Raw genomic sequence first — 288,358 nt, forward strand, 5'->3', positions numbered from 1 at the left:
TACACAAGTGGAATTCCCTGAGTTCTTAAAAGGCACAGTCAAAAATCAAAGGCAACCAAAGTCAGCTGAATGAATCCGTTGTCTTTCCACTAGATAATTATTTGGGGAGGGCAAGTTTACAGGGCTATGGGGATAGAGCAGGGGAGTGGGATTGAATGAATCCATGCCCTTCATGAGGGTAGCAATTTGGAGGGTGTCTTGGAGCATTGTAAAGAGATGGCTGAAAAAAAGGAAGCGGGGGTTGGGGGGAGGGTAAAGTTAGATTTTTAAGATTGTCATTTAGTACTCAACATCAACAACAACAAATTACATTTGTATAGCGCCTTTCACGTCAACTCACCCTAGAGTCTGCATTAGTGCTTGCTCTTATTTTCTATATAAATAATCTGGAGTTCTACACCAAAAGTCGGAGGGATTATCTTCAAATCCTAATAAGCATTTCATAAGTCATGTGATGCCCATCATCCAAATATCGCTAAGAAACAATAAGGATATTGTTACAATTTAAATAATCAAACTTGTTTCAAATGACTGCGACAAGGTGAATAATAGATTTTTTTATTGTTCTTGAAAATGAAGCTATTGACTTGAGACATCTATAAACAGAATGGGTACAGAGCAGGAAAAGAGTGTTACATGGTACATTAGCTCTGGAAAGCTTATATTGGCTAATCATAGAATCATAGAATTATACAGCACAGAAATAGGCCATTCAGCCCATCGTATCTGTGCTGGCTCTTTGAAAAGAGCTATCCACTTTAATCCCATTTCCCCACTCTCTCCCCATAGCCCTAAAAACTCGTCCTTCCCAAATAATTATCTGGTAGAAGGACAACGGATTCAATTCAACTGACTTTGGTTCCCCCTGATTTTTGCCTGTGTCATTTAAGGATTCGGAATTCCACTTGTGTACTGTGGTAAGTGATTTTGCTTCTCGATGTATGAGAAATGGATGCAGAGAAAGTGAATACATTTTATAAATGTAAATAGCCTTTCCTATGTTCTAAATAAATGCAAGTCGATTGGAACTACATTCGGTACAGTTATTGACTGCCTATTATTTTCATTTCATTATTTTATAATCTTATTTGATAGTTAAGTACTCTGAGATGCTAGCCTGTGTGAAGGGTACTATACAAATGCAAATTGTTGTTGTTACACTCTTAAGCATGGTGATGGGTTTCATGTGTCAATCACCTGACTGACCAATATAAAACTACTACATGAGGGAGAAAAGGGAATTGGAGGGTATAGGGGAGGCCAAGCAGGTGGTGATTATAATGGATAGAGGCTCGTGGGCAGTATAAAAGTGGGCACATTCTAGTTGGACTGTATGGCCTCTTTCAGTGCTGTAGATTCTTTGCATGTTTACCACACAAATATCAATCTCTTCTTTTAATGCATCTTGCAATATTATTGAAATGTGCCATTCCAAAAGCATTTCTAAGTAATTTTAATTGCGGAGTGGGGTCTAACATGAAAAACAACACAGTACCACATTTCTCTAAATGAGTGAATTTACTTTATATAAAACTTTTATTCAAATATTTAGGTTGTATAATTAAAAATTATATTTTCCTTGCTATGCATCTTTCTGTGAAATTACTTTAGAGGTATTTCAGAAATGTCCCGTTTTTTACTTTCACAAAACGTACCCCACAGTCAGACTGCTGAACCAGAGATTTATTGCCCAGATATAGAAAGATATTTTCAACAGTCCAGTGCTGCTGTGTTTTAAGATGTGCATCAGAGCAAGTTGTTTCTGAAAAGATTAAATAATAATCCTTGATATAGAAGCGCCTCATCACGCTCTTGAGACATCACAAAGGCTTCTCAAGGTTTTTACTGTAAACTGTAGTGACTGCATGTTTTGTAGACAAATGTAGCACTAATTTGGGTGTAGCAATATCACACAAATAACTATGAAGTGAATAGCCAGGACACCAGGAAAAACTTGGTTCTTTTTCGAGTAGTGCCATGGGATCTTTAGCATCCATCTGAACATACAGATGGGACCTCAGTTTTACATCAGATAATAATAACAATAATAATAATCCTTGCATTTGATACAGTGCCTTATGTTATTGAGACGTCTCAAAGTGCTTCAAAGAATATACTGTAAAGTGGAGAGACTGGGTATTTTGTGGGCAAGGATGTAAAGATGTAAAGGATGGCACCTCTGACAATGTACATTGTCGTGTCATCTTAGACTATGAGTTAGGGTCCAATGTGAGGTTTAAACCCACAACCTTTTGACTCAGAGCCTGGAACCAGCTGAGGCAGGCTGACACCTAAAATAGACAAAGTGTATTAGAGTTGCAAGTTGTGACAACAAGTTACATTTGTATAGCGACTTTCACATCAGGACATGCACTGGACAGTTTGGGATTTTGACCTGAGCTGGGGGTGGGATCAGGAGTGGTGGAGGGTAGAGAGGGTAGGGGTAGGATGGTGACCAAAGCATCTTGAGACAGGTCTCGAAGGAGGCAAGTGAGGGAGCAAAGCGAAGAGACTGTGGTCCTGGAATCAAGGATGGAGACAGAAAGATAGAGTTGGGTGTCATCCACATACATGTGGAAGTTGACCCCATGTCTGCGGATGAGTCACATAGAGGAAGAATATAGCTATTGAAGAGGAAGGGACCAAGGACAGAGCCCTGAGTAATGCCACACGAGACACTGCAGGGGCTGGAGGCAAAGCCATTCATGGAAACATAGTGGAGACAGTACAAAAGTGATATTTGATATGCTAATTACTATCAGTGATAATTATCAGCATCAAATTATCTTATAATTATCAATGGTGCTAATTAGCATATCAAATATCTGAATTTTCGTTCCCATCAGTGTCCCGTTTGAAGCCGAGTTTCAAGGGAAAACACTCCTCTCCACACAACACACACACACACAATTTGTGGAAGTGGTTCAGCCGAAAGATACTTGAGCATCCACTAAGTTCATTGAACCTGGTGCTGGAAATTCCAACAGTGATAACTATATAAACATACGTGTGTATTGGAAAAACTTTCAATCTTGTCCTGGAGATTTTTCACTTCTTTACCAGATATTCCTAACAAAGCTTGTATCTATTACTGAGCACGTTACAGCTCATTTCTTTCTGTTTATCATGTTCGTATTTAAAATTGAACTAATTAACCTTCTCTCCCCTTTCCTTGATAAGACAGAATGTACACACATCCATTACTTCCATACTTGCTGTCAAAGGTTTGAAATCTTCCTGCTGTTGAGAGTCTCAGGGAAAGCTGTGATACATCTGGTTAAAGTCAACTCTGTACATTGTGATTAATATTGTTTTCAGTCTTCTCTGACTGTTCTAAGTACTTTTCCTCACGCCATGCAAAAGGTTTCTCACTTCCCGTTCTCATAGCCTATCATCCTTATCCTTGCTATGAGAACAGAGAGTGAGAAGGCTGCTGAATTATGGATAGTCTGTCACGTGTAGGAAGAACTGGAGGGGGTTGGGGAGTGAGCAGGGAATTGTCATAATCCATTCTGGACTTGATGAAAGCAAGGATGAGGGTCTCTTGTACTCTTAAAAATACCCCAAATTGATTGGGCAATTAATGCAAACAATGTCTATATTTATTTGGAATTTAATGTAATTACAATTTATATAATCCTAACAAATGTGGGATTGTACAAGTTAAATCAATGCAGAGATGAATTTCCAGTCGGTGATAGTGGAGAGCTGAATCTGAAATGCTTTTTCTCATTTTATAACTTTTTATATTAATAAAGAACGGTGAGAAACTAAGAACTGTGGAGGAGCAAAGGGATTTGGGTGTCATGTACACAAATCACTAAAATCTAGTTCACAGGTACAGAAAGTAGTCAGATAGGTTAATGGAATGTTGGCCTTTATCTCAAGGGCGCTGGAATACAAGATGAGGAAATGATGCTTCAGAAGCTTTAAATCAGCAATTCGTTTTTATTTGAACTTTTTGGTTCAACAAAATGAAACACTGAGTGTTCGCATCAATACCTCCTAGGATAGGGAAGTATAGTTAGACACCTTTGTCTCATCTTGGTCATTCATATCTTCATCATATCTCACTTAAACATTTCCAATACACTCCTCGCTGGTCTCCCAAGCTCCACCATCCATGCCTCAACTCATTCAATACTCTACTGCCCACATATTCACTCCGAATACCTCAGTCTCCACTTGTGATCTCAGAAATGTGAATTAGAAGAACGTCCTCCTGTTGTCTATTTCAATGAGATTATAATATAATACTTATATTGGCATAACACCTTATTGTCATCAAAATGTCTCAAAGCACTTCATAGGATTTAGTAGAAAGTGTTTGTGATTGTGTATTTTGTAGGTGAACATAGTATCCAATTTGCACAGAACAATTGCTCACTAACAGCTATCATCAGCAATCATCATATGATGGTTTAGAGAATTTCCCTTACACAGGAGAACAGAGGCCCTGTGACTGGATCAGGGTACTGTAACGAACGGATTAAGACTAAAGCAATTTTTTTAAAAAAATCGTCAAATAGAGAGTGGTAAATGGGAACTAACATGACACTGAGATCAGAGTGGTAATTGGAAAAGAGAAGTTAATGATATATGCCAACCGATGCAAAAAAAAAGGCTGAATAAAAAAGAGATTTTGTTTAACACAAGAATTAATCTTGCATGTCGTTGTATTGCAATCCTGTGTACTTTTCTACATGCAATGAAAATGCAGTGACGTGAGGGAATTGAAGTGATTGATGACTCGGGTGTCAACTATCAGCGTGGGCTGCAATTGACAAAAACTGTGCTGTTGTTATTGCTGATTTCCAAACCATTACACATCCTGTGTTCAGAGATCTTCATTCCAGGTTAAAAGAATCAACAGGTAATATAACGTTGCTGATCTTTTCAAACAGAACTGATTGCAGGAGATTTTCCTTTCATATTATGTAGTAGTAAGGACAACCAGGAGTTTCGTAAGTGTACTAGATTTCCTTTAATGCATCTTTAACTTCTATCAATTAGAGTATTTGAAAATTTGAACGGGAGATTATTTCAGGACTCTGGTAATCTTTATTACTGACTTTTAACTGTCAGACACAGGCTTGTACCATGAATGGATGTTAGCTTGGATAAATTAATACTGCTGGATTCCTGCCTCTGTGTTAGAAGATTTTAGGTTTCATATAGAATTGTTTGGTATGGTTTTTTTTATTTCTAGACTCCGCGAGCCTATCATTCTCATCCTTGCCTGATCTACCGGCTCCTGATCCCCCAGAGGATCAAGTTCAGGATCTTCTTCCTTACTTTTAAATCCCACTATAGTCTTGCCCCACCCTAACTCTGTGACCTGCTAAAACATTACCAACCCACTCTCTCCCTCCACTTAGTTATGTCTGCTTCATGTCTCGTGCCCTCTTCGTCCCTGCATTGGCGGTCAGACTTTCAGGTTGCCTGTCTCGTGCTCTGGAACTCCATCCCAGAGTTCCTCCAACTCACGCCTTCCCTTGTTACCTTCAAGATCCACCTCAAGACTTGCCTCTTTGACCTTGCCTTCGGTCATCTTTACCTCTCTACCCCACTCCCTCATCGCTCCTCGACTCCTACACCCAGCTCAGGTGCACCCTAGACTGTACTGCCTTGGGATGTCCCCCTAATGCAAAAACTGCTATATAAATGTAAATTTGTTGTTAGGCTCTAGGGGTTGGCAGCACGGTTTCTGTTATAAATCTGTATTGATAAATGGTGGATATCATGTGAGAAATGATCACCTACTGATTAAGATGTGAGTTCACACTTTTAAGATTACAGAGCTGTACAATTGAGAAGGTGCTGAATTCTCAAAATATATAGAAATTAGCTGAACAATTTCGAATAAATTGAATTGTTCTGCATTTTTGTTTGTGAAAGCTGATTATTTTAATTATTGTTTTTGATTGGAAAACTAAAAAGAATGCGAGTGATGCACTATTCAATTTCAGTTTGTGTCAGTTACTTTTTCAAGGTTTTTTTTAACAACAAGGATCCTGTTGTTTCCTAATGTTCTTACATATTATTTCAGCAACAAGCTCAAAGTTACGTGGAGATGGATGTGATGCGTTTGGCTCTGATATATTTTTATCTCAGAAGAAGCAAAGGTAAACATGATGGGGATTGCACTACTGTGTTCTTTTAATAGCAACTTGCCTTTATATATCCCTCAGACTCACCGAACCGGTGTGCAACCTAGGCGTATATACTGTGAAACGCTTTGAGTCATCTCAACTATGTGATAAAGCACTGTACCAAATGCAAGGATTATTATTTTTTATTATAATTAATTTGGTAACAAGTTTTCAATTGTATCCTTGATGTGTGCTGCCTTGTATTTGGGAAATTAACAAATATTATTGTTCAATTAAATCTTAATTCCTCCCCTACCCCAATCCCATCTATGCACAATATGTATAAAAGTCTATGGGATCCATTTCGTTGTTACACATGATACTGGTACTAACGTTCTAAGAAAAGATATTCTATTCCATGTTAGCATTAGAAGGTCCAATTCATAGATGTCCTTTTTCTGGACCAACAAAAGTCTTCAGTCTTGAAGGTGAGCTTTCAGTTCTGAAATGCAGACCATGCAGTGCATGGACTCCAGTCATCTTGAGCAACCTACAAGAGCATGGATATAATATCATCTGGTTTAAAGGCACAGCAAAAGAAGGGGTGGAACTATCCCCGGGAGAAACTGGCAGAATTACTTTTGAAGGACCCTCTGTGAGGTTTTGGCCTGCAATAGTTAATGACACTGGAAACTACACTTGTTCTGTCTTGTAAGTATCTACTAAATGTGTTCACCACAAAATGCTTGATCGGTTGTGCTGCTAATAATTTGTTAAGAGTTAGGTTCCAGAACAAGAACAAGTTAAACTTAAATAGCGCCTTCCAGGGAGAACATCACAAAGACAATGGTGCAGTCAGAGCCTGAGATGGGAGGGAGGTGGCTGATAGTTCAGTCAAAGATCTTTTGAAAAGTTTAAAGGAGAATTGAAGGTAGATCATAAAACATAATAATTTTACATAGGTTCCATGGGTCTTATATCCAAGTTTGCGGATGACACTAAGAGAGGAGGCTCAGCAAGTAGTGAAAATGGGAGTAGGAAGTTACAGAGGGACTTAGACAGATTAAGTGAGTGGGCAAAGCTGTGGCAGATGGAGTTCAATGTAGGGAAGTGCAAGGTCATCCACAATGGACTGAAAAAAGATAGGGCAGAATACTTTCTTAACGGGGAGAAACTAAGAGCTGTGAAAGAGCAAAAAGATTTGAGTGTCTATATCCATAAATCACTAAAAACTACTTCCCAGGTGCAAAACATAATCAAAAAGGCAAATGGTATGTTGACCTTTATCTCGAGAGGCCTGGAATTCAAAGGGGAAAAAATGATGCTTCAGCTGTATGGAGCGTTAGTCAGACCCCACTTGGAGTACTGCGTTCAATTATGGGCACCACACCACAGGAAAGATATATTGGCCTTGGAGGGAGTGCAACGCAGGTTCACCAGAATGTTACCAAGCCAAAAAGAGTTAAGTTACGAGGAAAGGCTGCGTAAACTTGGATTGTATTCCCTTGAGTTTAGAAGATTGAGGGGTGATTTGATAGAGGTTTTTAGGATGATAAAGGGATTTGTTAGGGTAGATGCAGAAAAGCTAAACAATGCAAAACAAGAGGGCATAGTCTTAAAATTAGAACCAGACCATTTAAAAGTGAAATTAGGAAGGATTTTTTCAATCAAAGGGTGGAATCTGGAACTCTCTTCCCCAAAAGGTCGTGGATCCACACCTTCATGAAAGGGATTGACAGATTTTTGGTAGTTCGGAGTATTAAGGAATATGGGGAGAAAGCGGGAAATTGGATTTGAAATTCTAGTAAAGATATAGATCAGTCATGATCTAATTAAATGGCGGAACAGGCTCAACGGGCTGAATGGCCTACTCCTGTTCCTATGTTTCTATGTTCCTATGACATGGTCAGTGCCTGAGGGCAGGAGGTGCTGGTGGAAGCAGAGCAGGATGCAGAGTGCTATATAAGTGCAAGTTGTTGTTTATGTCTCATCCGAAGGACAGCATCGCCAAAAATCCTGCACAGGCAAAGAAGAGCTGTAGCATTCTATGATTCTAAAAAGCCTTTGAAGAGCCAAGCAGACCGAAAGCTTTCCGGGCAGCAATATCAATGGCAAACTATGTGGTTTTAGCTGAATAGACTTCAGCAGTAACCCAACGCACACTCTGGGATCCCCAAGCCTTGGCTCTTGCCAATCCGCGCCTTATGCTTTCCAGAATTAGGTAAACAAGATGTTACGTTAGCTATGTTGAACCGTATCCCCCAGTTATACTTTTCCTTTCATTTTTATAGCAATGGAACTTATCATATAATAGATTTGGAAATAATTTTGGAAGTTAGATCCATGAATGAAGAGTGTTATCATGAAGCTTTTGTAAATTCTGTCGAAGAATGGATTGGATCATCTTTTACATTGTCCTGTTCAGACATGGAGGAGAACAAAGACAAAGACATGGTGTGGTACAAGGTAACTATATTCTACTAACTCGCAAAGCTCGTTCTATTGTGATAATAGTCTTTTCGGCCAAAAAATACACTGTCACCACACTTTATAGTATATCCTGTGAAACACTTTAAGATGTCTCGAGGATATGATAAGGTACAATATCAAATGTAAGGGTTACATTATTCTAATACTCATTGAACTGATTCCAGCTTCTATTATAACAATCCCCAATATACTTTAATGTGAAGCTTTCCATTATAACAGTGAAAAATGATGCCACATTTCAAATACGATAAAAATGCAGTGCTATAGTTCTCTGTCATCATTATATCAAAGAAAGTGTTCACCTCAAATCTGGAAAATTAAAATGAGATTGTTTTGCTTTCAGAACAATTGCCCATTAACATAGCTTGCAGAAAACAGCTTTAGAATTATGGTTAACTTTACTTAAGTGAAGAAAATCCATCTGCCGTGAAACTGTAGCACTTTGTGGTATTGGGATGTCCTCCCGACGTGAAAGGCGCTCTATAAATGAAATCTTGTTGTTGTTGTTGTTGGCTGCCTCACTCTCAAATTATCTTGTTCTGGTAGTGTGGCGAGGAGTAACTCAGTCCTTGTTCATATCACACGTTTGGTGGAAATCACAGTAATTAATGATAATAATCCTTGCATTTGATATGGCGCCTTATCATGTCTTTGAGATGTCTCAAAGTGCTTTACAGAATATTCTGTAAAGTGAATTGACTGTATATTTTGTGGGCAAAATGCGGCAGCCAATGGCGCACAGCAGGGTCCCACAAACCGGCGTGGATTGAAGTGGCCAATTTAGTATTTTTTTTGAAGGAATTATTACCCCCGGAAAAGTGTTCCGCTAATCAACTAGCAACTGGGTTCCTACATACTGCTAGGTAAATAGAGGCGTGTGGAGTAAGGAAACTTGTCCAAGATTTATTTTGTCCTGCCAGGAATCAAACCTGGATCTCTCACTTATGAGGCGAGTGCTCTGGTCACTGAGCTTCAGGACTTCACATAATTCATTGCCAAATGTGGAGTATTCAAATTCCCAAGCCTTTTCTTTTTATCGAGAAGCCCCAACAATCTCACAAGGCTCATGAAGGAAAACTTGTACACTGTCCAGCATCTTGGGACGTCCTCTCGACGTGAAAGGTGCTATACACATGTAATCTTGTTGTTTTTTACAGCAATTTAATGTTGGTTAGCAATAAACCGAGTGTCTGTTGAACGCGATAGGAATGATTTTGCTCATACATGTGTCAAGATGTAACTATCTGTGCGTGATGTACATTATGTTTAACACTTTCAATCCACTTAATACATTTCACAGGACTGTCTGACAAAGGTCCACACAGGAGCTTCATATACAATTAACAAGCTGCAACAGGAAAATGCTGGATATTACACTTGTAAATATTCTTTAGAAAATGCTGGAATTCTATACAACATTACAAGGACATGGAATTTGATTGTGAACGGTACAGGTCTGTTAACTCTTTTAGTATTCACAATATTCTCCCTCACCTTCCAAAATTTTTGTATTTCCCCATTTAAACTGTTCAACCAAACAGGATGTAGGCATTGTGCTTGTGGGTCACACTAAATGGTCTCTGCTGTGTTGTTGTTAACCCACAATCTACCCTAGGTGAAACACTGTTAAAATGCAAGATACGCCACCTAGTTGTTCAGTTAAAATTGAGTTCAAAGAAGTGTTTATGGACTGTTGTACTAAAGCTGCCAGTAGACTTGATGTTAGATATGCCAAGGTCAGAATAGAGTCAATTCTCTGTGGCGATCTCAGTTGTCTGGTGCATGAGTCAAGTGGGTCCACAGGAATCCAGGACATTGCTGATGACGGATCAAATCAGCCTGGGGTCCCAGAGTGGTCCTTGTCAACCTGTGCCTAATACTCTCTGGAATATGGTAAACAGGATTTGTCCCTCTGGGGAAAGAGTGCACATTCTGCTCCATACACAGGAATTTGCATGCATAGAACTCTCAGTTTGTTTTGGTAAGCTTGGTGATGGGTTTCTACATGTATCAGACACCCGGCTGACCAAAGATTGTTGCCACCAAATCCTGGATTTAACAGCAGGCAGTTCATACATTAGCAGGAAATATTGATGCTTAAGTAAAAACAAATCACTCAAAAAAATGGTTTAATTATGTGCTTTTTCTGGCAAGATTTCAATGAGCCCTTGAAACCGGAATTAATTTACCCTTTAGATGAAGTACGCGTTGAAGTTGAATTGGGTGAGTGCTGCTTTAATCATATTTTCCTTGTTCAGGGTTACTCTGTACAGTGTATTGGGACCATAATATTAGACCTTGTAATATAATCAGTCTACATAAAACAAATGGTCACTGCTTCTGTTATGGGACATCAGGTCACCACTGACTTCAAGCTAGAAACACGACTGACTAGTCGGCTACCTGTGCATATGAGTAGGAAGTCATCCATTCCATGCCAGAAGCATAGCTCCCTTCTGGTAATCGCAGGTACTCAGGAATCCCACATTATTGGGACCTCAAAGAGGTGTACAACATTTTAAATAGAATTGAAAAGGTAAACCCATATCAACACAGATCAATACAGCAGAACAAGAGGACATAGGTCAGGGACAGATACCAAGATGTTTTTTTCTTTACACAATGGGTAATCAACAATTGGAACAGGTTTCCAGGAAAGGTGGTGAAGACAGCGACACTAAACTAATTTCAAAAGCAGCTTGATGCTGTAAGGTGGGTGTTCTGGAGGAATGAGATCAGAATGCTCTTCTTCATCCAGACCAAACTTGTGATTTGTTTACATGATTTACCCCTTTAAGTTTACTCCAGTTTCCCTTAAAAAGGATGATTCAAGCATTTATTTTTGAAAATCTGTGTAGTTGTTACAAATATTTTTGATAGGTCAAAATAATTAAAAATTACTGGTTAAAAAAACAATTGATATGTGCTTTAATACAAATTTACTATAAAAACACTGGCAATATTGAGTGGCTTACTGAAGATACTTTTGGTTTGAACATTCAGGTGAGCAAAGGATAATCGAATGCAAAGTTAAAACTAACCACAGAGATTCTGAAAACTTGTGGCTGATGTTATACTGGATTTTTGACAATAATTTTGTTAACAAATGTAGTGAAAAAGAAGTGGTCTGTGAAGATTCTGTCAGGTACGTGAGATTTACAGGAACATTGCTGTGCACAAATTGGTTGACTCATTCACCTAATTACCAACTAGCAACCCTCCTCCTGGGGGAAGGGGAGATGGGGTCCCCTTGGTGTTGAGTGAGCTCTGAGGTGATGGGCCTGGCAATGAAATACTGAAATCAAGTTTATACACAATAGTGGTGTTAGTAATTCAGGTCCTTGAGCGAAGGCTGGTCCACAGCACTCCAGGGCACTGATCACAAGATCAGCGACCTCACACCGGGAATTGAATGTTGGACATTCTGTTGGCTCAATTTCACAATAAGCTGTTGCTTTACCACTCTGCGACGCAAGAAACACTCCAAGCCATTATCCTGCATAAGGGGCACTATACAAATACAATTTGCAGTTTTAATTAAATGTGTCCATCTTATCAAAGGAATAATCAGGCTTTATGTGCACTTCAGGGAAATAATTGAAGAGAACATAACATTTGTTATAAGACCACTCATATTCAACAAAATCCAGTGGGAGCATCTGAATAAAAATTTCAACTGCATCTTTGAGTCTCCAGGAATCAGTGCAAATGGCCAAATCATTCTCCAGCTAAAAGGTACGCTTAATTTTTGTGTTATTATAAAGGTTCAATTACCACAGATATGCCAAAAAGAAAACCATTTTTTTAAGCACAAGATGAGCAAGATCTCAAATATCGGTACAGTGTTAACTATTACCAGAGGATGCAGATTGGTTTCCTTCAGCTAAAGCAAATCTCTTATTATGATAATTATATTAATAATAATCTTTGCATTTGATATAGTGCCTTATCACGTCTTTGAAACGACTCAAAGCACTTCACAGAATATACTGCAAAGTAAATTGACTATATTTTGTGGTCGAAATGCATCAGCCAATTGCACGTAGCACTGCGCTTGTAAGTGCAAAGTGCCTTAGAATGAAAGTATTGAAATCTAATTTAACAATGTGGATAATAACTATAAATAATTATAATCCTTGCACTTAATATAGCCTCTTTCACGTCAGGAGGACGACTCAAAGTACTTCACAGGATGCACTGTGTAGTGACTGTACTTGGTCAGCAAACAATGGCATACCATTATAAGCTTATCTGCATTGTGAGCAAGAACAACACTCAAAGTTGAAAAGGGGGAGGAGAGAACCCAGTTCTTTATAGCTTTGCTTTTTAAGGTTTAACAGTCCTTTTCTTTTTTTTATCCAATCATGGGATAGAGTTTGAAGCCGGGTTTATTTGACATAACAACCATTTCTTGTCAATATGTATCTATGCTTTATGCATAATTATAGTGCTTTGCTTTTAAATGTAGGTCATATCATTCATTAAAATGTATCGTTATTATGGCTATCAGAGAGTTCAAAAGAGAAAAATGAAAACTCTTCTGTTGGCCTAGTGGATAAAGGCAACACCTGGAGAAAGCACCAAGTCTTGGCAGCAGTAATTCAGGTGTTACATTAGTCTGAAGGGAAGGGGGAGGAAAATCGGACAGATTTCCCACTCGGATTACTGTTTAGTGACACCTGCTAGAAGGTGCATGTGTGTATGACAAGTGATACCCTCAATGATTGAATAGCCTGTCACATGGAGAGATACCAGAGAGTGGTAGCTGTTTGTAGAACTGTACCTCAATAAAGTGATGCCTATTCTGTAATGGATTAATACTCTGCTGTTTACAAGCAAACAATCAGAGCAATAATTATGCATATAAGGATTTAAGAAAAAGATTAAAGTTTGTGCTGTACTTAAACTCATACTTTTGACTGACCAGGGCTTTGGGACGTCATCCTGACGTGAAAGGCGCTCTATAAATGTAATTTTGTTGTTTTGTTGTTGTTTTAGCTAATAATATTGATTAACATCATTGATATATTTTATCTAGTTACTCATAAGTTGTTTTTTTTAAATTAGGCAACAGTGATGCAATCGTTTATTCATTAATTCCCATCCTGGTTATTTTCATGTTGGTTTTATATGGATGTTTCAAGAATAAGATTATCGCTTGTTTTAACAAGTGCATTGGCAGAGCTGCAACTACAAAATGAGAGGTAACATTATGAAGTTGTGCATTTTTATTGGTACTGTGTGATACAATAACAATGGTTCTAACATTTCTACTGTATAACTTCGGAGTCTCCCAATAATGCACCCAATATTTAAGTATTTTTGAGTTTAACTAACTTTAATAAAAATTAAGTTTCAGTAATTATACAATTCAGTGCCACTAAACTACTGAATTTCAATAATGCTAACTTCCGTTGATATCCCTGATAACTCAGTTTATTGAAAACCTGACTTGGAACCAGAAGGTTCTGCGTTTAACCCTATTTAGCCCATTCACAATCATTATATCCTTTTGAGATCAATCCTGAAAGAAAACTGAACTGTGGGAGCCAAATCTATAATGGGTCAGGCGATCTGAGCAGGATCATTTACTAGTAAACTAAGCATTTACTTTTTTTTATCATTAACTGACAACATACCCTCAAGTTATAATAATAATAATCTTTGCATTTGATGTAGAGTCATATCATGTCGTCGAGACATCTGAATCGCTTCATAGAATATATTGTAAAGTGGATTGATTGTGTATTTTGTGGGCGAAACATGGGAGCCAATTGCGCACAGCAGTGTTCAACAGTCATGGATTGTGTGAACAATTTTTTGGGGAGGGTGATCCCCCAATTGACTAAAAAACGGGTCTATACAAGGTTTCGCCTCTCCCACGAATTGAACCCAGGTCCTAACGTTTGCGAGGCGAGCGTGCTAACCACTATGTCCTCTTGCTCTGCTGTCTTTATGCATCTTGAGTTGTTCTCACAGTGTGAAAGGTGCTACATGACTATAAACTGCATTGTATCAGAAAGTCTTGTTCTGAGTTTATTTTGTCTAACCCATTTAAAAGCTGGCTCAGTTGGTAGCATTCTTCACTCTGAATCAGAAGGTTGTGTGTTCAAAACCCACGTCGGGATTTGGAATGCATATGGTTAAGCTGATACTCCAATGCAATGCTAAGGATGTGCTGCATTGTTGGAGAAAGAAGTTTCTCCTGTGTCCTGGCCAACAATCCATCAAATAAAGTTGGCCATTCGTTCCATGGCTGTTTGTTGACAAATTGGCTGAGGAGTTTGACCTGAAGCATTATAGGCAAGTCGTTTTGGGCAAAAGAATGATGCAAGCACTTGCCTCACAAGTGAGAGACCTGGGTTCGATTACCAGCAGGTTGAAACCTTGGGCAAGTTTCCTTACTCCACACGCCTGATAATAATCCCTCAAGAAAAAAAGCAATAATAAATTGGTCACTCAATCCCCAACTGTTTGTGGGACACTGCTGTGCGCAATTGGCTGTCGTGTTTCACCCACAAATATCCAGTCAATTCACTTTACAGTATATTCTGTGAAGCGTTTTGAGACGTCTAGAAGACGTGAAAAGCACTATATAAAATACAAGTATTATTATTGTGGGAATATATACTATTGCTAAATTTGCCAGCTTGAAACATATATTTGTAATTATTTTAACACTGTAGATGATTAAATCTTGTTAATTGACTATTATGCTGTTGTATTACTATCCATTTTGCCTTCAATGAAAAGTTAGTGAACATTTGGACTGCTGTAGCTTTACGTGAAATTTTGCTGTTGATAGTACTCATGTAACTTGTTTACTTGCTAGATATGAATAGTGTCTGCCTTTTCTTTATGTAATGTCGTTGCTCTGCCTGGTATAATTGTGTGGGAAAAGGGAATATGCAACAGACCTGTGTTATATGAGAAGTAAGACAAATATATGGTGTCTGTATGTGTATGATAATTAGGTGGCCTTGTAGAATGTTCAAATGAGATGGCCATTGTTAGATGAGGAGTAAAAATAAGGAAACAGTATTTGTGAGGTCTTGAAGGTCACGAAAACTTGTTTGTTCACGTATATAAGTATCGGGCAGTAACTAGCCACAAGTTGAAACAGACCCGAGAAAAAAAGATAAGAACATACCACTTAAACGACAAGAAGAAACTCCTGCAACTACTTCTTCTGTTTCCTGGATTGGTAACAATGCTTTTCTGTAAAATTAATAATGCCAATAAAACATTTGTAACTCATGCATTTGTGAGCTTGATCATCTCAGTGTCTGAATCCAATGGTGATTTAAGTCAACAGCCTACAAAAACACACATTCACTCTGCTTTACAATATATCCTATGTTGAGAAATTCCTGAAGAACACCAAACCAGACCCCCGAGCAATCACCGAGTGGTCCGCGCAGCAGGTAGTTGAAACAGTTCGAAAGGGGAACAACAACAACAACAAGATTCCATTTATAAAGCGCCTTTCACATCAGGAGGACGTCCCAGGACGGGAAGAGGGCAAACCTGATCGGGAGGTACCCTGCAGCGACAGCCAGCTTCGTCTGGCAAAACGCCTCATCACCGGCCTGACCAACAACCATCAGGACATGGCCTGGCTGGCTATAAGAGGGGCCCTCCCCTCAAGGCTTTCATGCACGGTTGAGGTCTGGGCCAGTCAGCATGTTGCCCTTGTGCCGGCTGCAGAGGCCAGGAAACCGTGGACCACCTCTTCCTGGAGTGTTGTTTCACAAAGGCAGTTTGGAAACAGATGAAGTGGATTCTCTCACAGTTCGTCCCTGGGGACCTGCTGTCACAGCACTCGGAGCCTCTTCCCGGGCACTCACAGTGAAACCCACATTGAGTGCCTGGAGGAAACATAAACTCGGTAAAGGAGGCCCTTTGGCAGTCCTGAAACCAGGTGTTCTTCTGGCAGAACGAGGGGATGGTGAGGGCCTGCCTCAGGTTCACGCACGCTAGGGTCAGGGACTATGTACTGAGTGACAAGCTGAAGCTCAGCTCAACCACAGCAAAGGCCAGATGGGGCTTGACCACGGCATAAACTGTCTTGATTTTACAACTCTGTGACGCTGTGTGTCTCTCTGTGTGTGACTGTGTGTGTCTTTCTGTGTGTCGCTCTCTGTGTGACTGTCTCTCTATGTGACCGTGTGTGTCTCTCTGTGTGTGACTGTGTGTGTCTTTCTCTGTGACTCTGTGTGTCTCTTTGTGGGTGACTATGTGTGGCTCACTCTGTGTGGCTCACTGTGTGAGTGTGTGTATGCCTCTCTGTGTAACTGTGTGTCTATGTTAGAGTGTGTATCTCTGTGTTTGTGAGTCTGAGTGTTGTGCATGTCTCCATGTGTTTGTGAATGTCTTTGTGAGTGTGTGTATGTCTCTGTGTTTGTGTGTGTCTCTATGTGTTTGTGAATGTCTCTATGAGTGTGTGTGTTTCCCTATGTGTTTGTGAGTGTTTCTGTGAGTGTGTATGTCTCTATGTGTTTGTGAGTGTCTGTGAGTGTGCACGTTTCTCTATGTGTTTGTGAGTGTCTGTGAGTGTGTGTATATCTCTCTATGTGTTTGTGAGTGTCTGTGAGTGTGCACGTCTCTCTATGTGTTTGTGAGTGTCTGTGAGTGTGCACGTCTCTCTATGTGTTTGTGAGTGTCTGTGAGTGTGCACGTTTCTCTATGTGTTTGTGAGTGTCTGTGAGTGTGTGTATATCTCTCTGTGTTTGTGAGTGTCTGTGAGTGTGCACGTCTCTCTATGTGTTTGTGAGTGTCTGTGAGTGTGCATGCCTCTCTATGTGTTTGTGAGTGTCTGTGAGTGTGCACATCTCTCTATGTGTTTGTGAGTGTCTGTGAGTGTGTGTATATATCTCTCTATGTGTTTGTGAGTGTCTGTGAGTGTGCATGTCTCTCTATGTGTTTGTGAGTGTCTGTGAGTGTGTGTATATCTCTCTATGTATTTGCGAGTGGCTGTGAGTGTATGTCTCCCTATGTGTTAGTGAGTGTCTCTGTGAGTGTGTATGTCTCTCTATGCGTTTGTGAATATCTATGTGAGTGTGTGTGTCTCTCTATATTTGTGAATGTGTATGTGTGTCTTTCTCTCCTCTGTGTGTGTGTGTATGTCTCTTTGTGTGTATGTATATGTCTCTCTCTCTTTGAGAGTGTGAGTCTCTCTGTGTCTGTATGTGCGATGCTGGGCCCTGAAAAGCAGGAGGTAGTGAGCTCCTGCAACCTGCGCTGGTGTTTTCTACTCCCACACCCTCCCAAGTGAGCCAACCCAGTTTTTGTTCAAGAAGAAATTAATAAACAAAATTGCAACAATCTAATGTGTTATTTTCTCTTGTTTAGTTTTATCAATAAAGTGAAAAATGTAGGTTGGCAGTAAAACGTACCTCAATAGCACCAATCAACTAACTCGCTGCAATTTTCTGCAAAATTTGTCAAAATTTTCTCCGCCATTTTCAAATCTCCCTGCAATTATTGGCAAGTATTTCCACACTTTTCTATTGGCCCAGGTTATTAGTAAACTGCAATTGTAGAACTAGGCTCTCCTGTGTTTTCAAAATCTAAGAGTTAAGAAATAACTTTGTTATAGCACTATCACTGGAACAACTTTTTTTGCATTAACTTACTGCAGCACTCTACCAGTACCACATTGCAGTTTCAATGTAGAACTCGACTCAGAACCCACACTTGTAACACTTTACAGTAAATTCTGTTGTGAAAGACGCTATACCATATGCAAAGATTATTATTATTATTTTCTTCCCCATAAGCAAAAGGTTTAGGGAGACTGGACTTAAGATGTATTTAGGATTTAGAATGGGTGGATCTTAATTATGCAGTGTTTCTGTGTATGTCGTAAATCTAGAGATTTCCTTTTACAGATGGATGATTGACAACTAAGAGATAAAAATTCCAGTGCGTTTTCTGCCTTGTGTGACGAACTGGCTTTTGTAATATGGAATTTCCCTTCAGCCCTAACAAAACCACAAGAAAGCAGGGAGATCGAAAGCATGGTTGAAGAGGAGGGTATTGAGGTGGGTCTTGAAGTTGGCGAGGGAAAGGGCGAAATTCGGGGACTACGGGATGGAGTTTCAGAGGATGGGTGCAGAGTGATGGAAGGCCCACCCGCCAATAGTGGGGCGACCAAGGCGGGGGACGTGAAGCACGCCGGAGCCCGCTGAGCGGAAGGAGTGAACAGGGTCGTAGGGGGTTAGGAGGTCGGAGAGGTAGTGGGGAGCAAGACTGTGGAGGGCTTTGAAGGTGAGGACCAGGATCTTGAACTGTATCCTCTGTGTGATGGGAAGCCAGTGGAGTTGGGCAAGGAAGGCGGTGAAAGGGACGCGGAGCCTTCTGCTGGAGAGGACACGGGCTGCAGAGTTCTGGATGATCTGCAGCCTGTGGAGGGAGGAGTTGGGGAGGCTGCAAACAGTGAGTTTGCACAGTCAAGCCTCGATGCAATGCAGGCATGTACGAGAGTTTCGGTGGCCTGCGGTGTGAGACAGTGTCGGAGCCGGGCAACATTGCAGAGTTGGGGGTTTTTGAAGTTTGAGAAGCCTGACAAATTTATTTTTTGCACCAACTACAGGGTGGAGCGAATCAGTAAGAGAGAAACGAGGGCCGACCACAGCAACAACCTTTACTTGTTTTTAAAGGTTTGAGGAGGAGCCTTTCCCCAATATCTGCACTGACAGCTTCACCCACTTCCCTCCTCACTTCCTTCCTGAGGCTGTGGCAAAGCTGTTGTCCAGGCAGCGGTGAAGCAATGATAAAGGAAATCCCCTCACGGCTCAGAAGCAATAATCATCTTTGTGCAATGCATTTGATATAGACCCTTACCACATTGTCAAGACATCTCAAAGAGCTTCACAGGATTTACTGTAAGTGCCCCTATCCCAGTCTTCTACCCTGCACCACTCCTGCTCTGACCACCTCTCCTGTCCTCCTCGTCTCCATTCCCTCTTGACCGTCCCACAACCTCCCTCTGCTCCAGCCTTGGAATCCTCCAGCCTTGGAAACCATGGATCTCGTAGTTAGCGGCCCACAGCAGCCACCCTGACTGCCCCAACCCCATTATCACCGCAAAGCCCACAGCGCCAGTCCCCAGGGGCAAACCTCTCCTCCCTCATCCACATTCCCACCCTCCTTATCAAGCCTCCCCGTCTTGCACATTACTCTGCCAACTGTCCCCATCCGCTTCGCCCTACAAAATGTCCGCTCCCTCTCCAACAAAGCCCTTACCTTCTATGACCTAATTGCAAATGGAAACATTGATATCCTGGTCCTCAAGAAACCTGGATCACCCCGGGTGACACCTTACCCCAGACTGAGGCCACACCACCTGGCTCTACCTTCCACCATACCCCATGACCTAACTGCAGTGGTGGTCGTATGGCTCTCATCTCCAGGTCCTCACTTGGCCTATCCCGTTACTCCTCCGGCTCATTCTTCTCCTTTGAGCACCTTACCCTCCACCATCCCTTCAATCTTCCCCTTAAAATTCTCCTCATTTTTCGTCATCCCAAACCCTCCCCCACCTTCCTCTCTGACATCTCCACCCTTCTAGTTTCCCTCTGCCTCTGCTCTGAAGGCCTCCTCATCCTAGGTGACATCAACTTGCACTTCTCCCCCTTCTGCTGTCTCCGCTGACTTCTCTCTCCTCTCACAACCTTTCCCTTCACATCCACTCTACCACCCACATCCATGGCCACCCACTTCTGGTGATTACCCGGAACCTCAGCATCTCGAACATCACTATCACCGACAAAGCCTTCTCAGACCACTACATTTCCTTTAACTCATCCATCCCTCTCATTGCCACCCAACCCACCTCCATCTTCCCCCTTTCCACTGCCCTGGAGTCATCTGAATTCCTTCCCTTCTGGGCTTCCTCCCCTCCTCAGTGACTCTCCTCCTCTATGCCACTCTTGATTCATTTGCCCCCCCTCACCTCTCGAACTGCCTCCTACTCATGCAAATTATTTGTCTTAAAAGCCCTCCACAACTTTGCTCCTTCCTACTTCTGTGACCTGCTAACACCATATCAACCTGTCTGTTCCCTCCACTTAGCTGGCTCCGGCCTGCTCCATGTCTCCCGCCTGGCCTGCCCCACAATCGGTGGTTGGGCCTTCAGCCTCTCTGACCCCACTCTTTCGAACTCCATCCCACAGGACCTTTGCCTCACTCCTTTCCTTGCTTCCTTCAAGGTCCGTCTCAAGACTCTCCTCTTTGACCTCACCTTTGGCTACCCACCTACCCCTACCCTCCCTGCCTTTCACCCCTCCTAATCCCAAACCCTGCTATATTACTGTGGGAATTAAAATGTATTTGAAGCCATCTCCTTATTTCATAGTTTAAATGAAAAGAGTCTTCCAGATTTATCTTGCACTAAATAGAAATAAATGAAAACTGGGTCATCTTATATATTTCTAACAGCTCTGTGGTCTGGGAACAAGGGAAATTTTTTTCATGTCTTAAACCTCATGCTTATTAAGGAATGAAACAATGAACATTTTCGGTTCTTTCAGAGGGGTCATTGATCACAGACTTCATAGTTGAGTCTTATAATTTAGTGGTTAGTGTGCTCACCTCGCAAGCGAGAAACTTGGGTTTGATTCCCGGCAGGGCGAAATGTTGGGTAAGTTTCTTTACTCCACATGCCCCTGTTTACTTAGCAGTAAGTAGAAACCCGGTTGTTAGTTGATTGGCGGATCACTTTTCTGGGGGTAATAATTCCTTCAAAAAACTAAAGAATACTAATAAATTGGTCACTTCAATCCACAACTGTTGTGCACAATTGGCTGCCTCGTTTCGCCCAGAAAATATAGTCAATTTACTTTACAGAATATTCTGCGAGTGCTTTGAGATGTCTCGAAGACATGATAAGACGTTATATCAAATGCAACAACAACAATAACAAAATTACATTTATAGAGCACCTTTCATGTCGGGAGGATGTCCAAAGGCGTTGGACAGTCAGGTGTCAGGACCCGACCATGGGGGATGGGTGGGTAGGGGTGAGGGAAGGCAGAGGTGTGGGAGGACGATTGAAGGCATGATCGAAGAGGAGGGTCTTGAAACCAGCTTTGAAGGAGGTAAGGGAGGAAGCAAAGCAAAGGGACTGTGGGAAGGAGTTCCAGAGTGTGGGGGCAGAGAGGCTGAAAGCCCGGCCACCGATGGTAGGGTGGGTCGGGCGGGAGACATGGAGCAGGCTGCTGAACGGAGGGAGAGGGCAGGTTGGTAGGGAGTCAGCAGGTCAGAGAGGTAGGAGGGGACAAGGCCATGGGTGGCCTTGAAAGTGAAGACGAGGATCTTGAATTCAATCCTCTGGGGGATGGAGAGCTAGTCGAGTCTGGCGAGGGTGGGAGTGATGGGGTCGTGGAGCCTGGTGCGCGAGAGTACATGAGCTGCAGAGTTTTGGATGATCTGCAGCTTGTGAAGGGAAGAGTTGGGAAGGCCGATGAGGAGGGAGTTTCCATAATCGAGCTTGATGTGATGAATGTGTGGGTGAGGGTTTCGGCAGCCTGAGGGGTGAGGCAGTGGCGGAGTCTGGCAATGTTGCGGAGGTGGTGGTAGGCAGTGCCGATGTGGGGGAAGAAAGGACAGTTCAGGGTCAAATGAGACACCCAGGTTCCTGACTGGCTTAGTAAGGTTGAATGTGCAGCTATGGAGGCTGATGCTGCCAGCGCCTGAGGTGCAGAGGCGCTGGCACGAGCCAATCAGGAGGGCCTCGGTCTTGCTGACGTTCAGTTGCAGGAAGTTGTCCCTCGTCCAGGACTTGATATCGGACAGGCAGTACGCCAGTAGTCCTGGAGTTGAGGGTGGAGGCAGAGAGGTGGAGTTGGGTATCACCCGCATACATGTGAAAATTTACCCCATGTCTGCGGATGATGTCACCAAGGAGGAGCTTGTAGAGGTTGAAGAGGAAGGGATCGAGGACAGAGCCCTGAGAAATGCTGCACAAGATGGTGCGGGGGCTAGAGGAGAAGCTGTTTGCAGAGACGAAGTGGAAGTGGTGAGAAAGGTAGGACCTGAACCAGTCAAGGACAGAACCTTGAAGGTTGAGGTGGGAGGAGAGGTGGTGGAGGAGGATTGAGTGGTCCACAGTATCAAAGGCGGTGGAGAGGATGAGGATGCAGAGAGAGCCCTGGTCACACATGGTCAGGATATCATTTGTAACGTTAACTAGAGTAGTTTTCGTGCTATAGGCATCACGGAAACCCAATTGGAGGGGTTCATGGAGGGAGGAGAAGAAAGAGTGAAGCTGGGAGGCGACAGCTCTCTCAAAGACTTTAGAAAAGGGAGGTGACAGATGGGCCGGTAGCTGGTTAGCTGTGATGGGTCAAAGGAAGGTTTCTTCAAGGTGGGGGTGATAGTGGCTGTTTTGAGGAGAGTAGGAACAGTGCCAGATGACAGGGAGAGGTTGATGATGTCGGAGAGAAGTGGGACAAAGAGGTGGAGTTGGGATTTAAGGAGAGGGGTGGGGATGGGGTCCAGGGAGCAGGTGGTGAGCTTTATGGAGGATATGGTGGTGATAACAGAGGAGGGGGTGACAGGTTATAATAATAATAATCCTAGCATTTGATATAGTGCTTTTCACGTCTTCTAGATGTCTCAAAGCGCTTCACAGAATATTCTGTAAAGTGAATTGAATGCAGCAGCCAATTGCACACAGCAGTGTCCCACAAACAGTCATGGATTGAAGTGACCAAATTATTTTTTTTTGTTGAAGGATTATTATCAGGCATGTGGAATAAGGAAACTTGCCCAAGGTTTTGCCCTGCCGGGAATCAAACTTGCAAGGCGAGTGCTCTAACCATTGAGCTACAGTTGGGTCGGGACATCAAAGGTGTGGAAGGAGAGATGGGTAGTGGTCAGAGTGTGGGGCACGGGTAGGGAGGGGATGGAAGTTGGGAGGGCAGTGGCAGCTGAGTAGATTCCCTCGATTTTGGACTCAAGTAAGTCCAGAATTTCCTCACAGTGGGAGTCGGAGGAAAGAAGCTGTGAGGCGTTGTGGGGAAGGCGGAGGAGCTGGTTGATGGTGGAGAACAGGAGCCTGGGGTTGCCCTTCACCTCCAGGATTAATCTGGAGTAGAAGGACAATTTGGCCGAGGCGAGAGTGGAACGGTAGGTCTTGATGTGGTTAGGCCAGATGTGCCGATGGACCGTTAGGCCGGATTTGAGCCAAGTGCGTTCGGCAGCCCGCACCTGGCCCTTGAGCGAGCGGAGGTGGCTGGTGAATCAGGGTGAGGATTGGGAATAGGAGGCAGTTTGGGAGGTGAGGGGGGCAAGGGCGTCAAGCGTGGTGGAGAGGGTGATGTGGAGGAGAGTAAACCCAGAGGATGGGTTGGTGCGGGAGGTGGGCCAGAGAGTGAAGAGTTCAGAGGACTCCAGAGCAGCGGAGAGAGATTGCGGGGAGATCTTCTTCTACGGGCGGTAGAAGATGGTGGTAGGTTCGGAGGCAGTGAGGAGAGAGATATAGGAGTTGAGGGAGATGAAATGGTGGTCAGAGATGGCCTTGTTGGTAATGGTGACATCCGAGATTCTGAGGCCTCGGGTGATCACCAGATCGAGCGGGTGGCTGTAAACGTGGGTAGCAGAGTGGATGTGGAGGGAGAGGTTGAGAGAGGAGAGAAGTCTGAGGAGGTGGAGCAAAAGAGGGTGAAGTGGAGGTTGAAGTTGCCTAGGATGATGAGGCGGTCAGAGCAGAGACAGAGAGAAGCTGGAAGGATGGAGATGTCAGAGATGAAGGTGGGGAAGGATTTTGGAGGGGCGGTAAATTAGAAGAATTTTTAGTGAGAGATGGGAGGGATGGCAGAGGGTAAGGTGTTCAAAAGAGGGGAATGAGCCAGTGGAGTAGGCGGATAGGGCAAGTGACGCCCTGGAGATGAGGGCCACACCACCGCCACGACGGTTGGGGTGTGGGGCATGGTGGTAGGTATAGTGGGGTGGTGTGGCCTCAGTGGTGTGGAAGGTGTCACTTGGGGTGATCCAGGTTTCCGTGAAGGCCATAATATCAAAATTCTCATCAAGGGTGAGATCATTGACGGCCAGGATCTTATTGCAGATGGAGCGGATGTTTTGAAGGCTAATGCGGAGCGGACAGTTGGCAGGGGAATGTGTGGGATGGGAGGGGGTAGTGGATTGGTGGGGATGCGGATGAGGGAGGAGAGGTTAGCCCCTGGGATCTGAGTCCGGAGTGGCTTGTGCCGGTAGTGGGGAAAGGGGCAGTCGGTGTGGCTGCTGCTGGACAGCCAACGCTGAGTGCCACGATGAGCCCGGTGGAGGATTCCCAGGCTGGAGCAGAGGGAGGCAGTGGGGGGGCCAGCAGAGATAGGAGGCGGGGAGGGCGGAGAGAGAGCAGGACAGAGCGGGAGAGTTGCAGGGAGGGGAGCACTTTGAGGGAGGGCCAGCTTGGGTCGGGGGCGGCAGCCAAGATGCGCACGCTGAGACGAGAGGCAGCGGATTAGTGGGACGTTGTCAGCCTGCAGGAGGCTGTAGGGGCTAGAAGTGGCGAAGAGGGGGGAGGGCGCTCATTGTGGTTAGCAATGAGCAGCCTGCAGGGGAAGGACAGGGCAGACAGACAGACAGACAGACACAGAGGATGGATGGGAGGGAGGGAGGGAGGGAGGGAGGGAGGGAGACTACTGTAGCTGCTACCAGGGATTCAAACCTGGCGGGCGGAAGTGACGTCACACAGAATGGCGGGATAATCTGAAACTCCAAAATGACGGCTCCCTCTGGCCAGGTAATGGCCACCGCTCAATCCCCGAGACCCCGGCCCAGCCTACAGCTACCAACTGGCCCCTGCCTCTGGCTGCCTCCGGTCCCGATCCCCGGGAAACCAGCCTTATGACTCCCTGCTGCTGCCTGACTTACCTTCCGTCCGTCGGCCGCTGTGCCCGCAAGGATTATTATTATTATTTATAATAATATTATAAAATTATAAAAATGCAAGGATTATTATTATTTCACTTATTGTATGATGGACTGAATTTAAATTATACTTCAAGCTGTTCATTTCATATTTCATTGCTTAAAAAAACACATCAGCAGACCTCACGTGTAACATGTTGGGTATTGGAGCGAATTAATTGAAGAAAATACATCAGTGGAAATAAGCATCTTATTAACATTATTTATTAACAAATAGATAACCACAGTTCAACATCAATATGTTCCTATTTTAAGTCTGCTCTACATTTTGTCCAGTTTGTGTGTGTGTGGAGGAGGAGAGGGATCTGCAAATGATAACAACAACAACAACTTGCATTTATATAGTGCCTTCATGTGGGGTAGTGTCCCAGATCTAAAAACGATGCACACAAAGTTAGAATAAGTCTTTCTACTCTTGATCTACGAATGATCACTAATAACACCTAGATTCTTTTCCTTCTGAACCTCTGATAATGGACACATCCATTCATTATGTGAGTATGTCTCTTGATCCAATACAGTATTTTGTACTTTTCTGCATTAAAGCCCATCTGCCTGTTTTTTTTCAAAAGAAGAACGTTATGTTACTTGAATGGATGCTTGAAAAACTCTGCTAGGCACTGTGCATAGACAGAGCATTTCCCATATATGGAGAGCTGACCATGCATTCAATTAAGGAAATTCACCAAAATATTAATCTGGGGCTTAGAGAGTCACAGAAGGCAAGGAACTGTGGAGTCACTGATGAAGCATAGAGAGTTTAAATTGTTTAACATTAATATTTTGTGTGCTTTTTTGGGGCTGCCAAATACTAACTTTGCTTCTCAGGATTAAGCAAAATTCTGAAAAAGAATTTCAAATTATCATTTTGAAATGTGGCAACTGGGAAACTATATTTAACTCACCTTTTTGAAATAATGCAAATTGTGTGGGCAAGTAGAAAGTTTATGGGTGTGGGCTATAACTTTCCGATGATAACCTTCTGAGAAACAGAATTGGTTATTCACTTCACGGCTGTGTATGGAACCTTGCTGTGCACAAATTAGCTGTCGTGTTTGCCCACAAAATACACAGTCACTACACATTACAGAATATCTTGTGAAGTGCTTCGAAACATACTTTTGATGTTTAAGGCGCTAAACTAAAATTAAGATTCTTCTTTTATTTTGTTGAATTCAGGATGATTGCAATATCCTGGACTTTTTTGTTGGCATTCGTCATCTGTGAACTAATTTGTGCACATACTCGAACAGGTAAGATATGTTTTTCTTAATATTTTAACAGTATATATTAGCAAATATGACATAGATTATGCTTTTACTTATCAAACTATTCCTTAATTCATGGTTGTTGCATTTAGCCTTTGCAATTTCGTTAACTCAGTGCCTATTTTTATGCAAAAAAGAAAAAGCAAAGCTTTCCACCTTTCAATTTTAAACTATTAAGGTAAATAAAAATTGCAATTTCAACAAATACTTTGTTAGTGCTTCCAGAACTAAAATTGGCTTCACACTGCAAACATTGATTTATAAAGTTTATGATCATTTATTTCCTGCGTAAAAATATTATTCAGAAACTTCTTGCCATATTCCACAATTAACAAATTAAATGACCTGATTACAACAACAACAACAAATTACTTTCACATTATAATAATAATAATAATAATCCTTGCATTTGATATAGCGCTTTTCACGTCGGAGGACGTCCCAAAGCGCTTCACAGAACACTGTAAAGTGAATTGACTGTATATTTGTGGGCGAACATTGGGAGGACATCCCAAGGCACTTGTCAGGGATTTGGACATGAAACATCAACGGATGAAAAATAAATCACAGTTTCTTCATTACAAATAAGAACAAAATATTAAGGGGCGAATAAATGGCAGAAGGATTTTTCGCATGGTTAGTATAATAGAATAGGTAAAAGACCCCAATATACCTATTTGCTGACTTGTGGTGTTAATTTAGAAATTCCTTTTTGTTGATTTAGCCAGATGTTTGTGAGATAGGATCACTGACACTGTTCACAACTCTGATATCCATAAATTCTGCTGATGCATTCAATTTCCAGGAGTGCAGGTTTTGACTGTCAGTTACTGAGATAGCAACAACAACAACAACAAGATTCCATTTATAAAGCGCCTTTCACGTCAGGAGGACGTACCAAGGCGCTGCACAGTTGGGTCAGGACCCGAGCATTGGGGAAATGGTCAGAGTAAGGGGAGGGAAGGGAGGGAGCGAGGAGGGGGGAAATGGTCAGGGTGAGGGGAGGGAAGGGAGGGAGCGAGGAGGGGGAAGAGAGTTGAGAGGGGAGCTGAAGGCTCGGTCAAAGAGAAAGGTTTTGAGACCGGCCTTGAAGGAGGAGAGGGAGGAGGCGGCGAAGGCACTGGGGGATGGAGTTCCAGAGCCGAAGCAGCTTTAACTAAGCAATATTCTTACTAAAACCATTGTTCTGCTAACTGCCAGTCAAAAGCTCAAATCTCCAAGCTGGAAGTCAAATATCGGACCAGGTTTCAAGGGCATCACAATAGAGAATATTTTTAGGGGTCTGCCTTGCCTCCTGTATGTTGGACTCTGCTTTCATTCCAGAATCTCCTCCTTCGGAATCCTAATTCGGTATTTAGTGCAACTGATTATTGCAGACATGCAGGATTCAGATACGTACAACAACAACAACAAAATTACATTTATAGAGCTTTTCACGTCGGGAGGACGTCCCAAAGCGCTGAACAGTCAGATATCGGAGCCCGAGCATGGGGGAGGGATGGTGTAGGAGTGAGGAAAGGTAGAGCGGTGGGAGGGAGACCAAAGGCACGGTCGAAGAGAAGGGCCTTGAGACTGGCCCTGAAGGAGGCAAGGGAGGAAGTGAGGTGAAGGGATTGTGGGATGGAGTTCCAGAGTGTGGGGGCAGAGAGGCTGAAAGCCCAGCCACCGATGGTAGGGCGGGTTGGGCGGGAGACATGGAGCAGACTGGAGGCCGAATAATGGAGGGCAGGTTGGTAGGGAGTCAGCAGGTCAGAGAGGTAGGAGGGGGCAAGGCCATGGGTGGTCTTAAAGGTGAGGACGAGGCTCTTGAAGTCGATCCTCTCGGGGATGGGGAGCCAGTGGAGTCGGGCGAGGGTGGGAGTGATGGGGTCACGGAGCCTGGTGCGTGAGAGTACACGAGCTGCAGAGTTTTGGATGATCTGCAGCTTGTGAAGGGAAGAGTTGGGAAAGCCGATGAGGAGGGAGTTCCCATAGTCACGCCTTGAGGTGATGAATGTGTGGGTGACGGTTATGGCAGCCTGAGGGGTGAGGCAGTGACGGAGTCTGAATAATAACTATCATAATTTGAGCTCTGCAAACTATGCAATTGGTCTGTTACCTACCATGTTACAGGTGTTACTTCCTGTTCATCTTAACATCCTGTGTAGCATTTGCAAATTTACTATTGCTAATCTCTGTGGAAAAAGAATATTCTGACACAATTGAAGATTGGGGGGTTGGAAAAATGTTGTCTTCAGGGCAGACTATTTAAAGATCTCTCCTATTTTAGACATTTTTCTGTTTCCCCCCCACCCACTCCCCATTTAGGACCTGACAAATTTAAATTTAACACTATAACATAAAGATTTGTTTTTAAAACCAGGCAAGATTAAATTAAAAATAAAAAGTATTAGAAAGCAGTGTATTTAAATTCATGTGACTTTCAATTGTGACTTCCAATTCGTGGAGTCCTGCAGCTCAGTGGTTAGAGCACTCGCTTTGCAAGCGAGAGACCTGGGTTCAATTCTAGACAGGGCAAAACCTTGGGCAAGTTTCCTTACTCCACACACCTAATAATAGTCCCTCCAAAAAACAAAAACAATAATAAATTGGTCATTTTCAATCCATGACTGTTTGTGGGACACTGCTGTGCGTAATTGGCTGCCACGTTCGCCCACAAATATACAGTCAATTCACTTTACAGTATATTCTGTGAAGCGCTTTGGAACTTCCTTCCGACGTGAAAAGCGCTATATCAAATGCAAGGATTATTATTATTATAAAAAATCAAAAAATAGATTAATTAGGATTAAATGTATTATGTATATTTTTTATGAAACCTTCAGAAAGCCGGTTTTGCAAACTAATCAATTACAGTAATTTGAATTTCATCCCCGGAGAGTAACATTTTGGTTGTCACGTTTTTGTATTATACTATTAGCAACGCTGATTGACAAATGTCCTAGATATCAACGAGTCTCTGCTCTTGAAGGGGAGCATGCCCGATTAAGATGCAGATTCTGCAATGGAGGCACTCCAATGGACAATAATGATCTTCAAACATATGGACTGAATATCACTTGGTTTAAAGACACTTCAGAACATGGTCCTATGGAACTGAGACTAGGAGAAAAGAGAAGAATTACTTCTGAAGGAACCTTGTTAGAATTTTGGCCTGTAATGGTTAACGACACTGGGAAATATTCTTGTCATCTCTTGTAAGTATTGTAATTATTATGATATTGACAAATTATTGTTTGACAAATTAGATAATCCACACTGCATATCGTCTGTTGTGCTCAATTGCATAGTAAAATGTCAAAGCAAGAGCAATTATTACATAGTTCCAACCCCAAAATGTTACTTGCCAATGACTGATGGAGGTAGATGACACTAAACAGCAAGTTACCCTTAGACGCTGGCTTTCACATACAAGGAATATCTGGAAGCACAGACACTTTTGACAAGGAGCATTGACAAAGGAAAAATAATTGAATTACAAAGGAAAAGTACCATTTGGCATAGTTAGTTCTGCATACTAACTACACCATGGAAATTTACAATCTATATTGTGCCAGCAAAAAATAACATTTAGGCAATCCAACCTATTGGGCTGTCTCAAGAGTTCTGAGATGTTTTCCTGACATGAAAATTATATTTTAAAATTGTATTATATTGCATTTTGTATCTTATTGGAGAACCAGCACAACACTCGAGCGATGGGACATGAGTTCTACATCTCTGGCTTTCGGACTCATATTTGCTGCAATGGGAGGGGGTCATGCTCAGCAAAATTCCATTTTAAAGTACAAAAACCAAAGTTGTAAGAAAATACAAGTTTTAATTGGGACTAAAATAATGCTCAATTTAACCGATTATAGTTGTTTTTCCACAGATATGTTCAAATCAGCTGTTTGCTGAGTCAGAAGGCTATAATAATAATAATAATAATAATAATAATAATAATAATCCTTGCATTTGATATAGCGCTTTTCACGTCAGGAGGACGTCCCAAAGCGCTTCACAGAACACACTGTAAAGTGAATTGACTGTATATTTGTGGGCGAACGCGGCAGCCAATTGCGCACAGCAATGTCCCACAAACAGTCGTAGATTGAAAATGACCAATTTATTATTGTTTTGTTTTTTTGGAGGGATTATTATTAGGCGTGTGGAGTAAGGAAACTTGCCCAAGGTTTCGCCCTGCCTGGAATTGAACTCAGGTCTCTCACTTGCAAAGCGAGTGCTCTAACCACTGAGCTACAGGACTGTGTTCAATCGCCACGTCGAAACCTTGAACTACAAAGGCCAGGCCAGGGATCTCCAACCAGTCATTTACCATTGGGTGGCACTATGTCGCACATTATCAAAAGACAAGAGGAAGGAGTGATAGAACTGCATCGTTTTTGAGTCAAATTGACAGCGATGCCAGATCCAAGAAGTGTTTGCATCTTGAGTTTTTTAGAGTAGACAGGGAGAAACTGTTTCCACTGGCAGCTGGGTCTGTAACCAGGGGACACAGATTTAAGATAATTAGCAAAAGTACCAGAGGGGAGATGAGGAGAATTTTTTTTACACAGAGAGTTGTGTACAGAGATTCAATAACAACTTTCAAAAGGGATTTGGATAGGTACTTGAAAAGGAAAAAATTGCAAGGATGTGGGGAAAGAGCGGGGGAATGGGACTGATTGGATAGCTCTTCCAAAGAGCTGGTACAGGCACGATAGGCCGAATGGCCTCCTTCTGTGCTGTAATATTCGATGATTCTATGAAATAAAAATATGAACTTTAATGTTTAAATTACAGTAAATATCGCTCCTGCCTCTTATTTTGATTGAGCATGCGTGAGAAGCCACCTTGCTCCGATCGACTGGTTGGAGACCCCTGGTCTAGGCTGATGCTCCATTGCAGTGGTAGGGGTGCTCTGCATTGTGGGAGGTGCTGTCTGTTGGATGATACATTAAACCATGATCTGTCTTGACAATTTAGATGGACGTTAAAGATCCCAGGGCATTATTCAAAAAGAGAAGAGAATTTCTCCTGGTGTACTGGCCAACAATCCCCAAATAAAATTGGTCATTGAGCTCTTGGCTTCTTGTGGGGCACTGCCGTGTGCAAATTGGCTGCTATGTTTGTCTATAAAATGCATAGTCATTACATTTTACAGTAAATCTTTATAGCACTTTTAGACGTCCTCCCAATGTAAAAGGCACGATATCAATGCAAGATTATTATATTACAACTCCGTTTAATTTTTTGCTTTTTGCTTTAAAGTAATGGATCTCATGATGTAGGACAGATGAAGACTTCACTCACTGTTGCTCGGTCGGATGAAGCATGTTATGATGAAGGACATTTATATGAGCAAACATGTCACGTGGGAGTTTCTATTACTTTGCCTTGTCCAGACATGAATGCATACAAGGACAATGAAGAAAATATTGTATGGTATAAGGTATCTAAATTCTAAATTTCCCTTAAAATCCTCCTCCTCTACCGGCCCCCTAAAACCTCTCCCACCTTCATCTCTGACATTTCAACACTCCTCACATCTCTTTGCCTCTCCTCTGATCGCCTCATCATCCTGGGCGACTTTAACCTACACTTCACCCCCTCCTGCTCCATCTCCACAGACTTCTCTTCCCTGCTCTCCTCACTCAACCTTTCCCTACACATAAACTCCCCCACTCACAGTCACGGCCACCCACTCGATTTGGTGATCACCCGGGGCCTCAGTGTCTCGGATGTCACTATTACCGACAAGGCCATCTCCGACCACTACTTCATCTCCTTCACCACCTCCACCCCCTCCCACCTCCACCAGACCCACCACCATCTTCTACCGCCCTTGGAAGAAGTTACCCCCACAATCCCTAACCGATGCCTTGGAGTCCTCTGAACTCCTCTCCCTCTGGCCTTCAACCCTCACCGACCCCTCTTCTCCTCTCTCCCTCCTCCACAATATCCTCTCCTCCACACTCGATACTCTTGCCCCCATCACTTCCCGCACTGTCTCCTACTCCCGCTCCTCCCCCTGGTACACCACCCACCTCCGCTCACTGAAATGCCAGGTGCGGGCTGCTGAGCGCACCTTTGTCAAATCTGGCCTAACGGTCCACCGACAAATCTGGCTGGACCTCCTCAAAATTTACCGCTCCACTCTAGCCTCGGCCAAGTCGTCCTTCTACTCCAGGATAATCCTGGAGGCGAAGAACAACCCCAGGCTACTGTTTTCCACCACATCCCGACTCCTCCGTCCCCCCCGCCACCCCGCGCAGGTCATCTCCTCCAACCTTCACTGCGAGGAGATGCTGGATTTCCTTGAATCCAAGATCAAGGGAATCCGCTCCGCGGTCACTTCCCCTCCAACTTCCACCCACCACCCACCCCTTCCCTCCCACACTCCGACTCCTACCCATCCTCCCCTACACACCTTCGTACCCGTTTCCCCACCCTCTGTCACTGAACTCATCCTATCCCTAAAACCAACCACCTGCTCCCTTGACCCCATCCCCACTCCACTCCTTATCTCCCAGCTCCATTTTCTTGCCCCACATATCACTGACATCATAAACCTGTCCCTCTCCTCTGGCTCTGTCCCCATTCCATTAAAAACTGCCATCATCACGCCCACCCTGAAAAAACCCTCCCTTGATGCGTCGCAGCTATCAAGCTACCGGCCCATCTCCAACCTCCCCTTTCTCTCCAAGGTCTTGGAAAGAGTTGTCGCCTCCCAACTGCGCTCTTTCCTCTCCACCCATTCTCTTTTCGAACCCCTTCAGTCAGGTTTCCGTGCTGCTCATAGCACAGAAACTGCCCTGGTCAAGGTCACCAATGATATCCTGACCATCTGTGACCAGGGCTCCCTCTGTCTCCTCGTCCTCCTCGACCTATCGGCAGCATTCGATACGGTCGACCACGCTATCCTACTCCACCGCTTGTCCTCCCACCTCAACCTTCAAGGCACTGTCCTTGAATGGTTTAGCTCTTACCTTTCCACCGTCTTCACTTCGTCTCAACGAATGGCTTCTCCTCCACCCCCCGTACTGTCTCATGTGGTGTCCCTCAGGGCTCTGTCCTCGGTCCCCTCCTCTTCACCCTCTATATGCTCCCCCTTGGTGACATCATCCGCAAACATGGGGTTAACTTCCACATGTATGCGGATGACACCCAACTCTACCTTTCCTCCTCTACTCTCAACTCCACGACCACCGATGTCCTGACAGCCTGCCTGTCCGACATCGAGTCCTGGACGAGAGACAACTTTCTTCAGCTCAACGTGCGAAAAACCGAGGCCCTCCTGATTGGCTCACGTCAGCGCCTCCGCACCTCAGGCGCTGACACCATCAGCATCCAAGGCTGCACTCTCCACCTCTCAAAGCCAGTCAGGAACCTCGGCGTTTTGTTCGACCCTGAGCTGTCCTTTCTCCCTCACATCCGCACCACAACTGGCACCGCCTTCCATCACCTCCGGAATATCGCCAGACTACGGCACTACCTCACCCCTCACGCTGCTGAAACCCTGGTTCACGCCTTTGTCACCTCAAGGCTGGACTATGGGAACTCTCTCCTCGCCGGCCTTCCCGCCACCTCCCTCCACAAGCTGCAGGTCATTCAGAACTCTGCAGCTCGTGTACTGTCCCGCACCAGGCTTCGCGACCACATCACTCCCACCCTCGCTCGCCTCCACTGGCTCCCCATCCCCCAGAGGATTGATTTCAAGATCCTCATCCTCACCTACAAGGCCATTCACGGCCTTGCTCCCTCCTACCTCTCCAACCTACTATCCCCCTACCTACCTGCCCGTACCCTCCGTTCCTCTGGCTCCGGTCTGCTCCACGTCCCCCGCCCCAACCGCCCTACTATCGGTGGTCGGGCCTTCAGCCTCTCAGCCCCAGGCTCTGGAACTCCATCCCCCAGTGCCTTCGCCTTGCTTCCTCCCTTTCCTCCTTCAAGGCCGGTCTCAAAACCTTTCTCTTTGACCGTGCCTTCAGCTCCCCTCTCGACTCTCTTCCTCCTCGCTCCCTCCCTTCCCTCCCCTCACCCTGACCATTTCCCCCCTCCTCTCTCCCTCCCTTCCCTCCCCTCACCCTGACCATTTCCCCCTGCTCGGGTCATGACCCAACTGTGCAGCGCCTTGGGACGTCCTCCTGACGTGAAAGGCGCTCTATAAATGGAATCTTGTTGTTGTTTTTGTTGTATGTTCAATTACCTTACCAATCGATACAGTAAATTAGATAAATCGGGAATATTGGCACGGACACTCCCAATACGAACAGGGAGATGGGACCTCAGTTTAATATCTTATCTGAAGGTGGGCACTTCAAACAACTAAGCATATCCCCAGAAATGGAGTGATAGCATAGAATGCATGAGATCAAAATCTCAATGTGGGGCTTGTTCACTTAGAGGCAAGAGTGCTACTAACTGAGCCAAGCTGACACAGCTAGCAGCTTAGATCCACCAGATAGATGGAACATTAAACCTTAAATAATTACTTTGCTTGGTGTGTTATTAATATGTTTATGCTGAGACTGTACTTGTGCATAATTTAACAAGCATTTGTATTATTGCCAATCAGTACACTCAAGTGATTTTATCTTACAGGATTGTCAGACACAGGTCCACACAGGTGCTTTCTATCTCATTGAAAAGCTCGAAAAAGACAACGCTGGATATTACACTTGTAAACTTTCTTTAGATAATGCTGGAATTCAATATAACATTACAAGGACATGGAATTTGACGCTGGAAGGTAGAATATTTAAATGTATCCATGTAAAGTTTAGAAAATACTGGAATGCAGTGTAATATTTCAAGGATGTGGATTCTCATACCGTGTTTTCTTTTTTAAAAAAATTATTTTAAACGTGTTATTGTTATCATTACCACCCCACTTAGCAGTATAACCAGGGGAGCAGTTTGAGCCATCTAGATGACGTGATGAGATGCTATAAAAAATGCAATGATAATTGTTTAAAATGTTATCACTGTTACAAAGTTGCCTGTATCTTACTCGGAAGATGTAAAAAGCAAGCCCTTACCTATGACGATGAGTGTATTTTGCTTGTTGTTTGTGTTTACTCTTTCAAGTGACACAGCTAAAAATAGATTGGGACAGATCCAATAGGGAATAGCTCAACATCTGAATTTCATTGCACTTTACCCTTTTATGGGCATTTTTAAAAGAAAACGATTACATAAAAATAATAATAATCCTTGCATTTTGATATAGGGCTTTCTACGTCTTTCAGACATCTCAAAGCGCTTTACAGAATATACCGTAATGATAACAATAATAATACAAGTGAATTGACTGTATATTTGTGGGCAAAACATGGCAGCCAATTGCACACCACAGTATCCCACAAACAGTCATGGATTGAAGAGGCCAATTTATTATTTTTTTCTTGAGGGATTATTATCAGATGTGTGGAGTAAGGAAACTTGTCCAAGGTTTCACCCTGCCGGGAATCGAACCAAGGTCTCTCACTTGCGAGGCGAATGCTCTAACCACTGAGCTACAGAACTCCTCCTGTTAAAAAAACATTAAAATCTAGTTAAAAATACATAAGAAGAAGAATCTTTACATTTGATATAGCATCTTTCATTTCAGAAGAATGCCTCAAAATGCTTCACAGGATTTATTCTGTGTTTTTATTGGGAATTGTTGTCCAAGACACCAGGAGAACGTCCCTTCTCTTTTCAAATAGTGCCTTAAGATTTATAACATCCGCCTGAACAGGTAGATGGGGTTCCATTTTAATGTCTCATCTGAAGGACAGTGCCTCCAACAATGCAGTGCACATAACATCAGTCTAGATTGTGTTTTGCAAGTCCTCAATACAGAACTTGATCCCACCAGTTTCTGACCTGAACAAAATTTGTTAAATACAGAAAAACTATAGTATTACAGAAGCCATATAATATAACTTAAAATAAGGCAATGAATGGTTCAAAGCATATCCATTTGGCATTTGATATAGAGCCTTATTCACGTTGTTGAGTAGTCTCTATTTGTAGAGCATTATTTTTCTCTTTGAAAGAAAATATTCATTTCAATTTGATTTTGATCATATAAACACAATTGTTTTAAATGAAACTGGGAAATAATTTTATTTTGTTTTCTTTATTTCTGCTCTAAGATGCCATTGATCTATCCAAACCGAAATTAGTTTACCCTCATCAAGAACGTATTGTCGTTGATATAGGTGGGTGCTGTTTAAATTGTATTTTATCTCCATATGATTTCTTACTAGAGTTGATTACAATGAGTTATGAAAGCAATAGGAAGATAAAGAAATGCATAAGCTTTAGATTTTAAGCTTAATTGATGTTTTGGATTTACATCAATTTAGGTGAAAATCGAACCTTTGAATGCAAAGTTGTTGCCCAGCCAGATGATCTAATTCAGATAGCTTGGAAATCTAATGGTACCCTCATCAAGGACTGCAACCAAAATGAGTCAGTGTGTACAAGGTAAGTGATAACAACGTGTTGGTTATGCACTTTGCCATGAAACAACATTTTGACATCTTGCAGTTCCTGTAGTCTCCAGAGTCCTGTAGCTCAGTGGTTAGAGCACTCGCTTTGCAAGTGAGAGACCTGAGTTCAATTCCAGGCAGGGCGAAACCTTGGGCAAGTTTCCTTACTCCACACGCCTAATAATAATCCCTCCAAAACCAAAAACAATAATTAATTGGTCATTTTCAATCTACGACTGTTTGTGGGACATTGCTGTGCGCAATTGGCTGCCGCGTTCGCCCACAAATATACAGTCAATTCACTTTGCAGTATGTTCTGTGAAGCGCTTTGGGACGTCCTCCCGACGTGAAAAGCGCTATATCAAATGCAAGGATTATTATATTATTATTATTATTAGATGTAGTAGTCTTCTAGTTTGCAGTCTGAAAACGTTCCTCTTCGACCGTGCCTACGGCCACCTCCCCCCTCTCCCCAGCTCGGAGTCAGGCTCCACCACTGTTAAGCGTTCTGAGACGCTACCCTGCCTGGAGGGCGATATATAAGTGTATAAGTTGTTGATGTTGTTACTGTAGTCCTGTAGATTATTGTGACCATGTTTTGTAAACCAAACATATAAAAAAAAGTAACTCACCACAATTCCTGATACTGCCAGTACTGTAGAAGCTTTTTGGATTAATGGCAAAATTCTCTGATGAGTGTATCTGTTTTAACATTTTATTGTTCTTGCTCAGTTGGCTGCTGAACTCAAGACAAGGCAAATTTGACCAGGGACCAATACTTCATCGAGGGACTGTCTCCAGAAATTGGGAACATATGGCCACCTTAATGTAGATGTTAAAAGGCAAAATACTGCAGATGCTGGAAATCTGAAATAAAATCAGAAGTCACTGGGAGTACTCAGCTGATCAGGAAGCATCTATGGAGAGAGGAAACTTCCGACGAAAGGTCATTGACCTGAAACGTTAACTCACTTTCCACTCTCCATAGATGCTGCCTAACCTGCTAAATGTTCCCAGCGACTTCTCTTTTTACTATAGATGTTTCATTGCCTGGCTTCACTAGCTCCCCACTACCCAGAGGATTGACTTTAAGATCCTCATCCTCACTTTTAAATCAGTCCATAGTCTTGACTCACCCTACCTCTGTAACCTTCTAAAATCTTACCAAACAGTCTGCTCCCTCTGCTCAGCAAACACTGACCTGCTTCACATTCCCCACCCTGCCATTTTATCATTAGCAATCTTTCTACCCTCCGTTACTGGAACTCCACCCCAGAGTCCTTTCCTTTGCCTCCTTCAAGGTTCTGTCTGAAGAACCTTCTTCTTTGACTGTGCTTTTGGTCATTTGCTCACCTCTACCCCACCTTGGCCCCTACTTCTCCTAAATCCAACCCTCGGCTGCAAACTCTCGACTATCCAGCGGAGACGGGGGAAGGTTAATCAAAAGCATGGTGAAAAAGAAAGATTTAAACTTGGGTGGGGAGGGAGGAGGTAAGGCAGAGGGTTTCCAGGATGGAGGTACAGAGAGTGGGGGGAGAATGGCTGAAAGCCTGCCTACCATTGATGGTGGGTGTATGGGGGCTGTGAAATAGGCTGAGCGGAGGAAATGATTTTCACTTGGTGTTGAATTCAATGATTAGCATTAAGAAAAGGGTGTGGGTATGGAAATTATTCTGCTTTATTTGGTAAATGTGGCAAATGTGTAATTTTTGGTTATAAGTTCTGTAATTGAGAATATTTGTGGAGTCCTGTAGCTCAGTGGTTAGAGCACTCGCTTTGCAAATGAGTGACCTGAGTTCAATTCCAGGCAGGGTGAAACCTTGGGCAAGTTTTCTTACTCCACACTCCTAATAATAATCCCTCCAAAAAAAACAAAAACAATAATTAAATTGGTCATTTTCAATCCACGACTGTTTGTGGGACATTGCTGTGCGCAATTGGTTGCCGCGTTCGCCCACAAATATACAGTCAATTCATTTTACAGTGTGTTCTGTGAAGCGCTTTGGGACGTCCTCCCGACGTGAAAAGCGCTATATCAAATGCAAGGATTATTATTATTATTATTAATATTTGAACTCGAATTCTGAATATCAAAATTGTACAAGTTTAATTTGGGTAAGTGCACAGCAACTAATTTGCAGAATTTGGTAAACAGAGGAGAATAGCCCAGAACACACTGACAAACTGATGACATTTGCAAATGGAATAGAATAATCCTTTTCAGCTCTGAGACCCGTTTGTATGTGAAAGGCGCTATATAAATGCAAGTTGTTCTTGTTGAATTAATAATGCATTGATCAATAGAATAGTTAAGGCACTAGCTACTGGTTAAATAAAATGTTCTTCCCAGGTGAACAAAGCTCACTAAACATGATTTTTTAAAAAAAATTATTGAAGCATTTATTGTTGTGTAAACTCTTAACTTTAAAAGATGATCCAAATGACTGCTTAAAATTATATTGTTGCAGTGGCTGTAGATATACTGCAAGCAATATTAAAACAAATTGATAGGATTACAACAACAACAAAATTACATTGTATATAGGCTTGTTCAGGTGCAGTGATACTGTATAGTGTGCATTAGTTTGATGCAAAAATTAGAATATTTGGGATGTTTTAAGATTTGACAGTGCATGATGGGCAACTGTATAAATAATTCCAGATGTTCTAGCCTGAAGTATTGAGAGGAGCAAGGACTGAGATAGAAGCAATTGCTTGAATTACAGCACTATAAAGGACAAAGGAAACCTTTAGGTTATAGATAAGAATAGGTTTATAGACAACTGCCACTGTGTGGTTGGTTGTGTTTTAGAACGGCATCACAGATTTTAGTTTTATTAATTAAACTTTAATAGGTACAGACACCCATCTGAAAAGTCTGTATGAAATATTCACTGCCACGTTATCCTGTGAAGCTGATTAATGTCCATATGACTAATCGCCTTACTATGTATGGCTTCCTTTGCTTTTCTATAAGTTTTACTGAACAGTTTATTTTTTCTTCTAAAGCTTCTATGTATTATAATGTCTTCCAAGACAAATATATACATAAGAAGGCATATTTGAGGCAGTTGAAAGCAAATCTAAACTTTTTTACTTGTCATGAATAAGAACTTGCACTTATTTAGTGCTTTTCACACAGAGTGACATTTCAAATCACTTTTTGAAGAGACGTAATGGAAACCTGAAAAGGGGTTGACATGAGTGTGTATGGGTGTGTGGGGGAATGGGGTGGGTGGAGGATAAAAGAAATATTAAAGTTGACTGAAGGTCCAGTTGGGGTAGGTTTTTCCAAGGGTTTAAAATATGTGCAGGGTGTGACTCAGAGGAAATTTGCAAGTGCATTCCAGAGAGTGGGATCACTATGGCTGAAAGCTTCTATGCTAATAGTGGGGCAGATGGGCAAAGGATCTTTAAGAGGTCCAAGTTAACAGAGCATAGGAAGTGGGTAGGAGGTACGGTGGAGTAAGGAAATGGAGGATTGAAAATTCAGAACAAGGATCCCAAGTCATGGGTGACTTATTCAGGAACTATATCCGAAGGTGGCCAACAACTGCAAAGTTGCCAGGAATAGTGCTAAAAGCCAAGTCAATGGACTCATTTAAAAATCAGTTTGAAGCAGTGATGGAGTGACTGTTCTGGAAGTATGAGATCAGATGGGCCAAAAGCCCTGGGTTATCCAAACAAATCTTGTGATCTTGTGAAAACAAAGAACAATTTTGTGTTTTTGTGTTTAGCCTATATTTAGCTAGTATTATTACAATTATTAATATAGTTCAGTGGAGATAACAGGATTTAATTTAATCGAGATTGCCCCTTTTGATGTATTTTGTTTTCTTATTATTTATGCCTATCTTTCACAAACTTGTGGAGTCCTATAGTGTATTGGTTAGAATACTTGCCTCGCAAGCGAGAGGACCTGGGTTCAATTCCTGGGCAGGGCGAAACCTTAGGCAGGTTTCCTCACTCCACACGTGTCTGTTTACTGAGCAGGAAGTAGGAACCCCGGTAGACGTTCGATTGGCAGATTGCTTTCCGGGGGTAATAATCCCCTCAAAAAAATAATAATTTAGTCACTCAATTCCCGACTGTTTGTAGGACACTGCTTTGCTCATTTTACTACCATGTTTCACCCACAAAATATACAGTTAAGCCACTTTATATTATATTCTGTGCAGCGCTTTGAGATGGCTTGACAACGTGATAAGCCACTATATTAAATGAAAGGATTATTATTATTAACTCAACATAGTCTTGAGGAGTGGTCATTGAATGCAAAAAGTTGGATGTGGGCATGCAATTTCCCATTGTGTCACTGATATAGCCTATATTATGAGAGCAAGATAGCAAACTAAGTTTAGGTACTTTCCCGTCGAGAATAAAGAAAAACAACTTCTAAGAGAAGCCACCTGCGTCCAACAAAACAAAACAAATTTACAATACTGGCTTGACATCCCCTTACTGTTTTGTGCTCCTATGCAGTTTTGATCGAAAACAAAGATAACATAAAACTAGCAAAATTCAGGGAAATTCGACCAATTGTTAATTTTTTTTCCATATATTTATTCAATTGTCTTCACAGGACACAGTAAAACCTTCAAAAGAATATAGCTCAAAGCCTTAAGTAATGCAGGTTAATCAATCATGATTTGGAATGAAATATGTACAATGAATACATAGTATTTTTATATAAAATGTAGATCACAATTTATTTCTTTTTTTGTAGAACTTAGCTAATGAGCTAATATTCCATGTTTATTTTGAATTTATTTTGAAATTTATTTACTTCGTTTTTTTATTTCATCAAGGAATCAGTTTAGCTCAGTAGGTAAGCAGTACTCTTATCTCTGGGTTGGACGATTGTGGGTTTCAAGCTTTATGTTGGGAATTGAGCTCATAGTCCAGGCTGACACTCTGGTGCAGACCTGGGATGATAGCTGCATTCTTGGAGGTACTTTGTTTCACATGAGACATTTTAAGTCAATGTCTTGTCTACCTTTTCAAAAAGACAAGGGAGTTTCTCCTAGTATCATGGCCAACAGTCCTCCAGATAAATTGGTCAATCACTTCATGGATGTTTATAGGAACTCATGCAAAATAACTATCCTATTTGTGTATAAATACAGTCACTACCAATTTCCTGTCCAATGCTTTGAGACATTTTGATGCTATAGATGCAGATGCAAATTATTATTATAACCACATTTTGTACATTTTAGGAAAACGCTTGAAGGAAGCGGAATAATTGTAAAGCCACTCGTGTTCAACAGTATCAAAAAAGAGCATTTGAATCGACCCTTTAAATGTATTCTATCTTTAGAAGGATCACTTACACATGGACAAATCATTCTGCAAGAAAAAGGTACATTATTTTGGATTATTTTGGCTGCTGTCTTTAAGCTAAACTTTGTAACTCTATTACAAATGCATTTTCCTTGCTAAGTTTCATTCCAACAACAACAACAACTTGCATTCACATAGCATCCTTCACACCTCGGAGCACTCCAGTTGAGTGAAAATATAGTGCAGTTGTTAGACTATATATTGGCTGGCTATAATAATAATAATAAACCTTGCATTTGATATAGTGCCTTATCACGTCTTCGAGACATCTCAAAGCGCTTCACAGAATATACTGTAAAGTGAATTGACTGTATATTTTGTGGGCGAAATGTGGCAGCCAATTGCGCACAGCAGTGTCCCTCAAACAGTCATGGACTGAAGTGACCAATTTATTATTTTTATTTTTTTTGAAGGAATTATTACCTGCGGAAAAGCGATCCATCAATCGACTAACAACTGTGTTCCAACTTACTGCTAGGTAAACAGAGGCGTGTGGAGTAAGGAAACTTGCCCAAATACCGAGATGCTCTGCCGGGAATTGAACCCGGGTCTCTCGCTTGCGAGGCGAGTGCTCTAACTATGAGCTACATGACTAGATTAAGCATAGCCTTTTTCTCACTGATGAAATTCACTGGCATAGTTACCCATGGTACCATAAAGTATGAATTGCATTACCGCTGTGAACACTTTATGTGAAGCTAAACAGTAGTATTAATGATTGATGCCTTATTCATTTGTGGCCATTCATTTCTAATTGCCCATCTGTGCATATTTCAAAAACATAACACCAATAAGCACACTGCATTGTGATGACTCACAACTTTGTATCGGGAGAAAAAGATGTGGGCATGCAAATTTTCCTAGTGTCACTGATGTAGCTTGTATCGTGGGAACAAGATAGCAAACTAGGTTTAGGTACTTTCCCATAGAGAATAAAGAAAAGCAACTCACCTTTCTACTCATACTCTTTCCTCCCCTCACTGCAATGTGATTTAGGTGGAGATCTAAGAGTAAGTTGTTGATCTGCTCCAACAGTTAAGTAGCTGGAAGTAACTTATAATGATAGAAGAAACATTTCCACTAATATATTTACCCAAATTTAGAATTTTCCATTTGTCATCTCCTTCTGCTTCCTACACATTTTAAAATCATTTTTGTATGTGCATCCATCAGACTAATAGTCTTGGCAATTGAATCAGCTATACCTTTCTTTAAAAATCTAATTTCCTTACAACCTAATATAGATTCTGAATTAAGCTTGATCTTGTCACAGTTGTACACCACTCCCCCCCATCCCCCCTAGTCAAACCCTTGAAAGTCCAGCACCTTAAGATGTCATCCTAACATGAAACATGCTGTATAAATGCAATTTGTAATGCAATAATCCTTCAAAATGTAGGTAACATGGGAGAAAAATTCTTAGAAGAAGTTCCAGAAATCTTCAAGATTCAAAATTAAGACAACTTAAGAATTCACCAAATTCTGAACGCTCTAAAATGCTAAGAGAGTAAATGTAGAACCAGGTGAAACTTCTCCGCTTGTGTTGGTTTAAAGGGATTGTGGGGAAAACTCTTATCTGGAAACCAATTGAAATAATGAACATCATGATTTGCTTCTGACATTATGACTGATATATTCCACAGTCCCTTTGCCTTGCTTCCTCCCTTACCTCCCTCAAGGCTGGACTCAAGACCCTCCTCTTCGATCGTGCCTTCAGTCGCCCTCCCACCTCTCTGCCTTCCCTCACCCCTAGTCCACCCCTCTCCTATGCTTGAGTCCTGATCCCTGACCTTCCAGCGCCTTGCGATGTCCTCCCGATGTGAAAGGTGCTCTATAAATGTAATTTTGTTGTTTGTTGTTGTTGTTACCTCAGCCAAATATTTATTTAACCATTCTCTTTTTCATTCTCCTTATAGAGAATAGTGATATTGGTAGAATAATCAAACCACTATTTGGTGTCATTGTGATTATCATCATTGTGGCAGCTCTTTGTATCCAGTACAAGGTCGAAATCGTTCTTTTATTCAGGGAGCTCATGGGCAGCGATGAAACTCTGGGAGGTAAGAATATGGAGAATTAAATCCATGGCATTGCTTTATGGTTAATAAAATGACAAAAATAATTTGGTTAACTACATATTCTAATTCTCACTGATACTTTAATTTATATTGTTTGCGGTGACACAATATTGATATCTGTTGTAAAGGGTTTAAATAGTTAAATGGCTGGTTTAGAGCTATTCATAATGGGCTGACAGAATTACAGTTTAATTCATTAAAATTAGAACATCTGATTTGAAGATAATAGAATTTCATTCTGAGCAGAGCCTGAATCATTTTCACCAGCTGTATTTCCATGTAACTTCTGTAGTGTGAACTAATGTGCTGATTAAACCATCACCTCTAGATGGTGTCAGCAGACAAAATTTTTAAGTGCATTTGTTTTTGAATTATGGTATTCAACTCTATTCACTGTGGCTTTTGGAGCAAATTACTACAAAATGTTCAGCATAAATCAGGCTGTATATATTCTGTATGTCGACATATATATGATCAATTACTGACAAAACAAACAGGCTTGTGGATTGGCTTTTTAAACATTAGACTCCTGTTAAAAACAACAACTTGCATTTATATAGCGCCCTTCATGTGGGGGTAGTATCCCAGAGCACTTCACAGTTGCAGAGTCTGAAAATGAGCCAGAGGGAGAGGGAGTGGGAGATGACCATAAGCATGATCAAAAAAGGAAAGTCTTTACAAACATATGACTTAATAAACTAACATGAATGGATTATAGTAAATGCAAGATTTCTTTTCAAAACAATCGAACAATCCCATTCTAAAAAATAAACTTTTTTAGATCAAGGAAAGTTAGAATCAATGGCAGTAAGATCTAACTGAAGACGTGACTTTCGCACGTTCCTCAAAAAAAAACACTGCCCTTTTCGGGACAATAGTGGTGCAATAATCCTTTCTTCTGGCCCAGTCCTCAGCTAGTGCTCAAATACATATAATAATTCTTGCATTTGATATAGCTCCTTATTATGGGATTGAGACGTCTTACAGAGCTTCATAGAATATATTGTAAAGTGGATTGACTGTGTGTTTTGTGGGTGAAATGCAGGAGCCAATTGTGCATGGCAGTGTCCTACTGTTGTGGATTGAATGACCAAATATATACTGTATTTACATATATGTACATGTATATTTACTGCCCAATGGCCTAATAGGTAAATACACCATTCAGTGAATCCTCGAATATTGCAGGTTCAAAGTGCAGACTATAACCTCAGCTAGGGCAATGGACACTTAAATTGGTATGTGTACCCCTTGTTAGTGATATCTACAATATTGACAGCCATGAATTACAAATATAATAATCTCTGCAGTATAAAAACATGATGCAGGTCAGTTCTTTAATTTGTTTACATACATGAATCACAGGGAGTAGAGAAGAATGGGAGGAGGGGGAATTAAGAGGAATGCAGGCTGGTGTGGAGTTTACATCAGATGGATTAGTTGGACTAAATGGCCTGCATTTGGGCTGTACAGTTTATACAATATAAAAAGAAGCATAAAGGAGATACAGTAAGGTTTTGTCTTATTTGTGGAGTCCTGTAGTGTTTTGATTAGAGCACCCGCAAGCAAAAGGATCTGAGTTTGATTCCCGGGCAGGGCCAACTTCAGGCAAGTTTCTTTACTCCACACGCCTCTGTTTACCTATCAGTAAGTAGGAACCTAGTTGTTAGTCGTTTGGCTTTTCTGGAGGTAAATAAAAATAAATAAATAAAAATAATAATTTGGTCACATGACCATTTGCGAGACACTGTTGTGCGCAATTGGCTGCCATGTTTCGCCACAAACTATATAGTCAATTCACTTGAGACGTATAGAAGAAGTGATGAGGAGCTACACTAAATGCAGGGATTATTATTATTATTATTCATAAGCTTAGACGGTTTCTGGCTGATCCACGATGAATATTGTCGATGCTTTTTTCTTTGATTTTTAGATGGCAAAGAATATGATGCATATGTGCTGCTCCTTAAAAGTGGCAAGACTCTGGTCAATGCTGAGGAAGAACAACAGTTTGCGTTGGAGTTACTGCCTTCAGTTCTTGAACAGCAATTTGGTTATCAACTGTGTATTTTCGAACGGGATGCTCCTCCCGGAGGAGGTAAAAAAGATTCATTTCTGATTTTGATTTTCATTCTTACACAAGTATGTTAAGAAATTAGATTTCAATATTTTAAATATATAATGAAGTATAAATTATTTTGAGTAATTTTAAGTATCGACCAGAGTACAGATTAGGCTCAGAATTTTTTCTCAAAGGATAATAGGTTAATTGGAGAGAATATTGCTGCAGTATTTTGGATTTTTTAGATAACAGTCCATACAATGGGATTATATGCAACACATTGTTTTAGCAATTCCTCATTAGATTGTGTTTTTCTTTGACCGTTTAATTATTTATTACAGCTTCTGCGGATTATGTATTGTTGTCCATTAAAAAATGCCGAAGATTAATTATAATACTCTCTGATGAATGGATTGCTGCTGACGATAGTTCTATGTATGAACTCATGACTGGATTGCATCAAGCCTTGGTTGAAAGAATAATAAAACCAATACTTATTGAATTTAAACCAATAAAAAACTACAAGATATTACCGGAATCTCTACAACTAATTTGTAAATCAAAGAAAATGGTGAAGTGGAGAGGAACTAAATCTGTCTCCAAGAAGTCGTACTTTTGGAAGAAGATGCGTTATCTCATGCCAGCAAAACTGGCTAACTATTCAGAGCATGAAACCGAAACTTTGGGAAAAAAACTTTGAAACAAAATCTAAATGAAACTGTATATAACTTCAGTAACTTAGAAAGTTTGGTTGATTGATAGAAGTGTGTCTGTCTTGTTCATTGGCTAGCACTCTCCGGTCTGAGTCAGATGGTTGTGGATTCAATAACCATTTCAGTACCCAACTGGGAGTTGAGCTGGGAACTGAAAGGCAATTCCAGTCTAGTTTGCATCTTGGATGTGCCATCCTTCAAATTAGATGTTCAGTTGAGGTTTGATCTACCAATTGAAGTGCATGTTTAAGATCCCATAAGGCTTTTGTTGGGTGGGCTGGCCAACAATTCTCCAGATAAATTAGTCATTCACATGACTGTTTGTGAGGTGGCTGCTGCATTTGCCTGGAATTGCTATTGCCACTATAATTGCCAGTAATTACTGTGAACTGCATTGAAAAGTTCTACATTACAATTGCTATATCAGATACAAGGATTAGTATAAACGGCATATTTTTGTGATACTTTTCCTGATTATTTTATGAATTAGCATTGGGTTATATTAAGTTGCTTTTGCTGATCTCAAATTTTCTTATAGCTTGAATGCAAGTAATATTTTATATCTGTTCTCAAAATCCTAAATCATTAAACTTACAATTATTCCGAATAGAAAAAATGATCTTCTCACTGAATCCCCTAAAAGATAGATTACTTTCTTTCTTGTAGTTGCTTATAGTTCCTCCCCCAGCTCAGGCTCTTAGTCAGCTGTGTGAAGCGTGTTTTCCTTCACAAAAGAACCTATATCACTGTAAATTGTTGTTGTAAACTTTGAATAAAGGAATGTTTCACAAACATGAATAAAGACAATTCTTCCTGATCCACTCAACTTTCATGTATAGACAAAATAGCTAACAACTGAACATCCATTAGATCTCTTAAAATTTTGTCTAAATAATTCCTCTGCAATTCTGAATTTAACAAAAGGGAGGAAGTCTGTTTAAAAAGCTTCTAGCCTTTATATCACAAATCCCAAACTGATTCCCTTCACAACCCACTTGTTGCTTGTCCCATTTCTTAGGTGTCAGCCTGCCTCAATTGTTACCACTGTCACCTATTGAGTCAAAAGGTTATGAGTTTTATGGACTTAAGCCCCATGTCAGGACTCTGAGCTCATATTCTAGGCTGAGACTCCAAAGCAGTATTGGAGGAGTGCTGCATTGTTAGAGTTTACATACTTCAAGTGAATCATTAAACCAAGGTCCCATCTGCCTCTTCAGATGAGAGTTAAAGATCCCATGACTCTGTTTGAAAAAAGAAAGAAGCTTCTCCCTGTGTCGTGGCCAACAATTATATCTGGGGGATTGTTGACGAAGATACCGGGAAAACTCCCTTATCTTTTCAAACAATACTATAGGAACTTTAACGTCCACCTGAACAGTTAGACAGCATCTCAGTTTAATGGATAAACGTGCAAGACTATGTATGCATCCGAGTCCCGTCTGTATGTTTAGGTGGATGTTAAAGATCCCATGGCACTATTCGAAAAGTGAAGGGAGTTTCTCCCAGTGTCCTGGCCATCAATACCCCAAATAAAATTCATAATAATGATTTGGTCACTCAATCCATGGCATTGTGGGACACTGCTGTGCGCAATTGGCTGCTGGGTTTTGCTCACAAAATACATAGTCAATCCATTTTACAATATATTCTGTAAAGCGCTTTGATACGTTAAAACGACATGATAAGGCACTATAATCAAGTGCAAGGTTTATTCAAATTGATCATTTGTTTCATGGCTGTTTGTGGGACAATGCTGTGAACAACAGCCTTCAGGCTGTTGGTTAACAACACCAAAAGAAAAAACAAAAGTAACATGGTATCTCGCTAATCAGCACTCCCAAGCTCCGTCTACAAGTTTGGTGGGACTTTGCTGCACGCACATTGACAAATTTCAGGCCTTTGCTGGCTTAAGTGTGTGAGGAAATGTTTCTCCCGAGTAAGAGAAGTGTTCTGGTTAATGACATTATGGATATAAGAATTACCACCCACATTTCCCTCCTGCCCTTCTGACCCCAACTCCAGCTCGGGTCAAAAACCCCTGATTGTCCAGGGCCTGGTATGTCTTTCCCACCTGAATGGTGCTATACAAGTGTAATTTGCTGTTGCTGTATAATGGCCTCAAGTCGGAAAGACGTTTGTTACAAACTACAGCAGACAGACTTGACAGATCTATTAGGGGTGACTTCCCCAGGAAACGGGAGAACTGGGCCAGTGATTCCCCTCACTCAGCTACTGTTAACTCTTCAGGCCAACGCACAAATGCATAGAGTGGTCCTAACTGAACAAGCAGTGGGAACAACAACAACTTGGATTTATATAGCACCCTCCACGATGGATGGAATCTCAGAGCGCTTCACAGTAATGGATCCCAGGGCCGAGCCAGGGGGATGGGGAGGAAGGTGACCAAAGGCACGGTCGAAGAGAACGGTCTTCAGCAGGGACCTGAAAATAGGAAGAGAGGGAGCGAGGCGAAGGGAGTGAGAAAGGGAGTTCCAGAGTCTCGGGGTATAATGGCTGAAGGCATCGTGGAGCGGAGGACTCGGGTGACAAGGAGGAGGCCAGACCCAGAGGAACGAAGGCAACGGGCACTGTTTTGAGGAAAGAGGAGGTCAGAGAGGTAGGGGGTGCAGATGGGTGGAGGGATTTGAAGACAAGGATGAGGATCTTGAAGTTAATCTTCTCTGTGACAGGCAGCCAGTGCAGTCTTGCAAGGACTGGGGTAATCAGGGAGTGGAGTTTGGTGCGAGTGAGAATGCGGGCGGCAGAGTTTTGAATAATCTGGATTTTATGGATGGTAGTGGAGGGGAGGCTGGTGAGGAGGGCGTTAGAATAGTCCAGCCGAGAGGTGACAAAGGCATAAACCAGGGTTTCAGCGGCTTTTGGAGAGAGGTATTGGCGGAGACGGGCAATGCGTCGGAGGTGGAAGAAGGCGGTGCTGGTGAGGGACTGGATGTGGGGGAGGAAGGATAATTGGGAATCGAACCTGACGCCTAGATTGCGTACGGAAGCATGCCAGACAGTGGTTTCAATGGCAAGCTATGCTTTTATAGCTGGTTGAACGCAAGTTTAAGCACTCTGAGATGCTACCCTGCGTGGAGGGCGCTATATAAGTGCAAGTTGTTGTTTCTATTGTTGAACTCAGGCAATACCCCAATATACCTTCTGGTGTTCCTAGGCTCTTGCCAACCTGCGCCTAATATTCTGCAGGATGAGGTATGCATGGTGGATTCCTACAGGAAGAGTGTGCATTCCATTCCAGAGATGGGGAAATTTCCATGCCTAGGTGGGGGCATACGTATGTGGAACCTTCAGTCTGGTTTGGATCTCTTAATCATGTATCATGGTTGTTTTTTGCATGTGTCAGACACCCGGATGATCAAAGATGAAAATACTTCAGTGAAAGTCATGTTGCTTTGCTGCAGAAAATGTAAGTCACAAAGAATCTTTTTAAAATAGCAACTGGTAGCAGCTCGAGATTCCTTTAATTTTGTATTAGTCCTAGATAAAGTTGATGCTGGAGCAGAACGACACGGTTTAGAATTAAAAAGGCTTAAACTGGAACAAAATTAGAGTCGTTAATAAATCCACTATAGGTACCTGGCATCACTTCCTCAAGAAATAACATGTAGCTCTTCTTTTTAGCAATCTTTAAAACTACCCAAAGTTTTAAAGATTGCTAAAAAGAAATCAAGTTAAAACATTAGTCAAAATAAATCTGAGCGGATTTTGAACAGAAATTCATTCTTTTTATGATCTTTTGAAACAAAACTGCCTATTAGGAATTTGTTGAGAAGTTGCTTACCAGAAGATTTTCAGATAATTTCAAACTTCAATTGTATTATTTAAACTGTAAAGCGATAAGCAAAAGGTGTTTGTGTAATACAAGCCACATCAGGACCATAGTTACTTGCAGTTTTCGTAAACCAAATTTCAAGGCTTAACCATTTCTGGCTAAACCCTTTGATCTTGCTAAATGCATTGCATTTCTATTTCAATTTTAAATATACTTCAGTCTATTGCCTTTCCTGTGGAGGTTGTTTATCAGTGGCTGTTTGACACCCACAGAAACCCATCGCCATTTTTTAGACAACAGAACAATATTTCTGTATTTATATAGCACTTTGACATGGGGAGGATGTGAAGAGTGTTCAAACCAAACCGAGAATTCAAATAATGTATGCCATCTGGGTCTGGAATGGAATGCATACTCTCTTCGTGGAGGGACGCAACCTGCTTACCTAATTCCGGAGAGTATTGGGCTTTAGGATTGTAGAGAATGCCCTGAAGTACTGCCAGAGTTTAATTGAAACTGAAACTGCATTAGCATGCGTTTGAGAGCACTGTTTGGCAAGCTTCCAGCTGCTCATTCAACTGGTACCACCCTATATTTTAGGGCTTTGGCTTGCACGGTTAATAGGAGCAAAATTGAAAGAATCCCTGTGTCCCATCTGTCCCTCTGAATCCTGCCAATGAGCCAGGCTTGCTGGGTTGTCATCAGCATTGTCTGGAGGACTGCAGACCTGCCTGGCTCAACTACTGAGACTGACACAAAGAGTTGATTTAATTCCAATATTCTGACATTTGTGGAGACCTCTGGCTTTGTAGTTAGAACATTCGCCTTGCAAGCGAGAGGACCTGGGTTCGATTCCTGGGCAGGGCGAAAGGTTTGTGGGACACTGCTGTTTGCAATTGACTGCTGCGTTTGGCCCACAAAATGTACAGTCAATTCACTTTACAGTATATTCTGTAAAGCACTTTGACGTGATAAGGCGTTATATCAAATGCCAGGATTATTATTATTCTATTGGGAAACATGTCAACTTGGGGTCAGTTCAGCTATAAGGGACTTTACTTAACCCCCCCACCGCCCAAGCATTAGCCATTAATTGGTCATTGGACAGCCAACAACTACAACTTGCATTTATATATGATTTGAGCTCCCACGAGGGGGAGTAACTGATCCAAGGAACTCTCTGTGAGCTTCCCGATCAGCAGCCAGCCCGGCATGGAAAACGTGACCACCCTTTCCTGCTGGCAGCTGTTGAGGTGGATGTTTGGAGTTTGACCAGCAACTGCTTACAACTCTGCAAACAATTAAGGTGGATGTGAAGCCCTGGATGTATGAGTATATGTTGATAAAGTGAAAATGTTACTAAAACAAATTTAACTGGACTTTGTACAGGAAATTGATTGTATTTCACAATCACTTTCTCAAACAATACTGGCCCTACCAGGAATTAGCTGAAGACGTTGCACATAAAACATTTATAGTCCTTTTCATACCTCAGTTGGGTTATTTAATTGGTTATTTGCTGCGTAAAAAGAACCATGCGCATAATATAACCTACAATTTGATCGCAGTATAAATTGCTTTATTTGTATAATGTTCTCAGACTTTTCTGTTTTTGTTTCAGATTTCCAGCATCTGCAGTATTTTGTGTTTTGTTTAAATCTGGTCTAGTGGTTTAACCCTTTGAACAAGAATAGGAAGCACTTCAGTAGAAGCACTTAAAATAAAAGCAGTGACTTGGTGAACGAAAATCCCTCGAGCTATGAGGAGTGTTGTTGAACAACTTACTCGAAATAATTTACATACGGTACTTTGATTCGTGGTTTTTCGATGTGATAATTTGCATGTGTTTTCCATACACATTGCAAATGCTCTGATGCGAAATGTGTTATTGATGTAACAACTTGGCTGCTGGCATTTCTCTTTCTGTCTCTGTCGCTACAGTTTCCTACCTAGCAATCTTTTTTAAGGGAACCCTGCAGTTCAAGCTCCACAGTGCAGTTTGGTAAGTTGTTTTTGAAACTCACTGGCTAGTTGGAAAAAATACAAACAAAGTTTTAAACTAATAATTTGGCCACTCAATCCTCGACTGTTAGTGGGATACTATTGTGAGCAATTGGCTGCCACGTTTCAGCCACAAAATATAGTCAATTCACTTCACAGTATATTCTGCGAAATAGAACTGGGAACATTTCCGCATTTTGCCTGCAAAATATACAGTATATTTTACAGTATTTACTGTGAAGCGCTTTGAAACGTCTCAACGACTTGAGAAGAAGCTATATCAAATGCAAGGATTATTAACGTTTTATTTGTTGCTGGGTCTCAACTTATGTTATTGCAATTGTTTGGTGTTTAAAATAATGTAATAAGGAAATTTTGGAGAGAAATTCAACTTGGATCTAGATTTACTGTATTTATGTGGCATTTTAGAGCGTTGAGAATTTAGCAAATGCTTAAAGGCTGCCTTAATTTTGAAGTCTATTTTCTCGATATTCTTGTACAAAACTATAACAAATCAATTCAAATAATAATCCTTGCATTTAAGCCTTTTTATGACATTGATATGTCTGATAGGATATACTGTAAAGCGATATGACGGCATTTATTTTGTGGGTGAACATGGCAGCCAATTTGCAAGCAGCAATGTCCTACCAACAATCCTGGAGTGAGGGACCAATTTTATTTGGGGAATTGTCGGGCAGGACACCATGAGAAACTCTCTTTTCTTGAATAGAATCATGGGATCTTTAACATTCACACCTGGACAGACAGATAGGATCTCAGGATTAATGTTTCATCCAAACATTGCCCCCAACAATGTGGCAGCCCACCAGCACTGCACTGAGTAATCAGAATATTCATTCCAAGTCCTGATCTGACTTGGCAACCTTGAATTGACAACCTTCTGACTCCGAGGAATGAACCGTCTGAGCCAGGCTAACACACAGAGCATTTACATATAGAGCATTAATTTCAAGGTAAAACTGAATTCAACAATTTGTCAAATTCTCGGCACTCTAAAACGCTACATAAAGACAGTGAATCTAGATGCGGGTGAAATTTGTTCCCAATTATTAGGAAGGAATTTGATCTGTATCAAATCCTGTGTCTGTGACAGGTTCTTCCATTCCACCTATTAGATCTTTGGGGGGAAAGGATCTGATTGAAATTGTGCTATTCCCTCTAAACCTTCGTCCTTGAGCGAGCCGTTGCCTCCCAGCTTTGCTCTTTCCTCTCCTCCTACTCCCTCCATGAGCCCCTCCAATCGTGTTTCTGTGCTGCCCACAACATGGAAACTGCTCTGGTAAAGGTCACATATGATATCCTGACCATGTGTGACCAGGGCTCCCTCTGTCTCCTCGTCCTCCTTGACCTCTCTGCCGCCTTTGACAACGTGGACCACTCAATCCTCCTCCACTGCCTCTCCTCCCACCTCAACCTCCAAGGTTCTGTACTTGACTGGTTCAGGTCCTACCTTTCACACCACCTCTATTTCGTCACAGCAAACAGCTTCTCCTCCAGCCCCCACACAGTCTCAGGGCTCTGTCCTCGTCCCTTCCTCTTCACCCTCTACATGCTCCCCCTTGGTGACATCATCCGCAGACATGGGGTAAATTTCCACATGTATGCGGATGACACCCAACTCTATCTCTCTGTCTCCACCCTCAACTCCAGGACTACTGGCGTCCTGACCGACTGCCTGTCCGACATCAAGTCTTGGATGAGGGATAACTTTCTCCAATTCAACGTTAGCAAGACCAAGGCCCTCCTGATTGGTCACGCCAGTGCCTCTGCACCTTGGGCGCTGGTAGCATCAGCCTCCATGACTGCACACTCAACCTCACTAAGCCAGTCAGGAACCTAGTTGTCTTGTTTGACCCTGAACTGTCCTTTCTCCCCCACATCCGCACCATGATCGGCACTGCCTACCACCACCTCTGCAACATTGTCAGACTCTGCCACTGCCTCACACCTCAGGCTGCCGAAACCCTCACCCACGCGTTCCTCACATCATCGATTACAGAAACTGCCTCCTCACCGGCCTTCCCAACTCTTCCCTTCACAAGCTGCAGATCATCCAAAACCTCTGCAGCTCGTGTACTCTCGCGCACCAGGCACCGTGACCCCATCACTCCCACCCTCGCTCGACGCCACTGGCTCCCATCTCCCAGAGAATCAAGTTCAAGATCCTCGTCCTCACGTTCAAGGCCACCCATGGCCTTGCCCTCTCCTACCTCTCTGACCTACTGACTCCCTACCAACCTGTCCTCTCCCTCCGTTCAGCGGGCTCCGGCCTGCTCCATGTCTCCTGTCCGACCCGCCCTACCATCGGTAGCCGGGCTTTCAGCCTCTCTGCCCCCACATTCTGGAACTCCACCCCACAGTCCCTTCGCCTCGCTTCCTCCCTCGCCTCCTTCAAGGCCGTCTCAAGACCCTTCTCTTCAATTGTGCCTTTGGTCGCCCTCCCACCTCTCTGCCTTCTCTCACCCCTACACCACCCCTCCCCCATGCTTGAGCCCCGACACCTGACTGTTCAGTGCTTTGGGAAGTCCTCCCGACGTGAAAGTCAAAAGGATATAAATGTAATTTTGTTGTTGTTGTTGTTGTAAACTCAAACAGATATTGATTTTTATGGATTTGAAATTGTTATATTGTTTCTATCTGAGAGCCTTAGATAGAAACAATGTTGACTCCATAAAAAGGGAGCCTTACCGATTTCTTTTTGGTCCGTTGGATGTTTGGTACAAGCCAAAACCACCTCGCGTAATAGTTTGCAAACCAGACTGAGAGTCACATATATGTATCCAATAAAAACGGAAGTTCCTGGGAACCCGCAAACGTCAGGCAGCATCTATGGAGAGAGAAAAATTAGTTAACTTTTCAGGTCGATGACCTTTTGTCAGAACTCATATATTTGTGGAGTCCTGTAGCTCAGTGATTAGAATGCTCGCCTCGCAAGTGAGAGACCTGGGTTCGATTCCCGGCCAGGCAACACCTTGGGCAAGTTTCCTTACTCCACACGCCTGATAATAATCCCTCAGGAAAAAAAACAATAATAAATTGGTCACTTCAATGCATGACTGTTCGTGGGATACTGCTGTGCGCAATTGGCTGCTGCATTTCGCCCACAAATGTACAGTCAATTCACTTTATAGTATATTCTGAAGCGCTTTGAGACATCTAGAAGATGTGAAAAGCGCTGTATCAAATTCAAGGATTATTATCATTATGTGTTTTATCCATGCTGGAAATTTCCCTGTTTCTGCAATGGAATGCACACAAGGGGCAAATGGTGAGGCGGACATGAAGCAGCTCGGAGCCCGTTGAGCGGAGGGAGTGGGCAGGCTGGTAGGGGGTTAGGATGTCGCAGAGGTAGTGGGGAGTAAGACCATGGAGAACTTTGAAGGTGAGGACCAGGATCTTGAACTGTATCCTCTGTGTGATGGGAAGCTAGAGGAGTCAGATGAGGATGGGGATGATAGGGTCACGGATCCTGGGAGAGGACACGGGCTGCAGAGTTCTGGATGGTCTGCAGCCTATTGAGGGAGGAGTTGGGGAGGCCAACAAGCAGGGCGTTTGCATAGTCAAGCTTGAATGTTAGGAATGTGTGAATGAGTGTCTCGGCGGCCTGTGGTGTGAGACAGTGGTGGAGCCGGGCGATGTTGCGGAGGTGGGAATGGCAGAGCAGGACATAGCACAGATGTGCATAGAAAGGATAGTTAAGGATCAAACAAGACGCCAAGGTTCCGGCTGCTGTTGGACAGACAGTGGCATCTGCCAGGGTCGGCGCGACGGAGGATTCGCAGGCTGGAGCAGAGAGGGCTGAGGGAGGGTCCAGCTCGGATTGGAGGCAGGGAGGGTGTGAGAGAGAAGGGTTGAGCAGGAGTAGTGCGGGACAGGGGTGGGAGCATTTTGGGGGAGAAACAGCTCGGGTCGGTGGCAGCAGCCAAAATACACACGCCGAGACTGAGAGCGGACTGCGGGGGAGGGTGGGGGTGGGGGGGTTTTAAATGTTACGGCGGAAGTGACGTCGTGCGGCAGCCGACTGGTGATTTGTTGATTCTGACATGGCCGTGCTGGTGCCTGGGCCAGCCGAGGCCACGGATCCCTCATTGGCTCCGCGCACCGCGAGTAGGCCTTGGTGCCTACATTGGATCTGGTTGCTGTTGGGGGTGGGGGGGCTTCGGACTCCACACCGGTGTTGTCCTCGATCCCCACTCAAGACGCACCTGCCGCGGGAGGTCGTGAGCCCAAAAGCTCTAGCCTCCCTGCGCTGCTCAAGTCTCACCCTGTGGTTCCCACATCTCGTATGGCAAAAGAATGTTTATAGGCTTTCCTGGTTCGAGTCCTACTCTTTCTTTTTTAGATCACGCCTGAAGACCTTCCATTTTAACCGTTGTCATAAACGATATTGTATTGAGCTTATGCAATTTTGGAAGCATGCTGATTACACAACAGTTGCGTTCCTAATTTCCCAATAATAAGAACCATTTTGGCCTTTATTATTCATTCCTTCTGTGACATGCAGGAAATAATTCACAATAATAAGCAACATCATTGCATGGACATGTGCCGTTATTCAGATAGTGATGGAGGAGGCATCTGTTTATCAGAATCAGAACACTTATACATGCACCAGATAATTGTGTGGTTAAGATCCTCTTAATTTCCCATTCACAAGTTTTGACCCTTCTAATTTCAATCCATTTCAAATTCTGATTTTAAATCCCTTTTTTGGACTTCTAATTATACTCTACGGGACACATAAAAAGATGGTAGATTAAAGCAGGGAGTGGTCTGTCTGTGATCAGACCCCTGGGAGCTGTGCAATGATCACACAGTGAGTGAATTAACCCCAGAGTAAAACAATGTTAATTTTTTATCACAAATTTCAAACCATTTCATACTTTACACTGGCACTACTTAAAACAAGGAATGGCTTAGGGGAGACTGCAAAATTTAACCCAATGTGATTTTATTTTTTTTTAAAAAAGTATTTTTCCGGTGCTGAAGATTGGCTGAGTTGAAGAAATGGACTTGAAATATTTGGCTCTGATTATATCCATCTGTTTTGCTGGAAGTAGCAAAGGTAAGTAAAGGAGCAGCTGGTTTGCCAAATTTTGTCTTCTCTGTAGATCTGTTTAAATTTATACATTTTCAGATTATATATTATATATAGTAACGACAAAATGCTATGTCAGATATAAGGATTATTATTATTCTATAATAATAATAATAATCCTTGCATTTGATATAACGCTTTTCACATCGGGATCACACTTTGTCAAAGTTACTACACCATTGGCAGTGGAATTCTTTCCATATTTGGAGCTCAACATTAACCTTGAAAATTGCCAGGTTAGGTATAACACAGAAAAAGCCCCTCTTAACCATGTTTTTATAAATGTTGCTCCAAGACACCACCCTGTGTGAAGGACACTAGATAAATGCAAGTCATTGTTATTGTTCTCAAGTCCAATTGGAGAAGAGTAACAGTGGGCCTTACCCCCACCCCATCACTAATAGCTATCAATATGTCAGCTCTAAGTGCCAATTTAGTACTGGAGTGTGGTGAGAATAATAATATTTTGAGCATCTGTTTACAATAGAATACACATTGCAAAAGTTAGACATGGTGTATTCAGAGAAGATACTAAATATTATATATTGTATTTTATATATTATTCTATTGTTGTATACAATATATTGTAGGCAAAATGTACAGACAACACACCCAGAATAAATATTAAATATGTTACATTATATTTTACTATTGTTGTAAATATTAAAGAGCATGTTTTGTGTTACCATGATCTGATAAGTTTTACCATTCTTGTTTTCAGGAACTCGGATCGGCCAATGTCTTTTCTTTAGTTGTCCTAATGTTTTAGAAGGGGAACATGTTCAGTTAAAGTGCAGACTGTGCAATGGATCAACTCCATTAGACATGAATGACCTTCAAGCACATGGATATAATATCACCTGGTTTAAATACACTCCACAAGGTGATCGTGTGAAGTTGAAATTAGGGAAAGAATTTAGAATTACTTCTGACGGAACATCAATAGGATTTTGGCCAGCAATGATCAATGATACCGGGAAATATTCTTGTTCTCTCTTGTAAGTACTGTGGGATGTGATAACCTTGCCACATGCCCTGTTGTACTGCTGATCCTTCTTGCAAGTAACTGAGTTATAATTAGAGGGGAACTTCCTACCACCTGCTTTAAAAAGTCTCTTGGTTTTGATAAGGGCTCCGAGTCTCTACCCTGAGGGAAGGGTGCTATATAAATGGTAGTTGTTGTTAGAAACAAGGGTAATTAAAAGGATGCATGTCTGCCAATGTAATTATTCTGGAGCGGAGGTTCTCAAACTGTGCGGCGTGCTTCCCAGGGGGTGTGGGTTTGCCCCTGGGGAGGCGTTGGCTGTGTGCCTCCCAACAGTCCTTGGGTTACGAAGGACTGGCCCTGCATCCTCGATGGCCAGGCCTTGTGGTGGCGTTTCCCATGACAGCCAAACCTCGCCTCTATCTTTCCACATTGCAATCCTGAATGTAGAGCAAGTAGTCAGGCTCACTACTCCCATTGGTGGGGTGGGATTGGTGAATGTTGCCTAACATGATCTGTAGTTGTCTGGTGTTGTGATTTCCTGGGGTGTTCGGTACAGTTTTGATTTGAATGCTGCGATTTGTGCTCTTTTTGAGAAGAGCTGAGAGATAGTAGGGCGGGTGCTTTGTGAAATAAAATTGGTGCTTTTGATGTTCATACTCTTATAATTATTGATCAGAGCCCTTCTACTTTGTTGCCTATAGTCTTGTGGTGTATGGGATTTGTAGTTCTTTGTCTTGGTGACTTGTAGGGAGGCGTAACTGTTTTTTTTCTTGGCTTAGGGAGGCTCACTGTGACAAACGTTGAGAACCCGTGCTCTAGAATATTATTTTGCTATAGATATACACATCCATTTCATTAAGCAACCTCCTCTCTTTTTGTAATATGTAAATAGTAAGAGAGCTTCAAAGAAGTTTTCCAAATTTTAAAAGATTGCAATTTGCTGTCAAGACATCCCATTGTATCTCTCTATCCCCATACCCGTTTAAGCCTTTAACGTTCATATCCCCCTATTCCATGCACCCTGAGCCCTTCTATCAATCTTCTACATGGCATTTTATCAAATGCCTTCTGGAAATCTAAATACACAACACCATAAGCTTTGCTTTTACCTCCACTTTAAATTTACTCTTGTAATTTCCCAACAGCTACACAAGTATCTGATTCTAAATAGGAAAATTCACACAGGCACAGTCATAAAGCTATTATAAAAATGTGTTTTGGCTTCAAATTGCTTATATTATTAATTCTTGCTAAGACGAAAATGGACGACACACTTGGATATACTTGTGTGTGTGTATATATATATAATTAGAAACATACAAGAACATTTTAATATGACTATAAGTTGGCATTCTTTTCTACTCTAATATTATTTGCCTACAAATACACAGTCACTACACTTTGCAGTAAATCCCATGAAGTGCTTCGCTTTGACAGCATGATGAGGTGCTATATCAAATACAAGGATTTACTACTAATAATAATATTAGTGCATGTTTGCAAGCTCATTGCTCATTTCTTTATATTTCCTTTCTGTCTACAGCAATATGACTCACCATATCATACATGAAGATGTATCTTTGGTTGTGAGCAAGAATGAAGAGTTATGCTTGAATAATGTGCATCACGTCTCCGGTTACAGTGGCTCATCAATTACATTGGAATGTCCCAAGATAGAGTATTACAATTACCATAAAGAAGATATTGTATGGTTAAAGGTATATATGTTTTAGTACAGAAACGTGGGGTTTTTGATCACACAAAAAATGGACCCTGTGGCCCCAATTAATATATACAGTGGAATCCGCTTCTGCCGGTTAACACCAGACGTTGGGTAAATCGAACAAAACACTCGGCCCCCAAATCATTTGTATTATTAACTGTTTCAAATATATCTGCTAATTCAGATGAAAATCCGGTTAATCCAGGCAAAGTGCCTTGCTGGTCACCGCTGAATGGACTCACTCGGGCTTCTGTGGTGTCCAGCGCCTCCATTCAGCTGCGGATCTGGGATGTGGATGAGAGGAGTCAAATTGTGATTGACTGGCGGACTCCAGCCATTCACAAGTGGCTGGAGTTGGGCTGTCAACCGGTGAGAGGCGGAGACACCGGGAAGAACAAGAGAGGGAAATTGCGATTGATTGACAGCTGAGCAGATTGTGAATGAGTGGAGCCCATCAGATCACAAGCGGCTGCAGGCTGTCAATCACCTCTAATCTGACACTAATTAGTCCTCTTCCCGTCCAATGGGAAAAACAATGGGAGGGAAACCCCGCCTCTACTCTGCTGGGTGGGAAATTCCTGGACTACATTTTGCAGCCAAATAAAAGTAAATATATTTTACTGAATTCTGTGCGAATAGTTTAACTCTAAGTGGTTAGTTAACGTTGCTTCAAGTGAAACGACTTTACCACACATTATGATCATCAGCGGCGCTCCTTGCCGGGCAGGAATGGTATTTTGATTAACCTCGGACTCCACTTAAATCGGACAAAATGTCCGCCCTGATGTGTCCAGCTTAACTGGCTTCCACTGTATATTCATATTATATATTACATATATATTAAATCTACCCTTGTTGATGATAAGGTGACATTGCTGAAAAACATTAGAAAACCGGGCGTCACTTCATGTGATATTTTGTTTTTGAAACCAATTTTTCTCTTAAATAGAATGCCTCCCAGAAAAAGTAAGAAGCATAAACCTTATGTCTAGAAATAAATTCTTGCCATGTTATGCAAATTACATTAATTTATTATGCGAATGTTTGATGAGGCTATCATATTAGAAATGCTGTGTGTCCTAGGTGTAAGAGTGGAAACATACGCTAAAATAATAACGTTCTTGTATTTAACAGGACTTCAAGGAAAAGGTTTACACAGGAACTCAATACACCATTCCTAGTCTGGAAGAGAAGAGTGCTGGATGTTACACATGTGTACTTTCTATAGAAAATGATGGAATACAGTACAATATTACAGAAACAAGGAGACTGACAGTCGATGGTAGGGTGTAGCAAATAGTTTTTTTTATTTTACTGCAGCACAACAACAACTTGCATTTATATAGCCTTCGCCTTGGCAATGTTTGGGAGTGCTTAACAGTGGCAGAGCCTGATGAGGAACCGGAGAGAGAGGGGAGGTGATCGTAAGCACGGCCAAAGATGAAGGGATTCAGATGCAATCTGAACTTCTATTTGTAGGCAATGAATAGTAGATTAGAAAACAATACCATCTGATAGTCATGTTAAAATATTCCTTCCTCTTTCCCATAATAATATGCAAATAATAATAGTGAACTCCTGATAATGAGATCCTGGCTTATATATCAGGTTGTCAGTATCCCAGCTGTTTCCTATGCCTAAATGTGAATAAGGGAACTCCCCATTTCTTATTTCATTATTCGCTTATAACATATAAAGTTGCATTCTATGCAACCCAGTAAGTAAAGTATTGGATATATCAGACTGAACTATCCTGCATCACTGAGCCAGCCTCGCCATGTGCCAGGCCACTCAACAAACTCTCACAGCTAGAAAAATGTCAACAATCTGACTTTGACTATCACAGACTATTTTTTCCAAGTAGATTGAGATCATTACGCATTTTGCGACTACTTTTATTAATTTCTGATTTGCGGTTGTTTTGCTGCTTTCATTAGTGTTACTCTAATTGTATTTCTTGTGGCAAGGAGACTAATCTCACCTGATCAACATTTGCTCCTATGTGCAATTACCTTGCAAGTTGGGGAGGGGAAGTTGTGCATTTGTAGGACAGTTGAGTGATACCTGTTTGCCATGTTTTGTCATGTTGGAAATACGGTGTATACAAATTGTTTATAATACAAAGATGTTGGTGTTCACATATAACCTGGAAATATAGTATCTTTGTTCTTTAATACTCTGCAGTACATCTCCTGAAAAGTGCACAGTTTCCAATACAGTAACAGAAATAAGCAATAGGAAACAGAAACAGAAAATAAGTGCATTTATAGACATATGCCTGTGCATAAACTTATACTGGATTTAACTTAAATGAGTGTTAACAAACAAACTGACACTCATGGGGGCTGGGGCTGCTCTGTTGCACTGACAGCTGTTTGGACAGCACAGGTGTAATGTGTGTTCGTGTATGTCCTCCCAGACACAGCACACCCAAGTGCCCTTGGAGGACTCCATGTCTACATAGTCACCTGGATATAGAGTCACTGAGCTCTTTTTCCTTGCAGTGATAATATAGCACAAGTTTATGGTTAGCAGCATTGCAGAACTCGTTAAAGAAAGATTTATACCTGAGTTTATTGCCATCATTATACTTCATGTTTGACATTTGCAACACGCCAATGTCCCCTCAATTCTCTTTCCGACTCTGTTGAAGGGATTGATTTATGGTCTGAATGGTGGAAATCAGCACAAAATAAAATTAAAGTTAAAATGTTTTTTAGTTAGTGAATGTATTATATTACAATCGAGTAACTGCATTAGTGATTATTAGATGCAAGGATTATAATTATTATTGCTTATAATCTTAATCCTTGTATTTGATATAGTGCTTTTCACGTCTTCTAGACATCTCAAAGCGCTTCACAGAATATACCGTAAAGTGAATTGACTGTGTATCTTAAAACCTTGTGGATTAAACTGAATAACAGGATCATAATGGTAAAAGTAATGCACAATGGAATGTCTGATAGCTTTTTCTTTCAGAAGCTTCTTGCTTTTGACTTGCTTCTCTAACTTGTTTTTAGATTAAGAACTCACCAGCTCAATTCAGTAAATTTTGTTTCTCTCCATCTTTCCTGACTGTAATAATGTTTTGAACTAAGATAAGTGTAAAATATTTTAATAATGTCACTTTCCTATTTTTTCACAGAAAATTTTGAATTATTGCTACCTAAGTTAATTTATCCTCAGAGTCATACAAAAATTGATGTTGAACTTGGTATGTAACAATTATTACAGTTTTGTAAAATGACATTTTTTAAAAAAGAAAAACTTTAATTCTCTTTGGAAGAGACTTTAGATAAGTCATTCTTTATTTTCTAACATTACTGAATTCAAGCTATATATTCAGCCATTCTGCCCTGCTCTGTTACTCTATCCCAAACTTCCTCCTCTTTGCCCCCTTCCTCTCCAGAAAACAAGAAACCTTCCTTCAAAACCTTTCATAAAACCCTTCTCTGCAGCTGTGCTTTTGGATGCCCTTCTCAGTGAAATTCCCTCATTGAATCATAGAATTATACAGCACAGAAGGAGGCCATTCGGCCCATCGTGTCAGCGTCTGCTCTTTGAAAAGAGCTATCCAATTCAATCCTATTCCCCCGTTCTCTCCCCATAGCCATACAAACTTTTCCTCCCCAAATAATTATCTACTTTTCTCTTAAAAGCTGTTATTGAAACGACTTCCACCACCCTTTCAGGCAATGCATTCCAGATCCGAACAACTCGCTGTGTAAAAAAATTTCTCCTCACCTCTCCTCTGTTTCTTTTAACAACTATTAAATCTGTGTACTCGGGTTACCGACCCACCCATCAGTGTAAATAGTTTCTCTTTGTTCACCCTATCGAATCCCCTCATAATTTTGAAACTTCTTTTAAGTCTCCTCTTAACCATCTCTGCTCCAAGGAGAATAATTCTAGCTTCTCTAGCCTCCTGATAACTGAAGTCCCTCATTCCTCAGTGCTATCTATTGATGAGAAGTTAGACTAAGGTCTCATTGGTGTGTTTGGGTGAACATTAAAAATCTCATGGCACTATTCGAAAAGGGAGTTTCTCTGGTGTCCTGATTAACAATCCCTTAATAAATTCACTCATGACTGTTTGTGAGGCATTGCTGCATGCCAATTTGGTTGTCACAATTGCTTACAAATGCAAAGTCAAATCTGATAGTAATTTCCTGTGAAGCCTTTGAGACATTTGAGATGCTATATTAAAAGCAAGAATTATTACTATCCAAATACAATAATATTGGGAGGATGTCTCAGACACTTCACAGGATTTAGTATAAAGTTTAGTGAATATGTATTTTGTAAGTGAACGGAATAATATAAAGAATATTTGTTATCCAATACACAAATAACAGCTATTTTATTATATGTCTTCTTAGGCAAATATAAAATAATTGAATGCCAAGCTGTTGTTGACTATAAAACAAGCCCTAAAGATGACAATTGCATGTTATACTGGATATTTGATAATAATTTTGGTAACTGCAATGGAACTAATACAATCTGTGAAGATCCTGAAAGGTAAGTAATAAGAAAATAAGAAAGTATAAAATGAGAAAAATGAATTTAACCCATCAAGACCCCTTTGTGTGTAGGCCACACAAAACCTTCTCATTTGAAACAAAATAATTTGATAAGGTGATGCATGGAAAACTGGTGAAGAAACTTAGGGCACATGGAATAGGGGGAAACATGGTGGTTTGGATAGAAGGGATCTGGAAGGTTAGAAAGCAGAGAGTAGGACTAAAAGGTTGCTTTTCTGAAAGGAAGAAGGTGGTTAGTGGAGTACTACCGGAGTCTCTGCTGGGGCCTCTTATTTTTTAAATTTATATCAATGACCTTGAGCATAGGGGGTACAGTATCAAAAGTTTCCAGATGAAATAAAGCTAGGAAGTATTGTAAATAATGATGAGGCTGGCAAGAGACTGTAAGAGGATTTTAAAAATATTAGCGCAATGGGCAGATCAGTGGCAGATGAAGTTCAATGAGGAGAAATGTAAGGTGCTACATTTTGGTAAGAAAAATGAGGGAAGGGAGTATTTATTGAATGGTAGTGTCTTGCAAGGGACTGAGGAACAAAGTGATTGGGAGTACAGATATGCAGGTCATTGAAAGTGGCATTGGAGGTTTCACGAGCTGCAGAGAAAGCTAATAGTATACTTGATTACATATGCAGGGACATAGTGTACAAAAGTAAAGAAGTTATGCTAAGTTTCTTTAAATTGTTGGTCAGGCTGCAATTGGAGTATTGTATCCAGTCCTGGGCACCTCACTTCAGGGGAGATTTACGAGAATTATACTGAGGATGAAGGGCTACAATTATGAGGAGAGATTGAGAGACCATTTTCATGTACATTTCAACCTGTTTCATTATCTGTAAATATTTTATTTGAGGTTTTTTTTGTTGCTTTCCCTGATTTTATAGAGTTTTCTTTCAGTGGGAGATGATACAAATGTGTGAATTATTTAAGAGTTGAAGGGGGGGATGTTAAGCGTCCACTTAATTGTCTTAGTTATAAAGGGGATATGTGTAGCCTTATACTTTGCCCAGCAGTCAATTGGAGGAAACCTGAAAGCAAGCAAGCGAGTTCTCATTCAGAATACAGGATGACAGCTCTCCATGTGATCGGTGGCGGCAAATGTGATGGCAACAACAAAGGAACCCGGTTGTTAGTTGATTGGCGGATTGCTTTTCCGGGGATAATAATCCTTAAAAAAAATTTTGGTCACTGAATCCACGACTTTTGTAGGATACTACTGTGTGCAATTGGCTGCTGCGTTTCGTCCACAAATATACAGTCAATTCACTTTACAGTGTATTCTGTGAAGCGCTTTGAGACGCCTAGAAGATGTAAAAAGCGCTATACCAAATGCAAGAATTATTATTATATTATTATAACATTATGTAATGTAATGTTATAATAATTGTCGCGATTGTCATATGACTAGTGTAGATAAATTTAAGTGGATTTAATAGGAAATTCAACTGGCTTGGGCAGATGAATGACTTAGGCGATTATACGATTTATACAGATCAGACTTACGAGAATTTTACTGTAGTTCTTTAAACAAATTATTTAAGTAATTTATTTGCTCAGGAAAAGAACAATTACACTTGATTATGCTTTGAGGTTTTGGCATGGTAAGGTGTTTAAAAATACAAATTCTTTCTTTTAGTATTTTGATCAAGATGTGGTGTCCTGTAGCTCAGTGGTTAGAGCACTTGCTTTGCAAGCGAGAGACCTGAGTTCAATTCCAGGCAGTGCGAAACCTTGGGCAAGTTTCGTTACTCTACACACCTAATAATAATCCCTCCAAAACCAAAAACAATAATAAATTGGTCATTTTCAATCTACGACTGTTTGTGGGACATTGCTGTGCGCAATTGGCTGCCGCGTTCCCCCACAAATGTACAGTCAATTCACTTTACAGTGTGTTCTGTGAAGTGCTTTGGGACATCCTCCCGACGTGAAAAGCGCTATATCAAATGCAAAGATTATTATTATTATTATAAGATGTTAGTTTAAATAATAAATGATCCGATTTCTATACTCTTTAGAGTTGTTACCGAAGACAACCGAAAAATAATAATAAGACCACTGGTGTTTAAGAGAATTGAAGGGGAGCACCTTAACAAATCCTTTCATTGTGCTTTAGTATGCACATCGGGACAAGATATTGGTGATGTGATTCTCATAGAAAAAGGTACTGTATCCTTCATTAATAGAATAAGACATGCTATTGAAGTTGAACCTGTTGTAGCACTTTTAAATAGTTGAAGGATTGAAGGAATTATTTTGAGCGTTTCTCAGTTGCCAACTGCTGTAACATTTCGTGCTGGGTCAGAAACTCTCAATTGTTGGTGTGCTTGTGCCAAAATCATTTGCACTTGATTCCAATATACGTTTAATGTGTATTATTACATTCTAGTCCATAGAGTATACAGTGACTCCACTTCACAGCATATCCTGTGAAACATTTTGAGACATCCTCCTGACGTGAAAAGCCCTATATCAAATTATCATATACACACTGACACAGACACTAACTCTCCTACCCACTGACACATGCTCACTCTCACACATACACTCTCTCATACAACAACAACAAATTACATTTGTAGAGCGCTTTTCACATCAGGAGGCATACAGTCACTCTCTCACACCCACTGATGCACCCTTACTCTCACAGACACTCACACGCATTTTCATTCATGCTCACGCACACACACAATCACAGAGAGTCACTCACACATGTTCACTTTCACACACAATCATAGACTCAGTCACTGACAAACACACTCACTCTCTCACACACAATGACCCTCTGCACTATTCTTCGCTCATTCCCAAATGTGCGGCTGATATCTTTTGAGTTTTAGGTTAATTCAGTCGGTTTCTTCTTAGTGAAGTTGAAATGCTGCTGTTTGACACAAAAAGAGGAGGTTTAGAATTGGGATTCTCTCAGATTTTACCATTGTGCTGAAGCTGTGGGGGAGGGAGAGTTCCCCATTGGGATTTAAAACTCTCACTGATTGTAATACTCACTTCACATCCCAGTTCTTATTTGGGTTTGTAAAATTATACTTTAACATGCGCAAAGATGGAGTAAAGTGTCATGCATCAGGGAAAAAAAGGGTTATGATTTAGTTTAAGCTAAATCAAAAAAGTCTAAGTACATTAAAAATGAAATGACATTTACTTCTGAACAAATATTAAAGATGTCTCTGCAAAATCTTCAGTTACCGCAGCTCAAGGTATTGAATATTTACTTTTTTTTCTCTTATAGAGAAATACAATATTGGCAAAGTACTTTGTCCAATAATTCTCACCATGGCCATCTTCATTGTTGTGGCAGTTATGTGTATCAAGCTCAAGATATACTTTGTTCTTTGTTTGCGGGACTTAACTGGTAGAGATGAAACTCTAGGAGGTAAGATTATGAAGATAAGAAAGATCAAGATTTCTGTTTAATATTAAAAATGTTATACCTTATCTCACTTGCTGAAATACCTTAAATGTGTACTTGAATGAGTCAGTTGGTAACATTCAGCAATGCTTTGTTTATGTAATCTAGTAAATTGATAAATTGTCTTCTAATCATTTATAGAATCATAGAATCTTACAGTACAGAAGGAGGCCATTCGGCCCATTGTGCCTGTGCCGGCTCTTTGAAAGAGCTATCCAACTAGTCCCTCTCTCCTGCTCTTAAGTACCTATTCAATTCCCTTTTGAGAGCTTTATTGAATCTGCTTCCACCACCCTTTCACTTTTTTTTGACTGAAAGAAATGCCAAATGTGGACTAGCTCATATTTGTACATTATGATGAAATCGTCCCAAAGTCTGATAGTTGAAGTTAACATTTTCAAAGTTTAGTTTCATCATTGATATGGAATTTTTACAGAACATGTTTCACATTGAAATTTTACAAAATATATGCTTTCCATTTCCATTATCCTGCTTAGGGTGAAGGTAAACTGGGTCCCCTTTAACCTGAGCTGGCTCCAAGGTGACGTACTTGGCAACAGATTGTTGGAATCAAGCCAACCCGCTGTGGCGGACTCGATAATCCCCTTTCCTGAGCCGGGCAGGTTCCCAGTACACCAGCCTGGTCCATCAGTGAACCAATCACTGGGAGCAGGGGATCTTCCCGCATGGCTTCTGTTTGTCTTATGTCTCTTTCGTCTTATTCTGTGAAATACTTCACAGTATACTTCACGTTCTCCCGACATGAAAGGCACCATATAAATGTAAATTGCATTACTGTATTCTGCAATTACTAGACAGTTTGGCTGAGCTGTCATGAATATTAACACTTTTTCTTTGATTTTTAGACAGCAAAGAATATGATGCATATGTGCTGCTCCTTAAAAGTGGCAAGACTCTGGACAGTGCTGAGGAAGAACAACGGTTTGCTTTGGAGTTGCTGCCTGCAGTTCTAGAACAGCGATTTGGTTATCGGCTGTGTATTTTCGAACGGGATGTTCCTCCCGGAGGAGGTAAAAAAGATTCATTCTATTAAAGCTACTAGAAAGCTGAATGTACAATAAATCCTTAGTTTTCTGGCCTCCGGGTATCCGGAATTTATACCTAGCTGAACCGGGCATGAAATGGAAAAAAATAATAAATTGTAGACCCATGCACATGTATAGACGACTCCTGCCAGCCTCACTTTCCGAGCACGCCCAACAGAAATTAGCTTATTCACTATATTCTGCTATAAATTTCTGTGGAGGTTGGCTGCCGTTAGATATTTTCCAAGTGCAACCCATTGAACTGAAAGTTAAGTGATCTTCTAAAAATATAATTGCTTTGACTTTCAGCTTGTGTGGAAAATGTACTTTCCAACATTAACAAATGCCGAAGATTAATCATAATACTCTGTGATGAATCGGTGACAGAGAAGGACAGTACCATCTATGAACTGATGACAGGACTGCATCAAGCTTTGGTTGAAAGTGTCATAAAAATAATACTCATTGAATATAATCCTATAAGGAATATTACAGTATTGCCAGAGTCACTTCAGCTTGTCCTAAGATCAAACAGGGCCGTGAAGTGGAAAAAATCTATGTCTCTCTCACATAATTCGTACTTCTGGAAGAAAATAAGATACCTTATGCCAACAAAACGTGGGAAATCATTTCAATTTTCACAACATGGAAGATCCATTTATTGAGTGTTGAACAGCAGAGTTTGATATTTCGAAAATATAGACAATGATTCATAAAGACTTAATTTTGTTATTGTTCCTTCAATAACAGTGATAACATTATTATCATTAATAATAAAGATAATGATCCTTGTATTTGATATAGCGCCTCTCATGTCTGGAGGACATTTCCAAATGCTTCACAGGATTTACTGTAAAGTTTATTGACTGTATTTGAAGATTAATGTGGCAGCTAATTTCTACAAGCAATGTTCCATAAACGGCCATGATCAAATGAACGATCAATTTTAGGTGGGACCTTTAAAGTCCACCTGGTCTGACAGAAAGAACCTCATTTTACCTTCTCATCCAAAGGACAAAACTTCCAAAAATAAGCTCAAAATCTTAGCTCAATATCTCTAGAATGCCACACCAGCATGACTTAGAGGCAGGAATACCACAAACTGAAACCCTGAAAAGCTGACACACACGACATGGTAGATACCTTGAACCTTGTGTACACTTTACATCTTTTAGTCTGCATATAATATGCAGACAGATATAGTGTAAATAGTTATTTTCAACTGACAAGCAGTATTTTTTCACCATTTCTATATCTGACAAGACTTTACTGGTAATGTTCAATGGCAACTCACTAACTGGATTCTGCCACCGCACATTCAAAGTGAGTCATCACTAAAATGGGGATCATCTCAGAATTTCAGGCAGCAATGAGAACAGTGGAAGAGTGAGGACATGCATTCAGCTACTGGCTCTGGTTGGATGCAGTGTAACAATTAATCAACAGCTTGTATTTAGAAAAGCAATGCTTGGTTAAAGGAATCCAGCTCAAAACCCTTTACAAATTGCAGGTTTGATTGCTTCTGTAGCTGTGGGTGATTCTTTTGTAACAATAATAGTATTAAAAAGTCTAATACTCTCTGGAATTAGGTAGGCGGGGAGAAAGTGCAAATTCCAGATCTAAGGAAAATTTCCAAGTGTAGGCAGCATACATATGTGGAACTCACAATCTTGTTTGGATGTTGAGCATGGCTATGAATTTCTGCAGGTGTCAAACACACAGCTGACCAAAATAAATGTCAAAGAGAGAAACATGACAGACAAGGAACTGTTACACCAGTTCCAGTCAAACTCTTGACACTGCCTTAAGGTTCCTGTCCTTGGATAGGTCAGAAGATTGGAATATTAATTGATTTATCTGTGTTGTTAATAGTTTGGTTATATTAAAGTTTTCCTTTGGAAAGGATTTTTGCTATTGCTCTTTTGTAAGTGTGAAAATGTAGCATATTATTGCAAATCATTTTAATTCATCCTTTCTCCAGTCCTTATTGTTCACAATAAAAGATATTATTTGTGTTGCTTATAATGTGGGTTTGATTTTGTATAATTTAATTTTCTGTCATTACATCCCTAAGATTCTTACCACATCATTTCAAAACAGGATACTGATTTACAAGGGAAGTTCTTTATAGTAATATAAGCAGAAGCTTTGGCTTGTAGAATTGCCACTATTACAACATACAAAAAATAAGCTGTTATACTTTAAAAGAGCTCTAAACATGAAAATATTTAAAAAATGAAAAGCAGAAGAATGGGAATATGCATGCAAACTTTCATATACAGATCCCACAATAATTCTGGAAAAGAGAAGAGAGTACCTTGTGTTGTTCTGGGCAACAACCCCCAATAAAATTGGCCATTCACATCATGGCTATTTGTGGGTGATTGCTATGTGCAAACTAGCTCCCGTATTCACCTGCAAATACACAATCACTATAAAATATATCCTGTGAAGAGCACTGAGACATCATCCTAACATGAAAGACAATATACCAAATGTAAGGATTATTATTACTGTTGCTATAATACAATGGTACTGACAGAATGGTATGAAAAAAATAATTTTTATAACAACAAATTAGATTTGTATAATGCCTTTCACATCAGGAGGATGTCCCAAAGTACTGGACAGTCAATGATTTGCATCTGAGCTGGGGGTTGGGTTCAGGAGGGGTGGAAGGCAGGGAGGTTGGGGGTAGACGGATGACCAAAGACACAGTCAAAGAGGAAGGTCTTGAGATGAGCTTGGAAGGCTGCAAGGGAGGCAGGAGCTTTGTTGTAGCGTATGGTGGACTTCATCCTGGTGATGATTGAAATGGAAGAAGGAGAAATGGGGACAAAGGAGTGTGGGGTGGGGTCAGTGGTAGCAGCTGTGGCGGAAGGAGTGGGTGATGCAGAAAGCATAAGAGGGGTGCTCGGAGGCAAGGGGCATTGGGAATGCTATCTATTTTGTATACGAAGAAGCAAGTCCAGGACCTCTTGCACTTTCCACTATTTTTATAATCCACGTACTAAGTTTGTTCAAAATAAGAGCATAACTAACTAGAGGTAAAACATTAATCTCTGTGCAATTTCTTCCTATCTTCCTTCTAAAAGTCGATGTGTAAAAGATCTAGGACTTCTACTAAAATTAGTTTACTACAGTTTAACTGATGGAGAATTGAATAAGCGGTTTGAACAACCAGAATCACCAACCATTAGACAATGGAAAAAGAAAAAGTAACACAACTGAATGAAGGATAGCAGTTAAAGTGGAAAGATTAAGAAACAAGCGATCAAGTAAATGCATACTAAAATAAGTAATAGGGGGGGATACTATTGATTTATTTAGATATAAACATCTACACTCAGCTAAACTACATTCTGTAGGAGCTCTAGAAGGAGACATTTATAAACAATGTGTTAAATTACCTAAATTGCTTTTTAAAAAAAGGATAGAGTATGGTGTGATCCTAATTTGGAATGTTGTGTCAAAATGAGACATCGATATCTGTGTTGATGTGATGTGTTTGACGGATATGAGGGCGTTTTTGGAATATCCAAAGAGAATCCCTCAAACAATGTGTTGGATATGTTGGAACAATGTCCAATAAAACTAATTAAATCGAAAGGGATTCGGACTAAAGTCACATACAATATGCAAGGACAGTATTGTGTGTGCACTCGAGAGACAAATTACACCTAGGATGGCAATTTAGTTTGTCTGATGCAGCTGAACTTTTCACTTAATTTAGCTTCACACCAATAGGGTCCCCTAAAATTGTTCCTGTCTTGATTCATCCTACTCAAAGCAAAATATACATTCTGAACAATCAATTGACATAAAAGGTTTCATACCAAACTTCACAATTCCAATCACACCGCTAATATTGACCTTAACTAAATTGTTGAATCCGAAAGATACACACTTAGTGATTTTCACTTAGTGAGTGTATAAGTGGGAAAGCACAGCAAAGGGTGAAAGAATTGTTAAGAGATGGGGATTACCTATTGTAAACTCTGTCAATTAAAATATTTGCTACTAAACAGTTTATTAATATCCTAATTGTGTGTGATGTAATGTGCTATTGGTGTCAAGTGATAAAAAGAACCAACAGGAAAGTTAGAAGGTTAGAAACGAAAGGGATGTCAATAATGCAAAAGAATCAATTGAAACAATTATTCAGAAAATATTTGTAGTTTTGCAGGATTCAAAGTGGTGTGAAAAGACATCTTCTGGGTTTGAGAATGGTGACCGAACTGAGGAAAACTGCTGAATAAAGAACTCGTCGTCAGTTAACTAAGGTTTTAAATGACATTTGGATTTTAATAGGTGTGTGTGGAAAATGGTCATTTAAGAAAAAATAACAGAATTAAGATTCACCAACATGTTCAACACAGGTATACAACAGTCCATGTAATGGCTTTGAGGAAACTATTTATGTTACACGTTAATGTTTTAAAGTTCATGTACTGGTTATACTGACAAAATGAAGCTTTGGAGCTCCTGTAGGCAATGGTTACATTATTCATCTGCTCACTCCCTCCATTTCACATTCTGGCCGACTTCATGTCCCGGCCTCCTTCAATCTCGAAGAGAGACCTGGATTTGATTCCCTGCAGGACGAAACCTTGGGTAAGTTTCCTTAATCAACACGCCTGATAATAATCCCTCGAGAAAAAAAAACAATTATAAATTGGTCACTTCAATCCACGACTGTTTGTGGGACACTGCTGTGCGCAATTGGCTGCCGCATTTTGCCCACAAATATGCAGTCAATTCACTTAACAGGATATTCTGTGAAACCTTTTGAGACGTCTCGAAGATATGAAAAGCACTATATCAAATGCAAGTATAATTATTATTTATATTATATAACCCATGCACAATCGATGGGTGAACTTTTAGCCATTTTGCTCACATTCTATGAGATTCTCTTCTGGATTCTCTTCATCTCACTCCCTCTCTGCACACCCCCCACTCTTCAAAACCTGTCTAAAAAATAACTTTTCTCTTTAATTGCAACTTTGGTTGCAATCTGCCCCTTCTACCCCTCTATCTTATCTCCTACCCTGTGCTCCCATTCAGTCTCTGTAATGTACTTTGAGATGCCAAATACAAAGTCAATCAATTTTATAGTATATCCTGTGAAACGCTTTGAGATGTCTCAGTGACGAAATAAGGCGCGATATCAAATGCAAGAATTATTATTATTATTAATCTGCTGTTGTTTTATTTGTCAGGAAGATAAGCAATACCAGCGTTAAAGAATACATCTCTCTGCTTTTACAATGAGCTTTTCAACTCAGCATCTCAACCTCAATCAATGTAATTTTTAGCTTCTTCTGAGTTTTTTATTTTCTTGGGATGGTGCCATTTGTCCTCTTTAGTCTTTTAAAGGACCTTCTCTAGCCTGTTAGTCTACAAATAGACAGTAACTGCATTTTACAGTAAATCCTGTGAAGTACTTTCAGACAGCCTCCTGATGTGAAAGAAGTTATATCAATTGCAAAGTTTTTTTTCAGTTTCCTAGCTTCATTCACTCAAGACTAAACTATACCGTCTTTTTATCCACTGAACTATTAATCGCACAGGAAAAATAGAGACCTGGGGTTCACGTACACAAATCTTTGAAGGTGATGGGACAAGTTGACAAGGCTGTTAAAAAAGCATATGGGAAATAATAGAGGTATAGAGTACAAGCAAGGAACTTCTGCTAAACCCTTCTAAATCACTGGTTAGGCCTCATTGAGTGCAATTCTGGGAACCACACTTTAGGAAGGATGTAAAACCTTGGAGATGTTGCAAAAGAGATTAACCAGAATGATAACCAGGATGAGGGACATCAGTTATGTGAAGAGGCAAGAGAGTCTTCCTTAGAGCAGAGAAGGTTAAGGGAGGAATTAATAGAGGTGTTCAAAATTATTAGGGGTTTTGATTAGATAGGGAGAAACTGTTTCCTCTGGGAATGGGTCTGGCACCCTCAATGGACATATGTTTTACTTACAAGATTCAAAAACATAAAACTTGTTGGAATCTCTTAAATGATGAACATGAGAAGCTTGGAAATTTGCCTTGAACATTTGTTATTAAAAAATAACAAATTTTGCCCACAAAATATACACTCAATTCACTTTACAGTATACTCTGAAGCCCTTTGAGACGTCTAGAAGATGTGATAAGGCGCTATATCAAATGCAAGGATTATTATTATTTAGTTTAGTTACCTTAAAGCAGCAAATAACCAAACTCTGGTTTTAAAAAGCACTTAGAAGAAAGACTGTGCAAGTTAAGAAATTCTACGTCCTTGTCTCTTGAGCTGCTGGTAGATGTAGATTGTGACTGCTCTTATGGTACATTTAGTATTAAGTAAGGCATGTTTGAGGAATGACAATGGTGCAAGCATGCCTCTACCTACTGAACGGATGGAGGTTACAAAGTCTCTGTTATAATAGTCACTTCAAATAAAAGTTGCAACATCAGCGTAACATCTGGGCTCCCACTTGGTCAGCTGTCCCTCACCTCGGCAACATCATTGACATCCTCCACCAGTTCTCCCCTCAGGCTGCTGAGACCCTCATTCACACCTTCAGTATGTCCAGCTTGACTATTCCAATACCCTCTCATTGGACTCCCCAGCTACTCCCTAATAAAATTGCAGACTATCCAGAACTCGGCAGTCCATGTTCCCTCCGACACCAAACTCTGCAAGCTCAACACCCCATCCACACTTGGTTCCATTGACTCCCCAACCCTCAGCAGATCAAATTCAAGATCTTGTTCTCACATTCAAATCCCTTAAAGGCCGCATCCCGCCCTACCTCTGCAAACCTCCTTCAACCCTATCAACTTTCCACTCAACAAACATAGGCCTGCTTTATGTGCCCCTCCCGATCTTCCCAATCATTAATGGGCAAACTTTAACTTCATCCAAGAGTCCGTCCACCTTACCTCTCCATCCTTGCCTTCAAAACCTACCATAAGATCCTTCTATCTTTTTAACCATATTTTCAATCACCTTCAGCTAGGTCTCCCAGTTATCTCTGTGAAGCACTTTGAGACATCGTTCTGACTCAAAAGACGCTTTATAAATCTAAATTGTTATCGTGGTTGCAATGTTGTCCGGCTTTTTACTTGTTGTTTACTTGAGAGCTCATCTTCCTTCCTCACAGCTCAATTATGTGAATGATGTTAACTTTGGATTAGGAAACTGAAGTAAAATAACAGCAGTGGTTGAGGGCAGCCTATTGAGCAAGCCAATTCCAGTAACATCTCTAAATAACACCAGTTGCCTGAACAGAAAAATGTGTCAGCAGATGGTATTAGGAAAGCTTCAAACAGGAAATGAACAAGCTGTTGCCCTGAAAAATACTGCTTTTTTCTTCAACTCTATATAAACCATGTACGGTTTGAAGTACGAGTCAAGTCCCATTTCCTGACCGGATATTGCACATTCTCTACATCAGTTATTGTATTCTTTAAGATGGTATCTTTAGGTGTCTATTTTCCATTCTGCTGCTAACTCATAGTTGGAATGATTTGCTAAAATTTCTATTGGATGACATCTGTTTGTAGTAGATACGATTCGTCGCTATTAGCAGTGCACGAGACAATAGGGAGCAATGCAATCCAACATTTTAGCTTGGTTAAACCTATGCAAATTAAAGGGTTAATATTTAACATACTTTTCTCCACCCACAAGTCATAGTTTCCTCTTATTTGTTTAACAATCCTTCGTCACAGAGAAGATTTCCTGATGATACCAAACCAACATATTTTGGTTTTGATTTCAACTGAATGGTATGCTTGCTGTTTCTTTAAACTTTCTATATTCCTATAAAGTTCTAACAGCAGTGATATAATGATAGACCACTAAATTTAGAGATAAATTTAGTAGTTTTGATCCTGACGGGTAATATAAAGTAAATCATAAAATTTCGAAGGCTAACAAATTTAGATGACTCCCAATAGTACAATAGTTGGAGGATTGTTTAAGAGTTCAGAACTGCTGATGTTCAAAAGCTGTCAGTAACAAATGTTCTCCCTTGGAATAATGTTTACTTCAGGAATGGTTACTGGGATTATTACCATTTACAGCTTTTATAGTGGTTGTAAAAAGAAGACTTTAGGATTCAGTAGTCGTTTAGTACCTGAGGAAAAGGGCAGAGTTTGGTGCAGCAAAATAGTAGGGAAAGTATTCCCGATATTTAAAGCTTCTATTATTTGTCTGGAATTACCGGGAGTGATATTATACTGTACTGTACTTTTTATCTATGGCTTAATTGTTTTACGTGTACTATAGTTTCACTACTGATCTAATTGTTTTTGCATTGTTAATACTACAGTAATGAATTGCTGTAAGATTCATGTTTACATTTGGCTCCCACTGACTTTGGAGTTCTGACGTCAACTGATAGCTTATTTAAAAACAACGCTTTACATTCATATAATGCCTTTCACATCAGGAAGATGTCTCAAAGTGCTTCACATGGCTAACTGTGATTGTTATTGTAACTAGAAGTACATCACTCATCACTCATGGTTGTTGTTATAACCGGAAGTACATCACAGTAAGCCATGAGAAATCTGGTCTGATTCAATTTACTTTCAGAGCAGAGTTCCCACAAGTCGATGAGAATTCTTATGGTATTCTTTATTATATGACATTGTCATTTGTTTTGCTGTCAGGTCCAGGTTTGAAGGCCTATGTCCAACAAGCCAGTATGTTGCATTACAATCAGTGGTTGCTGTGACAGAAGATATCAGTTAGAATCTGTGAGTTTATTGGAAATTAAGGTGGAAGTAGAGTATGATAATAACCCTTGCATTTGACATAGCGCCTTATCACATCTCCGAGACATCTCAAAGCACTTCACAGAATATACTGTGAAGTGAATTGACTGTATAATTTGTGGGGAAATGCAGAAGCCAATTGCACACAGCAGTGTCGCACAACAGTTGTGGATTGAGGCACCAATTTATTTTTTTAAAGAATTATTACCCCCAGAAAAGCGATCCACCAATCAATCAACAACTGGGTTTCCTACTTACCTCTAGGTAAACAGAGACATGTGGACTAAAGAAACTTGCCCAATATTTTGCCCTGCCGGGAATCAAACCCAGGTCTCTCACTAGTGAGGCGAGTGCGCTAACCACTGAGCTACAGGACTCCACCATGTATATACGTGGAAGGAGAAATTCCCTGTGAACACATGTAGGGAAACAGAGAAAACATAATAATAGAATTACATTAAAAAATTACAGCACAAAAAAAGACCAACTAGTTTCTGCTGACGTTTATACTCTACAGAGCCTGCTGATACTTCTCTGTTCCCTGCTTCAAGTGAAGCAACACCATTATAGATATTCATTGTTTACTTTTTCAGGTCAAGACATTTTCCATTTTCCTACAATGCAGATTAAGGAATACAGAGATACAATTTGCTTTATTCCTTAAATCATAATATATATGTGATAAATAATAATAATCCTTGCATTTGATATAGCACTTTTCACATTGTCTAGCCGTCCCAAAGCACTTCACAGAATATACTGTAAAGTGAATTGATTGTAATAATAATAATAATAATAATCCTTGCATTTGATATAGCGCTTTTCACGTCAGGAGGACGTCCCAAAGCGCTTCACAGAACACACTGTAAAGTGAATTGACTGTATATTTGTGGGCGAACGCGGCAGCCAATTGCGCACAGCAATGTCCCACAAACAGTCGTAGATTGAAAATGACCAATTTAATTATTGTTTTTGGTTTTTTGGAGGGATTATTATTAGGCGTGTGGAGTAAGGAAACTTGCCCAAGGTTTCGCCCTGCCTGGAATTGAACTCAGGTCTCTCACTTGCAAAGCGAGTGCTCTAACCACTGAGCTACAGGACTGTATATTTGTGGGCAAAACGCAACAGCCGATTGCGCACAGCAGTGTCCCACAAACGGTTGTGGATTGAAGTGATCAATTTATTATTGTTTTTTTTCATGAGATTATAAGCAGGCGTGTGAAGAAAGGAAACTTGCCCAAGGTTTCGCCCTCCCGGGAATCGAGGCAAGTGCTCAACCATTGAGCTACAGGATTCCATGGATAGACAGTTCAAGGACATTGAGACTTTCCGATTCCTTACTCTATCTTAGAACTCAAGGAGTCAATTCCATTGATACAAGTCAGGTGGCAACAGCCTGCACAGAAGCCCGCAGAAGGTCAGTGTTACTTGTGAAATTCATTTTTAGCCATTTTTGGAGAGCGCAGGGTTCATTATATTAATTACAATAATAATCCTTCAATTTGATATAGCCCTTTATTACATCATCAAAACATCTCAAAACACTTCATAGGATTTTACTGTAAACTGTAATGACTGTATCAATAGGTGAATTTCCTCTAATAAGACATTTTGCACTCCATTATGGTGTAATGTCACCTCTTCCAGAATTATATATACACAATATTTCATATTTGTAGTATTGAAGAATTGATCATGACAAACTATTTTTTGTTTTCCTTTCATTTCCGTGTGATTATTTTTTTACTCGGTTTCACCAGTGAAGGAGAACATTTAAGTTTTACAACAACTGGCACATATACATTGAAAATGCTTTTCAAGTTCAACATCTCAGAGCGCATCTGATAAGAGAGACTTGTGAATGCGGTAAAGGTAGTGAATAAATTCAGAGTCACTAATGTCTCAAACCCTATCTGTTCTCAGAAACAGAATGGAAAGAAACAAACCACATTTACTGTGGGTGTGGGGGTGGAAATTTACGGATTAAAATACATGTTTGTGTAAAGGAAATTGACATGGATGAGTTACTTGAAGAGTCAGCGCTTCAAACAAAGGGGAAAAGAAATGTCTTCATGTACTGAAGATTTGCAGATAATGAGCTCAGCTATATTTCCAGATGATCCATTCTCTGGTGAGAAGCACTTTGGGACATCCTCTTAACTTGAAAGGCACTATATAAATGTAAGTTGTATTGTATATCCTGTAGACCAAAGGCAAGTTTATTTTAAAACATTATATATAGTAGATGTCAGTTGCATAGAATAACAAAGAGACCAGCATTGCCTTTCTGTTTAAATTTTTTTTAAAAACATCTTTGTAAGTTAAAATTGATGTTATGGTGATAGTGAACACATTATGTCAATTTAAGGATTATTTTTTAAAGTGAGATTATCTTCTTGAGCAAGTGTTTATTAACTTTTTTTAACAATATCAAAAATGATTTACATTTATGTTGAAATATATTGTTGCATTAATTCCATGTGTTACAAAACTGATCCACGCTTTTCCAATGCTCATTGCTTCCCAAACAGAAAAAATGGTTGCTAGATATGTTTCATAAAAGCAATACCATTTTATGTGAAAGGCTTCCGTATATATATGATTTCAGAGCTATTAACTAAGCAGAGAGCTTCATTTTGCTTTAATGTAAATGATATTTATGGGGATATTTTATTTTCAAATTCTATTGTCATTTAGCCACTACCTTAGTGACAATAATAATAATAATTCTTGCATTTAATATAGCGCTTTTCACATCTTCTAGACGTCATTAAAGTGTTTCACAGAATAGACTGTAAAGTGAATTGACTGTATATTTGTGGGCGAAAAAATATGGAAACACCATCCCCTCCTTTACACCACCTCCTCTGCTACAAACAACATAACATGAAATAACATGGACAAGAAATTTGGGGGGGGATAATGTGCAGGGCCAATAGAAAATTACAGAAATATTTGCCAAAAATTGTTGAAATATTTGCCAAAAATTACGGGGCTATTTCAGATTCGCCAAATTTTGCGGAAATTTGTAGGGATGATTGGTGCTATTGAGAGGTATGTTTTCTTGCCAACCTACATTTTTTCACTTTATTGCTTGTGTTTGTGGTGGGTAGTGGGGGAATGTTTGTAGTTGAGGGGGTGGGGTGTTTGTAGTGGAGTGGGGTGGGTGTTTGTAGCGGGTGGGGGTGGGGTTTGTAGTGGAGGGGGTGGTGTTTGTAGCGGGGGGTGGGTGTTTGTAGCGGAGGGAGGGGTGTTTGTAGTGGGGAGGTGTTTGTAGCGGAGGGAGAGTGGTTGCAGTGGGTGGGGGTGGGTGTTTGTAGCGGAGGACGGTGTGTTTGTAGCGGGAGGGTGTTTGTAGCGGAGGGTGGGCTGTTTGTAGTGGGGGGGTGTTTGTAGCGGGGGCTGTTTGTAGCAGGGGGGTGTTTGTAGCAGAGGGGTGGGGGTTTTGTAGTGGATTATGCAGAAAAATTGTGGCCCCACTTTTATATTGGACCAGGTCATGTGTCTGACACATGTGGAAACACATTACTATGCTTAAGAGTATCCAAACAAGTCCATTCATGCCACCTACATATGGAAATTCCCGTGTTTGGAATTTGTACTCTCTCCCCAGACAAAAGCACCCTGTTTACCTAATTCCAGAGAGTATTAATAAAGGGATAATTTTGGGGGAAAAGATTGCTCAAAAAATGTGTGCCCTTTAAATATAGTGTAATGCTATTAGGCTTGGAGTACTGCTTGGTCTGTGACTGTTGTACAATTATATAGATTGGAAATTCTGAAGTTTAATTCCTGAACTTTGCCAAGTTGGCTCGTTTTAACTCAGATAATAGTGGGGGGAGAGTTCCAATTGGTCCAAGTGCATTGGCTCACTTCCTCCTTGCTGTCTGCAATTACTTCCAACCTTGACCTGGGGGAGCAGGGATTCTTTCCAATCAGTTCTTGTTAATCTTGCAAACCCAAGTCCTAATTGGTGGAGCTGCTTGTCCTAACTCTCAATGGAAAGTGATGAAGATTTAGTTGGTTAAACTCCAGTAGTACACCGACATACTTACTCTCTGGGACCTCCAAACCTTGGCTCTTGCCAAACTGTGCTTAATATTCCCTGGAATTATGTAAACTGAATGCATCTTTCCAAGGAGAGAGTGCACATTCCATTCCAATAAATATCTTGGGAATTTCCATATATAGGTGGGATGCAGAGAATTCTGTTTGATTTGGTTAATCTTAACCATGCTGATGAGTTTCCATATGTTTCAGGCGGCCAGCCGACACCCCCACCAAAAAAAAACTTAATCTGTGATTGAGCACTCTTTCTGAAAAAAGCCAATCAATCCTTTTTGAATTTTGCAATATTTAAGAAAAAGTTCAAATATGTAGTTTTTTAAAGAAAAAAAAGTGGCTGGAATGAAGCAGCAGGAGACAGGTGGGATTTAACCCAAACTTAAAGTTTTTTGCAATAATGAAGGTAAAAGCAGCTGGGTAATTCAGGGTCTCAGAGCAGATCTTAATCTGGCATTCCATTCTATATAAACAATGTCATCTTGCCTTAGTTAATCACACTTTCACCTCTGGATCAGTCAGTGATGGTTATAATAATGATCCTTGCATTTGATATAGCACCTTATCACATCATTGAAATGTCTAAAGTACTTCACAGAATATTCTGTAAAATAAATTGACTGTATTTTGTGGGATAAATGCAGCAGCCAATTGGGCACAGCAGTGACCTACCAACAACCATGGATTGAATGACCAATCCAAGGCTGNTTTTTTTGAGGCATTATTACCCCCAGAAAGCAATCTGCCAATCGACTAACAACTAGGTTCCTACTTACTGTTAGATAAACAGTGGTGTGTGGAGTAAGGAAATTTGCCTAAATTTTCCTCCTACCCGGGAATCGAACCCAGGTCCTCTCGCAAGGCGAGTGCTCTAACCAATACGCTACAGAAGAAGACCCACCCTGGGAGATGAACTCATAGTCAAGCCTAACTCTCCAGTGTAGTACTGGGGGAGCATTGCATTTGACCTTTGGATGAGATGTTAAACTACGGTTCCCTCTGCCTGATCTTCAAATGGATTGTAATGATCCTAGGCACTATTCACAAGGAGAAGGGACCGGGACCTGCCCACAATCCTCCAGATGAAATTATCATTTACTTTTGTGGGACTTGTTTGCACAAATTGAATGCCATGTTTGCTGACAGATAAAGTCATTACACTTGATAAGATTCTTAATAATGTTTTGATATGCTTCAATGTTATAAGGTGCTATAGAAATGTCTTTCTGTAAACATGAGTTTGTTGTAACCCATGTAATTTCAGACTGGAAATTTTATATTGGAAAAGTTAATATTGTGTCAATGTCAATTTATGTAGGATCCTTGAATGCATTTTATTTTAAATGCAATTTGCACTTATGTAGCATCCTTCATGTAAGATACTGTCCCAGAGTGCTGTAGAACACATATTAAGCAACAATGTTGGTAATATTGATATTGGCTTCATTCTTTCTGATATTACTTTGAAAGTAGAATGAAATTATATTTATATTTATTTCACTTTGCAAAATTGATATGTCACTGAATTAAAAATTGAATATATTGTTTGTTAAATCATCTTTGGTAAGCTACAGTACATCATTAATACTGAAAAACAGTATTATCTGCTTATCTAAATTTACTGACCTTTGGAAATATGACTCTCCAAAGGTCAGTAAATGTCGCAACAGATTATAACGCTTAAATTCCCCGGTCTGAACAGTCAATATTTTTGTTACATTATCTCGGCAAAATCTATTTCATTTTGTATCTTCATTTTTACATTAAATGCAGTTTGTCTGTATTGTCTCAAGGACTGTTGAAAACACACTCGAAGGATACACATTAATTCTCAAAGCCAACTTGAATAAAGTTATTGAAGATGACCTTGGGATCAATTTTCCCCAAAATTCACAGGGGAATTCAGTCGGCATTCTGAGACTCCAGGAAAAGGGTAAGAAACAAGTATATTTTGCAATTTCACTGCACGAGTTTCCCAAGGCTTGGTTCTTGCCAATCTGTGCCTAATTACTCTGCGGAATTAAATAAAGAGGATGCATCCCTCCAGGGGATGTGTGCATTCCATTTCAGTACCCAAGGATTTCCATGTAATTGGGAAGCTTGGAACTCTCAGTTTGATTTGGATACTGTTAAACATAGCGATGGGTTTCCACATGTGTCAAAACACCCGCTGACAAAAAAAAATTCTTCCTTAAGACAGATAAAAAAATCTTTCCTCTAGGCTCACATTGAAAGAATAACCAGTAGTGAACCATTCACGAGGGTTTAAACCTTATTTAAATAAGTGGGGATGGGGAGGGAAAGTGGAGAAAAAAACACAACAGGTTCACTTTATGTGTGGGAAGCTGCCAAACAGACTCCAGTCACCTTAAGAACTCCTCCAAGAATAAAATTGAATTACATAGAATGATATGTCACAGAAACAGGCCATTTGGCCCAAATAGTTTGTTCTAGTGTTTATTCTTCACACAAGCCGCCAATCCACCTATTTCTCTCTTCTATTCTTTCTACCCACCCACCAACTCTTGCATCCAATCCCAATTCTCTACTCTTTCCCCATACTCTTTAATACCTCTATTATTATTTCTACTGGTCACCTTCAGATTGAGGGGACAGTGAAACGGAAAACCAATTACTCGCATACCATATCTCTGATCTGAGAGAATCATCTCAGCATCAATTTAAGATAGTAAGTGAGGAAATGGGGAGATTAGGAGAATTTTTTTCATGTACGAAATAGAATGTTACGATATAGAATGCCCTGCCCTTGAGGCAGAATCCATACTGGCCTTCAATACCTTTAAAAGAGTTAGTTACAGGCAGATGCGGTCAGGGCAGGTAAATGGGACCCAAATGGATTGCTGTTGAGGCACAATGCAGTTTCAACCATAACTTTTGTACAATTCAAAAGGAAAGAGGAAGAAAATAGACCCTTAAATCATGATTGCCTTTCACAACTGAATGTACATATTGCTTTCTGTTCCTCTTTTGACACAGCACGCAGGATGATTGGGAATTTGTGGATGATTTTGTTGGCCTTCACCATATCAGAAACGACAGGTAGAAACCTCAGCGCACAGCCTCTGGATCACACAGGTCAGATATCGTTACATGTTTTATACTTGCTTCAAAAGTTTTCCCATGGAAGTAAGCATTGTGTTTAATCAGTTCTTAAACCTGATGAAACTGCATTTATCAACCTCTACAAATTGGTCACTAGTTGAATTGGAGAAGCTGTGTGTGTGTGTTTATCTGTAGAGTGACACTAATATAATGTGATATGTTGAGTCCATAAATTATAATAGGTTATAAAAGGTCCACAAAAACAACTACCAGTCCCGTTCCCAGGTTGTCTGGTTGCCACAGAAGTGACGGAATTGGCGAGAGAGCAGGGGACGCTGACCGGTCAATCACGGGCAATCTCATGAGCATTTCTAGCACTAGAAATGCTGGCCAGAGAGGTCATTGCTAGCCAACTGCCTGTGTTCAGTGGGCATATACAGATAGCTAGCATTATAATTGCACTCACTATAGCGAGACGCTTCATAACAAAGTCACCGTCTGCCTGCCTCCAATTTGCTACACATCATGAAGGGCTCGATATAAATAAAAGTTGTTGTTGCTTGCCTGTCTAATGTATAAATAGTTTATTCTGGATGCATCATGGGCAGACTCTCTGAAACTCCGCTCAGATGCCGAATTCAGCTCCGATATCTGTGAAGTTGAAATTTGAATGGATTTCTACTGGGTCAATTCCAGATTTTATGTTTACAAATATATGGAAATCTCACAATTTGCACCTACCTTAAGTACTTACTATGAATGTTCATAAGTCAAGCCCCAGAATCAGTCTTGAATTTCATTGCTAAAGGATTGCCCTATTTACACTCTCCCATCAATGCAAGAATATTATCCCACTCAATGTCACTTCTGGGTGACAGCCCTGATTTGTGATCTTCTGGCCCTCTCTGCAATGTGACCTACCATTATACATTAGAATACATTAGAATATACAGCACAGAAACAGGCCATTCGGCCCAACTGGTCTGTGCTGGTATTTATGCTCCACATGAGCCTCCTTCTGCCCTTCCTCAACTAAGCCTTCAAGCAGAACCTTCTACTCCTTTCTCCCTCATGTACCTATCTAGCTTTCCCTTAAATACATCTATGCTATTTGTCTCAACAACTCCTTGTGGTAGTGTGTTCCACATTCCCACTACTCTCTGTGTGAAGAAATTTCTTCTAACTTCCCTATTTGATCTATTTGTGACTATTTTATATTACATAAGAACATAAGAATTAGGAGCAGGAGTAGGCCTTTCGGCCCCTCGAGTCTGCCCCACCATTCGATAAGATCATGGCTGATCTTCTGAGCTAACTCTAATTACCTGCCCTATCCCCATATCCTCTAATCCCTCTATTTTTAAAAAATCTATCAGTCTCAGCCTTGAAGATGTTCAAGGACTGAGCATCTACAGCCTTCTGGGGTAGTGAATTCCATAAATTCACTACCCTCTGAGTGAAGAAATGTTTCCTCAACTCTGTTCTAAAAGGCTGACCCTTAATTTTAAGACTGTGACCCCTGGTTATAGATTCTCCTACCAGGGGAAACAGACCCTCAGTGTTTACTTTATCCAGCCCTTTAAGAATCTTTTATGTTTCAATAAGATCTCCCTTAATTCTTCTGTACTCTAGAGAATATAACCCTAGTTTATTCAGCCTATCCTCATAGGTCAGTCCACACAATGGTCCCTGGTTTTGGTCTCCCCCACAAGTGGAAACATCTTCCCTATATCTTCCCTTTATCATATCAGTTACCCATCATCTTTTTTTTCCCACTTTCTTTCATGCTAATTTTTTTGGATTCAACAACTCAGATTTTTGGGACTCTAGCATTAATGCCGTATTATTGGCTAACAGCACATTTGACAGGTTAGGTTTCTACTTTCTCTTCTCTTTTTATCTTGTTTTATTGTTGCCTTCAGCAAGTTCTACACTCCTGTTCAGTAATCTGTCCAGACTCATCCTTTCAGTCATCACATTAATGATGAACCAGCCAAACACAGACACCTCTCCATCCACAATCTCCTACGCTGTTCCAATGAGCCACAGTACAAGCTCAAGGAACAGAACCTCGCTTATCTATTAGGGACCTTACAGCCCTCTGTCCTAAATATTAATTTCAACAATTTCAGACCATAACAGCTCAGCTTTCCCCTCCCCCTCTTCTGTGACCATTATCACATCATCTTGGTCCCAGACACACCTCTTCCCTCTCTGGTCTGCCTGTTTTGTTGCAATCCTTCCCCCCACCCACCTTTTGTTCTGCAGTATTAGCACTTCTATTCCCCTGCTTTGTTGCAATCCCCCCCTTCGTTTTGCATCATTAGCACCTCTTTAACCCATCATCCCTGTTCTCTTCCCCATTTTCTCCTTTGTCTTCCTTGCCCTACCTCCCCACTCTCTGTAAGCCCTTAAAATTCTTTCCCTCCCTACATGCCCCAGTTCAGATGAAGGGTCGTGGACCTGAAATGTTGATTCACTTTTGTTTCTCCATAGATGCTGCCTGACCTGCTGAGTGTTCCAAGCGACTTTTGTTTTCCTTACAGATATTCTCCTGCACTCTCCTCCCCACACTCCCCCAACTAATATATTATTATTATATACAATATTATTATTATTATAAACACACACATACCGCTAACATTCTGCGTGAATGAGGAGAATCAGTTTGATCACGGTTTCTAAATGTGCGTTATATTATAAGAAGGGGTTAATTAGGGGCTTCCTTTGCAATGTTACGGGTTTCAGTTTTGTATTTCAAATGAAACTATTGTGCACAGAATGAAAGCATCTCAGACAGTAAAGACCTATTCAATCTATGGCTCAGCTCACTGTACTTCCCAACAGTGGTTTACCACGTGGTGTGTCACCATTCTGTTTTGATCTAAAGATAGTTTACTAATGTACCTGCCACAATATGTCTTGACATTTATCTCCATTTTGCAGTTACATTATCTGTCATTTCCTGGCAGAAAGGGTGCATCACCTTTCTTTCCCTTTCAGAGGGAAAACTGGAGTAAACACTTATACTTCTCCCTCCCACTCAGTGAGAGTATGAGCTGATTTAAGTACGAGTACAATCATGGATTTGTGTCATGTCTGACTAATCTAGTTTACTTATTTGAGGAGATCACTAACATGGTGGTAAAGGAATGTATATGGATATCATCTATATGGACTTTCAAAGGCATTTGATAAGGTTTCTACGAGAGATTTTTAGCAAAATGAAAATACATAGAATTGGAGGTAACCTCATGAAAGGGGATGAGACAACAACAACAAATTACATTTGTATAGTGCCTTTCACGTTGGGAGGACATCACAAGCTGCTGGACAGTCAAGGATATACACCTGAGCTGGGGAATGGGATCAGGAGGGTGGAGCAGAAGGGTGAATCAAGTTCCTCTCAAAGAGAGAAGAGGCAAGGCAGAGAGATTGAGGGAGAGTGTTCCAGTTTCACGGCATAGTGGCTGAAAGTACGATCTTCGATTGATGGGGCGGAGGGTGCGAGGGACGAGCAGGAGGCCGGTGCTAGTCGAGCGGAGGCCCCTGGTGGTGGATTGGGAAGTGAGGAGGTCGGAGAGGTAGGGAGATGCCAGAGAGTGAAGAGATTTGAACACGTGTGAGGATCTTGAAGTTGATCCATTCAGTGATGGGGAACCAGTGGAGTCTGGCCAGAACTGGTGAGATGTGTGTACGGAGTTTGTTCCGGGTCAGTATGCGGGTGGCAGAGTTCTGAATGAGCTGGATCTTTTGAACAGTGGAGCTGGGGAGACCAGCGAGGAGTGAGTTTGAGTAATCCAGGTGCGAGGTGACAAACCCATGCACGAGAGTTTCGGCTGCATTTGGGGTAAGGTACGGTCAGAAGTGGGCAATGTGGCAGAGGTGAAAGAAGGCGGTCCTGGTCAGGGACCAGATGAGGGGGAAGAAGGAAGCTGCGGGTTGAACCGCACGCCTAGATTGCGCATTGATTTGGTGTGTCTGAGGGAGAGCTGAGGGAGTTTGAGGAATTCAGATTTGCAGGAGTAAAGGCGTTGACGGGAGCCAAGGAGTATGGCTTCCCTCTTGTCCACATTCAGCTGCAGGAAGTTTGCACTCATCCAGAACACACTCATTCAGTCCCTGCCAGACAAGCTGATAGAAAATCGGCGGACCTGGAATTGGTACTGGAGAAGGCAAACTAGATTTGTGTGTCATCCGCATACATGTGGAAGTTTACCCCATGTCTGCGGATGACATTGCACAGAGGGAGCATATAGATAACAACAACAACAAAATTACATTTGTATGGCGCCTTTCACGCCGGGAGGACATCCTAAGGCCCTGATAAGGAATAGAAGATGGCCAAAGTTGGAGCCCTGGGGTACCTCGCAGGTCACTGGGCGGGGGTAGGAGGTACCATTCGCCAAGCTGAAATGGAGGCAGTTGGTTAAGTGGGACTCAAACCATGCAAATGCGGTCCCACTAAGGTAGATGAGGGAGGAGAGGAGACTGTGTCAAATGCGGCAGAGAAATCCAGGAGGACAAGGAGGTAGAGAAAGCCCTGGTCACAGATACAGAGATCGACATTTGTGACTTTGATAATCACCGTCTCTTTGCTATGTGAAAGGCGAAAACCAGACTGCAGGGGCTCGAGGAGGGAGAGGTGTGACCGAAGTTGACCTGCAACAACGCTTTCCAGGACTTTGTCAAGGAAGTGTAGGTTGGAGATGGGACGGTAGTGTGAGAAATTAGAGACCTGCAAATGTTACTCACTAAATATATATGCCTACATATCATTATTGTATTGCATTGTACCGCTCCCTCCATTCAGCCGGCTCCAGCCTGCTCCACGTCCCCCGACCCAGCCACCCCACCATTGGCGGGAGAGTCTTCAGCCACTCTGCTCCCAACTTCTGGAATTCCATCCCCCAGTCACTCCGCCTCGCCCCCTCCTTAGCCATCTTCATGTCCCGCCTCAAAACTCTCCTCTTCGACCATGCCATCAGTCACCCTCTTTCCCCTCCCTTCTCCCTTCCTCACTCCCAGCTCGGGTCTGAAATTGCCTCCGCCACTGCCTCACCCCTCAGGCTGCCAAAACCCTCACCCACGCATTCGTCACCTCAAGGCTCGATTACGGGAACTCCCTCCTTATCGGCCTTCCCAACTCTTCCCTTCACAAGCTGCAGATCATCTAGAACTCTGCAGCTCGTGTACTCTCACGCACCAGGCTCTGTGACCCCATCACTGCAACCCTCGCCCGACTCCACTGGCTCCCCATCCGCCAGAGGATCGAGTCCAAGATCCTCGTCCTCATCTTTAAGGCCATCCATGGCCTTGTCCCTTCCTACCCCTCTGACCTGCTGACTCCCTACTATCCTTCCCGCTCCCTCCGCTCATCGGGCTCTGGGCTTCTCCATGTCTCCCGCCCTACCATTGGTGGCTGGGCTTTCAGCCTCTCTGCCTCCACACTCTGGAACTCCATTCCACGGTCCCTTTGCCTCGCTTCCTCCCTTGCTTCATTCAAGGCCGGTCTCCAGACCCTTCGCTTCGACTGTGCCTTTGGTCTCCTTCCCACTTCTCTGCCTTCCTCAACCCTACACCACCCCTCCCCCATGCTCGGGCCCCAACACTTGACTGTTCAGCGCTTTGGGACATGAAAGGCGCTCTATAAATGTAATTTTGTTGTTGTTATTGAAATGCTGTACACTGTCCAGCACCTTGGGATGTCCTCCCGATGTTATACAAATGTAATCTTGTTGTTATTGCTTATTTAGTATGCTGCTTGTGTTGCATTGGATTTTGTCTGTTGTACATAGTTACTTCTACATTGGTAACAGGAAAATGGATCAAAATGGTTTTGGAAAAAAAACAGCGTGAATTCTGGATTGTGTGGCCAATCTGTGATGACCTGTACTTCGACTGTACATTGGTGGCCAGCCTTAAATCTGTATTGGACAACACTGTTCTAAAGGTTATTACTTTACAGGAACACAGCACCAGACCACTGGGTGACTGCCAAATTGTAAGATTCTGTTTGCTTTAGGTGACAGATAGTGAGTGGGCTAATGTGAGACTCCACTTCAACTGTAGTTATCTTTGCATGAGATGGTGAAACTCTGCTGTGGATGATGCAGAAAGGATTGCAAGACTCTGTACAAACCCAAAGCAACTATAACTTTTAGGAAGTCCTGTGGTTACAAAAACATTGTGACCACAGGGCTTTGACGTCTTTATGATAGGAGAGGAAGGACAACTGGCTTGCATATCTTGTGTCATTGGTAACATAAAATGCATTAGAGTGCAGATCATTGACTGAAGTGCGCCAGCCTGTGGTTCATTTGGTGGCAGTTTCACCTCTGAGCCAGAAGGATGTGGGTTCAAGCCCCATGACTGAACTTGTAAGACGCAAAGTGCATATTATTATTATTGATACTCCAATGCAGTGCTGGGGGTGTGCTGAATTATTGGTGCCATCCTTCTGATGAGACTTTAAACCAAGGCCCCAATCGACTAACAACCAGGTTCCTACTTACTGATAGGTAATCAGAGGCATGTGGAGTAAGAAAATATGCCTAAGGTTTCACCCCACCTGGGAATCGAATGCAGTTCCTCTCGCTTGCAAGGCGAGTGCTCTAATCACTATGTGCAACCATTGATTTAAGACATCTCGATGATGCGAAATTACATTTTTCATATGTAAGGTTTAGATTATTATTAATAATCTCGCTACAATTGGCAACAGTTGAGGCAAAATCAAAAACAGATATCTTAAAAAAGTGGGACTGAAAGGATTGCTCTTGAGGGAGCCAGCACAGATAAGGCTGAATGGCATTCTTCTGTGCTGTAAATGTGCATGGTTCTCTTTGCTGCTTCCCCCCATTCTCCACCTTCCCAGACTGTCTCTTTGTGTTGGTTCTCAAGGCAAGAAAAACTTCCATAGGCTTGCATACGCACAAAGTCTAGTCACTAGTCATGCATGGAATCAAAATCTGAGGGTTTCCAAATTTAAAAGGTGCAGCTACACTAAAGAGGCAGAGAGTGTCAGCACCTTTGCTCACCATCAGTCCTACATGAATATTAAAAAAATCATGAGAAGTGCAGGCATTCATGGAAAGATGGAACCAAGCCATCGACTGTTTTAAAAAGACGAGATCACAAAATCACAATATCATGAGAGGTTTGCATGAAGAAGGCCCTTTGACACATTTCATCTAATCCTTCCACAGTACCCACCCTTCCATTACAGTGAAACTACCATAGGTAAAGAGGCATGTTGATTTTGTTCTTTAATAGTCATGATGTGCAACACTAGATCCTGCTCTTGAAACAATGCAATGACTCTTTATGTATGAGGATTTATGTGAGCAGGAAATCTCATTGAATCTTCCATACAGCTTGTTTTACAGGAGCACCAAGTAGAAACTACTATGTATTTGCTGGAGATCCTTTCGTGTTGACGTGTGACCTTGGTAGTCATACCTCCACCAATTCCACACACTATGCAGATGAGCTGCTCTGGTACCGGAAAGATGACGAAGGAAGAGTTCAGCAAATTCATGGCTCGAAGGAAGCAATTGAGCAAAGACAAAATGCCTTCTTCTTTTCATCAATAAGCCCTGCAGCCTCTGGAACCTATTTCTGTGTTCTCAGGTATGATAAATAATATCACAGTTTATATACACAAAAAGCTAGACCTGGACATTGACTTATTAATGTTTGTCAGTTAACCACTTTTTCTGAGAACTTTTCTACAATACTCATTCTTCAAAAGTATGGATCCGAGAATAAAAATTAGAAAATTGCTGCTCACTTGATAGCATTGTCACTAATCTCCCCTCATCAACATGGGTTGTTTTAATGTTTTACAATCAGAAATACCCATCTGCACACTTGTGTGTGTATATATAAATAAGAAGCTTTCATGGGATTTCTGGCAGGGCAAAACATTGGGCAAGTTTCCTTAATCCACACGCCTCTGTTTACCCAGCATTAAGAAGGAACCTGGTTGTTATCTGGATCTGTTATCAGGAACCTGGATATCATGGCCTTGACAGAAACGTGGCTCACCCCAGGCGACACCTTCCCCCTCACGGAGGCCACGCCACCCGGCTACACCTCCCACCACATACCTCGCCCCAACCGCCGTGGCGGTGGTGTTGCCCTTATCTCAAGGACACCACTTGCCCTATCCCCCTACTCCTCTGGCTCTTTCCCCTCCTTCGAGCACCTCACCCTCTCCCACCCCTCATTCCTCTCCCTTAAAATCCTCCTCCTCTACCGGCCCCCTAAAACCTCTCCCACCTTCATCTCTGACATTTCAACACTCCTCACATCTCTTTGCCTCTCCTCTGATCGCCTCATCATCCTGGGCGACTTTAACCTACACTTCACCCCCTCCTGCTCCATCTCCACAGACTTCTCTTCCCTGCTCTCCTCACTCAACCTTTCCCTACACATAAACTCCCCCACTCACAGTCACGGCCACCCACTCGATTTGGTGATCACCCGGGGCCTCAGTGTCTCGGATGTCACTATTACCGACAAGGCCATCTCTGACCACTACTTCATCTCCTTCACCACCTCCACCCCCCTCCCCACCTCCACCAGACCCACCACCATCTTCTACCGCCCTTGGAAGAAGTTACCCCCACAATCTCTAACCGATGCCTTGGAGTCCTCTGAACTCCTCTCCCTCTGGCCTTCAACCCTCACCGACCCCTCTTCTCCTCTCTCCCTCCTCCACAATATCCTCTCCTCCACACTCAATACTCTTGCCCCCATCACTTCCCGCACTGTCTCCTACTCCCGCTCCTCCCCCTGGTACACCACCCACCTCCGCTCACTGAAATGCCAGGTGCGGGCTGCTGAGCGCACCTTTGTCAAATCCGGCTTAACGGTCCACCGACAAATCTGGCTGGACCTCCTCAAAATTTACCGCTCCACTCTAGCCTCGGCCAAGTCGTCCTTCTACTCCAGGATAATCCTGGAGGCGAAGAACAACCCCAGGCTACTGTTTTCCACCACATCCCGACTCCTCCGTCCCCCCGCCACCCCGCGCAGGTCATCTCCTCCAACCTTCACTGCGAGGAGATGCTGGATTTCCTTGAATCCAAGATCAAGGGAATCCGCTCCGCGGTCACTTCCCCTCCAACTTCCACCCACCACCCACCCCTTCCCTCCCACACTCCGACTCCTACCCATCCTCCCCTACACACCTTCGTACCCGTTTCCCCACCCTCTGTCACTGAACTCATCCTATCCCTAAAACCAACCACCTGCTCCCTTGACCCCATCCCCACTCCACTCCTTATCTCCCAGCTCCATTTTCTTGCCCCACACATCACTGACATCATAAACCTGTCCCTCTCCTCTGGCTCTGTCCCCATTCCATTAAAAACTGCCATCATCACGCCCACCCTGAAAAAACCCTCCCTTGATGCGTCGCAGCTATCAAGCTACCGGCCCATCTCCAACCTCCCCTTTCTCTCCAAGGTCTTGGAAAGAGTTGTCGCCTCCCAACTGCGCTCTTTCCTCTCCACCCATTCTCTTTTGAACCCCTTCAGTCAGGTTTCCGTGCTGCTCATAGCACAGAAACTGCCCTGGTCAAGGTCACCAATGATATCCTGACCATCTGTGACCAGGGCTCCCTCTGTCTCCTCGTCCTCCTCGACCTATCGGCAGCATTCGATACGGTCGACCACGCTATCCTACTCCACCGCTTGTCCTCCCACCTCAACCTTCAAGGCACTGTCCTTGAATGGTTTAGCTCTTACCTTTCCCACCGTCTTCACTTCGTCTCAACGAATGGCTTCTCCTCCACCCCCCGTACTGTCTCATGTGGTGTCCCTCAGGGCTCTGTCCTCGGTCCCCTCCTCTTCACCCTCTATATGCTCCCCCTTGGTGACATCATCCGCAAACATGGGGTTAACTTCCACATGTATGCGGATGACACCCAACTCTACCTTTCCTCCTCTACTCTCAACTCCACGACCACCGATGTCCTGACAGCCTGCCTGTCCGACATCGAGTCCTGGACGAGAGACAACTTTCTTCAGCTCAACGTGCGAAAAACCGAGGCCCTCCTGATTGGCTCACGTCAGCGCCTCCGCACCTCAGGCGCTGACACCATCAGCATCCAAGGCTGCACTCTCCACCTCTCAAAGCCAGTCAGGAACCTCGGCGTTTTGTTCGACCCTGAGCTGTCCTTTCTCCCTCACATCCGCACCACAACTGGCACCGCCTTCCATCACCTCCGGAATATCGCCAGATTACGGCACTACCTCACCCCTCACGCTGCTGAAACCCTGGTTCACGCCTTTGTCACCTCAAGGCTGGACTATGGGAACTCTCTCCTCGCCGGCCTTCCCGGCACCTCCCTCCACAAGCTGCAGGTCATTCAGAACTCTGCAGCTCGTGTACTGTCCCGCACCAGGCTTCGGGACCACATCACTCCCACCCTCGCTCGCCTCCACTGGCTCCCCATCCCCCAGAGGATTGATTTCAAGATCCTCATCCTCACCTACAAGGCCATTCACGGCCTTGCTCCCTCCTACCTCTCCAACCTACTATCCCCCTACCTACCTGCCCATACCCTCCGTTCCTCTGGCTCCGGTCTGCTCCACATCCCCCGCCCCAACCGCCCTACTATCGGTGGTCGGGCCTTCAGCCTCTCAGCCCCGAGGCTCTGGAACTCCATCCCCCAGTGCCTTCGCCTTGCTTCCTCCCTTTCCTCCTTCAAGGCCGGTCTCAAAACCTTTCTCTTTGACCGTGCCTTCAGCTCCCCTCTCGACTCTCTTCCTCCTCCTCGCTCTCTCCCTTCCCTCCCCTCACCCTGACCATTTCCCCCCTCCTCTCTCCCTCCCTTCCCTCCCCTCACCCTGACCATTTCCCCCCTGCTCGGGTCATGACCCAACTGTGCAGCGCCTTGGGACGTCCTCCTGACGTGAAAGGCGCTCTATAAATGGAATCTTGTTGTTGTTGTTGTTGTTGTTAGTCGATTGTTGGATCGCTTTTCTGGGGGTAAGAATTCCAGCAAAGTAAATTGGTCGCTCAATCCACAACTGATTATGGGACACTGCTATGTACAATTGACTGCCGTGTTTCGCCCCCAAAATATAGTCAATTCACTTTACAGTATATTCTGTGAAGCACTTTGAGACGTTTCAAAGACGTGATAAGGCGCTATATCAAATGCAAGGATTATTATTGTTAGTAGTAGTAGTTTTTTCCCCCTCACCTAATGTTAATGCTGTAGTATTTTATAGTGCAATCAGCCCAGAGCCCAATGCTGCTCCCCTTCCCGGCATCTGATCCCGATTCCCTTTCCTGGCACCAGCTCCTGGCCTCAGCTCTAGCTCCTGTTCAGACTGTAGTCCCAGCTATTGCTTTGTCTTCAAAATGTAATAGTCGGCAGGACTTGGAGAGGCAAACCAGTCACTGGGATTTGGGGCTCTTCCCACTTGACTCCTGTTGATCCTGCACACCAAATTAAAGGGTAGTGAACTCCTAGCTTGTGTATGTCTGACTGCAGAGAACCTCATCCCTCTCGCTATCACACTCACGATTTCACTCTGTGTAAAGTTCTTAACCAGCTTTACTTTATAAGATGATTTTCTACACTTAAAAAGAAACTGATTTCAAATAAAGAAAGAATTTAGAAATAAAAATTATACCCTAGCCTAAGGTTAGGGAGTGTAGGAAAATATTAAAATGGACAGTTTGATATATATTACAACTAAAAGATCTAAATCCTAAGCTTTTATCTTGTTATAATACTCTTCAAATTTGTCTTTGTTGAACAGAAATACTCACCTCTGCCTTAAGATGACTATATTAGTTGGACAAAACCAAATATCTTGCCAGGGTCATGAACTTCGGGAGATTTCACTAATACGTGATACTGCAACTAAAATCTCATGCCCAGGCATTGACTGCTTCAACTCTGTAGCAAGGTCTCCCGTGAGGTGGTACAAGGTAAAACCATTTTATATCTGCAATCTGCATCAAATACAGATTTACAGAGATATACAGAATGGAAAGAGCAGACAAAAAGGCAAGAGGCTCGTCATGTCTTATCTTAGAAGAATCCACCCCCACCCACCCATTCCAACTCACACCCAGTATTCAACCACAAGACACACAGTCACTACACTTTACAGTAAAATCCTGTGAAGTGCTTCGAAATGTCCTCCTGACATGAGAAACACTATCCCAAATGTAAGGATTATTATTATTCTAAATATAATTCTCCCTTAATGCTGATCACTCAGGGTCTTCTGAGGAGAGGCGGATTCAGCTGTGATGTGTGAAATGGATGGGCTTTTAGAATTGATTTTTGAAAGTTAGATATTCAGTATAGTATTATCAAATCCAACCAGATAAGTCATTGAGAATTAAGTGTTTTGAGGCACTAAGAAACAGAAAATAAAATTATTCGGTGCTTGTGCTTTTGATTGAATATATAAGAACTTCAAAGCAGCTGCATATTGACTAAAAAATAGTGGCACAACATAGAAATTAATGAGCAGAAATAGGGACAGAACCTCCTCTCCTCTGGCTCTGATTGTATTGACCTCTCTAATTACTCACTCCAGCTCATACAGCCACAATAAGTTTCTATTTTGTTCAACCATCAGCCCTGCTTTAGACTTTCATCCAGTCCTTAACAGTGTCTGCTTTCCTCCATCTCTGCATCATCATCCGCCTCTGCTCCTATTTCACTCCAATGTAACCTAACGCTCGTCCATGCTTTAGTCACCTTTAGACTTGATTTATCCAATACCTTCTTCACTGGCCTTCCCAGGTCAATCCTCTAACCAGTCAACAACAACAACTTGGATTTATATAGCGCCCTCCACGCTGGACGGCGTCTCAGAGAGCTTCACAGTAACGGATCCCGGGACCGAGCCAGGGGGAGGGGGAGGAAGGTGACCAAGGGCGTGGTCGAAAAGAAAGGTCTTCAGCAGAGATCTGAAAATGGGATGGGAGGGAGTGAGACGAAGGGAGTGAAGAAGGGAGTTCAGGAGCCTCGGAGCATAGTGGCTGAAAGCACGGCAGCCGAGGGTGGAGCGGAGGACTCAGGGGACGAAGAGGAGACCAGACCCGGAGGAGCGAAGGCAACGGGTACTGTTTTGAGGAGAGAGGTCAGAGAGGTAGGGGGGTGCAGAGGAGTGCAGCGACTTGAACATAAGGGTGAGGATCTTGAAATCGATCCTCTCCGGGATAGGCAGCCAGTGCAGTCTGGCAAGGACTGGGGTGATCGGAGAGCAGAGTTTTGTGCGGGTAAGAATGCAGGCGGCAGAGTTTTGAATGATTTGGATTTTATGGATGGTAGTCGAGGGGAGGCCAGCAAGGAGGGCATTGGAGTAGTCCAGGTGAGAGGTGACAAAGGCATGGACCAGGGTTTCAGCGGCTTTTGGGGAGAGGTATTGGTGGAGATGGGCAATACGTCGGAGGTGGTGGAAGGCGGTGCTGGTGAGTGACCGGATGTGGGGGAGGAAGGACAATTGGGGGTCAAACCTGACGCCTAGGTTGCGTACCAGTCAACCACTAAGTGAGTTCAAAACTTAAGGTTTGAACCCACAACCTTCTGACTCAGAGGTAGGAGTGCTCTAGTTGCCATATTCATATCAGTAATAGCATCTCACATTTGCCATGATATTTGTGGAGTCCTGTAGCTCAGTGGTTAGAAAACTCGCCTCGCAAGTCAGAGACCTGGGTTCGATTCCTGGTAGGGCGAAACCTTGGGCAAGTTTCCTTACTCCACACGCCTGATAATAATACTTCAAGAAAAAAACCAACAATAAATTGGTCACTTCAATCCACACTGTTTGTGGGACACTGCTGTGTGCAATTGGCTGCTGCATTTCGCCCACAAATATACAGGCAATTCACTTGACAGTATATTCTGTGAAGCGCTTTGAGACAGCTAGAAGACATGAAAAGCGCTATATCAAATGCATGGATTATTATTATTATGAATCACAGATCTTATGTTCATATAATCTATTGTACTATTATTGCATTCAAGACCCAGTTTCAAAACAATACTTCTGTTATTTAAGTTGACCCTTTCGGTTTTTCAGTGTGACCTTATGCCAATATTGAGTGAAAGGTGGTTACTACCTGAACAAGGCTGACATAATTTAATATATTGGTCAATAAAATATTGATAAAAGGAACAATTTTAGACCTTTAACCACAACTGTTTAATCTCTATAAACTACAATATATCCAATTTTCACCATCAGCTCTAATTTCTTTCAGAATGGGTTAACTGTTGAACAATATGATGAAAGAACATCTTTGAAACTTAAAAATGAGCAAATTGAGTTACATACAATATACGAAATGGATTCTGGCAACTACACATGTGCTTTTAATTTCACTGAAAATAATACCTACTGGCTTGTGAGAAGAACATTTACAGTGAGTGTTATAAGTAAGTAGAAAATGTACTAACTTTGAATACACAACTTTGTTACCCCTTCTATCAATAAGTTCTGGAAATTTAAAAAAAAATTGCACATACTATTTTCATCTGTTCTATCCCTTTCTTTCTGTAGTTCTCTATTGAGAAATAAATCCAGATATGGCAAGGCAGCAGAACTAAAGGGTTCAGGCTCACAAAGGGAAATTTTCAGGCCACTGGGAAGTATTTCTGTACACAAAGCATAATTAGCACTGGAATAAGTGGTTGAGACCAAGACACTGGACTTATTAAAGCAACAGCTTAATGCTGTAATGAGAAGATGGTAGGGTAGGTATTCTGGAATGATATGATTAAATGGAAGGAAGGGCTTTCTTCATTCAAACCTCTCTTGCAATTTCTCTTGATACTTACTCATCAGTCACTTCTGTAGACAGCACAGTCCCTAGTCGTGGAACACTTGGCTCTTCAAGAGGTTGACTGTCAGAAATGTGCATGAACCCAGTGATTGCGGACAATTCAATATATTACACCTTATTTCATGTCGTGAATTATGGAAGATGTTAAATAATCTTTCAGCCCTTGAATGCTCTATTTATTTCAGTTAAAGATACAAAGGAAACACCAACTGTTCTTGAACCTTACGGAGTAAAAACAATTGAGTTGGAGCTTGGTAAGTCACAAGTTTATTCTTTTTAGTCAAGATTTAAGTGCCGATTAAGACCCATGTTGCAATACACCACCATCAAGGCTGCAATAGTAGCAGAGAAATTAATGAGTAAGTAGATTTGCAAAACCAATCTTGGGTTTCAAAACCCTGTAGATTGTATGATGAGAGAAATAAGGAGACAGACGATCTCAAGTTTCTGAGAATTTGAGGAGACAATGTGAACTTTGAGATCAATACAGTGAGGTTATTATTCATCACTACCCAATCCACAACCCAGCACCTCCGCTCAACTGGCACCGGCCTCCTGCTCGTCCCTCACACCCTTCGTCCCACCATTGGAGGACACGCTTTCAGCCACTTTATGTTGCTTTCATTCCAGACTCATAAAATGAAGGGAATATTTCGTCAGAATTGACAAAAGGTCATCGACCTGAAACGTTAATTCACTTTCCTCTCTCCAATAGATGCTGCCTGACCTGCTGTGTGTTCCCAGCGACTTCCGTTTTTATTATGGAAATAATATCATGCAGTTTAGTAGTATCTAAGATGGCACAGAAGTTTTTTTAAAAATTAGCTTCAGGCTGAACTTTTGTTTCAGAGTGTGAATAATAAGTTACAGCAGTAGATTTACATTTTCTGACACTATTTAAAGTTAAAGGAGATTGTGATTTTTATTTATAATAATTATAATACTTGCATTTGATATAGGGCCTTATCACATTGTTCATACATCTCAAAGAACGTTACAGAATATACTGTAAAGTGAATTGACTGAATATTTTGTGAGCAAAAATATTTTCTATTACGTTATTTTTAACAGTAACAATAACAACACATTTCATTCCAGGACAATCTCTAGAGCTCGTGTGCAAAGTTTATTTTGGTTACGAAAAGAACTTTTCCCCTGTAATCAAATGGTTAATTAATGGCAAAGTTGCAACAGAAAACACAAGAGTTAAACAAAGTGAAGTTCAGTAAGTATCCTCGAGACTGAAGCCGTTTTTGTTACCATGCATTGTAAAATGACTTGCTGCAAGTTCACAAAAAAACTATTAAGAGCTGTCTCCATTCAGCTTTACACTTGAAAGCGTATTAACTTTACTGTTGAGAGAGCAGCTCCCCCCTCTCAACCACCAAAAATAGAGATGTATTTAGAGAGGGCAGAGAGATAGGGAGTAAGGATGGGGAGGTTCATATGAAATATACCCACAGACATGGACAAGCTGTACACAATGGCCTGTTTGAGTGATGTACAGCTTTGCATAATTCATTCTAATTCTATGTATTAGAGTCCAGACTGGCAGTAGTTCAGGTGCTTCAAATTACATTTCTCTCATAGGGTGCTCGTTCTCTTTTAAATAGTAAAATATTTATTTTAAAACTTCTATTCTCCAACAAAACAACAACGCTTTACATTTATCGAGCAGAAGACAGGGGATGTTTTACTGCAAAATGTACAATTTTAACAAAGTAAGTCTTTTACAAAATACATTTTAAACAAAATACCTTATGGCAAATAAAGGATTTTAACTTAATCTGTGATTGAGCACTCTTTCTGAAAAAAGCTAACCAATCCTTTTTGAATCTTGCAATAATTTAAGAAAAAGTTCAAATATGTAGTTTTTAAAGAAAAAAAGTGGCTGGAATGAAGCGGCAGGAGACAGGTGGGATTTAACCCAAACTTAAGTCTTTTGCAATAATGAAGGTAAAAGCAGCTGGGTAATTCAGGGACTCAGAGCAGATCTTAATCTGGCATTCCATTCTATATAAACAATGTCATCTTGCCTTAGTTAATCACACGTTCGCCTCTGGATCAGACAGTGATGGTTATAATAATGATCCTTGCATTTGATATAGCACTTTATCACATCGTTGAAATGTCTAAAGTACTTCACAGAATATTCTGTAAAACAAATTGACTGTATATTTTGTGGGACAAATGCAGCAGCCAATTGGGCACAGCAGTGACCTACCAACAACTATGGATTGAATGACCAATCCAAGGCTGTTTTTTTTGAGGCATTATTACCCCCAGAAAGCAATCTGACAATCGACTAACAACTAGGTTCCTACTTACTGTTAGATAAACAGTGGTGTGTGGAGTAAGGAAATTTGCCTAAATTTTCCTCCTGCCCGGGAATCGAACCCAGGTCCTCTCGCAAGGCAAGTGCTCTAACCAAAACTCTACAGAAGAAGACCCACCCTGGGAGATGAACTCATAGTCAAGCCTAACTCTCCAGTGTAGTACTGGGGGAGCATTGCATTTGACCTTTGGATGAAATGTTAAACTACGGTTCCCTCTGCCTGATCTTCAGATGGATTGTAATGATCCTAAGGTACTATTCACAAGGAGAAGGGACCGGGACCTGCCCACAATCCTCCAGATGAAATTATCATTTACTTTTGTGGGACTTGTTTGCACAAATTGAATGCCATGTTTGCCGACAGATAAAGTCATTACACTTGATAAGATTCTTAATAATGTTTTGATATGCTTCAATGTTATAAGGTGCTATAGAAATGTCTTTCTGTAAACATGAGTTTCTTGTAACCCATGTAATTTCAGACTGGAAATTTTATATTGGAAAAGTTAATATTGTGTCAATGTCAATTTATGTAGGATCCTTGAATGCATTTTATTTTAAATGCAGTTTGCATTGATGTAGCATCCTTCATGTAAGATACTGTCCCAGAGTGCTGTAGAACACATATTAAGTAAAGATGTTGGTAATATTGGCTTCATTCTGCCTGATACTACTTTGAAAGTAGAATGAAATTATATTTCACTTTGCAAAATTGATAAGTCAATAAAAAATTGAATATATTGTTTGTTAAATCATCTTTGGTAAGCTACAGTACATCATTAGTACTGAAAAACATCTTTAAAAATGCTTTTTCATCTTATCTGTAAGTTTACCGACCTTTGGCAATATGACTATCACCAAAGATCAGTGAATGTCACAATGTGACACTTAAATTCCCCACCGGTCTGAACAGTCAATTTTTTTGCTACATTATCGCAGCAAAATCTATTACATTTCTTATCTTTATCTTTATTTTTACATTAATTGCAACTTGTCTGTATTGTCTCAAGGACTGTTGAAAACACAATTGAAGGATACACATTAATTCTAAAAGCCAACTTGAATAAAGTTTTTGAAGAAGACCTTGGGATCAATTTCACGTGTTTTTCCCAAAATTCACAGGGGTATTCAGTCGGCATTCTGAGACTCCAGGAAAAGGGTAAGAAACAAGTACATACTGCTTTCACTGCTGCTCTTCGTAAAAATAAAAAGAAGTAAGAATTTGTGTTAGGACTACTAATTTTGCAAATATTTCAGTCAAACTAAGTTTTAGATACAACCAGAGTAATGCAATGAAGTTGTCTCCATCACTTGCATGAAATAGTCGAAGAGGTAGGTTTAATGTGGGACTTAAAGACAGACACAGAGGAGTCGAGACAAAAGGGTAAAGACGGGGCATTCTAGATGTTAGAGCTGTGGTGGCTGAAGGCTTGGCCACCAATCATGGCATGGAGAGGATGGTGAGCCTGAATTAGCTGAGGGCGAGCAGAGGGGTGGGGTGCAAGATCACAGATAGGGAGGTTCTAGGGCTTTTAGATGGTATTTAATTACCATAAGTTCACAACACGATTGCCCATAATTCAATACTTAGTGGCAATCTCAATACCATACAAATTTATATTGTGCCTTTCGCATCAGGACTACAGCCCAAGACACTTAACGATCCTTGGCTTGGCCAACTTGAATAAAGTTATTGAAGACTACAACAAATTGCATTTGCATGTATATAGCACCTTTCGTAGCAGGAGGACATCCCACCAAAAACAGTTGATGTGTCAAATAGTCCAAATAAATAATATTACTTGCATTCCACACACCTAATAATAATCCCTCCAAAAAACAAAACAATAATAAATTGGTCATTTTCAATCCATGACTGTTTGTGGGACATTGCTGTGCGCAATTGTCTGCCGCATTTCGCCCACAAATATACAGTGAATTCACTTTACAGTCTATTCTGTGAAGCGCTTTGAGATGCCTAAAAGACGTGAAAAGTGCTATATCAAATGCAAGGATTATTATTTGATATCATGCATATCGTTTCATCAAAACATCTCGAAGCACTTCACAGAATTTTATTTTAAAGTGCAGTGACTATATATTTGTAAACAAATCAATAACTAATATTATCTGGTGAATTGTTGGCCAGGAAACCAGGAGAAACTCCCTTCTCTTTTCAAATAGTGCAACTGGATCCTGGGACCTTGGTTTAACGTTTCATCCGAACGTTGCCACCTTTGACAATGAAGTGCCTTTCCTAACACAAGATTGTCAGCCTAGACCTGAACCCACCTTTCTGATTCAAAGGTGTGACTGCCACCAACTGAGCTGATTAATTGATGTTTGTAAAAATGCATTTTTTGTGCTATTAGGTCAGGGAAATGTTGTCCATGAAAGAGTCCAGGTTTGAACAGTGCAGATGTGGGGAATGAGAGGATAGTTTATAAAGTTTATTCTAGATTGGTTTTGGGATTCAGTGAACATCTATGCATAGTTCTCCTTTGACAGCCACTCTGGGGTCCCCAAGCCTTGGCTCTTGCCAACCTGCGCCTAAAACTTTCCGGAATTAGGTAAGCAGGATGCATCCCTCCAGGAAGAGAGTGTGCATTCCATTCCAACAATCTATCTCTGAGATTTCCACATGTAATAATAATAATAATAATAATCCTTGCATTTGATATAGCGCTTTTCACGTCGGGAGGACGTCCCAAAGCGCTTCACAGAACACACTGTAAAGTGAATTGACTGTATATTTGTGGGCGAAGGCGGCAGCCAATTGCGCACAGCAATGTCCCACAAACAGTCGTAGATTGAAAATGACCAATTTATTATTGTTTTGGGTTTTTGGAGGATTATTATTAGGCGTGTGGAGTAAGGAAACTTGCCCAAGGTTTCGCCCTGCCTGGAATTGAACTCAGGTCTCTCACTTGCAAAGCGAGTGCTCTAACCACTGAGCTACAGGACTCCACATGTAGGTGGGATGCATGGAAATCTCAGCTTGGTTTGGATGCTCTTAAGCATGGTGATATGTTTCCGCACATGTCAGACACCCAGCTGATAAAAAAAAAGCAGATAGAAGATAAATAATAATAATCCTTCCATTTGATATAGCATTTTTCATATCTTCTAGATGTATCAAAGCCCTTCACAGCATATACTGTAAAGTGAATTGACTATTTTTGTGGGTGAAACAACGCAGCCAATTGGGCACAGCAGTCATGAGTTGAAGTGACCAATTTATTATTTTTTTCTGGGGGGATTATTATCAGGCGTGTGGAGTAAGAAAACTTGTCCAAGGTTTCACCCTGATGGGAATCGAACCCAGGTCTCTCACTTGCGAGGCGAGTGCTCTAACCATTGAGCTACAGGACTCCACTGGATTTTCCAGAGGAAGGTCATCTCACAGTTTTCTTCCCAGAGTGTGTTACCTGTATATGAAGCTTTAAAATTCATTCTAAAATATTCCAAGGTGTGAAGTTTATGTGTGGCCCGAGGCTCATATACTTTTTTCATTCTCAACTGAACACATATCAGGAATCAAACTTGTGAACTTCTGGTTTCATGGCCTAGGGTTACAGTAGATTATAGGTGGACCTAGCCATTAGGACCTGGAGAATCGGATTTTAACACACAGAACATTTCCTCATACTACTTAATATTTATAACTTTCTTTTTATTATTTAAACAAACAAGTTTCAAAGAGGATGTTTCTACTTACCCTATTAAATGGTCTTCACAGACTTGTGACAGAACAACTGCCAAACAAACCAGAAGAGAAACAATATTGAAATTCAACTGGTTTGTTACAAGAATAAACTGTGGGATGTCATGTCACAGTTTTCTTCCCAGAGTGTTTCACATTGATTTGAAGCGTTAAAATTCATTCTAAAATTCTCTTAGATGTGTGGTATTTCAACTTAATTTACAAGGAAATGAACAGAAACAAAACAACTAACATTACAAGAAGCTAATGTGCAGGAAGTATATAAATAGATGAACCAGATGAACTTTTTCATTAACTTTCTACTGCTGCTTTTCAGAATTAACTGATTGTCTCCTCATTAAGCCAAGTATCTACCATATGTACATCATATGTTAACCTTGCCTGAATCTTTCATGCTCAAAATTTGTCCTTAAAAAGATAGAAGACAATTGGATTTTTATAACCCCTTATCCCCTTTAAAATATTTCAAGGATTTCCCAAGTCAAGTGGGGTGACGATTTGTAGGCAAAAATTGCCAGCAACATTCCATGCACTTAAATGATGAATTCAATTAAGGGCTGATTATATTAATTAGAGATACTTTAAAGAGTTACACAAAATTTAAAAAGGAAACTACAGGATGTGATTCTTATCAAAGTGGTGTTTATCATTATTATTATTATTATCACATCACATACCACATTCCCCCCACCCAGTTTCTGTTATGAAATACATAGTTCGGGTGCTAAACTGTGAGTACACTTTGAACAATGTTTTATTCTTCCTTTTCATGTTTCTCTTTCAGCGTCCAATACCCACCAAATAAAAATAATAACAATACCTATCTCAGTAATATTTGTGGCTACCACTTGTGGGTGTATTGGAATCTACACATTTTGGATTGAAATTGTTTTACTTTACCGACACTACTGCTCAAAGGATGAAACCATTAACGGTAAGACAAATCGTAGGCTACAAATTATACTGTGTTGGGTACAGCTCAAGGCCAGCATCAGACTGAACCAAACAACAATAACAAACACTTATATAGTGCCCTCCTCACAGAGTAGCATCTCAGAGCATTTAACAGTGGCTGAGCCTGACTCTGAGTTGGTGGGGAGGAGGTGGCCGTGAGCATGGTGGAAGAGGAAGATTTTCAGGTGGGAACTGATAAAGGGGAGAGAGGAGGCAAGGCGGAGGAATTGAGGGAGAGCATTTCAGAGTTTCGGGGCGTAGTGGCTGAAAGCACAACCTCCGATGGTGGCGAGGAGGGTGCGAGGGATGAGTAGGAGGCTGGTGCCAGTCAAGCGAAGGCGATGGGTAGTGGATTAGGGAGTGAGGAGGTTGGAGAGGTAGGGAGGTGCCAGCAAGTGAATAGATTTGAACACGAGTGTGAGGATCTTGAAGTCAATCCGTTTGGTGATGGGGAGCCAGTGAAGTCTGGCCAGAACTGGCAAGATGTGGGTACGGAGTTTGGTCTGGGTAAGTATGCAGGCGGCAGAGTTCTGAATGAGCTGGATCTTTTGAATAGTGGAGACCGGTGAGGAGTGTGTTTGAGTAATCCAGGCGGGAGGTGACAAACGCACGTACGAGGGTATCGGCTGCATTTGGGGAAAGGTAAGGTCGGCGGTGGGTAATTTGGTGGAAGTGGAGGAAGGTGGTCCTGGTCAGGGACTGGATGTGGGGGAGGAAGGACAGCTGGAGGTCTAATCGGATGCCTAGATTGCGCACTGGTTCAGTGAGGGAAAGCCCAGGAAGATTGAGGAGTTCAGATCAGCAGGACTGAAGACGTAGATGGGAGCCAAGGAGTATGCCTTCTGTCTTGTCCACATTCAGCTGCAAGAAGTTTGCACTGCAAGAAGTTTGCACTGAGCCAGCACAGACACTACGGCTTCTATGTTGTAAATTTCTGTGGTTTGTGGGGGAACAGGTGGGAGTGGTACAAACATGCCTCAAAACTCTGTATTAGCGAAAGGGGAAGAAAAACAGCAAAGATTCCTGCTCCTGGTCACTATTGCCTAAAAATACACAACACTTTACAGTACATCCTACAGAGTGCTTCAAGATGTTGTGATAAGGCACTACATCAAATTCGAGTATTAGTATTGTCCATGTTGGAAAATGCATATGTGGAGATTGAGTGCAGACTGTATTAGGCTCTCCTGGAATCTATTCAAATCTTCAAGACTGAGGTGGATAGATATTTGTTAGGTCAGTGTATTAAGGGATATGGGTCAAGGGCAGGTAATTGGATTTGACATATAGATCAGCCATGATCTTATAGAATGGCGGAAAAGGCTCGAGGAGCTGAATGACCTAATCCTGTTTCTGTGTTTCTAATGCAGCTGATGAGTGAAAGGCTGCCAAAAAACATTGTCTGGGTTCACACATAGGAATGGCCAGTTGAGTTAGTTATGAGAGGGCAACGTGTACCAATGAAGCCATACCCCAGCATGAAGCAATGACAAAAGGGAAAATAAAACTAGTTTCAGAAATATTTTCTGTATTGCATTGCTTCTTGTATTAAACACTGCAGCATTTCTTACTTATTTGAAAAAAAACCTCTCCTAATTTGTTTGCATCTCTAAAAAACATTGAATAAGCTCATAATTTTAGTCAGCCGAGTGTTTGACACACACGGAAAACCATCATTATTTTTAAAAGTCTCCAAACGAAACCACTGAAAGGTCCACATGCATATTGTTTTTGTTTTTCTGGTATAGAGGAAGCCCTATCTTCAGACAGGCACACCCTGCTTCCCTAATTGCAGAGTATAGGCACAAGTTGACAAGAAAATTTGGGGACTGAAAAGTATGAATTGGGGCTACTGCTCGAGTTTTAGGGGCTTAAACTTTGCCATGTTAAATCAGGCTCTGGAGACAGGTTCTGCCATTGTTAAGTGCACTGATCTGCTACCCTGTGTGGAGAGTGCTATATAAGTGCAAGTTGTTGCAAAACTGTTGAGTTTACCATTGTGAATACTGGCAGACTTCCTGTTGCTTGTCCAGCTAGGACCACCTTATTCATTAGGGATTTTACAATGTTAACAAGAGCTGAATGGGAAGAATCAAAGCCCTTAATGTTCAGTCTGTTACTCCACATCTCAAGAAGAAGTCAGGCTGGCTGACTCAGTGTAATGTGTACCTTGCTCAGGAAACGGACTACTGAGATCACCACAAAGGGTCAACTTGCTGATATTCCATTGCCATACATGTCACCTTGCGACCAAAGCTCCAAAGATTCTCCACTTATTCCCTCCTCCTCCTCCAACCCCCCAGATAATCTTTTATAACTAAAGTATTGCACATTTTTAAAAATGTCTTCAATCCCTTTGTTCCTTTCTTCCAGATGGGAAAGAGTTTGATGCCTTTGTGTCATATGCAAACAGCTCTTCTTCAGATACACGTGATACCATTACAGAGGACAGATTTGCACTGGAGCTTCTTCCAGCTGTACTGGAGAAAGAGTATGGATACAAACTGTGTCTGTTTGAGAGGGACGTGTTGCCTGGCGGAGGTGAGTCCGAGTTTTACATTATACTGATTATCATGCTTCAAGTGTAAGGGACGCCTAACTTTATCTGCATGCTGCGCTGAAGATTTAAAAAAACGTCATTGACACTATAAAGGTTCTCCCACTGAGTGTACAATATGTGGAAAAAGTGTCATTTGCACACAGCAAAATCCCACTCACTGTCTTGAGGTGAATGACCCATTTATTTTTCTTTTGTCTAATTTCCTTTTAAAATTGTTTAAGTATTCTATTTTAACTATTTTTTTGGTACCCAAGTCCTAATAGTTCTCTGTGCAAAATAAATATATATTAAATCATTGCATCAGTTGGATGTTGCCAAGTCATTCATTTTAGTAACAACTGAATAGAAGGGAAAAACAGTCCAGAAGCTAAGAGCAAACATGATGGCCAAAATCATCCTGTTTAAAAGCAACAAGCTCTAAAGTGACACACGTACCTCAACACATAAAACAGAATAATGGGAATAAAATTGCATTAAAATAATAATCCTTGCATTTGACAGAAGGTAATCTGACTCACTTGGTAGCATTCTCGTCTCTGACTCAGAAGATGTGCGTTCAAGCCCCAAATTGGGACTTTGAGCTCATACTCTAGGACAGAAGGAAGTTTTTCTTTATCCAGAGGATAATTACCAACTGCAATAAATTACCAGATTGAGGTCAGGATACTGGATTAAAAGACAACTTTAACATCCAATACAAAATTGCATTTGTATGGTACCTTTCATGTCGGGAGGACATCCCAAGGCGCTGGACAGACAGGGATTTGGACCTGAGCTGGGGGACGGGATCAGGGAAGGTGGCCGAAGGCTCAGTTGAAGGGGAGGCTTTTGAAACACGCCTTGAAGGAGGCAAGGGAGGGAGCAAGGTGAAGGGAATGTGTGATGGAGTTTCATAGGGTGAGGGCATAAAGGCTGAAGGCCCAACCACCAATGGTGGGGCAGGCTGGGCGGGGAATGTGGAGCAGGCCACAGCCACAGCCTGCTGAGCGGAGGGAGCAAACAGGTTGATATGGGAATGATATGGCCATATCAAGAAGGATGAGTTCAAATGGACCAAACCTTCATTCAAACAGCTCACGATCTTCTGATTGGAAAAATAAGAGAGTCTGTAACAACTGTGTTTATATTTATAGCATGAACTATGCGATTGATCAAAAAAGCATGGCCTCTTTCACTACAGACCTTTCTATTGAGGTCCCAGTCACTATTGCTTCTAAACATAACTGTGATTCACACCAGTACTAGTATTTCCTGTTCTTATTGATGTTATTATGAATGTTATGGTCTATTTGCACAAAATACACAATGTTTTTAGCTACTAAAATCATCAAAAACATAGCATGTTAATTGGTTTCTCACCCTCATTGGGTATGGCATGGCAGCCAAAGACTTTTCTGCGTAACGACCTAAATCCACACTTCATTACCTGGAAGAAACCTATAGAAATGAACATCTATTTTCAGAAGTTACATTTAACAACAACTTTATGGTACTTTTCACGTAATGTCTTGGAGGCCCTTACAGAGCGGGTGTTGGACACTAACAGGGGTAGGAGAGATGGTTGGAAAGAGCCGCAGATCAAACTGAGCAGCAAGGCTGCGCACTGCTTTTGTGCTTTTGAGACAGCGGCAGCGGCGGTTGATGAAACCAGAATTGGAACACAAAGAGATGTTAGTGGAAAATCAGGAGGATGGCTTCCAACTTCTCCTGGTTAAACTGTAGGAATTTAAGGTTCAGTCAGGGAATTTGATGATTAATAGGCAGCCAGGCAGTACATCAGCAGAGCATGCTCAAGGCTAAATGTAGAAAACATAGCAACACAACACCACTTTCATTTGTTTTTTTTTAAATCTAATGGTTATATTACTTGGCATTGTAAACATTTTCACAGAGATTTTTATCATTTCTTATCTATCTCTATCTAGTTTGTCACGTAGCACCACTGATGATTTTTTAAACAAGTTTATAGGGTGTAGATTCACACTTATAATGGTAAATTTCAAAACAAAATGATTTTGATAAAATGCTCTTACTGACATTATCTTGAATTTTATGGCTTTTTCACAAAATGCACAAAGTGTTCAGCCACTTGTGTATAAAAATATCAAGCATTGGAAATAACCAGCTGGAAGTGTTTGAGATGTGATTCATACAGACCTAGTGGTCACATCAAACTCAAACTGTTAATCTTATGGATTCCTGTAGCTCAGTGGTTAGAGCACACGCTTTGCAAGTGAGTAGACCTGAGTTCGATTCCCAGCAGGGTGAAACTTTGGTCAAGCTTCCTTACTCCACACGTCTGATAATAATCCCTCAAGAAAAAAAACCAAATAATAAATTAGTCACTTCAATCCACGACTGTTTGTGGGACACTGCTGTGTGCAATTGGCTGCTGCATTTCGTCCACAAATATACAATCAATTCACTTTACAGTATATTCTGTGAAGCACTATGAGAGTTTAGAAGACTAATGCAAGGATTATTATTATCATCTTTTTCTTTCAGATGTTAATCAATCTCCAGCACATTAAAAGCATTAGTAGTAGCTTGGTTCAGTTAACAATAATAGTTTACATTTTATACATTGAGAAGATATCTCAAAGTACTTCACACAACTGACCGGGAAACCGAGTGGTTGGGTGGAGGGTTGACTGAAAACATGGGAACCTACCGTGATTCTGGGTCTGGATCTGAAGATTGTGAGTTCAAGCCTCATGTTAAGCTTTGAGTTTATAGTTTAGGCTGACATTCATTGCAGTCCAATGACCAGGTATTACAACAACAACAACAACAACAAGATTCCATTTATAGAGCGCCTTTCACGTCAGGAGGACGTCCCAAGGCGCTGCACAGTTTGGTCATGACCCGAGCAGGGGGGAAATGGTCAGGGTGAGGGGAGGGAAGGGAGGGAGAGAGGAGGGGGAAATGGTCAGGGTGAGGGGAGGGAAGGGAGGGAGCGAGGAGGAGGAAGAGAGTCGAGAGGGGAGCTGAAGGCACGGTCAAAGAGAAAGGTTTTGAGACCGGCCTTGAAGGAGGAAAGGGAGGAAGCAAGGCGAAGGCACTGGGGGATGGAGTTCCAGAGCCTGGGGCTGAGAGGCTGAAGGCCCGACCACCGATAGTAGGGCGGTTGGGGCGGGGGACGTGGAGCAGACCGGAGCCAGAGGAACGGAGGGTACGGGCAGGTAGGTAGGGGGATAGTAGGTTGGAGAGGTAGGAGGGAGCAAGGCCGTGAATGGCCTTGTAGGTGAGGATGAGGATCTTGAAATCAATCCTCTGGGGGATGGGGAGCCAGTGGAGGCGAGCGAGGGTGGGAGTGATGTGGTCGCGAAGCCTGGTGCGGGACAGTACACGAGCTGCAGAGTTCTGAATGACCTGCAGCTTGTGGAGGGAGGTGGCGGGAAGGCCGGCGAGGAGAGAGTTCCCATAGTCCAGCCTTGAGGTGACAAAGGCGTGAACCAGGGTTTCAGCAGCGTGAGGGGTGAGGTAGTGCCGTAATCTGGCGATATTCCGGAGGTGATGGAAGGCGGTGCCAGTTGTGGTGCGGATGTGAGGGAGAAAGGACAGCTCAGGGTCGAACAAAACGCCGAGGTTCCTGACTGGCTTTGAGAGGTGGAGAGTGCAGCCTTGGATGCTGATGGTGTCAGCGCCTGAGGTGCGGAGGCGCTGACGTGAGCCAATCAGGAGGGCCTCGGTTTTTCGCACGTTGAGCTGAAGAAAGTTGTCTCTCGTCCAGGACTCGATGTCGGACAGGCAGGCTGTCAGGACATCGGTGGTCGTGGAGTTGAGAGTAGAGGAGGAAAGGTAGAGTTGGGTGTCATCCGCATACATGTGGAAGTTAACCCCATGTTTGCGGATGATGTCACCAAGGGGGAGCATATAGAGGGTGAAGAGGAGGGGACCGAGGACAGAGCCCTGAGGGACACCACATGAGACAGTACGGGGGGTGGAGGAGAAGCCATTCGTTGAGACGAAGTGAAGACGGTGGAAAGGTAGAGCTAAACCATTCAAGGACAGTGCCTTGAAGGTTGAGGTGGGAAGACAAGCGGTGGAGTAGGATAGCGTGGTCGAACGTATCGAATGCTGCCGATAGGTCGAGGAGGACGAGGAGACAGAGGGAGCCCTGGTCACAGATGGTCAGGATATCATTGGTGACCTTGACCAGGGCAGGGCAGTTAGTACAAATGAGAATTTAACAATTATTGTCAGTAAAGTACCTTTCCCTTACAAATATCATCATAGCCTCTGACCCAAAAGGTTGCAGGTTCAAGCCTCACATTGGGACTTAAAAGTTATACAGTCTAGGCTAGCACTACAATGCAATGTTGGAGGTGAGCTAAATTGCTGAAGGTGCAGTCCTTCAGATGAGATGTTAAAGCAAGGCCCCATCTGCCCAATCAGGTTAACGTTTGGGATCCATGGCACTATTCAAAAAGAGAAGTAAGGTTTTCCTGGTGTACTGGCCAACAATCCCCCAAAATAACATTGGCTGCTCACTTAGTGGCTGTTTGTGGGACATTGTTGTGTTCAAAATAGCTGTTGCATTTACCCACAAAATACAGTCACTACACAGTATATCCTGTGAAGTTCTTGGAGTCGCCCTCCTGAAGTGAAAGGCACTGTATCAAATGCAAGGATTGTATTCATTTACTTAATGCCACCGTGGAGCCTTGACATGACAAAGACCAGAATGTATAGTAACTGGTGTATGCTCCACACTGCTATAGGTAAGTAGGCAAGACCATCAGTCTACATCTTGTCCTTGTAAACTAGATAACCTATTAGTCTTGCAATAGGTTTAAGTGCTCTGAGACGCTACCCAGGGTGGAGGGCACTATATAAGTGCAAGTTGTTGTTGGAAGAAATATTAATTTTGTCATGTTTGTCTTTTGGCCAGCTTACACCGAAGATGTTATCTTGAGTATAAAGAAGAGCCGACGAATAATAATTGTCCTCAGTCCCAATTACATCGCACTAACTGGATCACGAATATTTGAACTAATGACAGGAGTCAACATCATGTTTGAAAATTTCAAAACAAAAGTGATTTTGATCAAATTCAGCCCTTTGCCTGAAATTAACACCCTTCCGCAAAATGTTAAAAAGGCCATCAAAGTATTACCAGAGATATCTTGGAAAGGAAGCAAGTCTTCACTTCCGTCCTCTAAATTCTGGAAGCAGCTCAGGTACTATATGCCAGTGAAGAAGAACAGTCACTTATCGATTGCATACTCTAAAGAGCACGAGACTGAATATAAATTCTTAGTTTGATGGACAAACAAACATGTATATACACCATTGTTCTATTTATCTATTCATTCATTTGATGTGTCATTTATTTTATTGTTGCGTATCATATAAATTTTACCTAATCCTTTTGTTATATATCACAATACAATTACAGGCTCAGTATATTTCTCTATTAAATGAATTCTATTTGATTGATATAAAGTTGAAACTTTGAGTTTGAATATATTATTTCCAATAATAATCCAGAATCCATGTGGTGCCTGCAGTTACTGACCACATTATTAATGTGCAATTTCCTCTCAACGACATGAATATCCTGCATGACGTTGATAATCTTGTACGTGGAGTCCTGTAGCTTAGTGGTTAGAGGACTCGCCTCGCAAGTGAGAAGACCTGGGTTCAATTCCCGGGCAAGGCAAAAGGTTGGGCAAGTTTCCTTACTTCATCTGCCTCGGAGGGCCGGCTCGATTCCAACATTCCGTGGCCAAACATGTCACCTTGGAGCCAGTTCAGCTCCAAGGAGCCCCCGCTTACTTCTCCACCTACCAAGGAGTTTATTTACTAGTTGGTCATCTGACAAGCCTGGGTTTGAGCTCTCAATAATACAGCTATTCACAAGTTAAATATAAAATAAACACAATGAGCAGTACACTTCCTTTTCACATCATCTGTGAACTATTCAGTTCAGTCTACATTTTATTTCCTTACACATAGGACAGGGTGTGCAGATCTGCTGATTCAGGAAATCAACACAAGTCTGTGGTCCGGATCCCACAAAAACAAAAGTCTTGCCTTTTTTGCAGGAAGTTGCAGGTCTTAGAAAAGAGTAAACACAAAACAACCTTGATATAGTCCACACAAGGGAAAACGCCTAGAGATACTCAAATAAATACAAAACACATTGCTAACTTGGCTGCTGGCCAAAAGGGATCAAAGTTGACTCTGCTGAATACACTCCTGGTCCAGTCCTGCTATTGCCACGCAATGCACTTGTTCTAATTCACAATCCATGAGCAGACTTCTTACGACAGTCTGAAAACGTTTGAGAGCCCATAACATCGCCAACAGCAACATCTGGTGCTCAGGTTTACAAACTGTCCAGGGCCGGGGTTCAGCAGCCCTCTCCCATCCAATCTTGTCCTTCAGCAACTATCACACTTCATTTCCATTTTGGTTCATGCACGAATGATTAAATAGGTTATTACAGAGTGGCCTTCAGCACTTGCACGTACTCTACTCTACACCGATACTGCTCCGGGTCCGGGTTATCCTGAGCAAACCGAGAGATTACCTGGTCCTTACATTGGCTCCTTTCACCCTACAAACCCTTTTGTTGCCACAAACCGCTCCTCCCCACACGGGACAGGTGAGGGCTGAAACTGACACCACTGCAGGAATCTGGTGAATGCGACTCTGCGAAGGCTGTGAGCGTTCCCGGTGCAGACACTGCCACAGCGGTGCGCGATGCCCAGACGGACCGGAGCGAACTCCGGATTATTGGGGTCGAATTCACTCGACTCACTTGAACTCGATTCGCCTGAGACCAGAAACCGAACCAGGAGAACGCAGTGGGAAAAATAAATAAATGATGAGTTGATGCAGTGTAGTGTTGGGGGCGGAGGTTTCGCCAGAGTTGTTCCACCTGTTAAACCTGTTGGACAGGAGGACAGACAGACAGACAGACAGAGCCACCCAGACAGTCTGGTGTTGCAGTGATTCAGTGACACGCTGTGTCACACGGTTACTAGAAACCCAGAGAAACGAGTGATCTCTCCCACATGCCATGGAATCCAATAACTTGACCAGGACATTCTGACCAGAGAAGACCAGAGCCGGGAGGTCTCCCCTGGGATCATGGTCAGTGGAGCAGTGCCTCTCACCTCCCCACTCCCTCTGGGGCAGAGTCCCCTCGTTCCTCTCTGGTGTGTTATTTTATCCATCTGCAGTTGGAGCACCGTTGAGGCCAATCTGGACAATGTCTCGCTCCCCACCGGGGAAGGAACAGGTGGCAATGGCCAGTATGCAGATACTTCCAGAGTGTACACAGACCAGGATGAACGTCTCAAAGTGTTTTCTCTGGATTACAATAACGTGCAAATTCCCTTTGAAATCACCCTGTGGATACTCTTAGCTTCTTTGGCTAAAGTTGGTAAGTTTGAAGGAATCTGGACACTGCGGTGCTGCGATTAATAATAATAATTCTAATAATAATAATAATAATAATAATTGCATTTGATATAACGCCGTATGTTAAAACATCTCAAAGCGCTTCACAAGAACATACTGTAAAAGCGAATTGACTGGATATTACGTGGGCGAAATATTAGCAGATTTTGGTTATAGTGTATTATTTATTGTTAAGTATCATACGCATCAAATGAGAATAACTTTTATTGGGGCTGTTATCTAATAGCACTCCAGCGTCCATTCAGAAAAAAAAACATTGCATTACTTTTTCCAATGTTAAGTTAGGAAGTTGCTATTTTTGTGTGTGTTCAAATACCGGGAGGAGCCTGATTTTTCCTTCCAGGTAGATAGCAAAACTATTCTTAAAGGGGCAGTGTTTTCATGATATCTGCTTATGGGGTGCGTTTTACTTTTGGTTACTGTGGGATCAGTGAGTTTTCTGATCCCGATGGATTAGTTTTCAATTGAATGAATGTTCTTACATTATGTCTTTGAAGCCCCACAACCCATTGATCTCATTTTTTTTCAGACTACTCATACCTTCTCCATTTACAACATGAAGCTTTATCTCAAATGACCTCTTTGTCCCATTCTTAACAACCGATCCTCGTATTATTATACTATTATATTATTATATCTTCTGTGAAAAGAAGTACAGTACATTCTGATGTCTGTTCTCAATTTCCCCTTCACATCTCTGACCTTGTGCCTCTTGTCCTGCTGCCTCGGGTTGTTTTCAACTATATTCTGTCTTCACTATCTTATATTAAGTATAGAGTCATGGAAATTTAAGGCACAGAAGGAGACCATTCATCCCATGAGTCTGCACCAGCTTTCAGAGCAAGGTGTTCATTCAATCCTACTGCCTTGCCTTATCCCCATACTGTTTTAAGCCTCTACCTTTCCAATAGTTATCTACTTCCTATTATCAGATATATCTTATATGCATTTGGTTCCCTCTGAGACTTCTCTTTATAAAGTTGTAAAACCTTAGTTTACCTAATTGTCTCTTGTAGCTTATCTGGATCAGTCTTGTTTTTCTTCTTATACTGCTTCAAAAGCTTGGGCAGCCTATTACATTTAAAATTACATTTTAATAGAGCCTTTCACGTCGGGAGGACATCCCAAGGCGTGGACGGACAGAGTTTCGGACCCGAGCTGGGGGTCGGGGTCAGGGAGGGTAGAAGGCAGTAGGGGGAAGCAGGGAGATCAAAAGCATGGTCAAAGAGGAGGATCTTGAGATGGCTCTTGAAGGTAGCAAGGGAGTGGGCGAGACGGAGGGACTGCAGGATGGAGTTCCAGAGGGTGGGGGCAGAGTGGCAGAAGGCCCCCCCGTCAATAGTGGGGCGAGTGAGGCGAGGGATGCGAAGTAGGCTGGAGCCCGCTGAGCGGAGGGAGCGAGCAGGATGATAGGGGATTAGGAGATCGCAGAGGTATGTGAGAGAAAGTCCATGGAGGGCTTTGAAGGAGAGGATCTGGAACTGTATCCTTTGTGTGATGGGAAACTGGGCGAGGATGGGGGTGATAGGGTTGCGAAGCTTAGTGCGAGAGAGGACGCAGGCTCCAGAGTTGTGGATGATCTGCAGCTATGGAGGAAGGAGTTGTGGAGGCTGATGAGCAATACGTTGCATAGTCAAGCCTCGATGTAATGAAAGCTTGTATGAGGGTTTTGGCGGCCTGCAGTGTGAGACAATGGTGGAACTGGGCAATGTTGCAGAAGTGGGGGAAGGCAGAGCGGGTCAGGGCACAGATGTGGGGTAGAAAGGATAGTTGAGGGTCAAAAAAGACGCCAAGGTTCCAGACTGGCTTAGTAAGGTGGAGTGTGCAACCATGGATAGTGATGCTGTCAGCGCCTGCGGTGAGGAGGTGCTGACGGGAACTAATTAGGAGAGCCTCGGTCTTGTTGACATTCAACTGAAGAAAGTTAGCTCTCATCCAGGTCTTGACGTCTGACAGACATTCTGTCAGGACAGCAGTGGTCGTGGAGTCGAAGGTGGAGGCAGAGAGATAGAGTTGGGTGTCAGAGTTGGAAGCTGGCGCCATATCTGCGGATGATGTCACCAAGAGGGAGCATATAGATTTTGAAGAAGAGGTAACCAAGGACAGACCTGAGGAACGCCGCACGAGACGGTGTGGGGGCTAGAGGAGAAACCGTTTGTGGAGATGAAATGGAGGTGGTGTGAGAGGTACGATCTGAACCAATCAAGGGCAGAGCAATGAAGGTTGAGGTGAGAGGAGAGGCAGTGGATGAGGATAGATCTGTGTACAGTGCATTCTGATGAGAACCCCTTACAACTTGAGTTTGACTTTAGGGATTTGAATCAAATTGATTAGGTATTATAGCCAAACATCAATTTATTTCTGCCTCCTACTGTTTGGACATGGTGAACAATGGCTCAACGCTAGGCCTCACTGAACTTCCTCTCTGCCAAAACTTATTCCATCCATGGGCCTCGTGGGAGTAGCTTTAAAAATATAGTATTTCCTCACTGCTGCTTTGGAGTTTCATCTTAGACTATAAGTTCAAAGTCCGACATGGGTCTTGAACCCACAACCTCCTTACTCCGAGGCGAGAATTCTACCATCCGAGCCAGACTGATATCTGAATAGCAGCAGGTTGGGCATTCATTACTGGCCACTCATCACTGGTCTCTGATTGTCAAGTGCCTAAATAGTTGCTGTTCAATTGGTTACAAAAATCAATGCTATTCAATCGTCCACAAAATATATGCAGTGAATTTACTCTGAAGTGCTTTAAGACATCTCGAAGATGTGATAAGGCACTATATCAAATGCAAGGCTTATTATTATTACACTATTGTAGACAATTCAAAATCATTGGAACCCTTAAAAACATTTTTTACAAGATATACTTTTTGTGCTGGATCAAACACAGGCCTTAATAAACAATGATAATCCTTACATTTGGACATTCCAAAGTGCTTCACAAGATATATTGTGAAATGGTGTCGCAGTGTGTTTGAGGGTGAAGGCTGCAGCCAACTTGGGTACCGAATGAACCACAAATAGCCATGAATGGCCAATTTTATTGGCCAAAGCAACAGGAGAAATTCTATTTTTGAATAGTGCCATGGGATCTTTAACGTACACCTGAGCAGGCATGTGGGGCCCTCCTTTTAACATCTCGTGTGAAAGACGGCACCTTTAACAATGAAGCAATCTCTCCCCTCTCCCCCCCTCCCCCCAGCACTGCATTGGAGTGCCAGTATAGACTGCATGAGTTCATGTGAGGACCTTCTGATTCAGTAGAGTCAATGGCTATCAATGGAGGCTGGCTAACACAAAAAAATCAAAGTTGTACTTTTCATGCGCAAACCTTTCCTTTGACTTACACGAATTGAACTTTTAATACTAACCGTACTGTTTAAAAAGGATCAAGTCATACTTCAGTGGCAAAGTGATTTAGAAAATTAACATAAATGCGAAACTTTTTTTATATCTGAATGCAGCTTGACAGAAGGTATAAAACTATTGAGAACCTACTTTTTTCATTTATATAATTTTCTCCATTTATTGGAAACACAATCTAGGAAAAGTATATCAGATCTATTTTTTCCATTTGTATAGATCGCTAGAAAGCGGGCAAATAGGAGGGTTAGGAGATTTTTCTTTCAAGAACAGAGTGGTTAGGATATGGAATGCTCTGCAGGAGCAGGTGTTGAGTTAGAATCTGTATTAGCTTTCAAAGAAAACTAGAAAAATGTTAAAAATGAGTAAACTATAGGGGTCAGGGGAAAGGGCAGGTAAATGGGCCTGAACGTTTGCTTTTTAAAAGAGCCAAAATGGACACAATGGGCCGAATGGCCTTCTTCTGTACTGTAAATTTGTAAGGTTCTATGTCAAATCTAGTTTTGTTCCCTTCATATCAGATCTGTCTGATGTACCCTTGAGGTTTTATTTCACTTGTGCTTTAGGCCAATTCACAACACAAAAGAATATTCATTTTGTGGACTATTCATACGGTGAATGTTTTCCTTTGAGTTCATTTCACATGAAAGACAGTTAATAAAATGGAAATTATTTATTGAGGGCAAGCTTTCAGGCACTTTGCCCACATGCTCTAAACTGTCTCTCTATTTAATTCTCTCCCTCTCTGCTTTCAAAACCAATCTAAAGACCTATCCCTTTATTCTGCTCATTCACCCACCTCCTCATCCTATCTTCCTCCCACTTGGTCTTTATAAACTGCTTTGAGAGGTCCTTCTTATATGAAAACTGCTACATGCAAATTGTGTTTCATGACTACCTACAAAATAGCCAGTCGTTCCACTTTACAGTAATTGCTGCAAAGTGCTTTGAGACATCCTCCTAATGTGAAAGGCAATGTATCAAATGCAGTGATTATTTATTATGCTGATGATTTATTATGATTTTATGAGAAATGTATGCAGTATTGGTTTGATTTGAGCTAATGTGCATGGTGCTGAGACCCATTCTTGAGAACACCAGGGGTAGGTGATTTCAGGAGAAGTGTGGCTTGCTCTACATCAATGTAAACTGCAGTATAAAAGTGGGTGTGAGTCGATACTTGTTCCGTTTCTGCCACACTTGCTTCAATGCACTCAGCATTTGATTGGATGCCTGAAAGGTTTCAATTGTGGTTTTGTTCCTGTTAGTTATAGGACAAGGTATTCAATTACCTTTAAAAACTAAAACAAACCATTTGAGTTTCACATGGTTCCAAAGGTGAAAGGAAAGCTTTAATCTCACACGGAGTTTATTCCTGGCTCCTATTTTATATAGGCTTTAATTGTACCCTGTATAATATGTTTTCAAATGGATATGACATTTGAATTAACCCATTAGGTGGAAATCATAGTGGAGAATATTGGATAGAAATAAACTGGAACCAATAGTGTGGGTAAATTGAGAACATAGAGTGAAGGTTTACAGATCTTTTGGTTTGCTGGAAATGACAGTTTCCATCACCCCCCCCCGTATTAATAAACCACTTGACTTGTGAACCAAGTCTGTACTTGCTCTGTATGTATCTGGCTTGAGTGGTTCATGGTTTTCCCCATCTTCCCATGTTACACTGATGTCATAAGAAGTGGGATTGCCGTGGGCTTATGGGCCATTGCTCCAAGCAATTATAAGCAGATAGATACAACACGTAGGCCTGTGCAGAACTACATGTGAGCTTGTAGAGCTTGAGACACTACAACACTGAGGGGTGTGAGACGATGTTGAAGATGTATTGAATGACAAAATTTAAAGACAAGCTGTGTTGAATGATTTTGACATTGCCTAGGACTGGTGAAACAAAAGAAAGGACCAATATAAATTAGGCTCTGGACTAACCAGGTAGAAGTTTGCTAATTTTGAACTATACTTGAGTTGGGGGAGGGGGTTTCAGGCCTGCGCTACATGCAAGTTATGACCGACCCCAGGCATCTCTTTGTGCTGGGACTGCAGAGGAGCAGCTACCTGATGGATAGGAGGAACAAAGGAAGCTCAGGCTGTTGTAGAGAAGACTGTTGAGTGCTACATAACCCTAAAGACTGGTAGACCCAGGAGGTATGAATACTTGGTATGTGAGCTGATGAGAGCAAATTGCTAGAATTGGTGAGTCCACCAATAGCACAACGTTAAGTGCAAACAGAAGCACCACAATTCTGTTCAAAATGCCTTGAATAGACACACCAAGTCTATTCCTCTCAATGAAACCCAATGTCCTAAAGAGTGTTTATCTCTGTGTGTAATATTTGTTTGACTCAGGCTGTGGTGTTACAATATTCTTTTTCAAGATTCTACATAGCTCTTTTTAAAAGAATATATGTGCTTCAACAACTGTTTATGTAACAGATTCTCGTATTACATAGACATTGGAAAATTCATCACTGGTGAATGGATCACTAGCCTCCATTCTGATGGCTTGCAATGTCTGAATGTTCATTAAATAATAAGTATCCTTACTATTGATATAGCGTCTTTAATGCTGCATCATATAGTATAGTTATTATCAGGAGATTAAGATGTCTCAAAGCACTTCAAAGTATTTACTGTAAAGTGCAGTTACTGTGTATTTCTAGGTGAAAGAGGCAGCCAGTTTGCCATAGCAAACTGTTAGAGTGAGAGGTCACCAAAGGTATTTGGTAAGATTGGAATTGAAAGGATTAGTTGAGGTACAGATCAGCCATGATCTAATTAAATGGCGGAACAGACTCGAAGGGCTGAATGGCTTACTCCTGTTCCTATGTAAGACCAGGGTTTTTTTTTAATTGAAAAACATGTCTACAGATGGTGAAATAAGATCCGGATGTATCTGCTGTCTTTGATTTGATCATTTACTTGTAAAAAAGTTTTTTGGAGGATACTTAAATACATTATAAACCAATGCTACATGTTAAATGAATCTTCAACAACAAATAACATTTGTATAGCGCCTTTCACATCAGGAGGATGTCCTAAGGCATTGGACATTTTTAATACGGTTTAAAGGATATCTAATTTCTACGCATTTATACTTTAGTATTATGTTTAACACTAGTTTATGTTGAAACTTACAGATGTTCCATTTTACTTGCAGGCTTTCATCTCTATCGCAAGCTTTCCACCATTGTGCCAGAGAGTTGTCTACTGATCATCATTGGTCTGCTGGTTGGAGGAATCATCTTTGCTGCTAATCAGCGATCACCCCCTGTTATGAGCACCCAAGTCTTTTTCCTGTATTTATTGCCACCCATAGTACTGGATGCTGGCTACTTTATGCCCAGTAGATCTTTCTTTGGAAACATTGGAACCATCTTGTGGTATGCTGTGGTTGGAACACTGTGGAATATAATTGGGATTAGCCTCTCACTGTATGGCATTTGCCAGATTACAGCTTTTGACTTGGAAGATATCACGTTACTGCAGATACTATTGTTTGGTAGTTTGATCTCTGCTGTGGACCCTGTGGCAGTGCTCGCAGTGTTTGAGGAAATTCAGGTGAATGAGCAGCTTCACATCCTGGTGTTTGGAGAGTCGCTTCTGAACGATGCTGTCACTGTGGTAAATTCCTTCTTTCTCTCTTGTTTCTCACAGAATTATGTTTTACTTTTGGTTCCAAACAGTGCCAATCGGTGAGCCGGCAATAAATGTAAGGGACAGGGAGACGGTGGAAACAGAAAGTGTTGATTCTTTGAAGAACAAATTAAATAGATTTCTGTTAGGAAATAATATCTCAGGATGCAGTATATAGTTTGGGACATGACATGTGCATGCGACTGCAAGGATGGTGGAAGGAGAACTAGATGGACCTTGGTCTTCTTTCCTTTAGCAATTCTTATGTTCTTAACAAAATGAATTAATGCCTCTATCCAGTAGCTTCATTTAAAGTTCTGCATTATCCGTCTTATTACTCTATAGATTCCTCTTTTCCTATTTTTGGAGCTAGTTTCTAGTTTCATATTGTTCACGTTTCACAGAAAAGGAATTCAAAGTAGAAAGTTCCATTGGAAGACTTTTCTGTCAGTCTTTTGTGCTACCATGACTTTTTGTCACTATGTGTTTCTCCTCTCTCTCTAAATCTCTCTACCTTGCACTCTCCCTTTTTGTTCAAAGCCCTACTAAAAGCCTACTAATTTATTTTAAGTCATCGCTCTCCCACCCATAATTCTATGCCTGGCTGTACACCCATTCTCTCTGTGAAATGCCCTAAGCCTTTCTGCGAGTACTGTATGATGCAAGACATCATCAATTTGTTTCTGAATGTTTGTCAGAAAAGCTGTAGCATATTGCCTGATTAGCAACACATGCATTTCTCTGTAACAATTAGCTAATTTTTTGCTACACTTTTTGTGTTTATCTCTTTCAGGCACTGTACAACTTGTTCCAGTCATATTGCACGATGCAGACCATTGAAACCGTAGATGTGTTTGCTGGAATTGCAAAGTTTCTTGTGGTGGGCATTGGTGGTGTAGTGGTCGGGATTATTTATGGATTTGTTGCAGCCTTCACCACTCGCTTTACTGAGAATGTTCGCATAATCGAGCCGCTGTTTGTCTTCTTGTACAGTTATCTCTGTTACCTCACAGCAGAAATGTTACATCTATCAGGCATCATGGCGTGAGTATCTCTTTGCTATAAATGCCAATCAGAAAATTAGAAATTCCTTTGTTTGCAAACTGGTGATACTCCTTGCTGAGATTTTGGTGGTATTCCCATAGAATTACATGGACTGATATAGAATGCTACAGAATAAATTGGCCACTTGAACCAACTAGTTCACACAGTGTTTACGCTCCACATGAGAGTCCAACCCTCTGCATCCCCTCTCCAGTACCTCTCTATTCCCTTCTCGCACATGTATGAATCCAGTATCCTCTTAAATGGTTTAATACAGATAAATGCAAGGTATGACATATAGGGTATAACTAATAATAATGGTGCAGAAATTGCCAAGGGAGAAACTGACGGGAATCTAGGTGTGTTAGTTGACTCATTGCTCATTACGTCTGCATAATGTGAGGCAACACTAAATAGGGCAAACATAATCCTGGGCTATATTGCTGAATCAGTTAAGTTTAGATCTTCAGATGTCATACCCAAATTGTAGTCTCTGGTCAGGCTGCACCGAGCCTCCTGTATACAGTTCTGGTCACCACAACACAAGGGAGGCTGAATGGGGCTTAGAGGCAGTACATAGGAGTGCAAGGGTGATCCCCAGAGTTAGGAGCAACAAATACACAAGCCAACATTCTTCCGTCTTGAGAGAAGATCGATTCATGTATTTTTAAAAATATAAATGACTCGAAAATCCTGTAAGTCCTGCAGCACAGCGGCTAGAGCACTCCGCTCGTAAGCGAAAGACCTGAGTTTGATTCCTGGCAGGACAAAACCATTGGGAAAGATTCCTTAATCCACGCGCCTCTGTTTAACTAGGGCTAAGTAGGAACCCAGTTGTTAGTCGATTGGGGGATCGCTTTTCCTTCAAAGGTAATAATTCCTTCAAAAAAATTATAATAATAAATTGGTCATGTGGGACACTACTGTGTGCAATTGGCTGTCGTGTTTCGCCCATAAATATAGTCAATTCACTTTACAGTATATTCTGTGAAGCGCTTTGAGACGTTTCGAAGATGTGATAAGGCGCTATATCAAATGGAAGGATTATTATTATTATCTAGACTCTGGCTGTAAGATCATTTTATCTTCAAATTTAAGATTGCATAGAATTGTGAAAAATTCTTTTAAAGACCAGCTGCAAATTAATGAACTTAAATTTAAAGACAAAATGGTCTTACAGGCAAACAGTGGGTGGAATTTTAGGCCCTGAATCTGCTAAGAATGTTACAATTTTCAAAATTATTTGCATTTATATAGTGCCCTTCACCTGGAGTTGCCTTGTTGGGATTGCTTTTTAGGGTGGAGCTTGACCCTTATGACAATAGTTGATTGCAGCCCTGTAGCATAGTAGTTAGAGCACTCGCCTCATAAGTGAGAGGACTCCTGGTTCGATTCCCGGCAGGGCGAAACATTAGGCAAGTTTCGTTACTCCACAAGCTTGTGTTTACCTAGCAGTAAGTAGGAATCCGGTTGTTAGTTGATTGGCAATTCGCTTTCCGGGGATACTAATCCCTTTAAACATTTTCAATAAAAATATTAATTTGGTCACTCAATCCACGACTGTTTGTGGGACACTGATGTGCGCAATTGGCTGCTGCGTTTTGCCCACAAAATAGTTAATTGACTTTACAGTATATTCTGTGAAGCACTTTGAGACTTCTCAAGGACACGATAAAGTGTTATATCAAATGCAAGTATTATTATTATATAGCTTTCTAGATAGTAAGTGTGGATCTACAGCATACCTGTGTTGTAAGCAGACTGTGACCTTAGTGTGATGCATTATAACAAGATTGTTGAGATACAAATGTATCGAATTGGAGTAGAAAGCATGTGAGTTGGGGAGAGCTTTCCCTTATCGTGAATTTCAAAGTTCGACTACGCTAGAGTAAGATGGGAAAAGTGAGCATTAGTCTAGGGCTTAAAGGAACTCTGGTTTTCATGTGGGAGTTTGTGCATAATTGAAAAAGGTTCATCCAGCTTCAGTGGCTCAGTGCTCTGTGTTGGCTAGGCAACACTAGGCAAACCAAAGGTTTGTAATTCAACTTGTGCTGTGCTGAGTTTGAATGCTGGGATTGACCTTGGGCTTGTGTCAGTCCTTGTCCGGTTTGATTGCTGCTTGATAGCTCCTGGAAAGTGTTGTGTATGGGTGTTAGGTGAGAAAAGGAACGAATTTGACTGCAATGCCCCATAGATCCAATAGCTAGTTGAGCCCGACACTCCCTTGTTGAGATTCATGTATAAAGAATACAAACCTGAGTGAGGCACTGGAGGGAGAACAACACTTGTGGAACTTTAGTCCAGAATGAGCAATTAAGGAATCTTGTTAAGAAATGTTTACTTCTTTGACCAAAAAATGGAAATTAAAGTACGTGATGGATGAGAGCAATGTGGCAGTCATGATGGAAAAATAGCTGTTCCTGTCTGCGAGTTGCAATTCAATGGTTTAGTTTAAATATAAGTTGAGGCCTTGTGTTCATTGGAGATAGTGTGGTTTTCGATGAAGTGGATGCTTAACACAGAGTTTCTGTACCGCATGATGAAGAGGAAACCCCTGTAAAAGTTTAAGCTTCATGTGTACACACAGGAAATATATAGTTCTGTAGAAATCAAGCTTGATAGTGGTTTTCTTTTAACCTGAACAATGCATCGCATGGTAATAAAGCCTCTGTGGTCGTCTTATGTACTTTGTACTTAGTGGGTCCTTTGCAAAGGGCATTCTGTTTTAAAAAAAAATTATTTGTGTTAAAGATTTACCTCCCAATCAGTTGAGTACTGGACCGTATCTCAGAGCTGTCAGTTGCGTGAATATACCTGCTATTGGGAACAGATTTTGCTTATTCTAGGATCTTGGGACGTCCTCCTGATGTGAAAGGCACAACACAAATATAATTTATTGTTATGTCCTTTGGTGGTTTCAAGAGCACAAATTGACCTGATCTAATCAGGGCTGATGGAAATTGGAGGGGATGGGGTCAGACCCATCACAGTGTAAGCTGAAGTCATCAAATTGACCAAAGTGAATTATTAATAATTAGATTAAATTACATTTGATATAATGCCTTTCACATCAGAACAACGTTTCAAAACGCAGGATTTACTCTTAAGGGTATTGACTAGACTCCTCTACCAGCTGCCTTCACTCGGCGGCTACCTCTAGCTTACTACACGTCCATTGGCCCCTCCGCTCCACCATCGGTGGCCATGGCTTTAGCCACTACACCCCAAAACTTTGAAATTCTCTGCTTTCCTCCTCCTTGCCTGTCTTCAGATCACACCTAGAGACCTCCTCCTTTGACTGTGCCAATGGTCACCTCTCCCCCTCTCCCCAGCTCGTAGTTGAGTTCTGCCACTGTTAAGCATTCCAAGATGCTACCCTACATGAAGGGCACTATATAAATGTAGTCAAGTGTCTGACATATGCAGAAACCTATCATCATTGGTCATGATTATATAAAGTAGACTCATAGTTTCACACATGGTTTCCAACTACACATGGAGATTTTCTTGTGATTGGAATGTGAACTCTCTCCCTGGAGGGACATACTGTGCTTACATAATTCTGGAGAGTATTAGGCACAGGTTGGTAACGTCCAAGGTATGGGGATCCCAGAAGATTGTGTTTGGGGTACTGCTGGGGTTAAACCAGCTAAAACTGCATAGTACTGTCTGCCAAGCTTCCTGTTGCTTGTCCAGCAGGACCACCTTACCCATTAGGGTTTTGACTTACAGGGCTATCAAAAGCCAAGTGGGATGAACCCCTGCTCCCATTAACTGTTCTGTCCTTTCACATTCTGTTGATGAGCCAGGGCTGACTGGGCTGTTGTCGGCAAAGCTCTGGAGTATTACAGCCAGCTCCGCTCCAAGGAGATTCCGCTTCCCACTCTTCCCCACTCACCACCAAAGGAGGATAGTCACTAGTTGAGTGTCAGACTGGCTCCCTGAAAGGGTAGGGATTGTCGGTAAAGTAGGGCACTGAGATTCAGCATAAAACCATGTGTTTAAAAACATTGTCAGGATTTAAATAGAACATCTGAACTGCTCTAGTAGTAATAATAATAATCCTTGCTTTTGATATAGCGCTTTTCACGTCTTCTAGACGTCTCAAAGCGCTTCACAGAATATACTGTAAAGTGAATTGACTATATATTTGTTGGTGAAACACGGCAGCCAATTACACACAGCAATGTCCCACGAATAGTCGAGGATTGAAGTGACCAATTTTATTATTGTTTTTTTTCTTGAGGGATTATTATCAGGGGTGTGGACTAAGGAAACTTGCCCAAGGTTTCACCCTGCTGGAAATCGAACCCAGGTCTCTTCGTTTGCGAGGCGAGTGCTCTAACCACTGAGCTACAGGACTCCACTTTGTCTTAACAAGTGTTTTTTGTTTTACTTCATACACATTACCGAACCCCCAAAACTAGCAATAGAAGCGTAGGGGAAATAAATGGAGGTTTGTGGTCTGGTAATTATCACTGGTAATAATGATCACATAATTTCCTGCTCTTTTACCCTAAATGTACGCTCTGATTCTACAAACTGATTCTCAGGGCAAGAGAAGTCAGTTTGATTTCAGATTGTGTAGAGTTTCTCATGATCATTGATAGCATATGAATCAGCATAAAGATACTCACTGACAATTTGTTCAATAACATGAAACCATTATTAAATCTTGGAGTACCATGTACAGTTCTGGTCACCATACTACAAGATGGATACTGTGGCAATGGAGAGAGTGCTGGGTAAAATTACTAGGGTTTTTCCGGGGTTGAGAGGGTACAACTATCAAAAAAAGTCTAGTGTAGAGCTTTTTTCCCTGCGGTTGGCAATTGGTTTGGGTTCATTATGTGAACATAAATAGACTAGTTCCATCTCTTGGTAAATCCACAATATAGGCTGATACTCAGTGCAATACCTTGTTGAAGTACAGTTGTATCTTTTTGATGAGATGTTGAACTCAGATTCTGTCTGCCTGTTCAGGTGCGCTCATAATAATAATTATAATAATAATCCTTAATTTTGATATAGTACCTTTCACATTAGTAGGACATCTCAAAGCTCTTCATAGGATTTACTGAAAGTAACTGCTGGAACTGTTTCTATTCGTAGGTGATTATAATTATAGGACAAGTGGGCATAAATTTAAAAGAGAATTAAATGTGCGCGTGTGGCATTGGAGTATCTTAGACTGTGGCAAAGGGTTTATTATTTAATAATGATGATAATAATAATAATCCTTGCATTTGTTATAGCAACTTGTATGTCAGGAGGATGTCCTAAAGCACTTCGCAAGATTTACTGTGAGATAGAATCACTGTATTTTAGTGTGCACAGCAATATCCCACAATGAGCCATGAAATGAACAACCTTTTTAATTTGGGAGATTATTAGCCAGCACACTGGGAGAAACTCCCTTCTCTTTTTGAGTAGTGTCATGGATTTTTAACATTCACCCGAACAGGCAGACAAGACCTTGTTCATGTTTCATCCAAAGGATAGATTCCCCAAGTGTCTTCTTAGATTATGTGAGTTCCAGTCCTGATGTGGGGTTCGAACCCAAAACTTTCTCACTCAGTGATGAGTGTTATCAACTGAGCCAGGCTGACACACAGAAAGAGACCATAAAATAGAAATTGGCCATTCAGCCCAACTAATCCATGCCAGTGTTTGTGCTTCACATGAGCTCCCACTCTATTCCCTTTTTCTTCACGTTTGTAGATTATTGGAGGTGAACAAATAGATCTGGGTTGAGTATGATGCTTTGTCACTTCAAGAGATTCAATTATACAGTGGGCTCTTTGTTGTGTTTTGGTTTTAGTTGTGTGTTTTATATTTTAAGAATTGGATTAAGAATGTCAGCTTTAGGCTTTTGCATGGCTGCCTCAGATAATCCTCCCACTGAGTACCTCATCTGACTGCCTGGAGTAGCAGATGTCTGTGTGCACACTCTTGTACTGAGTGCCTTGTGTAGTCAGTCAGTGTAATGAATGCAGCTGTAAAATTCCACTGGAATGAGTTTGAAGGCTCAATCAAAACAGGCAGAAGGCAGACTGAAAGCAGCGCTGCTTGTTAGCTGGCAAGGGCAAAGAACACATTGTACATTAACTTTCATCCCACATTTCAAAAATCACTAGATCCAGCAACCTGTTGAAACACCTCTCAAAAGGTTATTTTATGTTTTTTGTGACATCTTTTGTCTGCTTGTTGATGATGTATTGTTACCACATCTAGCTTTAACCTTGCTGCATAATGTTAGTCTCTTTATTTAAAATAAACCTCTCTTTTTCATTTAACAAATTGGGATAAGGATAGACAACAAGGAAAGGATATCTTTGAATAAACCAAATGGCCTCGAACATAAGAATTTACTAGGCAAAAGAAAACCAAGGTCCATCTTGTTCGCCTTCCATAAACTGCATGCCCTAATGATCGATTATCTTCCAATACCAAGCAACTAAAAAATAATAATAATTTGGTCACTCAATCCACGACTGTTTGTGGGACACTGCTGTGTGCAATTGGCTGCTGCGTTTCACCCACAAAATATACAGTGAATTCACTTTACAGTATATTCTGTGAAGCGCTTTGAGACATCTTGAAGACATAATAAGGCGCTATATCAAATGCAGGTATTATTTATTATAATTGCAATATCACCAGCTGCATCTCAGATCCAGTCAGCAGCAGCTCTTTCCTTAAGCATTGTCAAATGCCTGTCGTTCAGACGAAACATTAAACTGAGGTCCTATCTGCCTTTTCTGGTATATGTTAAAGATCCCGTTGCTCTTTTCAAGTTGTCTTGGCCAACAATCTCACTGATAAAATTGGTTGTTCACTTCATGGTTGTTTCTGGTTATTGTTGTGAACAAATTGACTGCCACCCCCTACAAATTGAGAAGTCACTTCATGTTACTGCAAATCCCGTAATGTGCTTGGTGACGTCTCGACTCTACAATAAAGCGCTATAACTCCAAAGATTATTGTATAGATGTGGATATAATAAAATCCACAGCGGTAAATCCTCATGCCAGTTACTTCAGCATGTTCATTGATTTCAGAGGCATCAGTTTAACTCCTACACTGAAATGTGAATGGAAAAATGAGGAATGTAAACGCAGTATGTAGGTCAAATAGAGGAGGCTTCCTGTTTGTTTGCTCTTAGGCACATGTGTGGTTTTGCTGAGTTTCAAAGGTGGCTTAATTTCAGAGAAGCTGTTAGAAGAGCAGACCTTCAGCATCAATCTCCACTGTAACCCTCAATAGCTGTTTTTATATACTCAGAAATTGGTGGTACAAACAGTCACCCTGCACGCAGGCTCCAGTTTTTTTTTAAAAAGGGGTAAAATTAGGCATTTCCCCCATTCTCAGTTTACCGGATGTCAGCAGATACCGACTCAGCTTTCCCAGTAACAAGTTCTCATTCATTACAAACAGTCATGATAGTCTCAAGAGTGAAAACCACAACCAAATATCTGCAGCAGTTTTGAGGCATTATAGTTGACACGACCAACAGATATGGAGTCATACCAACGGATGTTGAGGCCTGTAGCTCAGTAGTTAGGGCACTTGCCTTACAAGCGAGACACCTGGGTTCAATTCCAAGCAGGACGAAACTTTGGGCAAGTTTCCTTACTCCACACGCCAATAATCATCCCCCCAAAAAACAAAACAATAATAAAATTCGTCATTTTCAACCCATGACTGTTTGTGGGACACTGCTGTGCGCAATTGCTGCCACGTTTCGCCCACAAATATACAGTCAATTCACTTTACAGCATATTCTGTGAAGCGCTTTGAGACATCTAGAAGACGGGAAAAGTGCTATATCAAACGCAAGGATTATTATTAATATTTTGTTATTATAGATATCCTCCGGGGTGGGGGACGGACGGGGGGAGGGAGAGAGGTAAGCGGGGTCTCGCTGGAGCTGAACTGGCACCAAAGTGACATGTTTGGCAATGGAATGTTGGAATCGATCCATCTCTCTGTGATGGTCTCAGTAGTCCAGTTCCTGAGCCAGGTGGGTTTGCAGTACTCCAGAGCATTGCTGATGATGGCAGTAACAACAAATTGCATTTATATAGCACAACCATCCGGGCTCATTGGTAGGACTTGGAAGGGCAGATCAGTCACTGGGGACAGGGAATCCTCATACTCGGTTCCTGTTATCCCTGTAAGCCAACGCCCTAAGGTACAGTGGTCCTAGCCTGGACAAGCAGCGGGGAAGCTTGCCACAGTGCTATCCATGGCAATCTGCAGTTTTAGCTGGTTAGACTTCAGCTGTATCCCAACAGTTCTGGGGTCCCCAAGCCTTGGTTTTTGCCATCCTGAACCTAATACTTTCCAGAATTAGGTAAGCGCATTCCATTCCAACAATCTATCTCTGAGATTTCCATGTGTAGGTGAGATGCATGGGATTCTCAGTTTGGATACTCTTAAGCATGGCGATGGGTTTCTGCATTTGTCAGACACCTGGCTGACCAAAAAATATATAGTTGATAGGATTACAGTGCTGGAGGGTTGTTGTATTAATGGAGGTTTGATATAGAGACTCTTGTCAGGGGAGAACATCTCTAAGCACTGGACTGGATTTACTGTAAAGTTTAGTGTCTGTGTACTGCGTACGCAAATGCCTCCCTCGGGACATAAAAAGGTGGGTAGAGTTCACAAGAATGCAAATTGAAGCAGGAAAAATTGGAGAAACTGGAATTGTTTTACCTGGAACAGAGAAGGTTAAGAGGAGACCTGATTTGCTCTGAGAGATGATGCAGACTCCCTGGGCCGAATGGCCTCCTTCTGCATTGTAAATTTCTGTAATTCTATGATAGAAGTTTGTAAAATTGAGGGTTTTTGATAATTAGGTTTTTGGTCAGTAACGAGAAGTACAGATTTAAAGTAATTAGTAAAAGAGCAAAACAACAGCAAATTACATTTGTATGGCATCTTTAATGTCTGGAGGACATCCCAAGATGCTGGAAATTCAGGGATTTGAACCATAGCTGAGGGTTGGGATCAGGCAGGGTGGAGGATAGGGAGGGGTATGGGTAGGAGGGTGACCAGTGTGTTCGAAGAGGAGGGTCTTGAGATCGGCTTTGAAGGAGACTGTGGGATGGAGTTCCAAAGGGCAAAGGACAGAGACGCTGAACAACAGACCGCCATGAAGTAGACCGAAGCCCGCCTAGTGGAGGGAGTGGACAGGTCTTTATGGAGTTCACAGAGTTTACAGTTCGCAGGTCACGGAGGTAGAGAGGAGCACGGCCATGTAGGACTTTGAAGGTAAGGACTAGGATTTTAAACTCTATCCTCTGGGGGGTTGGAGAGCCAGTGGAGCCGGGTGTTGAAGTGGTGAAAGGGTCACAGAAGAGGACACAAGCTGGAGTGTTCTGAGAGATCTGCAATTTGTGGAGGGAATTGTTGGGAAGGCTGACCAGCAGGGCGTTAGCTTCGTCAAGCCTGGACGTGATGAATGTGTGGTTGAGTTGACTCATTGTAATTGAAATTATAATAAATTTGGACTATGAATCTTGGGGGAAGTTCCACCTGGGTTAAGATTTACACTATTTATGAAGCATTTTAAAATATCCAGAATTTGGCAAATGCTTAATTTTTTTGGCAAATTCTTTTAAGAATTCAATAATTTGTCAAATTCTGGCTGCTCTAAAATGCTATATAAACAAAGTAAATCCACTCCCAGGTGGAATTTCTTGTTAGTTATGTCTACATATAACACTGCCTGATCTGACTCACTGAAAGTTTGGGGGCGAAAACACCTATGTACTTGCATAAGGTGTAGCATTCATCTCTGAGTCAGAAGGTTGTGGGTTCAAGCCCCACATCAGGACTTTTAGTTCCTCATCTAGGCTGACACTCCAGTACAATGCTGGGGTTGTGCTGCACTATTGGAGGCACTGTCCTTCGCCTGAAACTTTCAACTGAGATCCTGACTGCCTGTTCAGGGGGCACTAATAATCCCATTCCACTAACTGGAAAGAGAAGGCAGTTTCTCCCGGTGTCCTCATGAACAATCTCTCAGATAAATTTGCTTCACGGGGTATATATGGGGCATGTATTGTATACAAATGAGCTGCTGCAATTTCTATACAAATACACAATCACTGCACTTTACAGTAAAATCCAGTGCTTTGAGGCAGTCTAACAATGTGATAAGGTGCTATAACAATTTTATTTGTACATAATTGCCAAAATTAAAATGCCACAATCTCATAGGAATATAGTTATGAAAAATTAAGATGCGTTCAAAATCCCCCCCTTTTTGAAAAAAATCAAGCAACACTAATAGATCCAGCCAACAATCCAAAATGCCGCATATCATTCAGTTTTACTTCAGTAATTTATTTCCTTCATGCCACCTCATTTGTAAATCTACCAACAAATTATTATCAGCTGTGGTCTCAGTGGTCACTGCTTTTTTGTAGTCGAGGATATCTGGCTGATGTGGAAACCTATCACTATCCAAACCAAACTACTAAGAGTTCCATATATGTATGGAAATGTCTGTTCATTCGGTATAGAGAATGCACTCTCTCCCTGGAGGGACACACCTTGCTTACCTAATCCTGGAGAATTTAATGCAGGCTGGCAAGAATCCAAAGTGAACAGGATTGCACTTGCAGTGCATGTGAGTGTTTGTAAACAGTCGCTGTTTTTAAGCTACAGCTTTCTATACCTGCTTCTCCTCTAGTCACAAATCACCTATTTTTAGTTTTATCTTTCATCAAGCTGGAAATTTCTTATTGATTTATTGCAGTATAGATTGCTCCAGACAGTAGGACTTCAGAGGATTTCTATGTATCTCAGGAGTGGTAAAGTCCTTTAGCATATTGGTTTCGCAAGCGAAAGGAAACAGGTTTGATTCCCGGGCGGGGCGAACCCTGAGGCAAGTTTTCTTATTCCGCACACCTGCTTACCTAATAGTAACTAGGATCGCTTTCCGTTGATAATCCCTTTATTTTTTAAAAATCACTGTTGTGTGCAATTGGCTGCTGTGTTTTTGCCCATAAAATACAGTCAATCCATTTTATCATATATTCTGTGAAGCACTTTGAAATGTCTCAATGACGTGATAAGGTTCTATATCAGCTGCCAGGATTAATATTATAACTGAGATCCATTCACACATGTATAAATGGATCTATCCTCTTGGGGGAAAGAAAAGCAGGGTCTCTTCAGAGCTGATATGGCTCCAAAATGATGTGTTTGGAATTGAATCACCTGTCCATGCTGATCTTGGTAATTTGGCTCCTGAGCCAGGTGGATCTGCAGTACTCCAAGACACTGATGATGACAGCCCAGACAGCCTAGTTGAAGTGAAACAACTCACACAGGGACATTGAGCACACAGCTTAGGTTAATACTCCAATACAGTTTGGTGTGGAGTGGGGGGGAATGGTGTCATCAGAGTAACACTCTTCAAACCGAGGCACTGTCTCTCTGTTCAGGTGGACATTCAGGACTCCATGGCTTTGCTCAAAAAGTAATAAAATAATAATAATATTTTTCCATTTGATATAGTGCCTTTGACTGTATATTTTGTGGATGAAACAGGGCAGCCAATTGCACACAGCAGTGTCCCACAAACAGTTGTGAATTTTATTTTGGGGGGGCGGGGGGATTATTACCCCTCAGAAAGTGATCCGCCGATCAACTAACAACCAGGTTCCTACTTACTGTTAGGTAAACAGAGCTGTGTGAAGTAGCCAGTCTCCCAAATAAAATTGGGGGATTGTTGGCTATTTGTAGGGTATTGCTGTGTACAAAATGGTTGCCGAATTCACCTGCGAATATACAGTCACTACACTTTACAGTAAAAATCCCGTGAATTGCTTTGAGATATTTTGATAACATAAGGCATTGTATCAAACACAAGGATATGAGAATTCTAAATGGTAAGAAAATAGTGTTGATCTGGATTTAAGATGGAATATCTCCCCTTCCCCCGAATTGTTCTTAAACAGAAAGAAATTTCTCCATATGCCTTGGCCAACAATCCTTCTAGATATAATCAGTCATTCACTTCATCGCAGTTTGTGGAATATTGCTTGTCAAAACTGGCTGCTGAATATGCCTACAAAATATGCAGTTACTACTTTTTATAGTAAACCCTGTGAGGTGCTTTGAGACATCTTTTTGATGTGAAAGGTGCTATATTAAATGCAAAGGATGCTATTATTTATATATAAAATCCAACTCATTCAGAACTTTGCCGCCCGCATTCTCACCCGCACGAAACTCCGCTCCCCGATCACCCCAGTCCTTACCAGACTGCACTGACTCCCTATGCCAGAGAGGATCGATTTCAAGATCCTCACCCTCGCATTCAAGTCTCTGCACTCCTCTGCACCCCCTCCTTCTCTGACCTCCTGTCTCCTCAGCACAGTACCCGTTGCCTTTGTTCCTCTGGTTCTGGCCTCCTCCTTGCCCCCCGAGTTCTCCGCTCCACCCTCGGAGGCCGTATCTTCAGCCACTATGCCCCAAGGCTCTGGAACTGCCTTCCTCACTCCCTTCGTCTCAGTCCCTCCCTTCCCATTTTCAGGTCTCTGCTGAAGACCTTTCTTTTCCACCGCGCCTTTGGTCACCTTCCCACCCCTCCCCCAGGCTTGGCCCCGGGATCCTAAACCGTAAAGCGCTCTGAGACGCCATCCAGCATGGAGGGCGCTATATAAATCCAAGTTGTTGTTGTTTATTTATTATTATTCACTAGGTGACTGTATTGACTGAGGCATTGCAGACTGAGAAAATATCTTTGTTAAATGGGAAGGGAGGAATCAAACCTTTATGATGAATCAAGCTGTACTGGTGACTGCACTCTTGATTTTTTTTCAGGTTGGTGGCCTGTTCTATAACCATGAAGCGCTACGTGGAAGAAAATGTTTCACAGAAGTCCAGCACCACCATTAAGTATTTCATGAAGATGTGGAGCAACGTCAGTGAAACTCTCATATTTATCTTCCTTGGAGTGTCAACCATCACAGAGACTCATGAGTGGAACTGGGCTTTTGTGTGCTTCACCCTCTTATTCTGCTTGTTTTGGCGTACTTCTGGTAAAAGAGAAATTGAGTTATTTGTCTCTAAACCGGAGTGTAAACGTACTGTATTAATGCTGAAGACATAAAGTCTATTCTGATTTTATTACTCAGATCTGTCTGAAATTATCACAAAAGAAATGCAGTACCTCTGTAGTAAGGGTGTAGTATTAGTGTTTCCCAATGTATTTTGATATCCTCTGACTCATGTTCTTTGATCAAAGTGGTGGTTATGGGGCACTTTTAGGCTTAGCCCAGCCTACTATAGAGGAGGACATTTGGTAGCAAGAACCTGCAGTGTGACAAAGTTTGGATGAAAGTTTAACAAATCAAGCCCATGATAAATATCATTGCATTCCTTAAAGGGGTGTTATCTTCTTTAACAAAAACAATTAAGCAAGTTTCACAGGGAGGGACGCTGAAAAGAAAACTTCTTTTATCATAATCATTATCATGGCTCACACAAGTAGTGGAAGCAGATGGTTCAATATATATATTATGTATTATGCATGTGTATATATTAAGTATGTCATTGCATTGTGTGCTTATAAGCAAACTAAGTAATCTTTCTCTAGGAAGTCTGTAAGTGATGGGAACCTTTACTCATAAATATCACCAGTTCCTAACAAGCTTCTGTTTTATTTTCAGGAGTTGTTGTGCTGACCCAGATCATTAACAAATTCCGTGCCATGAAGGTCACTCCCAAGGATCAGTTTATTATTGCCTACGGTGGACTGCGTGGAGCTATTTGCTTTTCACTAGTATTTCTACTGCCCCCTGATATCTTTCCTCGAAAGAATTTGTTCATTACGTCAACCATTGTGGTCATATTCTTCACAGTCTTTATTCAGGTTAGAGATGTTCTTGGTTATAAACTTTTCTAATGTAAATCGCACTTTCGTTTGTAACAATTGAAATAGCTTCAGACCTGCTGCTCTTTGAATAGAGTTCTGCATGCAAACAATTATTTGGTGCAAAAATAAAAACAACAACAACAAGAAGATTCCATTTATAGAGCGCCTTTCACGTCGGGAGGACGTCCCAAGGCGCTGAAATAAGTTTTTATTAAATTTTATTTTTGTCAGCTAGTTGTCTGACACATGTAGAAACCTATCGCCGTGCTTAGCATTTATTACCTGTGCAGGAGGATGTTTGACAATTCCATTAGACCATCTCTGATTGAATTTTGATAAAACATATTAGTCTATACCCAATAATTAGTAGAATTCTACTAATAAGCTTTCCATTTTGGAAACAATGCAATACAAATTTACATTAAATACCGCCTTTCATTTTGGGAGGACATCCCAAAGGGCTTGTCAGTCTTGGCTTGGCACCCAGCTGGGGTTTGGAGCCAAGGGGGTGTGGAGGGAAAAGATGATTGAAGGTGTGGTCAAAGAGGAGGGTCCCTAAAAGAGGTGAGGTGGGGGGTGAGTCAGAGGGACTCCGGGATGGAGTTCCAGAGAGTGGGGGCAAATAGGCCGAAAGACTAACAGGCTAAGGTGGGGCAGGTCAGCCAAATGCTGACATAGAATACAAGAAAAAGTGGTAAAAATTTATCTCTTTTAATACATGTATTAACCATTGACTTTTGCTGACATTTGAAAACAAGTCCACATATTTATAATGTCCTAGCACTGAGTTATCAAACGCTTGTGCCACTATGGATGCATTAAATTTAGGCTATTGTTGCATTGCTGTCTCTCAAGAGCCAACTCCAAGCAGCAATGCTACAATCATCATTGAAAAATACATAGCCCTAATAGAAGGGAAAAAGGCAAATGCCTTCAGGAGAGGAGGACTGGGTAAGGCGGAGGGATTGACAAAAAGAATTAACAGTGTAATATCGGAACCAAATGGCACTTTCAGAAGATGATTGATTTTTCTCATCTGGTGCTTGAATATACATAGGCCACATACTAAGCTTGAGGATAGGGAACTGGAAAATCTGTTGACAGTTATGTAAATATTGATGTAAAGTTCCCTACTTCTGCACACATTGATCTTGGTGAAGTAGAATTGTTTTTTTCAGCAGGGGAAAATCCAAGCTAGTCATCATAGGTTCATTACTCCAAAGAGCCATTGCTTAGATGATTCAGGAGTTACAGCCATGATGGTGGTGGTCAATGAACAATTCAACAGATGGATTCAGATACAGAATGGTTCAAATTGGGTTTATACGTGAGGATTTAGCTGTCGTTATTGATCATTCAACTGATCTCCCTTCCCTCCCCTGACCATTTCCCCCCTGCTCAGATCCTGACCCAACTGTACAGCGCCCTGGGACGTCCTCCCGACGTGAAAGGCGCTCTATAGATGGAATCTTGTTGTTGTTGTTGAATGCTTTTAGCCAATGTGAGTCAACAAAATTAATCAAATGTATTTGACGGGAGCCTGCCTTGATCAACAGACATATTTAAACTTTGTAGAGGTAACCAGAGAACCTAAAGTTATTTTGAGGTGAAATTTGCAAGGGTTCTTAACTGATTTTTTTTTTGAATCGGTTAAACATCACAATTTTTGTTGATTACTAAAAGATTAGCCTTAGGTGTAATCATTCTTCGCTTCTTCTTAAACACACTAACTTTTGCACATTTAGCTCAAAGACAGATTTGAAGTCGGCTTTAATGGGTCACAAATAACCTTATTGTTATTCCACCTTTCACCCTCTTAAATTTATCTCTCTTATTGCACAAAATGGAAAATTAACCTTATGTTTGCTGCAAGTTTTTGCTGCTATTTCTCACAATTAGTAGAACAGTTGTTGAATAACTCAGTGAAAAACACCTCGGTTACATTGGCCTTTTATTTGTGAACCTTATACGAAATATTGATGTTGCATACAAGAGTGTAGCATGAAACATGTCTTGATTGCATCTTATCTTTCTGTCAAGATTGTATAAATTTATAGCCTAGTGTGAAAATGTTGAGATATTACTAATTCTCTACTCCTTTAGAGAAATAATAATGTGCACTTCCTATGCAAGTGCATCAGCCTGGCTAAATAGATAGTACTCTTGCCTCTGAGTCAGAAGATTGTGGGTTCAAGCCCAACGGACTTGAAGTCATGTAGTCTAAGCTGATACTCCATTGCAGTGCTGGGTGATGTTGTATTGTTGGAGGTGCTATCCTTTGCACGAAATGTTAAATCGAAGCCCCATCTACCTGATCAGATGGACGTTAATAATTCCATGGCGCTGCTCAAAAAGAAGAGAGTTTATCCTGGTGACGACCAACAATCCCCCAAAATAATTGGTCATTTGTTTCATGGCTGTTTGTGGGACATTGCTGTATGCAGTTGAGCTGTTGCATTCACCTACAGAGTCAGTTACTCCACTTCACAGAAAAAATCTGTGAAGCTCTGAGACATCCTCCCACCGTGAAATGCACTGTACCAAATGCAAAGATTATTACTGCATCATACGCCTCATGGATGTGTTTGTGTGCTAGATCAGCATGAAATAACAGGAGGCTGAAGGTGAGAAAACAGTAAAACAAAAATTCCTCCTCTTTTCAGACATTTAACCTTTCAGGCATTCCGTCCTCGATCTCTGGAACTCCATCCACCTCACTTTTCCCTCCCTACCTTTAAAGCCTGTTTTAAGTCTTCTAGCTTACACTCTCAGTGGGCTCTGTGAAGAGCTTTGAGAGACTCTTTTGATGTGAAAGGTACTATATTAATGTAAAATTGTTTTGTAAAAGTTAACCTTGTGATATCCTAATAATGAAAAAAAATATTAAAATTGTGAATGTTGGCTTTCCAGGGAATGACTATCCGCCCATTGGTTGAATTTTTGGATGTTAAAAAGTCACATAAAAAGCAGCCAACAGTGAGTGAAGAGATTCATATTCGGGTATGTGCCTTGTACATTACATAGTGTTGCTTAAGTTCTAGATCATTAGAAATAATTGCATCTGAATTCAGCATGGAGCACTCTGAGTAGTGGGTGGGCTGGATTCGTGGAGTCCTGTAGCTCAGTGGTTAGAGCACTCGCTTTGCAAGCGAGAGACCTGAGTTCAATTCCAGGGAGGGCAAAACCTTGGGTAAGTTTCCTTACTCCACACACCTAATAATAATCCTTCCAAAACAATAATAAATTGGTCATTTTCAATCTACGACTGTTTGTGGGACATTGCTGTGCGCAATTGGCTGCCGCATTCGCCCACAAATATATACAGTCAATTCACTTTACAGTGTGTTCTGTGAAGCGCTTTGGGACGTCCTCCCGACGTGAAAAGTGCTATATCAAATGCAAGGATTATTATTATTAGTAGTATTATTTCCCATTATTGGAAGTGAGTAGTGCAATCTAATGCTGAGAAGTAGGGTGCAATACAACATCAACAAAATTACATTTGTATAGTCGGGAGGATGTCACAAGTCGCTGGACAGACAGCGGTTCGGACCCAAGCTGGGGGTCAGTGTGGAGGGCAAGGGAAAAGCAGGGAGATCGAAAGCACGGTCGAAGAGGAGGGTATTGAGGTGGGTCTTGAAGGTGGTGAGAGAGGGGGCGAGATGGAGGGACTGCGATCCATTATGTACTATGTGTAAAACTGGTGGTGGGTACACTATATGTACATGCATGTCACAGAAAAAAATAAAGGTTCCTTAATTATATAAATAATGATTTTTTTTTAATATATTGGTTATTTCAGTGTAGCCCTGTTATAATATGCTTCTTAATAGCACTGATTTGCTTATAACACAGTTAGTTACTGTGAGGAATATTCAGCATGTATGTGTTGCACCTAGCCCACTGGTGTCACTTGCTAGCCTGCTCTTGTACTAAAATGGCTGCATTATGGGTCATTAGGTTGCTACCAATGTCACTTCCTGCTTTGTGTAGCACAAAGGCAGTGAAATCAGTTATTAGGGTTAAATATTATTAGGGTGGGCACATGGGAAGTGAAATTAGCTATTGTGACCTTATTATGGAGTCCTGTAGCTCAGTGGTTAGAGCACTCGCCTCACAATCAAGAGACCTGGGTTCGATTCTTGGCAGGGCAAAACCTTGGGCAAGTTTCCAAACTTCACATGTCTGATAATAATGCCCCCCAAAAATAAATAAATAGATAATAATTTGGTCACTCAATCCACAACTGTTTGTGGGACACTGCTCTGCGCAATTGGCTGCTGCGTTTCGCCCACAGAAATTAGTCAGTTCACTTTACAGTATATTCTATGAAGTGCTTTGAGATGTCTAGAAGAAATGAAAAGCGCTATATCAAATGCAAGGATTATTATAAGACGGTTTGGGATTTTATATAGTACAGGTCATAGAGTTATTGCTACAAAACTCAGCAAAATTCTTAAGAGTATTTCTTGAATTTATCTCTTGTTAAAATCTGATGCATTTATTAAATGGATCTAAGCAATCTGTTTGTTGTTTAGAATTCCATAGGCCTTGATAACTGAGAGAGATCGAAGGAAGGTTTTTTGAGTAGTGGTAATGCAATTGTTTTTAAGGGAGTGGAAACTGTGCTGGTGGACAGAATGAGGTTGACAATATCCGCACATAGGGGGACAAGAAGGTGGAGCTGAACTTTTAGAGTTAGTGATGCACTCAACGTTCACTGCACGTTTAGTGTTGATTGGATGTGAAACTAATATGAATTAAAAAAGGTTCAGTCATTTTTTGTGTGGTTTTTGGCATTTGCCCCCATTCATTTGCCCATTCCTTTCTTCAACAGCAAGTCATTACTGCCATCATTTGATGTGTGACTACTGAATGCTAGTCGTATCTAGCATGAAAGTCCAATCCACTGTTTTCTAATGATTCACTGTTCTTTAAAATGTTTCTTGTATCTGCAGTGCCTTGATCATCTACTGGCAGGTGTTGAAGATATCTGTGGACAGTGGAATCACTATTACTGGAAAGACAAGTATTAAAATCTATTGCTTTGCTTGTAGTATTGTGCATAGTTGGTTTTTGCCATTTTGTGAGGGTTGTTAATATTTTTTTCGTAAAGGAATGGTGCTGGTCACTCTAAAAGCTAATCCAGTTGTGAACTCCCACCCATAGAGTAACATAGAATGTTGTAGTGCTGACTCAACTATGGAATCAAATAACCTTGTATATTTTTAGAAGTGTTTAGGTTTTAAGAGCTAGGAGTGCCTAAGACCTCTCAATACCCTTAGTGTTCAGTAGAGTTAATGTATGAAGTTATAAGTTAATGAATAACAACTTGGGATATATTTTGCAGGCATTGATTTGTTATGAAATAAGTTATTTTTTTCTGTTCTCTCAATGTTAATTAATATTAATATTAATTATTTTAAAAGTATTTTATTATGCCAGCTTTGCAAAACTTTGTTTTCTATTGGATTAGCATTGTTTTTGGAAACTAAAATGATGTCAGGCTAAAAATGAATTTCTTTATGGCCTTACATTCTTGCTGGTAGTGTCAGTTACTCAGTAGCTTACTGGTGCAGTGTGGAGTCTTCTTCAGTAATGTTGTAACAGTTTGGGTCGTATGTTCACATCTAGAACTCCTGATTTCAATCAGACCACCGAGGTCCTTTGATTAGTAGATCAAAGAACGTCTTCCCCCCACCCCCCTCACCTGAGAAAGATAAGTAAATCCCCATAGAATGGATCCCTCTAGGGAACTTATAGATCCTATAGTTTTAGCAGAAACTTTCATATGGACTACCTATGGACAATTTGCCTTTGAATACTATTTTGCTTATTCGATGTAGAAGGAAGAGCAACCAAAAGTAATGATGTACAATCCACTGGATTAAATATTTTGGTGTTCAACCATAGACCCACCATCATAAGACAAGATGTTTTGGCAACAGTACTGTCAATGTGATCACACCTAGATGAGATGACTTGAACTGAGGGTTAATCCAAGCACTACATTGAACAGGTTCATTTGTCTGGGCATTGCTCATGAAACCACTTGCTTTTTTTGTTTCTCTTTTGAAGTCATAGCCCAAAGGCTGCCATCTGGTACCTAAAGAAAGTAAGAAAGTGGGCATCTTCATGTATGATGAGTGCACTCTGAGACACTACCCCACCTTCAAGACCCACCTTCAAGACCCACCTCAAGACCCCCCTCTTTGACCGTGCTTTCGATATTCCTACTCCCCCCCCCCCCGCTCTCCACCCTCCCCCACCCCGATCCCCAGCTTGAGTCCGTAACTCTCTCGGTCCAGCGCATCGAGATGTCCTCCCAACGTGAAAGATGTCTTCCCAACGTGAAAGGCGCTTTACAAATTTAATTTTGTTGTTGTGAATGCCGCAATATAAATGCAAGACTCTTGTTGTTGAGTCAAGACACTGCTTGTTGGGCTATTTGACTGCTAAATCTGATCTTATCCTCACCAGTGAGCTCAGATGTATAATTTCCATGAAGGTATCACTAGATAGTAATCAGGAGCAAAAACCGAAATGAATTTTATTCTCTCTCCCTCATGAACACAGAACACTAGAGCCAGTTGTAGTATGCTTATCGCTACTTTGGCTGAGATTAATTACTGAGCATAGACCCCAGGGATCTTTGTGATCTTTGTTGCTTAATTTAATATTTTCAGAAGCTTTTCGCCAACTGGGGCTTTGCCAACTGAGCCATTTCATCGACAGCTTTTAATCAGGGACATGTGAATGGAAGAAAGAACGACTGCATTTACTCAATGTTCTAACTTGTCAGCATCTTGTGCACTAGTTCATTTTTTTCTCTCTGTTTCCTCCCAGAATCAAACAGTTTGATCGCAAGTTCTTATCGAAGCTTCTGATCAGAGAAAACCAGCCAACATCTAGCATTGTTTCTTTGTATAAAAAGCTGGAACTCAAACAGGCTATTGAATTGGTTGAGACAGGACAACTGAGTAAGGTGTCGTCAACTGCTAACCTCCTGTGAGTAGAGCCGTACATTTATTTTTAGTTTCAGGTAATAATACAAGAAATTGTTCTGCTTGGTAACCTATGTTGTAATGTGAGTAGTTTAAGGGATGAATGATTTTTATGTCAGTTCTTTATACTATTTACGCACTTACACAACCTCCAAATGGTGGAACAAGCACTCAAATATGAAGGGAAGTGTTTCTGAGCTGCAGACAGTAAGAGGGTGCCAATTCTCACTAATTTCATGCTGAGATGTGTTGCCCACCAGAAGGTTGCAGGCAGTTCATGGTATCTGCCATCCACCTAGTGAGGGTACAAAGCTGTACTTGTCAGATGTTAAATGACTAACTGGTGACTATCCTCCATTTGGGGGGCTGCACAGGGAGGTTGGAGGAAAGCAGGGTATCCTTGGAATTGGACTGGCTCCAAGGTGGTATATTTCGCTTGAAAACTATCAAGCCCACTATCCGTGGCAGTCTTGGTAGTCCAGTTCCTGAGCCAGGCGAGTCCGAGGTACTCCAGGCCCAGGCAGCCTGGCTCATGGGCATGACATGGAAGGGCAATGATTATTGTTATTTATTGGGATCTCAACTCCCAGTGTTCGAGTCAAAAGACCAGACAATAACGTTTTGTGGCTAACTCAGTTTATTTAAATATAAGCACAGCAAGAATACATAAAATATATACTACCCGGTTCTGGAGCAGTCAGTGTGCTTTGGCACTCCACCTCTGTGGGCCTGGTTCCCTGCTGATTCTGCTGCTTTATGTCAACAATCTTTCAACTTTATACCTTTTTGTTCATCCAATCAATTATCAGGCACGTAGGCCTTTCACAACTGCGCAAATAGTCAAGCGCGCTGTTACTTCTGTTTATCCCAAGAACTGGGTGTTTTGACAGCTTGTATCCTCCCAAGGCCAATGATTGTCTTACTTCAACATTTCATGTTGACCATTTCTTCTTAACCAGACAAAAACAACTTATGTTATTAACAGATGTTGAGCGATGGTTTGAGTACAAAATGGTGCTGCCATTTTGATTCATATAAACAAGATTAACAACTTAAAGTTTACAATTTTATGCGGCCCTGCCTTAAAGCGTTTCATTACATATATCATATTCTAACATATTACTTGCTTGTCCTGTTGCTTGCTGCTTCTTGATAAATTATTTATTTTAAATGCAACAGGAATAAGAAGCAGAAACCAGAAAGCGGCTTCTCTCCTGAAGAACTCAAGAAAATTAAAGAAATCTTGGCCAAAAATCTGTACAATACAAGACAGAGGGTAAGATTAACAATCTGGAAGCCAGAAATGCACAGTGATGCGTTTATGAAGTTTATGGCTTTATGTCCTGTAACATCAAGAGCAGTCTTGGGGGAGGAGATAAAACCTGTCTGCAGCCTAATGCACTACAAGCTTGTCCTTTCTTGTTTTATCTATCTGTCTGCATGTAGCTTCCATCGGCTAACTAGCTGCCATCAATTTCAAAATCTAGAGTGAGGGTATCTACAGGTATGATACAGATATGAACCTGGCAGCATTGTGCTGTGTATTCATTGCAGTTGAGAGGGATGGTCGGTGACCTGTCTGGTGTTGTTTCTTTTCCTCTGATTTTCAATTCCACCTCCAGGGAACCTCTGCTCCTTACTTCCCTGCAGTGATACAGGGAAGAGTGTGGGACTTGTGGGTGCTGACCCATATCTTAACCACTCAGGTGCAGTGCAATGCAGCAGCTGCAATACAGCTGTTTGTATAATAGCTTTGAATGTGCCACATGTGAGACAGCCCAGCCATGATTACAAGCTGTTCACAATACTGTTATTCTACCTAGAATACATCATGAAAAAGAAGCCATGGCAATGATTTCTGATGAAAAGCTGTAACATTATGGCATTAGATTTCACCAGAAAACTACAGCAGAGCTCAGAAGATTAGATTTAAAGTGGGCACTCCGTATTATGTAATGGATGTTTTACATTCAAAGTCAGCATTTGAGAAGTAATGGTCTTCAAAGAATTTGTGCATTGGCTGGGTTTCATATATTGTGGCATTGCATTTCAGGCGCTGTCATACAACAAGCACACTCTGCCGGAAGAGGCCTCTGAGAATCAGGCTAAGGAAATCCTAATTCGACGCCATGAGAGTCTGCGGGAGAGTATGCGGAAAACTGGGCAAGCCCGGAGTGTAAGAGAACTTTCACACACCTTTACAGCCATAAAAGCAATATAATAATCCTTGCATTTGATATACCGCTTTTCACATCTTCTGTGGAGTCCTATAGCTCAGTGGTTAGAGCACTCGCTTTACAAGCGAGAGACCTGAGTTCAATTCCAGGCAGGGCGAAACCTTGGGCAAGTTTCCTAACTCCACACGCCTAATAATAATCCCTCCAAAACCAAAAACAATAATAAATTGGTCATTTTCAATCTACGACTGTTTGTGGGACATTGCTGTGTGCAATTGGCTGCCGCGTTCGCCCACAAATGTACAGTCAATTCACTTTACAGTGTGTTCTGTGAAGCGCTTTGGGACGTCCTCCCGACGTGAAAAGCGCTATATCAAATGCAAGGATTATTATTATTATAGACATCTCGAAGCGCTTCACAGAATATACTGTAAAGTGAATTGACAGTATATTTGTGGGTGAAATGTGGCAGCCAATTGCGCACAGCAGTGTTCCACAAACAGTCGTGGATTGAGTGCCCAAATTATATTGTGTTTTCTTTTGGTAGGATTATTATCCCCAGAAAAGCAATCCCCCATCTCCTAACAACTGGGTTCCTACCTAGTGCTTAGACCTGTTAAATTGGGAATTCCAAGTGAAACCAGGATTATACAGAATAATAAATTGTTTCTTTTTAATTCTTGTGTAGGTAGAAAATAATCCTTTCATTTGGTATAGTGCCTTTCATATCAGGGGGATATCTCAAAGCGTTCAGCTATAAATTTATTTTTGGTCATCTGGATGTTTGACACATGTGGAAACCCATCACCATGCAAGAATTTCCAAAACCAAACTGAGCTCCATGCACCTCATCTATACATGGAAATTCCAAAGATATTTAATGAAATGGAATGAACACTGTTTCCTGAAGAGACTCATCCTGCTTGCCTAATTTTGGAGACTATTAGATATAGGTTGGCAAGAGCCAAGATTTTGGGACCCCAGAGCGTGTGTTCTAGGACTGCTAGAGTCCAATCAACTAAAACTGCATAGGTTGGCATTGAAAGCGCTGTCTGGCAAGCTTTCCCATTGCCTAACAGCTAGGACCATCCTACCCATTAGGGCTTTGGCTTGCAGGGCTAACAGGAGCTGAGTGGGAAGAATCTCTGCCCCCAGTGACTGATCTGCCCTTCCAAATCCTGCCAATAAGCCAGGCTGGTTACGCAGCCATCCTGGTGAGCAACACTGCTCAGCATTAAATGCATGAGAGCATTGCCACCACCATTTTGCCTGCAACGCAGACAAGCATCACTTCCCATTAGGCGATGCTTCCACCAGTTGGAGCTTGAGTAGCAGTTTCTTACCTCACTCCTACAAAATACAGTTTCATCTACAAAATATAGGCATTACAGTAAGTGCTACAAAGTGCTTTGAGACATTTTTCTGACATTAAAAGCATTTTACTAAAAGCAAGGACTATTTTTATTTACCGCCTTTAGAGTTCAACTCTACCTGCAGTGTTGAAAGCAGAAATGGGGGAAGAAAAGGATTGATCAATGTTAATGGTGACTTATTCTCCTCTAAACTGATTCCTAAATACAAATTTAATTTCATACAAACGTCCATAGTGCTGCAATGGGTAAGTGCACCATCTAGTGGGAAATTTAATCATTACAGGAAAGAACTTGTAATCCTTGCATTTGATGTAGTGCCTTATCACATCTTCGAGACGTCTCAAAGTGCTTCACAGAATATACTGTAAAGTGAATTGACTATTATGTGGGTGAAACGTGGCAGCCAATTGTGTACAGCAGTGTCCCACAAACAGTCGTAGATTGAGTGACCAACTTATTATAATTACTATTTTTTGAAGGAGTTATTATCCCCGGAAAAGCGATCCGCTAATCGACTAACAACCAGGTTCCTACTTACTGATAGGTAAACAGAGGATTGTGGAGTAAGGAAACTTACCCAACATTGCATTTTATATTGGGTGAAAGGCGCTATAAAAATATAAATTGGTATTTCATATTACCTTATTTCAAAGTGCTTTACTGTAATTACTGTACTGTGGAGTGTGGTTATATTCTTGTAGACAAATGTGGCAGTCAGTTTGCGTACAGCAAGGTCCCACAAATAGCTACACAGTGAATGAACAGAATCTTACCTGGACGATCGTTGGCCCAGGAGACCATGAACAACTTTCTTCTCTTTTCAAACAATGGGACATTTAACTTAACCTCAACCTCTGATGACACTGCAATCCTCCAGTGCTGTCCTTGAGTCAGCCTGAATTGTAAGGTCAAGTCCTGTCATGGGACTTGAACCCATGATCTTCTGATACAAAAGAGTGCTACTAACTGAAGGCAAGCTTATATAAAGGGTTGAATCTCCAGTGGACTGACTTAGTTAATCTCAGCAAGCGTAATAGTGACCTTAATGTTCCTGAGGGAGATGGGAAATCAGACTCATAAAAACTATCCTATCATCTCTGCTCAAAGGTGTGTTTATGCATAGTGAGTGAGGATAAAATTAAGCTTGTGATGACTTCACAGAAAAATAGCTTGCTGATTACAAATGAAGAATGCCATTTGGGGGGAGGTACAGGGAGGATGTAGCTGTCTGTCACTGTCCAAGGAGTTGAGAGAAGTTTCTTTTTTTTACAAAAAAGAGAATAGCATAGATTTCTAATTGTATCTTTAGTTTGTTTTTTAAAAGAAGTATTTAGGTTTATGAAAAAGCTTGTATGAGGCTGTTTTGAATGTTATTACTAAAGAGATTTCTCTCTCTGGCATTACAGCCGCGTGCTACAAATCATCAGTCTCGTAACACCAGGCTTCGTTCTAAACCAAACAAAAGGAACCTGAATATTACAGGTAATACATGCTGGGCTACAGCTATACGAAATTCAACCTCACAGATTTTTTTTAAACTTTGAAATAACCTGAATCTATGGTATCCATGTTTATGAAATGATTTAAGATTTTTGTTTCAAACGATGTAAAAGTAAATTCAAAGATGCTTTTGAGCGAAGGATGTTCGATTTGCAGTGCAGACGCATGGGAGCTCCTCTGTGGAATTGTATTGGAATCCATTCACCACTTCTACCGTCTGTTAATAGTGAGTATTGCATATAATCCAGTTATGAACTCGCTCTTGTTCTAGCTTCTTTCTCATCAGCGGGTCATAACAGCGATTTAGAATTGGATTCAAGGAAAAATTCTAAACTGGGATCGTCGCCAAGACAGGCTTCATTCAGAATGGAGTGGAGGAATGAAGTGGAACGGCAAAATAGGAGTCGAAAGGTTAATGCCGAAAGTGACAGTGTAACAAGCCAAAGTAATGCTGGTAGTGAAAGAAGAGCACTGATGCCAAGGACAAGGTTTGGTACCCTGAGTCCACAGGATGAGCAAGGTCAGGAGAGAGGGAGAAGCCGGCAAGGATTTGTTGACTCCCCACCGGTCAGTTGGACATCAGATCCTGAAAGTCCCTGAAAATGCTGAAACAGCAGATCCTTTGCATAGAAGACCAAAATAGTGATGATTGATTGCTGCACTGCATAGAACATTTCAGTGGATTCGATGATGTTCAGTTATCCACACTAAATATTAGTTTAATGTAAACTAAACTACTTAAACAATATTTTATTCATAACAGTTTAAAATAATGTTTTACTCTGAGGGCTCAGAAAGTTGGTGGACTCTTTAAGAGTTGGTGCTTAAGTAAACCCTAGGCGGCCGCTAAATTTCTGTCCAGATTCTGGGACCTGACATTTGCTATTTTGTCTGTGGGCATCATTATCACATCAAATGTATTGTGAAGTACCATTAATTTACCACCATAGTATATGTGATTCAATACCTGATTCTTGCATCATCTCAATTTTATGCTATGCAATATTTTTAGAGAACTTTACTTCTGTTTTTTTAAACATGTGATGAAAATCTACACGAGTTGAAAGTTATGAGTTATAAATGCTCAGTCCTCCCTACGGGAGTAAGGCCCTTTAAATAAAGTTGTTTTTGGTGTCACTTTTTGTTGAAAAAATCTTCAGCAATGACTGTAAAATGTAGATTTTCCATATACAATAGGAAAAGATTAATTGAGATTTTGTTTACGCAAACTTGTAATAAATAGAATATATATTGTTCAGATGCAGAACAATAGTTTAAACTTTGAGATTTAGTGTTTTGTGTAAATGGCACAGAGTGGGATTCAACAGATCTTTTACAAAGTGCTGGCACAGTCATGACAGGCTGAATGATTGTCTTCTGTGTTGAAACATTCTATGATCTGATTTCCCAATTTGCAACATCACCTATAAAATACAGTCACTGCACTTTACAATAAATCCTATGAAACAGTTTGAGACATCTTCCTGCTGCGCAAGGGGTTATATCAAATCCGAGGATACTTATTTAGTACTGAGGTTATCAAGCAAGTGTGGTGGGGGAGGGATTGTTATATCTTTTGTAAGGAAGCACATTCGCAACTTGCAATGAGACAGTGAGAGATGGAAGGATTATTTGTGTGACCTCAATATGCAAGAACATAACATTCCAAATCCTGTCTTTTGGGAGTTTAAGACAACCAACAAGTCCTCCCTCCATAATCCTTTTAGCAATTTAAGCAGAACAAAACCTTTTCACTCCTGTAACATGCAATTCACTTGGGAATCTGCAAGTGTATTTTAGAGCTGAACAATTCACCCAGTCCAATGGTAATACCTTGTGTTGACGTGACTTGCAGTGTGTGATCTTGTGTAAATTTGTTTGGATTTGCCTATCGGTCACCCTGAGTTTGTATCATATATTTCCACACCGATTATTTCTTTATAAATCATTCTGTAACAGCCACAAGAAATCCATTTACTTCTTTCAAACATAATTCCATTTATATATTGCGCAGAACTTACAAATTCCTTATGAATTTTCAATTAAATAGTTACTGAGAGTATGCAGATCAACATCTTTGAACATTAGACTTTCACTGTTCTAACAAGTGTGTGTAAAGCTAGTTATTTTATCCAATCACTTGGTTAAAACACAACCACAAACTCAAAGAAAGTTGTATGGATTTTATTTTTAATTAAAGCACAAATAAAATGATTCCATTACAAACACATTTACAATTTAAAATAAAAAGAACTAAAATCCCACCTAAACTTAGCTTGCAAGATTACTCCGAAAATATGGAAACTATGCACCTTTCTGGATAAAGAAGAGGCAGTTAATGATCTTTGCAGATGAGTGATGTACACATATTGGTTTCTTTTTTTCCACAAAACAACAAATGTTTTAAAGTCAAAATAAATCCATTTTTCGTCTTCCAAACATAATGCCATTTATATAATGTGCAGCATTTTTCAAGTTTCCTTATGAATTTTCAATGAAATAATTCTTGCGAGTATGCAGATCAACATTTTTGAACATTACACTTTCACTTTTCTTTAATGATTGTGTTGTATGTAAAGCTAGTTGTTTTGACATAGCTAGTTGCTAAATGCAAGGAATATTATTTATTATTTCAAAGGAAGGAACTTGTCAAGTTCATTTTGAAACCATTGAAATTACACCTCATCTTACCCTGAGAAACCATTTTGCCTTAAAATTTAAGATCGCACAGAATTGTTGAAAATACCTAAAATCAGTATTCATTTAGAAGTTGGTTTTCTGCAGTTCTTAAACACAAAGACTAATGCAAGGTGGAGTTTTGGGCCTATACTTTCTTGTTTAACCATCTGAGCTGGTAGTTTGTTCCATCTACCTCTCCCCTTTTACTAAAGAAAATTCTCCCGCATTTCCTGGACGCTTTTGCTGTCCTTATTCTTTTTTTCACATGCCAGAAAAAAACATATCTGCATCCAAATGTTCTAAACCTTTCATTTCATACACCTCTATCGAATTGCCCCTTCCGTCTTTTTTTGAGTCTGATGCACATTCCAGGACTATACTTAAATCCCCTAATTTCAACCACTGAAACCCCTTCACATGAAAAATAGTTTGCGAGTTCTACACTGCTCAATCCCTATCTGGTACACACTCATCTACAATACTTACCTGCGCTCAGAAAATACAACTGCTAGTTGGAAAATAGCAAAGCATTCGGCAGAACAAAGTGCCTATTGAGGGTACAGCTGGAAACCACTCAAACTGGACAGTCTGCCAATCAAAGTCTGGATTTCCAGCTGGTACTACATTATCAGCCTTTGGGACATCAAACACTTTGGGGCCTCCTCCCTAATCCTAATATATTTACCCATTAGGAAATTGGCTGGCGAATTAACATGAGACAAGCCGGCAGAATCACAGTCCTTAATGCCAAGTCTTTGCCTCCAAATTTATTCATGAGTTAGGCAATCTGATGAATTACTTGGACTAGTGTAGATTTGGCTGGCTCAGGTATCGGACGACCAAAGTCCGACATTCAGAGGTGACTGTCCACGACTCGCTTACAATTTTTTCTTTTCTAGATATGTCACCAGAGGATGTCCTGACCACTTCCAGGATTTTCCATCACCCCTCCCCATATTCCCCTGGATGATAGCTACAAATTGGTCAATGTTTCCAGTATAGCAGTAGATTAGTGCAAAAGAAATCTAAGCGCTTCGAAATATGACCCTGAGAGAATGGCGCTATATAAACGCAAGTGGTTGTTTTTCTTCTAATTTTATGATCAGTAGTTTTGGAGCCTGCTAATGACGTGCCAGATAGAATCATTTGGTGGGCTGGATATGGCCCACGGGCAGTCTTTTGCCCACCCCTGCTCTAAAGGGAATTTGTATTGTACTTGAGAAGGAGTGGAGCCTGGATGATGCAAAAGCTGTAAGCGGACCACCTGAGCTCCCTTTTTATCCTGGGACTACATCAAGAAAATCCCTGCAGGACCCAGAAACCCAGAAACAGTAAAGAAACCTTGCAGCCTAGCCACTGGCTGGCTGAGTTTGTTGTGGAGATATTAACATGAATTTGTTAGTGAAACATCTAGCAGTGAAGTTAAGGCTGTAAGAATCCCTGGTTTCACTTGAACTTCATATTTCACTCAAATTGTACTCTCATGATTTATTACACCCTGTGCTCTTTCTCCTTTTTAAAACTAAATATATTAATCTTGGATTTGGGTTTGATTTTGCATTTGTCATTTGGAGAATCAGGGTTTGATCTCCCATTGGTAGCACAGTTTGATGAAATAACATTGCCCACAATAAGATCTCTGCTGTTATTTCGTATGTTCACTCTGTGCTCTTGTTAACCACATGTTAAAACCAAGCAGATGGAAAGAAAAACCACATTTTTGCACTTTCATCAAAGCATTTCCTCGAACATTTCACTTAACACAAGAATTTATTTCTGAGTTTCTTTAATTTAACTTAATCTTGGTGTTTTGCCTAAGCTCTGCCTGAACAATGATCATGATGAAGATAGCCAGTAAAGCTAAAGCTGCCCCGAGTTTTGGGGGCCCGCACACATTGAATTCCTGAACAATCCCTGAAAGGATTGAGGCAAGTATACGTGAAACAGCAGTCACTGACTGACCAGCTCCTATGAGTGTCCCTCTGGCTTGGCTCTCGTCTCGGCTTAGCTCCATGGCAGTGGTACACATGGAACCAATAGTGGTTGAAAAATTAAAAACAGTCGTACAAAACACAACTACCCAAATGGAAGTAGTGATGGAATACAGCAGAAGAACTGAGAACGTGAGGATGCTTGAATGTAACTTCATCAAATGGATGTTGTTGTTGTACAGCCTAGTGATGTACCCAGTTGTGAAACCTGACAGCGCTCCAATCATTCCACCATAACTGATGAGGTACCCGATCAGCCTGGGAGATACACCAAATCTTTCTTCAACAGCCAAAAAAAAGTTGTTGTAGTAAAGGAGGACAGCGAGGGACATCAAAAACCTTACAAGAAACACATCCCAAAGATTTGAACAAACCACCCCCTGTATCTTTTGTCCCACCGACAGACATTGGCTCCAGAGGGATTGAGATGTCTTTGATTTCCGCGTACCATTGGCTTTCATAACCAAATAGCCTACAGTTCTATTCCTCTTTTTTTGATTCAATAAAGGAGTGCAATTTTCTTCATTTTCTTTCACTTCTGCTGTTGAGTGCAGTGAAGTTTCTTGACTGTGAAGCCATTCTTTATATGGTAAACACCAGACAGCACCTATACTGGCAACACAGAATGAAATAAAATACCTTCCCAATAACAGACTAATGTAGGCAATGACTCTGGTAACTAACAGTACAAGGAATATACCGTTTAACCATCCAATAACTGAAAGCTGATAATTGGCCAATACATTTATGTCTGATGGATTTTGCAGGGAGTGATACTTAATAATATCCTTGCATCTCATATAACACCTATCACATTGTTGAGACGTCTCAAATCGCTTCACAGGATAGACTGTAAGATGAACTGATTGTGTATTTTGTGGGTGAAAGAAATACCACTTGATCCTCACATTAGTGCTGTCACACTCCCAATGAACTAATAGTTTACAAGCTACACTTTAACATCTTAAAATTATGGTTCAAGCAAGCTAATTTATAAAATGCAAGCCAGTCACTCTTGAGGTGCTTATCTGCACCAGCGTCTTTCTAATAATAATAATCTTTGCATTTCAAATAGTCCTTATGTCTTTGAAACATCTCAAAACTCTTCACAGAATATACTGTAAAGTGTAGTGACTATACATTTTGTGGGTGAAATGCAGCGCACAGCGACCTCCCATAAACAGTCGTTTGTGAACTAAAACACTGAGATGTTAACCAGGCTGCTCTCATAATGCAGAGAAAAGGACATTTAAGAACTCTTATAAAAACAATATTAGTGACCATAAGAACAGAAAGCTCTGTTCGAGCAGGTTAGGTGGGTACAGTATGTTATGCTGTATTTATAATGTGACTCTGGCACTGATGTCAGCAGTGCAACATAACATAAGTGGCCCTGTTGTCTCCAGAGGCTCTTACAACCACATTACTCCTTCAGAAGGAATGTGGCAAAGGGAACACCCCAGTGCTATGGAGTGTACTGGTTGCACACTATTCTTGCCCAGGAAATCTGAGGCTGACAATGTGTCCTGACCGGCTAGTAAGAAAGAATGGCATTGTTTGTCTGTACTGCTTGCTTACGACGAGATGTGATCATTATTTAAATATGGTAAAGTGAGATGTAGAAAATAGACCAAGTGATATTTTTGAAAGTACCAAGAACAAATAACCTAAGAGCAAACGGTATAACATTTGCAGCCAGTGCAGAGCAATTGGGAGCATTGCCTGGACAGGTATGAGATGTATATCAAGTTATGAGGATCTGGGTCGGAATCAACAGAAGAGAATGTGCTGATTCCATCCAAGTGGCAACATGTTCTATAACCTGGGACATGATGGTGCTTGTATTTTGTAAAAACTAAAAAAGTCACTTTAGAGTGGTGGAGCCTAGATCCATTGAATAAACTATCATTAACGATTAAATATGAGCTAAATACAGAAAATATACCACTGAGGTTATTTGTCAGAGCAACAGTGAAATATAGCACAACACTGTTATTATAATATAAAAGAGCTCTTTTGGTGTGCCTTTCATGCTAGAAGGACATCTCAAAGTGACAGGATTTGTTGCAAACTGTGGTGTCTGTATTTTGTAGGTCAATTGCAGCAGGTAATTTATGCACAGCAAGGGTCCCCATTCCCCACAACCCTGTGACTCAGAGGTTTATCAACTAAGCCAGGCTGACATCTGAATAATTGCATCTTTAAATGTAAATGTTATTGCACTTAATTGTACCCGGGTTCATCTTATAGAGTGCATGCTTAAGGAAACATACCTGCATTTAGGAAAAAAATGAAACTGCAAATGAAGGAATTTATGTAGAAGCCCCCATCCAACTCAACAAGATATCCACCAAGAACAGGCCCCAGAATGAATCCCATTCTGGACATCCCATTAAGCATTCCCAACACTTGAGTGCGGTCTTGATCAGAAACCAGGTCTGAAAGAATAGCTTTTAAAATGGATTGAGTCTGCTTGAAGATACCTGGAATTACACAAAATCAGGAAGTGTTAGGATACACACATTAAACAACACAGAAAGTCAACGAATTTTAACTGTGCTTTTTTTTGGTTGGCTGTGTGTCTGACACTTGCGGAAACCCATCAGCATACTTAACACCCACACCCAACGCAGCTAAAAGTCCATGCTTTTTGTCACTTCCTTGACTATTCCATGCTCTCCTTCTCGGTCTCACTAGCCCAGCTCCACTATCCACAAAATCTAACTAATTCAAAACTCTGCTCATATACCCACCCCGTCTAAACTCCATAATCCCATCACATTACATTTGTATAGTACCTTTCACATCGGAAGGGTGTCCCAAGGCTCTAGAAAGTCACGTGAAATGAGAATATCTGAAACGAAGAGCTTCTAGGTGTTCATCCTATGTAAAAGCTGCTACTACTACACAAATTATTGCTGTTAAATGGCATAAAGTTACCATACATTGTAAAAATAATTTGGCCAATAATATTTTCCAACTATAATTTTCTTCAAATTAAATTTCAAATTAAATACATGTTTCAGCACCACTGTTAGGTAGGAGTCTTACAGAAGAAACTCTATAGCAGTTATGCACTCTACATAGTTCACTCCATTCAATGATCTTTGCTATTAATATAAACTGTCACATGGTGTGACATACCATTAATGTCCCGTTCAAGCAAAACATACCATGCTGTTAATTGAATTATGTGTTCATTAACGTAGCACCACAGGACACACACAAAAACAGAAATTGATAAAAGACACCAGTCATCCTGAATGATGTACTTTTTGTTTCAACCAGTAAGAAGTAAAGAAATATATAGGACTTGAATTCAGCAGCTGGAGATGGAATGAAATGTGCCCCACGAGCAAATATCCCAGAAATGTCAAGGTCCCCAAACCAACATCCATTACAAAAAAAATTGATACGATTCAAACCCAGTGAGAACACACCTAAATCAAATCTCTGCAAAACCAAATCATAGGGCACTGTTTGCCATAAAAAAATCTGTTTCTGAAGTGTTTTGTTGAGGTTAAAGAGCTCATATTACTTATAGGAATCTCTTGAAGTTTTATTTTCAGCCGCAGGCATAGTGCAAATAGTTTGCATACCAATGAGTAGAGGGCCCATATATGTTAACGTTACACACTCACCCATGGGAATCCTAGCCAATATCAAGAGAAAGATGCTGGATGAAATACCAAGTAGACCATAGCTCAATCCACTCAGGATGAGGCACACCAGTAACACGCGTTGTCTTCCTACAACATCACTCCAAGAGCCCTGGTAAAAGAAATAGAAGTGTAACAACAAAAACAACAATACAATTACATTTATATAATGCCTTTCACATTGGGAGGACATCCCAAGGTGCTGGACAGTCAGAGTTTCGGACCCAAGCTGGGGTTCGGGATCGGGGAGGGTGGAGGGCAGTGGGGGAAGCAGGGTGATCGAAAGCACGGTTGAAGAGGAGGGTCTTGAGAGAGGCAAGGAGGGGAGCGGGATAGAGGGACTGTGAGATGGAGTTCCAGATGGTGGGAGCAGAGTGGTATAAGGCCCGCCTGCCAATGTTGGGGCGGGCGAGACGGGGGACATGAAGCAGGCTGGAGCCCGCTGAGCAGAGGGAGCAGGCAGGATGGTAGGGGGTTAGGAGGTTTCAGAGGTTGGCGGGAGCAAGACCATGGAGGGCTTTGAAGGTGAGAAGCAAGAAGTCAACTGATGTCAAATGCCATTGAAAATGGCTTCACAACAGCTGCAGCAGAAGGAAAATAGGGTGGGATATATTTTAATGTTTATTGACACAAATAGAAGCTATATCATTTCATTTTCCTGTAACTTTACCTCAGGTTTTTCATGATATATAAAAAAATTAAAGTCTAAATGAGAGAGAAGTAGCAGCATGATCAGCCATGCAGTGCGATCTCCCTGCTGACTACCTTATGAGACTTCATCACCTGGATGCTATAATGAAGTGTCAGGCCTCTACAACAACATGTATTTGTATAGCTCCCTTCACGTTGGGTACTGTACCGGAGCCCTTCACAGTGGCAGAGTCTGACAACGAGCCAGGGGGCAAGGGAGAGGGAAGACGACCCCAAGGACAATCAAAAAGAAAGGTCTTTAGGTGGAATTTGAAGGTGGGAAGTGAAGGGGCAAGGCGGAGGGATTGAAGGAGAAAGTTTGAGTTTCAGAGTTTTGAAATAATTGGATTTTGAGTATGGTGGAGCTGGGGAGACCAGCGAGGTGGACATTAGAATAGTTCAGCCGGGCGAGATGAAGGCGTGGAAGAGGGTTTCAGTTGCATCGGTTGTGAGGCATGGACGGAGGTTGGCAATGTGGTGGAGGTGGAAAAAAGTGATCTTGGTCAGGTAACCGATGTGTGGTTGAAAGGAAAGTTGGGGATTGAACCTGACCCCTAAATTACGCACGAGTTCAGCTAGTCAACGGGGAGGTTGAGGAATTCAGACTCGCATGAGAGAAGACGGGAGCCAAAAATATGGCTTCTGTCTTGCTGACATTCGGCTGTAGGTTAGCAATTAGCAGCTCTAATTAGAAGAGAAATAGGAAGTGGTTTTGACAACAAGATACTGTTCTAGTAAAGGTTTCGTCAAAAGCTCAGTTGGTAAAAAGTGAATCAGCATCACACAAACTGTTCCCATGTTCAAGCCCTTGTCAGTGCTGAGTTAGCTGATCTCAGCCTTTAGGAAATAGAAGGCCATATCCACTGTTAGCCTCAGTGCATATGGGCTATGGGGAAGAAACATCAGCTAAGATTATAACAATAATAATCCTCACATTTGGTATAGCACTTTCATGTCAGGAGGACATCCCAAAGTGCTTCACAGGATATACTATAAAGTGGTGTGACTCTGTGTTTTGTGCGCAAACAAAGCAGCTAATTTAGACACAGCAATGTCCACAATAGCCATGAAGTGAATGACTGACCAATTTTAATTGGAGGGTTGTAGGCCAGAGCACTGGAATCTTTAAGGTCCACTGAAAAGGCAGACAGGGGCATTCCTGTCCCTGATCACCATCACTGATCCTTAACCATGTGTGTATTTCCTCCCCACCCACCTCCCCATTCCCACCCACTATTTAAAATATAAATAATATTAATAATAATGGTCACTCAATCCACCACTGTTTGCAGGACACTCCTGTGCGCAACTGGCTGCCGCGTTTCAACTATAAAATACGCAGCCACTACACCTTACAGTATATGCTGTGAAGCGCTTTGACATGTCTCAACGATGTGATCAGGTGCGATATCTCAATTGCAAGGATTATTATTTTATTAGGGAATCCTCCCTCCCCCACCATATTGTGTTTTTGACTTTCTGAGACAGTCATCAGAAGTAGCGCGTTTCCTTCCCCCCCCCAAAAAAAAAACAATAATAAATTGGTCACTCAATGCACGACTGTTTGTGGGTCACTGCTGTTAGAAATTGGCTGCAGCGTTTCGCCCAATATACAATCAACCTACAGTCAATCCACTTTACAGTATATCCTGTGAAGCGTTTTGAGATGTCTTGAAGACCTGATAAGGGGCTATATAAATGCAAGGATTATTATTATTATTATCCAGTGATTCCCTCTCCAATCCTTCCCTGCTGAAAAGGCATGTGTGGACAATGGGTAATGAAATGATCGGAGTTGGCTGCTTGGCCACTTATAATATCTCAAGAGGAAAAATATAAAAAGATATGGGGAAATGGGAAGTGAGTGGGACGAAATGGGGAGCTGTTTCAGAAAGCCAGAAGAAGTACAATGGGCCGATTAGCTTTCTTCTCTATGGTAAATTTCTATGGTTCTACAGGTGTTCAACTCCATGGAACCTTCTCCCAGAAAAGAGTCACTATCTTGAGAAGAAATCAGCCTAACACAAATGTCAAATCCAGCATTCACAAATTGTGATATATACACCTCAGCAATCCCCACCTGTGTTGCAAGTTTCAAAATGAGACTGATAATAATGTACACTTTAGGGTTATGGATCTATGATCAGGAGAAAATATTATGAAAAGTAGAGCTTTGTGCATGAAAATTATCTTCATAAGCAGAGACAATGATTTTCTACTATTCACACATGTTTGATAAACCATACTTTACATTATTGTAAACTCATTGCAAACTATAAAGATTGTTGTATTACTTTACAGCGTGGACAAATTCAAATTTGATGCCCAAAATGTGAATATATACCTGACAGATTACAACAAATCAATCAAGGGTTTCTGTCTTAATACCCCCCCCAACCCCCACACCCCCAGCCACACTGTCCAGTCTCGGCATGTGCAATTTGACTGCCGCCACCAACCCGAGCTGCTTCTCCCCAAAAATGCTCCCACCTCTGTCCCCTACCCTCCACTATTCTCGCTCAACCCTTCTCTCCCACCGCCCTCTCCGCCTCCTATCCCTCCTCGACCCTCCCACAATCTTCCTCAGGTTTCCCTGTCACCCACAGCACAGAAACAGCTTTGGTCAAAGTGACAAATGACATTTTGTCCATCTGCAATCAGGGCTCCCTCTGCCTTCTCGTCCACTTCATTCATCTCCACTTCATCCCCACAACAGCTTCTCCTCTAGTCCCTGCACCGTCTTGTGTGAAGTTCCTCAGGGCTCTGTCCTTGGTCCCCTCCTTTGCAATATCTATATGTTCCCTTTTGGTGACATCATCCGCAGACATGGGATCAATTTCCATATGTATGCAGATGACACCAAATTCTATCTCTCTACCTCCACCCTCGACTCCAGGACCACTTGTGTCCTGAAAAAATGTCTGTCAGTCCTGGATGAGAGCTAACTTTCTTCAGTTGAATGTCAACAAGACTGAGGCTCTCCTGAGTGGCTCCCGTCTCCACACCTCAGGCGCTGATAGCATCACCATCCAAGGATGCACACTCCACCTTATTAAGTCAGTCTGGAACCTTGGGGTCGTGGTTTGACCCTCAACTATTCTTTCTACCCCACATCCATACCATGATCCATTCTGCCTTCCCCCTCATTCGAGGAGGGTGATCGAAGATTGACCGTCCCTTCAATCACTCTCCTTTCCCCCCCTGCTCTCCACCCTCCCCAATTCTGACCCCCAGCTCGGTTCCGAAACATTGATTGTCCAGCGCCCTGGGAAGTTCTCCCGACATGAAAGGCGCTATACAAATGTAATTTTGTTGTTTTTGTTATTTTTGACTGCAAATTAGTGTTACTCTATTTAAAGGCATGCCTTGTGTTAAGTCACGCATTTAACTTCAGCAGGATAGATATCATAACTCACATCACAAAGCTGTTCATTGAGTCCTAAGAAGGGCAAATCATGTGGTTCATGGATTCCTGTTAAATTAATGTTTGCCAGAATCTTTTCTTCAGCCAAGAATTCACTATGCACTGCATTTCAATAAAAGGTAACAACTCCAAGAAAACTATTAACCTCGAGATATCTGGTGTGTTGACAGAGACGCCAGGCTGTAGTTATAATAATTCTTGCATTAGATCAGTTCATACAATGTGGTCTTGCAAAATCATGAAAATAACAGCATAGGAGACGATTTGATCTAATGAGCTTCCGCTTTTGCCAACTTCTCCTTTGAAGCTATTTTATCTCATTTCAATTCTCTCCTCTGTCTCCATCCCCTTTATAGTCTTTCTCTTCAAATGTTTATTCAATCCTCTTTTAAATCACAAGTTCAAAAAATTGGTCTGATTGAAGAAGACCTTTTGGCCCATGGGATCTTGTCCCGACAGATCACCAGCCTTACCATCTCCCCATCATAGCATCAAGCTGCATTTTAAATGAGTGCAGTGTCCTCCCCTCTACCACCGTTCCTGTCAAGCTGTTCCAATCGATGAATACCTTCTGTGTAAAGAAAAGCTTCCTAAAATTGCCCTTTACAACTCTAAACCTATCTTCTCTTGTTCCACTGTCTTGTTGCATTATTATCTCAAGGTTAATAGTTTTCTTGTATTATTCTGCATTTGCTTTTTCAATCCCATTTAAAATTTTCTACACCTCTGTGATGTCCCTTCTGAGTTCTCTTTTCTCAAGACTGAAGAGTGCTAGCTTGTCTAATCGTTTTTCATAGCTCATTCCTCTAACACTGGGGAGCATCTTTGTTGCTCTCCTCTGCACTGCCTCTAGGGCCTGGACGATAGGGTGGGTGTTCTGGAGGAAAGGGATCGGATGAACTGAAGGCCCTTCTTCATGAGGTGGGGACAGAACTGTATGCAGTATTCAAAGTAAGGTCTGAGCAGAGGACTGTACATTCAATGAGAATTACGTCTGGGGATCTAAATTTAATTGATTTAGCAATACATCCCAGTATTCTATTTGCCTTTTTGCTGCCTCCAACTGTTTTGACAAATGTTATAAGGGTTTCAGGCTCAGGTTTCTTCGAACCTCGTCTATTTCCACTTCATTTGCAATCCTAAATTTGTGTCCCATATAACTGATCCATCAAAGAATAGGAATAATATTTTATGATTTACTTTCCCAAAACCTTTCAAAATTTTGAAGGTTAACAATAGATTCACTCTGTACCAGTGAATTTTTTGACCTAATTTACGATACTTTAACTACAAGCAACTACTTGAACTACTCTCCCATTTTCCATGCGTCATATGTCTTTTCTGAATTGAGGCCCAGCGTTTCACACAGTAATTCACTTTTCATAAATGCATCATATTTCATCAGCAATGCTGGATAAGTATGCACAAAACTGGGAGTTAGCTTGGTTTTGTGAAAGAACAGATTTCTTTGTGGATAATAGAATACTTATTTCATTTTCATTCTCTGCACAAAGCTCTTCTTCACACAATGTTCTTTTCTGACCTTAAGTCCACAATCCCAAAGTATACATTATTAACAATCTGATTTAGCACACAGGTAGATTGCTGAGGCAATAGATGAAAGAACATCAATGGATATCATTCATATGGATTTTCAGAAGATGTCCGATAAAGTGCCACATATGAGATTATTTGCTAAAATAAGGTCACATAGAATTCAAGGCAATATCATGATATGGACAGGAATTTGTTTGAGAGGCAAGAAGTAGAGAATTTGGATAAAAGAAAGTCTCTGTGTAGTGGGCAGTACTAAGTGGTGTCCCTCAGGGATTATTGCTAATTATCTATGCTAAATGCAATCGGTCATTTTATGGATAAGCAAACAGTGTGGATAATTGATCATTAAGCAAAATACAAATTCTCAAGCCAAGACGTCTTCCATCAAGAATTATATTGTTACAATACAGTACTACACTATGCAGCTACTCTTTCTCTCCCTGTGGCACTTCCTTTCTCTAATTCTCTATCTGTCTCTCATTATGTCTCTAACCTCCTCTTACACCATTGCCTATCCATCTCTATCCCTACAATGTACCTGTAAAAGATTGCTAAATAAACACTTAGCTTCACACTGCTGGTTCAAAAGTGCACTGTACAGATACATCGAATTCCTAGTAACCTCACACACCAGGTTTGCAACTACATTTTTTTTTCCAATATCGCAACCCATTGGAGCTCAATGGATTTAAATGGAAGCAGAGGAATTCACTATGCAGTTATGCTGTGTTCATTTTTGACCATTTAATTTTAGGAAGTATATACTAGCTTTGGCATTGATTCATTAGATTAATACCAGCTATTAAGAGTTCAGCTATAATGAGAAGCTAAGTAGACTTAGCATGTTCTGTGGAGTGAAAAATGTGGAAAGGCCTGCCCAGAAGGTTTTAGAGCAGAATCATAAAGGGAAAACAGACAGATACTTCAGAAGTAGAGATATTAAGGGATGAGGAGAAAAGGTGGGATATGGGATGCGCTTGATGGAGGAAATGGTCTCCTCCTATTTTCAAGCACCTAAATATGAGGACTTTTGTATGCTTGCATTTATACATGCATGAGTGTGTGATTGGGAGTGAATGAGTGAGGAGGGAGGGAGGGAGGAAGGAAGAGAAGGTGGTGTTGGGTGGGAACTAGTTAATTGTGTATCATTGGTAAAATAAACAGTTCACTGAGGAACTTCTTTGCTTTGTATCCTAGCTTGAAATTCCACCTCACAAATGTGAATACTAGTGTTGGAATGTTTTTATTCCCAAATGTAAATGACAGGCCAGACTACGATTAGTATCAGTTTACTGCATAGAGCTCCATATCCTCCATAATATAATTGACTGCATGCCCAGAGTAAACAAAACTACCTTTCCCATACCGTGAGAACATTAAGTTCTTTTACAATACAGTTGATAACTGTAAGATCAGATCAATTGCCAAAATATTAAGTTCAATTTTGGTTTCTATTCCGATATTACTAAAATACTGTCATACTTACAATCACTGTACCGGAAAATAGCTGCAGGATCCCATAAACAGAACCTGAAACAAAAATGCAACCACTCAGTTTTTATTCAACAGAATTTATTTGGTTCTTTAGTCTTTTGAAAAATATGGTGTTTAGTAATATCTGTTGAATTGTAACAGTTATGCTTAAAAATACTGTCAGACATCATCTTAGATTTACTGACAAACTAAATTTGCCAAAGAAAACCTTTCTAATAAAGAAAGGAACACTTTGCTGAGCTGGCACAATCCAGTTTCAACAGGAAGTTCAGTATCAATCTTCACAGTGATATTTTCCAAGTTCAGTATTGTCAGCAGTAAGGAAACTTCTAGAGACTATATTCCGGAACAAAATAAATTTTCACTTAGAAAAATATGGATTAATAAACGACAGCCAATACAGATTTGTTAAAGGCAAATCGTGTCTAACAAATCTGATAAGAGTTTTTTTGATGAAGTAACAGAGAGGGTGGATGAAGTAGTGCAGTTGATGTAGTTTCTATCAATTTTCAAAAGGCGTTTGATAAAGTGACTTGTAAGCAAAATAAAAGCCCATGGTATTAAAGGGACTGTGGCAACATGGATACAGAACTGGCTGAGAGACAAAGCAGAGAGCTATGGTGAACAGTTGATTTTCTGACTGGAGGGAAATATACAGTGGTATCCCCCAGGTATTAGGACCACTGCTCTTTTTGATCTATATAAATGACCTGGGCTTGGGTATAGGGAGTATAATTTCCAAGTTTGCAGATGATACTAAGCTAGGAAAAGTAGTAAACGGTGAGGAGGAAAGTAGCAGACTGCAAGAAGACATAGACAGATCGGTAAAATGGGCAGACACATGGCAGATAATAATAATAATAATAATCCTTGCATTTGATATAGCGCTTTTCACGTCGGGAGGACGTCCCAAAGCGCTTCACAGAACAAACTGTAAAGTGAATTGACTGTATATTTGTGGGCGAACGCGGCAGCCAATTGCGCACAGCAATGTCCCACAAACAGTCGTAGATTGAAAATGACCAATTTATTATTGTTTTTGGTTTTGGTGGGATTATTATTAGGCGTATGGAGTAAGGAAACTTGCCCAAGGTTTCGCCCTGCCTGGAATTGAACTCAGGTCTCTCGCTTGCAAAGCGAGTGCTCTAACCACTGAGCTACAGGACTCCACTCCAGATGAAGTTTAATGTGGAGAAATGCGAAATGATGCATTTTGGAAGAATGAGGAGAGGCTATATAAGCTAGATAGTACAATCTTAAAGGGGGTGAAGGAACAGAGAGACCTGGGAGTTCATATAAGTGAATCTTTGAAGATGGCAGGACAGGTACCTAAAAAAAGCGAGAGTACTGTGTTCAGTTCTGCACACACCACTTTAGTAATGATGTCAAGGCATTGGACATGGTGCGAAGGAGATTTACCAGGACGGTACCAAGAATGAGGAACTTTAGATATTACGAGAGGCTAGAGAAGCTAGGATTTTTCTCCTTGGAGCTGAGAAGGTTAAGATGAGACTTTGAAGTTTTCAAAATTATGAGGGGATTCGATAGGGTGAACAAGGAGAAACTATTTCCACTGGCGGGTGGGTGGGTAACCTGAGGACACAGATTTAAAATAGTCTTTAAAAGAAACAGAGGGTAGGTGAGGGTAGGTGAGGAGAAATGGACAATCACTACAGTTCACAGAACCATATGGATTTTCAGAAGCTGTCTGATAAAGTGCCACATATGAGAATATTTGCTAAAATTAAGTCACATAGAATTCAAGGCAATATCATGATGAGAGGCAAGAAGTAGAGAATTTGGATAAAAGGAACACTCTCTGTATGGTGGGCGGTATTAAGTGGTGTCCCTCAGGGATTGTTTCTAATTACCTACACTAAATGCAATCGGTCATTTTATGGATGAGCAAACAGTGTGGATAATTGATCATTAAGCAAAATACAAATTCTCAAACCAAGATGTCTTCCATCAAGAATTATACTGTTGTTATAATACAGTACTACACTATGCAGTTATTCTTTCTCTCTATTCTTTCTCTCTTCCTCTTTTTAATTCTCTCTATGATATGACGTAACAGTCAGTTTTCCACACAGCAATGTCCCACAACAGCCCATGAAATGAATACAACATCAACAACAAGATTACATTTGTATAGCACCTTTCATGTCGGGAGGACGTCCCAAGGCGCTGGACAGAGTACAGCATTTCAGACCCGAGCTGGGATCAGGGGGGGGAGAAGAGACGGGAGGGGAAGTGGGGTAGCCGATGGCATGGTCAAAGAAGAGAGTCTTGAGGCGGGACTTGAAAAAGGCTAAGGAGGGGGTGAGGCGGAGTAACCGGGGGATGGAATTCCAGAGATTGGGGGCAGAGTGGCTGAAGGCTCTCCCGCCAATGATGGGGCGGGTGGATCGGGGGACGTGGAGCAGGCCGGAGCCAGCTGAGCGGAGGAAACGGGCGGGTTGGTAGGGTGTTAGGAGGTCGCAGAGGTAGGGTGGGGCGAGGCCATGGAGGGTTTTGTATGTGAGGACCAGGATCTTGAACTGGATCCTCTGAAAGATAGGGAGCCAATGGAGTCGGGCGAGAGTGGGGGACATGGGGTCACGGAGTTTGGTGCAGGAGAGGACACGGACTGCACAGTTCTGGATTATCTGCAGCCTGTGGACTGAGGAGTTGGGAAGGCCGACAAGCAGGGTGTTTGCATAGTTGAGCCTGGAGGTGATGAAGGCATAAACAAGAGTTTTAGTGGCCTGAGGGGTGAGGTAGTGGTGGAGTTGGGCGATGTTACGGAGGTGAGGGAAGGCAGAACGGGTCATGACTTGAATGTGGGGGAGAAAAGACAGTTGAGGGTTGAACAAGACACCTAGGTTCCTGACTGGCTTGGTGAGTTGAAGTGTGCAAACATGGAGGTTGATGCTGCCAGAGCCCTGAGGTGCTGAGGTGCTGGCTCGAGTCAATCAGAAGGGCTTCAGTCTTGTTCACATTCAACTGTAGGAAATTTCCCCTCATCCAGGACTTGATGTCCGACAGGCAGTCTGTCAGGACAGCAGTGGTCCTGGAGTTGAGGGTGGAGGCAGAAAATGGAGTTGGGTGTCATCCGCATACATGTGGAAGTTGACCCCATGTCTGCGGATGATGTCACCAAGGGGGAGCATGTAGATATTAAAGAGGAGAGGGCCAAGGCCAGAGCCCTGGGGGACGCCAGACATGACAGTGTGGGGGCTGGAGGAGAAACCGAGGCAACAAAGTGGAGACGGTGAGAGAGATAGGAATCGAACCAGGCAAGGGCAGGTCCGTGAAGATTGAGTAAAGTGGAGAGGCGGTGTATGACGATGGAGTGGTTGACAGTGTCGAAGGCGGCAGAGAGGTCGAGGAGGACAAGGAGGCAGAGGGAGCCCCGATCACAGATGTTCAGAATGTCATTAGTGACTTTGACCGGAGCTGTTTCCGTGCTATGAGCAGCATGGAAGCCGGATTGGAGGGGTTCAAAGAGGGAATGGCGAGAGAGAAAGGAGCGGAGCTGGGACGTGACGACTCGTTCCAGGACTTTGGAGAGGAATGGGAGGTTAGGGATGGGGCGGTAGCTGGAGAGGAGGGATGGATCCAGGGAAGGTTTTTTCAAGATAAGGGTGATGACAGCTGTTTTTAGGGGGGTGGGAACTGAACCGGTGGACAAGGAGAGGTTGATGACATCGAACAGGTGAAGGGCCAGAAGGTGGAGCTGGGAGATGAGGAGAGAAGTGGTGATGGGATCGAGGGAGCAGGTGGTGGGTTTGAGTTTGCGGACAGACGTGGTGAGGGAGGAGGGAGAGATAGGGTCGAAGGAGTATAGGGGTGGATGGGTGGGGGGTGGATCATGAGGGAGAGGTGATGTGGGGGTGCTGTGGATGGGGCTGAGGTGGCTGAATGTATCCTCTCGATTTTAGATTCGAAGAAGTCCAGCATCTCCTCACAGTTGGAGTTTGAGGAGAGGATGGGCGAGGTATGGGAAGGAGGACGGAGGAGAACGGATAGTGGTGTAAAAGAGAAGCCTGGGATTTTCCTTTGCCTCCAAGATAACCTTGGAGTAGAAAGAGGATTTGGCGGAGGCAAAAGCACAGTGGTAAGTCTTGGTGTGAAGCCAAATCTGCCGATGGACCGTTAATTTGGATTTGGTCCAGGCGCGTTCGGCAGCTCGCACTTGTGCCGTGAGGGAACGGAAATGGCTGGTATACCAGGGGAATTTACAGGAGTATGAGACAGTTTGGGAGGTGAGGGGGGCAAGGGAGTCCATAATAATAATAATAATAATCCTTGCATTTTGATATAGCGCTTTTCACGTCGGGAGGACGTCCCAAAGCGCTTCACAGAACACACTGTAAAGTGAATTGACTGTATATTTGTGGGCGAATGCGGCAGTCAATTGCGCACAGCAATGGCCCACAAACAGTCGTAGATTGAAAATGACCAATTTATTATTGTTTTGGGTTTTGGAGGGATGATTATTAGGCGTGTGGGGTAAGGAAACTTGCCCAAGGTTTCGCCCTGCCTGGAACTGAACTCAGGTCTCTCACTTGCAAAGCGAGTGCTCTAACCACTGAGCTACAGGACTCCACGGATGGAGGAGAGGGAGTTGTGGAGAAAGGAGAGTGAGGAGGGGAGATCGGTCAGTGAGGGCCAGAGGTGTAGGAGTTCAGATGACTCCAGGGCAGTGGAGAGGGAGAGGGCAGAAATTTTTTTCCATGGATGGTATGTAATGGTGGAGGATTGGGAAAGGGAAAGGGGTACTGAGGTGTTGAGGGAGATGAAGTGGTGGTCCGAGATGGCTTTATTGACAATGTTCAAGACGGTGAGGCCCCGGGTGATCACTAGGTCAAGGGGGTGGCCACGGTCGTAGGTGGGGGAGTGGATGAGGAGAGAGAGGTTGAGGGAAGAGAGGAGGGAGGAGAAGTCGGCAGAGGTAGAGTAGGAAGGAGTGAAATGGAGGTTGAAGTCGCCTAAGATAAGGAGGCGTTCAGAGCAGAGGGAGAGGGAAGATAGTAGGGTGGAGATGTCCGAGAGGAAGGTGGGGGAAGGCTTGGAGAGACAGTAAACAAGGAATTTTGAAGGAAAGCCTGGAGGGGTGGTAGAGGGTAAGGTGTTCAAAGGAGGGGAAGGTTCTGGAGGAGTAAAGGGAAAGGCCAAGGGGAGACCGGGAGATGAGAGCCACACCACCGCCATGGCGATTAGGCCGTGGATTTTGGTGAAAGGTGTAACCTGGAGATGTCGCCTCAACTAATGGGAAGGTGTCGCTTGGGGTGACCCAAGTTTCGGTGAGGATGTCAATATTTTTTTCGATGGTGAGGTCATGGATTGTGAGCTCACCAATTTTTAATGACCAATTTTTTTAATTATTTGGGGGGATTGTTGATTAGTACACCAGGAGAAACTCCCTTCATGTTTCGAATAGTGCCGTGGCACCTTTAATGTCGACCTGAGACTCTGTTTAATGTCTCATCTGAAAGAAAGCACTTCCAGCATTGCAGCACAACCCCAGAACGGCACTGGAGTGTCAGCTTAGATTGGCTGTTCCAAGTCCCGATGTGGGACTTGAGCCCACAACCTTCTGACTCAGAGGTAAGAGTGCTACCCACTGAGCCAGGCTGACACCACTTATGTGCCGTGCACATGAAGCGTCATTCACGTTATCACCTTCAGTGGCCTCCATCCATGTTGACATTTGTGAGAATCTAAGAATTTCTCTTTAGGAAATTGTTTAGCATAGAAAATGTCTAAACAAAAATTGCTAAGCTTAGTTAAGTTTATATTCTGCTTTACTTAACACTTTAAAACTGGGATCATTATCATACTGACCTACTAAGCCTGTTGTTGTTGAGCTTCCTCCAAGACATTTGATGTGTCGATTTAATAAAGGAACTATCAAACTGACCCCGAATAGATCCTAAACACACAAGCACACAGAAAAAAAAATTAAGACTAGTAAAAGTTATGTTGATTGCTGCAAGTATGAATACATCCTACGCAAACCTAATTGTACAAATAGAAGCTACAACAACAACAACAACTTGCACTTACATAGCATCCTCCATGTAGGGTAGGGTCTCAGAGCGCTTAAATGTGTTAATGTTCAATAAGATAGATATACTGAAAATAGAGTTAAGCCAAATAATGAATAAAAAGCTTAAAATTGCATGACAACAGGAAGGGAGGCTTTTGGGAATCTCTCTGCATATATGCGAGCACAAAAGGAAAAGAGGTAGGGTACACAAATATTAGGGGATACACCCAGGAACTTCCTGATGCACGTTACTAGGATCTAGGTTCTGCAAATGATGATTAACTTCTGGATGCAAGTCACAGAGGGATAGAATCCCTGTTGATTTCAGGCTCCCAATGTTATAATGTATTCAGGTGCAAAACTGCTCTATTTCTATTCATGGATGCGCCTTCGGTCACCAACCTTACCACTGCACTCCCTAATCTTCACCCCTCCTGATCCCTACCCCCTGCTTGGGTGCAAATCCCTGACTGTCCAGCGCCTTGGGGCGTCCTCTTGATGTGAACGGTGCTATATAAATGTAATTTGTTGTTTTATGTATGTTTGTCTATAAAAGCACAAAGGATAAGGAATGGGAAGGAAGATACCACAGTATCATCCTGTGAGTCAACACTGCAATAATTTCTTGCACATTGTTCATCAACACAACAATTTGCATGTCTATAGCACTCCTCATGCAGAATAGCTTCTCACACCAACCTCCAACAAAGAGAATGAGATAGCATAGACAACGAGCAATTTCTCCAAGGCCAAGATGAATATTTGGTTGACAATCAAGCAGTTCACATTAGCCAAGTATAATATGGTTCTTTCCTTTTCATCCCACAAATAGAAGCTCAGCAAGAACAAGAATCACACAGGACTTCAGGTGGTAATATCTATAAAACTATAGAAATTTACACCACAGTAAAGGTTATTTGGCCCGTCCTATCTGTGCTGGCTCTTTTAAGAGCAATCGTCTCTGTCCTATTTACTTGCCGTTTCCCCATAGTTTACTGTCTTTTAGATATTTATCCATTTGCCTTTTTGAAAGCTAATATGGATTCTGCCACAAGTCTCAATTATATCATGCTAACAAATTCATTTTAAACTCAATGTTCTTCAATGATTCATGTAGGTTTTCACTGTTTAAAAAAGTTAAAATAATTTGTCTACAGAAAAACTGTCAGTGGAATTATGAAGGCACTAGATCCTTACTATATTCCTATGTACAAGTGCTTGGATTTCTAAAGTAGGTTGCATTAACTTGAGCTGATTCTCGGATTGAGTCCATTCATCAAAATATGGTATGCAGAGCTAAGCTTGCTTAGCTGATATGGGATCACACAGTTTGTAATAATTACAGCTACAGTATTTACAATTTGCAGAAAAGTCAACTTGGGAAATGAGAATTGCGGTGTACATTTTTATTCACTCCAAAACTGAAGCTTCCAACTTTCGAAAAAAAAATTCTGAACCTCAGAACCTGAAGCAGATTTACAGAAGTGATCAGGGCTGCTAATAATTTCTGTGGGGTGGATGACTTCCTGAGTAATTGAATTACCAGATGAGCACCAGACTTTGTACTAAATCACGTTGAGCATATTCAGTTGCTCACTCTATTATGTGGAGTCCTGTAGCTCAGTGGTTGAGCACTCGCTTTGCAAGCTAGAGACCTGAGTTCAATTCCAGGCAGGGCGAAACCTTGGGCAAGTTTCCTTACTCCACACGCCTAATAATAATCCCTCCAAAACCAATAACAATAATAAAATTGGTCATTTTCAATCCATGACTGTTTGTGGGACATTGCTGTGCGCAATTGGCTGCCGCGTTCGCCCACAGTCAATTCACTTTACAGTGTGTTCTGTGAAGCGCTTTGGGACGTCCTCCCGACGTGAAAAGCGCTATATCAAATGCAAGGATTATTATTATTATTATTAAGGTCGATGAGTATCATAGCCCAAACCTATAAGTGGGGTTGAATACTATACCTGTTGTGTTTAAAATGTGTTTGCCTTTAAAATATAAAATCGCTCAATTGTCCTTCCCCTCTCTCCTCTTTTCTCTCTCTCTCTCTACCCTTTCTCCTCCTCCTTTCTCTCTCTCTCACTCTCTCTCTCTCTATCCTCTCTCCTCCTCCTTCGTCACAGTATATCAGTGAATTGGATTGACATATCCTCCTGACATGAAAGGGGCAATATCAAATGCAAAGATTGTTTTTATTGTAAACATCCACAAATGCGATGGCCATGATGTTATAAACTTTAGTTTTAAGAAACCTAGAATAGATTTTGTCCCTCTTTTCCCCAGCTTTCAATTTCATTCAACAAAATCCAGCTGGAGGTGAAGAGAATGATTTGTTTTAAGTCATGTACAGGGATAGTCAATCATGCTCCCCAGAACATATTTTGGTTCAACCCACAATGGTTTAATACACCAAGGAAGATACTTTTCACAGTCCTCCCTCTGCTCAGCAAACACCAACTTGTCCCCCACCCAAACTTCCTGATCATCAGTGGGTGAGCTTTCAATCATTCTGCCCCGATCTCTGAACTTCCATTCAGGAGTCCTTTTGCCTTGCCCACTACCTCCCCACCTGAAAACATATCTTTTCGACCAGGCTTTTGGCCTCCTCAGTTCCCCCCCCCCCCACCCGCTTACCTCCCCCCCACCACCAAATACGCCGAGTACAGCCCAGGTAACTGCGAAACCCTTCGAGACATCCTTCCAGCATGAACGGCACTACATGAGTGTAAATTGTTGTTGTTCACTGAAAAGCAACGATAATAATGATCCTTGCATTTGATATAGCATCTTATGTCGTTGAGACGTCTCAAAGCGCTTCACAGAATATACTGTAAAGTGAATTGACTGTATATTTTGTGAGCTAAGTCAGTCAGTTGCGATGTTCCCCTCAGTCGGCCACCGCATTCGCCTACAAAATGCAGTCGCCACACTCGGCGGTGAAAATCCCGCCGCGCGCTTCGAGAAGGCGTTTCCACGACGCGTTGACGAGCCTCTCTGTCAAGAAGCCAAGGGTAACTCGTCGAGTTGAGTCACCAGTCGGGGTCCCGGTGGGTTTGCGGAAATCCTGCAAAATGGGCCTTTGGACACGCTGTACGATGAGCCCCAGGAACAGTGGGGGGGGGGGTGGGAGAGGAGGGTCCCCTGTGTGTGCCTGACTGAATGACTCAGGACAGCAGAGAATTCACTTGCAAATAGTTTCTTTTTAAATGAACAAACAAACGCGTTGGCCCCACTCAGACTGTGCAGTGAACTGCTGTGTGTGTGTGTCTCTCTCTCTCTCTCTGGTGACACTGTAACACTTGCTTCCGGGTTGCAAAAAAGGAATTGATACTTTGTTGCTCTGCAGCCGCTCCACTTACCAGGAATCCCACCACATACAGACGGCTCAGCAACTCCCTCCGCCCCAACCCCAACCCATCCATGGTCAGCAGCACCCACTCCACCAGCCACAGACCACACACACAGCCACACACAGCCACAGGGAGAGAGGGGGAGAGAGAGAGCAAAGAGGAGGAGCGAGGGTAGAGAGAGAGAGAGAGGAGGAGAGAGAGAGAGAGAGGGGGAGAGAGGGGAGAGAGAGAGAGAGGAGGAGGAGAGAGGGGAGGGAGAGAGAGGAGGAGAGAGGGGAGAGAGAGAGGAGGAGAGAGGGTAGAGAGAGGGAGAGAGGGTAGAGAGAGAGAGAGAGAGGAGGAGAGAGAGAGAGGGGGGAGGAGAGAGGGGAAGGAGGATAGAGAGAGGGAGGAGAAAGAAAAAGGAGGAAAAGGAGAGAGAGAAAGGAGGATAGAGAGAGAAAGGGAGAAAGAAAAAGGAGAGAGAGAAAAGACGAGGAGAGGGAAGAGGCAGAGACAAGGGAGGAGGAGAGAGGGAAGGATAAGGGGTGGGAGAGAAAGAAAGGGGTAGAGGGGCAAAGTAGAAGAGAGAGAGAGAGAGAGAAAGAAAGGGGAGAAAGGAAGAAAGAGAGAGAAAGCAGGGAGAGGGGGGAGACCCGGAGAAAGGGGGAAGGAAAGAGAGAAGGGAGGAGAGAGAAAAAAAAGGAGGAAGGATGGGATGACAGTGTGAGCGAGAGGAGAAAGAAAGGGTGGGAGGAGGAGGAGGAGGAGAGAGAAAGGGAGAAGTTAAAAAAAAAGGAGCGAGGATGGAAAGAGAGAGGGAGGGAATAATAATAATCCTTGTATTTGGTATAGCACCTTATTAGTAGGAAGGACGTCTCAAAGCGCTTCACAGGAATTACTATGGAATGGGAGTGACTGTATTTGTAGGCAAACTCGGAGTTAACCGGCTACTGATTTAAGCGGCTTCCGATGTATATGGTTCATTTTGGCAAAGCTTAGCCAAACCATATATACGTTCCCATCATTCTTGTGTCAAAAACAATTCACTCAGGATGCTTCATGACCATGTGGCCAGTCCCCTTGACTGAGTGTCTCCATTGTACAGTATCCTTAACAATCCCAATCCGACTTTATCCGACCGAAAAGGTTGGCCCCCACTGCTTTAGAGAATCCACAAATTCACACAGAGTGGTGAGTGAAGAACATCTGCCTTCTAATTGCAGCATCACAAGCTCACATATTAAGATGCTTTTTGACCACCTTGTGTTAAATGTGTTATATTTGTGTCAAATGTTTCCCAAAGCCATGGAATTCTGAAGATTTTCAATCATTATTTAGCCCTATATGCAGTTGTCTTTCTCTTGCCCCCATTCCATCGCACGACCCCTACTCCTCCACTGCCCCTATGCTGCACATTTTTAACCCCATCTCTTCCTCATTCTTCTTCAATCTCATATGAAGAACACCACCTGCTCTACTCTCTCAGTCCCCTCCCCACCCAGCCACTACCCATCCAACTGGTCAGCGATGTAGCACGCATCAGAGAGATTGAGAAGGACAAAAAGGCACAGGAAGACACACCCTGATTGCAGATAAAAAGAATGTAGTCTGTGACTTTGACCAGGACACTCTCAGTAATGTGAGTGGGACATAAGCTCGATGGGAATGACTCATACAGAAATGGAGTGAGAGGAAGGAACAGAGTGGGGAGATCACAACCACATTCAAGGACCCTGGAAAGGAAGGACAGGTTGGAATTGGGACGATAACTGGAGAGTTCAGAGGGATCCAGTGTGGGTTTCCCAAACCTGAATGTTGTCAAAATAGTGTTTCGGTACATAGAAAGAGTATCCCCATAAAGAGGATATTTTGAGGATGCCCATCATTCTGTCCCACATTTGATGATAAAGCTACAACCTCTTCACATAATAAAATACTAATTCTCCAGATTCATATTTTTGAAGGCTCATTTACCTAGTGGGAATATAAAATGTATCCAGCCTTTTTAATTGCTAAATTATCTCTATATCTCTCTTCGACATCAATAGGTCTGATCAATTCATTCTATTTAAATATGTGGAACACAAATCTTTGACAAATATCCTATTATGTGTAATTCAGAGACATTGTTAATGTTTAACTTCTCCACTATTGCTATCATATTCACCTCTGTGTCCTAAAGGGAATACGGCTAGGACAACTCCACAATATGTGTGTTTGTGGCCTTTCATCAGACACAACACTAACATTTATCCTATGGCAAGTTCCCCAGTTTGGCCATGTTATTCAGTACAGTAAAATAAAATCTGTGAAGGACCTTCAACTGAATTAACTTCGCTGCTGGCTACTAAATATACAGTTGATCAGATTACAGTACAGATCAATTAAAATATATGGATTTGATCCCAGGGACATTTTGATACACCTTGTGAACATCATAGTCCTCTTTCTGTTGGGACAATACAATAGAAATTTTATTTTACCTGTATATAGCGCCTTTCATGTTGAGAGGTTGTCCCAAAACACTTAACGACCTAAGGTTTGCATCTGAGTCAAATGGACTCGGGATGGAGTTCCTGAGGGTGGGGACAGATACGCTGAAAGCTAGACAATGGAAGTACAGGTATGGTACCTTCTGTGAAATGCAGTAAATTAGACGTGGACAATTTAGATTAAATCTTAGATTTATAATTTTAGATTAAATCTTGGATTTTTTGCTTCAGGGCTTGGAATATATTTCATCATGTAAGATGTATATTTTAACCATGCAGTGAAGACAAATCTTATATAAAAAATGATGTTTATTAATTCAGATTAAAATAGTTAGTTAAAAGAATAAACTGAATAATGCTTACGTATCCATATACAGTTCACAATGATTGGCCAAACCAAATGTTGCGGAAGAGGTGGAGGAGTAATGTCCGATTTAATGTCCAATTTAATCCACCAAATAGTATTTAGGTACTGCCATACTATTGTTCAATCACCCAAAAGCTTTACTGTTGCGACTGGAGAGTGTCGATAAAGTTGTTGACAGTCGTTTAAGTCTTGATCTTCCTTTTTTAGAAGCTGGAATATGGTTCACAACTCCAAGTTCCAACTCCCTATCTCTTCTGATTATTTTTCCAAATTGATCTCTCTTTATCCAGTTGGTAGATGATCTTTCACCTACTTCATCTTTTGCAAGATGATTCCTTTGGTCTCTAGTTTTTCCCTCTTAGAAAATGGAACCGGAGCCTCAAGCAGGCAGTGGCCTTGAGCAGACTATTTTCCCATGGGAAAAGAACTGAAAGACACTTTCAGAGTGTTGTTCTACAGCCTGTGTGTTTTTCAGCCTTGAGAATCTCAGATAATATTTCACACATTTATTATAGAATCCTTACAATCTTTTAATTTATTTTGGTTTACTTGACTACATCTATTTATCTTCCTCGAGAAATTAAATAGATTATAAAGAATCCTTGACATTATAAATCCATTGCAAAGAATGGGCTCAACTGACTGAATAGTTTCATACATTACTGTGTCCTCACTCCTTTCATTTTTGGTGTCTACATTATCTTATTTCTGTACTGTATAAAGGTAGTCCTCATATAGCAGAAGATGTGAACTTCAGTTTATCAGTTTTGTTGAATATGCATCAGATGAGAAGTTAGGCCCTGTCTGCCTGTTCTGGTGGATGTTAAAAATCCCATGACACTGTTTGAAAAGAGAAGTATGTTTCTCCTCGTGATCTGACCAACAATCCCCCAAATAGAATTGGTCATTTACTTTGTGGCTGTTTGTGGGACATTATTACTATGCACAAATCGCTTGCTGGTTCACTTTAAAAAAACTTACTATTAATACGCCTAACAGCAGTGATGGTTCATCAGGTGAGGTAAATAAGGCTTTGGCTTTGTACATGGTTGAAGCACCCATTGTAATGGTAACAAGTTGCTTGATTAGGCAAATTCAGATTGCCTCACCTGTCAAAAAAGTTGCCAGCCGCTATTTCTTTATGGTAAATCCTGTGAAGTGCTTTAAGATGCCTTCCTGACGTGAAGGGCGCTATATCAAAAGCTAGGATTTTAAAAAATGATTATGCCTAGAAACTCGAGTTATTTTAGAAACACACACCAGAACACCAACACGACCAAAACAACAAAAACATGCTACATTGACATACAATTTTCAAAAAGAATCCAACAAACCATCACTGCAGGCTTTAATAAATTGGAAGCATGTGCGTTAAATCAGTATATAATGCGCTCAAAATCAACAAAAGGACCAAAGGACTGGGGAGTCACATGCTGTATCCTTGGTATTCTGAATAAAGATTCAGAAACTTAATTTGAGTAGTAGCTCTGGAACTCTCAACGCCAATCCCTCTGCCTTGATCCCCTCCTTCCACTCTTTGAGATCATGTCTGAATACCATTTTAGACCACTGTTTGACCATACTTACAATCACCTCCTACCTTCCCCTGGCTCCGAGTCAGGCTCCACCACTGTTAAGTGCTCAGAGGCACTGGTCTGCATGAAAGGCACTATATAGGGCAGGTTGTTGATGTTGGGAGTGCACTAACCAGAAAGCAAGGAGTGCAATAGGATCCCACACTGCAATTAAACAAAAGGTCAGGGTTGCAGTTGTATTATAATAATCCTTGCATTTGATATAGCGCTTTTCACGTCGGGAGGACGTCCCAAAGCGCTTCACAGAACACACTGTAAAGTGAATTGACTGTATATTTGTGGGCGAACGCGGCAGCCAATTGCGCACAGTAATGTCCCACAAACAGTCGTAGATTGAAAATGACCAATTTATTATTGTTTTTGTTTTGGAGGGATTATTATTAGGCGTGTGGAGTAAGGAAACTTGCCCAAGGTTTCGCCCTCTGCCTGGAATTGAACTCAGGTCTCTCGCTTGCAAAGCGAGTGCTCTAACCACTGAGCTACAGGACTCCAGCATTGCTGCAGCATTGTCCTAAATAGAAATGTGCTAAAGGTCATGCGACGTATCCATCAATACTTTTTGATTTAGAAGTGTTTGGGGAGGAGAAACGGCACAGTTAGTGTTGCATTCTGTAAAGAGTGATTTGCAGGCTGCAAAGATTTGCGAAATTGATATCCTAATATTTTAGGGAACGAGAGGGGAGGGTCATCCCTTTAATATCCTAATATTTTAGGGAACGAGAGGAGAGGGTCAGTCTGGCTACACCCTGTGTGGTTAGGAATTGTAATACTGTATGTCAGGGTTGCAAAAGACTATTTTGGTATCACTGCACACATCCCTGTGCAAAGTGGTTTGGGCAGAGGATAGAATTCCCGAAGGAGGACAGACAGACAGAAGTGAGATTGGAGGAGAGCTCTGGCCATCCCCCTCCTCCCCCTCCACCACCAGCACCAGCACCAGCACCTGGTTAATTGCACAGACAGAGATCAGTGTGCGCTGCAGAGGATCGCTATGAAGCTCAGAGTGGCTCTGTTCTTCGCCGGGGTTTTTGGAGCTCTCGGGGTTCTCCTGTTTCTGTTGGCTTTCGGGACGGATTACTGGCTGTTGGCCACTGAAACCTGCCCTTCTGCCCAGAATAGCACCGACCTGATCACCGCAGAGATCCAGGTAAGTGGCAATCTTTGGAGACTTTTGCATTCATCATCACCTGGAAAGGATACAACAAACCCAAATGTATTTTGATCAATAATAATAATAATAATAATAATAATAATGCATTACAAGTGAAACCCAGGGGGTTGAAAATTCCGCCTGGGTCCAGGTTTATTCTATTTGTACAGCGTTTCAGAGCACCCAGACTTAGCACGTTATTTAAATGCAATCTTAAGTATGACACTGGTTCACTGTAAGTTCTTGTAAGCACAGCACAAAGTTTAGCCCAAATGCAATCATTTGCCAAATTTTGCACACCCTGAAAATTTTCTCCCCCAGTAATGTGAACTGATGTGAGCACTGCCATACGAACGAATGTGCATAACTTATTTCCAAACCCGTGTAAAAGTTTATTGTGCAACAGCTCAACAGCTGATGCTCATAGTTTTTGAGGGTTAACCTTCATAATAAACGCTTCGAGCTGTCCTCTCGATGTGAAACTTTTCTAATTTAACCTATGACCATTTCTGCAAAATAACTTAAACCCTTTTTATTTTTTGATATAATGCATTTACTGTATTTATAATTAACTGCCTCTGATTTTACACTTGCATTGTGCACCAGCAATACCATTACTACACTGGTTTAACAATTTCATTTGTTAAAAAGCGAATATTAAAAAGGGAAAGCAATAAAGATATTGGCAAGATGAAAAGCATCTTCTGATACATACCCATTACCTATTGAAGCCCATTACAGCCATGAATAGGGCTGTAATTTTGACAACATGAAGATGGCCGAAAGTGAAGTCAAAGAGGAAAGACTTGAGGTGGACCTTGAAGGAGACAAGGGAAGGAGCGAGTCGAAGAGATTCCGCGATGGAGTTCCAGAGATTGGGGCAGATAAATGCTTGGGAAAATCCTAGATTAGACATGGAAAGAGTCATGGAAATCATAGAATTGTGGAATGTGAAATTTTGTGAACCAGCTGTTGTGGTAACCAAACTATTTATATTTTATATCAAACTAAACAGCATAACAACACATCAAAATGATTACAAACCCAGCAAACTAAAACAACGAGCATCTATAACTACTTTTTGTAAAAGACATCTGTAAAAATAAATAAGCTACTGCCTGCGTTTCCTTTCATTTTCATAACTGCTGTACTCGGTAATGTTACATGACACTGGGTAGTTGAATGCTTTGAATTATTAGATGGGGGTTGGGGGAATGGAACAAGAACAGCAGCTACCAACTCATAGAAGAGCTGAACTGTTTAAAGTGACACTTTTTGATGCTTAATGCTCAATGACTTGTTTCTAAATTGAAAAAAAGGTTCCATGACTCACATGGCAAAGGTACAAACTTCATCATAAACATTGTTGGAAGTCTTTCTATAGGATCTTCATTTGCTTCAGTCCTCAGGCATCAAATGCTGTGCTTCTGCTGCACAAGTGATACCAATGTGACCCAGCAGCAAATTGATGCCAAGTGTAAGTTCTTGGTTTCAAATGGACAAGAACTTAAGCCATTTTATTTTTGATATAATGCATTTAATGTATTTATAATGAAATGCCTCTGGCTTTACAGTCGCATTGTGCACCAGCAATATCATCACTATGTTGGTTTATCAATTTCATTTATTATAAAGCAAATATAAAAAAAGGAAAAGCAATAGAACTGTTAGTTTTAAAATTAGTGTTAAATATTGGCAAGATGAAAAGCATCTTCTGTGACACACCTATTACCCATTGAAGCCCTGATTTAACTAATTGATGTGGAAGTCTGGTAATGTTACGGTTTCAAATGGATAACTTGTTGATGATCTGATTTAGAGTGTGGCTAGCAAAACCACTGACAGAGTGTAGTTTGCCCTATTGACTAATGTGAGCAGCTGCTATATAACTCTAACTTTTGGTTGTAGTTATTGCAGAGCCAACTACCAAGAATAACAATTGAATTTTCCAGCTGTTGATCTTAATTTACTTGAAAGCTGGCTTAACTCTTTGGTCCTCAATAACTTTAATTGGTGTTCAGCTCCAGTGAGCAGCACTCTGCAAATTATATTTGTTGAGAATTATACATGCTTAGAAGTCTGTTTTATCAGAACTCAGTAGTTTTGTATAACTGCAGTAAACTGTTTGCATCTCTACATAAAAACGATACACCTTTCATGAAAAAAAATGCATTGAAGCATTTGGCAAATGTAGCTTGGTGCCCATTCAACATGGTGAAGAGGGGATTTAAAGATGTTAACCCAAAGCTTGTAAGAAGAGATATGTTTTTAGAATGTTTTTGAAGCAAGGAAGAGAGGGACAAGGCAAAGTAGTTTGGAAGACAGTTCTAGAGGACAGAGGCACAGTGATCAAAGGCTCAGTTCAGCCACTGATAGTGGAGGAAATGTAATGAGGAGTAAGCAGTAGATTAAAGCATGAAGAGCAAAATAGGATTTGGAAGATCAGAGTAAAGCCACAATTTTGTTAATTATTAGTTGAGATCTGCAAGCAGGAAGACAAATTTGTGACATCATTTGCAATGACAATGATCTACAGCCTGGTCACACATCCAGCATATTCAGGTAATTAATATTCAATAACTTAAGGAAACTTTATTTAGAATATAAGTTAGACCCCAAAATTGTAGTGAAAATGGATAATTAATTAGCTGGATTCACTAAATAGTTGATCTGAATTCCAAAATAGGGACTCCAGGCAGAGTGACTTTAGTCATTAGAGTAGAGTTACCACAGGTTGGCATGATGTATTTTGTCGAGTGACTGGAGTCTCTACATATGACTTGGAATTTCTATATAATGAACCCAAGGAGCAAATACTGCATTTTCAACTTCAGTAAATAATATAATATATGCTATAAAAAATCTTTGCATTTGATATAGAGCCTTTCATGTCAGAAGGATGTCTCAAAGCATTTCATATTTTTCATTTTAAAGGGTAGCAACTGTATTTTGTAGGTGAACACAGCAGAAAATGTATGAACAGTAATGTCCCACAAACAGTCAAATACCCATGAGCTATCGTATTGACCAATTTTATCTGAAGGATTGTTGGTCAGGACTCAGAAAACATCTCCCTTTCCTTTTCGATTAGTGCCATGGGAACTTTAACGTCCAACTGCACAGGCAGACACAACTTCAGTTTAACATTTTATCTGAAGGAGAGGACCTTGTCATTGCTCTCCTAACACTATATTTGAGAGTCAGCCTAGACTGTGAGTTCAATCAACTGAGCCAGATTGATACCTAGATTGCTTTTTGTTATTGGTGGCAAACAGGTTTGGTGGGTCAACCAAATACATTTTCCACGGCAGTCCAGGCAAGTACACACCAAATCACTACCTTGTTTACAGTAGCTACTACTGAGCCGCGATACCCATGGCTGGGCCATAAATGAAGAAAAATTCAATAATGGAAAAATTATTTGGTTGGCCCACCAAAAATGTTGGCCACCAATGCTTTGATGAATTGGCTCAAGATTTATTTTCTTGTTTAGAAGGGCGACATTGTGTTTTTCCATAAAACCGGTGCCACTTTTCATCATGAGGGTTTCTTCTGGAGATGCTGGTTTAATGAAGCCGTTGTGGACAACGACATTTGGAAATTCTGGTTCAGTAAGTGAAATCTGTTAATTCAGAATGTCGAGAATAAATGTAATAGGTGTGTTCCCTACATCTTAGATGCAATCCTACTTCAGTTTCCAAAATGTGGCAAGACTGTATGCAACATGGTGAATGTGACAAAGAAAAATTGAAACCTTAGAGAAAAGCATTGAGAGCCCATCTATGCTTCCAGTTAGCATAGGTATACAGGACAAAAGAGCTGTAGCTGAGCTATACCAGGATGTTATAACAGGGTTGTTCTGTATATGGTGTCATACTGGGATATTTAATCAATTCTGTTACATTGGTAAATTTATGAAGCAAAATAGAAACGCAACTTAATAGAAACTTACACAAAATAGCAGCAAATGGTGATTAAGTTTGTGAGATGCTGGAAAGGATTTCATAATAATATAATAAATAATTATCCTTGCATTTGAAATAGTGCCTTATCACGTCTTCGAGATGTCTCAAAGCACTTCACAGAATATACTATAAAATGAATTGACTGTATATTTTGTGGGCGAAACGCAGCAGCCAAGTGCGCACAGCAGTATCCCACAAACAGTCTTGCATTGAAGTGACCAATTTTTTTTTTGAAAAGCCATCTGCCAATCGTCTAATAACTGGGTCCCTACTTACTGCTTGGTAAACAGAGCCTTGTTAAGTAAGGAAACTTGCCCAATATTTCACCCTGCCAGGAATCGAACCCAAGTCTCGCGCTTGCGAGGTGAGTGCTCTAACCAGTGAGCTATAGGACTTCCCTACATAAGACAAGAGATAGCAGTAATGAAGCTTACAATTCCAATACAATTTTGTAAACCTTTATATTCATTGTATTAATTAGTTTAATACACTTGTGACTTATTATGCCTCTTGTTATTGCAGTCTTTATTTAAAAGCTTACAATTTAAATCCCAGTAGTACCAATATTCTACAAATATAGAAAAACTTACATGTTCAGCTGTACTCTATAATACTGCTATCAACCTGCCTGCTCTCTCCGTTCATCTGGCTCCGACCTGCTGCATGTCTCCCACCCGACCTGCCTTACCATTGGTGGCAGGGCTTTCAGCCTCCCTGCCCCCACACTCTGAAACTCCATCCCACAGCCTCGCTTCCTCCCTTGCATCCTTCAAGGTCGGTCTCAAGACCCTTCTCTTCGACCGTGCCTTTGGTCTCCCTCCCACCTCTCTGCCTTCCCTCACCCCTACACCACCCCTCCCCCATGCTTGGGCCCTGACATCTGACTGTACATTGCTTTGGGACATCCTCCCAATGTGAAAGGTGCTCTATAAATGTAATTTTGTTGTTGTATGAAGTTGTATAGTTGTATCTCATTTTTCTTATTTGACTTGATGCTAAACTTCTGCTAGATTAAAAGAGGATTGAAGAGCTAATCACTGGTAGATAGATAATTTTTCCTAATAATCCTTAGAAGCCTTGAAAACGAGACACCTGGGTTCAATTCCAGGCAGGGCGAAACCTTGGGCAAGTTTCCTTACTCCACACGCCTAATAATAATCCCTCCAAAACAAAAACAATAATAAATTGGTCATTTTCAATCCACGACTGTTTGTGGGACATTGCTGTGCGCAATTGGCTGCCGCATTTCGTGAGAATTACTGGAGATCCAAAGGCTACCGAAGCCCAGTTGGACTAAGGAAACCTGCACAGCCCGATGAGCGAATGAGGAAGGCATGTTTCCATGGTTCCAGTGCAAAGTATTTAAAGGCAGCCTTTTCTGGAGGATACGAGAGGGAGGCCTCGATGCTCTGCCAGAAGCGTGCACAGCCTGAGTGGGGGGGGCTTCTCAGTCAGGATCCCTAATGTTGTGGGGGTTCTTGAGACCTTGATACCTAGCCCTGTGGGCTTTGTGACCGAAGGTTTGGGAATCCCTGGAATAGGACATATCATGCTTCTGCTGACACTCTGTAAGAGCTGTTGACTTAGGCCTGCACCCCTGCCTTTCCCCATTTCCTTATGTATTTTTTTCTGTTCCGATTCTTGTCTAATTTATGGTCTTGCTTCAACCAGTAATTCTGGTAGAGCTTGCCTCCATGTCCTCATAACATTTTGTTATTAGTGTGATATTGTGGTATTAGTGCTTGAGTGTGTTGTGATGATTCAGTTAATATTGCTCACATTGTTCACTTTATTGTCTAGCCAACCAACCTCCTTCGAAGTACTGTATGCATGCCTATCTCATCCCATTCCCTATGACAGCAGAGGCACACAACTCCACTGCTTATGAAACTGCAATCAGTAAGTAATCAGACCTCAAGTTCCTGATAGATAAACACTGAGACTGAATATTTAGTTGCCATTCATTCATGAAGGTGATAGATCAAAACAATGTGATATTTGTAGATGTTAGTCAATACATATATTCCCGGTCTACCTCATACCTCATACCGGCGGGTTTAAGATAGTGGAACAAATAACTTGTTGATGGATACCATTTTTGAGAAATTCTACCGAAATGAATAAAGGGGAGTGACTGCCAGAGATGTGTGTCTCCATAAAACCAGAAGTAGAAAACTCGTAGAAAATGACACATGATTATTTTTAGGATTATCTGTCAGTGCAGGTTACAGCATCAACCATTTTACATCTTTATAATGTCTTTCATGACTGGAGGACAATTCAAAATGTTGACTGAGAGTCCAAGCTGGGGTGGGTGGAGCTTTGGGTGGAAGGAGGGAAAGGTGACTAAAGTGCGTTGGAAAAAATGATCTTTAGGCAGGCTTTAAAGGTGGGAAGGGAGAGGATGGGGTGGAGGGCTCTGGGACGGAGTTCCGGAGAGCAGGGCAGAATGGCTATCGTGAGGCGGGTTGGGCGGTGGATAGGAATGATTTTGCAGTTCTGAAAGCAATGTCATTGTTCCTTTTAATCTGACAGAGAATTTAACTAATAATTCATATTGTGCCTGTTTTCAGTTTATCGTGGTTTCTGGACAGTGTTCATGATGTTGGGCGTTGTTGCTGTCATAATAGGAGGCTTTATCATCATCTGCGCCGCTCCATTTTCTAATCATAAACTCTACAAAGCGGGAGGTGGGCTGTTTCTCGCTGCCGGTAAGTAGAATTTTCAAACCGTATGAAATGTTTGCAGTAGAGAACTTCTTCCTGCTTGCAGGCATTGATTTGTTGGATAAACGACTTGCTGGCCCAGGTTATGGATTGAAAAACAAGTTTTTTTAAAATCAAGTCTAACTCTCTCACACACACACAAGATAACAAAAGAGGTTCGGATTGTGCAGGACTTTTGACCCATGTGATCTTATCCCTCCATAATATCTACTCTACATCCTCCCATTTTTTGGGGGTGTCAGCTGGGTGTTTGAGACATGTGGAAACCCATCACCATGCTCAAGTGTATCCAAACCAAGCTGAGATTTTCATGCATCCCACCTACACGTGTAAATCCCAGAGACAGATTCTTGGAATGGAATGCACACTCTCTACCTGGAGGGATGCACCCTTCTTACTAAATTCTGGAAAGTATTAGTGCAAGTTGGCAAGTGCCAAGGCTTGGGGACTCCAGAGTGTGTGTTGGGGTACTGCTGGAGTCTAACCAGCTAAAACCACATAACTTGCCATTGATATTGCTGTCCAACAAGCTTTTTCGCTGCTTGTCCAGCTTGGACCCCCCCCTACCCATTAGGGATTTGGCTTGCAGGGTTGACAAGAGTTGATTGGGATGACTCACTAGCCCCATTGACTGGTCTGCCGATGAGCCGGGCTGGCTGAGCTGTCAACAGCAGTGCCCTAGAATTCTGTGGACCTGTCTGGCTCAGGAACCAGACTCCTGAGACTGCCTCAGAAGGCTCGATTCCGATATTCCATTGGAGCCAGTTCAGCTACAAGGAGACTCCATCTACCCCCTCACCCCACCGAGGATCCTCCCACTGTAGCATAAAGCTGTTTCCTAAATAATACTCTCTTTCTCACACAATCTCATACACCAATACACGTTTATGTGTCAGTCACCCTGGCTTTTTTCAGCGTGGCTCAGTTGGTGGTGGGTTCAAGCACTATGAACTCTTATAGTCCAGGTTACACTCCAATTCAGAGCTGGTGGGCTGTTACATTGTTGAAGGTTCCGTCCTTCAGATGAAACGTTAAATCTCCAAAAAAATTTGATCACTCAATCCACAATTGTTTGTGGGACACTGCTGTGCGTAATTGACTGTTGTGTTTCACCCACAAAATGGACAGTCACTACACTTTACAATATATTTTGTGAAGCAGTTTGAGATGTCTCAATGATGTGATAAGGCCCTATATCAAATGCAAGGATTATTATTATTAAATCAAGTTCCTTTCTGTTTGTTCAAATGGACATTAAAGATCCTATGGCACTTTGCGAAAAGAGAAAGGAGTTTCTCCCAGTGTCCTGGCCAACAATCACCTAAAATGAAATTAGTCATTCAATTGTTGGCTGGGATATTGTGGGCAAATTGTCCTGTTTGCCCTGATATTTGATTGGTTGATATATTTACCTGAAGAGACAGACAGCTTGAATTAACATTGCATTGGAAGAATGACAACAATGCAGCTTTCCCCAAGCACAGTACTGGAGTGCCAGACAAGAATTCAAAGTCCTGCCAAATGGCTCGAACCCAGAACCTTCTGATTCAGAGGCGAGAACGCTTTCAACTGAGCCAAGCTGACAGATTCAAATGATACCTTTAGTGTAGAGCAAAATACGTGGCAATTGTTTAAAACTCCTCGTATTTATGGGAGTTTCCAGTGTTCCTTTGTATTGACGTAGATGGCAGATATGGGGTAAGGTCAGGTAATTGGGGTTGAGGTACAGCTATGATCTTAAAGAATGGCAGAACAGGCTTGAGAGGCTGAATGGTCTACTTCTGTTTCTATGTCTGGCCTTGAAAATATGAAGTGTGATTTGTTGATGCTCTGTCACCATGGACAAGAACGATCTTTAAATAGACCATCAACAATCCTTATAGTTGCAGTGCTGTACAGCACAAACACACTGATCAAAAGCCTTATAATTGCAGAGGGTTTGCTCCACTAAAGTTAATGTGTGTAGGGAAACCCATGAAACAAGCATTTAAAATAATTAGCCAAAATTAGGAATTAAAAATAATGCATCAAAGGACAGATGGAATAATAGGCACTAACCCTTCGCTGGCCTTCCCCTATATTGAAAGAAGTGGTACATAAAACCTACCCAGAATTATGTTATTATTACTATTTAAATGTTCTCTCACATTACTTAACTTTGAATTTAGCATTGTATTATTAAAATAAACAGATTGCTCTGAAATTAAGAGAAATTGTTGGTGTGTTGTGAAAAAATAGCAAAGCTGCATTCAAGAGTACAACAAATAAGCGAGTTACCCTTTGCGAAAGGCGAGAATATACCTCATCTTTTATCACAAGATCACAAGAGAAATTTGATTATAGAAGACTCTTTGGCCCATTTGGTCTCATCCTTCCAGATCACTTAGTCAACCATTCTCACATCACAGCATCACATTGTTTGTTAAATGAGTCCAGGGTCCTGGTCTCCACCACCATTCTTGACAACCCATTCCAGTCTTTAATTGCCCTTCGGGTAAAGAAATTGTGTAGTTTGTAGCATATAAACTGAAATTGCCCTTTGCAACTTTGAACCTTTGTTCTCCTGCCTCGCCATATCTGGGTTTCTGTGCCCAGATTCTACATTCCAAACCTCTCTCTCTCCTTCCCGCTAACCCTCTTGTTGGTCACCGCTGATTCCTCTAATATGAGGGATGGTGCTCATTGTTCTCCTCCAAAGTGCCTCATATAGAGAGCAGAGCTAACCAGTAATTACTGAAGCAGAGCTCACGGAATTCACGCTTGACTCTGGAGGATCACGGGTTATTTAAGAGTTTCCCAGTACAACATCTCCAGATTTTCTGTGTCCCCAGGATCAAATTCAGGAGACATCTGTTGTTGCTGTTAACTCCAGCTGTACCCTGGTCTTTTGCCATCAAGCACACAAAAGCTATATTTGAACTCAGATTTTTCTTTGCTACGATATGTGTTCCTCGGGATAAAATAGTTTGAAATAATACATTTGTAAAAATATGCTTTTATATAAAAAAATTGTGTCGTCAAACAAAATTCTGTTTATCTACCATTCTACTTAAACACAAAGTTCTACTTAACCCGAGGATTAGTCTGACATACTATTTCCTATTGCCTGCCAAGTTCCTTTCACTCCTCCTTGATCAACAGCTGCTGCAATGCGTCTAAAACCTACTGTCTTAGTGCATCCTAAAGTATTGTTCCAGGTTTACTTTTTCAATAACCATTTAAAAGTTTATACACCTCTATGAGGTCCCCTCTGTGTTTTTCTTTAAAAACTGACAAGCTCCAGCTTGTCAAACCATTGCTCATATATCATTCAAGTTATTAAGTCACAAAACAGGTATATCAACTATAATCTGTGAAGCACTCCAAGACGAGAAGTGTGAAGGGCGCTTTACAAATGCAAGTTGTTGTTGTAACTACTGTATGTTAAAACTCAAGGCAGCTCAAAATCAGTTCTGCAAAGGCTAGTGAGAAAGGCTCCTGTCTCCTACCCCACTCCTTTGCTCCCCCTCTGTTTGGCTACTGTGTATCTTCCATACACAAGGTTAAAGGCGATTCTAAGGCGGAATTTAAAGATACTTAGAGAGGGATTGAAATGGAGGGGTAGAAATATGATATTCCATAGATTAGGGGGTTAGTCCCTGAAGTCTCGGCCACTGATCATGGGGTAGCACTGGAGTGTCAGTCTAGAAGGATAGTAGGTTCAAAGTCCTGACGTATGCCTTGAATGGACAACCTTCTGACTTTATTTTGGTCAGCCGGGTGTCTGACAAATGTGGAAACTGATCACCATGCTTAATAGTATCCAAACCAAGCTGAGATTTCCATACATCCCACCTACACATGGAAATTCCAGAGATGAATTGTTGGAATGGAATGCACACTCTTTCCCTGAAGGGATGCATCCTGCTTACCTAATTTCAGAAAGTATTAGGCACAGGTTGACAAGAGCCAAGGCCAAGAGCCAGTTCAGCTCCAACTGAGCCAAACTGACACCTGCACTCCCTCAGCACTGCATTGGAGTGTCAGCCTCCTGACATGGAAAAGAGTTACCCATTTGTTACTGTTTGACAGGCGTCTTGGAGATAATCATTAATCTATACTGATAAAGACAAAATGTTTGTGTGTCTGTGTGTCTGCCAATAACGCAATAACCGATTGACGTAGAGACAATTTATACCTCATTGGAAAGACCTTGCATGCAGGAGTGTCATGAGCATATTTTATTTCAGGGATCTCCTATAATTCATGAGCTATATTAAAAAAATGCTTTAATTAAGCCTCAAAATATAAGATAAATTTAAAATATATTCAGTTTGTGAAAACAATAAGATTCTGATATTCTACAACAAAGTAGGGACCAAGGAAATCACACACCCTTCTAGAGATATACGTGTATACTAATATATTCTGCAACAAAGCAGCAACAGAGAAAAGCTATGACCTAAATAAGCTCATCACACATGTTGCACTCTAACAAGGAGACCGCCCAACAGGAGTCCTCCCAATAAAGAGTCCTCCCTACAGGAGTCCTCCCAACAGGAGCACTCCAATTGAGTCTTCCCATGAGTTCTCCCAACTGGAGTCCTCCTACAGGAGTCCTCCCAAAAGGAGTCTTTCCACTGGGGCCTCCCACAGAAGTCTTCCCAGCTGCGTATAAAGACAAAGCATCTTTATAAAGACAAACCCATTGGCCAGATTTCAGATGTGGCCACTTCCACATTGATGAATCAACTTGGGTTACACATAATAAATAGAATTAGAGTTAGAGCATTCACCTCGGAAGTGAGAGATCTGGGTTTGATACCCAGTGGGGCGAAACATTGGGCAAGTTTCCTTACTCCACACATCTCGCAGTAAATAGGAACCCGGTTGTTTGTTGATTGGTGGACCGGTTTTCCGGGATAATAATTCCTTAAAAAAAGTTTTAAAAATTGGTCACTCAATCCACAACTGTTTGTGGGACACTGCTGTGCACAATTGGCTGCTACATTTTGCCCACAAAATTTACAGTAAATTCACTCTACAGTATATTCTGTGAAGCACTTTGAGACATCTCGAAGATGTGATAAGGCGCTATATTAAATGCAAGGATTATTATTATTGAAAGAAGAGCATTGGTTTCTATAATTTTAATTGAAATATTCTCTTTTTCCTCCCCAGGTATTTTATTTTCAATGCTTGTCATTATGTATGTCATCTGGATTGAAACAGTCATTGATTTAAATGAATACATTCACAAGCAACAAATCGCACTCTGTCCAGATTTTACACTCAGTGTTCAGTATGGATGGTCTTTCATTATCGCTCCAATTGGGATATTCTTCTCGCTACTTGCAGGCTTGCTGTTCCTTTTGGCAGGACGCACTATTCAAGTACATTATACTTAAAAGACAACACTTTTGGTGGATTGCAGTTAATCGGAAAATGTTTGAAGCTTTTATTGAGAATGAAAAGTTTACCAAATGTGACAAAGTTTGTGAAAGTTCTGATCCTTTCATTTGTCCAAGTTATGTATCTACATCTGTTAACTCCTGTGAACTGATGCTGTTGTTTACCGCAAATGAGCTTTCTTTCATATTGTAAAATGATGTTGTTGTTGTTGGGAAAAGTGAGGAATTGTCTAAAACTAAATACTAATGTAACTTGCAGTGTTTCACATAGTAATAATTATACAATCCTGTCTGGTGCTTAAATAGATGGTATTTTACGTGACACAAATTAAGCTATTTTTTCTTTTATTTCTGTAAAGATTTATACTGATATCGCTTTACCTTACATATGTATTAACAATCTTAATAATGACTTGAAATTTCAGTATTGTGAAACAACAAGAAAAGATAGAAAAGTATCTGGAAACTATATTCCAGAAAATTGCTGTACAAAAGAAATGCATAGCATTCTACAGGAAATGACTAAGCCCCAAAATTTGTAATAACAGTTACCAAATTATGGGAAAACATACAGAACTGTAAGGAAACTGACACCGTGTAGAGGAAGATCCCAAACTGCTTTCTTCAAAAAATAAATGTCAAAGAAGAATATTTATTTAATGTCTGAATACATTACATAAGTGTTAAGCTACATTGGTACACACTCAGTAGTTCCATGCATCTTTCTTATTTATTCTGTGCCAACACACTACACATTAAGAGTGTAGAAATGTGTTACACAAGAAGCTATTTGATGGGAAATATTAGTGGAAAAAACATTTTTGATAAGATACAATTCCCGAGTATTGTCTCCTGAAAACAAGTGAATAACCTTTTGAACACATATTCTTGGACTTTTGCTTACAGCAGAGGATTGAAGCAAATAACTTCTACAGTGTCATGTTGTGCATTATGTTTCTTCACAGAATAACGTTAGACAAAAATAGCATACATTTAAATATATTCAGTTTGTTGAAAACAATAAGATTTTATATAAACACACCTCTAAAAGTGTGTAACCTAAAATGGTGAGAAAATCATAAATACAATTGTAAATTACTTGCTAACTGTAAGCATTAAACTATTTGCTATAATAGTATACTCTACTTGCTAACTATAATACTATATATTTTTGGTAATTATGATAAGGTGCATTACTTGCTGACTGGAATAGTGTACACTGCTTGTTAACTCTAAATGTACATTACATGCTATCTGTAATAATGTACATTACTTTCTCCATATAAGTATACCCCCACACTTGCTATCTGTAATAGCATTTTCTAACTTCACCGTTATGTTGTACAACTACTTGCTAACTCTAATATTATACAATACTTGGTAACTATAATAGTATGCAATACTTGCTTACTATAATAGTATACAATACTTGCTAACTATAATAGTGTACAATATTTGATAACTATGATAGTGTACAATATCTACTCAATGGAATAATGTACATTACTTACAAATTGTGATAGTGTACACTATTTGATAATTGTAACAGTGGACACTATGTATAGGTCAGTGATATTAAGCCAATGTGATGTAAAGTACATGAAATTTGAATTGTGCTCCATTGCATTTTCAATGTTACTAAGATAAGCAACCATCAACTCGGGTCCATTATCCATCAATGTGCCTATTTTTGCAATATTGTCAGAATGCCCTGGTTATTTAAATAAAAGTTTACTGCTCCTCTGAATGGCTAAATGTTGTAAAGCCTCACATCCAATCAAAAACACGTGTAATGACATCAGGTAAACTGGAGCTTTGAAACTGCCTGGTAGGACAAGAATGATTTTAAAATCCAGGCAGATGGGACCTTGCTTTAACATCTCATCCAAAGAAAAGGCACAGTTCAACAATTCAGCGCTCCCCCAGTACTGCAGTGGCATATCACTTTAGCCAATGAGAGTAAGGACTTGATTTTGCCATGAGCTGCAGTGATCTTTTCAGTCGCAGGTTGGGCAAAGTAACTAGAACAGTAAAATATGTAATTGGAAGCTGCCAACATTTAAACTGGAAACCCATCACCAAAAAACATAAAACGTGTGACCAAAGGCTGCAATTAATAGCGTGTGTTTTCGATTTCTGTTCCATGCTGTTTCAATTGTTGTTATAAATAAGACACAGTCATTTCAAAAGAAATGTTGGTTCTGCATGGGGTGAGGTAGGGGCTCTTGGAATTTATGCTTTTGATTTGACAGCTAGCTAAGAAGTACTTCCTCAATCTTCAAAGTATTTTACTTACTCTGCAGTTTAGCAAAATACCTCACTAAATTTAGCCCAATAACTGTAAGCAGACAGGAAACATGTGGTGTTTTGTTGTCCATATGCAGCTTCAGAGATTCTCGGCTCCATGGTCTGGTTGGCTTTTACTTAAGCTCACGCTGTGCTACTCAAAAATCCTTTAGTACTGTAATACTTATAAAATTAATTAAAAATAGTTCAGCAACAACAGTAACAAAATTACATTTGTGTAGCGCCTTTCACGTCGGGACGACGTCCCAAGGCGCGGGACAGTCAGAGTTTTGAACCCAAGCTGGGGGTCGGGGTTGGCAAGTGTGGAGGGCGGGGGGGAAGCAGGGAGATCAAAAGCATGGTCGAAGAGGAGGGTCTTGAGATGGGTCTTGAAGGAGGCAAGGGATGGGGTGAGGTAGAAGGACTGCGGGATGGCGTTCCAGAGGGTGGGGGCAGAGTGGCAGAAGGCCCGCCCACCAATAGTATGGCGAGCAAGGCGGAGGACATGAAGCAGGCTGGAGCCTGCTGAGCGGAGGGAGTGAGCAGGGTGGTAGGGGATTAGGAGGTTGCAGAGGTAGGAGGGAGCAAGGTCATGGAGGGCTTTGAAGATGGGGACCAGGATTTTGAACTGTATCATCTGTGTGATGGGAAGCTAGTGGAATCGGGCGAGGATGGGGGTGATAGGGTCATGGAGGCTAGTGCGGGAGAGGACATGTGCTGCCGAGTTCTGGATGATCTGCAGTTTATGGAGGGAGGAGTTGAGGAGGCCAACAAGCAATGCATTTGTATAGTCAAGCCTTGATGTAATGAAAGCATGTATGAGGGTTTCGGCGGCCTGTGGTGTGAGACAGTGGTGGAGCTGGGCAATGTTGCGGAGGTGGGGGAAGGCAGAGTGGGTCATGGTGCAGATGTGGGGCAGAAAGGATAGTTGAGGGTCAAACAAGAAGCCAAGATTCTGGATTGACTTGGTAAGGTGGAGTGTGCAACCATGGATGGTGATGCTGTCAGCGCCTGCGAATCAGGAGAGCCTCGGTCTTTCTGACGTTCAACTGAAGAAAATTAGCTCTCATCCATGACTTGATGTCCGACAGACCTTCTGTCAGGACAGGAGTGGGGTCCTAGAGTCAAGGATGGAGGCAGAGAGGTATAGTTGGGTGTCATCCGTATACATGTGGAAGTTGACCCCATGTCTGCAGGTGATGTCACCAAGAGGGAGCATATAGATATTGAAGAGGAGGGGACCAAGGAGAGGCCTGAGGAATTCTGCATAAGATGGTTCGGGGGCTATAGGAGAAGCTGTTTGTGGAGATGAAGTGGAGGGGTGTGAGAGGTACGATCTGAACAAGTCAAGGAACAGAACCGTGAAATTTGAGGTGAGAAGAGAGGCGCTGGATGAGGATAGAGTGGTCGATGGTGTCGAAGGCAGCAGAGAGGTCAAGGAGGATGAGGAGGCAGAGGGAGCTCTGGTCGCAGATGGACAGAACATCATTTGTCACTTTGGCCAGGGCTGTTTCTGTGCTGTGGGTGGCATGGAAACCCGATTGGAGGGTTTTGTGAAAGGAGTGGCGGGAGAGGAAGGAGCGAAGCTGGGAAGCAACCAATCGTTCCAGTACATTGGAGCAAATTCCCTTCTGCTTTTCCAATTCTCCATTAACGTTTAACTTGCAATTCAATTTTCTTAATCAATAGTGCATAAGATCACAAGATTGGTTTTGATGAAGAAGGTCCTTTGGCCCATCTGATCTCTCACGCCCCCCTTTATAACACTCACCCTATTGTCCTCCCATTACAGCATCAAGCTATTTTAAACGAGTTCAGTGTCCTAGCTTCAACCATTTTTCCTGGCAACCTGTTATAGTTATTAATAACCCATAACCCACGTGGAATCCGGTAGCTCAATGGTTAGAGCACTTGCTTCGTAAGCGAGAGACCTTGGTTTGATTTGTGGCAAGATGATACCTAGCAATAATAATAATTGCTAGGTAATTCCTTAAAAAAATGTAAAAATTGGTGACTCAATTCATGACTGCTGTGCGCAATTGGCTGCTGCATTTTGTCCACAACATATACAGTCAATTCACTTTACAGTATATTCTGTGAAGCGCTTTGAATCATCTAGACGGCGCTATATCAAATGCAAAGATTATTATTATCTCAAAGACGTGATAAGGAGCTACATCAAATGCAAGGCTTATTATTATTGTATTATTATTGTTCTGAAATTGCACTTTGCAACTCTAACCTATGTCCTCCTGTTCTACTGTTTTGGTGCAAACTAAAGTATTGTTCTGGATTTAGGTTTGTAAACCCATTGTAAATGTATATACCCCTATGAGATCCCTATTGGTTTGTCTTCTCTCAAGACTGGAGAGTCCTAGCACGTCTGAGCTCACACAGCAGCCAATTTTATTAAAACAAGAAAAGCTCATTCCTCTTATCAAGCCCATTCCTTTCACCTCCTATATGGAATACTGATGGAATATTGCTTACTCCCATCATGGCTGCTTGTGGGGCATTGCTGTGCGCAAATTGACTGCCGTGTTCACCTGCAAAATCCACAGTTACTACACTTTACTGTAAAATCATGGGAAGCGCTTTGAGATGATTTGTCAACCAGGTAAGACGATAAATAAACAGAACAGATTTGTATTGTTATTATGAAACCTGAACAGAATGCGGGCGGTGGGGACGATTTAAAACGTACTTGTTGCTCACTTTTGTTGGTTTGAGAGGAATCAAAGTTGCAACCAAACAAATTGTAAAAATGGGGAAAAAATCATGTTCAATCTCAATCACCCTTTGCAAAGAAACCATACATTCCCATTATTTTTTTTAAAAAAAATAGTGAAATGGGTATTTTACAAGTGTCATTCCACACTTGGTGTTGTGCAATGAACGCACCCAATTCCAAGCTATTTTCTCAGCAAGAGGGACATGGCTCAAAGCCAAAGGGGGAGGAATATGTTGGAGTCAGAGAACCTCCCACTCCCCACCAGATCAGCACTTCTTTTATTCTTCCTTCAGTGCTTTCGACGATCGGCAGCATGAAACTTCTCAGGTCAAGGAGTATATGTATTGCTCGAATATTTGCGTTGATAGGAGTTGCATGTTTTCTGTTGACTTTCTGCACCAATTCCTGGCTGGTGGTGCAAATCGTTTGCTCACACGATGAAGAAGATATTAACATGAGAGAGATAGGACAGCAGGTTGGTCAGATGCTTTCATTGCTCCTCTTACATCTGTAAATCTTGTGCATATGAATGTCGGGAAGCTTCACACTTTATGTTTCAAAGTCGGGATCTCTGGTCGAACATTCATTTACTTGTGAAAGAACAAACAAAGAAGTCAACGACCTCGAAAAATGAGTTGGACTCGGTTTCGTTTTGAGTAATTGTAGACATTGGTTTGAAGTCGGGCTTTTGCTGAAGCCCTCGAGGTTATCCAATTCCATCTTTACAAAGAAAAGGCTGGAATAATACGAGTCTTGAAAGGAACAAGATTTGCATTTAAAATCCAGTCTTGAATCGGACAACAAAAGCAATGGGGAAAGGATAAGTCAATAGAAAGGAGGTTTAGTGCAGGAGGTTAAGGCATTGGAGAAGTTGGAGAAGTTGGGAGGTATTAGTCTGCAGGGGAGAGAATCTTGAAAGCAATCCTTTCTGAGCCAGGGATCCAGTGAAGCCCAGCGATGATTGTGGTGATGGTATGCAAGGTTTAGTACTGGTGAGGATGCAGGCAGAGGAGTTTGGGATCAACTGGATTTATGAATGGTGCAATTGGGGAGATCAGCTAGGAATGCGTTTGAGAATTATTCTTATAATTGTAGCACTGGAGATGAAACAACTTTGCTTCCAGGGGTAGAGCAGTGTTGGAAGAGAACCCTGATTAATTCTTTAGGTGTCAGCGTGGCTCAGTAATAGCATTCTGCCTCTGAGTGGGAAGGTTGTGGGTTCAATCACTATGTTGGCCTTTGATCTAAAAGTCCAGACTGACACTGCAGTCCAGTGCTGGAGGAAGACTGAATTGTTGTGGATGCAATCATTAAATGAAATGTTAAACTGAGGTCCTGTCTGCCTGTTCAGACAGGCAAAGTATCGCCTCACACTATTCCAAAAAGATAAGGGTGGTTTCAGTTTTCTGAGCAATAATCCCGTAGATAAAATCAATCATTGACTTTATTTCTGTTTGTGGGACATTTCTGGGTACCCATTGGCTGTAGCTGCGGTCAACAGAAATGCAGTTAGTTCACAGGCTGTATTATTTAGTGTATTTAGTAATCCCTGTTTACTAAATTCTATAGTATTAGAATTATTTTCAATTCATGTTTCTTTTCCAGTTCACTCCAGTTGGGCGTGAGGGAGAACCCAATGAAACTGAGGACCTTGGAATGAAACCAACTCAAATGTCAGTTCAATTAAGCACAAAAATACAAGAGCATTTGAATCAAAATCGTAGGTCCAAAAGATCGAAAAGTAGAAAAAGGTCAAGAAACCCCTTCCCAGGAGGCTGGTCTCTGTTAAGCATGGTAAGATCTATAACCAAATACTTTGCATTTGATTAAAATGTAGTCATATTTTAGAAATAGTGGAAGTAAAAAAAGACTTAATCTTAAATATATTTTTGAAATATTTACTTTGCATTCTAACATGTCTTGCAAAACGATATTGTTGTATTTTATTTAAAAAGGGTTTCATGCAGAAAGGTTTCTTACTCATATGCATCACAATTTAGTTTTGAAATGATAATCTCACCACAAGAGGTGATAATTTTTTTTGGTTTGCTGGGTGTTTGACATTTGAGCGAACCCATCATCATGTTCAAGTGTATACAAACCAAATTACAGTGTTCCACTAATGTTTCGACATTTCCATTTGCCTGATATGGAGTGCACACTGTCTCTCTGAAGGAATGTATTCCATTTATCTATTCCTGCAGAGTTTAGGCAAGGTTGTCAATGGATAAGGGCTGGGGACTTGAGAGTTTGGATACTTTGCGTTTGATTAAAATGTAATCATATTTTAGAAATAATAGAAGTAAAAAAACTTAATCTGAAATATGATATTTTTGAATTACGTCCATTGCATTCTAGTTTGTCTTGCAAAAGACAATATGCAGTCAATTCACAGTATATTCTATGAAGAGCTTTGAGACATCTCTAAGACGTGATGAGGCGCTATATCAAATGCAAGGATTATTATTATTGTTATTGGAATACTGATGGAATTCAACCAGATATGTTTGTTATTGCAAACATAAGTGATCCTCCCACTGCTTGTGTAACATGGACCACTCTATCAGTTACGGCTTTGGCTTGCGGGGTTAACATGAGTCAGATGAACAGAATCTTAACTCCTGCTGACCAGCCAGGCTGACGGATCTATCATCAGTAGTGCATTGGAATAGATCTGCCTAGTTCGACCTAGTTCGGATATCCCATTGCAAAGTGTGTCATCTTGGAGCCAAGCCAGCTCCATAAAGACTCTGTTTACCTCCTCCTCCTAATGAAAAGATGTAAAGAAAGCTGGTTTGGGAAATAAAAAGCGTCTCCTCTTGTGTAAAGCATAAAGGGAGCTAATGCATATGACAGAGTGGACCAAAGGGAGAGTTTTCTTTTCTGCACTACACCTGATTTTGGAGATCTCAATGCTCTCAATAGTTGCTTGAAGTAGAAAAGGTTCAATTTTCCCACATCTTGATGAGAACACACATCTTACGTAAAGAAAAGTGGGCTGAAACTCCATTAATGCTATGTGTAGCACCTTTGTCAGTGCACAACTATGGTGGCTGGTATTGTTAAGGTGCATAAAGGTCAGTCCATAGGTGTGTTGTATACATTTATAGATCCGCATCGGTTTATATTTATGTAACATATTAATGAATTTTTTAAGTTAAGCTTTTTCGCAACCTGTTTACACAATGTCGATTACTAACGTTAGTTATGTCCCCTCAGGCTGACGGTAAGATTATTTGTTATGAGGGTTTCTTCTGGAACTGCAAAATACTTACCCATTCCGTTGAGGACAGCTATGTCACATATATGCTTTGTAAGTAAATTATTCTTTTAACATTATTTATTACGACTAAATTAAAGTAAGTCATCACAATTTTTTCTTGTGGTGAAACAACTCTTTCAGGCAGGAGCTTGAGATGTTCTTTATTGCTTTGGGTGCATGTTGGTGTTCCAGGCCACCTGATCTTCCAGGATAAATTTGATTATAACTTCACTAACATTATAACTGCAGTCAGAACAAACATATGCAGGCACTACATTGCACTGGATGAGTGGAGCTACAGGTCAAAATAAACGGACCTGAATGCATTTTCCAGTGCAGGTGATTATATGTATTTTGATTTATGTAAGTTAATAAAAATACTTGCATTTAACATAGTGCCTTTCATATCAGGAGGATATCTCAAAGATCTTTGCGCAATTTATTGTAAAGTATAGTGACTCCGTATTTGCAGGGAATCACCTATAATTGAATTTACCCTGGAAGATCAGATGGCCTGCAAAACCAACATTAATCCAAAACAACAATTATATCTGAAGCTTTGGACTCTTGATAATGTCATTTCTTGTCATTTCGAAGTTGGGTGGAAAGGAAGTTTTATTGGGTACTTTGGTAGAGAGATTCACCAATCATCTGCACATTTTACTGACTTTCATTTGCTGATGTATCAGCGGTTCAAATGTTGTCATGTTCTATATTTCCAAACTATTGTATAATCTTATGTTTTATGAAAGTAGTCACACTCTGTCCCTGTAAAGCACTTTAAGATGTGTTACTACATGAAAGGTGCGATTAGCATGCAAGATGTTGTTCTTAACAGCATATGTTACATTAGGAAACAAAGGGAATTTTCCATCCGTAGGTAGAATGCATTGATGGAACTCTCAGAGGATAGTTTAAAATATTGCAGTGGGTTACTGCATGTGTCAAACACTTGCTGACAAAAAAAGGAACTTTTAAAGTGCCCAGAATTTGGCAAATTGTTAATTTAATTCGGACTTTATTTTGAAATCAGTTAAATTAACTTACGGAAAACTGCTTAAAAATTAAGTCTGTATTTAAGAATTTGCTCAATTCTAAATGCTCTGAATTGCTATATATGTAGAGTAAATCTGGAGCCATGTGGAATTTCTCCCCAGTTATACTGATGCGATCCATTATTCCATGGGTCAGTGTAACGTACATGATATACTGCTGCTTGCCAGAATGAGGCCAAACATGCATTTCATATTCAGGATTCATGTTGTTAGAAAATAAAAATAAGCGACACTCGCTCGAATGGATTATATTGGTTCTTTAATACTCAGAATCCCAATGGGTTAATACACTCGGTTAATTGCCTGCAGGCACGGCCATCGTCCCAACTATCTACTAGTTACTATCGTACCGGACACATAATTTCGGCGAGTACCACGGCCACCGTCCCAACTATTTACTAGTTACGGTCGTACCGAACTCCTAATTTCTGCAAGTACCACGGCCACCGTCCCAACTATTTACTAGTTACGGTCGTACCGGACTCAAATACGTCAACTGTCAAGTGTATTAATTCAGAATATCCTGCCGAATCCCAAATTGTTAGAAAATAAAATCAGCCAAATCTGTAAGGAAATAACGCTAATTCCTTTAACCAGATATCAGACTGTTTTATTATTATTCGTTTGTTATTCCCCAATATCCCGATGGGTCAGACGAAAGGCCGGTACAATCAATAGATCTTATAACAGAACAATACCACCGTAGATATCTCGAGTTCAACACTGTGTCTTTCCAGCACACAAGCTTGATTCTTCATGCTTTCAGTCTTCTTGCTTACAGCTTTCAATCTTCCATCCGATATCCTCAGTCTTAGTGTTTTTAGCTCTGTCTTCCATGTCCCGTACCCTTGTCTCCGCAGCCCGGGACGGCCCCATCTCCCGTATCCTTGTCTCCGCGACCCGGGATGGCCCCGTTCACTAAGTTAACGGAACTCTTATACCGATGTTCATCCAATCATGGTGCGGACATTAGATCACCCGGCTGAAATCATGCTGGGTGTACATGCCTCAGCACACATACACATTGTCCCTAAGACCCCTGTTATCTGATCTAATTGTCTAAGATAGAGGATTGATCAGTTTAGTTTATCTGGTGCTCATTATTTTGTGTGTGGGATCATTAGTACATTCCTTTCAAGTTATTTCTTATCAGTATCCCGGGATGGTACCAAGGTCCTCTAGTTTAAGCAACTTGCTCGTTAGTTGCTATTTTTGAGGGTTGCCTTTTGTTGCTCTTGAGTGTTAATCATGACTGTCAGTCCAGTTGCCCCCCACACTTAACTTAAAAGTTAACCCATTCGCAACATCTATTATGATTCTAACATTATACAAAAAGTGTAAATTCTAACAATGTTAGAAATGAAATATGTGAGATGCATCGATGTAGAGGAGAACACTTACTACTTTGCTCCAACCGTGTGCTTTTACATCAGTACCAGAAACATTAATTTAACATTAATTGTATGAGCGAATTGGCCTGGGATTAACAGGAATCTTCTTAGCATTGAACTATTAAGTGTTTCTCCCTATTGAGGAGGAAGATAACAAAATTATCAGTCGTAGTATAGGAAACCTTAAAACATATACTAACCTTGTGCACCTGATACTGCAGATAATATTTCAAAATGTTTAATCTTCTGTTTGTTAATTGCAGTACAAATTGATGTTTTCCTTTTTCTTGAATATCCAGCTAAAAAACCTATTTCAAAAAGCTGTGTAGAGGCCTTCCACACGCCATTTCCTTTAAACCTGAACCTTAGCAATCATGCTTATGCCTCTAAGATTGGTAAGTACACTTTCTAGCAAACGACTTGATGTGAAAATAGAAAAAATATAGCCTAGGAACATGATATAGGAGCAGAAGGAGACCATTTATTGTCGTTCTGCTGTAGCTCCTCAGTTCATTTTATCCATCTGTTTTAAATATCCCTAAATACTTTTATTTATCAAGTCCAGATTGACTCTGCTACATATTATTGTAGCAAGCCCTGGAAATGATCATGAGAACATTTGCTGGCTTCTCGAGTAAAATGCAGGCAGTCACGCCAACATTGTGTCATGCGTGCTGTGTGGAAATGCAGCTCAGTGAGTACTTTTATAGTCTGCCCTATCATGATGCATGGACTGAACTTTGGGACCCAAACCACTGTGTTTTATTGGGTTGGTGTGTATAATAATAATAATAATAATAATTATAATTATAATCCTTGCATTTGATGCGCTTCACAGGATATATGGTAAAGTGAATTAATTGACTGTGTATTTTGCGGGTGAAAAATAAACATTTTCTCTCTTTTTAAAAAATGTTTTCATTGTATATGTAGCATACTGAAGCAGTCTGTTCTGTACTCTTTTGTATTCTCCTCACACACGTGTTCAAATCCCTTCACTCCCTGGCACCTCCCTACTCTCCGATCTCCTCACTCCCCAATCCACCACCCCGGCACCTCCGCTTGACTGCCACTTCTCCCCAAAACTCTGGAACACTCCCCTCAATCCCTCCACCTTGCCCCCTTCCCTCCCCTTTATCAAATCCTGCCTGAAAACCTTCCTTTTCGACCATGCTCACCTCCCCTTACTCACCCAGCCACCCTCGCCTGGCTAGGAGTCAGGCTCCGCCATTCTTAAGTGCTCTGAGATGCTACCCTGTGTGGAGGGCCCGATATAAGTTCAAGTTGTTGTTCTCATCCCCCTCTCCTCCTGCAAACCCTCCACTCTTCGAAGCCCTCCACCATTTTTTTCTGCCTCTGGAAAAAGCTTCCCCCTGAGTCCCTCACAAATGCCCTCTCATCCTCGGACCTCCTCTTCCTCTGGCTCTCCACCTGCAGTGATCCTGATGCAGCCTTCAATTCCCTGACTCCCCTGAAATCTAGGGCTGCTTCCGAACCCACCCGCTCCCCCGGCACAACAGTCATCTCTGCTCACTCAAAACACAAACCTGGATGCTCGAGCACAGATGGCAGAAATCTGGCCTCATGATTCACTGCCGGCTGTGGCTCGAGCACTTCCACACCCACCGCCTCCCCCATTCACAGGCGCGAACTGACTTTTACTCCAACATTATCCTGGAGGTAAACGACAACAACAATCCAAAGATGCTGTTTTCCACCGTCCATCCTGTTTTCCTCCTCCGTGCACCCCTCAAGCCCCCTCTATCCTCATGTCAAACGCTAAGTGCGAAGATATCCTAGACTTCTTCGCCTCAAAGATTTAAAACATCCACTTGGCTGCATTGTCATCCACGCCCATGTCCCCTTCCACCCCACCCAGACCTCCGCCACGGCTTTTGCCACTTTCCCCTCCTCACACTCCTTTGCCCCCATTTATCCCTCCTCCCTCTCAACTACAATCACCCGGAGGAAGTTCAGAACCTGCTACCTCGATCCCCTCTCCACCAGCTGCTTGTCACTCAAGTCCTCCTCCTCTCCCCCCTGCTGGCCGACACGGTTAACCAGTCTCTCTCCTCAGGCTCTGTGTCCTGAAAACCGCTGTCATTACACTCCTCCTCAAAAAACCTACACTCGATCCTTCTAATCTCACACAACCACCGTCCCATTTCCAACCTACCCTTCCTTGCCAAAGTCCTGGAACACATTGTTTCAGGTCAACTTCAGTCACAACTCTCCCTCCACTCCCTCTTCGAGCCCCTGCAGTCTGGTTTTCACCCTGCCCACAGCACAGAGACAGCGCTTGTCAAAGTCACAAACGACGTCCCCTCTATCTGTTACCGGGGCTCCCTTCTTGTCCTCCTGGATCTCTCTGCCGGGTTTGACAAAGTCAACCACCTCCTCTCCTCCCTCATCCACCTCAGTGGGGCCGCACGCGCGTGGTTCGAGTCCTACTTAACCAACCGACTCCATTTCATCTCGGCAAATGGTTTCTCCTCCCGCTCCCGCCCGGTCAACTGTGGGGTACCCCAGGGCTCCATCCTTGGCTCTCTTCTTTTCTTATCTGTATGCTTCATCTGGGCAATGTGATCTGCAGACATGGGGTAAACGTCCACATGTATATGGATGACGCACAAATCTACATTGCCTCCTCCACTACCAACTCCATGTATGCCGATGTTCTATCGGCTTGTCTGGCAGGACCTAGATGAGTACAAACTGCAGCTGAATGTGGACAAGACAGAAGCCATACTCCTTGGCTCCCATCAACATCTTCACTCTTGTGAATCTGAACTCCTCAACCTCCCTGGGCTCTCCCTTAGACTCACTGAACCAGTGCGCAATCTAGGGGTCCGGTTCGACCCCCAGCTGTCCTTCCCCCCCACATCCGGTCCCTGACCAGGACCGCCTTCTTCCGCCTTTGCCACGTTGCCCACCTCCGACCGTACCTTACCCCAAATTCCGCCGAAACCCTTGTGCATGTCACCTCCTGCCTGGATTACTCAAACGCACTCCTCGTCGATCTCCCCAGCTCCACTATCCACTATCCCTTCACTCTCTGGCACCTCCCTACCTCTCCGACCACCTCACACCTTGATCCTTAATCTGCTCAACTGGCACCAGCCTCCTGTTCAACTCTCGTACCCACCGGCCCACCATCAGAGGTCACGCTTTCAGCCACTATGCCCGATTCTCTGGAACACTCTCCCTCAATCCCTCCGCCTTGCCACACTCCCCTGTTTCAAGGCCCGCCTAAAAACCTTCCTTTTCGACTGTGCTTACGGGCACCTCCCGCCAACCCACACCCCCACCCCCGGCTCAACATTAGGCTCCGCCATTGTTAAGCCCTCTATCCTGTGTGGAGGGCGCTATATAAGTGCAAGTTATTGTTGTATTCTCATGTCCGAGTTCTGCGTAAGATACTTTTTAGGACAGCTATACTACCAATTTAGCCCTGTTATAACCTTGTGTCCAAGATTCCAACTTGAGTGAAGATTTCTTCTTTATTTGATTTGCCAAACCCCTTCCTTGTTGACCTCAGTCGGATTTCACCCTCCTGAATGCCAAAACATTGAATGCTCATTTATTAAGCCTCATCATAGTTAAATTCCTGCATCTCAGATATCAGCTTTATTTTAACTGCTGGGGATTAGCTACATGCTACATTCCTTGTTTGACTATTTCATGTACTTTCTAAACCAGATGGTTGGAAGCAAAAGAAGTGCCAATTCAATTGGGAGGCTCTACATCACCTTGAGCTTGCTGCTGCATTCGCTTGCAAAATGCGGAATCACTACAATTTACAGTAAATCCTGTGAAATGTTTTAAGATGTTCTCCCCACGTGAAAACTGCTATATTAAATGCAAGGACTATTATTATTTAAATTTGCATTTGTTTAACTTATTATTGGGAAGGAAGATATTCACATCAATGTTTTAAGAATAGACAGAAAAAATGTGACATTTATAACACATTGGCTAGCACATTTGATAATTTATCCAAGATGTGTGGTTTTCAGCCAGTTAAACCCCAGCAGTACCCAGTGCACACTCTAGGGTCCCCAAGCTTTGGGCTTTGCCAACCTGTACCTAATACTCTCTGGATTTAAGTAAGTGTTTCAAGCTGGCTCATTTGGTAACACTGCTGCCTCTGAGCCAGAAAGTTGTTCAAGCCCCATGTTAGGATGTGAACTTGTGTAGTCTAAGATGACACTTCAATGCAGCACACGTGTGTGCTGCATTGTTGGAGGTGCAGTCTTTCAGATGAGATATTAATCCGAGGTCCCATCTGTCTGTTCAGGTGCATGTTATAGATCCCATGGCGCTATTCAAAAAAAGAAGGCAGTTTCTCTCGGCCAATAACTTACTCCCCACTCAAATAAAATTGGTCATTCAGCCCTGTTTGTGGGACATCACTGTACTCAAGGTGATGTAGCAAAATTGGCTGCCACATTCGCTCACAAAATACACAGTCAATTCACTTTACAGTGTGTTCTGTAAAGCGCTTTGGGATGTCCTCCTGACTTGAAAAGCGCTATATCAAATGCAAGGGTTATTATTATTATTATTATTTTACAAAATATTCTGTGAAGCGCTTTGGGATGTCCTCCTCATGTGAAAGGAGCTGTACCAATGCAAGAATTATTATTATTAAGCAGCGTGCATCCCTCTGGGGAGAGAGTGTGCATTCCATTCCAAACATGTCTATGTGATATACATGTCTGGTTTGGATACTCTTAAGCATGACGAGGGGTTTCTGCATGAGTCCGACACTCTGCTGACTATCAATAAAATCAAAAATATCATGGCACACAGCATTTTTCACCTCACCTTGTAATAGTCTCTGTTGTCTCCAAATGATCTCTACACAATTTCTCCATTGCTCTCCCTCTCCAACTCCACCATTTGCAAAATTCAACCAAATCTCAGCTGCCCATATCATACCCATATCAAACACCACCCTGACATTATCCCAGTCCTTTCCAGACTCCACTGGCTCTTTGTTGCAAGATCAATTTCACCAACAGCAATTTGTATTTATATAGCGCCCTTCACCCAGGCAGCGTCTTGGAATGCTTAAATTTCAAGATCTTCACACTCACCTACAAATCATTTCCCCCAATGCAGGGATTCACAAGGAAGGGATCAGACCCAAGTGAGGGAGAAAGGGTAGGTAACCATAAGCATTGTCAAAGGTGCAGGCTTTTAGGCAGGATTTAAACATAGAATGAGAGAGGAGTAAAGACGGGAGGGGTAGAGGGAGGGTATTCCAGAGATTAGGGCGTAGTCAGTTTTTTAAGCTTCCAAGTCCTGACTCTACTCCTGTGCTCTGCAGCACTGTCATGACCTTTTAATATGGAGTTAGTCTTCAGATTGCAATGGGAGCTCAGTCTCCAGTTGGGGTTCTACCAAATTGGATGCCCTTTCAATTCTTTCCCTTTTAGTGCCACTCTCCCTTTTTCATTCCATATTGTGCATAAGAACATAAGAACTTGCGAGGCGAATGAAGATCAAGGTCCATCTAGTTCGCCTTCCACCATCCTGACAGTCGCTTGACATATCGTGTCCCAAACTATTTACTGCATCCCGAGATATTATTTTCTAGCAGAAATATATCTAATTTGTTCTTGAAACAAATGACATGTTCTGCTTCCACTGTCTCTCCAGGGAGACTATTCCATAAGTTTACTACTCTCATTGAAGAAGTGTTTCCGCAAATTTGTTTTGGATTTCAGTTGCAGGCTGTGTTCTCTGATTGCACTATTCAGTACAAGATGAAACAACTTATCATGGTCTACCTTGTCTATTCCCTTCAGAATTTTAAGGATCATAATCATATCATCCCTTCTCTTCTCCAGTGTGAACATACCCAGTTATCTAATCACTCCTCACATCTCCAACCCCTCCATCATCCGTGGAATCTACATCAAAATGAATTGTGGCATTGAAAATATGAATTCATCCACAAAAATCAAGTATCCTGTGAACTACTTTGGGACAAAGTGAAAGGCGCTCTACCAAATATAAGGATTATTATTATTGTTCATATCCACTTCATAGTGAATAGGGTGTGGTTCAATTCAGTGCGCTGGCCAGCTCCAGCACTAAAATGTCTCGGATCTCCAGGTCATCAAATTCATGCCGAAAGTCACTTCAATCCAGGCCAGCACTCACTAACTGATGTTCACTGTTCATTGAATATATGCCACCACAGAAATTGAACTGTGCTTGTTTGCAGTTTGAACTTTGTTTAAATCGCAGCAATTGATAAAATTGGGAAAAAACATATAGCATAACTGTTCATTGTGATTGGTAATTATATTGAATGAGGCTTTGTTTGACATTTATGCCATTCCATCTAATTGTCTGCTTGTGTTGACAGGCTACCGTCACGCATGGAGTGCAATGATGATAATTGCTGTACTGATTATTGGAATTGGATTTGCACTCATCACTTATGAAGGTTTCACTGGCAAAGACACCCTGCACCGAATGGGAGGGCGATTTTTCTTTCTTGCTGGTAAGTATACATTTTCAGGTATTTGACATGCACAGATTGAGTTGCAGACTAGCATGAAAGATGCTGAACTTACAGCCTAGGCTGATACACCAATTTGCTGCGCTTGAAACATTTGTTAGGTCAGAGTATTAAGGGATGTGGGGCAAGGGCAAGTAATTGGACTTGAGGTACAGATCAGTCATGATTTTATAGAATGGTGGAACAGGCTCGAGGGTCTGAATGGCCTACTCCTTTTTCTATGCTTCTAAATGAGACATTAAACCGTCTGCCTGTGCAGGTAGATGTTAAAGATTTTGTTTACGTCCTGACAGGAGAAGGGAGTTTCACCTGGTGCCCTGGCCTACAATCTCTCCCAAAACATTGGTTATTCACTTCATAGCTGTTTGTGGAAAATTGAAATGTAAACAAATTGGCAGCCAAGTTTGTCTACAAAATACATAGTCACTGCACTTTAAACAGTATCCTGTGAAGCGCTTTGAGATGTATCAAATGTATGGATTATTATTATTACACTGCAATAAAGTGAAATGCTCCTGAGATGGCAACAGGAATATGATTATGTGCCTCAGATAACAGTAAGGTTTTAGGATCCTGGGTATTAAGGATACGCTCAGAGAGCTGAATTTGTTTCCATTGCAGAAAAGAAAATTGAGTTGGTCTTGATTCAGCAGTCTATTAATTATAACAGCTGGAGATGACTGGAATGTTTGACTTGGCTTATAGAGCAGGAAAAGTGGTTAAAAATTAACAAGCCTCAAGTTAAACTTGCTATAACAAGGAACTTTGACCTGCAGAATTCCAGTAAATGGAACAGATTCTTATGTCTAAAGTCAGTTATTTGGAGCTGAGTTGAGGGTTGGGATCAGCAGGGGGTAGAGGGCATGGAGGGTGCGGATAGGAGGGTGACTGAAGGCGAGGTCGAAGAGGAAGGTCTTGAGATGGGCCTTGAAGAAGGCGAGGTATGGGGTGAGTTCCAAAGGGTGGGGGCCAAAGGGCTGGTGGTGGGCAGCCAGGTGGGGGAAAATGGAGTAGCCTGGAGCCCGCTGAGCAGAGGAAACGGACAGGTCTACATGGAGTTAGCATGTCACAGAGGTAGGGAGGAGCAAGGCCATGAAGAACTTTGAAAGCAAGGGTGAGGATTTTGAACTTAATCCTTTGGGAGATTGGGGAACCAGTAGAACCGGGCTAGGATGGGGCTGATAGGGTCACAGAGCCTGGTGCAGGAGAGGGAAAGGGCTGCAGAGTTCTGAATATCTGCAACTTGTAGAGGGAAGAGTTAGGAAAACCAACAAGCAGGGAGTTAGCATAGTCAAGCCTAGTTGTGATGAATGTGTGGATGAGGGCAGAAGCAGTGGCGGAGCCAGGCAATGATGTAGAGGTGGGGAAGGCAGATCGGGTCATGGCACTTCACACAATTTACTGTAAAGTGCAGTGTATTTAAAGAACATTTATAGGTGAAAACAGGAGCATTTGCTCACAGCAATGTCACACAAACTGTAATGGAGCAAATGACCAATTTTATCCGACAGCATTTGATAGATGTTTGTGTGTTAATCTGATTTAATCTCTGTGTCAGAAGATTATGGATTCAAGCCTCAAGTCAGGATTTAAACTTATACAGTCTTTAGGTCCCAGTTGCCAGTTCAGGTGCATATTAAAGATCCCATGGCATTATTCAAAAAGAGAAGGGAGTGTCCTGGCCAACAATCCTCCCTTCCTCAAAAAATTGATCATTCATTTTATGGCTGCTTGTGGGACATTGTTGGTCCCAATTGGTTGCTGTGTTCACCTACAGAATAACAGTCACTCCACTTCATAATAAAATCCTGTGAAACACTTTATGACGTCCCCCTGACCTGGAAGGCACTATACCAAATGCAAAGATTATACTGTGAGAAGTCATTTATCTATACAGAATTGATTCGTAAAAATATGAATGCTTTCACAAGGCATTAATTCCTTTTTTTTGTTTGCTCTCAGGTATTTTGTTGATCTGTTCCATCATTATCTACATCATTTGGATTCAGTCTCTAACAGATCTGCAGTCCAAGATCGCTGCGTCCATGAACGTATGTTCACATTCAGTGAATGTCAACACTCAATATGGCTGGTCTTTTCTGATCACCCCTTTTGCAATTGTGTCCTCCTTGATTGCAGGTTATCTCTTTCATCATATTTGAGACCAAAGATTGACCCATGTTTGACAAGTGGTTATACAGGTCTATGTTCTGACAGTGTTCTGTTATGCTCATCTTCTCAGTAAAATAATAACTTGGCTCCAATCTTCTTCCTAATTTGTTTTGCTCCTCAAACCGGTGGCCCATGTAGGGGTATAGTTAATGGGTAATGGTGGACCCTTTACCATTATGGCCAGGTAAAATCTTTTCCTCACTTGAATTCCAAACACTTAACATTTCCAAGTAAAGCCACAGAATAACAGACAGCAGTAGGTGGTTATGGTTGAATTTTAGTCTGACTCCATAATGTGAATTTTGTTAACACGTGGCTCAAATATTTGTTTGGCCAACCATGTGTCTGACAAATGCAGAAACCCATCACATGCTTAAGAGCATCCAAACCAGACTGAAGTTCCACATATAATAATAATAATCCTTGTATTTGCCCTTATCCTAATAAGTGCCTTATTGACTATATTTTATGGGCGAAACACAGTGCACACCAGTGTCCCACAAACAGTCTTGGATTGAGTGATCAAATTATTATTTTTTAAGGGATTATTACCCCCAGAAAACCCAATTGATTAACAACCAGGTTCCTACTTACTGCTAGCAAAACAGAGGCATGTGGACTAAGGAAACTTGCCCAACGTTTCGCCCTGCCTGGGAATTGAACCCAGATCCTCTTGCTTGCAAGATGAGCACTCTGACTACTAAGCTACAGGACTCCACAACATATGTATGGTACCTACATATGGAAATTTACTTGTCTAGAATAGAATGCACATTCTTTCCCTGGAGGAACACAACACTCTCTAATTCTAGAGAGTATTCAGCGTATGTTGGCAAGTGCCAAGCCTTGGGGATCCCAGAATGTGCTTTGGGGTCTATTGGTATAGCTAACACCTCATAGCTTGCCATTGAAATCCCAGTCTGGCTCTGTATGATACTAAGTATACTGAGCCATCCACTCTTCACAAGGCCCCAAGTTTAATTCCTGATCCCTGATCTACAGTGAGTTTGCTGATTTCAACCAGGGCAGCATTTGGAACATTACAAATTGACCTAGCCAACCCTGAGATAAGAAAGGATAACAATTGGCCAAGATTTAGGAACTGACTGTGAACTGCAACTCTGCTAATCAGGCTGCTCCCTCTACTCAACGAACACCAGCACGCTTCATATCCCACTGCCCCCCAATCTGCTCCACTATCAGTGACAAGCTTTAGCCATTCTACTCCATTCTCTGGAACTCCATCCCAGAATTCTTCCCACCTTGAATCCTCCCCATCTTTAAACCCTGCCTTAAAAAGGACTTTGACTTTGGCTTTTGATCATCCTCCCACTTCTTCAGCACATGCACTGAGGCTCCCAATCAGCTTTGAAATGTCCCCCCAATGTCAAAAATGAAACATAAATCATTGTTATTGTTATTCAGTGACTTTTGTTTGTATCAACCTGGGCTGATGACAGCAAGCAATATTGTGGTTGAAAACCTTGATTACTGCTGTTCTCTGCATGTGAACCTGAACGTGGGAATTGCCTCAGGTCTTAGTGTTAACAAGCTCCAAGCTAGTGTCCAGTGAGGTTTGGGCAGCAGATATTTTAAGTCAAACATTAGTTAATATCAGCCATCGCTGCTTTCAGCCATAAATATCTTGTCTCTTGGAGAGTCTGTGTAGCCAGCATAGAGGAGACTCTTTCTGCCCACTGAGTTGAGGCTATCAGAAGCCTTAGACATGTAGGGATATCAGCTTACAACCAAGGCACTATTGATAAGATTCTTTCTCTTTACACATAACATGAATGATGTATATAGGATACCACCTCTCAAAACGCCAAATTGCTAGACATTCGGGGGGAGGGGGGAAGAGCACAGAGAGGATATGCTGAATCTTTGTTCAAACTGTCAATTTAATAATAATAATAATCCTTGCATTTGATATAGCGCTTTTCACGTCTTCTCGACGTCTCAAAGCGCTTCACAGAATATGATGTAAAGTGAATTGACTGTATATTTTTGGGCGAAATGTCCCACAAACAGTCGTGGATTGAAATACCAATTTATTATTGTTTTTGTTTTGGAGCGATTATTATACTCACTATTCTTCAATTCCTCCACATTCTTTTCAAAATTGTTCTTCATTTACTCTGAGGTTCACATTGTCATCTATTTTTATGTCATTGAATGTTGCAGAACTGTTATGCTTTTGGAAACAAATTAAATTCCTGGCAGATTCTGGTTTATCCCCAAAGACCAACAACGTAGGGTCAACTGTAGACTTGAAAAGCAAAAGCTCTTTGATTTAAAGAGAGCCACAGTGTGCCCTCACATCACAGGGCACTTCACAGATCGATCAAAAGATAAATAAATTTGTGAGTTAAGAGTCCAGTGTTAACACCGCGTTCTGTTGTGTATTTTGGAATACAACTTGCGTCTCTTGTTTACCTGGTCAGCGAGTGTTTGAGCCACTGGAAGATTGTTAACACCTTCTCCCACTCCATCAAGGGTTATTTTTCACCCAATAATTTTTTTAAAACCAAGTTTAAAACCATGGGCTCGCATTGCTTCCCTTTAAATAACAAACAAACAAAAAAAACACAATATGAAACGTTGAACAGAAAGTGGTGGCCGTGCCTAATAGCAGTAGCCTTTTTGCAGGAGTTAATAGAAAGAAAATTTGCAGTCATTTACAGGTAAAGACTTTCTATCTTGGGCACAAATAATAATAATAATCCTAACACTTAAGTTCTGAGCCCAGCGGTTGTGCCATACCACGCCATGTGCTGCACCTGTGGCACGAAAAGTTGCATTTATACAAAATCTTTCAGTTGGAAGATATCCCAATACTCTGGACAGTCGAGGGTTTGCGCCCAAACTGGGAGTTCGATTCAAGAGGGGTGGATCCAAGGGGGTGGGGGTGGGAGGATGATTGAAGGGAAGGCAAAAAGAGAGAGGTCTTGAGATGGACCTTGAAGGAGACGAGGGAAGGGGCAAAGTAGAGGTTCTCAGGGATGGCATTCCAGAGTGTGGGGCAGAAAGGCTGAGGTCTACCACTGATGGTGGGGATGGCAGAGCTGGGGAAGTGAACAGACCTCTGCCTGCTGAGCAGAGGGAGAGGAGGGAGTGGGCGGTGGGGGGACTAGGGTTTTAGAAGATCGTGGAGGTAGCATGGGGCAAAACCTTGGAGGGCTTTAAAAGTGAGGACGAGAACATTGAACTTGATCCTCTGGGGGATGGGGAGCCAGTGGAATCTGGCAAGGATGGGGGTTCTGAATAATCCGCAGCTTGTGGAGAGAAGAGTGGGTGAGTCCAGTGAGCAGAAATAATTCTGAATATCCCCAACATCTTTTAAATGACCAGCATGCTGATTCTGCTGTTATCACTTCATGAAACCTACTTCAATTTTGTTGATGTTCGACTCCAAAACTCAGCTGCCAGACCCCTCTGATTGCAATTGTTTACTTTCTACCAACTAGTTTTGTATCATTACATAATGCTCTAATCAATAATAATAATAATTCTTGCATTTGACATAGCATCTTGCATGTTTTCTAGACGTCTCAAAGCACTTCATAGAAATGACAGTTTATATACACACTTGCTTATGCTTTGGAAGTGATATAGATATGGGCATGAGTAAAATGGTATTAATTACATTGCTTTACTTTTTGTTTGCACCAGTATACTTTGATGATTAATGATATGGCAATAAAGATCAATTGATTCCATGACCCATGTATATATTTTTGAAACCACCATCTTGAAAAATATTAGGTGATCTGTTGTTAAATGTTAAGTTTATAGCCTCCGGAGAAGATTTATTTCTACTTCTTTATATTTGTTTTTATTGCAGTCACGATCTACCAAGGAGGGGGGAAAATCCCCGGCCATCAAAAAACTTTTTACTGTTCAATCCCAAGGCCTTGGGTTCAGGCCATCCAATTATTGAACCCATGCCACTAGTTCCATCAGGTGTGGCTAAACCCTCAACATATCTGCTCTGTTCATTGAAAATAATTCAGATGATAATAATAATAATCCTTGCATTTGATATAGCGCATTACAACAACAACAACAACAAGATTACATTTGTATAGCGCCTTTCACGTCGGGAGGACATCCCAAGGCACTGGACAGTGTACAGCAATTCAGACCCAAGTTGGGGTCGGGGGGAGAGGGGAGGGGAAGGCATTATCACGTCTTTGAGATGTCTCAAAGCGCCTCACAAAATATACTGTAAAGTAAATTGACTGTATATTTTGTGGGCGAAACGCGGCAGCCAATTGCGCCTAGGAGTAACACACAAACATTTGTGGATTTAGTGGCCAAATTATTAATATTATTTTTAAGGCATTTTTATCCTGGAAAAGCGATCCGTCAATCGAGTAACAACTGGTTTCCTACTTACTGCTAGGTAAACAGAGACGTGTGGAGTAAGGAAACTTACCTAACATTTCACCCTGGCTGGGAATCGAACGCAGATCCTCTCACTTGCGAGGCGAGTGCTCTACCTAATGTGCAACAGGACTCCTCAATCGCTTCTGACAACTCTGACATTCTAGCATCAGAATGTGATGGCATGTTAGCTTTGGGGCCACACATGTCTGTTTGATGTAAATGTACCATCCATCTGCATTATAAATAGTTGCCAATCGCCAACAGACATAGACACTCAGGTGCTGCACTACGAAATGGTGACTGACCCAGAAGAGGAGCAGTCATCGTTCATTCTTCTATTCACACAGCACCACATCGCTGCATTTCAGTGACAACTTAATGTGCTTTGCCTTTTGTCTGTCAGAAACAATTGCAAAATAGTAAATTAAAAGGACTAAATTATGCAATCAAAATTTAATAATAATCATACTCCTTGCATTTGATATAGTGCCTTATCACGTCTTGAAGGGCTTCACAGAACATACAGTAAAGTGAATTGACTGTATATTTTGTGGTAACTCAAAATGCTGCTAAGTAACCTTCATGTCACAATTCTTAATTTAAGGAAGGAACTTAATCCTAATGGGTGAGCAATTTACTAGAATTAAAGCAAAAATGGATAATCAAGCCAGATACCAGTCACAGGAAAGGTGATAACACATGAAAGAACCTCCAGTGTGCAGGCTTGTGTGAAGTTGTAACATAATAATTTCAGGGTCGCCAATTCTGGTTGGACGTATTCTGGGAGGTTTCATCAGATGATACAATATTGTTAAGGATTGAGTTATTCCTAAACAAATTCACTACAGAGCAACACCCACTTTGAAAAATTCTGTTGCTTTTGAAAGTGCAGAATCATGCTGTGATTTCTTGTGAGCCAGAGTTATGTTTGGTCACTATCATAAAGTGAGACAGTTCTGACTTATCTGTTGTTAGATAATGTAAATTACAGCACCAGTAAACCAATAAAATGGTTGAGACAGGGCAAGTGAGCGTTGCCTTGATATTTCAAATACCAGCTGGATTGTAGAGTCCCCAGATGTGTATGAAGCAACCAAGAAGATGATAACAGGATAAATCTTGAATCACCATTCAATATTCATTTTGAGAATTCCCTAGTGATTCTTTTCCTGGATCGCTCACAGCATTGTCCGGGAGATTAATCTTTAATTCCTGTGGATTCTAAGACAATCCTGCGGGGTTGGCAACCCTAAATAGTTTAATTCTGTAGATGCTTAAGTACAGATACGTTTGCCTAAAAAATATACTGCCCCAGGACTGTTAATTCTTGTCTCCGGGAACACTCAGCAGGTCAGGCAGCATCTATGGAGAGAGGAAAATGAGTTAACATTTCAGGTTGATGAACTTCTGGCAGAACTCTTTTTATATTTTATTTCATCGACATGAAACGTTAATTGACATTCTTCTCGCTGTTCTTGCTGCTTGACCTGCTGAGTGTTCCTAGCAACTTCTGCTTTTATTTCAGATATCCAGCATCTGCAGTATTTTCCTTTTTTTAAATTCTTGTCTCTTGTCAGCTGAAAGAGAGAAATTCACTTTGATGATAAGTGATCTTTTGCTAAGATGTTAGGTTTTTACATGTATTAAATTATATTTATACTTTGATAAAGGATGCAATTCATTTTTAAATGGACAAGGCAAGGAAACATTTTTTTAAAGAGTTTGTGCATTTACAAGCTTTGCGAAGCATTTGGATGAATGTTATTTATTTCAGGAAGTTTCATTTTATCATCCCATCTAGTTTAGCATCTTTGCACGTTTTGTTTTGGTCTGACATACTTGGACTCTCGTTACGGTTTTTAATACGCGATAGCTCCTTCTACTGAAAACTCACAGGACAAGAGTGTCTGATTCTGCCAGTTCTGGAATAATCAATTTCTTCTGGGGTAGGAAGGACATTTCTTACAACTCCTGACCCTCTTGCCCATGCTTGGATAATATGGAGGCAGATTACAAGAAGCCAAAGCGCTAGGGATCCCAAAGAATCTGTTGGGGGTACCAGCTAAAACTATAAAATATCAATCTGAGGCACTGGTAACCTGCTGCTTGTCCATTATGTTGCAGAATTATTAGAATGGGAAAAATGTAATCCATATTGACATGTCTTACCCCTCCAAATTCCTATGGAGAGTGAGAATGTTTAACAACAACAACAACTGCCCTCCAAGCAGGGTAGCATCTCAGAGGCTCAAAAAGTGTTTAAGATATTAAAGGGACTTTCCCATGCAGAATCGAGTTGCGGAATCCAGAAAAAGAAGGCATAATCTAAAAATTAGAGTTAATCTGTTTGTCATTTCTTTACTCAAAGTGTTGTGGGATTGTGGAATTCGCTTCCTCAAAGTACTGTTAATGTACAGTGTGTTGGAATCTTTAAGAGAGAAGTAAATAAATACTTGGCTACTAAAGATGTCAGTGAGTATGAAGCAAAAGCAGGCACATGGTATTGAGCTTCAGATCAGCCATGATTCAAAAAAATGTTGGAGAGACTTGACAGGCCAAATGTTTTTATGTTCCTAAATAGCTGAAGAGACCTCTTTGTCTCAACTGAATAAAAGAAAGGAAAGCAAGTAAAAAAGTCGAGGGTTTTATGGTTTCCACATGTTTTGAGTTTATCCTAAACTCTGTATCCATTATTTCTATGTAGTGTATAACAACAACATTTGCATTTGCATTTACATAGTGCCCTTCACATAGGGCAATGTCTCAGAGCACTTAACAATGGCGGAGTCTGTTCCTGATCTGGGGAGACAGGGGAGATGACCGTTGGCACGGTTGAAAAGGAAGATCTTCAGGTGTGATCTTCAGGTGGGGAAAGAGGAAGCAAGGAGAAGGGATTGAGGTGGAGAGTTCCATAGTTTTAGGGCGTAGTAGCTGAAGGCACAGTCACCGATGGTGGAGTGGAAGGGATGAGGGATGTGCAGGAGGCCAGAGAGAGCTGAGCAAAGATGGTGGGTGGTGGAGTGTTGTGAGAACGGTGTAATAAGTGTTTACAGTAACTACAATATGGTTGTGTTATTTATCACGATGCTGGAAGTTGTGATCAAACCAGACAACAGCAATAACAACAACAACTTGCATTTATATAGGGCCCTCTACATGGATAGGGTCTTGGGGGACTTAATAGCGGTGTGGTTTGATGTTGAGTTGGAAAGAGTTGAGTGTTGACTGAAGGCACGGTTGAAGAGCATGAAGGACAACCGAGAGACTGAATAATTACTGTTTGGCTGCAGAGTGACACCTCCCTCCAGCTTTGGCTCAATAGGGGTGCCCAAAGATACGAGTGTCGTTACTGCTTACCTTTGAGTGTTGCTTGACATGATACTGGCTGAATTCAGATTGAATTAAACAGGCATTCCATGATGCGGTGCTCAAATCAGATTGAAAATTCTTATGATGGGATGCGTGTCACCAATAATTTTTCTTTTTTTGGTCAACCGGGGTCTGACACATGCCAAAACCCATCACCATGCTATGAGTATCCAAAATCAGACTAAGAGTTCTACATATGTGATAATGATAATTACCACAACAAGTGTCACATGTTCATCTCAATGTCCTGAACTAAAACTAAAGATAAAGAGAGCACAACTCATTAAACAAGCACATCAGTAGCATCATGTAACTTAATAAATCGATGTTCCCTTTCACAACTCTTGCAATATTCTACCCTACTAAAAGTACTGATTGCAGTTGGAATGTTGTTTTTGATCCACTTTAAAACCAAGAAGAGTTTGGAATATCAATAAGAACACAACTTGCATTGATATGGAGCCCTTCATACAGGATAGCATTTCGAAAAGCTGTACATTGGCAGAAATGGATGTCAAGCAAGGGAAAAGGGGAAATAGATCAGGAGCTACAGTGGTGGAAGGTTGGGGGGGGTTACTTTTCTGTCTGATTACAAAACGTTTGAAGGTAGATTTTAATACAAAAAGTGGGTAGAATATGAGTTAGGCAGTCTTAGTTATACCAGTCTGCAAAATTTGCAATATTGGACATGGAATTTTTGCCAGTTGCATTGTTTTTTAATGCAAAACAAAGATAAAGTAGGATTAGCAAAATGTCAATAACTTTGTTAATTTAGGGTCAAACTTCATAAATCTGCTATGATTTTGTCAAATATACTCTAATAATAAAGCAACTGATCTACAATTCATTCGGTAGTGACATCATCACTAAAAGTAATGGATCTTCATTCATTGTCGCAATCTGATTCCTCAGAAGAAAAAACTTGTTTTCACAATCAGAATCACTCTCATCAGGAAATGAATGTCATCAAATGCAGCACAGATATCCAAAGGAAAACACGGGAAATGATTGGAAGATACAAGGGGGCATCAGTTCAAATTGTTGAATTCTTATGAGTACCTCGTTCAGTACGTTCGTGTGTAAGGGTTATTTAAATTTGTGACCCTGCAGTGAAGTATGAACTGACACAAATTTTCTTTTAAGTAGTAAAATTTAATAAAAGATTAACAAGGTTATACAAAGTTATATATTTCATCAAATCAAATGAGTTCTTACGACGGGTTAGTAATCAAATTAAACTCTTACGACAGATTAGTAAAGTTCACTGCAAAGGTGTTGCGTGGAGTCCGAGTTCGTGAATAAATGTTTGTACATCCAGCACCTGGAATCAACCTTGATTGGCCTACAGAGAGGTAAGGAGCTGCTGCTTAAACTCCACATCGCCAACGGATGGAACCATTGCTCATTGGGAAGGGGCGTGTGCCCGAGCTACATGTCCATTCCCATTTAGTCATGTTAGTCTTACATTTCATGCTGAGTTGTGTTGCCCATTAGGAAGCTTACAGGGAATTTCTGGTGCTTACCATCCACCTAGTGAGGGCTGAAACCCGTGCTTGTCAGATGTCGAATGACCAACTGGTAACTATCCTCCTTCGTGTGGGGGTGACGGGGAAGGTAAGCTGGGTCTCCTTGGAACTGAACTGTCTCCAAGGTGACATGTTTGGCAAAGGAATCTTAGGATCAAACCAGCCCTCTGTGGCGGTCTCAGTAATAATAATAATAATAATAATAATCCTTGCATTTGATATAGCGCTTTTCACCTCAGGAGGATGTCCCAAAGTGCTTCACAGAATATACTGTAAAGTGAATTGACTGTATATTTGTGGGCGAACGCGGCAGCCAATTGCGCACAGCAATGTCCCACAAACAGTCGTGGATTGAAAATGACCAATTTATTATTGTTTTTTTTTTTGGAGGGATATTATTAGGCGTGTGGAGTAAGGAAACTTGCCCAAGGTTTCGCCCTGCCGGGAATTGAACTCAGGTCTCTCGCTTGCAAAGCGAGTGCTCTAACCACTGAGCTACAGGACTCCACAAAGCAATTCCCTACCCCCCACTACCCACTCCCCCCCTCCCCGAAGATAAACAAAAATACGATTGAACCTATCGCTCGCGCTCTCTCTCTCTCGCTCTCTCTCGCTCTTTCTCTCTCGCCTCCCTCCATTTGAGCGAAGAGGAGAGGTAAGGGCTGACATGTCTTGAGTGTGAGCGTGTGCTAATCACTTGCTGTAGTGGATGAGAATGTGCTTAGCCACATCGCTGTGGCTGAGGTCTGTTATCCAAGTTTCTCTCTCTCTCTCTCTCTCTCTCTCTCTCTCTCTCTCTCTCTCTCACTCTCTCTCGTAATATTAAGATTGTGGGGTTTATTTTAAAAAAAAGTAATCGATAAAAATATGGCACGGAATGAGGAATCAAAGCGTTCAAAGGTTCAGGATGAATATAATATCCTTTTGTGCTTCTACCCGGAGTTGCTCTGAATCCTTCAGGCAATTGACCACCTCAGGACTGTCCAAGAAACCGTCTTCAATTACGTGTCTCTTCTCTGCGGAAGTGCTGAGTGGAGGCTAGACCAACCCCCCCCCCCACTGCCTCCCACCCCACTCCCCGCTGCCAGAGTGGGGCAGGAATGATGAGACCCCCCAGCTAACCTCCTGAATGCTTGGTGGGGACTTAGAACATCTCTGGTAGGATCTCTGGCTAGAGTTCTGCCTGAGGCTGGAGGGAGCGGGGATTTGGGGAGGGGGAAAGGGAGGAGGATGAGTGGAGAGATTGGGGTGGGGGGAAATGAGAAGGGAAAAGAAGGGGAAATTATTCGATCTTGCGGTCTATACTTTAGACTCATTATTCCAGACACCCAGATTTAGGTTGTATCCTCAGTTCGACTGCAGAGGTCATGAGGGCCCACAAGACAAAAACGGTCTGAGGACTGGGAAAAGTGGGGAAGGGAGACAGTCACACTGCACACTAGGGTTGAACTGGCTTTGAGGAAACCTGCCTGAGTAAAGGCAGCTCAACTGTAATCTATGGCATTGCTTGATGGTTGGTTGTCCAGCCTGGGTGGTTCATTAACGAGAGGTCCTGAGTTCTGTGAGTCAAGGCCATAACAGCACAGGTTATAATAACTCTAGGGGGTCATGGACTGCGAAGGGCGCAGCTTGCATTGAAGAGCCACGAGGTTCTCTCAAGATCACTGACTCACCCAGTGGCAATGGGGACTATGTGGCTTGAATTGCAGCGATAGCTGTAAAAAAAAACATAATAGCCCTAAAAATGCCCAATAGTTTTATTTAGATGGCATGAAGTGCTGATAGAGGATTGTGAGGGTGGGCGGTGGGGGGTGGGGAGAGTGTGAGGGAAATACCCTAACAAAATGCTGTCATGTTCCTGACAATAAGGTCTACACTAGCGTCCGAAGCAAACCTGACCACATCCAATTGAGAAAACTCAGGGAAGTGACCATGTTCCACATTATCAAGGTTGAAAACCGAGGCAGAGAAAACAAGAATTTGGCAAACTGAGGTTCAAAAAGAAAAAAGATCTGGCAAGTTGCCCCCACCCACCCCCCCCATGAGAGTAAAGTGCAGAGCTTTGGATGGATGAAAGTTAACGATTGAACAAAAAGCTTCCATATGGCCAATCTCTGCAGATCAACCAAGCATGAAGGAAGCTTCTGACTGATACAGCCAAATGGGGCCTCTAAACCACTTCACCTCCTATCTGTGCAGGGCGTTAGATCACGGAAGAGTCATTGCAGTTGAACCTGCCAGTGGTTTGTTCGAGTGCCATATTAGAGCCAACGCTGGTACTTCTATAAGCTCTGAGATCTTCCTTCTGCCCAGCACAAACCAACCAGAAACACAGTCTGGATCAACATCCCGTGTAACTGATTGCACCATGGAAAGCTTTGACTCGTGGAGGTCGAGTATGTCATGGAGTACAGGCCACACAGCTGTGGGTTTTTCTAACCGCTACATGGTCACAAACATGGAGTATATTCTCTCGGAGGGTCCCTTTGCTGCAAAGCATTTTGATGATCACGGTCAATGGGATGCAGACCATGGAGGCCAGAGCCAGGCTCCAGCCTGAGTCAGGTGGGTCCGCAGTAGAGTCAGAACCTTTAATCGTGGGAATCTGGCAATGCTAGGCATAGATTCTGACCAAGATGTTTTGCCGTTGATGTGATTTCAATGTAATGTCTTTTGTTGTTCCCACTGTATCACATATCCATCCAGCTCTTTAATTGTAACTTGCTCATATAGAACAGCAGTGATCTCCAGTGACTGACCTCATCTGCATCAATTACTATATCACTTGCTATACCTGTGTGCATGAAGCTATATATTTTACACAAAATTATACTTTATATGTGATGATTGAACTGAAAATGTAGAAATTATAAATCTTTTTGTACTCCTCCCCCTAATCTATATATCTTTGTTGTTGTAAATGAGCTATAATTCATCAACAGATTCTGCAAAACTGTTCAGAACTGTACAACTAAGACTGCCTGATTCATATTCTACACTTTTTTTAATATTAAAATCCACCTTCAAATCTTTTGCAATCAGACAAGAAAAAAAATTTAATTTCTTTGACGAGAGGGAGAGGTGACCATAGGAGCAGTCAAAGTGATAGATCTTACGGTGCGCCTTGGGTCGTCCTCCCGACGTGAAAGGCACTCTATAAATGTAATTTTGTTGTTGTTGTTGTTAAGGTGGGATCATAACAAATCATAACAAAACGTAGCAAAGTTCTGACTGAAAAAATGATCTATGTTACTTAGGGATCAGATTTTTAAAATTAATTTTATTTTGCAATTTATAGTCAAATGTAATGAAGAAATTCAGGCACAACATGAAAGTTGGGACTTTCGGTTTGTGAATATCACTTTTCAACCTAGAGAATCTGGAGACAAATTATAACAGATTATATAACAAATACAAAAAGCTATTTGGTAAATAAATTCATTGAGGGGTTTTAGAGATAGAGCAGTGAACTTTTTTTAACTTTGGGGTTGACCAGATGGAATGTAAAGGCCTATTCCGATTGTGTATTTTCCAATGCAATAAGGATTAAAATATATTTAGTAACAATTCTGCTTGTGACCACTGGAGGGCCCTCTTATTACACTTGGAAATAAAAACGAATGTGCACGGACAGTCTGTAAACTGTAAATGTCACTGAAATTGTCAGAAACATGATGAGGTATTCAGAATAATAAAAAGGGAAGAAGCATATCCTTGTCACACTTTTTGGATATCAATCTAATGGGAAGTGAAGAACAGCAAGAGAACTGAGATTGAACCCAACAGTTTGTTTTACTAACTATAGATGAATGTTCAGTTTTAAACGTTTTATTTGTAATGTTGAACTGTTAACCCCAATTTCTGTAGAATCATATCCAACCCCTGCATAAAATCATGAGTAATAATAATAATGATCCTTGTAATTTATGTCGCGCCTTACGCATTGTCAAGATGTCACAAAACACTTCAAAAGACTTTACTGTGAAGTGTATTTGTAGGCAAATGAGGCAGCTAATTTGTGCACAGCAATGTTCTTAAATAGCTGTTAAGTGAATGACCAATATTCCATCAAGACATAAAGTATTATGTGTTACTCTGGCTCCATTGGTAGCACTCTTGCCTCTGATGTCAGAAAGTTGTAGGTTGAAACCCAATTCATTATCTAAATTGACATTCCAATGCAATGCTGAGAGTGTGCTGCATTGTTGGAGGTGTTGTCCTTTAGGTGAGATATTAAATTGATGTCCCGTCTGCCTATTCATATGGTTGTTAAAGATCCCATGGCACTATTTGAAAAGAGAAGGGAGTTTCTCTCCGTTGTTCTGGCCCAACAATCCTCTAAATAAAATTGGATATTCACTTCATGGCTCTTTGTTGTGGGCAAGTTGGCTGCTGTGTTTGCCCACAAAACAGATAGTCATTGGACTTTACAATAAATCCCGTGAAGTACTTTGGGATGTCCTACTGCGTGAAAGGTGCAATCCCAATGTAAGGATTATTATTATTGTTATTAAGATAGTGTGAATGTACAGACTGTACTTGGCTTCCAGTGCAGACCAACTGGCTTCTCACACAGAAGAAAGTCTGCATTCAGTGGATTTTGTGAAAAAATAACAATCCCCCAACTGTGAAAGATACTATATTCAGATGTAGGGAATATTATGATTTATTATTATTTTACTTTTTGTATTTATTCAATTCCTTTTAAATGTTCAATTGCATCAACTTTGCTCTCTCTACAACCTACCCTTTCTCAGGCTTCACTTCAACCACTCTACCTCCTGAGGAAAAGTACTGCGAAAGAGACATTTTGAACCTCAAAGTCAATTGAACAAAACCTGTAGAATATTCATCCATCTCCACATGGCCACTATCCACATCATAAGCATGATTGTACCTATCCAGATCAAGCAGAAAATGATGTAAATTTACATGACATATGTGGAGAGAAAGTTGATTATGGTAGCCAGTATTTGTATTTGCAGATTTTGACCCTTCCAAACATCATTACTTTCTCTTCACAATTAATACTTTTATCCATGCACCAAACAATACAATTTACATTTATGTAATGTCTTTCACATCAGCAGGATAACTCAAAGTGTTTTATACTGCTGCCTAGGTACTAAAGCAAGCCGGGTGATAGGAGCTAAAGACGATGGGGGGGAGGTAGGGGGAAGATGACTGAAAGCGCAGTCAAAGAGGTAAGTCTTGAGACAGGTATAACATGATATTTTCTTTTGCCAGATCAATGAAACAAGCAATAAAAAAAATCTTTGTTTATCTGCTTCATTTTTGTCTTCCAAATGAATCCGAATTTCATTTTTTTTATGTTTCATCCAGGAGTTGGATGTATGATACAGTACAGAACAATCAATTTGCTCCATTCTGTGCCTCAGTAATAATAATCCTTGCATTTGATATAGCGCTTTTCACGTCTTCTAGATGTCTCAAAGCGCTTCACAGAATATACTGTAAAGCTCTGATAAATAATAAATAAATTACACTTGTGTTGGATGTTCCTTTCACATCAGGAGGATGTCTTGAAGTGCATCACATGATTTACTACAAGTGTATTTTTTAGGCAAATATGTAATTGTAATATGTAAATGCATTGTTAAACATACTGTTGACCTTACCTCTTAAGTAACATGCATTGTTAGTCATGCTCTCCTACAAATTACAGTAACTACGCTTTTCAGTAAATTATATGAAGTGGTTTGCTACTTCCTCCTGTCATAAAAGGCACCGTTTTAGATGCAAGGATTGTTATTGTTATGTTCCATACCTCAACCTCATGAACTCGTATAGTCCAGGTTGACACTCCAATGAGGTGCTGGAGGTGGGGGTGTTTTATTGTTGGAGTTGCCAACAGATGAAATGTTAAACCGAGATCCCATCTGTCTGTTCAGGTGGACGTTGAAGATCCAATGGCATTACTTGAAAAGAAAGGGAATTTCTCTCAGTTTCCTGGCCAACAATCTCCCATATAAAATTGGTCGCTCACTTCATAAATGTTTGTCGGATACTGCTGAGTGCAATTATGCCTCTTTGCACTATTAAACATGCCTAAACATGTTTTGCCTACGAATACACAGTGACTGAACTTCAAAATAAATCCTGTGATGTGCTTTGAAATGTCCTTCCAATATAAAAGCTGCAATAGCAAATGCAAAGATAATTATTATTATTTTATGAAACACCACAAATCTAAAATACCATCCAATGTATCAATTGGCTACAATTGACTTTCTGCATAATGTCCAGTTTATCATAAATAATGCATAGAATAGATCATTTAGAATTGACAGATTTTCAGGTATTAATTGAAAAAAGTATTATCAAAATATAATGTCTGACTTACCCTCCTTGTATCTTCCATCACAGTTTGATCGGCATCCACAGCACAGTAGAGAGGATGGAAGACTTAATTTATCAGCAAGCAACAACCTATTAAAAGTGCAAGCCATAAATCAGAAAGAATTAGCACAACAGAAAAGGGATATCCCTCGATGGCTTTAAATAAACATGTCAATGTGATTGAGTGCAAGCGACACACAATAAGTGAGCCAATATTATGGCTGGCCATTCAGTACATATAGTTAGAGAGTCAATGATTGTTATCTTCCAAAGAAATGCTGCACAGCAATTGTTAAAAATGAGCAATTGCAGGGATCTGTGTTCTTATGATTGTATCCTGGTATGCCTAGGGTAAGTTCATATTACACACAGTAGGCTTGGGATGTCATGATAGGCACTGAGGCTGGATCTCATACCTGAAGTTGGAAGAAAAAATAACTCTCCCCACTCAAAACACAAATGAGGTAATATTTGTTCAATTACAATCATGCTGCTAGCTCAGTTTTATAGCATTTTTACTGCATAAAGGAGTCCTGTAGCTCAGTGGTTAGAGCACTCGCCTCGCAAGCGAGAGACCTGAGTTCAATTCCAGGCAGGGCGAAACCTTGGGCAAGTTTCCTTACTCCATACGCCTAATAATAATCCTTCCAAAACAAAAAACAATAATAAATTGGTCATTTTCAATCTACGACTGTTTGTGGGACATTGCTGTGCGCAATTGGCTGCCACGTTCGCCCACAAATATACAGTCAATTCTCTTTACAGTATATTCTGTGAAGCGCTTTGGGACATCTAGAAGATGTGAAAAGCGCTATATCAAATGCAAGGATTATTATTATTATTCTTATAGAGGAAAATACAATGAAATTTACATTTATACAGCACCTTTCATGTTGAGAGGATGTCTCAAAGGTCTTAACTTTATAGTGGATGACTTGCCAGCAAAACTCTACAAAATACAGTCACTACACTTTACATTATATGTGAAGTGCTTTGAGACGACCTCCTGATGTGAAGAAGCTATATCAATTGTTAGGGCAATTATTAAGTATTATTTAACTCTAAAAGAGAGCAATTTCAACAAGGTTTTCGAGTTGCTTCTACCTGGTTTTACCTCGAGTTAGTTTCATTTATAAAATGTTATTTGGACAACAAGTGCCAGGAACAGCACTGAGTTAGACAATTTTCACAAAGCTAGGGTTGAATTAGAATAGTATAAGAGAGTAAACAGTGATATGTTTTCCCACTGTTAGGTAAATCAGTAACAAGAGGATGTAAACTCATAAATGTGCACTGTTGAAGAGTTCACATCAGAGACTCACACTGTCACAATGTTTTATTCCCAGATTAATTTTCAGACAGCTGTTTCCCATCAACATTCCCATTACATACAATAGAGGGAGCTGGTGTATGTGCTTTTCCTGTCCATAGCAGTACCCTTCCTACTCTTGTGCAGTCCAGTGACCTGCCTAAAACCTAGGGATAAATAGAAATAAGACAGTTTAACAGAAAGGAGAAAGATTCCATCCACTGTTCATAATTCAGCTTTGCTTTACCATCACAGAAATAGTGTAATGTAATGTCCTTTTTAATATGGCAAGTACCAGCTTAGAGTAAAAAATATAATTACTTATTACACAGAATCTATAGCACCAAAACAAGCCATTTGGCCCAACTGGTCCATGTCAGTTTTTATATTCCATATGAGTATCCACCCCTTCTTATCCTCATCCCTAGCCTCTTTCTTTATATAACCATTGGCTTTCATCTTAAATGCTATCAATTCAGTCTTAATTTGGAAGTTTTTTAAGAAACGTGGATAATCATCTAACAAAATAAGACTGACTTGAGTAATGGTCTTAAATTTTACGATAGATTGGTTTTACCCACTGAGACTAGATGGAATTTTGGATCTATGTACAATCGTAATACTCAAACTGTTTTATTTTACAAAATAAAAAAGTAGAATAGCTGAGATATGGTTTGTTTGAACTGTGTGTGTTAAAACACTGACAGAGAGATTGTCAGAAATAGTTGCACACAAAATGATTGTCTCGAAATTCATCTGTCACTCGTCGCTTCTAAGTCTTGCAGTGCTCAATCTCCGCTCATGGAGGTTGAGGTCTTGAGTGAAAAATAAGTCAGTCTTTGTGGTAAGCAGACAGGTCATAGATTGGATATTCAGTTGTATTTGATCTGAAGTGACCCAAGTCCATCAAATGTAATGCCAGAACCATTGAAATCCTCTCACCCACTCTTCCTGCTGTCACTGTCAAAATTGTAGTCCTAAAATACTAACATATCTATAGTGTCACTAACTATGGTATGGTATTCTGTGACAAGCAACCTATGCTGAAGGCTTTAACACCTACCTCTCCCCCAAACACAACACAACCACAGAATGTCTATCCAGCAATCCGATTCAAGTTTCTCTTGCCCAGACTTCTTTCTCTTCCACTTTTCCTAATGCTGTCTTTTTTTGTCCTAATGAGTCTTTTTTTTATATCCATTATCTATTAAATATTGATATCAGCCTGGAACAGTTGGTAGCATGCTCCCCTCTAAATCAAATGGTTGTGGGTTCAAGACCACAGTTGGGACTTTAAGATCACAATCTTAAAGTCACATGATGACACCAGTGTCATGATAGAGGAACACTGCCTTGTTGGAAGTGCCATCGCTCTGGGATGCTCCGCTGTATGAGGAGCGCTACATAAATGCAAGTTACTGTTGCTGTTGCGATTGTTCAGATGGGATGTTAAACTGTGGTCTGCCTGTTCGGGTGGACGTTAAAGATCCAATGACACTATTCAAAAAGAGAAGGGAGTTTCTCACTGTATCCTGGCAAACAATCCCCCAAATAAATTCAATCATTTCCATGGCAGTTTGTGGGATATTATTTTGCCATGATCACTTACAAAACACATAGTCACTATACTTTACAGTGTATCCTGTGAAGCATTATGGGACGCCTTCCTGACGTGAAATGGCTATACCACATATAAGGATTATTTTTTCATTATTAATTTGGTGGACTACTGATTAGAATAATTTAACTCCATATTTATTGTAGCTCGGATTTTATTGTAAGGAGCTAGTTGATGGATTTTGTATGTGGAGCACCACTTTTATTATAACATTAGGGTCAAAATTGCTACTTGTGTTGTGTTAATACCTATGATTATTAACACATGGTTGAAAAAAGCAATCTGTCAATGTTTTAGTTTTCAACTGGTCTGAGGTTGTGATCCATCCTCTGCTCATGACTCTGTCAGAAGGTTGGGTTCAAATGAAGCCAGGTGCACTAATAGTCCATGTATCACAACATTGGAGTGTAGATACTGGCTTAAGTCAACATTAAAATCAGCCCTGTGAACTAACAGTCTGATATGTGGGACAGCCGTCATGGGGCTCAATAATTTAGTCTCAGTTGTGACAGCCACTGGCCAGCTAATGATTAAGATGCTGACTAATCCCTTTTTTCACTGATATTGTGTGTCAGCCTGGCTCAGTAGTAACATCTTGGCTCTGAGTGGCTCGATCGTAGCAATATTGCCTCTGAGTCAGAGGGCTGTGGATTCAAGCCCCTTGTTAGAACTTGGAATCACATAGTCTAAGCTGACCCTTCAGAGGCAGAGGCAGAGGCAGAGGGGGGTGTTGCATTGTCAGAGGTGCCATCCTTTGGTGATGATCCAAAGTCTAAGACTATGAAAAATGTCAGGCCCCAAGGAATCCTCAGAACTTCTCACAGATGATTTTTAAGTTTGATGAAAGCAGAATCTGCCCACTTAATCGGTAGATCAATATTTTTGTTTTGAACCCTGATCTCCAAATGAAAGCATTGTGATTTGATCTTGAACTGAAAGCATTCTCGTTAAGACCTTTCTTTTCAATATTGTTTTTAGTCTCAAACCACCCACCACATACCTACCTCAATTTGGGTTCCTAGTCAGCTCTGTGAAGCATTTTGAGATGTGAAAGATGGCATATAAATATTGCTTTTTGAGGCAGTCAAGAACTAGATTTAATATCACAATTTACTGGGCACTCTGGTGAAATAAGAGGAATGAAGCCAGAGAGCTCATCTTTCTTTACATCAAAATTCATCCTGTCTTATCCTGTCTCAGCACTGTAACCTTGTCAGGATTTCATTGTACTAAAAAGAATGTAATAAATTGTCAGTCATGGGAAGCGGCGATACTTTATGTCCACAGTTCATAGAAAATGAGGAATAAGAAAACAATCAAAATTACACACAGGAGTTTGAAAAAATATAATCAATGAGGAGGATAATGACAGAGAAACAAAAACATGTGAGACAGACAAGTGTACAGTTATTAGGATTGTTTGATTTACTTCACGTTATTTGAAATGCGGCATTGACATGAATGACAACAATAAATTGCAATTTTTCACAACATTCCAAAACAATTGATTCTAAGGCATTTTTGTCAAATTTGTTTCGCTAAAAGATCTGTTGTTTTAATTTGTTCTGTCAGCTATCCAAGCTGCTCTTTAACCTTCAAGAAATAATCAGAATAAATTGATATACTTAAGGTACCAGTTAATGAAGAATCTGGCTTATTCAATCAACTTTTCAGGTGATGTGTTATCAGCCTTTGGCAGGTTCATTATTATCTATGCACCTGGTGTATTTTGTGTAAACTTCTTTAATTTTTTTCCTCCTTGTATATATTCAATGTTTGACTGTCTAAGCATCGAATTCCACTTTCCTGAAAGTCCTGTCCATTGCATTTACTGACGGAAGCTGTAATCTGCATTGAAACAAGGTATTTTAATCTTTTCTTGTGAAAAAAATGTTATTAAATGTTCACTCCGCTTTTAAATGTACATTGTCATTTGTTTTAGACTCACCGCATGAACGAGTGTTCTGTGCTGGTAATGAAATAAATCAGGGTACAGGAATGAAATTCATCTGACTTATGACCGTCATCTAAGTTTGTGTAAATTCTCCAATTTATTCTAGTCGTGTGTGTATCTATATACGACGAGAATAAATTGGCTCAGCCTGGCTCAGTTGGTAGCACACTCGCCTCCAAGTCAGAAGGTTATTCAGGTGGACGTTAAAGATCCTATGGCACGACTCGAAAAGAGAAGGGAGTATCCCCCTATGTCCTGACCAACAAATCCTTCAAATAATATTGGTGATTCACTTTATGGCTTTTTGTGGGATATTGCTCGTGCAAATTTGCTGCCAACTTTGCCAACAAATACACAGTCACTCCAGTTCACAGTTGAAATCTGGTCAAAGTCTTCAAGATTCTATCAACACCATGATAAGGTGATATATCAATGTGGAAGAATAAAAAATAAATTTCATTGAAATAAGTTAGCCTGATATTCTTGACTTAAAGTTTAAAACTGCAAACCTCCGCAACTCCTCCTCTCCATACACACTATATATGTCATTTCAACAACATTAAATAAAATGAATTATCTTGCTTGCATGATGGCTCAGTTGGAAAAGTGGCTGCTGTGTTGTTGAGCCATTACAAGAAGACTTATATATTTGTCTAAAAGATAAATCATTGCATTTACGGGTCATTATACAGAGTGACTTTCTTTGTTGAACACACTATATTGTATGAATGTTTTTAAGTGTGACCCATCAGTGCCTAAATAAGTGGTGCAAAACATTGAGCCTGTGGGCCAAAACTGGCCCATCAAACAATGTAGATTGCTCACCCAAGGCACTCGTATTTGCACATTGAGAAACATTAGCCCAACTGACCCAATTGTTGAGCTAATCAGATTAGTTCTTCCCAAGGCAGCCTGTTTCTTTCAATACATTTACTAGCTGTGGCCAGCACAAATTATCCAAGCTTTGCCTCTACAATATCCTTTGACAGAATTGTTTCAGCAGTACTCTACATGATGATGTTAATGATAATAATAATAATAATAACAATAATAATAATCCTTGCATTTGATATTGTGTCTTATCACATCATTGAGACATCCCAAAATGTTTCATGGGCTATACTGAAAATAAATGGTATACAAGGAATGAAAAAAGTTTCCCCCCTGAGTCCCTCACAAACGCCCTCTGCTCCGTGGACCTTCTCTCCCTCTGGCCCTCCACCCGCATGATCTAGACGCAGCGGTCAAGTTGCTAAACAATCGCCTCTCCTCAACCTTTATTTCCCTTGTCCCCCTTAAAATCAGGTCCGTGCCCAAGTTTACCCATTCCCCTGGTACAACAGTCATCTCCACTGCCTCAAATCCCAAACCTGGTTTCTCGAGCGCAGATGACACAAAACTGGCCTCACGATTCATCGCCAACTGTGGCTTGAGGATCTTCAAACCTACCACTGCTCCCTCTCTTAAGCCCAAACCGCCTTCTATTCAGGGTTCATTCCTGAGGCCAAAACCAACCCCAAAATCCTGTTCTTCACTACTCACCATCTCCTTCACGATCCCTCTCAAGCACCTCAATCCTCACTTCAGATGCTAAGTGCAAAGAGGTCGTGACCTTCTTTATCTATAAGATAAATATCCTCCGCCTGGTTGCCTCCTCTCCCCCCCACCCCCGTCATTATCTACCAACCCACAACCTCATTCATCACCCTATCATGGCTCCTACCATGGCTTCTACCATGGCCCTCACTGTACACTCCTATTCCCCCAGCTCAGCCTCCTCCCTTTCCCCCAGCATCACCCATATGAAGCTCACCACCTGCTATCTCAACTCCCCTCCCCACCCAACTTCTGGTCACTCAACTCCCCCTCCTTTGCCCACAGCTGGCTGACATTCTCTTTCCTCAGGCTCTGTCCCACTCCTTCTCTAAACTGCTGCCATCACTCCTCTCCTTAAAAAATCTACCCTCGATCCCTCCAACCTCACAAAATTCAGACCCATCTCAAACCTGGCCTTCGTTGCAAATCAACTTTGCTTACACCTCTCCATTCACTCCCTACTCGAACCCCTCCAGTTCAGTTTTTGCCCTGCCCACAGCACAGATACAGCGCTCATCAAAGTAATCAATGACGTCCACTCCCTGTTTGACCAGGGCCTGGATGAGTGCAAATTTCCTGCAGCTGAATGCCAGCAAGATGGAAGCCATACTCTTTGGCTCCTGTCAATGTATTCTCTCCTGCGGGTCTGAACTCCTCAACCTCCCTGAGCTCTCCCTCAGACCCTCTGAACTAGTGTGCAACTTAGACATCAGGTTCAATCCCCAGCTTTCCTTTCTGTCCTCTCTGTCCATACCTCACAACCAATACAGACAAAATCCTCATCCATACCTTCATCACTTCCCGGCTGGACTATTCCAATGCCCTCCTCGTTGGTCTCCCCAGCTCCACCATAAACAAGATTCAATTTTCAAAACTCCGCTTCCTGGATACTCACCTGCACGAAACTTCGTACCCTCATCACACCAGTCCTTGCCAGGCTCCACTGGCTCCCAATTACCGAATGGATCAATTTCAAGATCCTCTCATTCGTTTTCAATCCCTTCATGCCCTTGCACCTCCATCTGTTCGACCTGCTTACACCCCATTCCACCATCCGCTGCCTCCACTCGGCTGGCTCCGGCCTCCTGTTTGTCCCTTCTGCTCCACCATTGGTGGCCGTGTCTTCAGCCACTATGCCCCAAAACTCTGGAACTCCCTCCCTCAATCCCTCCACCACGCCCATTCCCTCACCACTTTCAAATCCCACCTAAAGACCTTCCTTTTTGATCGTGCATACGGTCACCTCTCCCCTCCCTCTTCCCCGGTTCAATGTCAGACTCTACCACTGACAAGCGCTCCGGAACTCTACCTTGTGTGAAGGGCACTTTACAAATGGAAGTTGTTGTTGTGTGACTATTATGTGGGCGAATGAGATAGAAGTGCAGTTCACTAGGTGGATGTTAAGCCTTGCAATTATTTCTGGAAAAATCTCCTTATAATGGAGATGTTCACGAGGAATCATCACAGAAAGGAAGAAGATTTAAGTCCAGAATAACAAAAATCAGAGAGAGAAGTGAAACAAAAATTGCAGAGAGGGAAAAGAGCGCAGGATGACCTGACAGGGGAATGGATATGCAGAGAGAGGAGAGACGCACAGTGAGAGAGACTAAGAGGGAAGAAAAGCATATTTAAGGATGAAAGATAGATGCAGGATGCTGGTGTTTTGACAATTTATCCACGACAGTGTGTAAAGCTGTAGCTTTGTTTCTATGGATCCACTGACAATGAGAGGGTAAAATTCTGATCATTGGTAAATTTACCAATCTTGGCAGGCAAGGGGCTCTTATTATTTGCTGATTGAGAAAGTTACCAACCATGAATTTATAATATTTGCCTATTCTGTTATGAATAAAATGAAACTATCTTAATGTATTCAAGTCCAACATGGGAATTTTGAACTCATATAATCTCATTAAACTCATCTAGCCTTACACAGCAGTGCAGAGCTGAGGTTGTGGTGCATTGTTGGAGGTGTCATCCTTCGGATGAGATGTTAAACTGAAGTCCTGTCTGTCTGTACAGCTGGATGTTAAAGATCCCGTGGCACTACTCGAATAAAGTTGTCTTGGGCAACATTTCCCCAAATAAACTTAATTATTCACTTCATAGCTGTTTGTGTGACAATGCTGTGTTCAAATTGGCTACTGCATTTGACAATAAAAAAAATGAACAGTGACTAGACTTTATGGTATATCCTGTGAAGTATTTTGAGATATCCTCCTGGTGCTACATTAAATTTAAGGATTATTATTATTATATTCTGGATTGGCTCCAAATTGCTCCACTTTATTCCTCATTGATTTACTTGTGTTAAAGAAATCACAATAAATGCTTCAATGTTAATGCCATTGGGTACCAATAATACGGTGTGACAGGAAGCTTCTATGAGCACAAAATTCAACAAAATCGCACCCCAAAATCAACAGTTTAAGATGCAGGAATAACAGATAGCTCAAAGTGCTGTCAAGGCAGTAATCTAATTTTTAGAAGGTTTTGCTAGAAGGCTTAGTTGAGGAAGGGCAGGAGGAGGCTCATGTGCAGCATAAACACCGGCATAGACCAATTGGGCCGAATGGCCTGTTTCTGTGCTGTATATTCTAATGCATTCTAATTTATGAGATTCAATGATGAATCGCTGTTCCATTTGTGACATTGAATCGTGGAAATGTCAATACAGCAGGAGGTCATTTGGTACATCTTGCATCTATCATGCTTGCCCCCCGCCCTCCCCACCCCACCCCGAACTATTGCACCTAATCCCATATTCGTGCTCTTTCCAATAACTTTATAAGTCTTTATTCTACAAGTGTTGACTTAATTCCCTTTTAAATAAATCTGAATCTCTTGATTAGATTTCTGGGTTGTAATCAGTCTCAGGTGTCATCAGTCCCTATTGTTCCAAAGATCACCATTTCTATTAAAATATTAAATCCTCAGCTGATCAGAACAATTTAGTAAAAGTCAGTGAACAATCAGAATCTTTTGGAATAGTGAGAGGAGTGAGCAGGAGGCAGAAAATATCCGTTCAGTAATGTTACTGAAGCTCTGAATGTGCACAAATAGGGGCAGTCTATCGTATAATTGTCTGAATCAATTATTGTTTACTGCTATAGTATTTCTGATATTCCCGCCCACCCCACATAAATTGGTTCAGAATGATTCGCAGAAAATAAAAAAAGAACACTAGAGCATCATCAGGACTTGCTAAAGGTCACTGAGGAGGAATGGGTACAAAAATGACATGAATTGACTAAGTCCAGGCCAGACCTCACATCAGTTTAGAACAAGTTTGTTAGCGGGTGAGCATTGAGAACAATGAAAGGTGCAGCACTTTTTCTGAATGACGCTGTAGATGCAGCAATTAAGAGGAAAAGCAGACGAAAGACTCAGGTGCAGAAAATATTAGGCTCACGGAAAACGACCCCGGCAGAGTGTCCATTGTAATATATTGTGTGTCAATCAATCTGGCTCAGTGTGCCAGCCTGTCTCAGTTAGTATCACTCTCACCTGAGTCAGAAGGTTGTGGGTTCCAACCACACAACAGGACTTGAACTCACATAGTCTAGGGCTCTAGACACTCGAATGCAGTCCTGCGTGTGTTGCATTATTGGAGTTCACGTCCTTCAGATGAGATGTTAAACTGAGGTCCTGTCTGCCTAAACAGGTAGACGTTAAAGTCCTATTGAAAAGATAAGGGAGTTTCTCTTAGTGTCCTGCAATAATCTTGCAAATAAATGTGGTCATTTGTTTCATGGCTGCTTGTGGGATATTATTGAATTTGGCTGCTACATTTGCTGCTACATTGTCACTCCATAATGAATCCTCCTGAATGTGAAATGCCCTATATCAAGTACAAGGATTATCAATAGTATTAGTAAGATATCAGAAGATAAAGCTCATCACAACTGAGGCCCAAACTTTCACGTTGTCTTAATATTTAATAATATAATATATGATCCTTGCATTTGATATAGCACCTTATCATATCATTCAGATATCACAGAGTACTTCACAGAATATACTGTAAAGTGAATTGACTGCATATTTCGTGGGCGAAACGCAGCAGCATTTGCGCACAGCATTGTCCCACAAACAGTCGTGGATTGAGTGACCAAATTATTATTATTTATTTATTTTTGAAGGGATCATTACCCCCGGAAAAGTGATCCAGCAATCGACTAATAACCGGGTTCCTACTTACTGCTAGGTAAACAACAACAACAATCTGGATTTATATAGTGTCCTCCACTTAGCAGAGGCGTGTGGAGTAAGGAAACTTACCCAAGGTTTCGCCCTGCCTGGGAAACAAACCAGGGTCCCCTCGCTTGCGATTTGAGTGCTCTAACCAATACTCCACAGGACTCCTTTAAGATTGTGCAGAATTATGGAAATTGTAGAAATTTCTTCAAATCAGAAGTAGGTTTTCTCCATTTACCGATCAAAAACTTATACTGAATTTGAGAATTTTCTGTAGTTCTGTACAATATTAAATTTAAAGTCAAATAAGATAGGGGAAATTTTGGCCTCCGAAGCTTAACTGACCCCAGATCAACAATCCTAATGGGTTGAACGTGCTCGCCATACTGTACAGTAAAGACAATATGATTCACTGAAGTCAGAGAGCAAGACTGAACTTAAGGACAGAGGTTAGTTGTATGAGTTGTTGAAGCTGCTGCTCATTTTTGTTACCTCTGGTCGCACATGCTTGCTTATTACCTGTGTGTGTTTCATCAGCATCTTCAGTTAATCACCTGTCACTCCTGTCTTGGTCATTGATCGAAGACAATTGCCATTCCCACTGTCTTATTTTCACAACCCAGTTAACCCAGGCTGTCAGCATAATGATGGGTTGATTGCACTATGTTCCCTTGTTTCTCATTGCACCTCACAGAAGGTTAATGCAGAGTGAGGACTTCAGGACGAAGATGTTAAACATGTATTAAAGTCTGCTTCTGTAGAAAGCGAAATCCTGGCACTGGGATTATTTTATATGCTATATTTTTGTGATGGGCTTAGCCACTCACTGCTGACCTGCTGTGTACAGAATGAAACTCATATTATCTTCTTTCTTCCAAAGACTCTTCTCATCTTTTGGGAAAAATTACTTGCTTCAATCAGGAAGAGTGATTATCAGCAAAATATTCTCTCGGGCCATTAATACAAAATCTGCTGTCTTCTTTTCCCTATAAAATCTGCAAAGTGCAACTCACTCTACAGTATTTTCTCTTGGTAACAACATTAGAAATAATGTACACCAAAAATTGCCATCTGATTACAAAGCAATTACAAATTACTTTTGTTCTGGGTTCATCATAACGCCCCCAAAATGAGTTTATGTTCTTGCATTCTACAAAACAAAACTGTGTTTGATGAGTGGGCAGGAGATTTTTAAATATCGCTGTCTGGATTATTTGTTCTATTATTGCTTCTTCTATTTGCTTATGTAGATAAGTGTTCAAATACAGGAGATTATGACTTGTGCTTCCATTAGCCGTTTATGTGAAGGAGACGGATATCCCTTCACTAACTGATGTTACAATACCTGTCAGGCCTCAGGTACCTAGTGGCAGACATTTTCTGGTGTCTTTTTACTAAATTTGTCTAAGATTGTCAAATGCCTGTGTTTAGCAAAAGTGAAAACCGAAAGATTTATAGATTAGTAATAACAATTGATGTTATTTTTGTACTTTTGTACTTATTTCCACTCCTGAGCCTTCTATTTGCTTGTGCCTGGTGCTCATATATTTTATATCAGTAATTCCTCTTGCACTGGACCCCAGAGAAACAAGGAATATGGGAGAAATTTCACCTGGGTCTAGATTTACTTTAATTTCTTAGCATTTCAGAACGTCCAAAATTTGGCAAATTCTTAAATGCAATTTTAATTTTGAAGCCATTTTTCTATTAGTTCCGTTAAAAAAACTACAGAAAACTGGCTTCAAAGTTAAGACTGGATTATAATATATATTAGTAATCCTTGCATTTGATATGGATCCTTATTACGCCATCAAGATGTCTCAGTGCGCTTCATAGGAAATACTGCTAAGTGAATTGACTGTGTAATTTGTGGATGAAATGCACAGCTCACAGCAATATCCCACAAACAGCGATGGAGTGAGTGACCAATTTTTTTGGGGGATTTTCTTGACTAGGAATTTTTAAATTTGACCTGAATAGGCAGATGGTTTCTTGGTTTAAAATCTCATATGAAGAACAGCACCTCCGATAATGCAACACCACCCCAGCATTGCATTGGGGTATCAGCGAAGACAATGTGATTCTAAGTCCTGGGCCTGAACTCACAACCTTAAGAATCGAGGCAAGAGTTCTACCACTGAGCCAGGCTGACACATCTTATTTTAGAAGTATTTTTCTAGCATTTAAACCTCAGTCAGTGGTAATATGCTTGGCAACAGAATGTCAAATTCAAGTAAGCCCTCTGTGGCAATCTAGGTGGTTACGTTCCTAAGCTAGGCAGGTCCACAGCACTCCAGGGCACTGCTGATGACAGACCAGCTAGTCTGGCCATCAGCATAACTTGGAGGGGCAGACCAGTCAGTTTAAACTCCAGCACTACTCCAGCACATGCACTGAGGTTCCCAAGCCTTGGCTCCTGCCAACCTACACCTAATAGTCTGAAATGAGTTAAGCAGGGTGCAACCTCCAGAGAGAGAGAGAGAGTGCACATTCCATTCCTTGACACATGGAAATTTCTGTGTGTAGCTGACTTATGTAGATGGAACGATCAGTCTTGTTTGAATACTATTAACCACGGTGATGAGTTTCTGCATGTGTCAGACACCTAGCATAAAAATAAAGGTACTGTGAAAATGCAAGATCTTTCTATACTAACTGGGGAACTGATTCTGATGAAAAGAGCCTGAAAGGCATTCCTGTGGGGATGGTTGGCTTGTGGTGGCTGAGACTTGGAGGATTGACATTTTAATGGCATCATGTTCATTAGCTCTAGGGCCTGTAAAGAAGTAAAAGTGTTGACATGTGTGTACGTGAGTGTGTTTGTGCTTGTGTGTGAGAGATAGCTGGGGGAAGGATGCAGAGTCAGCAACATAGTTTCTTTCTTAGTCTTTTATTGCACCTGCTGATGTCTTTTCAAGTTGGATATAGCTCAGTAACGATTCACGTCTTGCAGCTGTTATCTAATGGATCAAATACATGAAGTACTTTAGAGCTGCTTACTTTCCTATCGTGCTGATTATAGTATCAGTGTAATACTATAACTCTAAATGACAAAAAACATAATATGTAGAATTCTGAATAACTAATTCTAAAAACGTTATAATAATTTACAGGCCTGATAGAGTCTCCTTATTTAGTTTAAGTAATGCCTTAAAATGCTAGCAAATCAAAGTAATAATAATACTTATTTGATCTGGTGCCTTATCATGTCAAAATGTCTCAAAGTAATTCATTTTTTTGTAAAGTGCAGTAACTGTGTATTTGTAGGCAACTAATCTGCATGCAACAATATCCTAGAAATAACTATGAAGCAAATGACCAATTTGTTTTATAACTGAGGGTTTTACTTGCCAGCTGAATGACATTATAAAGCACTACATCAAATACAAGAATTATTATTATTATTACCACCATTCCGCTCATCTTCCGCTACCTATTCCCCAGCAGATCAATCTTCATGCACCTCTTCTTTCGGCTCCACTCAACCATTCAATCACATTGCCCTTTTCCTTTGGAATTTTCTCCCCAAATCCCTCTACCTTGACCTTTCCCTTGCTTCCTTCGTTGATTAGGCACTATATCAAGTGCAAGGATTATTATTTGTTATTATTTCAGACATACATGACAGATCAATGCTGGAAAAATACTATTTACCAAAAAAAAACTTCTGGAAACCGTACCTAGCCTAAATTTGACAAAAGGTTTTTTGTCTCTGAAGAACACATTTGGTGGCTTTAGGACTTGGTTTGAAAATAATGGTTGAAGCAAAAAGCAATCAATGTATTTAAGAGGAAACTTGATTTATACATAATAATAATAAAAATCCTTAGATTTGATATTGCACTTTCCATGATGGCAGGATGTCTCAAAGATCTTCATAAGATATACTATAAAATGGATTTTACTGTGCATTTTGTGGTAGAAAGGAGACTAACATGAAAGAATGGAATTGAGTGGTACAGGAAAGGGGATTAGGAGGAGTGAAAGCCAGTGTGGAGTACAGACATTGCCATGGGCTAGTTGGGCTGTGTTGTAATATTCTATGTACAGGAGTCATGTAGCTCAATGGTTAGAGCACTCGCCTGGCCAGCAAGAGACCTGGGTTCAATTCCTGGCAGGATGAAACTTTGAGCAAGTTTCCTAACTCCATATGCCTGATAATAATCCCTCAAGAGAAAAAAATTATATTGATAATTTGGTCACTCAATCCACGACTGTTTGTGGGACACTGCTGTGCGCAATTGGCTGCTGCATTTCGCCCGCAAATATACAGTCAATTCACTTTACAGCATATTCTGTGAAGCGCTTTGAGAGTCTAGAAGATGTGAAAAGCACAATATCAAATGCAAGGATTACTATTTATTATTTATGTAATTCTATTCTGTGTAAGACCATTTACCTAGTGAGGGGAACGCCACCTGCTGGTAGGTAGGTGTAGAATATTCTTTCTTTAGAATGAGCAACGCTCAAAGACTCAAAGAATTTACAGCACGGAAATGGTGTTTATACTTCACACCAGACTTCACCCATTCCTTGGTCTCTCCCATACCTTTTTATTCTCCTCTGGCTCATGTGAAGGTCTAGCTTCCTCTCGAATGCATCCATATTATCTGATTCAGGCAGCTCGTTCCACAATCTCACAACCCTCTGCGTAAAGTAGTTTCTCCTAAATGCTATGTTAGATCCCCCAACTTACTATCTTATCCGCGCACAAAGTTTACCCGATAGATATGGATATTCTGGAGTTTTTTGACAAGATGGAAGCCATACTCATTGGCTCCCGTCAACGTTTTCTATCCTGCAGGGCTGATCTTCTCCTCCTAACTCGACGTCTCAAATGCCCTCTTTGCCGGTTTTCCCAGCTCCACCTTGCACAGGATCCAGCTGATCCAAAACTCTGCCGCCCGAATACTCACCTGTACTAAACTCCGTACCCCCATCACACCAGTTCCAGCCATGCTCCACTGGCTCCCTATCACCGAATGGATTGATTTCAAGATTCTCACACTCACTTTCAAATGCCTTCATGCCCTGGCACCTCCCTACCTCTTCAACCTGCTTACCCCCCAACCCATAACCCGCTGCCTCCACTCGACTGGCTCCGGCCTTTTGGATGTCCTGGGTGCCCTCCATTGGTGACTGCGCTTTCAGCCACTACGCCCCAAACTCTGGAACACTCTTCCTCTATCCCTCTGCCTTGCCCTTTCCTTCCCCATCTTCAGGTCACATCTGAAGTCCTTCCTTTTCGACCGTAGCTACGGTTACCTCCCTGTCCCCACCGCTCGGAATTGTGCTCCGACGCTCTGGGACGCTACCCTGGTGAGGGGCACTATATAAATGCAAATTGTTGTTGTTGTTTTTGTTTGATTACCATTAAAGCAATGTATGTTCAGAACTTTCCACAAGTGATACAGTGGGTGGAGTGAGACCACAGTAGGGCATGGTCTCTGAGGAATGGACTATGGATAGCTATAATCTAGTTCTTTTTTCTTTTTCATTATTTCCGAATACATTTGTCTTGTGAGTTACATGGTTTACTCATAGATGATATTAATCATGTATTTCATGGCTCCCCATTGCATGTCCTGTGCAAAGTAGAAAATGATCTTGTAACTTTCATGTTTGCACTTCAAAATGTGCCTGGGAACAAACCTGTCACTTGTACCCTTCACCACCACTTGTCCATTGTTTTTTTTTAAACTGTGACTGTCACTTTCTGCTCAGTGCTATAGCCTGCATATTATGATATACCAGCCCTCAGTGAAGCTGTCAAATTGAATCAGGGCAATATCTGACAGGATAAAAGAGCACACAGTATGGGATTGAATGAATCATAGAATGACAGAAATTACAGAATAGGAGGAGGTCATTCAGCCCATCGAGTTTATGCTGCTGACAGCTCTTCCACTGGAGTTAACTGATGACTTGCTCCCAGCCCCGGTCAGCATTACTTTGACTATTGTGTGACACCCACCAGGAGACAAAGGTGCAAACCAAGCAATTAGGCTCCCTCCCTAGTTATCTGTGAGGAAATATCTGAGGACTGAAATATTCTGAAATATTTTGTGACCTTAGCCTTAACATCACTTAACTTGTCTTAGAGAATTAGAAGACTCTTTGTAGCCATGGGATGCAATTTTTTTTACACTAATTTTTCAAGTGTAGTTGAGAAGTTCAAAGCTCTGTTTTGGGGGCAGGGTTTCTGTTTGCACTTCAAAATACCCTTCATCACCACGTATGCCAAGATTGAATCATACACCTTGTGAAATACAACTCCTGAACATCCAATTTGCTTTGCACGCATTGCAAGCAGTGCATTTTCCGACTGCATTAGTGATTAGGATGCATTTTTGTTCACAACACAAATCTCCCCTTGAGGTTGCTGCTTGATAGCTAGCTTTTGGAATGGAAATATTCTGAGGCAGTCTTAAAATAAGTTTTCTTTTCCCATTACATCGACATTGTCAGAATTACACAGAATTTTCCTCAAGCCGTCATTTCATTTCCTTATGCAGGAGAAAACCTTCGGTCGCAAGTAGCTGCCAAATGAACATATAATCTGAAAGTTCAGTTAAATTGGCATTTCCAAAACCGGTGCTGAAATGTTGGGATGTGCACAGGACAAGATCAAAGCTGCCTCAATTAGTTGTAGAAACTGACTTTTAAAGAAACTATGTTGACAAAGTTGAGGAATGGGATAGTTCATTCTCATGAATTTTAGGAAATGGATGAAAATGTGACATTTCATAACAGATTTGATGTGATAGATGTGATAACAGATTTGATGTACTAAATATCACATCAAATCTGTTATAAAACATCACATTTTTCACCCCATGATGTTTAAACAGTTAATTGAAATGAGAGGGAAGCAGGTCAGAGAGCTAAAGCAATTGAATGCAATTGAGCTTGGAAAGGTTAGGTCAAAGTTAAATCTCTATTTCTAGTGACATTAGCTTGTAGAGACAAGGAATTTGCTGAAGCAGCAGTTTGTAACTTAACTTTGTTTAGCTATAGTGCACAGCATTGTCAGATCACTTGGAAGAATGAACAAAGAAAGAACTAACATTTTTACAGCACCTTATTACATTGAACAATCTTAAGCATTTCTTAAGTACAGTATATACTGTGAAGTGTAGTGACTGTTTTTTAAGCAGACATGACCGCCATTTGCATCAGCAAATTTGGTTGATTGTTGACACCCAGAGAATCTCTCTTGTCTTTTTGTATTGTGTTATGGTGATATTTTACATTTATGTGAAGAACAAGCAGATGGGAGCTTGATTTAACGTCTCATTTGACAAGGATCCAATCTTCAAGCTGTTTCTGAAATGATGAGATCTGAAACTCTTGTGAATTTTGTTTCCGCTCATTTGAGGAAGTAGCATGACAGCAGCCCACTCTTCTGTATAGAAATCAGCATTCAACCTTTTTATACTGACTTACAATTTATTAATTACAGCAAATGAGAGCCATTGAGAGTAGAAACCTCTGAAACAACAAAATAAATAATGCTTGCATGTATTATCATGCCTTTCACATTGGGAGGATGTCTCAAAGTGCTTCACACTTTACTATAAAGTATAATTGCTGTAATTTGTAGGCGAACATGGCAGCATTCTGCTCCAGACAGCCATGAAGTGATTGACCAATTTTAAATGGGGTATTGTTGACCAGGACAACAGGAGTTGGTCCCTTGGGATCTTTAACCTCCATCTGAACCGGCAGATAGGCCTCAGTTTAACATCTCACTTGAAACATGGTACCTTCCACAATGCAGCCTACCCCAGCAATTTGGAATGCCAACTTAAACTTTGTGCGTTCCAAATCCTAAAGTAGGGCTTGAACACACAACCTTGTGACTCAGGGTGCTACCAGCTGAGACAGGCTGATTTATTTTCCCCATTGTATACAAAAGACTGTATTAGAATGCACTCGGACTCAATTTTCTGCTGACATATTTTCATTGCACATTGTGAATGCCAGTGTCATTCTGTTAATGTCAGCGGAACAGAAGAATCAACTGATGCCACCGTGTCAGAACTGAACTTTTGGTTCAATGACAATTCAGGGAAATGTAAAACAACCCACGTAGACTATGTAGTCACTGATGTGGCAATGATTAGTTTTAAGTGCATTTACAACAGTACATGGCGATTTATAGCACTTGGCTGTGTTGGGTATACTCAACGAATGAAACAACAACAACAAGTTGAATTTCTTCACATATGATAATCTCTCAGAGTGCATTACAGTACACAGGGTCAGACACTAAAACAGGGGGAGGGGAGGGGAAGAAAGGAGAAGTGACCAAAGGCATAGTCGAAGAAGTAGGTGTTTAAGCAGATTTTTAAAACAGAGACGGGAGAATGGACGTTTGAATGAGGGATTTCCAGAGATTAGAGTAGAATCTGAAAGCTAGGCCACTGTTGATGGTTGTGGAGTTCTGTAACTCAGTGGTTAGAACACTCGCCTCGCAAGCGAGAGACCTACGTTTGATTCCGGATAGGGTGAAACATTGGGCAGGTTTCGTTACTCCACACGCCTCTGTTTACCAAGCAGCAAGTAGGAACCCGGTTATTAGTTGATTGGTGGGTCGCTTTTCCGGAGGTAATTATTTCTTACTGCTGCGTTTCCCCCACAAAATATACAGTCAATTCACTTTACAGCATATTCTGTGAAATGCTTTGAGACGTCTCGAAGACGTGATAAGGCGCTACATCAAATGCAAGGATTATTATTATTATTATTATTATGGTGCCAAAATGGCCAGGGTTACACAGCAAGCCTTGCTGGGTACGAGGAGATCAGGGAGGTTGGGGGATGCTAGGACATGAAGAGATTTGGTAGGTGAGGGTGAGGACCTTGAAGTTGATTCTCTGAGAACCAGGGGAGCCTGACAAGGACCGGGGTGCTGGGCGTGCTTAGTTTGGGGTGGGTGAGATTGAAGCGGAGGAATCTGACACATGAAATCCCTTTTAGCCATTTCGCATCAGTGTCATAGAAAGGGTTGAGAGTTGGTTGATATATTTGAACGTTATTGAACATGGTGAACTCTGACAACAACATATTGTATATTGACAGAAAGTAAAAGGCAGGCAGATTGTTGAGAGCTACATGCCGTTTTCTGGTACAGTGAAGCCCTTTCAGTGAAATCTGTTGCTGCTGCAGAAATATTCAGTGTTTTTGAAGTGTCACTGTCTCAAGAGCTGGCTGATTGAGCATTTACTGAGTGACAGTTTGATGAAACAGAGAAAGCACCAAGGTCGTTCTGTTACAGTAAACACTCAGTTGTACTTGAAATTGTTATGTTCTTGACATTGCTTCCAAGAGTGATTCAAGCTCTAAAAGGCTGTGTTTTCTTTTTTTTCTCAGATTGTGAAGCTTGACCTGAAATTGTCAGCATAGTTTGTTAAAAGAGTTATGGTCCACAGACATTTCCAGCAGTTGAGCTGGAATGAATTATTTTTAAAAGAGAAATGAACACAATCAGTCCTTGGGAGGATGTAACACTCCATTTACATTTGAAAACTATTCCTACAGTATTGAAATAGGAATTACTAGAATGTGTCCTCTGTCATTCGCAATTCTAGCGCCATGAAGCAAGATTGCACATGTGCATTTATTTGGTTGCCTGGCTAACGACCGATCTTTTTGCCCAGGCTTTCGGTCACCTTTTACCCCTTAACCACCCTCCTCAGTCCCCACCCCCCAAGCTCAGCTCCCAGTCTGCTGTATAAAGTGCTCTGAAAGATCTTTGCATCGCGAAAGGCACTATATAAATACAACAACAACATTTCATTTGTACAGCCCCTTTCACATCAGAAGGACGTCCCAAGGCACTGGAAATGTAAATAAATTGCTATTTTTGCCTGCTAGAAAGATCATGTTTTTCTGTGGATCAAGGAAGCCAGATTAGAGTCACTATTCTGCTCACTGGCACTCAAAACCACGATCGTGGTGTTGAAACGTGAAGTATGAAGTGTCAGCTTCAGGATCAGCAACTTTGAGAATGCCTTCCTGGTTCATTATCTGCCCCAATACATCTCGGTAATTCTAACAACAGCAACAACAGCAAATTGCATTTATATAGCGCCCTTCACGACGGCATTTTTGAGTGCTTATTCCTATTCGATACTTCAGGAATTTCTAAATTTGAATGGTGTGTTAGACTCCAGTATAGCGAAATCTATTAGGAACAAGTATCAAGACACAATCTGTTGATTTCTTTCCAGTTCAGGAACAGGAAATGTTTCAATGAGCAAGTAGAAATTTCAGTGTAATACAAGTACCATCCATTCAGCTACATGCTAAATAAATTGAAATATTGGAATTATTTCTGCCATAAATTAAATTTCACTATAAATGAAGTCACAGAATAAGGAATCCATTGTATTGAGATTGTTGAAAGCATCATATACCATTTTACATTGTTCAAAGCAGTATTAGCTTTTTAGATTTTTTAATGCTATTTCTGCTCTGGTAAGCCCAGATATATTTGCTCATAACACATTGAAAACTCCAGTGGCATTGCGATTATTCTTCATATATTTATTGACTTTTTTTCCCCTGTTCTTCAGGAGAGTAGTTTCTTCAGAACGGAGAGACTCTCGACATATTTTCTGTACAATCGAAGCAAGTGAAAATAACACAACTACCCCACTGTTCAATCAAAAGTGTTTGTTGATTTCAGTCGAGCCTCTACACTGTGAAATGGGAAAAAAAGAAAACCAAATTTCTTCAGCAATCTCGCTGTTCCTGCTTCAGGTGCTAGGCCATTTCACTAAAAGCAGCTCATACGAGAATGTCATTAGTTCCTAAGCCCCAGGTGAATTTGCCACCGTTCCACATGATTAAGCCAGATAATTGTGTGTTGATAGCGAATGTGGTCTGTGAAATACAATTTCTGGGACCTTCCTAAACAAACACAATGTTGAAGGAGTCAAAGTGCTGTCATTACAGTCCTGTATCGCAGACTTCATGCTTTTGTACATCGCTGCTGTGACTTGTTCTACTCTTCCATTGCATTGAGCATCTCCAGAATATAGGGCCTGACAAACCCAATAACACTCGGCACCTATTAAACGTGAGTCTATCACAATGCTTCATAGCAAGTTTTGCAACCCAACATGGGCAACGTATCTGCAAAACATACTAAAAATATTTAAGAAAGAGCTGTTCATAATTATCAACTATTATATCCATCTCCTTCTGGTGGTAGCTCTCTGGAAATGAAGGTTGCTCCTCATGTGAAGAGAAGGGAAGAGGGAGGTAATTTTCAGTGATATCACTGACAAACTTAATCTGATTGAAATTGCTTGTGATTATTTTGCTGGATTGCTGAGTGCTCGTACAATCACTTAAACTCACATATTTTTCCCCTTTGTCTAGGTTCTTTGGGACAAAAACTAATTAGATATGGTCTAAAAGTACTGGTGTAGTGCGGGAAATAAATAGTTTAGATAGCTGAGTACAGAGCCAGCTAATTGGGTTTCATGATTACAGAGATTGCTGTTATTGGGAATGAATAAACTGTCTCTCCAAGAAAGCTCCTCATCAAGCAGAAGTAAAAATAGATATTGGAATTGTTATATACCTCATTATCCTCCACTGTTTTTGTATACACTGATCTCCATTGCACCAACTGGATCCAGTGATTGTTATTACATGTTACTATGTGAAGTAAATGGGTGTCACACGACTCACACATATTGGGATGCACAATGTAGCATGTGATGTGATGATCATCACTGGTGCCAATGATCACATTCTGCCTCTGCACATGTCCGAGTCGATGGCTTTTACAAATGAGGTTAAGATAGAATTTCGCGATCTAGGATGAGAATGCCTGGAATTTACACAGCGGGTGGGAGCAAGCTCAAAAGTGCAACCAAGTGGATCATTGACTTCTACTATTAGTTTTAGGTGCAACCACTTGAACAAAGTCATGGATAGTTATTGACTGAAACATCTCTGAGTGTGGATTGTTCCACAACTATCACTGGTGATCATTATCACATCACATGCCGTATTTTTTAAATCCCATATAATAGAGTACGTTATCCTTGTCAGGAGTATGTTCAGCTGAACAAGGCTGAGTGCTGAGGCAATCCAAACGGACTTGTTGAGATTGATCAGATCAGAACTAAGCTTTTGTTTTTCACCTGAATCTAATGGAAATATTGTAAAGTAGAGGAACAGCACTTTCCTACCAATATATGTTCGCAATGATGTGGAGAAATTTAGTCCAGCTGTCTCTACGGTGTTTATCAAAAACAGTGTAAAAGAAAGGCTCTGGGTTAGTAAATAATCTTTACAGTGTTAGTTTATATTCAGCCTGGTTTGTAACCTTCCAACTCAGAATATGCTTGGTTTAAACTTTACATTGATGATGTCAACAGATTCTCTACTGGTGAAGTTCTACAATAGGGTCTATTCAACGGTGTTTAAAAGGTGATACTTGATTTCTTACATTAGTTATGGTTTACAGTTTGCGAATATTGGATTAGGAAATTGGAATTGAGAAATTGTGAATTGTAATTCTATGTCTGAAAAATTTGAAAAGGCCAACAAGGAAAATACTGGCAGTTTCCCACAGCCGTTTTGCTCCCTGGCTGGAACTTTGTCGGCTTAAGATTCACAATTCCTAGGCTGGGAACTTCACAATCTGAAATTCCCAACCCAGAATTTGCAATCAACACAGCAATATTTGTGAATATCATGGTTTAGACCTCTGTAGATCTAGTTCAATATCATGTTCGCCCACAAAATATACTGTCAATTCACTTTACAGTATATTCTGTGAAGCACTTTGAGACATCTCGAAAATGCAATAAGGCACTTTAAAATGCAAGGATTATTATTGTTATTATTATTTTTAATATCATGGTTTAGACATTAAACTTGAAGGTTAATTGTATTTATTTATCCGCTAATTTTCTCTCCTTAACACATTAACTCTTGCTGGGGGTAGAGCTCCACGGACACTAGCCATTTTCCTGCACTCGACTCAAGCTGCCTTTCTTAATGTTTGACTCTAAACAGTGAACTTCTGCAGGCTTTTCAACCATGAGCATCACAGTTATGTTTAATTTAGTCCAACTCAACACATACTTTCCAGCAGAGCTCCCAGCAGAAGTGGAAACTCTGGCTGATTTTTCCCATCGGTGGTCCAAGGGCATCTGAGCACAATCATAGTCCACATACAGTTATCCTGGCTAAGGTCAGGACAAACCAGTGATTTAACCTATTTAGTAAATACTAAAAATAATAATAATCTTTGCTTTTGATATAGTGCCTTATCATGTCGTTGAGATGTCTCAAAGCACAGAATATATTTAAAATGAATTGCCTGTGTATTTGTGGGCAAAATATGGTTCAGTCTCAAAGTGTTTCACAGGATTTACTGTAAAGTGTTGTGACTGTGTATTTGGTAGATGAATCCATGTGAGCATGGCACCAAATGAAAGCAAAACTTGATTTTTAATTTTCTGTTTAATGTGTTCACTGTAAATTGGCAAGTCCTGGGATTATCAGCAAACAGTAAATAAAGCAAGCTTTCTGTGTCAGAGCGTAATGAACAGCTTTGGAGTAAAGAATTCATTTAACCAGCTCTCGGGAAAGACTCATAATCAGGGATCGGTGTAATTGAAGTATGGAAACAAAAGAAATGAGGCAGCTCAGATAAAATATCTTTCAATCCGAAGGAAGAAAAACCTAGAATTATCTATCAATAAGCTCATGTAAAATCCTTCATTTCATTCATGCCTGGGGTGTTTCTGAATGTTTGGTCTTTCACACAGAGCTTTATGACTGTCAGCTTTAAATTATCAAATATAAAGCTTTAGAAATTAATATTTTTATTATTAATCATGATCATTTGAACTACATTCACTAAAATATCAAGTCGCATGTCAGGACTTTGAACTCACATGGACTACGCTGACACTCCAGTACAGAACTGGAGGTGTGATGCATTGCTGGAGGTGCTGTTCTTTACATGAGACATTAAATTGAGGTCCTGTTGCCTGATCAGGTGGACGTTAAAGATCCCATTGCATGCATAAAGATATTATGTCTTTGCTTCATGCAGTGTTGTATATTGCTAGTAGTAGATCAGGATTGAAAGTTTCTATTTCACAAGCAGCAGCTTTCAATTTGCTTTCCCCTTGCATTTTGCTGGCTTTCTAAATGGCTTCACAGGAGGCTGGTAGTGAGGTTATGAGAAGCTGTGTGCCTGTCTGAACTGATTCTTCCATACTTGGCCATCCCCTTTCCATTTTTGGGTACACGCTGAAATGCCATCAAGACACCATCATTCAACTCAAGCACAGGGCACACTAAAAAGACACTTTCACTTGTTGTTGAGTCAGGGCTGGTTACATTGGCACATTGCATGTCAGTTGGTGAGATAGCACAGTACTGTGTCGGGCCAGCAAGACTGCTGGAATCCATTGATTCTTTGCGGCTGTTAACATTTCTTTCTCTAAGAGCATCCTCAAAGCCTTCTACCAACTCTGCATTAATCACCCAGTTCAAAAATACAGGGATACCAATGAATGGTTGAGGAACTCACATACCAGAGTGACATTAGGGATTGCAATGGCTTATTTCTTGGAAATATTATTCAGAGTTTCAAAGACACAATCTTCCATGAGGAAAATAACTATTTTCTGTGCACATGAAAATAAACATAAATCTATTCTGTACTCCCTAAATTAGAAGATTAATTCTGTAGCAAAAATGAAAGACATAAGGGGCCTGTGACACAGCAAATAGCCATTATCTGCATAGGTGTAGGAGTTTTCTCTTGATGGTGAAAGAAAGACATGAAAAATTCTTGATTCTGAACAAAGCTAACAAGCTTCTGTTGTCAACAGCACCAAGGACACTGAGAGGTGTATATATCTAATGTAGAACATCTGCTGCACATCTACCCTGCTAATTGCTCCACATTTGACAACATTTACATTCTGTTATCTATGCACACGTCCTGACCAGAAGAGGCATGCTTTAGTACTCTGCCTGCAGTTACTATCGCTTTCCTACCAAATGACAGGTTTATAACTTTACAGCTTGAAAAGCTAGTCTGTTTCCATTTAAGCACAGAATGATAAAGGGCTAGTAGTTCTCAAATTTCTGCGTGCAATCTTCTATTTTATACCCTCCCCCCTAACCTTGTCAAAATGGAATCTGATTTACTATGAGGTTTACTAGAGATTTACTAGGTCATTCAGAACTCTGCAGCTCGTGTACTGTCCCGCACCAGGCTTCGGGACCACCTCACTCCCACCCTCGCTCGCCTCCACTGACTCCCCATCCCCCAGAGGATCGAATTCAAGATCCTCATCCTCACCTACAAGGCCATTCATGGCTTTGCTCCCTCCTACCTCTCTGACCTACTATCCCCCTACCTACCTGCCTGTACCCTCCGTTCCTCTGGCTCCGGTCTGCTCCACATCCCCCGCCCCAACCGCCCTACCATCGGTGGCTGGGCCTTCAGCTTCTCAGGCTCTGGAACTCTATACCCCAGTGCCTTCGCCGCCTCCTCCCTTTCCTCCTTCAAGGCCGGTCCCAAGACCTTTCTCTTTGACCGTGCCTTCAGCTCTCCTCTCGACTCTCTAGCCCCTCCTCGCTCCCTCCCTTCCCTCCCCTCACCCTGACCATTTCCCCACTGCTCGGGTCCTGACCCAACTGTATAGCGCCTTGGGACGTCCTCCCGACGTGAAAGGCACTCTATAAATGGAATCTTGTTGTTGTTGTTGTTCTCACACTACTCACTCTCTACCATAAAGCCACCCTTATTAGGTTAAATGTCAGCCAAATTCTTTTGGTAGCCTCTGAGTCAGACTGAGTCAAACAACTGTGAGTCAGACGACTGTGGATTCAAGCCTCACGTTGAGACTTCAAGCATATAGTCTAGCCTGACACTCCAATGCAATGCTGTGGGCTACAGCATTGTCGGAGGTGCTGTCCTTCGAATGTTCAGGTGGGCAGTAAATATCCCATGGTACTGTTTGAAAAGAGAAAAGACTTTTTTTGGTGTCCTAGCTAACAATTCCTCAGATAAAGGCACAGTCGAAGAGAAGGGTCTTGAGGCAAGGGAGGAAGTGAGGTGAAGGGACCATGGGATGGAGATCCAGAATGTGGGGGTAGAGAGGCTGAAAACCCGGCTACTGATGGTAGGGCGGGGCGGGCGGGAGACATGGAGTAGTGCGGAGCCTGCTGAACGGAGGGAGCGAGCAGGTTGGTAGGGAGTCAGCAGGTTAGAGAGGTAGGAGGGGGCAAGGCCATGGATGGCCTTAAAGGTGAGGACGAGGATCTTGAACTCGATCCTCTGGGGATGGGGAGCCAGTGGAGTCGGGCAAGGATGGGAGTGATGGGATCACGGAGCCTGGTGAGCGAGAGTACATGAGCTGTTGAGTTTTGGATGATTTGTAGCTTGTGAAGGGAAGAGTTGGGAAGGTCGATGAGGAGGGAGTTCCCATAATCGAGCCTTGATGTGACAAATGCATGGGTGAGGGTTTCGGCAGCCTGAGGGGTGAGGCAGTGGTGGAGTCTGGCGATGTTGTGGAAGTGGTGGTAGGCAGTGCCGGTCATGGTGCGGATGTGGGGGAGAATGGACAGTTCAGGGTAAAACAAGATACCCAGGTTCCTGACTGGATTAGTGAGGTTGAGCTTGCAGCCGTGGAGGCTGATGCTGCCAGCGCCTGAGGTGCAGAGGCACTGGCGCGAGCCAATCAGGAGGGCCTCGGTCTTGCTGACGTTGAGTTGGAGAAAGCTGTCCCTCGTTCAGGACTTGATGTCGGACAGGCAGTCGGTCAGGACGCCAATATTCCTGGAGTTCAGGATGGAGGCAGAGAGATAAAGTTGGGTGTCATCCACATAAATGTGGAAATTTACCCCATGTCTGCAGATGATGTCACCAGGGGGAGCATGTAGAGGGTGAAGAGGAAGGGACCAAGGGCAGAGCCCTGAGGAACACCACACAAGACGGTGGTGGGGCTGGAGGAGAAGCTGTTTGCCGCGACGAAGTGGAGGTGGTGTGAAAGGTAGGACCTGAACCAGTCAAGGACAGAACCTTGAAGGTTGAGGTGGGAGGAGAGGCGGTGGAGGAGGATTGAGTGGTCCACGGTGTCAAAGGCGGCAGAGAGGTCGAGGAGGACAAGGAGGCAGAGGGAGCACTGGTCACACATGATCAGGATGTCATTTGTGGGCAGTACGGAAACCCGATTGGAGGGGTTCATGGAGGGAGTGAGAAAAGAGGAAAGAGCGAAGCTGGGAGGCAATGGCTCTCTCAAGGACCTTGAATAAGAAGGGGAGATTTGAGATGGGCCGGTAGCTAGATAGCTGTGACGAAGGAAGATTTCTTCAAGGTGGGATTGCTAGTGGCTGTTTTGAGGGGGGAAGAAACAGTGCCAGATGAGCATTCCCAATTTAGCAAATATTATTATTATGAATATCACTATCTGAAAATGAAACAACATCCCAAGGTTTCTCCTGAATTTGCCTTTCTAAGCTCATTGCCATAAATGAAGAATTCTACTGAGTATTAGCCTGTGAGAATCAAACTATGCTATTGTCAACGGACTAATACTTTACCCATTGTGGAGGATACTTTATAAATGCAAATTATTGAGATTATTTTGTTTTAAAATTTTAGATTGTGCACAATTGTAGAAAAATCTTATGAATTTTCCACAATTCTGCATGATCTTAAATGTTAAGACAAAATGGTCTCATAGGCTATGATTAGATGGAATTTCTGACCTTTGATTCCCCAAATTCATAAGCATATATGAGGAAAGGGAAAAAGATTGTAGCAAAAGAGACTTGTGCAATTGTGGCCATCTGATGCATAATTCTAACAATTGAATACTTTTTTTAATGAAAACCCACAAAAACTTTGTGCCTGATCCTCTAAATCTCCAATTTGTGAGTCCTATTGCGTATTGTTTAGAGCACCTGCCTCGGAAGCAAGAGGACCTGGGTTTGATTCCCAGGCAGGGTGAAACCTTAGACAAGTTTCCTTACTCCACACACACGCCTCTGTTTACCTAGCAGTAAGTAGGAACCCGGTTGTTAATCGATTGGCGGATCGCTTTCCGGGGGGCTAATAATCCCTCAAAAAAAATTGGTCACTTAATCCATAACTGTTTGTGGGATACTGCTGTGCACAATTGGCTGCCGCATTTCACTAAAATAATGCACAGCCACATAATATTTTACAGTATATTCTGTGAAGCGCTTTGAGATGTCTCAACGATGTGATAAGGTGATAATCAAATGCAACAATTATTATTTTATATATCAATACATTATACTGTGTTCCTTCTGTAAAATCTATTTCCTATTTCAGATATGTTAATCATATTAATCATGCTACTAAATGTAATAATTACCTGAAGCATTTTTATCTGCAGGGAAACATACATGGTTCTTCTTTACACAACTCTTTATCTCAATATCCATTGGACTGAATTATGATTTTAATAATCTGAATCTATTAAAATCAAACTCCTATATTTGGGTTACTTATATAGAATGTAGTGTTTTAACCATTATTATCAACCTCATTTTAATGGATATTTATAAGGTTTCAAGGTCATGTTTGTGTATAGCACTTAAGGTTCTAATTTTCATCGAACTCAGTGGTGCCTCAAGCACATTCATCACTGACTAATATAAGTCTGTCACACAGATGTCTCATGTTCAAAAGATTTAGTAAGAAAAATGAAAAGAAACCAGCTGAATAAGACTGTAACTTCTTAATGATTTTCTTTTTAATAATTGATTGTGAATTTCAACCTGCAGGAGTTGATTTTTTTCTTTCTCTCCCCAATTGCCAGTTAGGCTATCTACTGAAACACTTTTGACAGCTCAGGAAACAATTTCACTAGCTTCAGTGAAGGAATTTAGTTTTCCTTGTTCCTTTATCTAAAGTGGGGGGTAAAATTTTTGACATCTTGAATTCAATCTTAATTTTGAAGCCAGTTTTCTATAGGTTCTTGTACAATTTCAAATTGAAGCAGTTGCTAAATTCTGTATCAATTGAAATGCTTCAAAAATAATGTAAGTCTAGACCTTCTCCCCTTGTCCTGTTTCATTGCACTGTATGTGGAGATGTATGGGATAATACTTCCTTCATAAAGAAATAATAATAAATTGGTCTCTTCAATCCATGACTGTTTGTGGGACACTGCTGTGCACAATTGACTGCCACGTTTTGCCCACAAAATATCCAATCAATTCACTTTACAGTATATTCTGTGAAGCGCTTTGAGACATCTTGAAGACATGATAAGGCGCTATATCAAATGCAAGGATTATTAATTTTATTATGTTCAGTGCTGCTGTAGCGGAGATCACTCTAAACAGGAGTTACAGTGTTCAATCCCCCAAATAAATTGGGTACCTCACTTCACGGTTGCTTATGGTACATTGCTATATGCAAATTGGCGGTTGTGTTTGCCTACAAAATAATTATGTACTTTACAGTATATCCTGTGAAGCGCTTTGAGATATCTTTCTGATGAGAAAAGCACCATATCAAATGCAAAGTTTATTTTATTATTACTTTAGTTTGATTTCAATATACTGAAGTCCAAGTCAAGAAGCAATACTTATATTCAACGAATATAGATTTTAATTCCTGAATAGCAGCTATAAACAGGGTAAGCAAAATATGAGATTCAATATGATAATTATCCATCCCCAGCAACAATATTACAAGCCGTGTTTTACCCTATTGTTCCAGTAAAATTACAACTACTACTAATAATCTTTGCATTTGATCTATTACCTTTCAAGTTGGAAGATGTGCTTCAGAGGATTAACTGCAAGGTGTAGTGACTACATTTGCAGGTGAACATGGCAGTCACTTTTTGGCCATGTCAGTGACAGAAACTCCCTTCTCTTTTCAAATGGGATCTTTCATGTCCACCTGAATAAGCAGATGAGACCTTAGTTTAACGTTTCATTCAAAGAACAGCACCTTCATCATTGCAGCGATCCCCCAACACTATTTTGGAGTGTCAGCCAGACTGTGAGTTCAATGTTCTGACATGTGAGGCTGAGTTTAGACAATCAGGCTCATTTCACACCAGTTTAAGGTGCACGATTTCTGCACAAAGAAAGCTTGTGACCCAAAGGAGAAGTGATCAATTGGATCTTTACAGGGGAGGTAGATAGATACTTGGAATGTAACGCTATTAAGAGATATGGAGATAAGGCACATAAAGATTCACAGATTTGCCACAATCTAAGAAGGCAAAGTACTGCAGATTCTGGAAATCTGGTATAAACATAGAAGAAAATTGCAGAAAACTGGCCTCAATGGCCTCATTCTGTTCCTTGGTTCCTAAGATACAGTATGGTGATTTTCCTGGGAAGATTACCTAATGTTAAGAAGGGATACAATCCACCAGATAAAATTAGTAATTTATTTTTATGTTTGTTATGGGACATTGCTGTGTGCAAGTTGGTTGCTACATTCACCTACATGTTGAATCAGGTGAGAAGACAGCAACCTAACCAAGCAAGAATATATGGTTCATTTAGCGACTGGATAGTACATAGAGGTTTATTCTAAAGTAATAATAATAATCCTGTATTTGATATAATGCCTTATTACGTCTTTGAGATGTCTCAAAGCGCTTCACAGAATATACTATAAAGTGAATTGACTGTATATTTGTGGGCAAAATGTGGCAGCCAATTGTACACAGCAGTGTCCCACAAACAGTCGTGGATTGAGTGACCAATTTTTTTATAATAACTTTTTTAAGAAATAAGGAATGACTTCAATATTTAAAGTAAGATCTTTCTCCAAATGGTATTACTCCAATCCAGGCCAGACAGACTACATGAGTGAAATTAGTTTGGGTTTCCAATTTAGGATGAAAATGATATCTCTGGGGATCCTAGCCCTCAGATTGCAATGGGTATTGGAGCACAGGGGATCAGTGAGGCTTAGTCTGTAATATGTTCATCTCAGAGTCAGCAGGTTATCAAGTCTTTAGCTCAAAGAACAGAGTAGCACTGAGCTGGGGTTGTGCTGGATTGTCTGAGGTGCCATCCTTCGGATGAGATAAGAACACAAGAATATAAAAAATTTCCAGGCGAAATTTTCCAAGGTCCATCCAGCTCCCCTTCCACCATCCTGGCAGTCGTTTGACATGACATGTCATGTCCGAAACTATATACTTTGTCTTAAACTGAAGTCACGCCTGCTTGTTCAGATGGATGTTAAAGACATTTTACAAAACAAACGGGGAATTTCTTCCACTTTCCTGGCCAATAATTCTCCTGATAAATAGATCATGCACTTCATAGCTACTTTTGAGACCTTGTGTGTGTTAACTGGCTGGTGTGTTTGCATATAAATACATAGTATTGACAGCGGAATGAAGTGCTTCAAAACATTTGCTTTTATAGACACTATATCAAATACAGGGTTATTATTATTATTTTAGACTTTAGACTAAAGTTCTTACTGTGGGTGACACAAGGGTGTCTCTTTTTAAACTTTGAGTGAAGATGTATTTGTGAGAAAATGCATTAAACTGCATCCATCCTGTAGTTTTCCTAGAAATGTGCTTACTAGCATAGTTACAGTCAAATATTTTCAAGTGAGTGTACATCAACTGTATGTAGGCTATCCATCTGATTTCCTTCAACGCATCTCTCTAAATCTAATAACTTTGAAGGCTTGTATCAATGCACCAGTTGGCTGTGAGAAAAATACATACATAATGAAATGAATGGCATTTCATTAATGGCATTTAATGATTCCAACAACTTACATTTATGTAGCCCCTTTCATGGTAGGAGGAAGTCTCTAATTATTCCACAGAGCTGACTAAGAGGTTGAGTTGAGAGGTTAGGGGGAAGCTGAGGAGGGTAGAGAGGAAAGGTGACTGACAGTGTGTTCGAAAAGATAGGTCTGAAAGCGGGCTTTAAAGGTGGGAGCAATAAGATGGAAGACTCCGTAATTTTCCAAGATATAGGTGATCTCTAGTGTATTCCAATAGCCAGTAGTAAAAGTCGGGCATGAATACCTCATTCGCAAATTTTACTTTAGTCCTGTAGCTCAGTGGTTGAGCACTCGCTTTGCAAGCGAGAGACCTGAGTTCAATTCCAGGCAGGGCGAAACCTTGGGCAAGTTTCCTTACTCCACACGCCTAATAATAATCCCTCCAAAAAACCCAAAACAATAATAAATTGGTCATTTTCAATCCACGACTGTTTGTGGGATATTGCTGTGCGCAATTGGCTGCCGCGTTCGCCCACAAATATACAGTCAATTCACTTTACAGTGTGTTCTGTGAAGCGCTTTGGGACGTCCTCCCAACGTGAAAAGCGCTATATCAAATGCAAGGATTATTATTATTATTATTTAGGCTGTACTAACACAGTAGAAACAGGACATAGGTTTAGAGTTACTATAGGCAATTTCAGGGCAGATAACAGGAATTTGTCTTTACCCAGAGAGTAACTAACAATAGGAACAGTTTACCAGGAAGGGTGGTTGAGGCCAGGAACCAGGACTCATTAAAAAAATGCCTGATGCTGTGATGGGAAAAGAGTAAGGTGGGTAATCTGAAAGGATGGGATAAAATGGGCTGAAGGGTCTTCTTCATCCAAATCAATCTTAGGTTCTTGTGATCTTGTGAGTAAAATGCTTTAAATATTTGTAAAGCAAATTCTGTTTTCCATCATGGTGATTGTTTATTGGTGTCTGGAGAAGTGATGGGTGGATTAAAGGTGGATTCTATCCTCCATCTCCAACTACAAGATCCCACACACATTCTAAACGTGCATCTTTCCAAATCCGATGGCCGTGAATACCTATGGGGTAAAATTCCACCTGGGTCTAGATTTTCTCTAATGTAACATTTCAGAGTGTACATGATTTGGTAAATTCTTAAATAACCTTAATTTGAATCTGTAAGCTGTTTGAAGAACTTCACAAGTTAAAACTGAATTCAACGTTTGCCAAATTCTGAAAGCTCTAAAATGCTACATAAACAGAATAAATCTAGCCCCAGGTGGAATAGATATTTGTGCCGGAATGCTTGTATTGATTGTTGTACAAAACATATCCCATGGGGTGAAATTAATGTAATTTCATAATGCTTCAATGTATCAAACATGTTATGAAACACAAGTAATTTCAACGTGACATGAGAGAGAGTTCTTACCGTTTCTGGAAGTGGATTGTGTGACAGTCCTACAATATACAGCAGGGGGAGCTCCTGGCACATTAACCTGCATTTCTTCAGCCGGTTATAAAGGTTCGTTTTCAGTTCCTTGCCAGTTGCTTTCCTTAACGTTAGGTTGCAGTCAACAGCAAAATTGTCTAATGGCAATCGTGGGTTTAATCTGGACCAAATTAAGTGAACTGCTCTTGGAAGTTGTCAGTGTTGTTTAAAAGCTTTCCTATGTTTGTCCAATATTGTTGAGCTCTGTTGTTTGGGATACTTAACCTTGTTCTCTGGTGGGCTGAATGGTCCATTTACATCAGAGCAGTGCAGATCCTGTTAGCTCAATGTAATTGACAGTGCACTTGATCTGCAGTTCTTCATTACCCAATGCGCATACCCTCTTCCCCCTGACTCACCTTGCCACTACTATATTGGAGTGATGTTAGGCCCAGTATGTGCATTGAAAGACAGCCACCTAATTGCACAGTGAAGCAGAAGAAAGCACTGTGAACGGTGTATAATTTTTGAAAGTGTTCTGAGCCTCAGGCAAAAGGCTTTCAACTGTGTCTTGAACTGAATGATAAAATATGTTCTACAAATTATCTGTGAACGAGAAACATGTGGAAGTGGCAGAGGACCTGAATGTAACACTTGTAAAGAAATATGAAATGCCAGTCATTCAACTCTCTCAGTGCTTCTTGTTAGAAAGACACTAAATCTTGTTGTATCCTGTAGTTGACATAGCGATATCTCTTAAACCAGTCTTCAGAGGGGTCCCTTGATGGTTCATTGAGTTTATCCAGCAAGTACGTACTTTGTACAGAGAAAGCTGTGGGTTCAAGCTCCACGTTTGGACTTAGAACTGATATAGTGTAAGCGGATACTCTAATGCAGTGCTGGCCAAATTGTTTGGTCGGCCAACAAAATAAATGTTCTTGATTGAATATTTTGTGAATTATGGCGTAAATTATGAAAAAAACTGGAAACAAAACACTGATTTAAAACAGACTTACATGGACTAGTGTGAATGTTTATCGGGTCATTTCTTCACGGCCCCTTTTGGGCCACTTCTGGCCCGCGGTCATAAGTGGGCGACTACTGCTCTAATACAGTGCTGTGGGTGTGCTGCATTGTTGAGATGCCGTCCTTCAGGTGAAACATTATTCTGAGGCCTCGTCTGGCCAATTACTTTCGGACGTTAAAGATCCTGTGGCACTAGAAAAGAGAAGTGAAGGGAGTTTCTCCCAGTGTCCTGGACAACAATCCCCCAAGTAAAATAGATCTTTCACATCATGATTGGTTGTGGGAAATTGCTGTGTGCAAGTTGGCTGCTGTGTTCACCCACAAGACACACAGTGATTACACATTAGAATACATCCAGTGAAGTGCATTGGGACGTCCTCCCAATGTGAAAGATGCTATACTAAATATAAGGATTATTATTATTTTTATGCTGTGAGTTACTTAAAATTGAGCCCCTTGGAATCCTAGAAATGTACAGCGCAGAAGGAGGTCATTCGGCCCAAAGAATCTGTATTGGCTCTCATTTTGGAAACTGTTTTGCCTCAGATCTTAAAATCTAGCTTCCGAATTTAAGAATTTTACACAATTTCATGTGATCTTAAATTTTAGGAAATATAGTATTTACAGGTTAAGACTGGGTGGATTTCTAGACCTGGGGTTGTTAAAAAAGTACAAAATCTAAAAAATCTCCACATATTTAAATATGCTAAATTAAGTTAATTAAATTAAGTTAATGTGTATAAAATAAAATTACAGAAAGATGGAAGGTTTGCATTTAAAAATAATTTTATTGTGTTTAATAAGTATTTGTCATTGCATAATATATTCGGTTGTATATCACAGAGGTGAATATGGTTCAATTTATTGTTCAGAGAAAGGGAAGCAAAAAATCATTGTGTTAATAAATAGCCTCTTTTTTTGTATTCAAAACAGATCTATATTTTTGCACCAATATTGCTTTAACCTTGGATCTAAATCCTAAAGTAATTGACCATGTATTTATATCCAGGGGAGTGTTTTTTAGAGTTGCTAGGTTATTCAGCAGGAAAGGGGTTAATGTCTGTGCTTCATCAAAGAAAGCGGAATGAGTTTACGAGAATCACACGTTTTCTTTGAAACTATCATCATAAAAAGCTTCTTAGATGTAAGAACAATTTGTTCGAATCTTGTCGAGCCCTGCTCCTGTTTGAAATGAAAGGGAAATGAATGGTAATATGAATATCAATCATTTGTAGCCGTGTTTTCTCTTCTTTCAGGCACTGTATCAGAGCCGTGCAGTATCCTCTTCAGTTTCACTGAAGCTTTCATATGACTTTATTTTTCAAAGCTACAGGTGGTTGACAAGTGCTGTACATCAAAGCTGGTTGATTTAATGAAACAATGCTTTGTGCTAGAAGTACAGGATCTTTGAACATTCTCTGTAGAAGTGGTCATACAAAGGTTCAATTAGGTGAGATCAGAAGACAAAGTGACATCACTTGATTTCCATTAGCCAGTCCTGTTTTTTTTACACCCTCTACATCCCACTATTAGCCATCATATATTTGTAAAGCATTTACATTTGACTTTTGTGGTACACGTACAAAGACTTTACAAATCATATGATATTTGACAGTGGGATGTACATGGTGAAAAAGGAAACAATACACCCAGCAGGTCCCATCCTTTCCTGCAGCCTTTTAGTCATTCAACTCTTGCATTCCCATTCTCACTTACCCTCGTTGGGTGGGCGGGGGGTGAGGTTGAGGGGGCATAAGCGGGATCTTCTCATAGTTGAACTGGCTTGTTAGTCCGGTTCCTGAGCCAGAGAGGTCTGCAGTATTCCAGGGCACTGCTGATGACAGCACAGTCAGCTTGGCTCATTGGCACGACCTGGAAGGGCAGATCAGTCACTGGGGGTAGGGAGTCATTCCACTCAGCTCCTGTTAACCCTACAAGCCAAAGCCCTAATGGTCCTAGAAGGACAAGCAGCAGGAAAGTTTGCCGGGCAGCAATATCAAAAGCAATCTATGTGGTTTTAGCTAGGTAGACTCCAGCATTACCCCAATGAACACTCTGGGATGTGCGTTGAGGTAAAATATAATCCTTACTTTTCCTTACATTTGATATAAAATTGTTATTATTTTCATGATATGACAACCCCAAAACAGCTCTTTGTATTGCTTAGAATCAGTGAAATGTACATTTGCCACAAGTACGTACACTTTCTGGGGTCTCTGAACTTTTGCTAACCTGCACCTAATATATTATCTGCAATTAGATAATAATAATAATAATCCTTGCATTTGATATTGCGCTTTTCATGTCTTCTAGACATCTCAAAGCGCTTCACAGAATAGACTGTGAAATTAATTGATTGTATATTTGTGGGTGAAACGTGGCAGCCAATTGTGCACAGCAGTGTCCCACGAACAGTCATGGATTGAAAATGACCAATTTATTATTGTTTTGTTTTTTGGAAGGGTTATTATTAGGTATATGGAGTAAGGAAACTTGCCCAAGGTTTTGCCCTGCCTGGAATTGAACCTAGGTGTCTCGCATGCAAGGCGAGTGCTCTAACCACTGGGCTACAGATAAGCAGGGTGTGTCCCTTAGGGACACAGTACGCATTCCATTCCAGGCAGGAAATGTTCAAGTGTAGGTAGCATACATATGTGGAACTTTCAGTCTGGTTTGGATACTCTTAAGGTTGGTAATAGGTTTTCACACGTGTTAGACACCCGGCTGATGGGGACAAAAATCTGAACAAATTAAAAATGAATCTTCTTATCCTTTTTATTTCAGTACAGAAAAACTGCTGCACTCCTCAAAATAAACTCCAGCTTGTTTTGTTTGTTGTGCTCGGTGGCTGTGCTAACAAATAACCACAGGCAGATGAAAGTGTATCCACAGTTTCTGATAGATCAGATTAGTTTGGCCCTGAGGAGACAGGTGAATTAATTTACTTCAACGCTATAGATACATTTAATCACATAACATCTGATACTTCATCACACCAGAATAGGTCTTTCCAGCACAAGCTGCATCAGGAATGCAGATGAATGGAATTCAGAACTTTTAACTTCAAGACTTAATGTGACTTTATATTACAGTGAAACAGGCATCTTTAAATATGAGAGCTGGATTTAATTTTATTTTACTTTTCAACTGGTTCTTTGTTTCCATTGAATATGAATCTACTCAAAATATTTCAGCTCAATCACTCATGGCTCTTCTCTGGTCAGTTAAAACACAAGATAACAGAAGCAATGCTATTATCTCATTCACTGGAGGTAAATATTCTAACCCTGATTCCCTGCCATAGAATCGAATTTCCTTTGAGGAAGTCTAGAATAGCACAGACAGTTTAGTGTGTTGGGTTATATAGAGCTATCATTTTTTTACTTAAAATCCTATGCCTTTGTGATATAACAGCATATGGACTGAATATTTTTGAGAATTAGATGTTGGGACGTCTTCCCGACATGAAAGGCTCTGTACAAATGTATAGTGGAGTCGGAGGTGATGTTGAAGACAGTCTTTGCAGGTACTATTGTATTACTATTGTTATTATTTGCTTCTATCATGCCCACCTCCAAGGCTATCACCTTATCATACACTTGTTCCTGCTGGAGTGGCTATTTGTTGTTTCTGGTTGTTCAGACTGTTTTTGTTGTGGTAGGTTGCTTCAGTTCTGCTTGGCACAAGTGAAAGTCGTACAATGACAAGATCATAGGATTGGTTTGGGTGTAGAAGGCCCTTTGACCCATTTTATCTTATCCTTCCAGAACACTCAACCTACCATCTTCCATCATCAAGTGTCAAGCTGCTTTTTAAATAAGTCCAGTGTCTTGGTCTCAACCATTTCCCTGACGATCTGATTAACCTCAGAGTGAAGAAATACTACCTGGTAGCTGTCCTGAAATTGCTCTTTACAACTTGAAGTGTAAAATCCCCCAGGTCTTGACTTGAGAATTTGCTGATTGGCCAAACCTCCAGGCTCTGAAGTAAGTGATTCTGAGTTCTTGGAGCCTTTTAGTATCTGTTTTGGGTTTGGATTGTGGCTTTTCAGTGCTGCTCTATAGGATAATAATGTAGAGAAATTGATATCAGGTAAACCTGAAAACCTAATCCCAAGGGTCAAAATTTGAAACCTCTTAACTGGGAATTCAAAATATAATACAATACAACAGAGATGTACATTTATTTAGGGCCTTTCATGTTGAGAGGTCATCCCAAGGCACTTTGTGGAGTCCTGTAGCTCAGTGGTTAGAGCACTCGCTTTGCAAGCGAGAGATCTGAGTTCAATTCCAGGCAGGGCGAAACCTTGGGCAAGTTTCCTTACTCCACACGCCTAATAATAATCCCTCCAAAACCAAAAACAATAATAAAATTGGCATTTTCAATCTACGACTGTTTGTGGGACATTGCTGTGCGCAATTGGCTGCCGCGTTCGCCCACAAATTTACAGTCAATTTACTTTACAGTGTGTTCTGTGAAGCGCTTTGGGACGTCCTTCCGACGTGAAAAGCGCTATATCAAATGCAAGGATTATTATTATTATATTATTATTATATCCTAGCCTGGCACCTGAGCTGGGGTTAGAAAGGGGGTGTAGAGGGGATAGCAGACTGAAGGCAAGGTCAAAGAGGTAGGTTTTGAGATGGACCTGGAAAGAGGTGAGTTGGAGGGATTCTGGGATGGAGTTCCAGAGAAATGGGGCAGTCCTGTAGCTCAGTGGTTAGAGCACTCGCTTTGCAAGCGAGAGACCTGAGTTCAATTCCAGGCAGGGTGAAACCTTGGGCAAGTTTCCTTACTCCACACGCCTAATAATAATCCCTCCAAAACCAAAAAAAAACAATAATAAATTGGTCATTTTCAATCTACGACTGTTTGTGGGACATTGCTGTGCGCAATTGGCTGCCGCGTTCGCCCACAAATATATACAGTCAATTCACTTTACAGTATATTCTGTGAAGCACTTTGGGACGTCCTCCCAACGTGAAAAGCACTATATCAAATGCAAGGATTATTATTATAGATATACTGAAAGCCTGACTGTTGATGAGTGGGGTAGGGACATGAAGTAAGCCGTTGCCTGATGGTGCAAAGATGGTGGTTTCAAGCTTTTATTAATTCTACAATGACTCGGAAGTCAGGGTATTTACATTTCACTTCCATTCTTTAAATAAAGAACGGAGTCAAATTTCACCTGGGTCTAAATTTAATCTATTAATGTAGCAATTTAGAGTGACCAGGACGTTGGTAAATTGTTGAATTTAATATTAACTTTGCAGTCAGTTTTCTGTAGTTCCTAAGAGATTTACAGATTTGTAAACCGTCTGGCTTCAAAATTAAGGTTTTCATTCGAGAAGTTGGCAAATTTAGGATACTCTAAAGTGCCCCAAAAATAGAATTTAGGAGACCCTCAATTTTAACCATGTATTTTCTGTCTGGAGGATTCCTATTATCAGCTGTACACAAGTGTGCACTGAACACAGCCCAGTGATGCTGTACGTGTTGTGGCTCCCAAATTCAATCAATGAGAGTGGAGCTTTTGAGCCTGTTCAACTTACGAATGCACCACTGTTTTACTCTACGCCTGTGATCCAGAATCAAATGATGCTCCTTAAGTAAATGTTCCTTAAGTAAATATCATCAGTGTCCATCAATTGTTCATAATCCTTATATGAAACTAATTGCTTTATAATTCTTTGCTTTATATCGCCCTGATTTTTCTGAATATTGAGATTGGGTTTGCTGTCCTGCTATCCCCAGGTCTAGTCCATGTATTTGCTGAGTCCCTGAGTTCAGAGCTTTTCCTATTCCCTCGCTCATTACAGTGGGGATGAGGCCAGAAATCATCTCATCTTATCCAGGTGCATTGCAGGCATTGAACGCTCAAGAATTTCTTCATATAACATATTTTAATGGCCTCTACATATGTTAGAAATTTCTAATCCTATTTGACAGATCTGTAATTTAACTTCCTTCTTAACTTGTGAAGTCTGGTATGAAGAACCCGTTTAACACATTTTGTGATTCCTCCAGAATGCTTCTTCTTTGGCATTATACATTGAAGCAGAATGTGGTGTTTCTACTGCTGAGTCCTAATAAATGGCATTTCTGGTGCTTCAGAAAAGAATAATTGTGTCTGTCAGTGTCAGCAACGAGAGTCCTCAAGTATTAGTCCTGATTCAGAAGTAGAGTATGTGCCTTTAGGTGTCAGCTTGGCTCAGTTGATAGCATTCTTTCCTCTGAGTTGTGGGTTCAAGCCCCATGTTAGTATTTGAAGGCTGCATTGTCAGAGGTTCCTTTCTTCCCTGGTGATGTTAAACAGGTCTTTTCTGCCTGTTCTTCAGGTTGGTGTTCAAGATTCCATGACACTATTCAAAAAGAGAAAGGAGTTTTTCCCAATGTCTTGCCCTCTGATTAAGATATTATTTGCCTCATGTCTTTTTGTGAGACCTTGCTGTGCACAAAATGGCCGCAACATTTGCCTACAAAAAACAGTCACTACACTTGACTATAATTAACTGTAAAGTGCGTGGAAGTGTTGTAACATGATAAGGTAGTATACAGAACCAAGTTGATTTCCTCTGGCCCAGCTATGAGGATGAGACCATGACATAAAATTTCATTCAGATAACTATATAACCCCTAATAATCCCTCCAAAACAAAACAATAATAAATTGGTCATTTTCAATCCACGACTGTTTGTGGGACACTGCTGTGCACAATTGGCTGCCATGATTTGCACACAAACATACGGTCAATTAACTTTACAGCATATTCTGTGAAGCGCTTTGAGAAGTCTAGAAGCCGTGAAAAGCTCTACATCAAATGCAAGGATTATTATTATTATATGGGGATAAAAATCTTCATTTACCATTGAAAAGCCATAGAGACAACTTAAATACAATATAATTTACTTTTATTCGGCACCTTTCACTGCAGGAGAATATCTCAAAGCGTTTAACACTTCTGGCTGGGCATCCGAGCTGGGGTTGGCAGTAGAAGGGGGTGAGGAGGGGAAAGATGACTGAAAGCACAATATTGAGGTGGACCATGAACGAGGCAAGTTGAAAGATCTTCGGGATGGAGTTCCAGAGATCAATAGAATGACTGAAACCCACCTACTGATGGTGAGGTAGATGGGGTAAGGGACATAAAGCAGGCAAAAAACTTATTCAAAGCACTGTTTAGAACTCTGCAGCCTGTGTCCTCTCTCGCACCAAACTCCGTGACCCCATCTCCCCCATTCTCACCCGATCCCATTGGCTCCCTATCCTTCAGAGGATCCAGTTCAAAATCCTGGTCCTCACCTACAAAGCCCTCAATGGTCTTGCACCACCCTATCTCTGTGACCTCCTAACCCCCTACCAACCCGCCCGCTTCCTCCGCTCAGCCGGCTCTGGCCTGCTCCACGTCCCCAGACCCACCCGCCCCACCAGTGGCGGGAGAGCCTTCAGCCACTCTGTCCCCAGCCTCTGGAACACCATCCCCCAATCACTCCGCCTCGCCCCTCCTTAGCCTCCTTCAAGTCCTACCTCAAAACTCTCCTCTTCGACCATGCCACTGGTCACTCTCCTTCCCTTCCCTTCTTCCCCCTGACCCCAGCTCCAGACTGAAATGCTGTGCACTGTCCAGCACCTTGGGACGTCCTCCCGACGTGAAAGGCTCTATACAAATGTAATCTTGTTGTTGTTGTTTAATCCTAGTTTGAAAAGGAATTGCTCTGAGATGCCACACGTGTGAAGGACACTACGTAAATGCAAGTTGTTGATGTCAAGGTGATTCAACACATCTCTCAGTGTGGAAACTCACACATCACCGTGTCAACCCAGCTATTCTAACTTTATAACATCAATCACCTTAAACTGTTACCTCTTGGACCATAATATTGCTAACTCTGTCAATGTTGAACTCCTGATCTCTTGCTCTGCCCATGTCGCAAACCGTATTATTGCATCTCTCTTGTCAATTATTTCTATAATATGAGCAGATGCATAATTAAATTTATCTGCAACAATTAGTGACCCTAGACTGAGAACTAATAAATTATGCATGAACAAGAAAGATAGAGATGGTGCGTTGCAACACATTCATTACTATTAGGCAGCACAATGCAGAATGATCTACATTGGGTCACACAAACTAAGGAACATACTTGACTGCAATTTGAAACAAAATGTGTGCACCTATTCTATTGACAAATTTGTTAAGTAGTCCCATAAATTATTCTTTCCCAAAGGTGTTCATAATATATTTGCTTGTGCGCTTCAATGCTAACTATGGTGTGTTTGCCCACAAAACACAGTCACTGCACTTTACAGTATATCTTGTGAAGTGCTTTGGAACGCCCTCCCGATTTGTAAGGCTCCATATCAATGTAAAGATTATTATTTTTACTACTATTATTCCAATTCAGTGTTCTTTCCTTTTTACTTTGCATACAACAACAAAATGACATTGAAAGAGCATCTTTCACATTGGAAGGACGTCTCAAGGCTCTCATATTATTTCTTGGCAAATGTTTATTCGATTCCTTTTAAATATTATGGTCTCATTCTCCATATTTATTTGCGACATATTCTGAGAAACTGCTGCATGAAAGTATTTATTCCAACTTCCCCTACACTTCGTGGAGTCCTGTAGCTCAGTGGTTAGAGCACTCGCTTTGCAAGCGAGAGACCTGAGTTCAATTCCAGGCAGGGCGAAACCTTTGGGCAAGTTTCCTTACTCCACACACAGCCCTAATAATAATCCCTCCAAAACCAAAAACAATAATAAATTGGTCATTTTCAATCGACGACTGTTTCTGGGACATTGTTGTGCGCAATTGGCTGCCGCGTTCGCCCACAAATATACAGTCCACTCACCTTACAGTGTGTTCCGTGAAGCGCTTTGGGACGTCCTCCCGACGTGAAAAGAGCTGTAACAAATGCAAGGATTATTATTATTATTATTATTACGTGCCAATCCTGAGTTAATGCCTTTTTGTTACTTATTTGCCAACAAGCAAGACGAATCTTCCACTAGTTTATCCCCTCAAAACCTTTTACAATGTTGAAAACATCTATAAGATCCTCTCTTAATCTTTGGTGTTCTGGTAAAATTAGACTTTTTTTTGAGCCACCTCTTCATAACTATAACCGTTCCTCTTTGGCATCAACTAGAACCTCCCGCCACCCACACAACTCAGCCATGTCAGCCTGACTTGACTGGTAGCGCATTCAGCTTTGAATCAGTTGGTTGTGGGTTGAAGTCACACTTCTGAATTTTAAACTTGTAGTCAAGGTTGACCCTGCAGTGCAATGCAGTGAGTGAGTTGCAGTGACATTACACTTGGTCCCACTTATCTGTTTCAAATAGTGTCATGGTTAACGTTCCCAAGGCCATAATTTGAAAAGAAAAGGGACGTTCTCCTGGTGTCCTGACCAACAATCTCCCAGAAAAAAAAATGGTTATTCACTTTATAGTTGTTGAGGGGACATTGCCCAAATAGGCTGCCATTTTTCCTAAAAAAATACATTCAGTCCATTCTATGGTAAATTCTGTGAAGCACTTTGAGACATTTCGACAATGTGATAAGAACAACAAATTACATTTGTATAGCGCCTTTCAAGTCAGGAGGATGTCCATGGTGCTGAATAATAAGGTGCTATGTCAAATACAAGGAATAATATTATAATTGACATCCACATGAACATAATCTGCATCTTTTCCATGACCCTGATTGTTTTTACCAGGATTTTTACTGTTTACTTCAGTAAATCCTGCAGGCTTAAAAATATATATTTAGGAACTCTTTTGTATCTATGTAGCAAACGCCCAGTAGGAAACATTATACATTCATTGAATACAAGGAACAAGGTCATTAAAAGCTCTGGAGACAGTTTGGCTTAATAATAAACTGTTGAAAGATTCACAAACTTTTGTCTTCTATCTATGATGAAACTATGCTTTGCAGCTTTTTGTTCTGAAATAATGACAAAAAAGAAAAACACCAAAATAAAATGAATAATAATAATCATCATCCATGCATTTCATATAGCACCTTACCAAGACAACAACAACAACAAGATTACATTTGTATAGCACCTTTCACGTCAGGAGGACGATCCAAGGTGCTGGACAGTGAGAGGAGGGGAAGCAGGGTAGTCGATGGCATGGTCGAAGAGGAGGGTCTTGAGGTGGGACTTGAAGGAGGCTCAGGGGGGGATGAGCGGAGTGATTTGGGGGATGGAATTCCAGAGGTTGGGGGCAGAGTGGCTGAAGGCTCTCCCGCCAATGGTGGGACGGGTGGGTCGGGGGACGTGGAGCAGGCTGGAGCCGGCTGAGCGGAGGGAGAGGGCAGGTTGGTTGGGGTTAGGAGGTCACAGAAGTTAGGGTGGGGTGAGGCCATGGAGGGCTATGTATGTGAGGACCAGGATCTTGAACTGGATACTCTGAAGGATAGGGAGCCAATGGAGTCGGGTGAAAGTAGGGGAGATGGGGTCATGGAGTTTGGTGCGGGAGAGGACACGGGCTGCACAGTTCTGGATTATCTGCAGCCTGTGGAGGGAGAAGTTGGGAAGGCCGACAAGCAGGGCGTTTGTATAGTCGAGCCTGGAGGTGATGAAGGCATAAACAAGAGTTTGAGCGGCCTGAGGGGTGAGGTAGTGGTGGAGTTGGGCGATGTTACGGAGGTGAGGGAAGGCACAATGGGTCATGGCTTGGATGTGGGGAGAAAAGACAGTTGAGGGTTGAACGAGACACCTAGGTTCCTGACTGGCTTGGTGAGTTGTAGTGTGCAACCATGGAGGTTGATGTTGCCAGAGCCTGAGGTGCTGAGGTGCTGGCGTGAGCCAATCAGGAGGGCGTCAGTCTTGTTCACATTCAACTGTAGGAAATTTGCCCTCATCCAGGACTTGATGTCCGACAGGCAGTCTGTCAGACAGCAGTGGTCCTGGAGTTGAGGGTGGAGGCAGAAAGATAGAGTTGAGTGTCATCCGCATACATATGGAAGTTGACCCCATGTCTGCGGATGATGTCACCAAGGGGGAGCATGTAGATATTATAGAGGAGAGAGCCAAGGCCAGAGCCCTGGGGGACGCCAGATGTGACAGTGCGGGGGCTGGAGGAGAAACCGTTAGAGGCAACAAAGTGGAGACGGTGAGAGAGATAGGAATCGAACCAGGCAAGGGCAGATCCGTGATGATTGAGTAAAGCGGAAAGGCGGTGTATGACGATGGAGTGGTCGACAGTGTCAAAGGCGGCAGAGAGGTCGGGGAGGACAAGGAGGCAGAGGGAACCCTGATCACAGATGTTCAGAATGTCATGAGTGACTTTGACCGGGGCTGTTTCCGTGCTGTTGGAGGAGTTCAAAGAGGGAATGGCGAGAGAGAAAGGAGCGGAGCTGGGATGTGACGACTCATTCCAGGACCTTGGAGAGGAATGGGAGGCTCGAGAAGGGGCAGTAGCTGGAGAGGAGGGATGGATCCAGGGGAGGTTTTTTCATTGAGACATCTCAAAGAGCTTCACAGGATTTTACTGTGTGTAGTGTAGTTGTAGAAAAAACTGGCAGCCAATTTCCACATGGCAATATCCCACAAACAACATTGACCAATTTTATCTGGTTAATTGTTGGCCAGGTTAATGGAAGAAACTCACGTCTCTTTTCGAATAGCGCCATAGGATCTTTAACTCCATCTGAACAGGCAGACGGGGCCTCAATTTATTGTTTCATCCCATGAACAGCACCTCCAATGCAGGCTTTAGCCTACACTATATTGGAATGTCAGCCTAGACTGTGAGTTTGAAGTCCCGAGTTCAAAATTAAAACAATAAAAGGAAAGAGATTCAAAAATCGTTTTACTGGAATACGTAGCTGAATTTGATCCAGGGCTAGAAAAATAAAAAATCTAACAAGTAGTCACAACTATTTTACATTTACAAGCTGGTAGACAATTGTGCCTGATTTCTGCTGTATTATTCTTTCAGTGGATAAAGCACCCCTTGCCACACATATTAATAGATCATTTGGAAGTTCTGTGTAATAAATGAGCCATTGTGTTCTAGCAAATACAAAACTCTGGCTGAATGATCACTGCATTTTCTAGCAGACAATGTGCAAGTCCTGAAGAAGATGGGGGTAATTTTTCTACATGTCAAGAAATGTTATGTTGAACATTATTATAATCTGCGACTTCATGCATTTATTACTAATTAATGAAACCTTTGTAATTGTCTCTTGTTGTCAGGTGGTAGTCAGACACTGGTGCCTCCAAACAGATTAATTGCATCGAAGCACATAGAAGCCAAAATAATTATTTTTAAAACTAGCAAGGTACATTTTACAATGTAAAAAGGATTAATGTGTTTAACTTAAGCAGTATTTATTTACATTATTCTTCTTTCAAGTGTTATTGAACTAAAGATAAGCGAGAAAGGTAAATTTGGAAAGTTATCTTCTCTGCAATTATGTATTTAACAATGTCACTGCATTGTGATTACATTAAAGTTTTAAATAAAATTATCCTTGTATTTGACATTGTTCCTTCATGTTGAAATCACTTGTCTCGTCCGTCAGTTAGTCTAGTCTAATCCAGTTTAATTTAGTTCAGTCTAATCTGGTCTAGTGTAGTCTAATCTAGTTCAATTCAGACAAATCCAGTTCAGTCTAGTCTAGCCCATCAGTCTACTCCAGTCTAGTCCATCAGTCCGTTCCGTCTATTCCATCCATTTTGGGTCAATGTGATTGGCTGGGAGGATGAAGGGTTGCGGGGAGCAACAAAGTTGTGGTGTTGGGACAAAGACAACTAAGAGATGGGAGGGATGGAGAAAGGAGTAGAAATGAAATAGAAGCCTTTTCTTTCTCTCATCCTTAAAAGCAAGCTAAAATTATATTAACACTGGTTTCAAAAGTAACATGAATACATTGAGATCTCTCCCCCTTCCCGCCATTACACTTGCCATCCCCACATTAGACTTATCCTCACCATTACCATGCTTGACTCACTCCTACAAATTGGCTCCCACAAACAGCCATGAAGTGAATGACTGATTTTTATCTGGGGTGATTGTTGGGCAGGACACTGGGAGAAACCTTGATGTCAGCAAATTGGCTGCCGAGTTTGCATACAAAATGCAGCGACTATGTTCAATTGCAATTTCATGTGAAGGACTTTCAGATGTTTTGAAGTTTCAGGTGCTGTATAAAACAAAAGGATTACTATTAATTACATAATCATCAGTGATTCCTCTGTACACATGGTTCAGGTGGTGCATAATTGCATAATTTGTTCTCCTCGGCTCTTGTGGTAAGTCAGGCTGTTTGCCTCTCAGGACAAATCCTTGCAATTCAGTCTGTTAAACAGATGTCAAGTTTGGTTGCTCACAGTCAAGCAGTCTAGCTCAACAATCACTTTTGGTTGCACAACTGATGATGGGGATGAAATGGCGACTTACTGTCCAATGAACTAAATGACATCTTTGTACTTCATTCTACTTTCAATGAGATAAAGTGCTGCCACAACAGCAGCCATAAGGGTTTTTAAAAAAAACACGACATAGCTAAGTACTGAAATTCCATGTAGTGTTGCTCAGCCTCTCCATAGTGAAAAATAGTCCAAACCCCATCCGCCAAATACAATACATTTTACACCTTTCATGTCGGGAGGATATCTCAAAGTACTCGATGATGCTGAATGAGCTGGGGTGGGGAGGGAAAAGGTGATCAAAAGAGGTTTGTTTTGAGATGTACTTTGGAAGAGAGGAGGGAGCGAGTGAATGAGTCAGAGGGACAAAGGGATAGAATTGCAGAGAATGGGGACAGAATGACTAAAAGCTCGCCTACCGATGGAAGGGTGGATAGGGATGAGAACATTAAGCAAGCTAATGTATTCACTGAAATAAGGAGACAAGCAAATGGTTTTGAAGAAGGGTAAATGCGGGAAAGGAAATGGGAAGCACTTCTACAGGATAACCGGTGTGGGGTGCAGGGGTTGGGGGTTGGAGCAGGGTTTCAGAATCACTGTGCGACAAGCAAATATTTTCTGCATGTTGGAGTGCTCTACACTTGCCATCCAAGGCCAGCACACAGTGGACAGCCACACAGCTGCAGGGATCTTCACAAAACATCTTAAGTCTTAAGTAAACTGAACTAATCATCTGCTACTTTGGTTGGAGGTGGAGTACCATTGTCAAAAGGCCAATCCTTCAAAAAATAAAAGAAAAACACAAAACACGTTTTGCAGTGCAAGAAAGAGAAGAAGTTCACCAGCTACCTGGGAAGGAATATGGCAACAAACAAATTGACAACTTACACAAATATTGTGAAACTTTTAAGGCATCTGTACACCTGAGGTGTTTTAAAAGCAAATTACCTTTACAGACATAAGTTCAAATCTAAAAACACATGAACTAAACTTCAATTCCACATAAATTTTCAGGCTCTTTATGAGGTTTGGTGGAATGGGGAGTTGGAGGAAAGAGAACAAAAAATACATTGTGAACATAAAATATAATACAATTGACATTTATATGGCACCTTTTGTGGATATATCTCAAACACCCCGATCATGATAACCATTTTCACCCGAAGCCATGTGAAGATCGTTTCAGATTTGTTGCCTTCATTTTCTATTGTGGATGAATGGCCCACTCACTCACCTTCTGACCACCAGGGAGTGAGTGAGTTGATATTTCCTGTGAGATCATGGTGGAGTCAGCTGGCAACTATTGTTGCGTCACAGGGTCGTGTGACTGTGGGCAGTTTGGTCCAGCCATCGATTCCCTCAACCATTATAATAATAATAATAATAATCCTTGCATTTGATATAGCGCCTTATCACATCTTCGAGATGTCTCAAAGCTCTTCACAGAATATATTGTAAAGTGGAATGACTGTATTTTGTGGGCGAACCAATTCACAATACAGGCAATTTCTGAACCACCTTCTACAGAGAAACTGAGGTGAAGGTCCATGTGGGGGTGGAGTGAATGAGTTGAAATCTCCTGTGAGATCATTGTGAAGTCAGCTGGCAGTGAGACTAACTGGCATGTGCTGCCCAGGGCCATTGGCTGCTGCTTTTGTGCAGTCGCCTCACACTGGCATCTTCCAGGGTCAGGATGATGAGATCCCGCCTCCAATATCTTATACTGAACAGGACGTTAATAGCAGGATGGGATCTGTGGTGTTGCACAAAGCACGGGATCTCTTTATCCATTAGTATATTGGTCTTGCTCTTATAAGGGTGAAAAATGTGATGTGAACATCCTTTCCCCTGACTTTTACACAATGTCTTCAACCAAAACTGGCTGAGGTTTTCTGCGACCTCAGTCATCATTGCTAATTTGTTAAAAAGCATACAGTTCATTTCTGGTCGGTCTTGTACCATGTGCCTGGTTCAGTTGGTGGAACTTTTCACCCTTGTGTCAGAAATTTATGGGTTTAATGTCTAAGCTAACACTCCAGTGCAGTGCTGGCAATGTGCCGCATGGTTGGAGGGATCAACCATCGGATGAGACATTAAATCAAGGTTCTCTTTGCCTGTTGAGGGAAATTAAAGACTCCATGACATTATTTGTAAAGAGAATGGAGTTTCTCTCGATGTTTTGGTCAGCAATCCTCCAAATACAATTGGTCACTCACTTCATTGTGGTTTTTGAGACATTGTTCTGTGCAAATTAACGCTGTTTTCCTATAAAACACACTTCACAGGATTTACTTTGATGCTTTTGCACAGGATGCTTTGAGACATCGTCCCAATCTCAAAGGTACTGTATCAAATGCAAGTATAATTATTATGAGAGGGGAAAGAGCCTGTTCTAATGGCAATGGCTGTGTTGCTCACAGGGATTGTGAAAATAATAGCCTAATAATCCTTGCATTTGATGCAGCGAATTGTTAAACGTCTCAAAGTGCTTCCTACAATTTACAATGACTGCACTTTGTAGACATATAAATTAGCTTCCTGGGAGAAAGTGAACATTTGCAGAATCAGGAACAACCGGCAGATACAGAGGTATATTCCGATTGTCTCCACAGGCCCAGCACACCACAGGACACGGTATCAAAATCAGAATGGCAATGTAATGGTTATTTGCCAAATGATTCCATGTTGAAGAAAAGCTTGAAGTCTCTCTTGACATGCTAAAATAGTTTATGGGACATCGACCATCATAGCCAGGATATTTACAACCAAGGTGAGGCTGGATTTGTTCAGGCATATTGTGGAGGTGTTTTCTGAATGATTATTGCCTGTAAAATAGTTTTTAATGATTCTCCCCGATATCTTTAAAATCATCCTCCCTTGTCTCCAGAACTTGTATTTTTTTGCAAATCCTGAGGAACTGAATGCAGGTTGCTATTTTTATTTATTTCCCTATCGATAACAGTTCCTTTGTGCTTCAAAACTCCTCCGGGCATTACAGTGTCTCAGCCTTGAATCATTGTGTGGGATGTTATATTTAGTAGGATGTGACCTGTAAGCGCAGAATGAGATAAAGTAGATTTTGCAAATAGGCGCAAGCTTCCTGGAATGTTGCCCGGTGTGGAGGGGGCTATTTGAGATAAAAGCAGCTATTCATAGCTGAAGTCCTTGTTTAAGTGACATGGCTGCCTCTTGTGAATAAGCTTGAGAATAAGCCACTATGCCTTAAAACTCTGGAATACTCTCCCTCAATCCCTCTGCTTTGCTCTCTCCCTTCTTTCAAGTCCCGCCTGAAAACTTTCCTCTTTTACTGTGCTTACTGCCACCTCTCCCCTTCCCCCGGTTCAGAGTCAAGCTCTGCCACTGTTAAGTGCTCTGAGACTCTACCCTGCATCCAGGATGCTATATAAATGCAAGTTGTTGTTGTATCCACGTTTACAGCTCACTGAGAAACTGTAAATAAATATTATTGTTAAAAGCAATCAAAAGTACACAAATCAGTGAGTAAACTAACAGTCAGCCATTAATAATTATCATTGCATTTGATATGCCTTATCACATCCTTATCATTACCAAGCAGTTTATATGATCTACTTAAAGATTTTACATGGTTACCTTTTTTCCCCCTCAAACAAAAAATATGAATTGGAATTTTGCATCTAAAAGCACACTGAGAATTGTTTTTCACTTACCAAATTATGCAACACATCTTCTGTAACATTAGTCATGTAGTGCATGGAAATTTGATCCTCCCTTTTCTGCGGTTAAAATTAATATCCGTAAATACCATAGATTTCTTTTGGTTACATTTATAGTGTATGTGGGGGAATATTTCTAAGAATGAATTATGATCAGTATGTTAATTTATCACAATGACAAAGCCCATGCAGCTGTACATTAGTCCTAATGTGCTGTTCGTTCTTCGCGAAGAATATCTAACGTGCACATTACAGATTAGTCTCAGCCACTAGGGTTTGAATCTAAGCTGGTTCTGAACATTTTAAAAATTGTTGAATGACAGTCAGGACCAATATGCCTGTTGATTTTCACTCAATATACTGGAAGTTCTTGCTGATGGATCTAATAAAGTGAACTTTTTATAATTCAGAGATAACGCAAGTGATACCCTCTGTTGTCAGACTGCTCTATGACTCACAATATATAGAAATTGTATTCTTAGGTAGGAGCAATCACAACAAAATCTTTGTTACAATGGTTACTTAGAAAACACGTCTCTCAGAGCATCTTTTTTAAACTCTCTCTGACATTGGCGTATTCACCTATGAGCACTCACATAACACCTACAGCATTCACAGTCACTACAGTTTACAAGTTATCCTGTGAAGCACTTTGAGATTGTCTGCTTAAAATTTGTTGGCTTTTACCTAGCATTTGATTACCTCCACATCTATTGTGAATGGATAGTAATTTGAATACTGTTTGAAGGTCAAGACATAGACTAAGTTAGACTTTCTTGAACTCTGGCTATATATTGTAGGATAATGATTCCAATGTTAAATCTAAAACAGCACCCAATCCTACCATTTGAATGTAAAGTATAGTTAAGGCACTGTCAAGCTGTGGACAATAGTTAATTTAGATGCAGACACAGTTAAAAGGGTTTTCTCTCAGGACGAGAGAAATGAAATTAAATTGAAATTCTTTTAGTCCACTGCATGATGTATTACTGGTGCTGTGTGGGCCTGCCCTCAAAGAACTGTTTGATAAACAGTGATAGGCTGTGATTTACGATGATTGTCCAGCAGATTGTTTCATCTGAAAAGGTGTTCTTTCAGATTACTCTCAGTACTGATTGTAGGGTTTTGATGCTGATGGTAAACGTGCTTTGATTTCATATGCATACATACCTAGTTATGTTTGCTAATTTCAATGCATCACTGTGACCGGAGACGGCTCACTAATATAACCTCCTTAGTCCTCTGGAGCTGTATTAATTGTGCATCTGGTAGACAATACTAGTCAACAAAATACTTTACACCAGATATGTATTTAGATCCTTCTTTAATATTTTAAATGAATGCGAATTTATTATAATTGCTATATTTTAACCGAATTAACTCAGCATTTGCGTTCAATAAGTGATTTCTGGTCATTTCAGTTTCAGGATTGAAATGTTTTTTATTTTGAATATGAATGTGTTTAAAATTGTGGGAATGTGAATTATTAATAATAAACAACTTAAATTACAACTTATGAGCAATTTTGTATGTTTGCTTATTTTTACAATAAATAGATTTCAAAGCCAGTAACTGACAAAAAAATGCATGCTCAGCAAACATCCAATATCTTATTTAATTAATTTGGATTATGCACACTGTAAGGCTCTAATTCTCCTTTAAATGCAGAATCTAAGTATCCCTTTCTTCTGAAGAGGCAGTGCCCAGAAGCGTAAGTACAGCTCCAGATCATTGTTATTCAATTACACTTTAACAAGGCAATTCATTCAAGACATATTCCATTGAGTGAATATCGGCAACCTTTATCCAGTGTAAACTATTTCCATTGGACTGAACCCAAGCCTCTGCTGTTTGACTAGCAAAGGGTAAAAAAAATCTGGTTTAATTAATAGTTGAACATCACAGCTATATAGAACACACTTCAATCTATATTGTTTCAGGCATCTGATATACAGAAAGCTTTGTCATTTCCCTGTGCACTGCTAAAAAATTAATGAGTAAATAATTAAATATATTTTCAAATGAGAAGCTGCTATCATTTCCTATTTATTTCTCGCAAGGCACTGACAGGAACTTGTTTGCTTTGAATGAGGTTAATTTGTGATCTTTGATATTCCAAAACCAATCTGGATATACAAGGCACATAATTTTATTGAAATCACTGAAAACTCTTACAAGTGTGGCTCACTGGGCTGTCAGTGACTGCTGTCACATAATCTTCCTACATGAAAATCTAATTGATATCAAATAGGTATTTTATACTGATTGTGCAGTGGTCACACTGATGTACACTGTATGAAGAGGTCCACACAAGCTGCACACAATTTTTAAATCTTCAGGCCTGAAATATCACCCAGTCTTACCTGGTAAAGTCATTACCTTTACAATTTAATGCAACACTGTGAAAAATTCTTAAGTCCAGTATTAGTTTAGAAGATGTTTCTCCATAATTCATAAAAGGAAAGCAGCTTCCAAATTAAGAATGAATTTTAAAAATGTTCACAATTCTTTTCTGTATGATCCTAAATTTTAAGACAAAATGATCAAATGAAGAAACCAGCTGAAATTGTGCACTTTGTGGTGTTAAAAAATTATTCAAAATGAGTAAATTAGGTTAAAAGCGGCTCTAACAATTAAGTTTAATTTAGTACAAAACTACTTAAAGTGATTTATTTCCGAATGGATTTAGATGCATTATGAAACTGAAACATATTGCAAAGAATTGAAATGCAAACTTTTTATTTCAGATATTGCTTTATTTCAGCGCTTTGGGACGTCCTCCCAACATCCTCCGACGTAAAAGGTGCGATACAAATGTAATTTTCTTGTTATTGTATTGAATCTTTTACTAATCTTTTATTATCAGTACAACAAATAAGGTTTACCAGCATAAATTTTGGCAAATGTTTGCTAAAACTCTATGCAACTTGCAGAGTCATGCTATTTAGCTGTTATAAAAATGCTAATATTTTGTAATGGCTAATCAATAAATTACTAGAAACCAGTGTCTTTCTGCATGAAACAGTGGTAAACGGGGATTCATCTCACTCTGCTCCTTTTACCCGTGCACGACAAAGCCCTATCAGGTAGGGTGGTCTGAGCTGAACAAGCAGTATGAAACATGCCAGACAGTTCTTTTAATGGTAAGCAATGTGATTTTAACTGGTTAAATTCCAGCAGTACCCCAGTGCACAATCTGGAGTACCCAAGCCTTAGCTTTTTTCAATCTGTGCCTAAAACTCTCGGAATTAGAAACGCAGGGAAAGAGTGAGCGTTCCATTCCGATACATAGACATTTCCATGTGTAAGTGGAACCCATGGAACCATCAGTGTGGCTTGGATTCTCTTAAGCATGGTGCTGGGTTTCTGCATATGTCAAACAGCCACCTGATCAAAAAAATCGCAGACTAAAATAAATCAAAGACTCAAAGAGAAAAAAGGAACAGAAAAGGAAAAAAAAATTAAAACACCTGAAATATAAAAAAGGTTAAAAAAAGGAACTGGAAATACCAGTTCATAAAACAAAATGGAATAAAGAAAGAAAGCATAAAAGAAGAGAAAAAAGAAAATGGAAAGGGTGAAATAAAACTAAACTTGAATATTAAAAACATTGAATATTAGCAGTAAAATAAGAGTAGGCATCAGAGAAAAAGGAAATAGGAAAATTGCAACAAAACAAGATGATAAACAATATGGGTTGATAAACAATGAAGAAATTTAAATGTAAAGGAATTAAATATTCTAGAGTAAGAATAACAACAAAGAAACAAAAAGCAGAAACAAACAGAGTGAAATACAAAATAGTAGAATTAGATAACACTTGGACAAATTCTGTAGGGATTGTGTTGCAACAATTACATCAGTCAGAACAGAGGATCAGGATTTCAGATCTCCCACATGTTAAACTTTCCTTTCTCTGCACAAGAAGGTCCTAAATGGAAGGCAAGTATTTGTACACAGAGAGGAAAAATCCAACCAAGTCTCTCTGTCAGTCTTTATCAGCAGCAGGCAACCCAGCAGCTGCTATCTAGCTAACAAATGGTATGTGGGTGGGTAATGTAGACCCGTAAGAAACACAATAACTATCACTGGAAAAAATGGCTTGGCAGCCACAAGCTGTAGGTTGAGTTACGTTCATTGTAATTAATATTCTTTGTAACTTATGTTGCTATTTAAGTTAAATTATAGGCTTTCAATTTGCTGCATTTACTGAATTTGTGAGTAATTGTGAAATTGCCCTTTGAAAACACGTTTAGCATAATAATATTTGTTCCTTAATTTACACAATGCTTTTTAAGCACCCAACACGTAAGTGGTTTACTTTGTTTATATACATGTGAATACAAAATGAATAATTTATTGTTTTTATTTAGTTTAATATGTTTTATTCTATCTTTGTTCACTTTGGTTACATAAATTCAAATGAGTTTCCTTAGCTTTACCAAGTAGCATTTTAATAATAATAACACTTGCATTTCATATAGTGCCTTTCACATTAGGGATGTGAAAGTCTGAATGCGCTTCACAAGATTTACTGTAAAGTGTAGTGAGCGACTATATTTTGTAAGCAAAAACAGCAGCCAATTTGCAAATAGCATGTTCCACAGACAGCCATGAAGTCAGTCACCAATTTTATCTACAGGATTGTTGGTCAGGGCACTGGGAGAAACTCCCTTCACTTTTTGAATAATGCCATGGGTTCTTGAAAGTCCATCTGGACAGGGAGACAGAAGCTTGGTTTAACCTCTCAGCTGAAAACACTAACTGCTCCTGGTAATTTTCCATCTGTTTCTGGTAATATTTCAATTTAAAAAAAAACTTTCAGTGAGAAGATTCAGGAAGCTAGAAGTGATGGCAGTTGTTGTCACATAAAGCTACAAATGAAGCCATTGATGACGGTTGGCTTTGAGGCAATCTAGGGAATTTCAATACCTAATTTCTGCTTTACCTGTACCATTGACAAGTTACATCTGTTATGGCTTGTGCAGGAATTCCCAGTGGTGGAGCGCATTACAGTGTTTCTAAATTAACATATCCAGATGTCCATGACGTTATCAGAGCAGGGAATTCAAATCTGGGTAACATTTGTGATGTATGTTTGATGATATATAATAATTTAATAATAATCCTTGCGTTTGATATAGCATCTTATCACTATATATTCACAAATATACAGTGAATTGACTGTATATTTTTGTGGGTGAAACACGGCAGCCAATTGCACACAGTGTGTACCACAAACAAAAATTGAGTGACCAGATACATTTTTTTAAGGGATTATTACCCCTGGAAAAGAAATCTGGTGATTGACTAATGACTGGATTCCTACTTACTGCTAGGTAAATAGAGGCTTGTGGTATAAGGAGACTTGCCTAACATTTCGCTCTGCCCGGGAATCAAACCCAGGTGCTCTTACTTGCGAGGCGAGTGGTCTAACCAACATGCTACAGGACTCCACATTATTGATTGATCAGAAAAAGTCCCCACTCTGATTTATTATTTGAGAAATGCTGCAATATATTGATCCAGCCACAAGTTTTCCTAGTTAAATAAGAAATAATCCTTTTATTTGGTACCCTGCCTTTTACATCAGGAGGACAACAACAACAACAACAACAACAACAAGATTCCATTTATAAAGCGCCTTTCACGTCAGGAGGATGTCCCAAGGCGCTGCACAGTTGGGTCAGGACCCGAGCAGGGGGGAAATGGTCAGGGTGAGGGGAGGGAAGGGAGGGAGCGAGGAGGGGGGAAATGATCAGGGTGAGGGGAGGGAAGGGAGGGAGCGAGGAGGGGGAAGAGAGTCGAGAGGGGAGCTGAAGGCTCGGTCAAAGAGAAAGGTTTTGAGACCGGCCTTGAAGGAGGAGAGGGAGGAAGCAAGGCGAAGGCACTGGGGGATGGAGTTCCAGAGCCTGGGGGCTGAACGTCCCAATGCGCATCACAAGATTTAATGTGAATTGGAGTGATTGTATTTGTAGGTCTGATTTTATTTTGAGGGATTGTTGGCCAGGATACTGGGAGAAACTTCCTTCTCTTTTCAAAAAATGCCATGGGATTGTTAACATCCACTTGAAAATGCAGGTGGGACTTCAGTTTAACATCTCACCCAAAGCACAGAGATGGTTCTGAGAAGTTACTGAGTTGGTGAACAACAACCACCACCAACAATAACAACTTTCATTTATATAAGGTCCTTCACATAGAATAATGACTCCCGGAGCACTTGCATAGCACAATCCTTCAATTGTATCAACCCATCTTAAAACATAATTGTACACTGAATTAAATTTTGATTTTCGGCAATAGTCAACAGGGAATCGGATATTAACTTTGCCAATTGAGGGGTAAAAGGGTAGTGCAGTTTTCTTGTTTACTTTGGAACTAGCTCAATTGGCCAAAATGAAATTTCTTGTGAAATATTCTGAATGTTGTTTGTAGAATGTTGATGTGTGCAAATTGGCTTTTCCATTCGCCTACAAATACACAGTCACTAAACGTTGCAAGAATTACCTGTGAAGCTCTTTGAGACATTTCGGCACCTTTTCAAAGACACCAAGGTCCCAATGCAGCATGTAAGACCTATGTGCCATCAGTCCTGCTTTATGTATCCAAGCACCTGTGGATACAGAGGAGGAGAGACTTCCTTCGGCCCATTTGCAAAGCCTAGGATCAAGCAGTGAAGTGGATTTGTGGCAAACACAGGAAGCGGCTGCAGGGAAGGAGGGCTCCCAGGTCTCCTTGGCTCCTGTCAACCTCCGTCACTCCTGTGGCTCTGATCTCCTCGGCCTATCCCGAAGACTTACTGAATCTGTGGGTAACCTGTGAGTTAGGTTTGATTCTCAGATGTTCTTCCTTCCTACCTAATCCCTGGCCACGACTGTTT

General features: G+C 41.2%; 8 protein-coding genes and 1 long non-coding RNA gene across 12 annotated transcripts; 8 read left to right on the forward strand and 1 right to left on the reverse strand.

Annotated features, from left to right (window-relative positions):
- Window positions 1-4,374: 4,374 nt before the first annotated feature.
- LOC103172482 (interleukin-1 receptor type 2) lies at window positions 4,375-14,229 on the forward strand. Its single transcript, XM_007885237.2, has 9 exons — window positions 4,375-4,873; window positions 6,050-6,125; window positions 6,518-6,803; window positions 8,384-8,558; window positions 9,883-10,036; window positions 10,737-10,805; window positions 11,586-11,727; window positions 12,172-12,317; window positions 13,650-14,229. Exons 2-9 carry the CDS (start codon window positions 6,074-6,076, stop codon window positions 13,781-13,783), a joined length of 1,158 nt encoding a protein of 385 aa, XP_007883428.2. The 5' UTR covers window positions 4,375-4,873; window positions 6,050-6,073; the 3' UTR covers window positions 13,784-14,229.
- Window positions 14,230-26,737: 12,508 nt separating this feature from the next.
- Window positions 26,738-47,686, forward strand: LOC103173155 (interleukin-18 receptor 1-like). Its single transcript, XM_042334196.1, has 10 exons — window positions 26,738-26,776; window positions 29,712-29,988; window positions 32,045-32,225; window positions 35,378-35,525; window positions 36,916-36,981; window positions 37,129-37,249; window positions 42,474-42,616; window positions 44,514-44,657; window positions 46,609-46,773; window positions 47,079-47,686. Exons 2-10 carry the CDS (start codon window positions 29,810-29,812, stop codon window positions 47,435-47,437), a joined length of 1,506 nt encoding a protein of 501 aa, XP_042190130.1. The 5' UTR covers window positions 26,738-26,776; window positions 29,712-29,809; the 3' UTR covers window positions 47,438-47,686.
- A 5,465-nt stretch (window positions 47,687-53,151) lies between these two features.
- On the forward strand, window positions 53,152-70,823 carry LOC103172473 (interleukin-18 receptor 1). Its single transcript, XM_007885229.2, has 11 exons — window positions 53,152-53,245; window positions 58,239-58,333; window positions 59,088-59,364; window positions 60,898-61,072; window positions 62,212-62,359; window positions 64,226-64,294; window positions 65,460-65,601; window positions 67,640-67,785; window positions 68,869-69,012; window positions 69,915-70,079; window positions 70,404-70,823. Exons 2-11 carry the CDS (start codon window positions 58,276-58,278, stop codon window positions 70,757-70,759), a joined length of 1,680 nt encoding a protein of 559 aa, XP_007883420.2. The 5' UTR covers window positions 53,152-53,245; window positions 58,239-58,275; the 3' UTR covers window positions 70,760-70,823.
- A 9,385-nt stretch (window positions 70,824-80,208) lies between these two features.
- On the forward strand, window positions 80,209-115,973 carry LOC103172467 (interleukin-18 receptor accessory protein). The gene is made up of 12 exons (XM_007885225.2): window positions 80,209-80,283; window positions 84,722-84,861; window positions 85,926-86,024; window positions 93,368-93,623; window positions 97,775-97,946; window positions 100,239-100,413; window positions 101,006-101,074; window positions 101,919-102,045; window positions 104,166-104,314; window positions 107,664-107,813; window positions 110,207-110,374; window positions 115,288-115,973. Exons 3-12 carry the CDS (start codon window positions 85,934-85,936, stop codon window positions 115,659-115,661), a joined length of 1,731 nt encoding a protein of 576 aa, XP_007883416.2. The 5' UTR covers window positions 80,209-80,283; window positions 84,722-84,861; window positions 85,926-85,933; the 3' UTR covers window positions 115,662-115,973.
- A 1,347-nt stretch (window positions 115,974-117,320) lies between these two features.
- On the forward strand, window positions 117,321-153,322 carry slc9a2 (solute carrier family 9 member 2). 2 transcript variants are annotated; one of them, XM_042334472.1, is made up of 12 exons: window positions 117,321-117,789; window positions 124,378-124,841; window positions 125,647-125,897; window positions 138,744-138,961; window positions 139,592-139,794; window positions 142,708-142,797; window positions 144,756-144,826; window positions 146,644-146,805; window positions 147,981-148,077; window positions 148,855-148,977; window positions 151,758-151,833; window positions 152,123-153,322. In XM_042334472.1, the coding sequence occupies exons 1-12, from the start codon at window positions 117,495-117,497 to the stop codon at window positions 152,449-152,451; spliced, it is 2,379 nt and encodes a 792-aa protein (XP_042190406.1). In that variant the 5' UTR covers window positions 117,321-117,494; the 3' UTR covers window positions 152,452-153,322. The 2 variants fall into 2 exon arrangements, with proteins under 2 accessions (XP_042190406.1, XP_042190407.1); XM_042334473.1 differs by having other exon boundaries at window positions 152,138-153,322.
- Window positions 153,323-154,026: 704 nt separating this feature from the next.
- mfsd9 (major facilitator superfamily domain containing 9) lies at window positions 154,027-176,834 on the reverse strand. Its single transcript, XM_007885205.2, has 6 exons — window positions 176,745-176,834; window positions 173,175-173,262; window positions 167,338-167,381; window positions 160,163-160,292; window positions 158,795-159,004; window positions 154,027-157,128 (listed from the first exon to the last, which is right to left on the reverse strand). The coding sequence occupies exons 1-6, from the start codon at window positions 176,805-176,807 to the stop codon at window positions 156,317-156,319; spliced, it is 1,347 nt and encodes a 448-aa protein (XP_007883396.1). The 5' UTR covers window positions 176,808-176,834; the 3' UTR covers window positions 154,027-156,316.
- A 4,895-nt stretch (window positions 176,835-181,729) lies between these two features.
- LOC103172436 (transmembrane protein 182) lies at window positions 181,730-196,145 on the forward strand. The gene is made up of 5 exons (XM_007885201.2): window positions 181,730-182,318; window positions 185,815-185,932; window positions 188,087-188,185; window positions 188,860-188,997; window positions 194,173-196,145. The coding sequence occupies exons 1-5, from the start codon at window positions 182,163-182,165 to the stop codon at window positions 194,397-194,399; spliced, it is 738 nt and encodes a 245-aa protein (XP_007883392.2). The 5' UTR covers window positions 181,730-182,162; the 3' UTR covers window positions 194,400-196,145.
- A 3,541-nt stretch (window positions 196,146-199,686) lies between these two features.
- Window positions 199,687-218,261, forward strand: LOC103172415 (transmembrane protein 182-like). 3 transcript variants are annotated; one of them, XM_007885188.2, is made up of 8 exons: window positions 199,687-199,894; window positions 201,025-201,213; window positions 202,639-202,732; window positions 205,427-205,522; window positions 211,507-211,644; window positions 213,625-213,713; window positions 217,679-217,797; window positions 218,240-218,261. In XM_007885188.2, the coding sequence occupies exons 1-7, from the start codon at window positions 199,733-199,735 to the stop codon at window positions 217,772-217,774; spliced, it is 864 nt and encodes a 287-aa protein (XP_007883379.1). In that variant the 5' UTR covers window positions 199,687-199,732; the 3' UTR covers window positions 217,775-217,797; window positions 218,240-218,261.
- Window positions 218,262-228,088: 9,827 nt separating this feature from the next.
- Window positions 228,089-231,433, forward strand: LOC103172403. Its single transcript, XR_006085021.1, has 2 exons — window positions 228,089-228,322; window positions 229,506-231,433. It is a non-coding gene; the product is annotated as an uncharacterized LOC103172403 (long non-coding RNA).
- Window positions 231,434-288,358: the final 56,925 nt, after the last annotated feature.

Source organism: Callorhinchus milii, unplaced genomic scaffold, assembly GCF_018977255.1.
Source record: "Callorhinchus milii isolate IMCB2004 unplaced genomic scaffold, IMCB_Cmil_1.0 Scaffold4, whole genome shotgun sequence".
NCBI classification, from domain to species: domain Eukaryota; kingdom Metazoa; phylum Chordata; class Chondrichthyes; order Chimaeriformes; family Callorhinchidae; genus Callorhinchus; species Callorhinchus milii.

Bases quoted from the DNA above. Each gene is read 5' to 3' on its own strand.
- LOC103172482 (XM_007885237.2), top strand. From the start codon at position 6,074: ATGGATGTGATGCGTTTGGCTCTGATATATTTTTATCTCAGAAGAAGC. The intron at 6,804-8,383 runs GTAAGTATCTAC...TCATTTTTATAG, and splicing joins AACTACACTTGTTCTGTCTT to CAATGGAACTTATCATATAA. The intron at 8,559-9,882 runs GTAACTATATTC...TACATTTCACAG, and splicing joins AAGACATGGTGTGGTACAAG to GACTGTCTGACAAAGGTCCA.
- LOC103173155 (XM_042334196.1), top strand. From the start codon at position 29,810: ATGGACAATAATGATCTTCAAACATATGGACTGAATATCACTTGGTTT. The intron at 32,226-35,377 runs GTATCTAAATTC...TTTATCTTACAG, and splicing joins AAAATATTGTATGGTATAAG to GATTGTCAGACACAGGTCCA. The intron at 37,250-42,473 runs GTAAGTGATAAC...TGTACATTTTAG, and splicing joins AATGAGTCAGTGTGTACAAG to GAAAACGCTTGAAGGAAGCG.
- LOC103172473 (XM_007885229.2), top strand. From the start codon at position 58,276: ATGGACTTGAAATATTTGGCTCTGATTATATCCATCTGTTTTGCTGGA. The intron at 62,360-64,225 runs GTAGGGTGTAGC...ATTTTTTCACAG, and splicing joins AAGGAGACTGACAGTCGATG to AAAATTTTGAATTATTGCTA. The intron at 65,602-67,639 runs GTAAGTAATAAG...TATACTCTTTAG, and splicing joins ATCTGTGAAGATCCTGAAAG to AGTTGTTACCGAAGACAACC.
- LOC103172467 (XM_007885225.2), top strand. From the start codon at position 85,934: ATGATTGGGAATTTGTGGATGATTTTGTTGGCCTTCACCATATCAGAA. The intron at 101,075-101,918 runs GTAAGTCACAAG...ATTTCATTCCAG, and splicing joins AACAATTGAGTTGGAGCTTG to GACAATCTCTAGAGCTCGTG. The intron at 110,375-115,287 runs GTGAGTCCGAGT...TCTTTTGGCCAG, and splicing joins GGACGTGTTGCCTGGCGGAG to CTTACACCGAAGATGTTATC.
- slc9a2 (XM_042334472.1), top strand. From the start codon at position 117,495: ATGGTCAGTGGAGCAGTGCCTCTCACCTCCCCACTCCCTCTGGGGCAG. The intron at 142,798-144,755 runs GTATGTGCCTTG...TTGTATCTGCAG, and splicing joins GTGAAGAGATTCATATTCGG to TGCCTTGATCATCTACTGGC. The intron at 151,834-152,122 runs GTAATACATGCT...CTCTTGTTCTAG, and splicing joins AAGGAACCTGAATATTACAG to CTTCTTTCTCATCAGCGGGT.
- mfsd9 (XM_007885205.2), bottom strand. From the start codon at position 176,807: ATGGATGGGTTGGGGTTGGGGCGGAGGGAGTTGCTGAGCCGTCTGTAT. The intron at 173,263-176,744 runs GTAAGTGGAGCG...TTGTGTGTTTAG, and splicing joins TGTATGTGGTGGGATTCCTG to GATCTATTCGGGGTCAGTTT. The intron at 167,382-173,174 runs GTCAGTATGATA...TTTTTGTTTCAG, and splicing joins AACAACAACAGGCTTAGTAG to GTTCTGTTTATGGGATCCTG.
- LOC103172436 (XM_007885201.2), top strand. From the start codon at position 182,163: ATGAAGCTCAGAGTGGCTCTGTTCTTCGCCGGGGTTTTTGGAGCTCTC. The intron at 182,319-185,814 runs GTAAGTGGCAAT...TTTCTTGTTTAG, and splicing joins TGATCACCGCAGAGATCCAG to AAGGGCGACATTGTGTTTTT. The intron at 185,933-188,086 runs GTAAGTGAAATC...TTTATTGTCTAG, and splicing joins CATTTGGAAATTCTGGTTCA to CCAACCAACCTCCTTCGAAG.
- LOC103172415 (XM_007885188.2), top strand. From the start codon at position 199,733: ATGAAACTTCTCAGGTCAAGGAGTATATGTATTGCTCGAATATTTGCG. The intron at 211,645-213,624 runs GTAAGTATACAT...GTTTGCTCTCAG, and splicing joins GCGATTTTTCTTTCTTGCTG to GTATTTTGTTGATCTGTTCC. The intron at 213,714-217,678 runs GTATGTTCACAT...TTTTTATTGCAG, and splicing joins AGATCGCTGCGTCCATGAAC to TCACGATCTACCAAGGAGGG.